The following is a 224,100-nucleotide window of genomic DNA, read 5'->3' as shown; positions in this document are numbered from 1 at the left end:
CTCGGCCACCAAAGGGTTAACGCAAGTGTTTGTGCAGGGTTTTTGAGGAAGCAGAAATGACTTTCTGGCATCACTGGAGTTAGTTTCCTAGTCCCTCCCAAGGGCCATGTCACTGTATACAGGATGGCTTTGTGCTTGAATTGCCCAGTTATGGATGTTTCTTTTTAAATGCCAGAGAGCGACATAAAAGGCAAAAGGTGATTGGCTGACTTCTGGCCATTTGTCATCCACAACTCTTACAAAGCTTTTGAGTCTGGCTCTTTGAACATCTGAGGCAAATTAAACCAAAAACTGCATGAGTTAGGATGGATTTTCCTTCCTGTGTCTTAATTTGTCCATGAGAAAATTGTTCTATTAAGGTGTTTTAATGGGGGGGGGGGGGGGGGGGGGGGGGGGGGGGGGTCTCTAGTCCATTGGTTGGTTTGTTTCTTGACGGTTAAAGCTCCAGGTGATCAGTTTAAATTTTGCGCCCATGAGAATGTAATATGAGATGTCCTTTGTTTTTTACACCCTTTACAAATGCTTATAGAGTGCAGCCAGCCATGAAGAGTCACGCCCATGGACAGGGAGCTCTCGCCCCCCCCCCATCCCGCATTCATATAAAACCTCTTTTATGAGTCCCTCAGGTGTGCTGAGGAACTTTCTCTCTTGCTGAGTTGATCAGAAGACTGTGCAGAAGCTATATTTTCTTGGAAAGGCAATACAAAATATTAGTGTAGTACATTTTTAAGATGCAGTTTAGCTTTGACCGAAAAGAGTAAAATGTACAGCATTAAAAGTAAAAAAGTTATTTTAGTTCAGGCAAAGACCAGTGCAATACTTCATTCTGTTCTGTAGGGGGTGACAAAGGAATCACTAAAGGAAAAGGGAATTGGCATGTCTGAATTTCTTTTTCATTTATAATCAATTAAATGTTTTATTTTATTTACATTTTAAAATAATTTCTTTAGTTATTACTTATAATAACTGAGAAATATATTTAAACTCAAACGTAATTTTAATAAAAAATACTAACACAAAGCAGCAACATTTTGAATAACAAGCACATTATTGTGATTGGAGATCCCCTCAATCACATGACATGCACTCAAATCATGCAAATCTATATAAAAGAGCTGACTCATAAATGGTAGAAAGTCACTGACTACCCATAAAGGTGTCTCTGTTACCTCAAATACCCTAGGGCAAGTGCACAAATAAATGTCAGTTTGTTGCCAAGGTAACTATTCTACTTGGCTAGTTTAAGGTAGACCTTGCCAGTCCTTGTCCACTGAAAATGGTGTGCAAGGGTTTATTTTGTTTTATTCGACTTCAGAGACCAATAAGAAGAGTGTGTATTTATATTTGCTCATCTATCCTATGCTTATCATTGTTAGAGTCAGAGACCAGAAATGGGTTTTAGAACAGCTATGTTATGAATAAGGCAAGACAGGGGACGTGAGTTTGTGCTTTGAGTGTTAAAGGCACACCATATATAGATAACATCTTGGAGATGCACATTGAATTTGACGGATCAAGCGTTTTTGTCTTGTGCATCACCCTTTTCTTGTGTCATGTCATGTGAATCAAAGGAATGAATCATTTTGTTGAACTAAAAAAAAATCTTGTTTTTCATGAATCATAGGCCTATCTTAACTGATCTGAGATGTCAAATATGTGTGTTTTCTGGATTTGAGCAGAGCCAAGATATATAAAGTACACCCAATTTCTAATGTGCGTCTTGTTTTTGGTGTTTCAGATTGTGTTAAGTTTTCGAAGGGCAACATAGATCCCATTTATTTGCTGGTTAATCTAGTTGAGAAGCACATCCAAAATACAACATTTGATTAGCATATACAATCAGCAACCACGAGGCTTATATTTCAGTTGATTGAGAAAGGTGACTTTATGGCCACCTGACCAAGTTTCAAAGTTCAAAGATACGTATTTGAACATGATTACACTGCTTTTCAGGTAAGATTCATTCATTCATTCAGAATGAAAGAGCACTTTTTATTTTAAGACCAAAAGATGCTTTTCTTCCACTCAAACTCTTTGAGAAGGAGACTCTATGATTAATGGTGGAGAAACTGAGCTAAGCCCCCATGTGATGGGTCTTTCTTCCAGGCCCCAAGGACAAAGGCTTAAATCTGCTGCACTTCCTTCAGGCCCACTCGCTCTCCTGCGTAGATTAGCCTCCAAGGCTAGTCTGAGCAGTCATGTATACGGGATTAGATTTTGCTCTTCGAAGCTCGGCTATAGCTCATTCTAAAAGGCCCGGACAAAGGATGGTAGAGCGCACTTCAGTCAACATGCGGCCGATTGGTGAGCACTCCTGGAGAGTGGAGAATGTGTAACCAATATCCATGGACGCACTCACCCTGAAGGGTCAGAGACATGTTCAACAATTGTTAACAAGTGTTCTCTTGTGATGGCCCTGTGGATCATTGAGAGCTGATCTCCAGTACTTTCAGTCTTCTCTTCCAGAGAGCGATACAGACTCTGGTGGATTTTCATCATACACAGCCCTCACTTGTTATACTAGAACAACATGACTTCTGTTCAATGAAGTGTCTTGATGATTCCAAGTGGAAAAGTAGATGTATCACGGATGATCCAGGATTTCTGCCAAGCCTTCGTTTAATCCAATATATTTGGAGGAATGCTTGAGAGAACCCAGGCTTTGCTGTGTCTATAATTAATCTAATGTAAATTCAGTGCTTAGTAGGCTATTAAGTACGGGTGCTCATTTTTCTTTGGAAGGTAATTACTGTAATCACCATGCTGGTATGGATAGAATACATACTGTAGTGTTATTCTGACCTCACATTCCTCCCAACAAAGTATGTATGTGAACATCCAGTGAAAACAGCCATGGCTGGTTGAAAAACAACTACATTTTATTAATTAATACTCAAGAAGATGCTAAATGGACCAGATACAATTGCATTCCAGCTGAATTTTGCTCTGTTAAACAAATCTTGAGCCCTATGATGTGTGAGTGAATTTTATAAAGTGCTGGCAAAGCAAAGAGAGAAGCTAGAATGCAAATGTGCATTGTTGCAGTGACTCAGAGTGCCAGTGTGCTGCCCATGGGGAGTGGCTCATTGGCATCACTAGCCATCACAATGATTGGATTCATTCACTATAAATGTGCTAATCTTGCCATTTCTTATTTGTCTGCATAGCCCTGTAAAGAAAATAAGAGAGTCAGACAGAAACATCAGCACACATAGTCATACTGGAGAGCTTGAGTCACACTAAAACACTGGAGTGTCAGAATATGACAGCATACCCGCCACAATTTGTTCATGTGCTCTGTCCGCAGACCCTGCAGGAGATTTGTTAGATCGAGAGGACTGCCAGTGAGCTGGAACTAGCCGTTGCTGATAAAAAATAAATAAATAAATAAAAAACACTGAAAATTATGCAATACAGACTAGAGGAGACTAGAGGAATAAATAAGGCCTATATTGTACTTGGCCACACGTTACGTCCTTTCCGTGTATATATATATATTATATATACACCTTTCTATATAAGGTCTCTCTCTCTCTCTCTCTCTCTCTCTCTCTATACACTAAATAAGTAACGTGTCCACTAATTAGTAATTATACTGATTTTAGTAAACAAACATCACTGAAAGTAATGATAACTTCCTATTCAGTATGTCAATCAGATGTTAATTCACTCATCACTCTGCCAGATTGACTGAAGATTTCATTGAAGAGTGCATCAGACTGATTCAAACCTGTCAGTTCTTCAATCTTTTTTGAACATTTCATTACAAGAACCAGTTCATAAGAGTCATGCTCGTGAATCAAACTGAACTGCACAGTATCTTTCAGATTTTCTATAAAGAACCAGACCATACGTGTTATTTATTCGTTGATAAAAAAATAAGTCGGGGCTGGAGATTCCGTCAGACATTATTCAACATTTTATCTATGTTTTGTATTTTACAACTTAATATTAAAAGACGATAAAGGTTCACATGGAGAATTTGGCCTGTTTCTCCAACAAAAATATCGCGTGGATTCAGTGCACATGTAGTATGCTACTTTTGTGTCCTTTTTGGAAGTCGATAAACATGTCACTATAAATTGTTAAATGTTCAAAATTTCTCCTTTTGACTCTCTGGGAAAAACTAACAACATATAGATACAGAATACCACACAGAGGAGTACATAGTAATCATTTCAGTAGGAGTTTGAACAGTTCCTTAACGATGTTCCAAACATTTAGGACAACTCCCTCTTTTTTCAGCCTTTGTCTTTGTCTTTCATAGGCTACCTGTTCATTGTACTTAAATCACATCTTGTTTTTAAAGTGAAATTTTAGATTATTGTATGGGTAATAATAATTAAGCCTGCTGGCACTGACCCCATTGTTTTGTAGTACAGCTCCTCACAAATCCCTCAGTTCAGGCCACGTTCATTTACATACTCAGCTGCCATTACCTTTAAAGACTCACATTCCTTTGAGTCGATTATTGTTTGGCCCATATCTCACCCTTTGTTTATGCTCTCTGCTCTTTGTTATGAAATCTTTCAGCTGTGTCAGAGCCCTGCATGCCTCTCATGGTTTTATTACAGCTCTCACTGCTCACGTTTTATTTTGTCAGACAGGATCCTGCAACAGATCTGTGCCAGCTTTGGAAATTTGTCCTTGTGTATCATGAGAAACTGACATGTCTGTTAAGAGAAAATGAGTAGAGCCAGTGGCACAACAATTGGATGTAATATGACCTCTCTGACATAGTATGGTGTGTGTGTGTGTGTGTGTGTGTGTGTGTGGCACTGAGGGCTGGGATATCCATGAGACAATGAACATGCTGGAGTAGTGGCTCAGTGATGCATGGGACACAATGCGGCAGCTGGCTGACTGACTCCAAGGCTACACTAGAACGGGAGGCCAGTTCATTGTTTACAGGCCTGGAGCGTTGCATGGGCTTGCACAAGAGTTTTCCCTGTGCACCCCACCAGGTGTAAGATTCATTCAGATTTCTAAGCACAACAGACCTATATGTTTATAAAGTTGGGTGTTACAGTAGGTCTGGTCTGACCATTGGGGGAATTGAAGAGGAAACCATTTAAGTGGGGTTCTAGGGCATGTTGGCCCTTGTTAGATTGATTTATTTATTCATTGATTTATTCATGCATTCAGAATGGACTTTTGTGGTAGTTTACCTATCATCCACGCAAGCGAAAAAATGGTTAATAACACAACTGCAATTAAGTAATAGTTAACAATTACTTGTTTGCATAAAATATGTGAGGGAGGGGTTTGATTTATTGAAGCACCTGGAACCCTATCAGTTTGACAGAATTTTCTGCTTGTGCCATCAAACTAACTTTACTTAATATTTTTTTGAATACTGAAAATGTTTATTTTCTTACTCCTTAACAGATGTAGTTTTAATTTCATTAGGCTTTTACACGTTCACAACATCTCTTGGAATATCCAAAGGCAAGTTTCCCTAAGTCATAAGCCACTAGAACAGAACGCATTTTATACATAGGGAAAATTGATTGCTTGGTCAATAATTCATTAAAGCTCTTGATTCTACTTTATACTTGATTTTATGGAAATGTACCTTGGTTCATGGAATTGTCTAACTATAGCATTTGTTACAATTGTTTATATTTCATTAAGTTCTGTTAAATGATTTACATCATGGAATATTCAAAGCCAGGTTTTCCTAATATCAGTTCCACATGTTAGACATGGGGAAAATTGACTGCTTCGTTAATAATTCATGAAGTTACGGACTTTAAAGCTCTTGATTTTGTGTTGTACTTGGCCTTATGAAAATTTACTGTAGTTCTTGTAATTGTTGCATTTTTAAAGTAGGGCTAATTACAATTAACACTATTGATAGCTCCCATTACCATGTTTGATGCAATGTAGACTTTTTTTGTTAACTATAGCATAATGAAAATTAGCAGCTTGTACATTTAGAAACTCTAGCAACAACATACCGCAACTGTACTCTTAACAGATTATTTATTGCAAATTTCACCAAGAAGTTACTACATAATTTTCCCCAGTAACCGTTTTAATACAACAACAACAACAACAACAACAAAAATCTAAGGGGGTCAAGAGTTAAGCCTTCTTATTATTCATGTTTGTGCTTGATAGTAATGTTTTGATGTTTGATTTTCCATGTTTTGAAATAATATTCTCTATAGATTTTTGCACATTTTATCATCAGCATTGTGGTAGTAGCGGTTTGAGCAAATCTTATTTTTGGAGCAAACTGGTGATTGAGCACCCAATAGCTTGTATACTATGATTTGACCACCATGCAAAATTAAATAAACCAGGCTTCAGTCACGGTGTGCAAATAAATAGTCCTAGTGTAGTGGCACATTTCAGACAGGAACTTAGCACTTATCATTAAAGCTCTGAATGTGCAGTGTGTATAATTAATTAATAGTTCTACATGTTTCTGTTTACCATGCTATAAATGTTGTGGGGCTGTAGTTCTAAACTTCTTTTTCTTTCTTGTGCAAAGTTGGCTCAAATGTACAGTTCACCCAAAAATGAAAAATGTCATTATTTACTCATCCCCATCCCCAAACTTGTATGAATTGTTTCATTATGAATTGTTCCTACAAAATAGGATAATTTGCAAATTGTTTTAGTTGTTTGCATAAAGTAAAAATGTAGTTTTACAGTGAGGATATTTTAGCAAAGCGTGTCTAAGCACATCTGGATCAATTTTTTTCCACAACTGTTAGGGTGTCTCAGCCAGTTTCAAGTAAAGTCAAGTCAAGTCACGATTATTTATATAGCGCTCTTTACAATACAGATTGTGTCAAAGCAGCTTTACAGTATTAAACAGGAAAATAGTGAGTTGAAGGAACCAAAACTCCATCGTCCTTGTCTGGCCAGATGAAACCAGCAGTTTCCCCTTTATGAAGGTGATAGATTTTTTCAAACAATGATGCATGAACCGTTTCCAACGGCAATACAAAGCAGCACATGCGTGACTTGCAAACCACCACTAAAGAGTGCCAGCTTTTCACAACCATTTCACATCTCATGCATGCAAATTCTGCCCTGCTTTGGAGCATCAACGGCATTTCCTTTAATTTAGTTTCCTGTCTTCACCTTGCTGCAGTATTTGTTATTGGGTGGATTTATAGTCAACAGCACTCAGCTTGTCTTGCACTCACAATCCTTTCAATGCAAAGTTGTCATGAGTGATTGGAGTCTAGTCCTTTGATTAAAGTCAATGTGAACAGACGGCCCACTTTCTCAGCAGTGTTGGTCCCTGAGGTAATTTCATTTTCATTTTCTCCATAGAAATATTAAAGAATAAGAATAAGAATTCTTCAATATACATGTCACATTTTAGGCAATAAAGTAGGAAGGAAGTGAGTAAGAAAGAAGATTTGTGTAGAATTGGAAAATGAATAGGATTTTTATTTCTGGATTTTTACTTCTTTCATGATGTATTTCCAAAAGAAAACAGAAATTCAATGAGGAAAAAAGAAATGATTTTATTTATCTGGAATTTATTAGATCTCGGAAAATGGGAGTTACTTACCAGAGTAAAACCGGAGTGATTTTGAGATTAACTCTGTCTAAATATTTATTTTTTTACCTATTGGTTAACATTACCTAATAGTCTACATGGCCTAAGTGACATCAGTGGAAAAGTTGATTCAGAGGAAGAGAAAGTTTGATAAAAGATTACAAATACTTATTTTTTCTTCTTCTTTGGAATAACATGCACCAGTGAATTGTCCACAGTAAGACCAGAAACATGCAGTGAAATAAATAAGTCACTTTTGACATGAAGAAATGATTTTTCTGAACTGATCACACTACTGCTGTTTTGTTATGGCTTGTTTTGTTTTCCAGCATATACCTGAGAGTAAAGCTGTTCAGTGAAGATAAATGTGTTTTCATCCAGTTTGTTTGCACAGTAGTACTGACACATAGCGCCTGTTGTGCCAGCAGGGAGCCGTCCATTGATCCTTGTCCAAGATCCTGTACTGAAGCTCCATCATTAGCAAGGTGACATTCAATCTTGGTTTTCAGAAAGAAAACTACACCCATTTGATTGAGTTCTGGAACATCAGCTTTCGCCGTTTAGAGTTTGATTTGGTTTTGAATATGTTACAAAAAGAATAGCTCAATTCTAAATATTATTAGCTCAATTTATTCTCAGTTGGTGAAATTCATGAAATTCCAGGATGTATTAGGCTGAACCAAATTTGGCATGTAGGAATGTGTGAGTGCCAGGATGGAAAATGCTATGTATATGTGATCCCTAACACTTTAGTCCCTCCAGTATTTGTAATTCGCATGGTTAGACCAAATTTAACCCAGTAAACCCTTCTGGTCAGGTGTCTGAGGTCAAACAAGCTATGTATGGCAAGCCAATTGGCCTTGTGACATTGCAACCACCATTTATGACACAGTTGCTCTAAGAAAACACTCCAGGAAGGAAAAGAGCTTTCTATTTTGGTTGTACTCCGAACAGTATACATTTACTCCATTCCTAAGGAAAGATCCAGACATGCATTTCCTTAAAAAACCAGCTACACGCGTTTTCCCTCTGAGAACATTGCAGGACTAGCAGAGAGTCTTGTAGGATGCTAGGGTGTGTATACTGAGCTCATCAGTCACATTGAAGGAGGCAGCAGTAGATGTTTGTCTCGGGGGAGGATTGTCTGCAATGACCAACACACCCCTCTTACTAATCACATGTGCACTATAGACATGTGCACTATAGACCTCTGCCGATGGATTTTTATTGTTACACTTGAAGAGTGTGAAAGGCATTCTTCAAAGAGTCAATGGTAGCTGAATGCTGATTAAATGAAGGTGAGTTAGAAGTTTGCTTGCAGTGTAATTCAGTCCTGGAATATTCAGACCACTGTCAGAGGTAATACGACATCAATCAGGAGTGTGTGCAGTTTAGTTCAGTTATGAAATTTTAAATCAATGTAGCAAGCAAACAGGATGTAGAATTTAAATTTGAATTAAAATTTAGGAGAGACTCTGTAAGTTCTCACATTAGCCTTGGCTAAAAAGAAAAAAAGACAGTTCATGCATGTTGTGAAAATTTGCACACATTTGAACCTATAAATAGATTTTGCCAAACATATTTCATGTTGTTGGGTAATATACCTTCACATTATAGTGTAACAATGAAGATTTACCTTTATTATATAATTGAATTTTGTCTAAATGCATATCGTTGTGGATTACTTGTGTTAAATAGCTACAGCAAACACAGCTATGCCAAACAAGCAGGGTTACAGAAGAACAGAAGTTCTTTCCCAATTAGTTGTTTTGCTGGACTATTGAAATCCCCCATTGTGTGACTGTTTAATTTGTTTGAATTGCAATTCATTAAATTCCTCTTCCTGTCATTCCAATTGAAATTCCACTTCAACGTCCTGTGAATTCCATCTTGTGAAGCAAGTTCTTACATTTTGAATACTGCTCAACCCAGGTGGTCATCCATCTAAGATAGGACCAATTCACTGTAGGTTCATCGACCTACAGTATATTTCATTATTTATTGAGGTTATTGAGGTCTGTTGATTCAGAAGGTGTGGTCTTGCATCAATGAGCCCACATCATCAGTTGAACTGGCACAAAGAAAAACTGCTTGAACAACAGACAGGAACTAGACTCTGTCGAGAAGCTTGGGCACAATTAGATATATTTTATAAACCTTTCATTCATATTCATCAGAAAGGCCACTTTTGACTTAATTTCCTTCCACTTCTGCAGAGCTACGAGAGCACTTGAGCTTAATCTGAACAGGGAGAAAGCAATTCATTTTTCTAATGTCAGTGTGAAAGAGGGGCCTCTGTCATGAGGTTGGAGAGCTCTTGTCTCCTCTGCTCAAATGTTCTTCTGTAGGTCACACATTTTAAACAAATGAACGAAAGATGAAATGCAAATTGTATGGAAAACGTGCGCTGGAAAATAAATGTTGTGCTGTTCACAGCTATTGATGGGATTGGGAAGTGTGAGGGAGTGTTAGAACTGGTTTTTAGTACTAACATAAAGGAGTTTTGCATATATGGTAAATTAGGTGAACTTATCTGCACATTAGGAAACAAGCTCTTTATCATGGAAACAAATGGACTCATTGCTTTTAAAAAGTTCAGATATATGGTAGTCCAACCCACTTCAGTCCCCCATGGTTTTACTACCGTTCTTTTCCACCTGTGATCTGGTCATCACCCACAGCATTCTTTCCAAAACAGCTTCTGACCTTCCTCCTCTGCACCTTTTCACCCCGGCTACTCAAGAATCCTGATTATTCAGGCTGTTTAGAGCGGTTTAAAATGTGAATGATCACTTAAATTATAGGTAATCCATTTTATGGGCTGACTTCACCAAAATGTTTAACACATTGTGCGTTATCAAAACATTGCTCTATTTGAACATTCCACCCAGCCCAACATAGCAACAGTTATTTAACCAGTGTTATCACACTGGGGACAGGACTATCTGTTTGAATGAGAAATGTCCAGGGAACCTGTTTGAAAACAGTCATTGTTTTTGCAATTTGACACATTACAACTTTAGCTTTAATTTGGAGACAGTTTATTGTTCCATTGAATCAGCAAAAATTATATTTGAGAATAATGAAAAGCTGGGAGGAGCCTGTGACCTGGATGTACAGTGGATCATTGGTAGGCTATAAACAAAAATGATTCCACATACTGGACTGCATAAATGCACACCGCATTCCCAACGTATTTTCCTGTCTCATTAGGCAGAGATCTGAGATCTTAGACTGGTGTGCAGGGCCTAGAGAGGCCACGGTGGGGCCTCCCCAGTCTTTGGCTCCACCTTATTCTGCGCTGTTTGGCAGTCGGCCTGCTGTTTCACAGCTGTCTGGATCTCCAGAATTTCCACATCACTGCACCGACTGAGCCAGAAGCATCCAGGCATCCAGCACAAAGTCGGAGCACATAAACCTGCCTTGACTGATCCAAAGCAGATTTTTTTTTTCATGTAAGCGAAGCATAGTGATGGATGTAACTTTTAGACATTGATAGGTTGATTTACCAAAAAGTTTATCTGAGCTGCCCAAAACAGCAACATCAGCTTGGCTTGGATTTAATGATTCTGTTTATGCAGAAATTACACACTATACTTTTAATGCACTGCGATACTATTTTGCTTAAGTATTTTATGACATTTATGGTACCTAGCAATGTCCTAGCAGTTGTTGCAATGTCCTAAATGTTCCTCCAAAATTGTTTCGCTGTTAAAGGTCTGATGATAAATACACATTTTACTGCATTAAATTGTGTATAACATCCCTCTGCGTTCTAAACATTTTGTCAACAAAAGCACACAGCTGAAATGTGCAAGGCAGGCAAAAAAGAACCAGTTTTCATCTGCGTGATATGATCAAATAGGGATTGTTCGTTTTTGTATGCTTTTTGCAGCATAAATGTGGGCTGTGGGTAAAACGGCTCATAAGAATTCCTCTTGGCAACGCTTTCAGAAGGTTATTAGTTGTATTTCTGCTGTCTTCAACTGAACAATGGCACTTCATAAGCCATTGTGGATGTAAATATAGCATGAGCAAAGTTTGCCTGCTCTGTAATCACTGCAGAATACACAAAATGACAGCTGAGCGACAAAAGAGGAATGCATTGACTCAAGTGGAGTTTGTATGCTTGGAAACTCTTCTTTCTAGAATGGAGTTTTGCATTGTTAGCTACCGATTCCATTATAAGAATTGTAAGCATAAAAAATACAATTTATGTTGTAAATGAGCAGAATCATTGATTGAGACTGTGACAGGATTTGTTTTCCAATGACAAATCCTATACAGTACTTTGGACAGGTATCCAAGGAATTTTCTGAAACCCCCCCCCATGGATGATAAAGGCATGTCAGGGGTTGCTATAAATGTTAACTGGAGTTGTTAGATTATACTTTTATTGCAAAAATAGAAATCTAGAAAGTGTTAAGATTAGTGTTGCAAATATGTGTAAAAATCCCAGAACGAAAAGTGCAGAATCTTTACTTTATATCATAATTATTATTATTTTTTTTAAATGTTCAAAATTCCAAAAACTTTTGAATTATTTTATTTCCAATGTGGAATTTTATTGTAGCTTTCGGGACTTAATAGTGCTAGTGATGTAATTTTCCTATAAATTAGGGTTAATTAGTCAAATTTTGTCTACAGTCTTTACTGTAGTTTGAAATGTCATTTGTATGTTTTTTTTTTTTTTTTTTTTTTTTTAAAAAAAAAAATTATAATAATAATAATAATAATAATAATAAAATAATAATTATAATTATAATGATAATAATAAAAATAATAATAATAAAAAAAAAAAAAAAAAAAAAAAGGAATTAGAAAAAAAAAAAAAAAAAAAAAAAAAAAAAAAATTGTGGATAAAGTCAACAGAGAAGGGGGAGAGAGAGAGAGGAAAAAAAAGAGAATGGGGGATAGAGAGAGAGAGGAAAAAAAAAAAAAAAAAAAAAAAAAACAGACAATTTGCTTCGATACCTGCTGACAAAAAGAGAAAACAACAGAAGACACAACAGAAGACACAACATCAGAGAAACTGCAGCAACAACCAACATCTGTATGAATCACAATAAATTCTAAATGTTAAATGTTATTGAGCAACACGCATAACTAATATTACAAAATAAGTTTTGAAGCAACAGCAGATCAGAACAATGTGTGTCTGTGAGCACCCGTTTTTACACCAATGTGAATGCTTGAGTGTACACCTGTGTGTGTGAGCGCGCTTGTGTTCATAAGGTTCCTCCATGTAAATGTTTAATAGTGTGTGTGTGGGGAACAACAGCCCCATCCCGCAAGGCATGAAGCAGGCATGGAAGAGACCCAGGCCCCAAACATCCGGAGGCCCCCCAGGGCACGGGACCCCCAGGGGAACCACCGCAGGGACAACTGCGGCCCCCACCCAGAAAAGGGCAGAGGAGAGCCCGAAGGTGGGACATCCGACAGCCACAGTGTAGACACCCCAGGGTGCCGTGGCGGCAAGCCCGCAGGCTCCGCCGGCAGCCGACCACACCAGGGCAGACCGAGCCCTGGGCCCGGAGATCCAAGGGCCCCCCACCCCCCAACCGGGGCCCAGCAAGGCCAGTAGGGCCAGGCCCCGCCAAGCGACCGCCGAGAGTGGGCCAGCGCTCACCCGAGCATCCTGCCCCGGCGCGAGAAACCACCAATGCACCGGCGGCATCCTCCACCGGCAGGGCATGGTGGTGGGGTGGGGGTTGACTGAGATGATGAGTGAGGTGGAGTCTAAGGCCCGACCTGACACATAGACGTAGACGAACAAGCACACATATACACAAGCATACGTTCCCACCCTCATGCACGCAACGAATATTCTCACCCTCGCCCCACATGTAGACACACAAAAATGGACATGGTACCCACACTCACACTCCCTATATGCACTCTATACTCCTAGATCCAGGCACCACCACCCCCAGAGGGGTAATCAGCGCCCGATCCCGGAGCTGAACCCCCTTCGCTCTGGCGTGGGGACAGGAAGACCACCCCGGTCCCCGCAGCAGCAGAGAAGACCACCAGCCCAGACCCCGACCGGGCGGCCAGCTCATCCTCGCAGCCCCCGGCCCCGGACAGAGAACAGAGAACAGGGGTGTGAGATAAAAAAAAAAAAAAAAAAGAGACCCCATGCTTCACCTCACCCGCTCAAATGTAGTGTTGGTGTGTGTTGTTCTAAGGTGCTTTAAAACAGGGGTGCTTTAAAACAGGGGAGGGGCACCCTCCACAAGCTTGTGTCAGCTCGTCCCCTCCCTAGAGCCCTCAATGTCTATGTGCAACTTAAAATTGAGAAGTGGGCACTGGCACCAGAGGGAAGGCTGAATGAACAGACCGCCCTCCGGATGCCATTCAGTGTGCCCACCCCCAAGGCCCTATATGTATGTGTCATGTGACAGTAAGTAATGAGAATGTCTAAGCTGTAATGTGTGATTGAGATGCAGGTGGCCACGAGGAGACAGAGGAGTACCACCTCCCCCGCATCCCAGCGCATTTGTATGTTTAAGTAAGTTTGAAATCATATAAAAAAAACTGGTCTGTTTTATAAAGAAGCTGCATGTCCTGTAACAGAAACAGGTGTTTACTGAAAGCTTGTTTTTAAGCACTGTTGTCCTATTAGAGAGAAAGCCAATCAATGGATCAGAGTCAGTCAAACCCTAAGTCAACTAGCTTAGATCTCATGCTCAGGAAACCCAGGGAGCCAGAATCCTGGGGACGTAATGCAAAAGGGAGGAGCACACAGGAAATGAATAGACAAATATTTGCAGATGGCTGCAGATGGCATAAAATAATGGTGTATGTCAATATCACTCTGTTACATAATAAATATGCACAGTGGAACTAAAAATATACATAGCTACAAAGTGCTTATCTATCGATAAATGTACTTAACTATAAATATTGCAGATATTTTTTGTGTTGGATGTAGCCATCTGGATGTTCACAGAAGCAGCTGTTTAGAAGAACAAGGGAGAGGTAGCTGAGCATTCAGTGGCTGAATTTGGGGGCAAACGTTTCCTTTGTGAGTAAATCTCCTTGTTACACTCTTCCTGCCACTGGCCTCATTCTCAGTTCCCGCCAAGACTAAGACTTTCCCCTGCGCTCTTGGTCTTCTTCAACACCACAGAGAACCACATATAGACACACACAAACCACCAACCAAATCTGTCACACTCCCCTTCAAAATCACGTGAGAATGAGCGCAAAAATAGATGCGTGACGTTCAGAGCAGGTCGTTTTCGGACAAATGACATGCAGTGTCGACTTCTGAAGTCTTAAACCTTGTCCAGATTCAAAAGGAAGCATTCCACAATGAATTCTGTACATACTGTCAACACCTAATGCTTCCAGAAAGTTTCCCCTCCCTCCCTTCCTCAGCACAGCACAGCACAGCGCAGCACGTATTGAGTTCCAGACCACACCCAACAAGAGTTCTGGGCTGTTCATGATTTTGGAGAGGAGGAGCGCGCACTTTTTCCTCATTTCACTACTACTACGTTTATCCTGCAGTCACGGACACGCTTGCATCACTTCGTCTCCACGTCTGCCTGTCCTCTCCAAACTATACAATAATTGACCCTTTAGGCTTCTTCTCTTCAGCGGTGAGTGTGACTTAGAAGTAACTTTTTCTACATGCATGCAAACAGTTTTTAAGTGAGTTATAAAACTCTTTGAGAGCATCACAGCATCTTTGATGTCTAGAAAATACTGGCTGGAGTAAGTAGGCAGTTGATTTATTGCTGTCTGAAAGGCTTTATTTATGTCTTTGAGACTTTATTGCCTGAAAATGTAAACTGAAGTGAGTTTGTGAGAAAATGGGCGTTGGTGGTGATGCTTCACTGATGAATCACCAGCTTATACTTATTACTACTTAACTTAATATTCTTAGACGTTTTGTTTACTTCTACTTCAAAGCAAGCAGAAGACTCTAGTATGACTTCAGTTTTTAGAATAGAAAAGAAAGAAATGTTTTAAAAGAACACAATAGACCTGTACTTAAATCTCTTCAGTAGTTGTTCTTGTGTTTGGCGGTTGTGCATTTTAAAATCATTTAGAGTGAAGTACCACCAATTTTGTCTCCCATATCGCCCCCTGGTGAAAGCATTTCATCTGGCTATAGTGTTTTTCAGATGTGTTCATAAGTCATGTCTGAACATCTTTGATTAAATATTTGAAATATGTAATTTTTTATATAAACATTATTTTTTATATGATTTATAACTATATAAGAGGGAAATTAGAATATTGTTACGTGAAAAATGTATCCTATATGTAATGTATTTAACATAATATACTATTTATATATATATATATATATATATATATACATATTTTAAACAGTTTGTTTTCCCAACTTTCCTAAAACAAATGTATAAAAAATCATGTTCCAGTGAAAAGATGTTGTAGATAAAAAAAAATCAAATAAAAATGCATGTAGGTGTTCTGAAAAAAACATTAGATGTAGAGGTTTTGTGTTTTGTGCTTTACAAGGCCAAACGTTGTTCCTAACGTGGAGCTACAACTTGTTTTGCACATTTGATTAATTTTGCATGTGTGGCATTTCATCTCTCTAAGTTGAGTGTGTGTGAAAGATAGTCGCAGGGCTTTCTCGGTGGCACATTCCAGCGTGTTGCTCGTGGGACAGTTTTGGGGGTGGGGAGTGTGAAGTGTGTTCATGAGGTGCAGCCGTTTTCAATGGACTGGATTTCCGGACGCCCGTCTGCTCTGCTATTACAACACAAACACAGCCGCAGTGAGTGCCATAACTCAAACCGACCTATCAAAAGCCAAACCACTCCAGGAAAGGATATATGCACGAGCCTTTAAAACACAGTGTGATGTATAGTCCGGCCACCGTGAAAACTCATATCCACCATTATTTGAAACATATTTATCATCCTACTCACAGTTTGTGTAGTAGTCCGACCTATCCATACATCACCCACGCTACAACTTTGTTGTGGTGGCCAATTCGAACCAACTCCCCTGTTAAGAGTTTGTGCTGGAGGATTTGGACAAAGTGATGGCTACTTTTCCATGTATTAATTTTCCATGCTGCTAAAGTGAGAGGCTTTTCCAGTTGCTTATTGACCAAGTTGTTTCCAACCTCAGTTTCTCTCTCTCTCTTTTGTTTTGGGTGGCTGATTGATCTAACAGAACTGATGCCACTCAGAAATGTGCTGCTTGCAGGGATTTCCAAAGAATAGGCGGGTTTTGTTTGCGGATGGGTTGTTTCATTAGAATCTATGCTGTCAACGTTTGGATCAGGAAATGCCTCTCCGTTTGGCTGAGTGCCAAGTGACAAATCTCTTGACACTTTTTTTTTATTAAATTTTTTTAACCCTCACATCAAGCTCAGACTGACCAAGCTACAGGAGTGGGCGTGTGTCCCTCAATGTTTGTTAGAGACTGAAAACCCAAATCATGCATATTTATTTATTTATTTATTTTTAATTAAAAAATGCCAGTATGAAATGAATCGGTAACTAAACTAAATGACTCAGAACAGCATGTGAAACTATTGGACTGGATGCCCATACATATTTTCCTGATTTGATTCAGTTTGGAACCCATTTTATTTGATTCTTGGGTAAAATATGATGTACACAGTCAATGCCATGTACCAATATGAATGTGAAAATGTGGCTCTGCTCCTGTTTAATTCGACAGTTCATGTTCAAATGAAACTCACTGGATTCTGAACTTTAGTTGAAGGGTGACTGTAAGGGACAGGGAGCCGTTTCCTAACTCTATTGCTATTGCTTCAGCAAAACTGTGACAAAGAATTTCAGATACTTTAATCTTGCCATGAACTGCTAATGTGAGGATTCAGAAGATAGTATCAGATTATTGGAGTGTTCTCTGCAGCATAAGGCTGTGAAATAAGAGAGAAAAATGAAACAGTGCTCTAAAGATGTTTCCATTGACTTGAGGCTTGGTAATCTTTATTTGTTTTCACCAATTACAGAAAGAATAACACTGAAACTCATTCTTCTCCAGTGATAGGTGGAATCCAGGGTCACTGTTGTGTCACAGACACAGTGGCTTGGAAAATGTGTGAATCGTAAAACCAGTCTGAGACTTTGAGTCTGGGACGCTGCAATGTGTTTGCATGTTTTTTGGATCGAGAGAATGAATTGCACATGTTGCTGTGGATTTTGGTAGCCAAATGTGCACAGGGGTGACACTGCTGAAGCTTAAAGCCCTGTTAGCTAATGAAAAACTATACGAGGAGGTCTTACTTGATATACCAGTCTTACCAGAGATCCACACCAGCTTTAAACTCAAGAACAACGCAATGTTTAGCAATAAACGGTCACCTTCCATGCTAATATAAGAGAGGAGAAGAAAACGACAGGGTCTCCTTCACAGACATGCACTTAGAGGCAAGAGGGGTATGTGCTCATGTGGGTGTGTGTCTGTATTGTCATGCCTTAAGGTGATGTCTAAACATTCAATTTTCAGTCATAAACTGCATTTTGTCATCATTTGGAGAATCAGCGGGAGGTTGCATGAGTAAAGCGATAATTTTCATGTTAATGCCTTTTCCTGATAATCTATTCTACGAAACATACTATTTGGTTTAAAGAAACACTTAAGTCAATATGTTTGTCAATTCTTTCATTTTATGAATTTAAGTACTGATAAGTATAATGTTAATGTTATTCAAATTATTGATAATTATAAATTTTTATAAAAATTATAAAGAAAAAAAACAGCGACCTAGAAATAGTGTAGGGGAATACAGTTAAAAACCCAAGGACCAGGTATGATGAACAAAGACCAGGAGTCAGAGATGTGATTCAATTAAAGAAAAATTTACTGAAGAACATAGTTTGCAGTTTCAAAAGCAGAAGTCAGCTTCAACACTCGTGATGGAGTTCGTAGGCCGCTCTGCGTACATGTTCTAGACACCAATAGTTATACTCTAACAGAGGTCACTATTACGTCAATACACAGGTAAGCAAGATTCTAGTTGGTAGATAAACTTAGGAAATCTCCACACATGGACGTAAAACTCAAAGCATATCTACTAGTGATTATTTTGGTGACGATTGATCAGAGGTCAGACGCAATAGGTCTCTCCAGAGATGTATGTATGTAACCCTGGACATCAGGGTGATGGCAAATGGCTCTCTCTCTCTGCATCTAGCTGCAAAGATAGACATTCACACACACACACACACACACACACACACACACGCAGAGAACACTTATCTGTACTTCAAGGTTGCGAGGCTCTGCCCTGAATCTTGTCAAATATGGTTAACTACACACACACACAATGAGATCAGCTTCTTAGAGTAAAAAGGCTGACTAAAGCCATAAACAACTTATTTTCTAACTTGCATAAATGTAACTGTGATAAATAATTATTCAAGAAATATTATAATTAACATTATTATGAGGGCCATTGTAGATCTGCAATCCACTTCTTCAATAGATTCATTAATGCTGTAAAGTTTCTTTATTTAAAATATTTTTAAACCCTTAAATGTTTTCCCCCGAGCTTTTTCGCAACAATGAATTTAATTGATTAAAAGTGACAGTAAAGACATTTATAATGTTGCATTTGTTTTTCTTTTGAAATCTCCATTTATCAAAGAATCCTGAAAAAAAATCACATTGTTTTCAACACTGATAAAAAAAAAAAAGTTTTCTTGAACAGCAAATCAGCATATTAGAATGATTTCTGAAGGCTTATTAGACACTGAGACTGGGGTAATGATGCTGAAAGTCCAGTTTTACCATCAAAGCTAAATAAATTAAAATATACATTTTAAAATATATAAAAGTAGAAAACTATAATAATAACTATAACAATAGTACTTTTAAAAAACTGTATTTTAATCAAAGAAATGCAGGTACTTCCAAAAAAGAAAAAAAAAAAAGAAACGTAAAACACATTTAAAAAAATCCTACAGACCCAAAACCCCAGAGTTTCGAACGGTAGTGTTTATGACCTTAGTCAGTCTGATTTTACTGTTTGAGAGCCTCAAAATTCTTCTCTTGTCTGTGGCTTTAGCGCACTTAAGATTTAAAACTTGCTGCTAAGTGCACTGGACGCAACAAGAAACTCCTTGGGAGTAACAAGCGTTCTCTCTTCATCCATGCTGAAAGATCAAAGGAGCTACTGAGAATCCGGACAGTGTGTGAATGCATTAAACACAGCTGTCCTGATTCTCAGCGAGAGGGGTTGTCTGGATGTGGCTGCGGGGGTTCAGCAGCGTGTCTTTTGACAGATCCATGTGGGAGCTGTTACTCATGCTGGCGGCGTGTCATCAGTGGAATGCGATGTGAAAACAGTGCCTGAGGCACCCAAGCATGGTTGCTCTGCGGTAGAGCCATAGTAATGAGATGAAAGCCTATCAGCACCCAGTGCAGACTTTCAACCCAGCAGGCCATGCTGAGAGCCGAGCAGGACCCTACCGTGTGTGAATGAGGCTCCTCCTGAGATCAGCTGCTGCAGGAACACATGTGCCTTGCCAAAATACACTCCTTTTACAAAATGAGAAGTCCCTTGTGCCAAAACTGCCCAGAATGGTGTTGAAATAAAGTTCCTCAGGATTTTGTAATAGGAACCTTAAGGCTTCGTACAAGTATAGCGTACACATTGTACACGTCATTCTCACTGGGAGTTTGTTTGCTTTTTCCTTTCCTTTTTTGTGTCCAAGAATACTTTCCTGGGTGGGGCTTATAGATGATACCCAAAAGCAAGCTTTGTTTGTTCTGTACATTTAACTTTATTTCAGGCAGCTTGCCAAAAGCAGCAACTCTGGCTTTTGTGTTTTCTCCAAAAATAAGTCTCGTGTTTCCATTCTAGTTCACAAGCACCAGTGGTACTGCAGGGGCTGAACAGTGGGGAAAAGATAATCAGAGACGTCAGTAACAGATCTGTTTGTCAGCGTGTATTCGGAGCGGTTTCATTTCCTGCGACACTGTAAATGTAAAGTGCAGTTGTTAATTTGAGGAGCTATTTCTATCTGACTCAAAAATTATTAGCTGGTGTAAGTGTAGTTTGGTAGAAGCGAGTGCATACTAAATAATGTTCTTGTTCATTCTTTTTCATCAAATTTTCATAACTGGATCTTCCAGTGAAATGACTTCTCTCTGGTGATGTATGCTGGACTTCTCCAAACATTTAGTCTGTATAAACCCAATCCCTTTCTTAAAATTGACTGTAAGCTCTCATTCATATCTGCCTGTTTATGATCAGCAACTGATAGATGGAACTAAGTCCCTAGCATTTTTATTTATTTTATTTTTGAAATCCATCTTGGATATATGTCCATTTTGGTTTGACTTTAAAGTGCCCCTATTATGGAATTTTGAAAATGACCTTTCATGCAGTGTGTAACACAGCTCTAAGTGAATGAAAACATCCTGCAAAGTTTTAAATCTAAAAGTGAACCGTGTATAAAGTAAGAAAGAAAGAGTCGACTCTGAATCATTGAAACGAGTCGTTTTCCCATCCAACCCCGCCCCTGGATCTTTGTTCTGCAGTGAGGGGCTACTGAGTCATTGGGCAAATAAGGTAAAAAATAAATGCAAATAAGAAAATTTAAGTGTTTTTTGACATTGCAACATTGACATTGTACTCCCAAAACCAAAATATGAACCTTTCATAACCCATAATAGGGGCACTTTAAGACATCGCATTAACTGGCAAAATATATTCACACATATTACTATGGCTTAAATTTTGTTTGGTTAAAATTAGTAGGATTGGGGAAAATATTCACCATTCCTCCTCAAATGGTCCTGAATTGATTCACCAAAACAAATTGTTATATATTTTTAATTACATTCATTATTAATAAATCTGCTAAAAAAGCAAATAAAAGAATGGTTGCAAATTCTGCCGTCATTTACATATCGCTCTAAACCTGTATATCTTTCTTTCAAAAAAGAATATATTTGAAAAATTGGTATTGTTAAACTGCAGCCATCAAACCTTACAAGAGGCCTGTTAGGAAATCAGTTGGATGGGACCCAGCAGGCACAATTCAGTTCTTAATTTTAACTTTATTGAGCAAGAACGGGGCTGCGTTTAATTTATGACTGTATTCTAGAATAAACGCCCCTGTCCCTGATAGGATAAACATGAGTGCTTCAGTGGAAATGAGTCTGTGAGAATGCATTGATCTTAATTAGATTATTGTTTATAGCTTTAAGAACGCCTAGCATTTGCTCAGAAAGGAAGATGTTGTTTATCCATGGCTGTTAACCTTCACAGCTTCACAACTGTTTCAAAGAACGGTTCTTTTTAGCACATTTCCTTTCATCCTGGCAGTGAAGGACGCCTACAATAAAAGGCGTGCATGGATTGAATCCACACTAAACTCTGTGCATCATCATTTCTTCCCATTTCTGATCCATTGCACGATTTTCTTCCCTTTTATCTGCATTCTTTCAGATCTCAGAGTGCGAGTTGGACAACCCATGAACGGTTTGCTACCTTTGGGCTGACATTTTAAACCACAGACCATGTCAGACTTACACGCTAAAACATTCCCCCTCATATCCCTCGTTTACTTAGAGGTTTTCCCTCTTGCTCAGCATTGGTAGTTAGGGTCAGGTAAGGTCAAACTGGGCAGTAACATTTTCTACAGTTCCCATTTGCATGTTTTTGTCATCATTTATTGATTTATTTAACAACTGTTGTATTATCTGGACTTCATGAGCAAAATATTTGCACCAGACATAATTCATAAAACACTTTATCCTTTGGATTTCGCTCAATGATCCGTTTCCTGAGCAGAGTTATGGATGTCTGACTGCGTCATGTTACTGAGGAACATTCCTTTCAGTGAGTTCATGCTGCTTCTGTTTAAATGCTGCAAGAGGAACAATGACGCACATTGCAACGGGAGTAATTGTCAGATTGTCTTTGCATTATCTGCTGCCTTTGACGTCACCACTCAGGATAGTCAATAGTGAAGCACTTTGTGATTGTTTTTGTGGTCAGTGGCAGTTTGGGGCACTGAATCACCACAAAATGTTTCAAAATAAATTAACAAAAGTTATAAAGGTAACTTTTGTTTTTATATGCTTTTATCTGAGAGATATACTGTGTATGTACACACGTACGTACACACACGTACACATCCGCACATACACACACACAGCCAAAAATATCGGCACCCTTGGTAAATATGATCAAAGAAGGCTTTGAAAATTAATCTGCATTGTTAATCCTTTTGATCTTTTATTTAAAAAAAACAAAACAAAAAATCTAACCTTTCATTGGATAATAAGAATTTAAAATGGGGGGAAATATCATTATGAAATAAATGTTTTTCTCTAATACACGTTGGACACAATTATTGGCACCCCTAGAAATTCTTATGAGTAAAATATCTCTGAAGTATATTATCATTCATATTCACAATTTTGAGCACTCCAGGGTGATTATGAACATGAAATTATCCAGCGATGGCTTCCTGTTTCACAGAAATATAAATAGGAGGGAAAACAAAGGCCAAATTCCTCCATCACATCATCCATCACAATGAAAAAAACCAAAAAATATATTTCTGATGTGCAGCAAAAGATAATTGAGCTTCACAAATTCCCAGTTCTAAGCGGCCATGCATTATTATAATTTTTCTCGACATAACGAAAGTTGTTTTGTCGTTATCACGACTTAATTTTCTCGTGATCTCGACATAACGAAAGTTGTTTTGTCGTTATCACGACTTAATTTTCTCGTGATCTCGACATAACAAAATTTGTTTTGTGGTTATCTGGACATAACGAAAGTTGTGAGAAAATCAGGGTCGCTATATTGTCTTCGACGATAAAGTTGCAGACCCGACAGCCTCCTTCTCAAGTGTCCAACACTTATGTGCAAGTCGTCAATCACTGACAGACACAGAGCTAAAATGGCTGAGTATGAATATGCATGACAAGTAGGCTATTCTATCATGGATCAATGTAGTCGGTCACACACACAACACCTTCAATATTTGGGATGGTACTACATATTTTTATTTTTATTATTTCAGTTTCGAGTGAGTCCCTGATCAAAGTAAAAGCTAATACGATCATCCATGATGCTGCAATGATGCTGCTTCTATAGCATTTTCTCATGCCGAATACACAGAGAAAATTAAGTCGTGATAACAAGAAAACAAGACAGAAAAATTATAACAATACATGGCCGCTTAGAACTTCCGTACATTTCCACCATCAGGGCAATAATTAAGAATTTCCAAATCAACAGAAAATGTTACGGAACTGCCTGGAAGAGGACTTGTGTTACAGGGTTGACGAGACGTGAGACGTGCGGATCCATATGCAAAGCTTTATTATAAAACATGGTCAAAAACAGGCAGGGTCAGAGATCGGCAAACAGGTATGGCAAGGACAAGACAGAGCAGTCCGTGGAGCAAGCGTGGGTCGACGATCAACGAACAGTATCCAAAGGGGCAAGGCAGAGAGATAATCCAGAGTCGAGAGCAATAATTCAAACGGGGAGCGAACAGAGTCCAAACGGCAAGGCAAAGGGGTAAATCCAGGAAACAAAGGCAGGCATCAAAAACACAGGTAAACAGGCTAGGCAAGACTAGGACTAGGGCTCCGTAGAGTAGCTATCGCTATGCGAGTGATAAACGCTAAACAATTACAGAAACACGGAAGGCACGGTAAAGCAGCTAGCGCTAGGAGAGCACTAAATGCAGACAATACTCGGCCCTGAGCAAGAGCAAGTCCCAGGCTTAAATAGAGAGTGAGTGATTGTGAAATGAGCATCAGGTGTGTGTGATGTGTGAATGGTGACAGCTGTGATCTGTGCAATGCATTGTGGGAACTGTAGTCCAGTGTGCTGTGTAGTGTAAGAGTCAATGTGGTGAACGGGTGACCTCTGGTGGTGATTGTCCGGAAGAGCATGGACCAGATTCGTGACAACTTGTGTCTATATCGTCTTAATGCACGGTGAGAAGGAGAGTTTGAGTGGCTAAAGACTCTCCAAGGACCACAGCTGGAGAATTGCAGAAAATAGTTGAGTTTCGGGGTCAGAAAACCTTTAAAATAAAATTTAAACATCACCTACATTCTCCAAGCTCATTCAAAAACAAACTCCAGCATATTCAGTTATCAGACACGACTGAAACTTCAAATGGGACTGGCTTCTATGGTCAGATGAAACTAAAAAATGAGCTTTTTAGCAGCAAACACTCAAGATGGGTTTGGTGAACACAGGGATAAAAAGTACCCCATGTGTACAATGAAATATACTGCTGTATTTTTTATGTTTTGGGCCTATATTTCTGCTGAAGGTCCTGGACATCTTGTTTAGACACATGGATTCTATCAAATACCAACAGATAAAAAAATCCATAAGTGACTCACTCTGTTAGAAATTCAATATCAAAAGGATTAACAATGCAGAATAATTTTCACAGCCTTCTTTGATCATATTTACCAAGGGTGCCGATATTTTTGGCCATGACTGTGTGTGTGTGTGTGTGTGTGTGTCTATATATATTTATATATATGTATTAGTGTAAAAAATTTAATCGCGTTAATCATGGTCATGGACTGTGATTAATCACAATTAATTGCAAATTTAAAATACAGGGATTTATCTGTAAATGTGTTGAAATAAAGAAATGCATGACAAACTAGTTTAAGGAAACAGAACTTTTCACACTTCCGCCAGGTATGAGACAATCCTTATTATTCTTTTATCATTATTAATTTGTTTTTATTCAGCCATTATCAGCCTTTATACTGGCAATAAAATGTTTACCAAGCCACATCGCTTCAATCCCAGTATACATTTACCCAACTATTATCAAAAGTATTTCTAAATAAACACAACAAAACATTTTCTTGCAACCTTATGTGAAGTATTATGACGAAATGCATTATGAAGAAGAACTGCACCTGTTCTGCAGGTGCATTAGTGCTAATATTAGCATCATGCTTCATAAGACAATTTATGAGATTAATAGTACACCTTTACTCAGAACTCACTTTAAACCACCATCGAGTGTATGTAATAACTTCTTTTTGCGATCACATGTGGAATTTGGTCGTTTACTGTTGTTAAAATATGCTATTTATAGCCTTTTATATCGCTGCACAAATTAGCATTTCAGATGTAAACGCTACCCTGGCAACACCGGGTCGCTATACCCTTATCACACTGATAGATAACCTTCTACGCTGCGATGACAGGAAGAAGTTGGGGTCAAAACTTATCACATGATTAATTTGCGTTAAAAAAATATTAACACGTTAAAATTTTTAGATTAATCGCATGCGTTAACGCATTCATGTTGACACCCCTAATATATATATATATATATTTACTCCATTTTTAACAATTCTCAGAAATCATGTTTTTTCATTGTGCATTCCAATTAATCTCAATCTAGTCTCAGCCTCAGACATCACATCCACGGACCGTTGGCTAAACGTCTGATGCATATGGTACACTTATCTGGAAACACTTCAGGAGTTTCGAAGTCCTCATCGGATTGGTTGAATTATACAGGATTTCCGGGAGACGTCTGTGTCGCGTTCTTTAACGTTCCGCCTGGAAAAAAAATGCCGTGACGCCAAACCCCCTCACGAAAGAAGAAAGCTGTCATGTTTACAACTGTGACGACGAGTGCCTGTCAGGATCAACTAAACACTGAATTTTCAAAAGTATGTGAAAAATTTAAAGTTTGCGGCATAGAATCTTTAAAATATGTCAAAGAGTTTTACACACCGGTCTGTTATTGTAGAGACATTTCCACGCCCATAAACATGACGCGACACAAAACGAAACGTGATTGGTTGCTTTACCTGTCAGTCATATGACCTCTTGGGCGGGCCTTGGCCATTCAAAGCGGCCAAAGTTCCCAGACAGCCGTCAGTCTAACTACTAGCTACACGAGACTAATCTCAATCCAACTGCAGTCGGGTTATTTTGACTAGGTTAAAAAATTACTTTAAAAAACAGCTAACTAACACAATAAAACACAATAAAAACATAACATAATAAAAAAAACATGATTTTTGAAAATATCTGTTTTTGCAAATAAACTCTTCACACACACACACACACACACATATATATATATATATTGTGAGAAGTGTCCCGAGCACCTATCAGCGTCGCCCTGGCAACGGAGGAGGAACACCTGTACCCCATCAGCACGGGCTGATCGGTCGCAGCTGACGCTCATCAAGAGAGGGCTACAAAAGCCACTCTGCCACACACGCTGGCGAGCAACGACTCCACTCTGCTATGACTAACGCTTGTGTCCGCTCTACCCCACAGACAGCAGCTAGCGACCGATCGGCCCCCTCAGCCGGAGCACCACGCCAGCACACGGCCATCTCCCACGGAGCACCGAACGGAGCACGCAGCACTATCTTGGAGCACGGGACCCGTTAGCACCCCATTCACCTACTCACTGGATTTCTGTTCAATAAACACACCCTCCGGGGCATTTATTGCACTTCCCTAGTCGCGTGATTCTTCAGCCCGCTACACTGGTGGAGAATGCGGGCATAATTGCTGAAGAATCACCGACTGTCACGATTTCCCCGGCTAATTGTTTTTCCTTTTTTTTCCCCCCCCCTGTTTTGTCTCAGTCACTCACCGGCGGCGGCGACTCCCCAGCCATGGAAGATCTTTTAAAGCACCTGACCGAAATCAGCATACGACAACAACAGATAGTCGAGCATATGGCTGCACGTCAGGGAGAAACGGAGCGAGAGGTGGCCGCGCTGCGCGTTTCTGCGGCTCAGCGGGTTCCGCTGCCCGACCCCCGAGTTCAAGCCACTCAACTCCTGCCTAAAATGACTGCTAATGATGACGTCGAGCACTATCTGGGAAGGTTCGAGGCCATCGCGACACGGGAGGACTGGCCGAGGGAAGACTGGGCCCGGATCCTGGCGCCGCTACTCACGGGAGAGGCGCAACAGGCATACTTTTCTCTTCCCACGACGTCCATGGATTCCTATGACGATCTACGGAGGGAGATCATGGCCCGAGTCGGATTGTCCCCCATTGCCGCCGCCCAATTGTTCAACGCCTGGGAATACAACAGCCGGTTGCCAGCCCGCGCCCAGGCCGCCGAACTAACGCGTCTCTCCCAACACTGGCTATTGTTCGGGAGCCCCAGCGCCGCTCAAGTGGCCGAACGGGTCGTGGTGGACCGCTTTCTCCGAGCCCTTCCTCGTTCTCTTCGGCAGGCGGCGGGCATGCGGAACCCGCAAACCGTCGGGGATCTGGTGGAGGCCATCGAGCTGGCAGAAACGACGCAGCGACGGGAGGCTGGGGAGCGAGCGCCGCCTTTTCCCCGGAGGGTGTTCCAGGAGCGACGCTCGCCAGAGGGCACCCATCGGGCAGTCAGCAGGCCCGCGGTTCCCGGCGTTGTGGACGAGCCAATGCCCACAGACCCTCCACGTCCACCAGAGCGAACCTGGCTGGCAGGCTGCGTGGTGCACCGGGAGCCACCGCCGAAAGGCCCTCAGGCGAGGGTAAAAAATCAACGGGCATGCATTCCAAGCCCTCCTGGACTCCGGTAGTGCGGTGAGTCTCGTCCACCCAGATGTGATACCGCCAAAGCCAGGAACCAAGGCCGAAATCCCTCTTACCTGTGTCCACGGAGATACTCGCCATGTTCCAGCCCGCAGGGTTACCATCTCCGCTGGCCCCGGAACCTGGCCCGTGGAAGTTGGGGTTGTCCGAGATCTGCCCGTGTCCGTCCTCCTCGGCCGGGATTGGCCGGGGTTCGACCAGCTACTCACCGCCGCTACACAGCCTGTCAGCCCTGCCGGGAACCGCCGACGTGGGAAACCGAGCCGAGGTCCCCGACGACGTGAGGGTGGTTGAAGGGAAGGAGACTCAACAACCACCACACCCGACCCCTCACTTTGTGGTCCAGAACGGCCTGCTGTACTGCGTTGCCCAGCGAAGGGGGGAGGAAGTAAAACTCTTGGTGGTGCCCCGCTCGAAAACGGAGGCAGTTATGGAGTTGGCCCACTCCCATCCGATGGCGGGCCACTTGGGCGCTCAGAACACCATCCAGCGGATAAGAGACCGATTTCACTGGCCCGGCCTGGATGGAGACGTAAAACGGTTCTGTCAGGCTTGCCCGGTCTGCCAACGGACGGCACCACGGGCCCCTCCCCCCTCGCCATTGATTCCGCTGCCCATCATCGAGGTGCCCTTCGAGCGGATAGGGATGGATCTGGTGGGACCGCTGCCTAGGTCTGCCCGGGGCCACGAACATATCTTGGTCGTCGTGGATTATGCGACCCGCTACCCTGAGGCCATCCCCCTTCGAAAAGCCACCTCGAAAGCCATTGCTCAGGAGCTTTTCCTCTTGTGTAGCCGGGTCGGCATCCCCAAGGAGATCCTGACCGACCAGGGCACTCCCTTCATGTCCCGGTTGATGGCCGACCTCTGCCGCCTCCTCAGGGTGAAGCAGCTCCACACCACCGTGTACCATCCTCAGACCGATGGGTTGGTCGAAAGATTCAACCAGACGTTGAAGCAAATGCTCCGTCGCGTGGCTGCTGATGATCGCCGTGATTGGGACCAGATGCTTCCGTATGTCCTCTTTGGCATACGCGAAGTTCCCCAGACCTCCACCGGTTTCACTCCTTTTGAGCTCCTGTTTGGCCGGCAGCCCCGCGGCCTACTCGACGTTGCCAAGGAGGCCTGGGAGCAGCAGCCCGCAGCCCATCGGTCCACCGTTGAGCATGTCCGGGACATGAGGGAGAAAATCGACCGAGTGATGCCCCTCGTTAAAGAGCACCTCGTCAAAGCCCAAGAAGCGCAAAAACGTCGCTACGACCGGGCGGCCCAACCACGGGAATTCCATCCAGGAGACCACGTGCTGGTCCTGGTCCCGACCGCCGCCTGTAAGTTCCTCGCCCAATGGCAAGGTCCATATACCGTGACCGAGAGAGTGGGGCCGGTCACCTACCGTGTACGACAACCCGGCAGGAGGAAAGAGCACCAGCTGTACCACATCAACCTCCTGAAGCGTTGGGTCGGGACTGGGACCCAGCTCTCGGCGTTGGTGGCCGCCGATCCCGTGGTTGTTGATATCAGCTCCCACCTCTCGGCCGCCCAGAAAACGGAGCTCCAACATCTGGTCGGTCAGTTCTCGGATGTGTTCTCCCCACGCCCCGGGCGGACCAACGTCCTCGAGCATGACGTTCGTACGCCACCTGGAGTCGTCGTTAGGCAGCGTCCCTACCGGATCCCTGAGGCTCGGCGACACGCCATCGAGGAGGAGGTAAAGGAGATGTTGAAGTTAGGAGTAATAGAGCCGTCCCGCAGCCCCTGGTCCAGCCCCATCGTCATGGTCCCAAAGCCGGACGGCACCCTCCGTTTTTGCAACGACTTCCGCCAGCTCAACGAGGTCTCCGAGTTCGATGGCTACCCCATGCCACGGGTTGACGAACTCCTGGATCGTCTGGGGAGAGCCCGGTTTATCTCCACGCTGGACCTTACAAAGGGGTATTGGCAGGTCCCCCTGACACGACAAGCCAAACCAAAGACAGCCTTCTCAACTCCATCTGGGCACTGGCAGTACCGGGTTCTCCCCTTCGGGCTTCACGGGGCACCCGCAACGTTCCAGAGAATGATGGACATCCTGTTAAGACCCCATCAGGAGTATGCGGCGGCCTATCTGGATGACGTCGTGATTCACTCGGAGACCTGGGCAGAACATCTGGAGCGGCTACGGAGGGTGCTGTTGGAGCTACGTCGGGCTGGGCTCACCGCCAACCCAAAGAAATGTCATCTGGCTCTCCCTGAAGCCAAGTACCTCGGCTTCCAGGTGGGCCGGGGACTCATAAGACCCCAGGAGAAGAAGGTGGCAGCTATCCTCTCGGCCCCACGGCCCACCTCAAAGACACAGGTACGAGCCTTTTTGGGTTTGGCGGGTTACTATCGCTGCTTTATTCCTAACTTCTCCTCCTTAGCAACTCCCTTGACTGACCTGACCAAGAAGGGGCGGGCGGAGAAGGTAACCTGGGGTCCCACGGAGGAGGAGGCCTTTCGTCAGATCAAGGCAGCGCTCACTTCGGAGCCGGTGTTGCGCGCACCTGACTTTAACCGCCCCTTCTTGCTACAGACGGACGCCTCCAACACCGGGTTGGGAGCCGTCCTCTCCCAGATCCAGGACGGTGAGGAACATCCGGTGTTGTACATCAGCCGAAAGCTGTCCCCCGCCGAACAACGCTACGCCGCCGTGGAGAAAGAAGCGTTGGCCGTCAAGTGGGCAGTCCTGGAGCTCAGGTATTATCTCCTCGGCAGGAAGTTCACGTTGTTCACCGACCATGCCCCTTTACAGTGGATGGCCCGAGACAAGGACACCAACGCTCGAGTGACTCGCTGGTTCCTGGCGCTCCAGGACTTCCACTTTGACGTGCGTCATCGGGCTGGGACCGCCAACGCCGAAGGACTCTCGCGGATGTGGACAGCTTTCGTAGGTCTGTCAAGGGTTACCCCTCCCGCATTCCCCATCTTCCCCCTGTCTCACAGGACCAGGACGTCGCTTAGGGGGGGGGAATGTGAGAAGTGTCCCGAGCACCTATCAGCGTCGCCCTGGCAACGGAGGAGGAACACCTGTACCCCATCAGCACGGGCTGATCGGTCGCAGCTGACGCTCATCAAGAGAGGGCTACAAAAGCCACTCTGCCACACACGCTGGCGAGCAACGACTCCACTCTGCTATGACTAACGCTTGTGTCCGCTCTACCCCACAGACAGCAGCTAGCGACCGATCGGCCCCCTCAGCCGGAGCACCACGCCAGCACACGGCCATCTCCCACGGAGCACCGAACGGAGCACGCAGCACTATCTTGGAGCACGGGACCCGTTAGCACCCCATTCACCTACTCACTGGATTTCTGTTCAATAAACACACCCTCCGGGGCATTTATTACACTTCCCTAGTCGCGTGATTCTTCAGCCCGCTACAATATATATATATATATATATATATATATATATATATATATATATATATATATATATATATATATATATATATTTAATTATATAATTTGAATTTATACTTGTTTTTTTTTCTCAATGTATTATTAAAATGCTAAAAAGAAGAGCATAATTACCATAATTATACCGAAATAAATCTAAAAATAAAATGTACTGTAATCTTTCACTGGTTACAATAATCAGTAATGATTTATATATCAGCCACCTTAAATGGACCACCGCTGTTTAGCAGCCAATTAGCATTCACATTACTTAAATTTCTTTAAGTGATTTGTCACATGGCATTTACAGCTCAGGTAATTGGCTGAAAAGGTTCTGCCCCTCAAAGACAGCCAAATATGCAAATTTGTAAATTAAAACGAAAATATTTTGCATATTAAAGGGATAGTTCACCCAGAAATTATAATTCTGTCATAATCACGTTCATGTAGTTTCAAATCTGTGTAACACAGAGATATTTTGAAAAGTGACTTTTTTTTTTTGTTGTAATAATTGAAAGAGATTATTATTATGATTTTTATTATTATGATCTATTGACATTGTTACCGAAAGGATTCCCAAAATGAATCAACATTTAACTGAATCAGAATGTAAACAAATATGCTAATCAGTTCCAATATCCGGCCCTGGTCATAAATGATGTAAAGAATACACATGCCCTGTATTGAAGCTGCAAAGCTTTGCTGAGTGGCATTGAAGCTTTCCTTCTCATCTCAATCATTTGTTCCATGACAGCAGTTTCTGTTTTCAGCTGTGGCCGACTTGGAAGTCTGCTGGAGACTGTGGCTTTTATGAAAAAATGACATTAAAAGTGAAACTCATGTCAGCGTTTTCCACCAAGCTAGGGGAAATGATCAGGGGCTCCATAGAGTTTACACACACACACACACACTCACATGCAGACATTTCCCAGTGCAGAAGTAAGTCAACATGGCTTATCTGCAACCTTTTAAAGCGCTGACTCCAATTAATTTACTAATGATGGTTTCTAAATTCTCTGGAAACCTCCAGGCTTGGGAGGTATGGCTGTCATTATCATCCCGCAGGACTGTAACATAGCAAACTGAAACTCCACAGCCAGTTTCCAAGACAAACGCTCATAGGTTTTCATGTCTCAGCCTATATAAGTTTTAATGGGGCCTCAGCCCCACAACTCTATAAGGCTGAGCTAAATGCTGGATTTATATAATTTTTTGTGCAGCTGTAGTACAGATGTCTGTGATTTGTGATTTCACCTGAGCCTGACTGATTGATCTAATGTACAGAAATGACATATTTATTCATTAGCCAAAAGCCACACAAGGTGTCTAGATTGTACGTTCAGTTTTTGCAGTTCTTCCTGCCCTCACTTGTTTCATTTATATAGAAATAATCCAAATCCATCATTTAAAGGGGACCTGTTATGCCCCTTTTTACAAGTTGTAAAATAAGTCTCTGATGTCCCCAGAGCATATGTGTAAAATTTTAGCTCAGAATACCCCACAGATAAATTTTTATAGCTTGTTAAAATTGCTACTTTTAGGGTATGAGCCCAAACGCGCTGATTTGGAGTATGTTGCTTTAATGCAAATGAGCTGGTGCTCCCGGAGAAGAGGGCGGAGCTTCAAGAGCTCAAGCTCTGCATTAGCATTGCTAGCCTTTGCAAATAAACATTCCACTATTGCTACAACAAAAATGAGTTGGTGGATTTTTACCATTATAGGCTGGTTGTTTTCACACACTGCAGCCAACTGTTCAAACACCTTATAAAAGTGATTTTTGCATAATAGGTCCCCTTTAAAGAAATATATCAGATTCAATTCAAGTTCAGCTGTTTTTTTGTATGTATTATTTATTTACTATAGTAGTTTTCATTAATATTTTAACTAGCATTTATTTTTATATTTTCAGTTTAATTTTATTTTAAGTTTGAATTATAGTAGCTTTAGTTATTTGCAATATTATGATTTAGGTTACATTTATTGTTGTTTTCGTTTAGTTCAGTTTTACTGTTTATTTATGAGGTATTTTGCTTGTTATATATGAGGTCATTTCTAATTTTCACCTAGTATAGTTTTTCATCTTATATTTATATTACATTTCATTTCATAACAAAAATGTTTTAATAGTTTTACATTTAGTTTTTGTTAATGATAGTAACCCTGGGCCATTTGAAAGCAGAAATGTGAATCTATAAACTATATATATTTTTAAAAGCACTTCTATTAATTGTTCCGTTGAAACATGTAGATTTGAGCAGTAAAACTGTTTAAATTTAAATTTTTACGTTACCTTTAAAGTTTTAGGTTTTATGTTGTGATGGTAATGAGTTTTGGAATATACAATTAAAAATAAAATTGACTATAACTTGCACAGAAAAGGTTGGCAAGCAAATTATGTGTTAAATATAACATGCGTACTGCTTTTCAAAATTTATGGTAATCAACATGCTGCCGATAGAGCTTAAATTGTACTGAAGCTGGAGTTTTCCTGTAAGACCTGTGTGGTTGTGGTATCGCCTCATTTGACGGTTACAGGTACACAGTTCCAGTGAAGTGAATTACCCGTGAAGCTTATTCCACCCTTGCCATTGGCCTCGGTGAACCTCTACAGTAGATCTTTTGTTCCTGAAAGGCCTGAGGGGACTGTGCACAGACGATTATCCCACTGTATAGCCAACATACAATTTTCAGTATGTTCTTCCGCATGTATTCTGTGTTTGGTGGGCCTCTGTCTAGTCAAAGAGTTTCATTTTCCTCACTTCTTAACCATCTACAGGAATTTCTTCCTTAATTTCCCACCATTCACAGAGCCGCTAGTGACATAAACAACAAAACACTGGTTCTCTGTGTGTTAAATGCCACATTTGCGCCATTATGAATTTCAGCAAATTAACATACGCTGCCCAGCAGCTCTTGGAAATGCAGTGATCCTAACAGACTGCTACTATGAAAAATGCACTAACTTTAAGACCTTAATTAAGAAAGTTAAGTAATCTGGTGGTTTCTATCAAGTAAACTACTTGATTTCTCTTGCATTAACATCCTGTGGTAACTAGGAATTACAGAAGCTTCAGTCTGGATCCAACCCTTAAATGATCTGAGATGACCGAACACCTGAGAAAAGATGATGCCAACCCCTCAGAGGACCTCAGAGGATGCCAACGCTCAGACAACATACAGAATTACCCAATTTGTCCATAAGTTAAATATATTAAGGTTCTGCAATATATAAATATATTGTGGAGACTTAATTTCCTGTAGAGCTGCTTTGCAACGATTTGTATCGTAAAAAGCGCTATACAAATAAACTTGAACTTGAACTGAAGAGAAAAGAGAGGGGATGAAGGTCTCCAGAGGATTTCCACTACAAGCTCTAAATAAATGACCAACATTCTCAGTCTTTATTAATGCCTACACTTAATTTAGTTCCCAGTACCTTCCCTGACCTTAGAAGAAACTGTGAAAGTTAAACAAGAGAGGATTTTCAGGCTTGTTTGTAGAGTCTGCTCTGAGAAACTTCTAATGACGAGCGTCATCCTGTACCCTCCCACATCGTGCCTCCCTTGTGTAATAAATAAGCTTCCTCTTCCGACTCGGGTCTCTTTTAGTACAACCAAACCTGTATGACTTCCTGTCTTTGACACCAAAGGAGACGTTCAGCAGGATGTCCAGGTGTTTTCTATAAGTGAGTGGGGATGTCAGATAGATAAATAAATAAACAAATAAATAAATATTCCCTACTTGATGCTTCTTAATAATTGTAGAGAGTTTTCACATCTTGGCTCAATGGTGCCACCTCAGCTCAGATTCATACACCTGGAGCAAAACAGCTTCATCTTAATTAAGATAGTATTACTGATTATCTGGTTGTGTATAAGCTCTATATTAAGGAAACAGATTAAATGAGGAAGACTTTAAAGGAGGAAAACAATCTTTAACTGCTGATTATATTATTGTTTTCTTTTACTATGTTCAGTTACCTCTTTCTGTATCCTTTTTTATTACCAAGAAAACCCCGAGAGATTTTTGTTATATTTTCTGGACACTACATCTGTTAAATCCTTCAGTCATACGTCTGTTCCTGCTGCAGTAAGCCTTGCGTAAACTAGTCTTGTATTTCAGAGTTTACAGTTCTGTTTGTGTATCTAGTTAACATTGCTAAGTGTCTTAAATAAAATGATGTAAATGTAAAGGATTTTGAATCCTAGCAAATAGATAAAACCATGTTCACCACATATGGTTTTTGCGACATGTATTTTACAGACATAGTGCTGGGGTGATATAGTCCTTGGGGTGTCTTTTTAAAAATTTATTGTATCCTCAAGTACTGAGCATTAAAGCACTTCAGAGCAAAAAATGGGTTTCTCACCTCCAGTATACAAGGTGAAGGAGGAAAAAAAGCCATTCATAAATGGCCCGGAGCGGCTGTGGTGCAGGCTGAGATGTATAGGCTGTCTGTATGTGGCTGTAGTGCAGTGAATCATGGGAAGCTAAATTAGCAGCTGACTCTGAGGCTCACGTGTGTGACGTAAGTAGAAGCTGACTGCGTTGTTCAGCGAAACCTGTGTGAGGTTTTAGACTTGGCTCTCATCTACTTGAATGATCAATAAAATCGGACAAAATCATAAATGTAGCTTCTTAAACTCGAATCACGCTAAAAACATTTTATCAAATGGTTTGTATTGTTTTGCATGTTTTAATCTGTGTGACATTTATTTGATTTTAATTTGCTGGGTTAAACATTATTGATGCAAGGTTTATCAAGTGTGCAAAACGGAAATGGGGAACTAATAATATAATTAATTGCTAACACTTCACAAAAATAACCCATTAATTAATGTTAGTTAATGTATTAGCGAACATTAATTTTAAAATGAGCAATGCACAAGTATTTATTCATCTTTGTTTACATAAATACAAAATACATCTGTTCATTGTTAACTCAGGTCCATTACATAATATTAACAGATTCTGGTAGGATTGGTAATAATTTCAAATTTACATTTAAGATTGTTACATGTTTGGGGGTATTTGTCATTGTTAACTCATGTAATTTACTTAACTAAGTTAACAGGAACCTGTAAAGTGTTAACAAATAATTAAAAAAATTATGTTTATCTTTTGATTTCTTGTCATTGGTGTAAAAAACAAATACTTGTGGATAAGTACTTCCAAGGTCAAAGTGCATAATAAGAGGCTGTTCGAATGGGCACATGGTTTTCCCACCAAGTGAAGCAGAAAGCAGCAGTTCCCATTCCCAGTCTCAGCTTTGTATTAATTTAACAGGATTTTATAATATTCTTGTTTATTCCTTTTCCCCTCCAGATTCTCCTGCTTTTGATTTTCTGTTCCACCATCAACCATGTTGATTATTTTGACCTTCATCATCCTCTTCCACATCATTTCAGCAATACTACTCTTCATAGCAACCATCAAAAATGTAAGTTGATCTTTTTCAGTCTTTTTTATTTTTTATTTGTCTGCTATAAGCACTATTACCTCTCAGTGTTATTGTTAGGAATTTCAGCACAAAACCCAGCTTAACTCATCTAGCACAATTTCTGCTAAGGTTACCTCAAATAATCTGTTGATCTACAACAGCACATACTATAAAATATACTGCTGCTAGAACAATTTTATTTTAGAAATACACTTTTCTATATACAGTGCCCTCCAAAAGTATTGGAACAGTAAAGACAAAATTGCTCTGTTGGCTGTGAAGTCAAGACATTTACAAATATGATTAAAAGATGAATATGAGACAAAACTACAGAATGTCACATTTTATTATTGGGTGATTCAACACAGATGTTTTACCAGCTAAGAAGTTCAGCACTTTTAGAGTTTCATCCCACTATCTGATGTGAGCATAAGTATTGGAACAGTTGCCTCACAGGTCTTTCTAAGTGATCAGCTGTGTCCTGTTGCATTAATTCTTCAGATATTAAAAGCAGTGAATGTGTCGTATCAGTTATATCCATTACTTCTGTATTCTGAATCTTGCATTCGATGATGACACACAAACCAGGATGAAGACGAGGGAGCTAACTTTGAGTGAAAAGCAAGCAATTTGGATGCTAAAAGAAAAGAGGAAGTCAATTAGAGCTCTAGCAAAAACAAAAGGGCATGGAGAAATCAAGAGTTTGGAAACCACCTGCGACACCAGCAACCAACAACGACCTGATCAGCTGAGAAAACAACAGTAGTTGATGACAGACAAATCATAAAAGCTGTGAAAATGAATCCTAAAAGACATGTCTGTAAAATCAAAAACAACTTCCAGAAAGCTGGGATGATGCTCTGACAATTTACTGTCCTCAGGAGACTTTGACACAGAATTACAGATGCTACACAGCAAGATGCAAACCTCTGACCAGCACCAAAAATAGAAAGGCAAGATTACAGTTTGTAAAAAAGCACAAAGGTGAGCCAGAAGAGTTTTGGAACTGTGTTTATGGACTGATGAGACAAAGATGAACCTTTATCTAAGTGATGGGAAAGCAAAAATGAGGAGAAAAAAAGGGAACTGCAATGATCCCAAGCATACAGCCTCATCTGTAACACATGGTGAAGGTGGTGTCGTGGCATGGGCATGCATGGCTTTCTCTGGAACAGGCCCTCTCGACTTTACTGATGACTTAATGTATGTTGACAGTAGCAGAATGAATTTGGAAGGGTACAAAACCATCTTGCCTACCAATATTCAAGAAAATGCCACCAGATTCATTGGGAAGTGCTTCATATTGCATCAGGACAATGACCCAAAACACCCTGCCAGTTCAGTCAAGGAATTTATAAGGGCAAAGAAATGGAAAGTCTTAGATTGTCCAAGTCAATATCCAGATTTAAATCCAAATGAACATGAATTTCACCAGCTGGAGAGGAGAGTAAAGGCAGAAACTCCCCAAAACAAGCAACAATTGGAACTGGCTGCATTAAAGGCTGGGAAAATCATTTCAAAGGATGAGACCAAGAGTCTGGTGATGTCTATGGGTCACAGACTCACTGCTGTGATTGTGCGCAAGGGATCTGCCACTAAATAATATATTTTAATCTTTTATATCTGCCTTATGTTCAACTGTCCCAATACTTATGCTCACATCAATGAGTGGGATGAACTCTAAAAGTGCTGTTCTTTTTATTTGGTAAAACATTTATGTGTTGAAACGGCTAATAATAAAATGTGACATTCTGTAGTTTTGTCTCATATTCATCTTTTAATCATATTTGCAAATGTCTTGACTCCACAGCCAACAGAGCAATTTTGTCATTACTGTTTCAGTACTTATGGAGGGCACTGTACTGGATGTATGTATTATATGCTTTCTAATAAAAATCTGCAAAGCTTATTCAGATTTTACAAAATGATCTTTAAGACAAAGTATCATGAAAAAGGGACATTTTTTTTTTTCTCTGAGTTTATATTCTGTCAATATATATTTTCCATCTTTTCAAGGTATGGTGGGTTTCAGGGGATTACACCTTAGATCTATGGTATCACTGCAACTCCACAGACTGTTATGATATACCGAACAGTGCAACTTCTGATGCAGGTAAGCCTTGAATATCATACAATCTAAGTCAAATATAACCACCATTTACTTTGGTCAGAGCAAAATATCATACAGTATAAATGATTGTTTTAATGGCTTTGTTTAAAGTTGTTTATTGATAAATCCTGCCCAGAAGAAGACACTTATTGCCTCTTTGTTCTCTTCCTCTTTATCAGCCTATCTTCAGACTGTCCAGGCCACCATGATACTGGCCACTATCTTGTGCTGTGTGAGTTTCTTTGTCTTCATCCTTCAGCTCTTCCGTCTGAAGCAGGGTGAGAGATTTGTCTTCACGGCTATCATCCAGCTCTTATCTGGTGAGTTCATGTCCACAGTATATAGTTTGGAATCATTGTTAGCAGCATAATTGCTGTTTCTTGTTGTCTATGTACTATGCAATTTTTTTTTACAATGAGTCATTCATTACTCAAAATCTCAGGTCAAGAGGGGTCTTGAAGCACCTTGAAGTATTTGTACTGTTATTTTCATGCCATCTTTCTATTCTGTTAATCCCATTTTTGAAGGACTTATTTTGTAAGACAGACACTGGAAAACTTTAACCATTTTTTTTCACCAGTACATCTAAAAAATAGTTCATACAAAATTGAAAGTTTACTCACCCTCAGATCATCCAAGATGTGGATGATTAAATTTTTTCTTCAGATCAAAATTGGAGAAATTTAGCATTACATCAGTTGCTCACTAATGGATCATCTGCAGTGAATGGGTGCCGTCAGAATGAGAGTTCAAACAGCTGATAAGAACATCACTATAATCCACAAGTAATTCACACTACTCCAGTCCATCACTTAATGTTTTGTGAAGCAAAATCCTGCATGTTTGTAAGAAACAAATCCATTATTTTAGTCATTTTCCACTTCAAACCATTTCTTCCAGCTAAAACGCGAGTCCTGTATTCATAACGAAAATACTCAAAAACAGTTTTAAACAAATATGTTGATGGACTGCGATGTTAGAGGACAACAGGTGATATAGCCACTTTCACATGAGGAGCATTAAAATGGATTAACGTTAAAACACCTCAATTTTGTTTCAAACAAACCACCTGCGACACCGGCAACCAACAACTACCTGATTGGCTGAGAAAACAACAGTAGTTGATGACAGACAAATCATAAAAGCTGTGAAAATAAATCCTAAAAGACGTGTCTGTAAAATCACCAACAACATCCAGAAAGCTGGGGTGATGCTCTGACAATTTACTGTCCTCAGGAGACTTTGACACAGAATTACAGATGCTACACAGCAAGATGCAAACCTCTGACCAGCACCAAAAACACCTCGATTTTGTTTCAAACAAACAGCTTTTCACTTCACAAGCAGTTAATTGATGAACTGGAGTTGTGTGGATTATTGTGAAGTTTCTATCAGCTGTTTGGACTCTCATTCTGACGGCACCCATTCACTGCAGAGGATCCATTAGTGAGCAACTGATGTAATGCTACATCTCTCCAAATCTATTACAATAAGGAAACAAACTCATCTTGGGTGACCTCAGATTTGTATTTTTGGGTGAAATATTCCTTTTAGAAAATCTTTTTTGTATACAAAAAGTTTAGTTTTATAATATGTTTGTATTTATTGTATTGTTTGTTGAATCTTTATCTGTCAAGTAATAGCCTGTGAACCGTTAAGGGAGAGTTCACCCAAAAATGAAATTCTGTCATTACTTACTCACCCTGTTGTTGTTTCAAATGAGTAAGACCTTCGTTCATCTTCGGAACACAAATTGACATATTTTTGATTAAATCCGAGAGTTTTCTCACCCTTCATAGACAGCAAGGTACTACCATGTTAGTACAAGGCCCATAAAGGTAGCAAGGACATCCTTAAAATAGTCCATGTGACAACAGTGGTTCAACCGTAATTTTATGAAGCTACGAGAATTTTGTCAGAAAACTAAAAATAACGACTTTATTCAACAATTTCTTCTCTTCCGTGTCATTTTCCGCTGCGCATTCATGAGAGTACCACGACGCATGCGTCTGGTGTTGTTGACGCAGGAGTTGCCATTTAGTTTACAAGCAGAGGAAGATGCATGCAAACATCATCATTCGTAAACATGTCTGAAGATTTCAACAGAGGATGACTTGCAAATTTATACCCAGCGCATCGAAGACTGACATGGAAGAGAAGAAATAGTTGAATAAAGGCTTTATTTTTCTTTTCTTTGCGCACAAAAAGTATTTTTTGTAGCTTCGTAAAATTATGGTCGAACCACTGATTTCACACGGACTATTTTAATGATGTCTTTACTCCCTTTCTGGGTCTTGAACATGTCAGTTGTGTTGCTGTCTATGGAGGGTCTGAGAGCCCTGATTCCATCAAAAATATCTTAATTTGTGTTCAGAAGATGAACAAAAGTCTTACGGGTTCGGAACAACATGAGGGTGAGTAATTAATGACAGAATTGTCATTTATGGGTGAACTATCCCTTTAAATACTACCAACCAACTGTAAATTGGCCTTTTTTCCCTTCCACAGCTTTCTGTGTGATGACCGGTGCCTCCATCTACACAGCAGAGCACTTAAACTTCAAAGACAATCATTTTAAGAATGGGGAATACGGATACTCCTTCGTCGTGGCCTGGGTTGCGTTCCCCATGATGCTGCTGAGCGGCTTGGTGTATCTAGTGCTAAGAAAACGCAAATAAAGCACAACACACCACCTCACTAGCTGCCACCAGCTACAGCCTTAGCCAAGAGACTTTATTTGCAATGATACTTGTTTTTATATGTAGATTAAATACTTGCCAAAGTTAGAATGAAGTAGATGATCTTATAATATTAATCACTACATACTGGAAACTTAGATTTTATTCATAGTATGTCACATTTTTTAACCTTGTTGTGTATAATTTAGCTCTACCTGCCCAGTAAAAGAAGTGCTGTGATTTAGAGAGGTAAAATAGGGCATGGAAAAAAGACAAGAGTGGGAGATATAATAGGACATATATATAACGTGGAACCACTATGGGCTCAACATGTATTCATACACAATGCATGATGTGAAATTGACCTTATATGTAACACTTAGTGTGTAGTAAATAACATGCTAGTGTGATGTTTCCTGGTCATTACATGTGCCTGGGGAAAAAGTAATTCAAAACTAAATCTGAATGAAATATTGTGCTGCCAGTTTGCTGAGCACTATATCATACTTGAAGCTGAACAAATTATCAATATTAGTGGCACGATGTGTTCTTGTGTATAGGTTTTTTTTTTTTTTGTAAAATAGTCTTTTAGTGTTGACTAATTATATTGCATGTTTTTGTATTTGTTTGCAGCATTTAATTTGAAATTACTATTAACAAGTACAGATTTGTAGTTCTTTTAGGCATTCTGTTTGATTAGGGCACTTGGGATTTATGTCGTATTCATGCAAATAAACTTAAGATGATGGTGTCAGTTAAGCACACCAATGGTTTCAGTTTTCCTTTATGTAATCATTTCGTCCTCAAATCTGCTATGGAATAAGAAGCAATTAGCTAATATTATTTAGGCGAAAGTGAAGTTAAGCTGTATATGTTTATTAAAACTAACTGCATTGTTGCTGTTAATATTTTTTTGTAATGAAGTATTATATCAACAGGCCTGAACATGTTTGTTTAATGCTTAATTTTCAGAAGGTTTTAATGAATATTAGGGAAGGCTTTTGTAATTGGAATGAAACCACAATGGCAGCTTTGTTTTTAAATGTCTGCTGAGTTGTTCAGGTCAGGTCTGTTTCTGGAGTCTGATCCCCACCAAGGGCTCAATATTGTTTTGTTTTTTTAATCAAATAAATGTATTTTACATTAACGAACGGTTTGCGACTCTTTCTGTTCTGATGCACAGCAAATACTGCTGAATCAATCTCATAATATGGCAGTAAATATGATCTAAGGCATTACTTTTTTTTTTTTTTTAACAGGACAAGCATTAATGTAAGATACAAAGTTTGCAAAACAAAGTCACTAATTATAATAATCTAGTGGAACATTTTAATGTCTATGTGACATTGAAAACTTTGTAAAGTGTTGGGAATAAGTGTTTTCAAAATGAAATTGTTGTGGAACAGTACTTTCAAGCCTAACGTTCAAAAGAAGTCGAGACTGTTCAAATGTGTTCAGATATTTCCCCATTTCAAAATATGAAGTTATAAATTTACCTTTTTTGCCCACTTCATTTACATGTTATTGTAGTTATTGTTGTTATAGTCAGAGGTCAACATGGGTGGCTTTATATCAGCTTTACAGTATTTAGACGGGGAAATAGTTTGGCGAAATAGTGTCATTCTCCTTTGGCCAGACAAAATCAGCAGTTTAAATCTAGCGGGCATTTATCTAGGTTTAACGTTTAAACATTGTTATATGCTTGACCTGTTTTATTATATCTATATATTTTATTTTAGGCAAGTCATGATGATTTGAGAAGGCTAAACTGATCAAGCATAAGTTATGGCTAAAGGCTAAAGCAGAATCAGATTGTGCAAAGGACTCATCTGGTTCCTGTGGTCTTGTCCTGATGGCCGTCTTGGAGACAGGGTCTTCACTGGGGATCAGTCTCTGGGGCTCATCTAGGTGTCCTGGCTGTAGAGGTCATCTCTAGGTGCTGATCCACCATCTGATCTGGATACGGACTGGATCCGGGTGGCTGCAGTGACCATCTGATCTGAATACAGTCTGGATCTGGGTGGCTACAGTGACCTCAGAATAAGAAAGAAACAGACTAATATTAGCGTAGATGCCATTCTTCTAATGATGTAACAAGTACATCAGGGTGTTTTGGGAAGTGTTCCCGGTTCCGGTTGACCTAATTAATGCAGCCTAACAATCCTTTAACGGATTTGAATTATAGAAAGGCGATAGTGTATTATGTGTAAACCAGTTTAAAGAGATGGGTCTTAGATTTAAACTGACAGAGTGTGTCTGCTTCCCGAAAAGTGTTAGGTAGATTGTTCCAGAGTTTGGGCGCTAAATAGGAAAACGATCTCCCGCCCGCATTGATTTTGATATTCTAGGTATTATCAAATGGCCAGAGTTTTGACATTGCAGCGGACGTGAAGGACTATAATGCGATAAGAGCTCACTCAAATACTGAGGTGCCAAACCATTCAGGGCCTTACAGGTAATTAGCAAGATCTTAAAGGGGTGGTTTACTGCCTTTTTTCTTTGCTTGATTGTGTTTATGGGGTGCAATAACATGTCTTCGTGTTTCGCTTGTTAAAAAATGCCTTATTTTTCATAAATTTCACCTTTATTGTAAGCCGCTTTCTCCTCTGTCATTTGAACGACCGGTTGACTTCCTGATTCTATGAAACCACTCCCTCAGAAACAAGCAATGGGCTCAGATTGGTTAATTGGGCCGGTGTGTTGTGATTGGCTAAACTGAGTACTGCACATTGTCCGGACACTTCACGCCCATTACCTTTACGGGCGACAGTTGCATGTGCTCCGGTCAAATGTAAATAATGGTGTCAATATTGCCGTGTCAGTTTGAGCCAGAATCAGACCCAGAAAGCGGTAATGAAGAGAGTCAAGCAGAACCTCCGCAAACATGGCTCTTACAAAACGTTTCTGAATGGTCCATTTTTTTTTGTATTATTATTCTCTCAAAGAATTTCGATATGCTGTTACTTGAAAATGCTACTGCTGTTTGTTAGCTTTTGAGATACGGTTTTCTCCTGATTAAACGTTTAATATAACTGAATACATGACTAAGTAATTACATGAAAAATTACGTCATAAAGTATACATGGAAAATACATTTACAAAATTAGTACATAATTACAAATTCGGGTCCAAAATGTTTGTACACGTTTGTCATAGACACACAAAATAGCATAACTAACTGCCTACTAAAGCCAGCGTTGGCATTTGTTTACTTCCTTGATAAAACTAAAACATTACGTCTGAAATTATACATGCAAATACATTTAAAATGATTAAATCTTACTTACAGGTTGTGGCCCAACAACTGCTGCCTCTGGTTTTAAAGTTGGAACTGCTCCATGTTTTAGTAATAGTTTCTGGTTGAATCCGGCATTGAACTCATGTAGATTTTGGAAGCTGTCTTCCGTAAAATGCGCAGCACAGAGAGCTAAGTTACGATTGTAATTGTCAGGAACATAATCAAACATAAATTTTAACCATTGTTGACGAACTACAGCGTCCGTAGGAAGCCGAACACAGAAGACCTGACAGCCTGGTGAAAATAACACACTTTTGACGGCATGGCTACAGCTCTCCACTGTAACTCTTCCTCTTCGACAAAGCTGCAGAACATGGCCTTGCCCCCCTTTTTGTATGTTCCGGAGGGAGGGTTGATGTAAATTTATGGGTTTGTTACGTATGAAACCCGGGAAGTATCTCGTTGTAGTCCAATTTGAGTCGTTTTTGTAGGCATTAAACTTCCTGATTTTTAAAAGACGATATCTCCGCTTACGTTGAACTTTCAGCGCAGCAACTTTGCAGATACTGTTCATGCACCAAAAGCAACATTACACACTATTTAAAATGAAAAAAGTGAAATCGCAATCAACCACCCCTTTAAAATGTATACAATGTTTAATAGGGAGGCAGTGCGGTGTTGACAGAACCGGGCTAATGTGGTCATACTTCCTGGTTCTAGTAAGAACTCTAGCTGCTGGAGTTTGTTTATTAAACATGCAGAGCAACCACCCAATAAAGCATTACAATAATCTAGCCTTGAGGTCATGAATGCATGAATTAATGTTTCAGCATTTGACATTGAGAGCATAGGTCGTAATTTAGATATATTTTTAAGATGGAAAAATGCAATTTTGCAAATGCAAGAAACATGTTTTTCGAAGGAAAGATTGCTATCAAAAAGTATGCCTAGGTTCTTAGCTGATGACGAAGAATTTACAGAGCAGCCGTCAAGTATTAGACAGTGATCTAGGTTATTACATGCAAAAGTTTTTGGTCCAATAATTAACACCTCTGTTTTTTCTGAATTTAGCAGTAAGAAATTGCTAGTCATCCAGTTTTTGGTATCAACTATACATTCTGTTAGTTTTGCAAATCGGTAAGCTTCATCAGGTCGCGAAGAAATATAGAGCTGGGTATCATCAGCATAAGAGTGAAAGCTAACACCGTGTTTCCTAATGATATCTCCCAAGGGTAACATGTAAAGCGTGAAAAGTAAGGGGCCTAGTACTGAGCCTTGAGGTACTGCATACTGCATTTGTGATTGGTATGATACCTCTTCATTTACTGCCACAAATTGATGGCGGTAAGATAAGTACGATTTGAATCCTTTAATGCCAACATAATTTTCTAGTCTATTTAAAAGAATGTTGTGGTCGATAGTGTCAAACTAAGATCCAGTAGCACTAATAGAGAGATACAACCACGATCAGATGATCAGTGTTGTGCAAGTTACTTCCAAACTGTAATTCATTACAGATTACTTGTTACTGTTATTTAAAAGTAATTCCTTACCTTATAGTATTACTGTCTCAGAATTGTAATGTGTTACATGACTCCTGTATTACTTTTGAGTTACTTTCACCAAAATATCTACAGAAGTAAAGTCGTGACGTATTGTCAAGTATGGTGACCCATACTCGAAATTGGTGCTCTGCGTTTAACCCATCCAAGTGCACACACACAGCAGTGAGTAGTGAACAAATGCACACACACACACACACACACACACCGTGAACACACACCCGGAGCAGTGGGCAGCCATGCTGCAGCGCCCGGGTTCGGTGCCTTGCTCAAGGGCACCTCAGTCGTGGTATTGAGGGTGGAGAGAGCGCTGGACATTCCCTCCCCCCACCTACAATTCCTGCCGGCCGGGGGCTCGAACTCGCAACCTTTCGATTACGAGTCCGACTCTCTAACCATTAGGCCACGACTTCCCCCAAACTTAACATTCTAAAATGACAAAATGTACTAGAGCCCTGCCCTAATGGCAAAGTGTTTATATTTTGTTCCGGTTTTTTATTAAGTTCATTTAGAAAAAGAGTTTGGAGCATTTTATTTTTCATTAAATAAGTTTTTCCTTTCTTAAAGTAACGACCAAGTGGCCAGCGGCAGACCGGCAGGCTGATCATAACTTATGCTTGATCAGTTTAGCCTTCTCAAATCATCATGACTTGCCTAAAATAAAATATATAGATATAATAAAACAGGTCAAGCATATAACAATGTTTAAACGTTAAACCTAGATAAATGCTCGCTGCCTCCAGTAGTTTGTGGGGAGAGTGGAAACTAAAGCGCAGGACATGGAGGCACCAGCGCAATCAATTGCAATTTTTTTTCAATGGAAACAACTTACGCCATAATTTTTGCTCATAAAGGTAAGAGTAATACATCATTTGTTACTGTAAAGTGTCTACTTTTATTTGTGTGCACTCACAATATCAACAAAATGTCGTTTTATCTTGAACAGGAGCGCTTCACAAAAATTAACCTAAAGACAGTGAATACATGCCTTAAAGACATGATAAATATATATATAGAAAGCTTTAAATTAATGTTATGTTATTTCCACCAGCGCGGCAATTTTTTTTTCCATCAATAATTGATGGATGTCTAAAATATAAAGATAAGGAGAAGTCTAAAACAGGCCCGAGGACCGGTCCGCGTCTGAACTATGATGTGATATTGGCCCGAAGCCCGGCCCTAGGTACATAAAAAAAGTCGGAGCCCGAAAAAAAAAAGAAAGGGACTAACAGTGTGTTGTAACGCAAACGTTACTGAACATGTACCGAGTAAAATATTACTGAAAATTGATTAGTAATGCCTTACACTACTGCGTTACAGCAAAAAGTAATACGTTACTGTAATGCATTACTTTTGTAATGCATTACTCCCAACACCGCAGGTGATAAAAGCAGGTCGTTTGTAACTCTAATGAGAACAGTCTCAGTACTATGGTATGGTCTAAATCCTGACTGGAAATCCTCACATATATAATTTTTCTCTAAGAAGGAACATAGTTGTGATGATACTACCTTTTCTAATATCTTTGACAGAAAAGGGAGATTCGAGATCGGTCTGTAATTAATTAATTATTTGGGGTCAAGTTGTGGTTTTTAATGAGAGGCTTAATAACAGCCAATTTGAAGGTTTTTTGGGACATATCCTAATGACAATGGTGAGTTAATAATATTCAGAAGAGGATCTATTACTTCTGGAAGCACCACTTTTAGGAGCTTAGATGGAACAAGGTCTAAAATATAGGTTGTTGGTTTAGATGATTTAACAAGTTTATACAATTCTTCATTTCCAATAGAAGAGAATGAGTGGAATTGTTCCTCAGGGCATCTACTGTGCACTATCTGATGCGATACTGTGGCTGACAGCTGCATGGTTACAATTTTATCTCTAATAGAAGTAAAGTAAGTCATTACTACTGTGCTGCTGGGTAATGTCTGCACCTGCTGTTGTTATATTTTTTGTTAATTTAGCCACTGTATTAAATAAATACTTGGGGTTGTGTTTGTTTTCTTCTAAAAGAATGCTTTTCTGTAGGATAGGGTACTTTCCCGCCAAGCAATACTAAATAAATCAGGAAGATTATTTATAAAGTAGTCTTTTGTGGTAGAAGTGATGGTTCTGTGCAGAATCAAAAAAGTCAAACAGGCGTGCACATCCCAACCACCCAGATCGGGCTCAGGTGCAGGACAACTGAGGAACTTGAACAAAGAAAAAGGAGAGAAGTCCGCACACTGAAAATAGCTGCTCCAAATTAATTTATTAACAGCAACGTTTCGACCCTCAGGTCTTCATCAGGCTCAATGAAGTGATGGTTCTACCATATTTGTAACAAGTAGTTGGCTTTACAGCTTTAGCCATATGGAATATACACGAAACTAGATAATGATCTGAGATATCATTGCTCTGCTGCAATATTTCAACTCCACTGTCATCAATTCCATATGACAGTATTAAATCTAGAGTATGATTTCGACAATGAGTAGGTCCTGAAATGTGTTGTTTAACACCAATGGAGTTTAGAATGTCTATAAATGCTGATCCCAACAAATCTCTTTCATTATCAACATGGATATTAAAATCACCAGCAATTAAGACTTTATCTGCAGCCAGCACTACCTCAGATAGAAAATCAGTAAATTCTTTAATAAAGTCTGTATGGTGCCCTGGTGGCCTGTATACAGTAGCCAGTACAAACATCGCACAGGATTTATTATTAGCACTTGTTTCTTTGGATAACATTATATGAAGCACCATTACTTCGAATGAATTATACTTGAAACCCGACCTCTGAGAAATACTGAAAATATATATTGTGGCAGCACCTCCCCCTTTACCTTTTGGACGCGGTTCATGTTTGTAACTGTACTCTTGGGGTGTAGACTCGTTTAAAGTAATGTAGTCATGTGGTGTTAGCCAGGTTTCATTTCTGCAGCAGCATCCTCAAATGTAGTCGTTACAGGAAACAAATATCTATGTTTTCTGCCGCTTACATCAGACGTTCACAATCACTGTCTATTGTGGCTAGTGATTGCTTTCTTGACTCATACCACTGAAGACCTCATATTATGAAGACCAGAGACAAGTGAAATCAGATTGTAACTTTATAACCAATAAAACAATATCAGCCACCAGCTTCTTTCTTAATAATTTTGTGTTAGTGAGATTCATATAAGTGTAATGACTTTCTGGGCTCTCCGATAATAATAAAAAAAAATAAATAAAAAACAAATATTTAGAGAAAGAAAAAAACCCCCCTAGAAATACAAAAATTGAGGGAAAAAAAAAAAGCTGCTTTAACTTTTATTTGTACCCAACTTAGCATCTTTTAAGAAATTCAAATCTTAAAAAATGAAATACTCTAAATTACAGTAGAAAGAGTCACATTCATACTCCTTCAAACCTTATATGAACCAAAGTTTCAACACACTGAAGAAATGTTGCCAAAATCATATTTGTCCTGATGCAACAGTGCGTATGTCACTGTATGGCCCATAACGGCCAAATATATCCTTCCCCACAACGATGAAGCACAGTCGTTTATCTCCTTTGCAGTCTGACACCTTGCAGGCCATAGGAAGAGGCATGGCTTTGATCTCTCCAAGGCACTTCCATCCTGAAAAAGTGCCGTTTTTTTGTTCATGGGAAACGTAAATGTAGTAGCAATCCATCTCGGCTACATGGGGATCTTTCCGATCCACGTTCCACGCGATACCTAGTTCTTGTGCGCTTCCAATCCGAGCTAGTTTCACCACTGGCTTCTGGGGCAAGTTGCAAGAGGCAGCTACAACCGGAAGCTCTTTAGGAAACGGAGTCTCTGGGAACGAATGGAGTTTGGAGTGCCAGTCCTCCTATGAAGGAAAGGTAGAAACCAAAATCTTATGGCTGTTTTGATATAAACTTATCGATATAGTAGCACATACAAAACATTAGCATACCTCTTCCAACTGAACTGAAGAACTGACACAGTCCTCCTCCGTAACACTTTGTTTTTCTTCTGTTCATTAAATAAAATGACAATAAATTAAGACTTAAAGAATTGTTTTCAATTTGTTTGGTTTGGCATTAACCAAAATTTTAGAAAAAAACAAAATAACAAAAACAAATTAGATAAATTCATTGGCATCATACCTTTAATAGCTATAGGCGGTGTGCTTGAGGGTTTTGATTGCTCCTGTCTTGAAGGTTCCGATTTCTGCAGGGCACAAATGTGCAAACAAAACAGTGTGAAAATGCACATTTAGAAATGAGAGAAACCTGAGTGAGAGAACGATGGTGTACCTGATCTGATGGTTGGGTAACCAGGCTCTCTTCATTCAGTCTGGCTGCTGAACCAGAACAAAAACACATAATACAGCCCACCATACAGTCTATACAACAGAGCATTGATTACAAAATCATTTTATTCATGATTAAATACCTCTGTCTTCTGTAAGGTCAACAAATTGATTCTTAGGCCGCTGAAATGAAGAGAGAACATTTTATCCCTTTGAAGTAGATATGAACAATGGTAATCTACAGTCCCCAGCATGGTCTGATCATGTTATCACATGAGCCACATAATCACAAAACTATACAAATACTCCAGGAATAAACAAAAGCCAAGTAATGATTGATAATGAGAAGGCATTGAAAGAAACCTTTACCAAACTCTGCCAGAACCCTTTCTTTGGTCTTCTCAGTGTAGTAATGTCACAATCATTGCCTGTTAGTGCAAAAACAATCATTTTAATGCATCACAGTATAAATATTTGGCATTGCTGAGGTTTGAATAAATTATGAAAATAGCAACAAGACCTGCTGATGACACTGATGCATTGTCACTGAAACACCCTCCATTGACTGAACTTCTGGTTTAAAAAAATAAAATAAATAAAAATGAGAATTCTGCACTCCAACAAGACATCTAAATGAAATATTAAAACAATTAAAAAATATTTTTTGGGGATATTAGTTGTCCATTCACAAATGCCCTATTTTTACAATTTGATCGCTCAATACTCACTTCAAATTAATCTTTAAAAACACTAATTTAATAGCACGGTTTACTTTTTTTTTTTTTTTTTTATATTGGCTTAATGATATAGGTCATACATTTAAGAGGTCCTATTATGCCCCTTTTTACAAGACGTAATATAAATCTCAGGTGTCCCGAGAAAGTCAACTTCACATCAACTGTCAAATGCACTCAAGGTTATGTCAAAAACTCACAAAGTTCACATAAACACAGTCGGTTATGTCTGTGAGCATTAACAGCCGAACACGTATAAATATATTAGATCTGTGAATCAGCGTCTCTTGGACATGGTGATAATACACAACTAACACAAATCAACCAGGCCTCGCTCCCTCTTATATTCTGATGTATGCCCTGGGTGGGAATTATTTAGACGAGAGATATTGTGATGTATAAATTCCCAGTATAAAACTCAGGACTATAATCGAAGTGTTTGAGGGAGTTTAGAAAGAGTGCTTACTGATGTAGAGAATACCTCCCCCTTGGAGTGGACTTTGCAGATCTTTTTCATGCAAAACAACATTACACACTAGTCAAGGAAGTTGAAAATGTAAAAAACAAAAGAAATCATAATGGGACTTTGTTAATATTGCTGCATCTCTAGCAGATCAATCCAACAGAGCAATATTTGGGCTGATTTTATTATTAAAAATTTTAATCTCTCTATTATTAGCACAATTAAATCACTATATGGCAATGATCTTGTATTAAGAACTTTTGTGGGAAAATTTTCAAACAAATTTGGGGACAGAAAAACCAAGTCCATCGCATTTGAGTTCTTACAGTGAATTGTGATTGTGGTAATTCAACAGTTAAGCAGATGGCTAGGATAACAAATAGCTGTAATCATTGGTTTGAACGAGTATGCTTTGTTGGCCTTGAAACACAAACATTAAGCAGCAATGAACGCCTCTTCAGTGAACCACACTAGTTTATAAGGCTACAACAGCCACACATGAAAGTGAAGAAATGCCACTTGGCATACGGCACATCAGGGAAAGAAATGGAAAGGTGCCAAGAATGCAGCCTTGAATCATTACTGAATTAAAAACAACCCACCGAAAAGAAAAAGGTCCACAGGGGAACACTGAGATGATTTAACTTTGATCATTCTATTAGAATATCTTCTGATTAAACAGTAAATGGAATATTTTAGCGATTGTCATTCAAACAGCAGGCTCACTCCTTCTGCATCATTTTCAAGTTGAAAGGCATCAGTCTGCAGCATTAAAGCATATACAGATCCTAGGGATGTAACGGTATGAAAATTTCTAATCACGATTATAGTGACCAAAATTATCACGGTTATCAGTATTATCACGGTATTGTTAAAATGTGCTGGAGATGTTCAAAAAGTACCGAAACATAAATCACTTCACCAAGTTTCATACTTAAAAATCAACAAACAGCAAATAAAATGACTTTTTGTTTGCATAATCACTAAAACAATAACATTACCAATGAGGTCTGGATTTTAAATGACAACTTGACTGACAACAGTTTAATAGCATGTTCAAATAAATAATGTAAATGTTCAAATAAAGCTTTGAAAAAGTTTAACATAAAGGTAGACCACACATTTCAGCCTTTAAAGAAAAGGGTTAAATTAAAATGATAATTAATAAATGATTATATGTATTTTATCTGCTCCATAAATAATTCTATATAGCATATCTGAATTGTTTAAATGTACATAAGTTTGTTTTTCATCAACCGGTTAAAATTTACAGCAGGTCATGCAAATTTGGTCAATTTTTTGGCCAGACAGAAACTGCACACAGACTGAATGTAAATAAGTGTCTGTAAATCCAGTCTCTGGCAGCAGGTGGCGCTTTATACGGAAAAGCTGAATTACAGCTGATTCCTGTGAACTCCGCGAACACTTCCTTTAGGTATTACATGGAGCGAAGATGAGAACAAAATGCCATCAAATCGTTTCTGAAGACAGTCCAAACCTTCAGAGGTACATTCATATAATTAATTCATTGATATATTAATTTGTATAATTCCCTTAGCACTCTTTTAAAACCTCTCAGCTTTTCCGCCCTATTTTCACTCAGAACGAAACTACTGTGCTGCTGTGCGCACGTGAGACTGTTACTGAAAACTCTGCTTTATGCCGGAGAGTATTTATGTATCGCGAGTTGTTTAAATCACGGTAATCGAATACGGTTTTAATGATAATTAAAATATGAAACGGTAATACTAACCGCGGGGAATTTTATCATGATTTATCGTCAAACCGGTAATCGTTACATCCCTAACAGATCCACAGCTAAATTAACACCGAAAGCCCCTTCAAAAGGTAATATTTTACTTTATTGGTGCCAGTGGTGTATTATGAATGAAGTTTGTTATAGGTCTAAAATACTTTAGAATACCTGAATGTATTGGTTATTGTTTCAGCTGGAGAGATGCATCGCTGTGGCTGCACAGAAGGATGACTAACAGAAGGAGGAGACTGTTCAAAAAAAAATTGGGAAAACAACAGTGATGAGTTACACAACTACAATAATAGAAGTCAGCTTCATAAATGTCTTAGTATTATCATTATCAAACCTTGGTTCTACAAATAAATCTCATCATATAGCTCATACCTGACTCGGAGAAATCTCTAAGGATCTGAACTTTCTGATATATGCAAATACTGCATCTCCCCTTCGTTTTATCTTCCTTACATGAGCCTGCAAAAGAACAACAACAAAAAAAAACCAACTGATTTAACACAGAAAATGTGTATGGTGGTCTTAATATACTGGCCCTACAGTAATATGGATTATTATACTAAATATATTTAGTTATATTAGTATATTAAAGTCCACAGAAATGGGAAAGTTGGTCTCTTACTTCCAGTTTCTTGATTCTGGCATCATATCTGGGTTCACCATTCACCTCACCGATTCGCTCCATCAGATTCTTCATCTTGTAGTCAGACTGCTCGACTGCGGTCACAACTTTATCTGAAATGATCTTTTCGATCTATCAATAAACAGGTTACGAACGGGGTGAGATCATATGCAGTTCTGGAAATATACAGTGTACAGCTGGTTTGTACACCATTCAATAATGAATTTAAGTTAAGGTAACAAATACATGGATTGCAGATAAAGAACATGTAAATTAATACTCTAATTTTTGCATGTTTTGTTTGGCTGCAAGGCCAGTCACAATATAAATTGCACACACTTGCACAGCAAACATTCTTATCTAGTTACTTATTAAAAATAACAACGAACATGACTGCTTCAAAATTTGTGTTTTGGACACGGATGCGTTTAATTTACATTGTGGAACAAAGCGTCAAAGTATCATCATGTTATGTTTACCACAGGCTTCATTTTACTCATAAATGGAAAACCCCCCTTATAAACCCTAAAGGAAAATCTATGACATACTATGACAGTTTATCCATACTGTGGAAGTCAATGGGGACCATTAACTGTTTGGTTACTAGCATTACTCAAAATGTGTTTTTTAATGTCATAAAGAAACAAACAAACTCATACAGGATCAGAACAGCTTATGGGTGAGTAAATGACAGATTTTTCATTTTTGGGTGAATGAACCTGTATGAGTTACTTTGTAACATTAAAATAATAATAATAATAATACAATAAGTCAATTTCAAAAGTAGCCATGTAATAAGTAGAATAGTGTACGGTCAGTAACAGATCTGACCACCTTTATATCAATGACAAACTTTAAATAAATTAGCTTTAATTTTATGGACTATGCACATGACCTGACATTTTCCAGAATGCTTTTTGCCCTAGATGCCTACGTTTATTTTATATCAGTTACCTGAAAAAGGCTGGTGCACATTTTGTGATATATTGAATTTGACATTTTTGTTTGCTGATTGTTTTGACAGTACTGAACTTAATTCAATTGATGGAAAACACTCCCTTTTTTTAGAGAGTGAATACATATTTACATATTCAAGAGCTCGTGATCTGAAAGAGAATGAAACAGTCTTTCAAATTCAAAAACAAGGTTACAGAAACTTATCAAATCCTTTTACATTTCATTACTATTCTGGGAGAAAACATTCAACCGACAAACTTGCCTCAGATCGAGGAAGCTTATTAGCCTTCTGCCCGCTTTCTGGTAATGTTGCAGAGTCGTCCTCATATCTGGACCTTTTCATACCTAAGAAGAACGATGTAAAGCTCAATTCATTTCGAATGATCAGCGGTTACATTTCATGATAAAAACCAAACAAATTAGAGATGGAATAAAGCATTAGTTCCTTTAGAACCCTCAAAGAAAACACGTGTCCTTCGTTTCAGATTAAACAGCAACCAAGATTCAATCATAGCTATAATACAGACAACTGCATCGAAGACAATCCTGTGCTTTTTATTCATAAACACATCTACACTGAATGAAACAAACAACCCGGAAAAGACGTGGAAGTATAGCAACAACCAGCTCTCTGGTTAAAAAGCGTTAGCGACGCTTCTAGCTGCACTAATGATAAATGGCCTTTCCTCTGAAACGCTAGCTACATTCGACGGTGACGACCCAGAATCAAATAATTGAAACAATGAAAAGTTTAAGCAAGGTACAATCCGTATTGCTTACTAAACCAGCACGTTTTCTATCACCATACAAGCATGCACAACGCGTTTGGAAAACCCATGGACTCTGGCGCTTGCCATAACAAATTCCAAACGGAGCCCGCGAGTTGTTTGCGTTGCGTCCTCCCGACAAAACTAAATATATTTTTTAAAACAACCCACCTGGACTGCTTTCTTAAACAGAATGCCGAACGTGTCGTAACTACCGGTCAGCTTAGTATATTTCCGTTTCTTTAAACAATATAAGTCCCGCCACGAAAGGTAGTGAGTAGCAATGCACGTTTTGTGAATGAATGGTTCTTATGAGTCGAATCTTTTCAGTGAATTAGTTTCGATTCTTTCACGAATGGGACTAATAACGGATCTTTCTGACATGTCCCACTCGAAATGAACCCTAACTGAGAACCGGAGTGGGGGATAGTGGGGAACCAAAGGGACTTTTATTTCACTGATTGAGCGACTAATATTAAAGCTGCCGAATAACAGCAATTTGACCTAACTTAGATGATTGTATGATAGCTTTATTTGTAAATACATTTTATATTTTTTATTTAGTATTGTAATTTAAATGCAAATGACATTTAGTTTATACAGTAACATCTTTTTAACGTTGTATTTTACAATGGAGCTTATTGGTTCGTTCATTCTGAACACTGAATGTAGAGAGCATATATGAGGACCCTTCTTGACTGCAAAGAGTCGCTGAGTATTTGAACCGGTTCTTTTAAACGAACTGTTCGAAATTAGAATAGAACCGCCGTGCCAATAATGTTTATTATTATTATTCTTTCTAATGCTTGTTTCTCTTTTTACCATTTGCTGCTTGTTTATTTTCAGGTTTTACTCAACTAGCATGGGTTTAGTGTAGTAGAGTAATGAAGGTCGTCTCTTATTTTCCTCTAAATTGCTTAGCTGCTTGATTTTAATCTACATTAACTGTTCTCCTCAGTTTGGCTAGACACGTAATTGTGTAAGCATATACAAAAACTCATAAAAAAAACATTCCAATGAATTTTGCCCAGTTAAAGATAAAGCACCAGCCTGCGGGTGGAGATGTTTTTGCAGGCCCTTGACGTCGATGTCCCATAGGGATTCTGTTAGCAGGAACACATTTTAGAGTCAGAGGGTTGCTCGGAAACATAATGAAATGTTTTCCCGTCTTAAAATACCCAATTCACCACGTCTTTGATTGAGATATAAAATATTATGGCCCAGGTGCACCCAAGGGCCCTAGTGCAGAGCAGACATTAGTGTTAAATAAATAAATAAATACTACAGTGGTGCCTGAAAGCTTGTGATCCCTTTAGAATTGTCTATACACTCTAAATAAAGGTGCTTAAAAAGGTTCTTCACAGTGATGCCATCGGATAACCATTTCTTTAAAGGTTTTTTAAAGAATCACCTCGTTCTTAATCTGAAGAACCTTCTTTTGCCACAAAGAACCTTTTGTGAAACAGAAACGTTCTTTAGATGTTAAAGGTTCTGGTCACACTTTATATTAGGTGGCCTTAACTACTATGTACTTACATCAAAAAATAAGTACAATGTACTTATTGTGGTCATATTGTATTGTAAAACACTTTTGCTGCTATTGAGGTGGGATAGGGGTAAGGTTAGGGACAGGTTTGGTGGTATGGGTAGGTTTAAAGGTGGGTTAAGGTGTAAGGGATAGGTCAACAGTGTAATTATAAAGGTAATTATAGAAATTAATTACAGATGTAACTACATATAGGTATTTTAAAAAATATAAGTGCAATGTAAAAACATGCATGGACACAATAAGTGCATTGTATCAAATTATTTATTTAAATGTAAGTACATAGTAGTTAAGGCCACCTAATATAAAGTGGGACCAAGGTTCTTTATGGAACCATTTAGACAAAAAAGGTTCTTCTATGGCATTGTGAAGCATCTTATTTTATATGACCCAAAACATCATCAGATTTTCACACAAGTCCTTAAAATAGACAAAGACAATCCAATCAAACAAATGAGACAAAAATACATTACTCTGTCATTTATTAACTGAGAAGAACGATGAAGTGTTACATTTCTGTGAGTAGTATTGTATAATTTTGCCGTAGAATATAGGTTATACTAACAAGAAAATGTAAATCATGGAAGCAATTTTTTATTTTTATTAATATACTAAATACTGTGTTAAAATAGCCTGAGAATGAATGCCTGTCTATGTGCAGTGAGTTCATATGAGATGCACTCAGAGGGAGAGCTAGTTGGAAATTTCCATACCATATTTGAAGAATATGTAAAACTAAGACCGTTGACAGTTGAGTCACCTCAAGATAATAAAGGTTATGCATGTTTTTTTTTAAAAAGAGCAACGGCAGCCATATTCCACAATTAGATAATAAACAAAGTGGGCTATGAGATAATGGTGGCAAACCGACCAGGTATAGCAAATAAAAAAAAATAGAAGGTTCTAACATAGATAAGAGAAAGGTATATAAGTTGATGTACCAACACTTGAAAACTCAGAGGCAGTTGATGTGGCGGCTGCGTTCTCGGCTTTGTTGTTTTGTTATAATAAAGTCTTTTCTTTCACATTTGAAACTCTGCTGTTTTGAGCCTTTCTAATTGCACCAACTGAGATCCAGACGAGCGACAACCTCTTTGTGCCACGACAGTAGCAAAAGTATGAATCTTTGCTTTCAGGATCTGGTGTGACCCCCTGCAGCAATAACTGCAGCTAACCGCTGATCAGTCCTGCAATAGCTTGTTGGAATTTTAGCCCATTCCTCATTACAATACTGCTTCAACTCTGTGATGTTGGTGGGTTTCCTCCTGAACTTCTTCCTTCAAGTTCTTCCACAACATTTCACTTGGAATAAGGTCTGGACTTTGACTTGGCCATTCCAAAACAGTAACTTTGTTCTTCTTCAACCGTTCTTTGGTAGAACAACTTGTGTGCTTGGGGTCGCTGACTTCCTGCTTGACCCACTTTCTCTTGGGATTCAGTTACTGGACAGATGTACTGACATTTTCTTTTAGAATTTGCTATTATAATTCAGAATTAATTGTTCCATCAACGATAGCAAGATGTCCTGGCCCAGATGCAGCAAAACAGGACCAACCCATGATACTACCATCACCATGTTTCACAGATGAGATAAGGTTCTTATGCTGGAATGCAGTGTTTTTCTTTCTCCAAACATAACGCTTCTCATTTAAACCAAAAAGTTCTATTTTGGTCTCATGCGTCCACAAAACATTTCTCCAATAGCCTGGCTTGTCCACATGATCTTTAGCATACTTCAGATGGGCAGCAATGTTCTTTTTGGAGAGAAGTGGATTTCTTCTTGCAACTGTGCCTTGCACATGGTTGTTCAGTGTTCTCCCGATGGTGGACTCATGAACATTAAAACCCTCTGATTGTTTGCGGGGTCTTTTTGACCCCAAATGACTTTGCTCAATTTTTAAAAAATGTTCCCTTTGTCCAAATGATATGAAACCTTCTACGGCTCTCAACACTTTCTAGATCTACAAAAAAATAAATAAATTGGAATGATATCTATTTTTATGTAAGCGTGACAAAATTTGTGACACTTGTGGTTTTCGGGGTCTCTGGAGACCCCGCAATCAAAATAGACAAAATTCATCATCAAAATCAGAAACAACGCAGAACACATCGACAGAAATGGCACAAATAAAGTGGCACACTTCCACCAATGCAAAAAACATCCACAATGCTAAATTATATTGCTCACAACACACACACACACACACACATATAGAGGAACACATTTTTGAGACTATAAAAACTGTTCTCTTATCATTTGTAAAATAAAATCGTCCAAAATGCAGTACCACCACAAAAATAAATTGGTGACACTGACACATTGAAAATGTGCACACTCACACACACACACACACACACAAACACACACACACACACACACATTTGTAAGGCTATAATTTGTCAAATAAAATCATCCAAAATGCAGAACCAACACAAATATAAAGTGGTGACACTGACACCGACAATGTGTACTCACACACTCTCTCTCACACACACACTTATTGTTCCTCGTTGTTTGATTTTTTCCCCATTTACTGATTTCTTTTACTAAATTTGATCTTTTTACTGCTTTATTTGCTCACTTGTTATTGCTGTTCAGTTCATGTGTTCATATGTAATATAACTGTTCATTTCTGTTCATTTTTGTTCTGTTACAGTTAGTAACTGAAATGTTGATTAAAATTGTAGAATTATATTAAAAATAGATAATTGAAATAAATGATCAAATCTTAAGACTCCAACATTTCTCTTTGTAACATTTTGTTCAGGTTTGATTCTAATCATAATGTAACATTATTGAAAAACTGGGGGTTTTTCAGTACAAAAAATACTAAACTTTGACAAAAAATATTTTATTTTTGTCATAATTGTGATTTTATAATATTTAGATATGAATCCAACTGAATCCAACTTGTGAAAAGATATCTTTCAGGTCTCTCAAATAGCAAATATAGTGGAGCTTTATGGCCATCTAGTGGTTAAAGTGATTTTTTTGTTTTATTTTAAAACTGCATTTTCCAAAAAAATGGGTATAAATGTTACATTAAATCATTTAAAATGATCCATGTTATCCCCATGAATGAAAGTTAGACATCTGGGCCTTTTATAAAGTGAATTTTACATCAAATGCTGTTTTTTTGTAAATTTGTAATTTAAATAAATATTTATTTATTTATTTATAGAAATTTAAAAGATATCATAAATCCTCCAAAAACTGCACACATGTTGAGTAAAAACATTAACAAACAGAGTAAAATTACATTTGTAAAAAAAAAAAAAACCTATTATCTTGTTACAAAATTAAATGTTATTGTCTGGGGTCTCTGGAGACCCCAGAAAAAACAATAGGGGACAGAAATTAAAACCATCAGAGGGTTTAACATTAGCCAGTGTGAGAAATGCTTTAGTTGTTTAGAAGTTACCCTGGGGACCTTTGCAATCTCATGAACTATTACACGGCTTTTGGAGTGACATTTGTTGGAGGACCACTCCTGGGGAAGGTAACAGTGGTCTTGAATTTCTTCCATTTGTTCTCAGTCTGTGTGACTGTGGATTTATGGAGTCCAAACTCTTTAGAGATGGTTTTGTAACCTTTTCCAGCCTGATGAGCAACAACAACTTTTCTGAGATCCTCAGAGATCTCCTTTATTAATGCTTGATTCACTTCACGATCAGTCTTTGATAAATCCCTGATCTTTAGATAAAACAGGGCACGCACTAACACCTGATAATGATCCCACTGATTGAAAACACCTCTGAACAGATGGACTGTAATTTCACTTTAAAATTAATTCCTAATCCTAAAGATTCACATACTTTTGCCACTCACAGATATGTAATATTAGATATTTTTCCCGAATAAACAATTTTCAAAGTACATATTTTCATCTCATTTGTTTGATTGGGTTCGCTTTGTTAACTTTCAGAACTTGCGTGAAAAACTGATGATCTTTTTGGTTTTTATGCAGAAAATTACAAAGGGTTTCGAGTACCACTGTAAGTCAACAGATACTGTCAACTGTTTAGTTCTCAACATTCTCCAACAATATCTTCTTTTGCATTCAACAGAAGAAAGAAACTCATACAGGTTTGGAACAAGTGGAGGCTGAGTAAATTATGACTGAATTTTGATTTTTGGGTGAACTATCCCTAATGGTATGGTCTCCCTCAGTATTGAAGCCTTTTGATTTCTATTGAGTTTGCAGGGTTAAGTTAAGAGGGGTCATGCGCATCTCTCATAGCAGGCTTTATTTGAGTTTTGTTACCTAATCTTTGCTTGCACAGTCTTGATGTAACTGCTCACATTTTCTTTGTTTTGCAGGGGCATTCACTTTGCATTACTTCTCAAACAGACATGGCACCGCTTCCCTGCATTCATGCATGACTCTATACCCAGCACCACAGTAATATTAAGCTGAAATACAAAGCCTGCAGGGAGAACTGAGAGCTGCAGTTTTTGAGCGTGAACACTTTTTTGGGGGGGCTTTTTTTTCTTCAGTTAAACATGAGATAGGGTGCAGACAGTGTCCAGAAAATAAGGGTATGATGGTTGAATGGAAAGACCAAAATAGAAGAAGAAGCACTTGGCTACTCACATTCTGGGATGTTTCTTTTTTTCAGTTTGACTTGCAGAGCTAAAATAGAAACATTTGCATATGTGTTAAAAAACAACGTCAGCTAAGAACTTCACAGGCATGAGGATCGTGTTCTCCTTCGAGAGGTAAAGCATCAGTCATGTTCTGCACCTGCTGGAGTAGTCTGCTAATGAGTAAAGCATGTTCACTGCAACTGCAGAAAATTAGAAATGGCCATTTCCTTCTGTCCGAGAGGATAATGGGAGTTAGGGCCTGGAGGTGTTGCAAGTGCTCCGACTGACAGTCTTCCATAAGCTTGAGTCATTCCCACAGAATCTGGTGACATCACGCAAAGAGCTTTTCTATGACTCATGCCTGTGTTTTGAATGCGTAGTTTGAATCAAATATATCATAGTGCAAGTCACATTTACTGAAATGATTAAGAAGGAGTTATGATGCTAAAACAGAGAAGTAGCATATCCTCATATGGTGCTGTTTGAGTGCATTTCTTGAAGGGAGCATCTGCTGTTAGGAAAAAGCAATCAAGAAATATAGTCCAGAATAATTTTTTTCTTCATTCCTCATAATCATATTTAAAAGCTTTGCCACATCTACACTTTTGGGTTTTGTTTGCCTTCACTGTACAATCAGATCTATCTATCGAGGTTAAGACTTCCGTCCTTCCGTCTGTCCATCCATCCATATCTCTATCTGTCTGTCCATCCATCCATCTCTCTATCTGTCTGTCCATCCGTCCATCCATCCATCTCTCTATCTGTCTGTCTGTCCATCCATCCATCCATCCATTCATCCATCCATCCATCCATCCATCCATCCATCCATCCATCCATCCATCCATCCATCCATCCATCCATCTCTCTGTCTGTCTGTCCGTCCGTCCATCCATCCATCCATCCATCCATCCATCCATCCATCTCTCTATCTGTCTGTCCGTCCGTCCATCCATCCATCCATCCATCCATCGATCTCTCTATCTGTCCGTCCGTCCATCCATCCATCCATCTCTCTATCTGTCTGTCCGTCCGTCCATCCACCCATCTCTCTATCTGTCTGTCTGTCCGTTCGTCTATCCATCCATCTCTCTATCTGTCTGTCTGTCCGTCCGTCCATCCATCCATCGATCTATCTGTCCGTCCGTCCATCCATCCATCCATCCATCCATCCATCCACCCATCCATCCATCCATCCATCCATCCATCCATCGATCTCTCTATCTGTCCGTCCGTCCATCCATCCATCTCTCTATCTGTCTGTCCGTCCGTCCATCCATCCATCCATCCATCCATCCATCCATCCATCTCTCTATCTGTCTGTCTGTCCGTCCATCCATCCATATCTCTATCTGTCTGTCTGTCCGTCGGTCCATCCATCCATCTCTCTATCTGTCTGTACGTCCGTCCATCCATCCATCTCTCTATCTGTATGTCTGTCCGTCCGTCCGTCCGTCCATCCATCCATCGATCTCTCTATCTGTCCGTCCATCCATCCATCCATCCATCTCTCTATCTGTCTGTCTGTCCGTCCATCCATCCATCTCTCTATCTGTCTGTCCGTCCGTCCATCCATCCATCTCTCTATCTGTCCGTCCGTCCATCCATCCATCCATCTCTCTATCTGTCTGTCTGTCCGTCCATCCATCCATATCTCTATCTGTCTGTCTGTCCGTCGGTCCATCCATCCATCTCTCTATCTGTCTGTCCGTCCATTCATCCATCGATCTCTCTATCTGTCCGTCCATCCATCCATCCATCCATCTCTCTATCTGTCTGTCTGTCCATCCATCCATCGATCTCTCTATCTGTCTGTCTGTCCGTCCATCCATCCATCTCTCTATCTGTCTGTCCGTCCGTCCATCCATCCATCCATCATGCCACCAATAGCCTATCTGAAACATTGTCACTGCATTTTGAGGTGATTTCTTTCTTTCTTATACCTTACAGTTAACATGATTTGTATGATTTATGCAACTAGAAAAAGTGAGGTCTAACGCAGAAGTGCGTATTGAGCCACTCTGATCGGTTATATCCAGTATATGAACGAGCTGAGATGAAACGCCCGAGGTCCCCTCATCTCATCTAAAGTGAACGAATGCTGTAGAAACGCTTCGAATCGAGCACATAATGAACGGTCAGATGAGAATATCGTGAGAGAGAGCAGCATCTGCGCCGAGGAGCAGCGCTCATGTGCTCTGTGTAGTTGATGGCAGTGAGGAGCTCAGTGGTTTGAGTGAAGTTTGTTTGGCTCTGGAATCAAACGCTCACATGTCACCGAGAGGCAACCCCTCACAGAAATGATTCAGATCACCGGAAACACAGCAGAATACCGCGACAGGTAAAAGCTCCAGGAAACCGAGTCGAGGTCACATTAACCATCCACATCCAGCGAGTTCATGAACATTCTGTCTATAGTAACTTTTAGGATTATGTGTAGACTAAGTTACGTCAAGTCACGGCTGGCAGGATGACATTTAAATAATCTTGTGTTTAAAACCGATGAAGGACACAAGATCTGAAGACCGTTGCACTGAAAGCTGTTTTCTTCTTAGGGGGTGCCTTGCTCTGAAACAGGGTGTAATTCTCATTTTCACCTTAAGGATGAGTAACTGACGGCATCCCTCAGATCCAGAGAGGCTGTGGGGAAAGAGGACTGTGAGACTGTCCTGTGGTCCTGCTTGCAGATTCACTCCCAATTTCTTGCGGATTCAGTTACGAGAGAGTCTCGCGCTTCTGTTTATCGAGGAAGAGTCATGGGTAATTCATAAACATGCAAACCACTGGATTAATTTGATTCACATGGTTCTGTGGTTGAACTTAAAGGATTCGTCGGTGGGAATAATTATCCATATTTCCAACCTGGCTGGTGAGAGGAGGACTGTTGCAATGTCATCCCATTCAGCATCTTTGGAGCTTTGTGGAAGAGGGATGCTGTAAGTATTACTGTTTTCTCTCTCTCTCTTTTTTTTGTTAAATTCGCTTGGTCCATTACGACTAGGTCTCGAAAGGACACTGAAGAATAGACAAACGTTTCAAAATTCAGTCTAACCATTCAGTTACAATGAAATTAATGTGATGCAGGAAAACGCGGCTTTTCCTTGCATCATTAGGGATGCGCGGTCCTAAAACAGAGGCATAAAAGGAAGAAAACGGGATTTTATACTTTATGATTTTAGGATGTAGGGCATTTAAACAGCAAGCTGTGTTTTATCGAGTTATGTGCAACCTTACGCTGTTGTTTTACCTGTAATAAAACTCGTGTCATGATCATGTGAACACCAAATCTGGAGATTTTCCCTCAGGAGTGCGCTTCGCTTTTGCTAGATGAAACGAGGGGATTTACTAACGAGCAAGAGATGAAAAGCAAAAATAGCATGAACGCGTGATTTTACACGATAGAGGACTTGTCTGTGCTTGCTTTGATATGTAACAGATGAATGCGGATTTTGGTCGAGTTGTTGATCCAACTTCAAATATCTGGCTAGCCTACTTTTCTTGTTAAAACATAAGGCTGGTTTGATTTGTCATTTAACAGCTGGATTGTAGGCTAAATGTTGCTTCTTTTCTGTCGTAATGGATATGATTGACCTCCTTAGTTGGTTCTGTTGTAAAGTTCTGATGCGTATATTTTTTCTTTGAATATGATAGTGTCGTACTGAGGTTCCAGCTGAGAACGCAAAACGAGACCCGTCGATAGGGGGCGCACTTGCATAATGGTCGTTTTGAGGAAATTAATGAGGTATCAGAAGGAATATTCATCTAGATAGATTTCCCATGTTAAGATCTCTGTCACGTTGTAAGAACACTGATATCGCATTTGCCTAAAATAACAAATGAGGCCAGTTTTATTCACACAAACAGCAACATTTTCATAAATTATGGTCCCCTCCCCACTCTCTAATTAATTACATTAAAATAAAAGATCATATAAATGTAAAATGTAATTGTCAAAAGACCTGGCCTCCAGCCAAAGTGCATGCAATCTCAGCTCCACATTCATTAACATTTGTCACATGGTTCATGATTCATTTGATGATTTATTTAATTAATTTTCAGTACATTCAGAGCTAGAACATAGCACATTTTTGCACCCACTCAAAAACATGATGCCACGGTATCTGTGTTAAACAAAATGTTATGCAATATCTTAAAGCACTGATTTAAAGACATAAAAACAAGCTTGTCTGCTATATTTAAACATCTGTATATATTTAACAATTATTAAATCACTGTAAAGCTAAATATAATCATCTAATCTAAATGCATGTCTGCAGAAATGCATCAAACTTCGAGTCTTAGTCTCAAGAGAAAAGCCTAGATCCAGTCACACAAAGCGTGATGTTTTCACCAATCTCTGCTCAACTGCATTGAAACAAATCAACCATTCATGGTTGCTTGCTCTACTGAATTCTTATCAGCCGAAACTGTGCTAAATCTAGCTGGCTCATTCATTTGTCTTTAATAATGGTCATATGATGCATTATTCTTCACGAGAATCGCAGGCTCCAACAGCCCCTGCACCATATGTTGTTTCTCTGCAGTTTTATGCCTTGCTTTACAATGCATCTGTTTGTGAATACATGCTGGCCACAGTAGCAGAGGGCCTGTGAGCTTCCTCTGCTCAGTCAGTCCAAGACTCTTCATGTGATGATGTCAGCTCCACTCTCTTCTGCCCTGCTTGCTGCTCAGATCCAGTGTCACATGTAATATTCATCATTTGCTCATTGCTAGCTATTCATTGCCTAAATTCCAAAATAAGATTATAAAACCCTCCGCTTCTCGCCGTTGTTGTGTAACTCCACTGGATCGTATGTAAAATGCATTTGCTATTGAATAAACATTTCAGGTAATGTAATTCTGAGGTAAAATAATTATTAAGCAATGTTGCATAAGATTTAGCTATCTGAAGTCATATTGAGTTTTCTCTTTGAGCAGAAACTCCTTGAAGTATATTGCATGGTGTATTTTGTAAACCTCTAAATGCATTATATCACAAACAGCCTGTATTATGTGTGTGCTTTTGTTCTGCAGGGAATGAAGTCGAGCACTATGGGGTTTTCCAGGTTGATTCTTCTGACTCTTCCAGCTCTCCTTACCCTCATCAACGTCTCACATGCGGCAGAGAAAGTGCCCATACTGAACATTGCCGTGATCCTGGGTCAAACACGCTACATCTCCGATCGAGATATACGGGCTCTGTGGAGCAAAGATGATCCCATTGACGTCAACGTGGTGACCCTGCTGGTGAATGAAACGGACCCCAAAAGCATCATTACCCATGTGTGCGATCTCATGTCCGGGACTAAAATCCATGGGGTGGTGTTTGGGGACGGCACGGACCAGGAAGCCATCGCCCAGATTTTGGATTTTATTTCCTCTCAGACTTTGATACCCATTCTGGGGATCCATGGTGGCTCGTCCATGATCATGGCGGATAAGGTCAGTCGGTAGATAGCATCAGCTCACCTAGAACAGGGTACATTATTGAATACTAAAGTTCTTTCCCAAATTTGTTTACCCCAAATGAGCTTGAAATATTATCGAGATTACAAAATGAGTTCAGTGGGTAAAACTGTGCACTCTTAATGTGGTTTGATAATGACAAAGATGTAAATAATGTCATTAGTGCAACATGCAACCATGCTTTAACTGTTCCCCTGACAAATTACCATATGGAGTTATTTCACAAGATATGCTTCATCAAAAAAGCTAGAGTAATCACTTTACTGAACCCGATAACAAATATCTCTTTATATTGAGCCATCATAATTTCAATCACATCTGCCATTATGCAACATTTACTTCATATGTACAGCAAAAAGGGTGAAACCCCCCCCAAAATCGGATCTGAGATCATTTTATGGTACAATTTAAGATGGTAAACTTAGAGAGGTGATAATTTGCCACTCTGCTGACTTCGTTCCATTTTCATTATTACCAACCGCGCATCTGAATCCCCACTCACTATAAAATCTTGTTGCAGACTTGCATTGAGTTTATATAATAGTCCTGTTTCTCATGAGCACTCGCTGCTGCATTTAAATATGTTTTCTTGCTTTTCATCTCAGGATGTCGCTGTATCAAATGAAGCAACGTTTTGAAAGCTTATATTCTTTTGTTGAATAATGCATCACGTGCATAAATTTTAAACTGTATACTAGGATGCGAGTATGTACTAACACTAACAGTGGCATGTTGGTGTGAACTTTGCATTGTTAACATACATTACATCTACGGCATTATGAAATCCCTATTATCCCTCTTCAAATATGCCTTAATTATAATTAGTGTGCATTTTAAATGCCCTAAATGTTCTATTTTAGTGTCATCATGTGATTTGATTCTTGCCTTTATTGGTTAGGAGAGACAAGGCGAAATTAATGGTAGCTCATGGCTTTTTCATTTTTCAGGAGACAAGAAAGCATGCATGTGGTAATTAATGTTGGGCCGCTGGGCAGGTCTTACTTCATTTAGTGCCCATGCAGCAGGATTTGAGTCCAATAAACACAGGGATCATTGGCATGTGTCAGGGGATCCTTTGTTTTATATCTGAAGTGCTGCCTCCCACTGAATGCGGCCAATGCGCAGGCACGCTCATGGCTACTTATGGCCAAAGATCAACTGTCTGTCTTATTGACGTTTTTAGGTTGCTTTTCCATATATCTTCAGCCTGAAGCAATTGATTTAAGACACATGATTGTAATTTAATATACGCAGGTGCCAAGAGGAGCAACATACAATGGAGATGGCCATTTAGGCAATTTAGTTCTTTCTCTCCTCCATCACTGACAGGGAAATGTAGTGATCTGTCTTTCCAGTGTGGATATATAAATTCTGAAGTGCTTATCCATTTATATACTCCTAATAGATTCCCAGTAGATTCAGTATATGCACACTGTGGTTCAGACTGAGGTCTTTGCTATCTTTGACACTGGTATAAATATCCTTTAGATGATTCAACACACTTTCAGAGGTAGTCGAAAATGATTGTAAAGTAAAGTCGTGACGTATTGTCAAGTATGGTGACCCATACTCGAAATTGGTGCTCTGCGTTTAACCCATCCAAGTGCACACACACAGCAGTGAGTAGTGAACAAATGCACACACACACACACACACACACACACACACACACACACACACACACACACACACACACACACACACACACACACACACACACACACTAATCTGACCTGGTGCGTCCTCACCTGTCAGTCAACCACTGCACTAAAACAAGGGTTTTAAACTTTTCCAATTACAAGTGGCTTTTAAAGAACTACTTTAATATGCCTGATATCAACCGTGCCATGAAGAGCCTTTGGACTTTTCCATTCCACAAAAGGTTTTTATAGTGGAAAAAGGTTCTTTATATTTTGAATTTAAATTTGAATTTTGAAGGTTCTTCACACTAATAAAAAATGTTTACTTTAAGAACTGTACAATGAAAGGTTCTGTAGAGACCCAGAATGGTTTAGTGTAGAATGTTTTGTTTGACACAAACATGTTGGTGAATTGTTTTGTTCTGAGCAGATACCATTATTCTTATTGTGACCTCATTTAAGGCATGCAGAGCACTTAAGATTTTCATGGACTTTGTTTTTAGGGAGACTGCAGATCATTATGTTCTCTTTTGGATGAGATACAGTCCCCAATAGCCTTCAAGTGCTGTCAGTTTGGAGGAGGGACTTGTCACCCCAGAGAAGCGTGTAATGCATGCAAGAGAACATTGTGGGGCAAGGATGGACTGAAAAATCAGCCCGGGACCTATCTTATAATTTCAGGTGATAACAGTCATTGTGAAATATTATTAGGTATTTTAGTTTTAATTCTGTCCCATTTCTCACTGCCTAGAGAAGACTGGTTTAGACTCTTTGGTATAATTCTCTAGACAACCTACTATTTGCAAGCTGACGCAAAGTACAGAGTTGGTAAACTTTTTAACTTCGGTGGGCTCTGTTTTTTGTAGTAAATGTTTTCATAGGCTTAGTAACACTGTGTTTTATATACACTACCATTCAAAATGCTCACCAAGGCTGTGTTTGTTTGGTCAAAAATACAGTTAAACAGTTGAAGGCAAAGCTGAATTTTCAGCATCATTACTCCAGTCTTAAGTGTCACCATGATCCATCAAAAATCATTCTAATATGCTGATTTGCTGTTGTGTAGTTATGATATCTACCAGTAGGGGCCAACTGGGCCATACTAATCAGCCTTTTGATGTTAACTAAGAAACTTTTAAACAAAGCTAACTGTAACAATTTGCTACAGTCCTTATAACAGTTTTGAGTTCTGAATTTTGAGTCCTGTGAATCATATCCATTGAGCTTTATGTTGTTTGTATGAAAATTCATTAACAAAGACATGCTGTGAACAAGCGCAGTTTACTGTTCACTAATAAGAGAGCATTTATGAACATACGAATTATGAAATGTAATTAATTTGTTGCCATCTTACAACTAATAACCTGCTGTTGCTGTAGATGAGGGAACCACCAAAGGGTGGAGATTTTCAATTACATTTTTAATTAACAACAATGAGGCCATTGTGATGTCACAGCTATTTTCAAGACCGCCATATTGCTTTTCCACTTCTACTATTGGGAACAAAGTGGTCTCAGTGCCTCTAAATAGAGACTTTTGTGTATCCTCATTGTGTTCATTACTGTTCTCTCTATTTGTGATTTCAGCAAGTGCAAGTGTAGCCTCATGCACACAATATGCAGGTGTGTCCAACTAAATGCCCCAGTTGTATTCATCTGAAACGATTCTGAGCCACCCTCCTGAACAAAAATAATTGCACTATTGTAGAGCAACACAGCAGAGATTGCAAATATCTCCTCAAATGCTAATGTCCTGATCCCCTGAGCCTCTTCTAAGCTGTACAATGGCATAACTAGTGTTGAGAGACATGCATATCTGTAATGGCACAGTTGAAGATGGGGTAGCGCTTATGTGACTTAAATCTCACACAGATGTTCAGTGTCCAGCACATTGTCTCTAGCTGTTACCTTAGAGGAATCAAACATGGCTGCCTATTATCATTCTTTCCCAGCATCACAGAGAAGGTGGCTTGAACAAAGGGTGCGGAACTCATCTGATCACTGCAAATGTCTGTGGGACAAGCGTTACGACACTCTCTTGATTATAGTTGTGCTTTCTTGTGTGCCTGGCTCCCATGGACAGGACAGCAAGAGAAAGAATTTAATTAGCTAACCGCTATTTCCAAGGTAATAAGGCTTTGCGCCGCATTGCTGGAGAGTAATGATGAAAGGAAACACTTTCCCACAGGAAAATCACAAATGAGATCTCTTTAAAATCTCAGTTGTTTCTCCTACACTGCAGTGAGATTGAATGAAGAGCAAATTGAGAATTAAGCTATGTATGATCACTTAAAGATACACTCACAAGAGGTCTCAAGATGTCTCACATTGGGTCTCAGCAATGTGCCGCAGGTAGTAATTTGCATAATATACACTCTCAAACCATCTGCAAACCTATTTATAATTTATTCCTGTGATGGCAAAGCTAACTTTTCAGCAGCCATTACTCCAGTCTTCAGTCTCACATGATCCTTCAGAAATCATACTAATATGCTGATTTGCTACTCATTATTTTATTATAATGAGCATCAAATCAGCATCCGGCTATTATCAGTGTAGAAAACAGTACTGCTTAATATGCTTGTAGAAAGCATGATACAATTTTTAGGATTTGTTAAAGAATATAAAGTTCAAAAGAACAGCATTTATTTGATATTCAATTCAATTCGAATAAAGGAGTCATTTTTAATTCAAGCATATTGATAAATTCTGTGTAACAAATGTTCACAAAGAAATATATGCCTACACATGGCCAAGATATCAAAGTAATGAAAAGATTTCAATATGAACGCAAACATTTATAATCAAATACTTGCTAAACCAAATGATATGAGCTCTCAAATTGTTTTTATTTTTTATTTAATTTACATGATTTTAACAGAACATAATTTAGAACTCAACTCCATTATGTCTTTTAAGCTACTGTATGAATGAACAACCTTTGAGTTGTCTGCTGAGTATAGTGTTCATTGTTAAGATGGCTGATGCATTGTTTACTTAGAAAAGCTGTAGACTGTGGAACACATTTTCCAATTCTGCTCCACATGCTCATTTCTAAATCTTTGAGTAGATCTCTTTATTGGGTTTAAATCTACAGAGCTCGTGATTCTAGTCAGTTTATGGTCTGTTTATGTTGCATGGAAGGTCAGTGTTCAGAATACTAGGAATAGTGGGTTAACAGCCCATTAAAAATTCTGGCATTTAATTCCTCTTTTGCCATTAAAAGTAATTGTAGAGCTAATTGGGATGCTCACAGGCCTCAGTCCGGCAATAATATGAGTCCAAACGGGTTTTTGTTGCAAATTAAACTATATAAAATCAGTCAGGAAGCACTTGGTTGAATTGAATAGAATGGAAAAACAATCAGCTACAGTTTCATAGATTAATGCCACGTTTACATTTATTCCCTCCTGGAGGCATAAACAGTTGTTATTTGGAAAGATTTTGAAAACAGCCTTCATTAATTCAACTATAATATTTGAGAAATGTATTCACTGGGATATGGCATACTGCAAATGTTACTTAAAGGTTTGTATTTTTTTCCAGTATTAAAAGTACTTCCTCCTTTATCAGCAAGATGCAGAGACAGCTATTAGTAAGTGATTTGTGGGTTGATGCTGCAACATTGGGTCGATGAATGGCATGAGATTTGGGGCGGGACTGTCTGTTTGACCAATCAATGGCAAATCACAGGCTAGTCGTCTGTTTTTTCATTCTTTAAATGCTGCAAATTATTTACCATCAATTATGAGGTAAATGAAGCCTCTGGACAACAAAGGTCTAGCTGAGAGATTGACCCCACAGCTACTCTTATGTAAAGACAAATCCATTGGAGGGTGTAATCACACATTGGGCCACTTGCTAACAGCGGACCTTAACAGCCAAACTGTAATCTTACGTAAGGCAGGCTGAAGGTACAGGGCGGGCTTGAAAATGACAATGAATTCACCGTGTTATGAAGCTTGGCTCATTAATTAAAGACAGGTCAGTGCAGCTGTGAAGGGTGAGGCATGAGGCAGATGTTTTTCTGGCTGCTGCAGTGTTCTTGTTTGGCCCGTTAAGGGCACACAATGTTAATTTGATTGCTTTAAACAGTGTATTAACACTATATGGTTACACTGTACTGTAAATGCATTTCATTGTATAAGTTCTAATTTGAATAACTTCATTCAAAAATAACATTTAATCACCCTTTTGATATTCCAATCCCTTGTGATTTTCTTTCTTCTATGGAACACAAAATCGACATTTTGAATAATTGTATTCTTGCTTATTTCCATGTAGTTAAAATGAATGGGAGCCGGAGCTTTCAAGCTTAAAAAAATGCAAAAGTTCCATAAAAGTATCAAAAAAGTGGTGCAAATTATTTATTGTGCATTTGAGTTTTATATTTCTATAATGTATTTAAAAACCTATTCATTTGCAAAAACCGATAATGTTTTTTTTTATTGCGCATTCCAAGTAATATGAATCAAACTGCAGTTGGGTTGTTTTGGTTAAGTAATAATAACTAAACAAATACAGGCAATTTACAAAATTAAAGGTCATTGAAAGTATGCTTTCTTTTACATATTAAAAGTTTGTTTTATAGCAAAAGCAGATAACTCCAACAGTCGTTTTTTTGCAAAAGCAGATAACTCCAAATTAAATTTCATTAGAGTTTTAAAAAACACTTGTTTAATCTTTGTAATCTCCTCAGATGACAATGCAGATGCCTGACAAACGTTGTTGTTGTTGTGATCATAAATTTATGGATGTGATTACACGCAATACACGGAGCTTTTCCCTCACCATTGTAACGCACTTTCAAGTTTCCATGAAAATGTTGCAGCTTTTATTTTCCTTTTACGCCCTGAAGAAGATATCAGAGGTTCATCAAGTTTGTCGAAATTATCCATCCTCTTTTAGTCAGCTTTGATGAAACACCTCTCAGCTCAGCACGTCTTTTTAAAGTGAAAGTAGCCTTGTCACCTGACCTGTATACAGCGCGCTGATTCGCTAAAATGTACTTATCGGCTTCTGTTCAAAAACAAACAAGGGCGCTTGTCGGCTTCTGCAGTAAAATGTGAATTTGCGATGCCTTGAAAGTGGCCAATACAGACTTTTTTTTGACTAAATGTGTTTAGGGTTCAGATCGCGCTATATGTGGAGAATAATTACTCTTTTTTATAGTGGCGTTTATCGGTTTTTGCAAATGAACTCTTCATATATATACATTATATATACAATTTTTATATAAGCCTAAGTTTTTTGAAGCCTTACTATATTAAATTTGATTTGTTTCCTTCTCAGATTCACTGGCAATTTTCTGAAGTTGTGTATCGCTGTGACCAGATTAGTCAAATTTGTGAACAAATCATTTAGACCTGTTTTAGACCAGTTTTAGATCAACATTTCATCAAAAATTCATTCACAAGAGAGCTAGGGCAGATACCAAGATTTTCATTAAATAATTACTTAAATTTCAGGCTGTTTCACACACAAAACTGTATGAATTCAGAAGTAGTTCATAGTGTATGAACTACTTTTATGGTGTCTTTTTTTGTAATTTTGGTGCTTGACATCCCCAGTTCTCATTCACTGTCATTGTCAAGTGTTTTGTGTTCACTGAGAAAATAAAGTCATACAGGTTTTGAATGACTTGGGGGTAAGAAAATGATAACAGATTTTTCAGTCTTGAGCAAACTGTCCCTTTAGTGAACATGAATCATGATAGTATTGTCACTATTGGAGTGCAAAAGTAGAATAACAATCATCCAAGTCCTGAAGCAGAGACTGAAATGCTTCCAAACAGAGTGTGACAAGCATTCAGACTTCCCCATTACTGAGTGCCAAAGAATTGTGCATGCTTTGCATCAAACATTTTAGTACCTGATACTGTATTTTAGGCAGAGGAGAACTGTATGTTTGCAGCAGGCTGTTTGGCTTTCATGCGACTGCAAAATGAATAAAGCATTCTTCTGGACTTGCTTGTCCTTAGCCGAGGAGAGATGAGCGATGCACTGCAGTGCTCATGCAGCGAACACAATTACATCAGAATACACTCCTCTGTATCGGTACAATTCCTTGTCATATGCAGTGAAGTGTGTTCAAAGACAGAAAATGGAAGTGGATGGCATGAATTAAATATATTTTTCTTTGTGCTCCATGCATTCATTAGACACACTTTTTATATACGATAGCCCAGTGGAAGTTACAAGATTCTTAATTGCTCACAAAAGCAAGAAAGTCTTGAGGAAGATTGAAGACGTATCCCTGGGTAGATGAAGGAACGGCACTGAGTGGCATTGTTCTCTCTCTGCAGAGCTCAGGCTATTAATGTTAAGGATGTTGAACCTGCTCTTTAGTCTGGAATAGGTCCACTTATTCAAAAGAACACTCACATGTACAGTGTACTGAACCAAACCTATGGTGGCTTTGCTAAATTGTTTATAGAGAATCATACAAGGTGACTTTTCAAACTAGATAAGATCAGGCAAAGAATAATTGTGGACAGAAAGCATTTAATTCCTGTGGCTGTTAAGCATCACGAGCAACCCTTTTTCACGTTGAGTTGCATTTGCTCCAAGCACTAGAGGCCGAATTTAATATAGGTTATCCAAACAGCATTATTGCAAATGTATTACAAAAGCGTGTACTTGAGGATTTTGATTGGATAATTGATTAACAGAAACTTAACATCTTAATCGTTAGCAAGATATTGACCTGTTTTGTACTCAACGGGAGGTTCGCTGTGCTTAATACTGAATGGCCTGAAGCAATGTAAGTTCATTTTTTTGCCTGCTTTTTTCAGTTTCACCATGTAATATATACATTCAGTTTCACCCTGTAATATATATGTACATATATTAGCATAAAAAGGTTAGTTTGGGACAGTGACCATCAATGTGCGCACAGTCTTATTTTTTTTTCTCCTGAACCCATGATCTTTTCTAAAATTGTCTCACGCCTTGAGAGTAAACTAGTTTTTGTTCTACTTCTTCCCATGTTTCTTCGTTCTCAATACATAGACATGCCTTAAAAATAGGTCCAAAGGTAGCAAAGATAAATGACAAAACAGCTGAGTTTTTCAGGGTCAGCTCTGACAAATGAGGCAGCCGACTTTTGGAGCTCCAGAGACTTCCACAGTTAGGTCGCTAATCTCAGGAGGTGAAGGGAAATGCATTTTTGTTATGCTGGAGGCAGCAGTCGAGGTCTTGAAATAGTGCTATTTGCTGATGTAAATGTACATAGCTGTACATAGTTGTCAGGAATGTAGGGGATAAACAAAAGACTGTGGTTTAGATTTGATGAAATTCTTGTTGCTGAAACCTTGACTGGTTTTTGTGCGCAACAAAAACCAAAGACTTTCAGCACGAGTCGTGACAGCCCTCCTTAGAAAGGAAACTGTAGAGGCGTTCTGGTTTATAAAGTGGCCTTGAAGATGTACGGAACATTGAGGAGAAATGTCAAAGAGTTTACTTCATCGGTAGAGTGACAGTGTTCGGCAGTCATAAGAAATATTGTGTGATGCTAAAATATGCTGCATGAAGACCGAATTTGAAAGAAGCAGCTTGTTCACTGTAGCTGAAAAGAGTGATTATGTGGCTGATAAATAACGGCTTCCCACATTTCTCAGTTTCTGAGGTGGAAAGATGAGCCTCACACTTGAGATTTACCTCAGTGTAGGTCAAATAAATGAAAAATCAATTGCACATACAGCCTGGACTATGTATGTTCATGTGATAGAAAGATATATTTGGAACACCCAGACAAATTCCCTATGCAAATGATTCATTTTTAAAGGTGCTATAGGAGATCTCGGAAAATGCTAACTTTAGCCTGATAGCACTAGGGTTGCAAAAAGTTGGAAAATTTCTAGTAAATTTCGTAAACTTTCCGGGATTTTTTGGAATCTTCCTGGGAAATTTACCGGAAATTTTCCACCCCTTTGCAACCCTAGATAGCACTGAAAGCAAACGTCCCACCCTCCCTGCAATCGCCGTCCAAAGCCACGCCCCCTGAACGCACATACGCTCAAAGAGCAGAATACCAGAGACAACATTAAATTACTACAATAGGCTACATCCACGGTTTCCAAATTACAGTCCTCGCACCCTCCCTGCTCTGCACATTTCACATGTATATCTTATAAAGTCCGATGGTTGTTCTATTCAACTGTAATTAGTGCCCTGCGAAGTGGACATCACCAGATATTCCGCCATGATTCCAGTTCAAAACGAGCATATATGTTCCATACAAAGGGCATTAAAGTGTGCGAGACATGAATTTAAATTGTATTTATTTACAGAGGTATATTATGTCACACTTCACACTTCTCTTGTAAGTTTCATCTGTGTGTGAAGGCGCTGCGCAGCGCAAATCCGTGAATGAATGTTCGGAGGTGAAATAAAATTCAACGGATTTTCCCTGCTCAGGGAGTAGGGAGCAATGTACACATTAGCATAGCATATGCAACATACGCTTTAGCATTAGCAACATATCAGCATAACCTATATTCACATAATCTGTAACAATAACTGATTCACTGTACTGAATGAAAAATGCTTAAAAACAGCCCTCAGTTTGGCCTCAGAAATCATTTGAAAGCATATTAAGAAAAAAGTTTGGATGTCTGTGAGTCATCAGTCTGTTCAGAAATACAGTCAATGAAGAAAATCAAAGGATGGGTGTTGACACGCTTTGAAAAGCCGAGGTTACTTTAACCAGGTGGCGTATTTTCAGCATCAGGCTGGCCGCAGTCCAGGCGCACCAGAGGACTTAACAAACACAAGTTCAAAACCAATTACCTTCACAGGAGGTGAATGATAAGGGAACACTTTAACTGTAAAATATCAAATTTACAGAGGAGATTTATTGGATTATGGGGGAAACATGCTCTGGTATGCCCCATTTTATGTCTAAATTGAGATTCAAAATAGCAGATGCGCTGCAATGATGACACAGTTTCTCTTGGAAGTGTCTGTGATTATTGCCAGGATGTTGCATATTGAACTCCTCAGAAGTCAATTTGAAACATGTGTTTTGCCCCAAAGGGCTGAAGTCTTTACTGGAGTTTGGTGCATAGAAAGCGGGCCCAAGAGCAGATCTGTGAAATCTTCTATGCCAGCTGAGTTCCACCCCATGCAGACATCTGTCGTAGCTCTGTCGGACCGGCTTTGATCTGTATTTTTTATGCGTGTAGCAGAGAATCGGAGCAGAGGGGTGTCAGAGGTAAGTGTGTGTAAGGTTAATGGCATCACTGAATCTCTGCTTATGGTAACGTGACTTAAGCTTTTTAGTTAAAGTCCTTGTGACATTCCCTTTAGCCAGGCAATAGCTGCTCGTCATGAGGCACCTGTGTGTAAAGACCTGTTCACAAGATCAGTGCAGCTAAACCAGAAGAAAATTTTATATTTGCAAATTTTCTTTCCTTCAATAAAACCATATATCCAATGTCTGCTACCAGAATTTCATGAAAAGACTGGAGTAATGATCCTGGAAATTCAGCTTTACCAGATAAAATGTATTCAAATAGAAAATTTGAATTTTAAATTTTTCGCAACATTACTGTTTTACTGTATTTATGGATAAATCAATGCAGGCTTGGTGATTTATATATCAGCAAGGCTTAGCGTAAAGGCATTGTGACATGTCATTAGCACATTTGGCAGCCTGTGAGTCATATTTGTGTCAGACATGCATAGACAGAGGAAGATGTATGTGTGAGGACATCATTTTTCAGTTAGAGAAACCATAAAAATATTCCAGTCCAGCAGAGCTCCACTGTGCCCTTGTCGTGATGGCATGTTCTCACATACATCTCTCTCTTTCTATGCATGTCTGACACACATATGACTCACAGGCTGACGATGAAGCGCTTAAGGCTACAGCAAATGTTTTCATAAGCTAATGACATTTCATAATGCCTTCCTCATAGCCAGTCATGGCCTTGTGCCCGTGTGTCACAGGTTCACGTTGATGTCTCTGCGCTTACAGGGTGTAGGAATGTTCTGTGTGAAACACTGAATTATGAATACCCAGGATTAATTGTTAACCTGGAGTGAAACGTACAACAAGATAACTTGGGATTTGTTTAGATTGACCCAGGCCTGATTGTTTCAAGTGTAAAGGGCCCTAGTGTGTTTGCGTAGAGCACTGCGAATCAACCATTCATGTCAAAATTCAGTCCAATTGATTAGCAAATCATTAAATTGATTAAGATTTAGCAAATCTTAAAATTTATTTTTATTTTTTCATACTGTAAATAATGTGAAAATTATTATCAACTTATTTGTATAAGTCATCATTTTAATATCGGTGCTTTCCCCAAAGCTTTAATATGGTTTCAGAAGACTTGAAATATAGCACACCAATTGTATGTAATGATGCAAATTAATTTTTTACAGAAACACCAAAAACAAAATTAAAGTTCATTAAGCCGAAATTCATCATTTTTCAAATAATTAATTAATTAATAAAACTGATTTAATGAACACACAACACAAAGAAAACTAACTTATAAACATTTAAATTGCACATATATTAAGACTTTATAATGATAAAATAGTTTCTACTTCAGTTCGTTAGTGAAATATATAAACATTTAGAATAAACAGTTATTCATACACGTTAAGTAAGAATATAATAAATACGTAATGTTTTTTGTTCAATGGAAAAAAGAAAGTCATACGGGTGTGGAAATGACCAGAGGAGTGAGTAAATGATCAGTTTCACATATATCAAATTACTGTACATTGAACATTGATATATTAGCTACATTATACAGAAGGCAATAGTTTGTATCAGGCTGGCATAGATCCCAGGCTGATTTCAGTTCCAATCCCTCCTTGGTTAAAAAAACAGTAAGTGAATTCTCAGCTCCCCCGGTACCTCCGCTCTCTCTGTCTGACTTTGTCAGATGTTCTCCTCCCCTGTGGCAGCTCATCGAGTTTCCTCCGGGGGACCCCCCTGTGCCTTTCACCACACTCTCTCTTATCTCTTTGTCCAACACACGGACCTGTTTGGATTCCTTAGCTCCTCGCTGCCTCTAGCATGTCAATCACTCTCTGGCACCCTGCACTGGTGATCAGACCAGAGCATCCATCAACATTCAACAAAGACAGAAAAAGTAGAGGAAGCTTGGAAGAGGAGGTGGAGAAGAGGTTATCTCTGGCAGGCTGACTTGTGTCATCACCACTAACCTGCAGATATTACTGGATGAAAGCGGAATGAGGGGGGAAAAGATCTAATGCTCAGTTTTGCATTCAGATTGCATGCTGAACTTTGGCGTAATTGCCCTACGAAAGCCAAGGTGTAACAGATCTGCTTAGAAATGTATTACAGCGTAAAAGAAGCAGCCTGGTTCGTACTCCATCACATGACCCCAATTTTGCTTTGATGAGGTCCCTCATTAGTGGATCAAGTCGAAATGTCTCGGTGCTAGCTCTAATCCACACTATTCCCAATGTTTCATAAAGGCTTTTGAGAAATAAAGGACGTTTCGGCTTCTGGGTTAAGAGACAATTTATCCACGGAGACGGTAAGACATGATGTGACATCACAGCGTAGGGACCTGCTTAAAATAAAACAGTCCATCAAACGATTGTACTGTATGTAATACAAAGTGAATTGCTAAGTCATTATGTAGCAACGGCTTGTTAGGTTTAGTCTAAAGACGTCTGTGGGAGGCTGTTCCGACCCTCTCTTTTGTCAAGCTCGCTGTGCCGTGCGCTCCTAAGCATTCTGGGTTTGTTCATTGATGACAGTTGCGTGGAGTTATCTGGAACGAGTGCCTCATTGTAAACAAAATGAAATGTGGTTATTGTAGCTCTCAAGAGGATTTCGTTTGCTCCCGTTACAGGCTGTAATCAGAAAGCCTGGTGCGAAGAATCGACTTACGGTCCCTTTGAAACTTTGCTGCATAATGCGTTCAGAAATGACTCAGCTTTGCAGCCTGGCTGAACTTATTGATATGAGAGTACTAACATTTGCTGCCTCTCATTGAACAGAGACTCATCGTTTATGTTTTTGCAATGTGAACTGGTGCTTGTGTGGACAGGCAGACTGGAGAATTCGGGGTTTTGATTGATGACTGTGGCTGCCTGAGTGTGTCCCTCGCACACATGTGACAGAGGTGAACGGTTTAACACCTGCGCAACATATCACAAGACAGCAACCCCACTACCGTCAAATGTCTTGGTGTCTAGCATGGCTAAAGGTGAAGGATTTCCTGTTTTAGACCAATATAATTATATATATAAACTAGGGGTGTAACGCTACACAAACATGACGGTTCGGTACGTACCTCCATTTTGACATCAAGGTTCGTTATGGTTTCAGTACAGCAGGGGAATTTTTTTTTTAAATTAAACAGTGCTCTTTCTTTAAGTACATACAATTATTATTAACTGCTCTAAACTATAGAGAGTCCTTTTACATTACTATGAGGTTACAGTTAACAACAGAGCCCAAACTTAAAATTTTATACTATTTCCCCCGGTTTCACAGACAAGGCTTAAGCCTAGTCCTAGACTAAAATGTAAGTCTTAGCTGTTTCAACTGAAAGAAACTTGCACTGACAGATCTTAAAATATATCAGTGCCTTTGATTTGTTTCAAGATGCACACCAGTAATGTTTTTTCCTAAGCACATTTATAAAAATTACTAATGAAAGAAATCAATTAAATCTGTATGTGGATGTGAGTGAAAAAGCATTGAAATTGTTATCATTTTCGTAAGTAACTATGGCCTAATCCTGTCTTAGTCTAAGCCCTGTCTGTGAAACCGGGCCTTTATTTTTAAATATAATAATCAACACTCAACTTTAAATTATTGTAATTATTATCAAATTATGCAAACAGGTAAATTGCACATAATGCAGTTTTTAAATTAAATTCTAAAATACATTTTGTTTATAAACTGTTTTATTGGCATCTTTCTGTGGTTGAAACATTGATTGAGCAATTATGTGAGGCATTAGATGTTCATTTATGTTTATTTTGCGGTAAAACTAGTAGTAAAGAGGAAGGGATGATTGCTCTCCATGCTGCCGTTTGAACTGATACCGAGTTCACACTGCATGATTTTCAAAGTCGTCGTATCACCGTTATTTTCACACTGCACGACTATCTGGGGTAGCATTCAGTCGCTGCTGTGTTCACATTGCATGCTGGATCGGCGACAGGAGGTTACGCACTGCATGACTTTACAATAAGAAGAATCGCCAACAAACTCTGTCTGGTCCGCAGACTACAGCCAAACGCACACGAGAAGGGATAAGGAAATATAACGCAAGATCAGGTTGATATTATGGTCTATAAGTCCTCCCCAAACAATAATTAACAAAGAAGACTTGTTAACAACTTACTTCTGCTGGGAAAATTTTGTATACACAAATCTAAGTAGCCTACTTGAAAGTGAAACCAACGTTTTGTGCATTTTATAATGAGTTTATTTCTTATAGCCTAAAAGCCCTCAAAGTGATGAAAAAGAAAAATGCAATAAATCTTTTGTCCTTTATAGAAGAATATTATTTACAGGAAAAACCCTAGTGTGTGTGCCCATCTTCATGTAGCCTACCTGTTCTGTGTACTCTAATGCAAAAATGTAGGAACGTTGTTTGTACATGGCTAATTGCTTTGTATAAAAAAAAAGTCCTCCCCGAATTTCCCTCTGCCCTGTGACTTGCTCTCTCTTTGGCTGTAGGTCATCGCTGATTCAGTTTCAGTCAGAACTCATTTCACACAGCAGCATTTTGAATCGCCGACAGCTCCAGATATTTAGCATACCAAATATTTCACGTTGACACATTGGCGATTCTCTCAGATCGCATCTTTGATAATTCACACTGCGTGATTGTCACTCATTTTACATTTACATTTAGTCATTTGGCAGATGCTTTGATCCAAAGCGACTTACAATTGGGAATACAAGAAGCGATTCATCTTGAAGAGGCAATCAGACAGAGGAAGTGCTCGTAACACCAAGTCTTAGTCATTGTTCAAATACGTACAAGCTAGCAAGGGAAGGAGAGAATTTGACAGCATTTGACGGCGATTTCACAAAACCTGTCGGCGAGTGAAAATCACAGCTAAAATCTTGGCATAAGGCATTAGCGTACTGTCACGCCACATCAAAGAGCACCAAAAACAGCATTTATTTTTTGAATTTCCTGAAAAAATTACATAAGTTGGAAGATGAGGCTCAGTTTCTTACAAAAAGCAACAATATATAAAACTGGAAGTTTCCAATGAAGTTCCACTCATGCAGTGGTTAAAACAATGGTACACATGCGTACCGAACCAAAAGACCCGTACTGAAAATTTTCGATACGAATACGTGTACTGTTAGACCCCCAATATACACTAATTTTCCAAAATGTGGAAAACAAGTAATGATGAAAAAGTCGATGTGTTCAAACCTTTGGCTGATACTTTACATGCACAGGAGCACCAGTATGAACAAACAAACACATTAAGACTGACGCTGGGTTTCTACTGAGTGTTTATGCAGTTTTGCTTTGACCGTACTGACCTGCTGGTCTGCTAGCATATGTGTGACCATCAAACATTTGGCGTTTGAATGGTTTTGTCATGGTGACCAGACCAGGCATCGATCCAGTGCCACTGGGAAATCCATACTCCACAATTTAATTTGATCGTCATTATAAAGAGAAAGACAGAGAGCACTGTCTGTACTGGGAATGTTGTTTTCATCAGCCGATAATTGAATGCAACTGTTGTAACTACATTCATCAATCAGTTTTTTGTCCTGGCGTACCCTACCTGTGATTTTTGCTTGTCTTTGCCCCTCTATCCTACCATACGCCCTATAAGCAATGTTCCCAAAATGGACCCGTTATGACTGTCATCCCTCAGGAGATGTTTTTTCCATCTGGATGGATTCAGTCACCTGAGCTCTGTTTCATCAGCTGCGAGTCATTATTCATCTATTTCTCTTTTGTTTCAGGCACCTGATTGGCTCATTGCGGGTGTGCTTCACTACTTGTTCAATGAGACAATGCGATGGCCTCCACTGATTGTGTGAGTGTGTGTGTGTCTCCCTCACGCTTCCCCAACGTCAGCCAGCATAAATCTGCCGTTCCTGGCAGATTAATTATGAGTGAGGTCAACACACCTCCAGATGCATCTGACAGCTGGGAATAGATTGTTCTCCGTCTTCTGGAGGTGTCTGCCTCTGACGAATGCTCACAACTGAGTCACAAGTCATGCTCTGTTTTGGGTGAAGCTTTCTGTAAAAGACAAGCTTTGTCTCTTGATGAATGAGATCTTTTGGTAACTATTGCCTTGATTCTGCCAGACCTCATGCGAGGAGAGCTTCAACCGCAGGAGGTCTGTAATACCCGGACAAAGTTTTCGGTTAGCATTCCCATTTATTTAATGGCAACTGCTCAGCAAGGATTTCTAGTAGTATGCAGCTGGAAATCTGCCATCTTTGCTCATGGGCACCCAGCTACGGACACAATTGTTTCTAAACCAATTACCTGAGCTGTAAATGCGACAAATTGGGCACAGGTAAATGTACTTTAAATATAAATCTACGCCCACTCACCCGCCCCCACTCATATATCTATAATTCTAAAACTTTCTTATTTCTGAAAAAAAAAGTTTCTTACTCTCACTAAGGCTGTATTATTTTATCAAAAATACAGCAACAACAGTAATTTGATGAAATATGTAAAATTTAAAAATAACAATTTTCTATGTGAATATATTGTAAAATGTAATTTATTTCTGTGATGGCAACGCTGAATTTTCAGCATCATTACTCCAGTCTTCTGTAACATGATCCTTCAGAAATCATTCTAATTTGCTAATTTGCTGCTTAAGAAACATTTCTTCTTATTATCAGTGTTGAAAACAGTTGTGCTGGTTAATATTTTTGTGGAAACCATGATACATTTCTTTCAGGATTCTTTGATTAATAAAAAGTTTATTTGAAATAGAAATCTTTTGTAACATATTTGATCAGTTGAATGCATCCTTGCTGAATTAAAGTATTAACTTACTTAAAAAAATAATAATCTTACAGACCTGAAGGTTTTGAAGAATAGGTTATATATAAAAAAAATAATTAGCAAAATTTCTAAATTTAATTTTTTTTGAATAATTTGAAAAATGTCAATGATTTTAAAAAAATATATTTAAACTGTATATATATATATATTTTTTTTAACATTCAGTATTTTTTAGTTTAACAATAAAAAATAAATATCACACTACCTCATTAATTGCATTCATTGTGTTTATTATTTTTTAAACACATTAAGTTAAAAAATTTTAGTTAAAAAACATAGCTGTTTTTGATTGGGGAAAGACGTTTGTGTCTAAATGGTGTATTTACGCCATTCACCAGCAGGGCCTATAAAACTGTCCTAGCCAGTCAAGCCTTGATCTCTTAGCAGTGATGCAGTAATCATCGCTTTTAACAAACCTGAAGCTGAATGGCTATTTATTAAGGCTTGCGGAAGGTTTTTATGCACAGTAAGCTCTGGATTGTTATTCTGCAGCCATAGTGCCATTGAAAACTTATCAAGGACGGGTCCTGCACTCTTCTTCTGTCTTGCGTGTTCTGTACATTGCAGAGGACCTTAGCATTCAGCAAAGATTATGGGGATGTTTGAAGCCAAGCAGCAGGTCTTTCAATCTTGTTTTTGCTTTTTATCGTGTTTCTTGCACTTTTATCTGCAGGTGGAAGTCAGTGCGGCACAGTATCTGTGGTGACAGAGTCTGCCATTTGTTTTGTAGGTGGTGCAAATGACGAGAATGATGTTTTCTCTCCTCTAGCCCTAGAAAAAAATCACCTCACCCATCCAGCAAAGTTTGCGGCCTCTGCCTGGCCTCGATGATGAATGGGGGAGACTCTATCTGTCGCTTGCAGGCTGTGAGAAGGCATGTGTGTTTTGTGAGTTTGTGAGGGTGTGTGTGTGTGTGTGTATAAAGCGGAGTGCTGTGTTTATCTGTGTGTATTTTGGAGTGCGTGTGTGTGCCCTGTGGGCTTATTTTCCCTCTTATACTGTGTAATTATTAATGGCTCTTGGACAGTTCCAGTTCCCCTCTCCTCTCCGGCTCTGAATATGGGCGGACCTTGGGCTCTTAAACTAGAGTGGCTGGAACTAGGGCCGTCTGGCAGGTAGAGCGGGTCATTGGCATGACAGTGAGTCTTCCTGTGTATGTGTTGCACAGTGTTTGCTTGTGTTTCTCTGCAGGGTTTAAAAGAGGATGTTTAATGGCTCCATCAGGGCAACATAAAGCTCTCTCTCATCTCATAAAGTGATTGGGTTGGTGTGTTGGGCTGTGACACTTCACTGACTGACCCCACTGAGGTTCAGAGAGGCTCATGTTTTTACCCCTGAGGGAGTTCATAGTCCTCCTCCGATCCGTCAGCCAAATGTCTCCTCAGCATCTGTATACTGATCTGATTACACACCCTTATTTTATTCATTAAAGGTACAGTTAATCTAAAAATTTAAATTCTGTCATCATTTACTTACCTTCACATTGTTTCAAACCTGTATTCCTTTTTGTATTACTGAAGTGAAGGCGAGCTGTCAAGCTTCAAAATTACTCAAAGCACCTTGAATCATACTCTATATTATGCATTATATTTAAAAAGTTTGGAGTCTTTTTTGAATGAAATTAATACTTTTATTCAGCTAGGATGCATTAAATTGATCAAAAGTCACAGGAAAGACTTTCACATTGTTATACTAAACGTTTTATCCACCAAACAATCCTGAAAAAAATTATTGTGGTTTCCACAAAAATATTAAGCAGTGGTTTAAAACTTTGATAATAATTAGAAATGATTCTAGCACCAAACCAGTGTATTAGAATATTTACATTAGTGTATTAGAATATACCAATGTATTATTTATTTATAAATTAATAAATACATTTTTTTTTTAAATTGTAATAATATTTCACAATATTCAGTTTTTACTGTATTTTTGATTGATTAAATGCAGTCCTGGTGAGCATAAGAGACGTCTTTCAAAAACATTAATATCATTGAAACAACCCCAAACTTTTGAATGGTAGAGTAAGACTTCTGAAGCCATATGATAACTTTGAGGAATAGAATGAAATTTAAGTTGTTATTCACATTCATTAGAGAAGTAACAATACCCAGTTTGTGCCGATCCTAGTGAAAATAAATACTAAAATGTATTTGAAATACATTTATTTCATGCTAAGTATACTACAAATATATTTACATAAAATGTACTTAACAAAAATAACCTGCAATTGTACTTTTAGTATAATAAACTGGTATACTTAAAGTCTGCTAAATTGGAACACGTAGTTTTGTGCTTAATGCACTTTAATTGTATGGAAGTAGTGTAGAAGTCCAACTAAAGATACACTGAAGTATATTTCATTGTGCTAGAGTGGAACTATTGCAAGTATACTTCAGGTACACATTAAATATCTTGCATTTATTGCAAAGACTAATATTATTCAAATATCATACACTGTAAAAAATTTTAAGCAGTTTCAACTAATTATTATTTAGTAACTAGTTCCACAGAAATTTTACGTTCAGTCAATTTCTGACTTCAAAGTGTTGCCTGAATTGTTATTTTTTAGTTGGCTCAACCATTACTGTTTTAAGTTTTATAGTGCACGTGCACGTTTTTATTAGTTTAGTCAAAATTAGCATGGCTAATTGTTGACTGGATTTGAAAATAACCATTCATTCAATGTTTTTCAAATATATTTGTGTAGACTTAATACAATATGTCCTCTCAACTAAGGCCAAGCAATAAAATTTTGTTAATTTGATTTTTTACAGTGTATAATCCTCATCAATAGTGACATTAAAACACATATTTGGCTTAATATTAAGAAATGTGCATTTTGCAATAAAGAAATACTTCAAATAATGTTTATTAATATTTTTTATATCAGTAAGTCTTAAGTGAGGCCTATGTCAATAAATATGTTAATTGTTTGAGGTATGACTAGAATGACATAATAGTATTTTAAATAAATTATGTCATACATTTTTTGGTCACACTTTAAAGTCCAATTCTCACTGTTAACAAACTATTAATTACAACTCAAAGAACTCCTAATTTGCTGCTTATTAATATTTAGTAAGGTAGTTGTTAAGTTTAGGTATTGGTTAGGATTAGTACGGAAGTTCTAAGCGGCCATGCATTATTATAATTTTTCTGTCTTGTTTTCTCGTGATCACGACTTAATTTTCTCGTGATCACGACATAACGAGTTGTTTTGTCGTTATCACGACTTAATTTTCTCGTGATCACGACATAACGAGTTGTTTTATCGTTATCACGACTTAATTTTCTCGTGATCTCGACATAACGAAAGTTGTTTTGTCGTTATCACGACTTAATTTTCTCTGTGTATTCGGCATGAGAAAATGCTATAGAAGCAGCATCATCGCAGCATCATGGATGATCGTATTCGCTTTTACTTTGATCAGGGACTCACTCAAACTGAAATAGCTCTGTGTCTGTCAGTGATTGACGACTTACACATAAGTGTTCGACACTTGAGAAGGAGGCTGTTGGGTTTGCAACTTTATCGTCGAAGACAATATAGCGACCCTGATTTTCTCACGATAGCTACAATTACATCGTGAGAAAACGTTTTTTACGTTGAGATCAACAACTTTCGTTATGTCGAGATAACGACAAAACAACTTTCGTTATGTCGAGATCACGAGAAAATTAAGTCGTGATCACGAGAAAACAAGACAGAAAAATTATAATAATGCATGGCCGCTTAGAACTTCCGTAGATTAGAGATGTAGAATATGGTCATGCAGAGTATGTGCTTTATAAGTACTAATAAACAGCCAATATGTTAATAATAGGCATGCTAATAAGCAACTAGTTAATAATTGGTTATGCCAGTGGTTTCTTTATTTAAAAAAAACAACAGTCTAAATGATTCATTCACAAATCCAACAAAATCAGTTTCTCAAGTTCAACTATTTAGAGTACATTTACAAGCACAGCTATAATTTAGTACAGTGTAGCTTGTGTGGTCAAGCTATAGTCTCAAATATCTGAGGGATGCATACACGTTACGTCTCCTCTTTCTTTCAGAGCCAGCACACAACAACAAGGCCAAACGCAGCCCAATTAACATATATGAAACTGGATGAAACTACAACGTTGCAAGCACTTTATTGGAACAATTTCAGTACTTAAGCATTTACGTGACAACTTACTGAACTTTAAGTGCATGTAAACATACTTATTGACGCAATGAATTTGGTCACAGTGGTTAACAGCTCACTAGAGGGCTAGATTAACGGTGAATAACTTTTTCCAAACCAAAATACTGGAAAATCGAATAAATGATGACACAACTTTCATTTTTGGGTGAACTATTCTTTTTTAAGTGGCAAAAAATGCCTCGCACATACACACCACACATTCCCATCCATTGAAATGTCACTACACATGCCACCCTCTCTTTCTGGAAGACAGAAGCCATAAATAGACTTACATCACCCGAGTCCGCCTGCAGGCTCTTCAGAAGCGGCTGTCTGTCTGATGTCCTCTGTGGGTTCGGGATAGTCAGAGGCCCACGTTATTCCTGAATCATTAGTCACTGCAGTAAAGTGCGCTAAGCTGCATGGCTCTGTACCGCCTCACCGCCGCATGGCTCTGTACCGCCTATGTTCCCTCACTAAAAGCCAGGGATGATTGCTTTAAACTGGGAGCTTTGCCAGGGAAACCATGAGAATTACAAAATCAATGATTTGCCAGAAGAGTCATTCAAGGGTGCCAGGCTGATTTTTCAGGCTGCTCTCCTGCTTCATTGAGATGGTGGCGTATTCAAGATAAAAGCTGTGGTGCGTATGGGGAACAGAAGAGAGAAATGAGGGGAGGGATTGTGGGAATTGAAGGATGGGTATGAATGACTGGAGAGCACAGATGAGAACAGGGTGGTGGACTCCTGCCCGGCATTTCATTGAGTGTCATGGAAGCATCCAGCCAATGCTGCTAAATGAAGCATTTAGAAGTCCTCTGCTTTCGTCTTTCGTCTGCTATTTAGAGGTTTGGTGCAGATTTGGTCCATGCCCTGGAGAGCCATTACTCCATCCTTTGCCTGGTATCGATTCTCTTTGTATTGTACCATATAGCCCCTGCTTGATGGGGTGGGTGGCTGTTCGTCGCTAAAGGATTTGTTCTTATCTTCAAGGTTGTCTGGCCTCATGGTGTGGCCGACCTTGTGAAACAACATGTCCATTACTCCTACTCTGACATCTCTGACAGAACTTGTTAGTCCGGGCTTCAATCTACAGAGCAGAAACTGCCAGCCCACCCAGATATCACCTGCATCGGACTAAATCCACCAGATTTTTTTGCCATTGTTTCTTAATTGACACAGACAGTTTTCTAACTTGGTTAAATTTAGAAAATATTAACTTAAAAAGTTACCAACATGACCCAAACAGTGTAGTTTTGAGTAACGGGCAGACTATACAAACAAATGTTCCAGCAGCCACTGAATATAGCAGGCAATAGTAAAAAAAATCAGTCTTGGGATTTTGAGATTCCATATGGTTATTTTTACCCAGCCCTATAGGTTTCATACCTTAAATCCCACATGTTCTGGAAGACTTCCCTGAAAGGAGATGAACTACAAATGCTAACACTCCTATCAGACTTCCTACTGCGAGACAGACTGTGAATTATTAGAATGATAGACTACATTCAGATAACCCCCTCTAGCTTTTTTAGGACACCTTTAAACAGTCCAGAAACATTATTAGATGCAATATTGATACCGTTTGTTTTCATGATGGTAATGAAGAGATGGCCATTCATATATTTCCAGCCTCCAGGTCTTGTGACAGCAGCATTGATTAAAACAAGGCCATGCTGCCGAAGAGGTACAAAAGGTTGCTTGTTCTGAATGCTGATGGCATTTTTTGCACAGGATCCCTTTTATAATTAATCTACTTGTCTTCCAGCAAACCCTTTGACGATGAGCCTGACGGGCAGGAAGCATCTGTGTACCATAGGGACTGCTTTGCACACGTTTTCTGGGTGGCCAGTGTAAATGGTGTTTAAAGGACGTCACCGTCACTGTAAAACGCTGCCAGGGGACTCAGGTAATGGGCTCTGGGAATATAAATCATACCGCCCCTCATATCGACTTTTAACATTACGCTCACATCCGCGGCACAAGAGCAGCTAAATCGCTCTCATATATGCGGGGCTGTAAATAAATAAACAGAGCCCCGTATTTCTCTGAAGCCTCTGGAACATCTCCAGACAAGGAAATGTGTGACTCTGAGTCTGACATGCCTCACTGCTGCACTTTGCCTGATTAATAAAGCTATTTTTTTTTGCACTTTAATGTAAAGATGAACTGGGTCACATATTCCTCTCCTTTAAAACTAATTATAAGCCTTGCACTTTTAAATTATAAAAATGATCTTATCCATTCCTCTCGCCATATCCAAGATGACAAGATTAGGAGGGGAAAAAAGAGGGTTGTGCTAGAGGAAGATTTATATCTGTGGGAAATACGATGCATAGACACGGTCCTTTAGGACGAGCTGTTTGTATGAATTCTTGCTGTACCCGTAAGCCTTTTTTCGCTGCTTATGCCTGACTTTAGCTGATTGGCTCTCTCTCTAGACAAAATGAGGGAATAAAAGTGTGTGAATTTGGAGGAAAAGAAGCTGATGTGGCAGTGGGATCCGCAATCTCTTTCTGTTTTGTGCATTTGACCGGGAGAGAGGAGAAATGTGCAGTCGTGGCCCTGACTAATAATGAGGAAAGATGTAGCTTATATGTTCATTCAAAGCTGTTTTTAGCCACAAGTGTAAGACTATTTGTGCTGCAGCAGGCTTAAACTACCACAGTGCGTCCTGGTGTTGCGGTATCTGTGTTAAAAAGCTGAAATAACTGAAGGGAGTCACCAGTGGTTTTGATGTACTGTTCAACAATATTTTTTCCCTACCCATACAATTCAGTTATTTTTGGTTCTGAAATATTAACCACTTATTCTTGAGACATAGAACAAAACATGTTCTTATCAATTGCCTGCCATTGGTTTTTTTTAATAATTATGGAATATAATATTTCCAAATTATTCAAAGATGATCACTAGAATGATCTTAATGCATAATTTTATTTCTTACAGCATCTCAGGTCATTACAATATATATATATATATATATATATATATATATATATATATATATATATATATATATATATATATATATATATATAGTGTTTCCCACAGGATTTTGTGAGACTTGTGGCGGCAGGTGTCGTCACATATTAATTTGCATATTTTTGACGTCATTGCGTTAAGTTTGCGTTCAGATGAGTTTTGTCACTTCAGATCTGTTCTACTCTATGAACTGTCACATACTGTATTACAACTGAATGCCCAATAAAGCTGTTCACATTATATTTTCTGTTGTCATACATAAAACAAGTAAATAGTAAACACGACCCATTAATACTACATGTTAACCAGGAATCACTCTCACTATACTCCTAAATCCTGATTTATAATCACGACATCGTCTGATAAAATCAACATACATCTAACTTGCACTAAAAAGCAACTATATGCGGTGGTTTTGGCTATATTACTATTTGTCTCATTCAGCGCACTGTCTGCATCTGAGTAACAAACTATGCACATATTAAAAGACGCATTATGTTCATATTTAAAAGTCCAAACAGTCAGTAAGTGACAGGTGCTTGGAAACTCTGTTTTGTAAATGATTTATTGACGATTTTGCTGCGTTACGGCAAACTGAATGCGCTGCTTCTCTGCCGCTCACTGCTCAGAACAGACTAGTTTGTCAGTATCTACCTGTTATGGGAAAAAAGCCGCCACAAGGGTCTATTGATAGATTCATTGATAGATTAACATCTTCAGTTTTGTAGCCTATTTTGTTTTGTAGCCCAGTACTCAAGAATCAGTATAGAATTTCTCTTACTGTAGCCCATCATGCAGTTACTCTGCACAGTATATCTGTTTCCAGATAGTCTTAGTGGAGAGAAATGTCATAGTCCCCAAGTGCTCATTGGTGCTGTCTAAATGACTTGTTCCTCTCGTATCTTTCCAGCCAATATGAGGTGCAGGACAAGCAGAACCACTGCCAGCCTCCCTTCTCCTGTATCCAAATCACCATGTGCTCAAATTGGACTTTTCATTACGTTCTTGTAGCTCAATCAGATGCAGACATCGCCAACAGGGCTGCCCAGGGTGCAATCAAGATCAGATCTTCACAAAATGACATATTATTGCTGATCTATCGTGTTAAACTCTATATTCTGGTATCGGCCTGAGGGTAGAGATGACAAGGGTCATATTGCTTAGATCCTGGATGCTATTTGCACACAGCTGAACACTTTGCTGATGTTTATTATTAATTTACCTGCAATTTGCCATACAAACTTCACCATCCTACTTGCAAAAACCATACATTTTTTAAAACATAATTTGGGCTTTCTGACAGATCTATAATTTAGCAGCTCCTCCTAAAATTTGGCATATTTTTGCAATTATACCCAAGGCCTTAGGTGGGAAGTCTAGGAATGAATATTGCATTACTCACCCTTTTTTAAAGAAAGTTAATTATTTTAATACCAAAGATTGTAGCTCTTGCTTAATAAAAAGGGATGGTTCACCAAAAGTGATTTTTTAAACATTGTTTATTCATATTCATGTTGTTGAATGATTTTCATTCTTTATTGGGAAAAGGTGAATTTTTGAATTCATATCCTGGCAACATTTTCTGTATTATGAAAATGAATTAGAAGGGGGGATGTTAAGCTTCATGATTACGTAAAAACACCATAACAGTTTAATAAAAGTAGACTAAATGACTCATATGCCTTATTCCAATTCTTCTGAATGCACATGATAGATTTTTGTGAGGAGAAGACCGGAAAACCATGAGAATGATTGAATGATGATTCTTTTAGCTATATATTTACTGTTGAGGCATCATAAGTGCTTAAATGCAGCTATATTCAGTGTTTTTATACGTCACAGTGTCGTTAGCAAATAATTAGTGGTGTTAGATGACAACACAAACTTTTAGGCCAATTTTGAGAACAAAGTCACACATTCTTGAAGGTGAAAGTGTGAAACGCACCTCGCAAAACCCCGGAGGCTGCCTACGTCACCCCTGACTTCCTTAAAATGGAGCAAGATGAAGAGCAGGGTGGGCTCACTGCACCAAAAATATTCCATCCACCCCCTTTTAATAATCCCACCTAATTACTGTTAATGCGGTTAAACCCTTGCGGATATCTTCTGATCTGCTACTGTAAGACCAAACATAGTCTCCAGCTCTATTTGTAGGAGACTATGGAGGGCATCAGTGGGTAGTTTGTCATTTTAAAGAGAATCGATGTAGGACCAAGGGGTAATTTATTCATCATCTAGGTGCTCGGTGGGAGAAATTGTCTATTGGCAGATTTTGGATTTAGTTAGTTGGCAGTCAGCGTTCGGACAAACGTGCTGTAATATAGATAATGCTAAATCAACAGTCTCATAATATCTCATTAAGTCTTGCAGCTGCTAGTGTACATGCAGGTCAAAGTGAGTCCAATCGTGGGGGTAATTGAATGTTGGTATGAGAGAATGTGTGGGTTGATGAGGTGACTGCCCATGTTTGTGAACCCCTGCTTTGCTTGTGTGTGTGTGTGTGTGATGTTCAGCGGGAGTGCTGTTTTGTAGCTGTTAATGAATGTGGAGAGAAACACAGCTTAGTCAGTGCTAACAGCAGGGGTGTAAAATGCTGGCTAGACATGGTGTATGCTAGAACAGAGGGTGTGGTCATCCGAAGAGAAAGAGAGGGAAAAACTGTTTATTTTTCCCTTAAGAATGAAAGTGGGCTTGTAAACGATGATTTTTTTGAGTGAACTATGCCTTTAAAGTCAACATGTGACACTGTTCACAGTTTACTTTCATAATCTGTTGTGTTTTTCAGTTAAACCGTGCATTCAATCCTAAAACTTTAAAGTGTGCCCTTTTAGGAATGGTGCATGCATTCATTTGGCTTTTTTTTCCAGGCAGTGGTTTGGGAAGTATTTATCTTATACATTTTTTGAATTGGGATTTCAGAATTGTTTTGACATTTTTTAAAATTAATTTAGCAATCACTTCAAATTCGTCAGTAAAGACTTCAAAGCCAAAAAAACTATTCAAAACAAACAAATCAGAACTTTTTTATAATGAAATCATAATTTTTAAAGACTTTTTACACAATTTATAGACAGTGATTATAAATACAAGAACAATTTATTCTGTTTATTGAAAACTGTGAATACACAAATATGAAAGTAATTTAAAAATGTGTGAGGTGACTGACTTACATCATTCACAATGTGAATGGGTAGCTATTGTTTAGCTCTTGCTGTATTTTGTGTTTCTATTGTAACAGTACCTACTTTGGTGGATCATGGGTAGTGTAGTTTTTCACTGGGAATTCTGCAAGTTTAAAACTTGAAATCTCCCTGAATTCAAACTGATTTTTACAGAAACGTATAGTATTAAATATACTGTATTACAGTCACAGACCTTTTGCTAGGTCTTGGAGTGATACATTATTGCTAAAAATCTTTTTTATAGACAAAATGAATGGAATTTTACTTCCAGAACCCTACTGATGATGTGATAAAGAAAAATGGGAATGGAGCCAGACATTTTGGAAAGAAGGAGTTAGATTTTTGAGGTGAGCCAAAAGGGAACGACCAAACCTGTATGCATTTATTTCTTCTGTGGAACACAAAAGAAGATACTTTGAAAAAGAAAGTAGTGTGTTTTTGACCATACTGACATTCTTTGTATAGTGAAAAACATGAAAAACATTCTTCAAAATATCTTTTTTTGTGTGTGTGTTCCACAGAAGAAAGAAAGTCATAAAGGTTTGGAATGACATAAAGTCGATTTAATGATGACATTTGGGTGATCGAGACTTAATGACAAATATATCGATATCTAAATCCACTTATCTCATTCACTAATTAGCAGATGTGACCTTTGATGAGTGACAACCTGTGCTGTGCTTGATTGACAGGAAATTGGAGCTGGTCAGAAATTTGGCATTGTTAGCAAGTCAGCACTTTGCGAACAGGAGTGATGCTCAAATCCCGTTAGTGTATATCTGCAGGGGATTATCTCAGTTCGACCCCTTTCCGTGTTACGTTAGAGGAGGCGCAGAGGAGATAAGTATGACAAAAGAAACTTGAACGAGGAGGTAGGGATTACTTGTTGACAGTGCCATACTGTCGTGCAGTTGATTAACGCTGCACTCTGCAAAGTTTATCTCCGCAAGTGAAGGAAAATTTAGACACTGTTAGAACAGTAACATCTAGAGATTCACCAAACCCCTGTGGAGGATTTTAACACGTTCCAGAACATGGACCTCATTCACACGGTACAACAAAGCCTCCTCCTCCAGCGCTTTGATGTTTCTCACTGGCTCCCTGCACCAGCAGTGCTTTTGTTCAGCAGGAGCCAAACTGTTATTTATGCATGCAGCACTGTTTAGCTGTAAAAGCAACATTGGGCTGTATCGTTGTTCTTAGAGCTTAATCAATCACGTCTTGGGAGAAAAGGCTCTGGGTCCCAGCTCTAGTTATGACCAGGTGACTGATAAGTAGTATTGATCATTCTTTTTCCCCCCCCATTACCCCTGTTGAGACAGATGGAGCCCTGTGTTTCCTATCAGGAGCTGTTTTCAGGACCACGGACAGCTCCTGGTCACCCGCTGCTGCAGATTCCACTGCCACTGGGCTTTTATTATTTATGGACATGTGCATGCTTGCCCTTGAAATCAATGCTGTTATTGATTTATCTAGCCGCTTTGTATCTGAGGGGATTTCTAAGAACATATATCAAACCTTATAGCAAATATAGGCCTTATGAATATTAAAATACCAAGGAGTTGTGTTAAGGGGATAGTTAAACCAAAATTATATTTCTGTCGTCATTTACTTACCCTGTCTTTATTTCATTTGTAAAACATAATAAGAGAAATTCTGTAAACCATGTTGATCTTAATTTTCCATACAAATACAATGAATGGAATTGGAGATTTTACGTTTCATGAATGAATGCGGAAGGATCATAAAAGTTTGGTAAAACTATAATCCATATCTTCTGAATGCTCTCAAAAGCTTTCTGTGGGAGACAGACTGGAAGTCAATATTTATTGTTAATTTTCTCCTCTAGTGAGCTATTAAACGAATCATCGAATCAGTGAGTCAAACTCAACAAGTGAATCAGTAATGGGTGCATTTTACCTCAGAAACGTAACACGCTGCTTAGTGCATAGTGCAATGCATCGTATTATGCAGAAATGAACTAGCTGATCACAACTGTTTCCTGAAATCGTATGTGTGATTTGAACCATGTTGGATTAATGATATAGAACCATAATTAATGACATCACACAGATAATAGAGTAATTACTTCTGCTAATTAATAGATTCAAGATTGTAATGAGCGTCTTTATTCTGTGCTGCCATCTCCGCTACTTTCAAAACTCAAAGAGGTACGTGTACTAGCAGTTGAATATGTTTTCTGCTTGACCTGCACTTCGCAACGACACAAGCTTGATTCTGCAGAGATGTTCAAAAACGTCTGACGTGTTTACGTTTTACGTGGCTTGAGGACGAGAAAAAGCTACGCTAAATCCGTTCTGACCGGTCAGACTGCAACGGATATCCAGAAATGCGATTTGAATAAGATTCCAAACCACATACGAATGCAGCTCGAAACGGATTTGCAAAAATCGGATTTCATGTACTTTGTTGCCGTTCAGACTATCTAAATATGATCGGATTTCAATCGTATTTACACAAAAATCGGATTTGGGCTGACAGTCTGAACGAGGCTTTTGAAGAATACTGGTAACCAAACAGTTGCTGGTCCCCATTGACTTCCATAGTATGAAAATATTCTTCAAAATATCTTCTTTTGTGTTGAGAAGAATAAATAAATTCATGCAGGTTTAGAACAGCTTGAGGGTGAGTGAATGATGACGCAATTTTTGGGTGAACCATCCTTTTAAGTAAAAACGAAATCACTGAATTACACTGCTCAAAATAGAACTTGTGTTATTCCTTTGAAAACAGTTATAAACAATGAAATAAACATTCCTTGACAACAGCAGTGGTCCAGGATGGAGGATAGAAAGGACGTAGAAAGAAAGCAAAACATTTTTAGATGGTCAAATAAAAGAAAATGGGTCCAAACTCCATACTGATCGGTTCAATTTCAAAATTCATGTAATCGCAAGTGTAAACCTTTGTATAAAAATGTCCAGTTTCAATTGGAGTTCAATTGAAGTTTTTCTATCCAATGACCCAATGAAAATATATATATTTTTTGTGTAGTTTATAAAGAATATATTTCTGGTTTTGACTATCCTGGGGGAGTAAAGGGCAAATCTACACATAGAACTCACATAATCTCATCCTACCAAAAAATTAGTGTACTGCTGAACTTATCTGAAGTGATCACATCAATTTTAAATGTTGCCTCTCTCAAAACTAGTGATATGAATGTTAAAAAAATAGAAATGTAATTGCAACCAGAATAGATTTCTGTACTAGTCCCATCCCCACTGCTGCATCTCCTGCTTCCCCATTCCCATATTCCCATGTCTAGTTGAATAACCTGAGCAGGGAGAAGTTGTGTGCAGCTTGCTGCAGTGCAGTTACTGCCCACCCCATCTCTCTCTCACTCTCTCACTCTCTCAGCTGTGCTTTTTAGGCTGACTTTCCGTGTTTTGTTTTCCCACCACTGCTCTCGCTCGCTATTTATTCTATGTTCCTTTCTCTAACTGCTGTTTTTGTTGGGAAACAAAGCCAAGATTTTGTTTCTCCCTGCACCTTTCTCTCTCTTTCTCTTTCTCTTTGCTTGCTTCATATTCTGTGCAGCCCCTGATGATTTTGGAGCATTTATTGGTTGCTTCCACTGGCTGATAATGTGAGAGAATAACCTTGATAATGTGTTTTTCAGGGGCTGATGCATGTGTGCATGCATGTGCGTGTGAGTGATGGATCTCATCTGGGACTCAGTGCGGGGTGATAACCGCTTCCAGCTGCTACTTTTCATCCATTATCAACACAGCTGGATCAGCATCCATCCTCTCTGTCTCCATCTCCGACTGTCTTTCCTCTTTTTTTCTAGCATATTTTGTTCTCTCATGTGCTCGCGTCATTCACACGCCGATCACATGCCTGTTTCGATGTCACCCGTATCGAAAGCTGGAGCGGCGTTTTGCTGACTTGTTTTTATTTTGCAATTCTTGCCTGCTAAATAATTCAGCTCATATACATATGTGGCTGCGCTTCCATTGAGAACAGTTGGAGTTTTGCTGCTTACTTACATGCACTGCTCAAAGAAAGAGTCGAGGGATTATATTACATCTGTGTAAACACGTGCAAGGGTTTTGATACTTCTGCACTTTTCAACTCACAGCAATTTTTAGCATGTTTACTGCATTGACGTTTGAACATCCTATAAAAAGATCTGCTTGAATGTCTGCAGACTACTTGCTGAGCCTTTGGTGTCTGAACACTGTAATAACCGTCTCAATTAGTCATTGTTTCGCTTTTCCTGGAGATGTCTGGGCCCTTTTAAAATGACACTCTTCATTTTAGTTTTCTGTGGTGGGACGGAGTTTCTGAACTCTTTCCAAATGAAAGTGCAAGAGATATTTATTAGGACTGCCTACCATCAGGGGAACAAAAGTCCATCTCATTAAATCATGTTAAGTCTATTGATTTTTTTTATTTAGCTGCTGTTGCTTCTGTCTATCCGACAGCATAAGCCAATCTCATCTCTGCCTCTGGTATAACCGTAACAGGAGGATTGGGACAGACAAACAAGACAGAACACCATGATCATTCAAGGGTTTCACTTTTTTCACGGAAGCCACAACCTCTGAGCAGACAGTCGTACTAAAAGCTAACCTAAAGCTCAAAATGCTGTATTTTGTTTTGTGAATCATTTAAAAAACATTGACATTAGCGATGTATTTATTTATTTGATTTCTTTGAAAAGTTCAAAAGATCAGCATTGATTTGAAATAGAATGCTTTTGAAATATTATAAATGTATTTACTGTAACTTTTGATCAGTTTAATGCTAAATAAAAGTATTTTCTTAAAAGTTTCTTCAAAGAATACTGATCTTAAACTTTTTGTTTGTTTCCTTTTTTTACATTCTAATTTCCATCTTTTATACTGTACATTATAATGTTGGGATGCCTATACTTGTAACATTTTAAAATGATTTATTTTAGTTTTTTTTTTAAATTTAATATTAGCACTGTCAAATGATTAATCGCGATTAATCGCATCCAGAATAAAGGTTTTTGTTTACATAATATATGTGTGTGTACTGTCTGTGTATATTTTATATATATATATATATATATATATATATAAATACACACACATACAGTATATATGTAGAAAATATTTACATGTATATATTTATATTCATATAATTTAATTTATATATACATATATTTAATATATAAACATTAAACATGATTTTTCTTAAATATATATATATATATATATATATATATATATATATATATATATGCATGTGTGTCTATGTATATATACATAATAAATATACGCTGCACACACATATGTAAACAAAAACTTTTATTTTGGATGTGATTAATCGTGATTAATCATTTGACAGCACTATTTAATATTAATTTAAAATTTACATAAGTTGTTAGGTTATCAGCCATAATGTCAATATAAATATTGATCAATATTGGCCAGAATTTTTTATAATGTTTTATCACTAATTGACGCATGTGACAGGTAATTGGATCCACAGCAGTGTCCATGCAAGTCATGCATTTTGAGCAGAATTAGAATTGGCTGGAAATCAAACTCATAACCTTGGTATTTCTAGCACCATGCAGGTGGCACATGTTGCTAGCGATGGAGTTGTTGGCTGCTGGCTGTGTGCCGCTTGGAGTCAGCTCTGTGGCATGCGGAGAGCTCAGGGTTTTATGTTGCACTAATGATGTCCCTACAGGTCAAAGCTCTGCTGAGATGTCTGGTATAAAGAAATGCAGATACTTGTAAGATAGGGCTTCTCTCCTTCCTGTCCAAGTGGTTTCATTAATTGACCAGCTTGAATTTTGAGTGTTTGAGTGTTTTAATTAAACACTCTAGACTTGTTTCACCAGGGTCTTTCGCACAGAAACGCCGGTCAGAGTCTCCTTTAGCTACCAATCCCAGCATGCCTGCATGTATGATCACGTAAACCCTGACGACCCAAGCTGGGCAAGTTCAAGTGACTGAGAGAAGAACCTTGAAGTGAAGAGCTCTCAAGTTCCTCAGGTTTTTGATCTGCAGGGTTTCAGATCATGTTGGAGCTGTGGCTGAGTGGTTAGGTGACAAGGTCACAGCCATATCACCCTGCAGCCCAAGACCAGTTGCCCACTGAAGCTAAGCAGGGTTGAGCCTGGTCAGTACCTGGATGGGAGACCTCCAGTGAAAACTAGGTTGCTGTTGGAAGAGGTGTTAGTGAGGCCAGCAGGGGGTGCTCACCCTGCGGTCTGTGTGGGTCCTAACGCCCCGGGGACACTATACTGTCAAAAAGCACCGTCTTTCGGATGAGACGTTAAACCGAGGTCCTGACTCTCTGTGGTCATTAAAAATCCCAGGATGTCTTTCGAAAAGAGTAGAGGTGTGACCTCGGCATCCTGGCCAAATTTCCCCATTGGTCTCTGACCATCATGGCCTCCTAATCATCCCCTTACATTGATTGGCTTCATCACTCTGTCTCCTCTCCACCAGTAAGCTGGTGTGTGGTGGGCGTTCTGGCGCACTATGGCTGCCGTCGCATCATCCAGGTGGATGCTGCACACTGGTGGTGGTCGAGGAGACACCACCCCTCACAATGTAGAGCGCTTTGAGTGCTTAGAAAAGCAGAAAAGCGCTATATAAATTTAATGAATTATTATTATTATTATTATAATGAGCTGTGATGGTCATGTAGAAGATGTGAGTTTAAGTCTATAATTTTTGTCATTTCTCTCCTGTCAGTGGTAGAAAAATGTCAGTAACCCCTCAAAAGATGACAAACACAAGCTCCCAGCAGTCCTTTCAAAACTGGTGGTGGGTCTGCACCATCACTCAGCTCACAGGCCACTCCTTAGGAGAATGTTTCAATTACAAAGCTCTGATTGATGTTCTCTCTGGTCATCTGGCATGCAGCGAGGCACAATAATCAGAGGATTGCTGTTACAGTGCGGCTGACACCTCTGACATAAATGAGCAACAAATCCAATCAAATCCAATATGAGCTGAGCACTATCAGTCCCCTGATGCTGGGAGAGAGATCTATAGTGTTTCATGACAGACCTCATGTTGGGATTGATGCATTGACTTCAAGCCAATAAGTCTGGATGTTGTCTGAAGAAAATGACGCTCGCTTTTACACTTGAAAACAAATCAGGTTTAAAAAGGAGCAAAGAGCTTTTGATTGAGACTGTTTAAGTGGGTCTCATGGGAGCAGCTTTGCTACATAAGTGTAAAAATCTTCAAAGTATGTGTGTAGTTCAAGAATGCATGTTATATAAGTTCTGACGTCAAACGATAATGATTTTCATGTTATGGCTGATAACTGATAGATGGCCAAAAATAATATATTACCTAAAAATAATATAGTCAAGTCAAGTCTGCTTTATTGTCAATTCTTCCACATGTACGACACATACAGTACATACAGATAATTGAAATTGCGTTACTCTCAGACCCTTGGTGCATACAGTTAACATTAAACACGTTCAAATACAGATAATACAGTTTAAACATATGTACATACAACTATACAGCTATACAAATGAGGACATTGTAGAAAAATAAAGAAATAGATAAAGTGGCATAAGGCGCATGGCAGAATAGATAGAGTGCAAACCAGTTAAATAAAAACAAAACTGTGCAGATATATTTGTAGTGCAAAAAGAGCTTATCAATCTGAGGACATTGTAGAAAAATAAAAAAAGAGATAGATAAAGTGGCATAAGGCACATGGCAGAATAGATAGAGTGCAAACCAGTTAAATAAAACAAAACTGTGCAGATATATGTGTAGTGCAAGAAGAGCTTGTCAGTAGGGAGAACAGTCCTTCTATCAGAATATCCGAAGAGGTAGTTTGCAGTCAATGCTGGATGAGGTAGTGATCAGTCCAATGCTGCACAAGTGGCAGGTGCTGGTCACAGTTTTTAAGTTGCTTTTAAGTTACTTTTAATTTTATATAATTAAAAGTAATATTTTGAAAAGCTAGTAACATTATAATGTACAAAAATATGGTTATATTACATTTAAATTATTAGTTTAATTGTTAAATATACTGTTTAAATATTTAAATATTACATTTTAATATTAATAATATTATCAAAATGTAATATAAATATTATAATATATAGTTTCATAAACTTGATTAATAAATAATACATTGAAATAATAAATGGATATGAATGCATTCTAATATGAATAATTAACAATAACAATTAAAATATAAATTTTTATCTTATATAATTAACGAAATAATTATAATTATATAATTATAATTAAATAATAATCGGTTTTGTGTTTTTAGAACAGATTCAGGGTTTATGCATGCATTTACAATGCATTGTTTGCCTGACTACAACAGAGAGCTGTTATTTAATTGTGGGACACATTAATTGTCACAATATTTGCAAAGCATTAGGTATGATTTTTTGTTGTTGTTGCTGTAGTAGTAACAGATCAGCAGCGCTTATGTTTGACCACCAGAGGGCCTTGTTTTCTCTCTCTCTCCTTCCTTGGGCCTGATCTGTGTTTCGCTGGGCTCTGTGTGTGTATAAGAAAGACAATCAGCAGCCACAAGCGAGCGAGTCTGCCTCTGTTCAATGCAGTGTGTGTGAGTGTGAGAGAGTCAAAGCTATGCCGTCTGAATGCTGATGTCTTACGCTGCAGCAGTGGCCCACTTATCCAAGTAACCTCGCACAAGTCTGTCTCTTCCTCCTCTTTCATCACTCACTTTCCTTCTCGTCGTCCTCCTCTCCCTCTCTTTCTTTCTCTGACTGGATGCATGAGGAGGGGTGAATCAACCCACAGGACTGAAATGAGGACACCTTACTGCTGATGCACACACTTCTGCTCAAACAGCCCACAGCTCTGTGTGTGTTTGTGTTTGCATATTATTTGTGTTTGTGTTTTCCGTGCGTTCCTCTGCACACATGCTCAAGGTAACGTCGGCAGATATTTGGAGCAGGTTGATCCCTGGCAGCTTGCACCAGGTGGCATTGTGTGTGAATGTGTGTGTGTGTGTTTGTGCTAATGGTGACTGGCCCTGGCACATTAGCTCAGAGAAGTGCTGGAGCTTGTGACAGCCATGCCAAAGGCAGCCTGCATATGTCCACCCCGGCACGGGGAGCGTGGCGGCGGCATCTGGGGTCCACAATCTCCTAAAACATCAAATACAAGCATTAAAACAAGCCTTCCCTGCAAAGGACACACTTCCTGGGTTTACGGTTGTGTGATTAGACCTTGTCGGGTTGTGTGTGGTTCCCATGCTTATAGCCAGACACTGTACGTCATATGTATTTCACACTTTACTACATGGAAACTGATTTGCAATAGAACAAGAGAAGCCCCTGAAGCCTGTGAGATGGTATCTGAGAACAAAGGGAAGCTGTTGGTGTGAAGAACTCGCGACGCAGTAGATCAGCTTTGGATCCATGCTGCAAGCGCCAATTTTATTATCAGGCCAGATTTGTTTCAGATAGCAGCGGTTTGTCTGAACATACGTTGGATATGTAGGAACAAAAAGGTCTGAGGAGAACACATTTAGGATGTGTTTTAGTGTTTGGCTTTGTATCTGCTCTGTTCGCAGTTGGACTGATATAAAAAGATATTTAGTGTTTTTTCTTTCCTTTACGACCATTTAACTGGGATAACGGTTATCCGATAAGACATCATTGTAGTCATAAAAACAGCACAAATGGTTTTAAAAAAGACAATACGTTTTTGAAAAATAAAATACTGCCTTATTAAAGCTTTTATGAATGACTTTAAATGGATAAGATGTCACTGATAAATTTTTATAGTGTTATTTTTAGAGTGTTTGCAGCTATGTGGTTGCAAGGAGGTTTATAATACTTGGTGAAAACTGTCCATTCATTCATCTTAATGGCAGTTGCTTTTTGGAAAAAATAAATAAACATATATAACTTTTCAAGAGTTTAGAGTCTGTGATATTTTTTATGTTTTTGAAAGAAGTCTCTTTTGCTCACAAAGGCAACATTTATTTGATCAAAAAATACTGTAAAAACAGTCATCTTGTTCAAAATTATTGCAGTTTATAGATTTTAAAATGTAATTTATTCCTGTGGTGGCAAAGCTGAATTTTCAGCATCATTACTCCAGTCTTCATCCTATAGAAACTCAATGAATATTTATTATTATTACCAATGTTGAAAAGAGTTGTGATGGTTAATATTTTTTTGTGTAACTGTGATAAATTTTCTTCAGGATTCTTCATCTGACATAGAAATATTGATTCTTCATTTGACATAGAAGTCTTTACTGAAAATTTTGATCAATTTAATGTAATGATAATTTTATGTTTCTTTAACTTTGTGTACATTTATGTTCCATGGGTTGATTTCTTATTCAAAAACAATAGTTTTCAAAACATATTTTTGCTTTATAATAGGGATGCATGATATTGGACTTTTGCCGATATCCGATATGCCGATATTTTTCATCTTAATTTTGGCCGATACTGATGCCGATACCGATATATTTCCTTTTGTTTGGAAACAACACCAAGTCTCTCCTGTGCAGAAATTATAAGAAAATTATTTAAAATTTTGGTTAGATTTTTTTGTGAACATTTTTTTTAAATTTTATTTAAAAGGCAAACTGTACAATAAAAGAAAGAAAGAAACAAAAAAATAACATACATGAATACAAAAACAACAATGTTCTGCATGATTGTATGAGGAGAAAAGAACAACTGAAGCAGAAACAACAGAATTATCAGGTAGGATCTGGGATAATTACTTTCCATAAAGGAATGTAAAGGCAATTCTGTCAGCATTATCACCATTTCTGTCTAAAATAAATACCCATTATTGCATCCATGAACATCATCCATCCACAAACGAGCTTTCTGGATCAAAGCAATGTCAACCTTTTTTCGTTGCAGTAGTTGTAAAAAAAACATGTACGTTTATGGGGGCCGTTTAAACCATTAACATTACAACTTATTATATTAATTTCAGTCATTACTATCAAACAAATAAGTGAACCGAACAAATGAGAGAAAGTTATTCCACTGCAAATTAATTAACTCAAGTCTGCCTTTAAAAAGCCATTAACATAAAGAAAACCCACCCCATAAAACTTTTACAGACTAGGGTAAAAACAGCGTGCATTCGATCTCGATATCTTTGCTTGCAAGTGATGGGATCCAGATCGGTAGTGACCGTTTCAGAAAGCCAATCGGGTCATCCTTCTTGACCCCTTCAGGTAGTCCCAGGAGGCGGAGATTACTGCGTCTGCTGCGGCCTTGTAAATCTGTCACCTGCTGCTCGAGGGCATCCAGACGGCCAGTGTTTTCGCCATTCACTTTTTTCTGCTCTCTCTGTTCCCCGATTAAAAAGTCAACTTTAGAGCATATATTCTGGATTGTAGTCATGTGAGAGGTGAACTGCTGCTAATTCAGCCTTCAAAATGTCCTCAAATCGCTTTATAGTGATCGCCATGTTGTCTTCAATGTCGGGTCGGCCTGCCGCAGCTGTTGGTTTTGTTTTCTTCTTAATTGGCGAGGATGATGGTGAGAGATAAGCGAGTTTCCGATTGTGTGACATCTCCAGATCAACGACAAATGAAAAAACCCCAAATATAAAAAAAGAAGACGAACAACAGTAAAAGACGGTAATATATACAGAGCTCAGCTAATGTGCGACTTGGCTCACAAAAGCGTCACGTGATCCCCCTAATTTTGGTTAGTTTTTAACAAGAACTTATTTATTAGAATTAAATAAAAAATAATGAAGGTTTTTTGACAGTACTTTGAAGCTTTGAAAATAACTATAAATAAACTATCGTAATAGTGAGTGGAAGTAGGAGGGTGCAGAGCCTGTGGTAGATCTGTACGCAAGCATCAGTGACTTGAACTTGATGCGAGCTGCCACTGGTAGCCAGTGCAAGGAGATGAAGAGAGGTGTAACATGCGCTCTTTTGGGCTCGTTGAAGATCAGTCGTGCCGCTGCATTCTGAATCATTTGTAGAGGTTTGATTGCGTTTGATGGCAGACCAGCCAGAAGAGCATTGCAGTAGTCCAGTCTAGAAACAACCAGGGCCTGGACAAGAAGTTGCGCAGCATGCTCTGTCAGAAAGGGCCTGATCTTTCTGATGTTGTGTAGTGCAAACCTGCAGGAACGAGCAGTCTTTGCAATGTGCTCTTTGAAGGTCAGCTGGTCATCAAAGATTACACCAAGATTTCTGACCGAAGTTGATGGGGTAATCATTGATGAGCCGAACTGAATCGTGAAGTCATGCCGTAGAGTCGGAGTGACAGGGAAGACCAGAAGTTCCGTCTTTGCCAGGTTGAGCTGTAGGTGATGTTCTTTCATCCATGCCGAGATGTCCGCCAGGCAGCCTGAGATCCGTGCAGCTACCGTTGGGTCATCTGGTTGAAAAGAGAGATAGAGCTGCGTGCCATCGGCGTAGCAGTGATAGGAGAAGCCATGTGCATGTATGATGGGACCCAGCGATGTAGTGTACGTGGAGAAGAGGAGGGGTCCAAGAACCGATCCCTGAGGAACTCCAGTGACCAGTTGATGTGGTTTGGATACCTCCCCTCCCCAGGTCACCCTGAAGGATCTACCGGTGAGATAGGATTCAAACCAGCGAAGTGGAATTCCAGTGATGCCCAGTGAAGAGAGTGTAGACAGGAGAATCTGATGATTGACAGTGTCAAAAGCAGCAGAGAGATCCAGCAGAATGAGGACTGACGATTTGGAATCAGCCTTTGCAGTTCGCAGGGCTTCAGTGACTGAGAGTTGCGCAGTCTCTGTTGAATGGCCACTCTGTTGAATGACTTACAAATAAGAAAAAGTAACTAAAACTAAAAGTTAACACTCTGTAAATACTCTATACACATCCATTTACGAAAATACAGAAATAAAATTGACAAATGCATACAACAACAACATTTCAATAGTAAACATATAAAGGAAAACAATAAATAAAATAAAAATAATAGCGATACTTATTGCTCTAAAACAAAAGTTGTAAAAATTCTGAAAATCTTTTAGAGCTCATGATTTGTTTAAAAAATAAAACATATTACACATTAATGAATAAATCAGTATATATAAAATTATTTAATTTACAAGTGTCATGTTTGTGATTTTTTTTTCATTTAAGCTGTAGCTTCTGACCATTAAATCAAAACATACTCATTATTTTATGACATCAATTACTGCTTTATTTAATCAGAAACAAACAGTCTAAATGTTATTTGTGTAGGCTATTTTACTTTTCATTTAATGAGAAGTAGGCCAACAGCCACCCCGTAAAGATTAAATCTCCTTACCGACTGGGTGTTAAAAGTGTCTATAGTTTATGAAACACCCAGTCACAGCCATCTTCCAGCAAGGGCTAGTGGGACTGTGCTAAGCAGCCAAACCCAGACCCCTTGGGTCATTGTATAAAAGTATAATAAATGCAGTGGTTTTATGTGTAATTTAGAGGATCACAGTTTATTATTAATATCAGAATCCCCTTTCCGAATAGCCCAATTCATCATCACAGGACCTGAGCCATGGCTCTGTCGCATCTGTCTGATGCTTCGCCAGCCATCACAGTTTGAACTCCCCAGTCTTTGTTTCCATTATTTAAAGAAATTCTTAGATTTTATTTCATGTACTTGTTTATTCCGATTCGCAGCAGATATGCAGAACATCAGTGACGATCTCTTCCCATTCAGAGGGGCTTCTTGGTGTGGCGGCGGTGGTTTAGTAATTATAGCCTCTGCAAACACGTTTTCACCCACTTAATGCAATTACAGCTGTTTTTTGCCCTTTCGGCGCTGCTCGAGATGCGATATGGCAACAGGCAAGGTTAATGATTGCAGTACCTTGACCATCGAGGCCTTGGCACACAGGGCCTCGTCTTTATTAGCCATCGCCAGACTAATTAATCACTGTATTAAGCAATGCATAACTGACAGCCAGCTCAGAGCAAGGAGAGTTTCAGAATCAGCTCTATAGTAAGTGGTCATCTTCAGTGCCCTTGTCCTCCTTAAAGCAGGCACATGAGTCAGAAATAGCTCTGAAGTGGAGAGGAAGGAGGTAAAGGAGGAAAGGAAGTGAGAAAAGGAGGTCAGAAAGATTGAGCACACATTTATCTGCAGGTAAAATCGGTCGAGCTTTTCGCTTGATTTGGCCTTTAAGCTTCATTATATAGTGTATGTAACTAAGCCAGCTGCGTTCGCTTGAAAATCTTCTCTCGTTCCTGCGATTGTGGCCCAGTTTGGAAGAAATTCTGAGTGTGTCGAGTCAAAGGCATTCACCCTCAGTTTCTATAAATGCGCAGTAATGAGCTTGCCCCCCTAACACCCCACGCTGCCCTGCCTGGGGGCCTAGGCTTCATTCCAATTAACCTGTTGCACTTAACGACCATGAAATGAGATTTGGTCACCCAGCCGATCAGTGGTCAGCGCCTACTCAATGGGAAGGATTAAGATCACCCATAAATATTTAAGGAAACATCGCGTATACATAACGCGAGCGCCTGTCCACTCAAGAGGGACCGGTGGGTATTCTGCTCACTGGTGTGTCAATAAAAAAGGCTTGTTCATGAAAAATGCATGAAACAGTTGCTGTTCGAAGGGCTGGCATGAGCATGAGCTACGTTCACTGTGCATCCTACTGTACTCGGCGCATCTCTCGTAGTCATAATGTAGTGGTGCCGACTACGTGTGACATCGATATCATCCAGTGTGATGAGGAATCTCCTTTTTGTGCGAGTGCTTCAACAACTCAATTATACTTCAAAATAAAAATGCAAGTTTACTACAAGCTTAAAAACAATATTCATATTAAAATATTAATATTAGTATAAAATCATATTAATATTATATTATTAATATAATTATATTAGCATTAAAAAAATAAACAAATTTGAAAAATCTGCTAGTGGTAAAGCCTAATTTGTAATGTTAAAATACAAGATTACCACATTTAAAATGTATTTTTTTACAACAACAACAGCAATAATATTATTATTATTATTATTGTAAAAATATATTTTAAATGCAGGTGGTTAAACTTATTATTTTTATTGTTGTTATTGTTTATTGAAGCAGTTTACTATTTACTATTTAAATCTTTATTTCAATGAATTAAATATTATTATTAATAATAATAATAACAACACCAACAACAACAATTGCAATAAATAACACTTATTATTATTTATTGAAGTAGTGTAAATATTTTAGTAAAAGAATAATAATAATATTTACATTTATTTATTTTAAATAAAACTTATCTGAAAATAATTATTATAAATAATAATTGTTAATAAGTAATAATTGTTATTATTATAAAAAGTATTGTTTTAATTTTAAAATAATCATAGTATTTTTTTTTATTAAATCATAATTCATCATTTATTTTTATTTTTTTTAAGAAACCTTTAAAACATCTGAAAATGAAACATGCAGGTTTACATCCTGCAGGTGCACATGTGATGCAATATGATAAATTTATATTCTCTAAAGTCCTATTTCTTCACAAATGTCCTGTTTTGTATATAGAGTGCAGGGAAACAGGGAATCACTTTAAATCGATTTCCATGTTTTAATGTAAGATTTTCTGTCAAAATGCTTTAATTGAACTTTTCTTGTGAGGGCTGAGACCTAGTGACCCCATGTCAGTCAGAATGGGAGTGATTCAGCATGGCCTTACTGTGTGACTCATCAATAGCATCATCTAGGTGGCCTGTCAAAATAAATGCTATAAATGCATTGTTATATTGCATTTTCTTCCTGTCAACCTCAACACTACTTCCTGTGACCTCTCTGAATGGAGGATCTGTGGGTGGACAAGTTTGCCTGATGTTGATTGTTCTCACAGTAGCGACTGTCGTATCTCATATGATGAGATTAGCTCAATCTGAACAATTGACCTCCTTGTTTGAGCACACAGTGCCTGAGATGATAATGCTTGAGTATCTCATCTTTATAACTTTGAGATTTTTTTCTGTTTACCGCAAGCAAGAAAAAGCAGGAAATGGAGGAACAACTCATTAGCAACCAAGTTTTGGGAAATTATAAAGAGCCTGCAGGCTAAAATAAAAGGCAGGCTGTAGCGCAGTCAGCCTAGCATAGCGAGGCAGCCTTGTGGAAGAATAGGAACCCAGGGGCCTAGCGGAGAGATGGGCATGCTTTAGGGTGGGGGTGGGGTGGGCTGTTATTGCAGTTTTTGGATTTAGCAAACAGTCCACAAACAAACAGGATGTCAAGAACAGCGCTGAGTCTTTTTTATGATGAAAGGTAGCTTAGTTTTTTTTTTCACTACAAGACTTAAATCTACGGCGCAACGGCTCCTTATCACAATTAAAAGAAGCTTTGTTTGAGCGCTCTTTCTCCAGTGTCCTTTAAACCTGATGGTGCTTCTGATCATGAACGACTTCCTGAAATACTCACAGGGAGCTCTCAAGGAGATTTCTTTACCATAGTCTGTCGTTTCAAAGACAGCTTGTAAAATGTACAGGATGCAAATCCAGGACATTCATTTGATATTTTGACTATTGAGCATGCATGTCCCTGATGTATCTCTTATCTAGGCAGAGTGTTCAATGGTGCGACTGAAAATCTAGGCCAGTGTGAAAGCCACGTGTTCACAAACCATGTAGAGCCGGGCCTGCTTCCTTCCTGGATTGCTTTGTTTCTGTCTCTCGTCTGTGATCTGTTCACCAGTGAGTTTAGTTTAGTTATCCATTGACAGCAAGAGAGTGCTGCCAAACTTCAAAGCTTCGATGCAACTAAACACCTGAAAATCATTAAATATTTCTCAAAAAGTAAAATATAGGGCTGGGCGATATGGCCAAGAAAAGGATTACAATAAAATTAAGTAATTTTTCCTTATTTTGTAAAGATATTTTGTTTCATATATACTTTCTTGATATTTCTCTATAGATTTTCTACAAATTTGTATGCCATTAATCACCCATGCTATATACAGAGCATGATGCAACCAACAAAATGTAGTAAGAAATAGTTATTATGGTATTTCTATCATACTTCAGGGTCAGCATTAAGAAGTTCAATATCTTGTTGTACGTTTGATGTGAATAGACCGGCACAGAGCCGGCCCTCTCCGAAGTTTCGAGCGAGAGAAAGAGTACGTCACAAGGTGCATGCAGCCCAGCTTAATGAAAAGATAAAGGGACGTTGGCCTAGTGCTTGAATGAGGGGAGAAAGACAATGCAGTGGATGTGCGGTCTAGACCGGGACTCCCTCAGGGTCTGATCTGTCAGTGGCAGAAGAGAGAGAGATGTTTTTAGATCCTTGCTGGCAAACCTAAAATCGATCCTGGGTGATTGAATTTTCAGAGGGAGGTGAGCGAAGATAAATTAGGCATGCCATCACACGGGCGTGTGAAGGGAGAGGGCTGGAAATAGAAATACATCAGATCAAACCCCCTGAAAGAGAATTGCAGACCTGTGGTGGGCTTAAAAGATGCAGCTGTTCACAATATCGGAGACAGAATTCAGCGACAGCTGTAAAAAGATTCAAAACGGGAATTTAAGAAGCAATGACATTTGTTTTGATTGTAGTCGGCCTGTAATTACTTACGCTTCTCTGTACCTGAATATAGATACTTCATATGAACACATTGAACAGTTTTATGCCTGTCTGAATGCGAATGTGATGAGTGACACTATTACTATTATTACTACAATTTAACGCGAGAATCATATAAATGAACACACCCACTCATTTTGTCACTATTGATCACAGATTGCACAGATTCGCCGAACTGTGAAATCAAATCTCGCTTAACCAACCATTATGGGCTGCTTGGAGGACTGTCAGAAAATCTGTTCACGCTACCCATGGGACTGACACAGGGAGGCCAGGTAAGCTGTAAACCGGATCCAAGCTGCACGCGGCAGATACAGCTTTGTGCAATGGCTTGTGCTTTATAGAGCATGGCACTCTAACAGTCCTGTGGGAACGGGATTACGGCTCAGTTACGACTCTTTCGCTCTCCTTCACTATTGATTTACACCATCGCAGAGGTGTGAACCCTCGTGGCCATGGGCCACTAAAGGAAATTCTGGGCCTGTTTACACTTCCAGGTTACCTAGAAAATGTTTAGCATCTAAAATATTTTATGACTGAACTGACCTGATTGCATTAGGTTTTATGAACAAAAGTAATTTTTAAGGCTTAGAAATTGCACTGAAACTGCACATTTTTAGTAGGGCTGTCCATGTCAAATGTTACTTTTGGTACAATTAATTATAAAAAACACTGTAGAAAGATTATAAAAAAATTATAAAAAATACTGTAGAAAGAACTGATGTGTACCTTGACTTCACTGTAAGTCACTTTGGATGTAACCATCTGATAATTGCATAAAATAAATACATTTTCCAACTATTGAAGCAATTCAAGCTTCCTCAGTAGTCAGTGCAGTTCTAGCTATTACTAAAGGCAATGCATGGGCCTCAAAATGTGCCTGTTTTTAACTTGACATCACTTCTTAAAGAGATGGTTGTCCTCAAAATTAAACATCAAACTTTCCACAAGTCAACGATGACTTCAGTTTTTCTGCACAAGACATAAATGGATAATTTGATGAATTTCTGGTTGAGTAAAATCACTACAATGACAGGATTTTACTGTAACATTTAATAAAGTGACCAAGAGTGTCCACAAAATAGCCTAAGTCTTGCTGATCATTTTACAAATATTCCAGTTAGTTTTGGTTAAAAACAACCTGATATTTAAGCAATTTTTACTGTAAAATCGTTACCATAAAGCACTTCACACTTTAGTCCAGTAGGTGACAGAGATGTTCTCCTGCTTCTTCTGATTTTTCTTCACACACACACCCACACACGAAACGATGAATGCATTGCCAACTACTGGATTGAAGTATGAAACGCTGGACTGAGTAAGATGCTGAAAACAGTGAGACATTAAGCAGCATCTAAAGATGTCAGTTTGTAATTGTTTTGACCAGAGATTTAAAAAATAGTGCACTACACTAGTAAATTTCACAAATATTTACAAATACATTTTTACAAAGAATCAGCTAGTAACACATTTTACTAAAAGTAAAATTTTTAAGTAGAAATACTCAAAATCACTTTTTACAATGCATGTAAGCATAGACATAAACAATAAAGTAACCTCTAAAGTCACTTTTTATTTCTATTAAGTATTTCATTTTGAATGAAATCTTAATTTTGATGGCAAAAATATTGATACATTAAATTAATTGGCATATCATGTAATTTATTTAATCTGAATCAATGGACAGCAATAGTTTGTACTTTTTAACAGTGTGAAGCTGCTGTCAGGCCTGGAAACCAACCGACTAGTGAAAATCAGCTTACAAGCGCACACTCTTATCCACATGCTAGACGAGGCTGATGAAAGCGATAATTGAATTGGATCAACATTGTTGTGATAAAGTGATCATCTCCCTCACTGAGTAAACACGATGTTGTGGTTTCAGCACTTTTCAATGTGATGTGAATGTGAGTGGGGTGTCTCACTCTCCTTCAAAGCCAAGTCCTTTCCATCTTCCCAGAAATCTTTGGTGCAAATGAGCTGGCCCAGCTACAGGGATCTTCCAGAGAGATCAAATCACATAGGGGTGTGCAGTGATCGCTGGGCTGAAACTGTAATTGGAAGATGCAGTGAGCTGTGCAGCATCGGCCGGATGCACGGTGAGATAAAGCCAGAAGAATCACTCCCTTCCAAGTCCAAACTTCATCCCCACCTGCTTCCCTCCAGCAAATCCCAAAACTCTTCCCTTCATTCTCATACACAACCTCTGTAATCTCTTGTACCTCTTCAAAAATAATATCCTGAAAGTGTTTGCAACCTAAAAAAACAAAAAGCAGAGCACACTGGCTACCTCCAGAGAAAGGAAGATACCCGTTGTGGAGTTTGAGTAATGTTGCTGCCAAGATTAGTTTTTGTTGTTTTTGTTCTTTTGCCGTTTATGTTGGTAAAGCTCTTTAATTTTCTAAATATTTCCCAATGGCTCTTTCAAATACCTGAGTGAAAATGGGGCAGGTGTTCAGGACAGTGTGATTCATTGCAGTACAAACCTTCCAGACCCCTCAGAGAAAAACTCAGGCGGTGTGTTGAATCCAAAGCACCGTATCCATCTGTAAACGTGACTCATTGCCTGTTAGATTCATCTTACCAGCGTTATTACTGTAAGAGAAAATCAATCTCTACTGTATTAAGTGTGAATCTAAGTGCTTGTGAATGTTAGTACAGGATGTGACTTATGAACTTAAATGTAAAGTTGAGTAGAATTGAGTCACTTTCATCATTTGTCAGTATTAGACACTTCCCCTGGCTGTAAGCTGCTGTTTTATTGATCGATGTGTGTGCAGCCATTTTAGAAATCTTTCATAAGCTTTCACCTGGTAATTACCCTGATCCCCAGTGTCTATTTGTTTGTAAATCTCCGTTAGGAAGAGCAAGTCTCCTGAGCCGCCGCCTATAGAGAGACCTACTGGATCTAGTGTGTTCTTATGCAATTGAATATTAAACCCTGTCAGTTGAGTTATTCATGTTTCTCTAACACTAAAAATGGCTAATCATTTGGTCAATGGTTTAAGATAGTCAATAGCTGGTTTTAAATGATCATTATCTGGACCGGTTGCATGAGCACAACCATGTGAAGACTATGTCTTAAAAACAAGTCTGACCATATACTGTAGCTAACAAGTGATAATCAGTCTTATATTTCTGAATTCAAATTAGGCCAGTTTACGTTTTAAAAAGTTATAACCAGTATATATATATATATATATATATATATATAAATTAGGGCCGGGACTCGATTAAAAAAATTTATCTAATTAATTAGAGGCTTTGTAATTAATTAATCGCATTTTAATCGCATATAAATATTTGACCTGAGAACAGTGAGAATTAAGTTTTTTCATATGGATTTTTAAATTTCCCATCCACAGGGCCAACCAAAGCGGTCTCATCAGCTTCTTTGTCCATGTTCACTGTGGTTTGTTTTTGGCTGTTTCTCAATATGCGTTCTTCAGCGATCTTGCGTCCTTGTGTTCTCGTTCTACGTCATTATTAACCGTCAAAGTTCAGTTCCAATTCTCAAGAACGCAAGTACAGAGGATGCATGAAAGTGCCCGGATATGTTCTTGAAACTGAGGATGCATCGAGTGCAGACTTGAGAGAATCGAGCCTTTAGAAATCCCAGAAAACGCTGTGGGTGGCCGGTGTACGGAAGCCTGTAAGCTTTAAAGTCGCTCTCACAAATACTTAACGGCTCTTCAAGTTGAAAGTAAATATTTATCGTTTTGTTTTGGTTAATTTTAATAAAGTTATAAGACCCGGAGAAAGTCTGCATTTTTATTGGCATATTAAAATGAATCTTAACAGTAAAACATATAATGCTCTAAAATAAAACAATACAATTATATGAAAGTAATATCTATAATAGTATGAAATGTTTTAATAAGTTATGACATTTTGTAATATTTATTGTTCATTGGTCGCTGCTTATGCTGAGACTATGCGTCAGTTAAGCAAGAACGCAGTACATCTCAGTTCTCATAAGTGTGCGTTCTGTGTTCTCGCGTCCTTCCGAGTTCGTTCTTCCAAGGAAGCTTGGCAAGACCGGTCTCCACGAGAACGCAAGTCCGTTCTTTGCGTTCTTGGAATTCTGAACGCTAGTTGGTGCTCCAGTATAATCGGTCCGCCGAAACTCATCCAGTGAGAAACGTTCCGCGGTGCAAAAATAAGTGCGATTAAAATGCGTTAAAAAAATTTAACGCGTTATTTTTGTGTAATTAATTAATCTAAATTAACGCGTTAAAGTCCCGGCCCTAATATAAATAGATGACTAACTTGTAAGACAATTCTAAGATGTTTATGCAACTGGACCTGGGGCCTCATTTATAAAACTCTCCGTAGATTTCATCCTAAAAGTGTACGTAGGCACAAAAGCTAGATTTTGCGTACGCACAAAAGTTTTCAGATTTATAAAACCATGCGTATGCCGGAACCTGCGCAAAAATCCCTTTATAAATCCCAGTCAGGGGAAGATTGTGCACATCTCCACCTCGACTCTTCCCCAAAATCACCATATATGGAGCTTACAATGCCTAGTTTTACTATGCATAACCTCATCTGCATATCATTTCCATGCATATTCCCATCCACGTGACACCATGTTTAACACAGTCAAAGGTCCAAGACATTAAAGAAATATGAGATACGGACTATAAATGCCTTTTTTTTTTTTTTGCTAAAAGTCATCCACTATCCTTGTTATGTTTTAGAATAAATATATCAAAATATTAATTAAAAACAAAACTGACGTATTTTAAAAATGAAAGTATTCTTCAAATACAGTGGTATTTTTCATAATGTTGTGGAGATGCCTTCACACGACATTAACACCTGCGGTTGTACAGTAAGTTATTATCATTGGACCTATTCAAACCAGAAAATGGACCGTTCGACCACCGAGTATCCAGCAGTGTCTGCCATAATATCGAAGTAAGTGCACATCATTGATCATTGTTCTCGCTAAAAATATTTTTTCATAACATGAGATCTGCAGTTTAAAGATGAATTATTGTGCACCTATAGCACTCCTCGCTCGCTGTCATTAAAACATAGCATGCTGCAGGAAAAGTGATGAAGCGCATCCACTACAAATATGTCTAAATTCATATAGCCTAATTTTTGTTTAAAAATCTGCATAATGACTTTATGTAATTTCAGTGCTTATTTACATTATGAGTTTAAAAACTTCATTAATTTTCTCGCTCCTGGAAAAAGAGTTCGTAGGGATGGGTCAGAGTTTGCGTGCAAGTGCGCAAATTTTTCCCGTCAAGTTTGTTTTTATAAATCTCACCTTTTGCGTAGGAAGTGGCGTACACCTCTTTCAGGGCAGGTTTTGTGCGTATGCAACGGTTATAAATGAGGCCCCTGGTCTTAGATGCTCATTAGCTGCGCTAAGATGGTAATTAGTTAGTTTAAGATGGACATTAGCTGGTCTAAGATAAGATGATCAGACGTGCCACTTCCCGGGGACACGTTCTGCCCAGGATTTAAAAATTGTTTTAAATTGCGAAGTACCGCGAGAGCTTTTCGAAAGGAAGAACCTTATAAGTATATAGTAATTTCATGTCATACAACGATAGATCTGGGCAGCGCAAACAGCCAAAACCTGGTTATTTTAGGCAATTTAGAAAACCTGGACAGAACGTATCCCTGGGAAGTGGCACATCTGGTCACCTTAGTCTAAGATGTTCATTAGCTGGTCTAAGATGTTCATTAGCTGATCTAAGATGGACATTAGCTGGACCAAGGTGTCAATAATTTGTCTATCACAAGGATGTCCACACCTGCTCCTAAAGGACCAATGACCTGCAGAGTTTAGCTTTAATTTGCCCCAAACACTCCTGACTGGAAGTTTCTAGTAAGTTTAAAGACCTTGATTAGATGATTCAGGTTTGTTTACTTGGTGTTAGGGTTAAACTCTGTAGTACAGTAACTCTCCAGGAACAGGATTGGACACATCTGGTCTACCAAATAATGACCAGCTAATAAGCACATTAGGCTATATAGAAACAAGCCATGTTTCAAAATACAGCTATCAGCTTAAGCTAAAGCTACTCCTCTGCAATAAAACAGCAAATAAGCCTCGGAGGAGCAATCCATACTGTATTCTTGAGAGACAGGAGTTGAGAAACATGTATGCAGTAAATGACGTCACATTCTATACTTCTCTTCACAAATAATTTGACATATGACACAGTCCTGGAGAATGGAGGGCTCCGAGCCAGCAGGCTTCTTTATTTAGTGCTGAGGCCCATGTGAGGAACAGCTCCCCATCTAATAATCAACCCGCTCTGGACCTCCAGTCTGTTTGCTTTCCTGTTTTATAGGAAGCCCTGTCAGTTACTATCACCTTACCCAGTCATAAAGGATGCTGTGCTGTCAAATGAAAGGAATTCTTGAGGAAAAATCCACAGGAATTTCTGAGGAAACTCTGCTTTTGTGGCTTTTAAGCAACTCTTGTCGATATCATCTTTATCATTTTTAAAAGGTTCAAACACCGGTAGAGTGTTTGAAAGGGTTCTAGTGAGAGAGAGTGCGGATGTGTGTGTGAGAAAGAAAGAAGGAACAGCCTTTTGATGGCTTAACACAGGCCTGACTCAAGAAGAAGTGTGCAGTTGAAGGGAAGGAACATTTGGCAGGGTAAACAATATGCACTAATGAGGTAAAATCACAAGAACAGGTGTTGTAAGATTGACTGAAATATTGCGCGTGTCAAATCTCTGACTGATTCATATTCTCTCTGTCTCCCTGCGCTCAAGTCAGGTTGTATGCGAGTTGCATTCAGGGCTGGTTTTGATTGCTGTAGCTGACAAACACATATGCACACATTCTCACACACATTCACACATTTGACAGCACTGAAAGCAGGGGACTTGCTGAGGGGCAGAATAGACTGCCCTAGAAGGCCTTGTCTATGTTCCAACCCAACACTTCTCATTGCCTCACATATCAGTCCTGGTTTCACCTATGACCAGCAGGCAGACTCTCACCTAGCTGGTCAACTGTGAAACCTAATGAGCTGGTACATTTCTTGCCTCAAAGTAATTGCACTGTATATGTAACCCTAATGTTCAGAGGGAAGAAAATGAAGACTGTTAACTACAAATAACTAATGTTTTTGATAATGTAAATGTAAATGTATTTTCGTTAACGATCAGGAACATCTGTAAAAATTGTAACAACATTGTTTTAAAGGGTAAAATGTTATATTTTAATATTCTTACTGAGTTAGAACCATATTCTATTAAAATTAACCATTGGGCTTCCATATTATCATACATTAGATCACGATAACATGGGTAAAACCACACATGGCACCTCATTACTTCATACCATTTCTGGAATGGCTTTATAGTATTTAGTCTATAAACACATTTATTTAGTATTAATACAAATGCACAAAACTGCTATCTTATGACCAACATTTCTGCAATTTTGCCTATGTTAGGGATAGTTCGTCCAAAAATGGAAAAATCCCAAAATTCTGCAATTAAATACTTGCCCTCTCGTAAGACCTTCGTTCATCTTTGGAAGATAAATGAAGATATTTTTGATATCTTATTTTGATATCTTACCCTCCATAGTCAGCAATGCAACTACCACGTTCAAGGCCCAGAAAGGTAGCAAGGACATGATTAAAATAGACGTCAGTGGTTCAAACTTAATCTTATGAAGCTACGGGAATACTTTTTGTGTGCTCAAGCTGTGCTGTCTTTCGGGCAGAGCTAATAATGGTCCGTGCGGCACAGTTCAAACGAGTAGCGCTCTTCCACTTTTGCTGTGTTTAATAACTCTCATGCGCAACAGAAATAGCAGCACTTATCAGTTATGAAATTGTTGTCACTCACGTTTTACTGCTACATCTGGCCTGAAATCTAGTGCTGTCACCTTGTGTTGACATTGTGAAACTGCGCAATTTGTAAATTATGCATGGCGGGCCACATATATAATATATATTAATAGACAAGCTGCAGGCCATTTGAAATTTAATCACAAGCCATAATTGGCCGTACTTTGGACACCCCTGATATATACTCTATTTTACACAACGTTGACTGTCTAAAGCATTCAACCAGATCCTCCATATATACACAGGTAGTTTGACCCTAAGAAACGTCAGTGTTTGCACGCTACTGTAGCTATGAGATCTTAACTGATCCCTGATCTGTTTCATGTACACACACACGCTCTGCTGACTGCGTGGTGCCCGTGTGACTCACCGCCCCTTCGGCCAGTGTCTGATGCATTACATAGCAGAGCACTGGACATGTCCCCTTAGAAGTTCACCTTTAATTGCGTGCTTTGTGTGGAGGTTTATGTCATGGAGTTGACACAGGGTGAGCCCTGTCTCCTGTTGCCGTGCCTGTTGTTGTGGATGTTGTTTCTGCCAGCTTGCATATGCCAGGACTGCTCAGCGAGACAGAAGCGGCAACACCATGCCAAACTTCAGTTGTGAGGTCAGGGTGGGTCTCCATTGGTGTACTGCATGTTTGTACCTATCAACAAATGTTAGACGTGAGTTTTCGATGCCAATGGGCAGTAAAAAGAAAGTGGAGAGCAGAAAAAAGGGGTAGATCTCCTCAGGCTGTTTGGGCTATAAATATCTGACTCTCATTTCTTTGATTTGCAAATTAGTAGGCATTTTTTTCTCTTTTTCCATCCCTCTTCTGCATCAAGCTATCATTTAGGGCTGTGCTGAGCATCTGTGATAATCTCTCTGCTAACACAGCATTACAGGGAGCTGAGCGTGTAGCACAGGGCCGTGTCAGATCCTTTAGTCATGAGAAGCAAATGTTGTCTGTTCAGCTCCGTCTGCCAGCTCCATCCAGTGACAATGTTCATTAGTGTACACGGACACACGTGCGCTTGCTCACTCTTCTTCTCTCTGTGTCTCTTATCTCCCCTGTCTCTGGCTGTGCTCCAAAACCTAGTGTGTTGCCTTGCTGCCTTCTGCCTACATAAACAGCTGCCTTCTGAGGAAGCATCCTAACCGAATGGATCCTTATAATTGACCAATTTAGAACGTTCTACATAAGGCAGCTTATCAAAATGAACCGAAGACTCGATTCAAAATTGATTTGTTTTCATGTTAAGCTAAGCTAACAGATATTTAATATAATTTATAATAAAAAAAATTATAATTTAAAATTCCTGTGATGGCAAAGCTGAATTTTCAGCATCATTACTCCAGTCTTCAGTGTCACATGATCCTTCAGAAATCATTCTAACATGCTGATTGCTGCTCAAGAAACATTTCTAATTATTATCAAGGTTGAAAACAGTTGTGCTACTTCATATTTTTGTGAAAACTGTGGTAAATTCTTTGACGAATAGAAAGTTCAGAAGAACAGCATTTATGTGAATATACTTTTTTTGTTACAACTGCAAAGTCTGTACTTTCACATTAGATACATTTAATGCATCATTGCTAAATAAGTTTTAATCTATTTTTAAAATATCTTACTGACCTCAAACTTTAGAACAACATTGTATATTTGAAATTATTGAATTGAAATAATTGAATATACAAATAGTATATATATATACACACACACTGTATTGAATGATTTATAGCAAAGTTTATATAAGTTGTATAGTTTAACATTCATCTTGCTTTATCTGATCTTGGATTTATTTTTTCTCTCATTGTAATGCATTATATTCCATTACTCTCAATGCATTAAATGAGGAATCTTAGAGGGTTCATATGACATTGCTAAAAAGAACATTATTTTGTGTATTTTGTGTAATGCAATGTGTTTATTTAGTTCGAGGTTCAAAAAACACATTATTTTCCACATACTGTACATTATTGTTGCTCCTCTATGCTCCGCCTTTCTGAAACGCGTTGATTTTTACAAAGCTTATCATTCTGAGAAGCGAGGTGTGCTCCGATTGGCCAGCTATCCGGTGCATTGTGATTGGCCGAATACCTCAAGCGTGTGACGGAAATGTTACGCCCCCTTACCATGTTGTGATGCCATGTCCAGGCGCGACGAGACAAAATCGATAAAACCCACTATAAATTAGGCATTTGTTGCATTTAAGTGAGTACATAATTACTGATTATAATGACTCATATGATCTTTTTACGCATTATGCCGTGCCATGTCTGCATTTGTGATCGTATAAACGCCAAATAAGCACTACTCTACACTGCTCAAAACTCACGTTTGAAAAGTCAGTAGCAAATTCTCGAACTCACGTACTTACAGGCTGGGAGTCAGAAGCACCAGACTGTCCGTGCGACGTTGGAATTGCCCCACTTTATAGTGTTCACATGACAGTCATTCATAGTGTTCACATTGTAGGCTACTCTCTCCCAGGTTCAGGAAACTGTCGTCCGTAAAATGGGCTGCACACACTCAAATATTTGGGTTGAACTGTTTTGGAACAGTGTTGTAAATACAACTTAACCACTGATTTCTAGTTGTGTACTCATTTGGAAGCCCAAACAAAGTACTTTTGCTTTCACAACGAAACACACAGCGTCTCCACGACATGATGCCAGCGGTAGCAACAATACTACAGCGAGAATAAAAGTTACGCCTTCTTTCATTGCGTATAAATTTGGGAGGTGTTATGTAAATCTTCCCACATCGTGATGTAGACATGTGGGGGCGTGTTTAAATGAGCCATTTTACGAGTCTTAACTTTTATAAAGAATATCTCTTTGGGTTTTAGACTTTAATCTTTGCAACTTTACAGATCTTATATATACACAAACAGCTTGTAACACTCCAAAGACAAAGGAAAACATGAAATCGCATCATATGACCCCTTTAAGAGGCATAATTATGCTGCCTACCTTTCAGAACAGCCTTTGCGTCACAAGCATGTTTACGATGCCTTAAAGTGCTGCCTAAGGAGACAGCTCACTAGGTTTGAAAGGGATTTTTTCCCATCTCTTTCCCGCTGCCTCCTTCCCAGGAGTGACAACAACCTGACTACAGATAATTATGTGTGTGAGTGTGGAGGGTGATTGGGAAATTGGGAGTTTTGGTGAGGCCGGGCATCTGATCTCTGTGTGTGAGCAGGTGATCCCTCTCTGTGGAGCACAGCTCTTAAAGAACAGCTTGAGCCTGCCGCTCCTCTTCTGTTCTCATGCAGGGAGAGCTTTAGCAACATGCCGCTCCACGGCCCTCTCAAAAGGGGGATTGGAAACTTTGAAGGAGTGAAAGTAGGTCAGCAACTTTTGCTGTGCTCTCCTCAGCCTTTTGATGTGAATTAAGCAAACGAGAAAAAACATCAAATGGTAATAAAGCCATGAGTTATTTGTCTTGCCATTTCAGCATAATGGCGACTTGTTTCCTTGTAATATGAATTGGCTGTTCTCATTTTTTTAGTGCTAGAGCACTAAGGTTAAAAAGCTAAGGTGCACTTTAGCCCTAATATTTGGGTGAAGGCACACACGGAAAGCTTTTCGGCTTCACCTGTACATTGAAGTTGCGTTAGCTCTCAGCCACAAGCTAAAGCGTGATAGAGGTCAGGACGGGTCGGCTGACCCAGTTAGTCTTCCCTCCTTCAGCAGTGTGGATCACAGATGGCTCACACTGCCTTATATAAGCACTTTAATTTACTGTTACTAAATGTTTATATTTCTCTGCTCATGCCCTCACATTGAATGCCAGAGGGGGCCGTTGGTAGCAGATCTTTGATTCCATGAATTTTATAAGCGATGCATAGATGTCAGATCGCTGTATTTCACAGGCATCAGATGCATTTCCTGATGTGTTTGCAAATACTCAAGGATTTTGAGAAGTCTTATAATGTTAATATGTAGAGGCCTTTTTCATCTTTTTTAAAGGTCAGGCTATTTTTAATCGTACGTGGTATCGACTGTGTTGATTCTAGTCCAATTAGACTGTGGTAAAACACCAGGCTGCAGTAAAAACAAAACAAAACAAAACATGATTTTAATAGGTTAATTATGACGTGGGTCTGAAATTGGAAGCTGTACTTTTAGGCATCATAAATACAGTCTCTGAAACCAGTGTCAAATCTAGCCATCATCAGCATCCGTTTGATGGATGCCAGATGTTTTTTCCATGTTTCAAACTCAATGCTGACACTCTTCGATTAGGACAGTGAATAACACAATATCAGAACAGACAGTGATGGACTAGTCTTAGGTAGCAGCAAGCTAATTTGAAACTATCTTGTCATGCTACAAGCTTCTCATTATAAAAGCAGTTAGATCAGAGATGGTCTTATATATGAGGGTCTGTATTACTTACCACTGGAGAAAGCTTAACGGTCAACTTGTATCACATGTGCCTTGATAACAATCACCAATCACAGCCTTAACATCATTGAATTTCAGTCAGAGAGTTGTGTGACAATCAGTTACTGTTTACAGATACTATAGAAATGAATTAGAAGTGCCGTAAGCTGAATCCCACCTATCGCAAAAATTATTTTTTCAATGCAAACTCTAATAATAATTGTTTAGTGTAAAACATGTTGAAGATTAGCTGATAGGTTGTCGATTTAATAAGGCTACGTTCACACTGTCAGTTTTTGGGATTGACAACTGCATTTTCTTTACAGGTGTGAGTCTCAAAATGTCTTGTTCACACAGCAGCTTACAGTTGTGTTTAGAATACTGTCTGTATATGGGTCAAAGACGAGACATCACCATTTTGGTGTCTACATCAAATTACATTTACAAAAGTAATTTTAAATGCAAAAAAACATCTTAAATGCAAGTAAATTGTCTACTTTCATATTTCAAATAACTTTTATGATAATAAAATGTCAAAATATGGGGGAAATAATGTTCCAAAGTGTAAAATTGTCATTCAGCGTAATGGTCCGGACTGTGATTTTACCAATACATGTTTAAATAAACATATAAAATACCAAGTAAAAAATATATTTGTTGTCTTGGCATTTTCAAGTATTGACTGTGTTATATTAAAAGGAATATGTCTTATTGTTTTTTTTAAGTATTTAAATGGACAGAGTCACAGGGGACTTTTGTCCCGAAAATGCAGTTTGTCTGAGATCATTCAGTGTAACAGGAATAAGAAGTTATTGTGAAGTCATATAAAAAAGTGATCATTTGCAAGTCTGTGACATAATTAAATGGCACCTGGAAGACCATGTGGTGCCTCAGAAAAGTGAGTTTATTGCTCTTAAATACTTGATAATTTCACCTTTTCATGGTGTGGTAACATAGGTTACAAAAAACACACGTCATTCAGTGAAATGCCAAAAAACACCTTTAATGTTAGATTTTTTGAAAAACAAGTAGATTTTGTGAATAATTGTAATTAACTTTAGTGGTCAAGTTCATTGTTTGAAATAAGTGGCCATTTGATTGCTTGAAATATTAGCTAAAGTAGAAGTTTCATCATTCAGGGTAATGGTTTCATCATTCAGGGTAATGCAAATTCTCTGTCACACCACAGTGTCATCCATTACACTGAATGACAGTATCACTGTATAAATAACAATTTTAGCATCTTATTTATATTACAGATAAATGAAGAATGTTTAGCATTGACATATGTGTTAAACTTAATAAATATTAATATTTTAATGAATTTTGGTATTGTTTAATTTGATTATTGATTAATTATAGACACCCGTGAACTTAGGGAGTCACTAGGCACTGTAAAAAGCCAAAAAACTAAGAAACTAAGTGCGGACCCAGTAGCTTGGGTGGCACTCTTAAAGCCTGTTCACTCCAAGAACAATAAATATAAAATAACTATAACAGTATCTATGTTAGCCTCCACACCGATGAACAATAGCATTCATTTTAAGCATGTGCTGCAGATTTGTTGTCTGCCGCTTTAAATGCTTGATCTCTTTAAAGTTGAATGAATTCTAATTGGCTGTCAATGCTTTTATCATTCATCAGCTGGAAAAAAAAATCCAACAATATAAAAGAGATTCTAACAATATAATTTTGCTGTGCAGTTATCGTTAATTGTGCTGTGGAATCTGCTATTCTTTTATACAGAAAGTGTTTTTTCCCCATTTTTTTTTATTTTTTATTATTTATTGATTTTTTTATCTTTATCCTTACCGTACTTGGTGTGAACGTGCCTTTAGCCAGGAAAAGAGACGGGTATTGAGGATTGTAATTGTTGGAATAACAGCTAGCCAATAATTCTGGGCAGAGAGACCCCCTCACTACAGTATGTCAGTAGTTCAAGAGAGATCACTGAGGGGATTCTCCACCCCAAATACTCATCCTGATAATGCCATTTATGTTTGCAAACAGAAAGTATTAATAAATGTGGCTGCAAGCAGGAATTTTTGAGGCAGAGCAAGTCAGAAACAAAGTGACAAGCTGAGCAAGCATGGGAGGGGAGCATCAGGAAAATGCGTATTATATTTCAACATCTGTTTCTGCAGTCATTTACTCAGGATTATTATTAAATCTAATATTTAATTGTTACAATTGTATTGTATTTTTAATCAAGTAAATGCTGAAATAAATAAAACAATCCTTTGTAAGCATAAGAGACGTTTTAGAAAATTATTATCATTAGAAAATCTTAAAGACCCCAAACAGTGGTATATATCAAATGACTTATTAAATCTGTATAGTGAATTTACACTAAATAACAAGTATACAACTAGAAAACACCCTAATTTACTGACTGACATGAAAACATAGTGATAAGCAGTAGCATATCATTAAGGGCCAGATTTACTAACAGCTTGCACTTTTTTGCGTCTTTGCATTTTTTTCCCGTCTTTTGGCTTTAAAATAGTACTGTCAGGAAGTACTAGACGCACAGTGAAGAATTAGCGCTGAAAAGGCGTGGACACAGTTATTTTTGTGCCTGACCTTATTGAATATGCATGTGTAGGAGTTTCCATTTCAGACGCAAAATGCATGGGAGGAGAATATTAAAATGAATCACGCTACACGATTTACTAAAGTTTGCACTCATCAAATTACTGCTATTTGTGGCGTTATTTAACTCCCCAAAAATGCAGGTCTTAAACAATTTTGCGCTTGAAATGGCTGCATTTGTTGTTGCTAACTGGAGGCACTGCAGAACAGAGAGCGCAAGGTAGAAGGGAGAGGATTTTTTCATCTCTTTGCCTACAAAGAAGACTCAAATGTGAAAGGGATTTCAAGGATGTAAAAGGACATTTATTTTAAGAGGGTATACATTTATTTGAAATGCCAGAAGAACACATTATTCGATTTAGAACATATCCTTGCGCTAATTTGCGCTGTGCTTGGTAGATTGTATTGGTCATTATGGAAATGAGATGTTGCGTCTGTGTTCTTTAATTTGCGCGTTGTCAGTAAACCCTCTGCAGAAATTTCCACACCCATCGGCGCTGTTTTGGAATTGTGCTCTTGCGCTAATTTGCCCTGTTTAGTCAATCTGGCCTTCTCCATCCTAGCACATCCCTGCATCTCATTCTATTCTATTCCATTCTATCATCTATAGCACAACTGTACATACAATTTATTTATTTTTCAATTTTGTCTATTTATTTTTACATATGTGTATTTTTTTATTCTCATCTTATTTTTATTGTCTGTGGGTTGTTGTTTCTGTGTACTAGAAGTTTATGTCACTAAAACAAATTCCTTGTATGCGCAAGCATACTTGGCAATAAAGCTATTTCTGATTCTGATCCTGAAATGTTCAACAGAAAGTTTTCTACTTGGAGTCAAATTAATTCCTGAATCTTTTTTTTAACTTGTTCATTTACGCGAACTGTCCGAATGAACCACTTCAGTAAAATGAATCATATTTCACAGTGCTTTACATAATGGTGAATGATAAAACAATTCAAGGTTTTTGGTTCTGTGTTTGAAATCTAAAATCTAATGGCTGCCAAATAGTGAAATTCAATACTGTATATGAACGAGATGATACAGCATGCAATACTTAGCATTAGATCAGCACGTCCCAAGCTGTTTTTTTAGTCCCAGCGAGTCTCCGACATCATATCACCCCCAGGTGCTGTCTGATCAGACCAAACGTCTGCTCCGGCTCAGACGCAGATTGGTTGAGAGTGAAGCAGACATTGCGTCAGTCAAGCTGATGAGTACACAGAGAGTGGGCAGCCGGTGGAAAATGAGCCACAAAGTCAATAGAGGGCCGGTCAATGGTGACACTTTAGCTATTTATTCTTGTCCTTACGAAAGTTCACAAAAACTTTTGCCATGGTGACGGAGGGAGTGTGTCTGTGTGTGGCAGAGGAAATCTAATGGTGAACACATGGCTATATTAAGACAGATGTGGCAGACTGAGCTGTTTACACAAAGCTGCTCCGTCTGTTCTCCGCCTGATTTGTCTGAACAGTGCAAACTACATTTCCCATTTTTATTGTCTCGCTTCTTCAGAATTGAGTTTAAAGTCATAATATTTTTTCAATTTGTGTAAACTCCAATAGAAAGAAATACGATTCTCGCACTATGACTGTCAAGGAGAGAATTGCGAGTCTCTGCAGCAGTTTCCTTCGTTCGCTTTTTCTGTTTAGCCAGAGTCTCCTGACTATGATGATGGGATATAATGAGTGAGATTATCAGCGTCTTTTGTCAAGACATTTTGAGAAAGCTGTGAAGCAGGAGAGTTACGTAAAAGGCTCTATTTGCTCTCCGTTTCATTGCATAATTGAGAATCAATTGCGATATTAAAGAGTCTGGGTGTAGTTCTTATGTTCCTATGGAGTTCAGTGTATCAACTTGCTTGCAGATGTTTCTCCTAAAATACCTTTATAGAAATACAAATAGACTAAGACAGTTTATAAAACAGAGCTAAATATGTTTGAATTTGTTCTTGGAAGAAATGTGAAGAGAAATTCTTGAAGTTATATTGAAATTTGTGACATGTGGTATAATGCAAATATGAACATGATTCATGGCAGTGTTGGGATCACATCTAAAACTCTGGAGACACATGTGAGATTACCAGGGTCTTTTTCCATAGAAGAACACTAAGAAGTACATCTCCATTTAGTTCAGTGTTGTTATTGTAAACTAAAACTATCAAAAATAGTTTTCGTTAATTGGTATGAAGCTGAAATAAAATAAGGATTAGATGAAAAAAGAAACAAAAATGAGAAATAAAGCTTTAACTGACAAAAACAAGTTGAAGTACTAAATTGACTAAAACTGTAAAGCTAAATAGTAGCATTAAAATGAACAAAATAAAATTCTAAGTTAAGCTAAAATTAAAATGAAAACTGAAAATACACAAATAAAAGCTAATTAAAAAACACTATAATAGTATAAATATAAATAATACTAAAATAACAAATGCAAATTTAATATCATTTTTTATCTTGGAGAAACAAAGGAGATATTAAAGAGATCACTGTTGTGGTGTTTCTTTCATATGACCTCTTAAAGCCAATATCTGGGTCATGATTTACTTCTTAATATTACTATTTTGAGAAAAAATAAATAAAATAAAAGACACTGTCTACACTGTAAAAATGCTTTTTCAAAGGTTAGTGTTACTTGCCCATTCTTTGAAATTGTTTTTGAAATTTACTAGCAATTTCTGACTGAAAATTGTTTCTAAACCAATTTTTTTCTCAGTGTATGATGACTCTTTGTAATTGATGTTACTGTATTTTATTGTATCCTGGCAATTCAAGAACTTCTTTATAAGTATGTGTATTTTGTACAGTTAAAGTCTACTTGACATTGTGCATAATATTAGTCTGCCGAAGTGGAGCATTTTTAGTGTACGTCTATGTGAGTGTGTGTGAACAGTTGCATTCGGTGAGCTGCTTGGTTTCAGGTTCAGTAGCTCTGAGTGGTTACGTCACAGCCTCGAGCGTGCCTGATTGACATCTCCCAGGAGTGCCGTTTGTCTGCTGAAGTATAACAAGTGCCAGTTACTCTGTACTGTTTGCTGGCAGCCAATCAAAATGAAATGGGAGCGCTTAACACGGGCTGGTTGCGTTCCCACAGCACCTGCCATGTGACGAAAGAGGGAACTGTTTTTCCTCATCCTGTTTGGCTTTTGTTTTGAAGTCCATTAAATATGGCATCTACTTTGGTGGTTTTAAAAAGTTAGATGTTGACATTTGCAGCTGTAGTTTTTCTGCAGTGCAAATGGACACAGCACAAACCACAGGGCAGAACATCCATCCGTTCCAACACTCGGGCCCTGCCCAGAGCCGCTGTACACATAATCTGATTTAGTCTAGATGTGTGTGTGTGTGCGTTCTCTGTCTGCTGAATAAATGAATGCAAGCTAAGGAAAAATGACAAAGAAACCTGCGGAAGACAATTGATGTAAAGCTGTAATGTTAATTATTTGGCTCCTTTTGGAAGTGATTAAATGCCAATCCCTCTCTTTCTCTCTCTCTCTCTCGCACTCGTGAACCCCACTGCTTCAAGGGAAAGTTCATCTAAAAATTTAAATTCTGTCATTTACTCACCCTCATTTTGTTCTAAACCTTTATGAATTTATTTTTTTCCGTTGTTTTGTTGAATGTTCACACTGCTTTCTTTTGTACAAGTGGATGGGTTCCAAAAAGGACAAAAAAGCATAAACGCATAAAAAGTCACTCATATAACTAATACGCTATATTCCAAGAAATTCTAAACAAAAAAATAGCTTTGTCCGAGTGTTGCTATTGTTAACTAATTGAAATAAAGCTGAAATAGAATAAAATATTAGATGGAAAAATAAATAATAAATTCAATGGAATTTAGAAATGTTGGTTTGGCAACTAACCGAAATAAAATAAGACGAGTTACTAAAATTGCTAAAACTGAAATAAAATAAATGTCAGCTAAATAAAAGTATGAAAATCAAATAAAATAGCATAAGCACTTAACAAAATTACTAAAACACACTAAAATGTGAATGAAAACTGAAAATATAAAGTAAAAGTTAATTAAAAATATTAATAAGCACTGTAATAGTATGGAAATATTAAAATAACACTGAAACAGGCTAAAACTGAAGTCATTAGAAAATCTTGCTTTACAGCTTTGGTCACCATTCACTTTCATTGTAAAGAAAAGAACATTCTGCTTAACTTCTGCATTGTGCTTTTTATGTTCCATGGCAAAAGAAAGATGAGGTGAGTAATAAATGACAGAATTTTTATATAACTGCCTGCTGTGCTTCTTAAGTGCAATTGAACACAAATAAAAGGAATCATTTACGAAAGCTTCATTGCATCTGTATTAAAAGCAGCTGGAAATTTTGACGTTGCCGTTCTGCCGTGTAATGCTTTGTATTGAGTCATCAGGTCATTTCAGAGAAAAAGATGCCTGCTCTCAGTTACATACCCTGCCACATCCGATGACTACCAGCCGTCGTGACACTGACCTCTCTGACCGCCTGTATAATTTGTGGATCATCATCTTCCTGGACAGGCTGCGTCACAGATCATGACATGTAAAGACTGAACAAACAAGTCGAATAGAGTGCAAACACACAGTTCTTCTCAGAATGACAGCACTTGTAATGTGATTAGTAATCTGATGATGTAAACATAAAGGACTCTGAAGGGAACGTCCTCAGGAATTTTCTGGCAGGAGTGGGGCAGTGCCCATAGAGAGAGAGAGAGAGAGACCGAGACTATCTGTGCTCGGAGAAAGTTTATCTGCCTTTGTCAGCTTGCCCCTGTGGGGTTTTGGTGCTTGTTAAAAAGTCCTGACAGAAAAACAGCAGCAGTAACAAAAAGACAGTTGTGAATGCAAGCTCAGTGAGCTTGTAGATGAACAAACTTGGGCCGTCTGCTATTTTTAAACCCTATCTCACACCAAAGAGCTTCTTTTGCCTCTCGTTGCCTTACTTTTCGAACATAACATATTCCTGCTGTAAGAGGAAGCCACTGTGATCATTCATTCATTACCGTTGCTTGTTTGAGGTAAAATATAACCTCTCTTCTCTATTGATCTCCTAACAGTTTCCAACAAAGTTCAAGACTTATTCAGAAGTGGGCATGGGAATTAATGAAGGGATCTCTCCGGGTGAGCATGGAAGATTCATTATGATGGGTTAAAAACGTAGACTGTGTTCCGCTTTTCTAGTCTGCATTATCTTTCCTTCAGTCCCTGTGCCGTAGTTCCCATTGGGTCCTAGTTCCTGTGAGCCACATATCTATCAAAAAGCGTGAGAATTAATATCAAATCAGCTTAAAAAAGTTTTTTTTTGTCCTTGGTTACTGCATTTTACCTTCGGAGTGGTTTACATGTTGCTGGAACACAGTCGTTGCCACTTAAAATGTTTTTTTGTTTTTTTTTGTCGTTGGTAATGTGTTAGTAATCTGTGTTTCACTTGTAATGTGAGCTGAGTACCTTATTGTCTAAGGCAGCTGTCAGTCACATGCCCCTAAGGCTGTGAGAGCGTTCTGCAAATCTGTTTTTGAGAAACTCACGACGCTTATGTAATGAACACGTCATGAAACAGTGGCATAGTCATTACTCAGAGCGCAGCATCATGGGGTTTACAGACCCTCTTCATTATACCTCCACCCATCTTCTCTATCTTTCCCCCCCCTCTCTCTTTTTTTTTTTTGCTCAACCATCGAGAAGGAATTTAATTAAATATTCAAAAGAATCTGTTCCAGCAGGATCAAAAATAATGCTTCTCTCCCAGTTGTGACACGCAAAGTGATAAACCTTTTTTATCGCAAGTTTTTCAGACGTGATCTTAAAGAGAATAATCACGTCTTTTGTTCGCAGGAGAGCTAATTGCACTTCGGTGAGTGACGTTTCACCGCGATGCTGTTTTTTTCTTTCTTTCTCTGTTTCTCCGCCCCCCTCTATCTCTCTCTCTCTGTCACCAGCATGTCAGTATAATTGAATTTCTGCACACGTTCCCCTTTTTCATCAATCACACGTGCTGATAAGGTGGGTTTAGGAGGGACAGTCAGGAGCCCAGAGAGAGAGAGAGAGAGAGGGGGTACTGCGAAAAATAAAAAAAGAGAAGCAGACAGGAGCAAAGGGAGATGAAAGGAGAGAATGAATAAGGAAAGAAAAAGACACTGAATGAATGGAAAGCAGAGAGAAAGACTGTGATCCAGTGGAGTTGTGTAACTAGTTACGCTGGTGCTGCAGTGCAGTGCTCTGTCTCTGGGTACGTTCACCTGAAAGTGCCCAGCAAAGTGGATTCGCAAGGCATTTAGTGAGATTCCAAATCATAGGGAGGGTAATTATTCAGTCTGCAGGGTATTCGCTTCACAGGAAGTGGACAATTTACCATCCAGTCATTGCTTACCACCTGATTAGTATACTGATTTAGGCTAAAATAAACAGAGTAAAAAGGAGCTCATGCTCCAGTTTTTTATTTTATTTTATTTATTAGTTTTTTTTAGCTTGATTCATTTTCATTCAGCTTACTTCGAGCTTTAAATCAAGAAACTACATATTTCTCTCTCTGAGAAGTCCAAAATTAAGCTAAATCTCATTTAAACTTAAACATCATTAGTTCAGTATAAAAACAACTGGAATCACTGTGGAAAGTCTCTATAATGAAAAAAAATGTTTGTGCTTGACTTGTGTTCTAAAGCATATTACAGATGTTTTTTGTGATGAGCTTCCGTGTACCATACTGCCAGTGAAATGTCTCTGTTTTAATTTATTAAATGTGGACATTATGGGGCCTCAAGATTTAAAACAAGATAACAAAATAAGCATTAAAATGAGCTAAAATAACAACAAATATATAATATATGGTTTCAAATATTGAATAATATATATTTATATATTGACCTTGATATATGTAGCCTGATTTTAAAAGTATGATTTGTAAACCTGGTTAAGTACATTTTTTAATTAATTTATTTAATTAATGTGAATTCAAATCTTGTAACTCTGATCTTTATAATGAATGTCCTTTTTTACCTTAGGTAAAAACTGTAAAAAAAAATATCTTAAAAATTCATAATCCTTATCCACAGGATTAATAACTGGGAAAGTCATGGGGCCTTTGCATATTGATGAGGGCCTTGGAATCAAAAACATCGAGAACAACTGTAATTTTATTAAAATACTGTATTATTCTCCATCTTTCCAAATACTTTCATGGTGTCCATTGTTATGGAAAACCTCACAATTCAATGAATTTTAAAATAACAATTTCCAGACCTTTAAAAGTGGTAAAAGATATGAAATTAATTATCGGTCATAGAACTTTATACTGAATGTAAAATCCTCCACCGAACAGAATTTAAATCTCTAGTCTTTTTCTCCGGCTTTTGTACACAAATAAGTATATTTATGTACAGTAAGTAGTGTATTTTCATGCATGTATTGGGATTTGACATACAGTACACACAAAAAGCCAACCAGAAATCTTTATAAATGGATTCTAAAACTACTTATGCAGTATATAATTGGCAGAACAAATCATGGAAATTCATTTTTGTCAAAAACGACGGAAACCCCGCAGTTTCATATTTGAGACAGAGTTTCTTCAGCACAGGACAGATGGTGAAGTTCAGTTCTGTCTCTTTGGCTACAGTACTGCTGTGTGTATATCAGGCTTGCTCTTTTTCTTTCTCTTTCTTCCTCTGGCTCCACTCATTTGCTTCACTAAGAGCTCTGAGGTACACTAAAAATGAGCTCATGAAGCAGCTCTTGAGACCGAGCTTTTGAAAAACGGTGCAAAAAATTGGCATTAACAGCAACACCATTATGTTACTTGGTGACGTACCACTCCATCAAAAGCGAATTGACAATTTATAGAGTTTACAAAGTCACAATTTAACGAAGTGGAGCCGGGCTGGGCGCTGTGATTGCGTTAGCGCTGTGTGGCTCTTCTGTGTTGTGTTATTAGACTAACTGTGCCGTGTTTGCTCCGCTGCTGGGAATGACATGAGCTGTGGAGATAACGCCGGCCACCCCTGAGGCAGCCCTCTGAAGCGCTTCAGATTATCCACACGCTCACTCTAATACAAAATGGTATACTTACTGTAGATTATGTACATGCACTGTCGTTACTCGCTCCACGATGCCAACCTATATTGGCGGATCATGTTTCCTCATACTGGAGGTCTAATCAGGCTAACAGGCATGATGGTCCATCAAAAAGGGCTTTAGAGAAATTGTGGCCACTTGTTCTTGCCGCTAGATGCTCTGATTTGAATATCTTAGCGATTGTTTCTGAACTGAGAGATCTAAATGCCTCTAATGCGTCTGAGAGCTCACACTGTTGAGATGCCAAAAGAGCACCTCAGATGCTCTTAGTGGTTATTGATGTGATTCATTGCATTTGGTTGTCTTAGAAATAACACATTCAGTCTGTCAAGTTTGTTGGCTGCTTTTGGATTTAAGAGAGTGCGAGTAGACGTGCAAAATTAAGTGTTTTTGATGTGGTGCTGTGAAGCTTGGAGCTCACAATTAAGATACGTTTACATCACAATTAGAAAAAATCCTAGTATAAGGCCTTAAGAGATGAAAGATGTACAGGATTATTGTTGTGAAACCCCAGTATCACCTATAATAAAGGTGTAGCATTTGGACCAATCAGACACACAATTTTTCATTAGATTTAACAAATCAGTTATTCATTAGATTAACAAGTAATCACAGACCCCTCATCCATTACACATACTGGGTGACAGTATGTCTGTGAATGACTTTAGGCCCCCGGTTACCATGGTAACCAGAACACCTCAGCCAGACCAGATAAACTTTATGACCTAATGGCATTTTGAGAGTTCTCCCTCTTACCATCTTTGAACCTTAGGAAAGACATTATGCCATAAAAATGGAATCTTCTCTAATTAATTCATAGAAAAACCTTTCTTTGAATGAACACACATATCCTTCAGGTCATTGTGTATATTATTACTGTTCTTGTATATGTTCTTTTGTGTTGTATACTGTTTTATGCATGCTTATGATCACTAGTTAATATCACCTCACTTATACCATGTTTGGTCTCTATCAATTCATTTTTGGATGATCTAATCTAGAGTGAATATTACATGTTGATACCTATGCAATATATTAGAGTCCTAAGAATCTTTAGTAGTTTTTGCATTAACCCCAGGCAAATTACATATGCAAATTATCATGTTCAGAGACAAAGAGTCATAAACTTTCCCCCCAAAAGTGAAAGTCACCATTGGCTCTTTGACTCCCCAGAGGTGTACCTCTATATCAGATAAAGCTCTCACATCAGTGACCCGCCTCGCCAGTCTGTGGTTCCTTTAGATCCTAAGAGGATGAGGAGGATGTGAGCTCCTCAGCAACCCTCAAGTTTTGTGCCAGGCCTTGCGGCCTTCACTTTCCATTCAACCAAAGATCCTCAGATCTCAGCTGATGTTTCTCTTAGCTCTTTTTCACTTTCTACCTGGGAAGAAACTCCCAATCACCACCGAGCAAAGATTACATCTTTTGGAGTTCATCATTCTTCAAACCTGGAAGAACTTGAAGAACTCCGACACCACCAAACCTTCAAAGCATCAAAATTTAATCTGAGACTGCATCCGGACACTCGTTCAATGACCAAGGCAATGCAAGTATCGTACATTTAACTAAACGAAACAGAGGTTTAGTATAAGCGGTAGACCCCGTTGTAAAACGGCACTAATGGTTTTTAACTCAGGTGGTTCTGACTCATTTTCCATAACTGCATTCTCTGGTTTCTCTATTGGCTTTATTCATCCGCTTTAGCTCCCCTTTTGTATGTACGCGTGTGTGTATGTATTTTTTTTGTTTGTTTGACTAGTTGGTGTTAGTGTTTAGTTAATAAAACTCTTGTGCACAAATTACATGCGTTTCGGATTCAGCTTGTTGAAAATGTCCCTTTACGATTTTGATCCTTACTACATGCTCTCATGCAGTCATACTTAGGAAAGTATTTTCTGTGTAGCTACGAAAATATATTTTCTTAGAGTTGATATGAACTTACACTGAATGTTCGCTGGACGAACAGATTAGTTGATGGCAATTTAATTCTGCTACAGTTATTGCTGGCAGTTGATATAAATAATTGTAATTATTTATATACATTTCCTTTTTGAGCTATTTGCTACAAAGGAGTCGACAGAGAACTTCAGAAGGTCTTAAGATCCTAAGCGATGTCTTTTGAGAAATATCTCCACTCCAAATCTTGTTTTTTATTTTTTATTTTTTTTTATTCAGGTCTGCTTCGAAATATGATACAGCACGGTTCCTATTTCTGAGCAAACAATATAGCTTTATCGCCTCGGGCTGGTAATGGCATCCTGTTATATGAAGCAAATGGCATTGAGAGCAGCAGGCAGGGAGGGATGATGCAGATCCTCAGGAAAGCGGATGGGAAATTAGAAAGTAGTATTGCTACGCTCCAGTTAAATGCACACAAATCTTCTTTCACACCTCTGAAGCTGATTACACATGCCTTTCATGTCACACTCGGTGCTTGGCTGTGAAATTGCATTCAGGCAACAATGCAAAATCTTTAAAAATGCACTTTATGAATCATTCTTTTCATGCTGCAGTCGTGGCTATAATTTATATTAAAATGATACAATTATATAATGCTAAATATAATATAATAATATTTTATATTATTTTATTATTTTATTTTTTTTATTTTTTTACTCTGCAAATGAAAATACTTCCAAATGAAGCCAAAGCTGAATCATTGTTTTAAATGAATCGATTAACTAAATGATTCAGTGAGTAATTTATAAAGACAGTCACTTGTTTCATTTCCAAATGAATGATTCAGTGATAAACTCATAAAGATGCAATGATATAACCAGCTAAAAAAAAAAAGCACAGTGACAGTGTTTCTGGATATTTAATATAATATAATATAATTACCAAATCAACCTTCCATCGGACACTTTAATTTAATTTTCTTGCTCTCACTTTGTAATTACTGGTTTCATCCTTGTTGCAGAAAGAGAACACATTGTTTTTAACATGAAACAGTTAACCTCCTCCCTCTCTTTCCATCATCTCCTGAGTTCATCTGCAGAATGAGGTCGAGTGCTCACTCCACACAATCTACATGTGCACCCCACACACGCAGCGCCCAGTAGACCGATTATTACGAGGGTCATATTTTCCTAACCCTGCACTTCAAGAGTTGATGGGCAACTGTGGGGAGCAGGCAGCACAAGCTGATTAATCTTTATGCCATTATTCCATACATGTAATGTAATCTGCTCCATTTTCGTTGACATCTCCAGATCTGACTGAAAAGAAATTGCCGCTCAAAACTGTGCCACTTTCAGATAACGTCAACCTTTGAGGAATAATTAAAATCTTTCCAAGGTGAGGCAGTGAAAATAAATTAGGACTGTCTTGTCATTCATCCATCACTTAAATAAATGTGTCTAGTCTCACAGGGGCCACTTCACATAACAGTGCCACTGTTTCACAACAATATTTCATTGCAAAAGCCATTGTTTTATCAAGTTTAATGGTAACACTCCTGATTTGCTGCCCATTAATAATTAGTAAGGCAGTTGTTAAATTTAGGCACGGGGTGGATTAAGGGATCCAACATATGGTTATGCAAAATAGGGCATTAATATGTGTGGGTTATTAAAGGGTATAATGCATTACAGTTATTCATAATGTGTGTTGTAATACATTATATGTTGTCATAAATAACTATAACCAAATTTAAAATGCATAGTGTAACAATGAATTGATAAGTGTATTAACTGTGGAAACATTTATTCAAGGCATAATTCATGCATTAAAGCTACTTTTATATAAAGGCTTTAAGTAAAGTGTTATCATATGTGCTTGTAAAAAAGTACTAATAAACAGCCAATATTCTAGTAACATGCATGCTAATAAGCAGCTAGTTAGTGAGAATTGGTCCTTAAAATAAAGTTTAACATAAAGTTTTAACTAGGTGCTAGATTCAAAATAACATTTTGTATTTAAATTTACCCTAGACTGCATAATGTGTGTTACAGTGTGATTCATAAATCTTGTATTTGAGCCTCTGCAGTGTCATATGCATTTTCTGTGAACATTTGCTTCACCGAGGTATTTGTATTTTTTGCTATTTTTATTAGTTCTGTCATATATATAGTCTTTGACTTTGGCTTACTTAAAATATGGTATGTGTACTTTCCTTTTTTGCTGAAAAAGAGTATTTCCATATGAATGTATACATTATTTAATACATGATTTAATTCTACATTAGTTCCTACATGGTTCTTATTATGACTGAAAAAGTGAAATGATAAAAATAACAACAAAATTAACAAGAATTATAATTATACTACTACTACTATTTTTATTATTACAAAAAAATCATCACTTGATTTTTTTTTTTAATCATAATAATGTTTATAGTTCCAGTCAAAAGTTTGGATCTCAAAATGGATGAAATTTTCCCATGAGTCAAATGACCAAATTATCCAAATATTTCCATCCAAAGAATGTGACATTTTATTAAATCTTGCAGAAAGCTGTCATTACTAGCCCACCGGCTGACTAATAAACATTTATTGCAAAGACCAAAGTTCTCTAGCGTGAACCCTGTGTTTTATTAACTATGCATCACAAAAACAGAAGATGCTATCAGAAGCAGCTTTAATGAATGTCTTATATTGGGCTGGAATTGAATGAAAAGATCGAGAAGGCCAACAACAGATCTGATATGGTGTTTGAATATATTGATTTGGGTGAGTGCTGTCTGGGAGGCCAAATGGTTGGCCATGGAAAAGCAGCGTAATGGTTTTGGTCAAAGAAAATTTGTGTTCATTTGTGCCGTGGATGTGTGTGTGAAGTGTTTGTGTTTACTTTGCAACACCAGTGTCTATTTAGTTTCCCCGGTGTGTGAAATTGGCAATGTCAAGCCAAGCTTCCCAAAAATAGCAAAACAACTAAGTGAAACGTTTCTCCTCCCAACATATGCAGACTCACAACATGTTGTTTCCTACAGGCATCTTTCACAAATGCACACAAAGACAGATACCTCATCTTACATCTGTATTCAGTCATTGGCTACCTTTCATTTACCATTCATGAGGCTGCAGTAATTGGTTTGACATTGAAATGGTGATGGGAAAAATAGTGTCCACGTGATTGAGAAGGTTAATGAAAGCATGCTGCGCTCCTTAAACAGGCTTCCGATCCTCTCATTCATAAAATGAGAGAAAAGTTTGAACTCAGAGTATGAATCAAAAAACTATTGTGTCCTTTGTGCCTCAGAGGGCCAGTCAAAGCTGTGGAATTGTGGGATGCTGGAGGGAATAGTTCTAAAGGCACATGGGGATTGAATTTGCTCAGCCAGAAAGAACTGGCTCGGTGCATCATTATGATTAGACAATGAGTTCATCAAGGCCAGAGCTCCATATATCAGATGGATCTCAAAGGAGTTAAAGAACTAGAAAAGCTCTTCTCTTTCCTTTTTGTCTCGTTACATTTTAATAAAGAACCTTATTAACTTTTGTTAACTCTGTCAGTCTGTAATATTGAGCTCAGTGCTCTCAAAATCTTCCAATGGTTTCTCTATTCCGGCTGTTCTGGTGTATTATGAATTATCTCATTTTAACTGATGTTGTATTTTTAATTTGAAATTTATCACTGATGCACTAATATTCAAATTGTACTCAACACAATAAGATAATTATTTCCATGCTATGGCCAATAAACAATACAATTAAATTCTGTATTATTTTTCTCAATAGGTTAAAAATAAAACACTAAAATAAATGCTACAAGTGAATTTAGGCATCACAAAATTAAAACGTACACTATGATTTGAATGTTTTTATGTTTTTAAAGATGAATTGAAAGTGAGCTTTAGATGACAGCCAAGGTAAACTACATATACAGTAGGCTTGTGCCAATAGACGATAGTGTCGTGTATCGACGATAGCAAATGTTTTGTCGATAGTCAAGACGATATTAGGCTCATTCTCCTATTAATGTGTAAAACTATTATTATTATTATTGTTAGGCGGCCTATTATTTTTGGGCTATCAAATTGCCCCGCTATTTCACTTCAGTGCCGCACTTCACACACACGTGCAAATGAGGATTAAGACACACACTGTCCTTATTACGTAATTTTCGTCATCAAGAGGGCTCGCTAACAGTTGCGCACCCCGTCCGAGTGCAGGCAATTTTTTGAGACCGCGCAAGTCAAGTTGGTGGTCCTGAGCATGCGTTGAGCTCGTCCCTCCGCACTCTTCTGCGGCTGAGTATACTTTGAATGCTGCACGGACGCGGCTGTGCGTGAGATGGAATGGAACGAGGAAAGTGAAGAAGCCTTTAGGCTTCTCCTCCTCATTGGAAATGTTTTAAAAACGGACTCTAAAACTAAGCCCATATGAAAATTTAACTGCAGGGTGATAATCGTTATTTACAAATTAGGCTATGTCAAGAGTCCAAAAAGAGACATCTTTTAGACATCTTCTTGAACAGCTTCGAGCTATGAATGAACATGACGAAACTGCACTGGCAGCATTTCGTTTTCTTTACAGCACATTAACAAAACACATGGATGCTTATTCTTCATCATTGTTATTATAAAAATATGCAGTTAATAAGTTATCAGTCTAAAACTTGGCTCGTCATGGGGCACGGGGCCCGGAGCGCTGTATGACTGATGTAGCCTGCCTATCCGTTTAATTTAACTTTACTCCAAAAATATGAACTAACCTGAAAATACTTTTATCTTTAACATGCTCGTTTATGTCCAACACAAACTACTTTTGATTTTCACCTTGACTGATTTTTAGACTGATAACTTCCGCGCCGATGCGGCAAACTTGTCACAGTAGGACATGCGTTCCTAATAGCGATGTATGACTGCTGTATCCGAATATGAACTAGCTGTTTTAAATATTTTTATATTTAACATGTTAGTTTTTCAGTATATTTGAAAGTATATTATTTCGGTTATTGGTACTTCCAGCTCTCTCTCTCTCTCACGCACGCACGGTTTAAACTCATCAAATAGTTATGAAATAGCCCATGCACGATAATATCGTGTATCGGTGATCTCACAGGCTGGTGATTTGACGATATGAAAAATGACCATATCGCCCAACACTAATATACAGTATATAAATGTATAGGCCAGTAACTAAAATGGTACCAATATATTGTGCATCCCTAATTTCGACAGCTGAAAACCTATATTTGTTAAATGCTATATATGTTGTGACAGGTCTTTTTATCTTTCTTTGTTCAACAGGATGTAAAATCTACATTTTTCCAGTTCGGGGCCTCCATCCAGCAGGAGGCGCTGCTCATGCTCAACATCATGGAAGAGTACGACTGGCACATCTTCTCCATAGTGACCAGCAAGTTCCCAGGCTACCAGGATTTCATTGCCATCCTGAAGACCACGGTTGACAACAGCTTTGTCGGTTGGGACCTCCAGCACACCATCACCCTGGACGCCGTAGACGGAGACACCAGGACCCAGATCCAGCTGAAGAAGGTGCAGTCTCCAGTCATACTCTTGTACTGCTCCAAGGACGAGGCGGCTTACATCTTGGAGGAGGCCCGATCACTGGGTCTGACCGGTTTCGGCTACATCTGGATCGTGCCGAGCTTGACCACAGGCAACCCAGACATCACTCCAGATGCGTTCCCCTCTGGAATGATCTCCGTATCCTACGATGACTGGGACTACCCTCTTGAGGCACGGGTTCGAGATGGACTTGGGATTATAACCACAGCAGCTGCAGCCATGTTGGAAGAGTTTGGGGACATCCCGGAGGCCAAAACCAGCTGCTATGGCCAAATGGAGAAAACCAAGCTGCCACCCAGCGCGTTACACAAGTGAGTGAAGGATGAGAGCTGGGTTATTATCTGTGTGTCTGTGGTATGTTAGTGTTTTCTGTCAACAGCCTGTCCCTCCAGTTCCTGCACTTAAAAAAGTGGAAACAAGAGGGCTATTTATGAGGGAAAACACAGTTTTTGATCAGTCAAGTGGAAAAAGGAAAAGGTAGAAAAAACAACCCAAGAGGTCTCTGTTAGAGATGTAGGGCATAGGGTGGGCGATATACCAGTAGACACGATTTTTATACTGTCATCTCTATCGTGGTTTCACGCTCATGTGACGCTGCTGTGCCATGTGGTCATGAAAACCTAACGTTTGCATGCTTTTTTAAGCATTGCAGTTAAAAACAAGTGATTTTAAACCATTGAAACAATCAGTGAAAGATAACTCGTTACGCTATATGCGCGAGGTGTTTGAGAGACTGTTTCTTAGCGCTGTGAGAGAGGAAAGCTCTTAAAGTGATAGCAGTCTAATATTCCTGCTGGCTGTCATTCATGTTAATCAAACAACAAAAGAGAGAAAATCCCTCACTGCTCTTGACTAAATCACTTTTGTAATTTGTATTAGTTTTTTGTGATATTGACACTGGTGACAATAATTATGAAATTTCTATGGTATCAAAAAAATTATATCATAAAGGCCTTATTTAAAGCAAAATTAACTATACTGTGATATATATTGTTAACGTGAAATACAATTACTCATGATATAAGATTTTAGTCATATCACCCCCACCCCTAGTAGGGCATTTGCAAAAGTAAGTCTCAGCTTTCTAATGTTAGACCTACTATGTCTCTAGGCAGGTCATTAAATTCCAAGTGGTCTCCAAAGATTCCAAACAATGTTTAATTAATACAATTTTAATTAAGACATCAATATAGAGTCAAGTAAAAATATTATGCCAATATCATACACTCTCAGAAGAACAAAAAAGAAAAAGGTACAATTGGGGCTGTAACTTTTCAAAAAGTACACCTTTGTACCCTATTTACCCCTAATGGGTCTATATTAGTACCTTAAAGGTTACTACCTAAATGGTACATTTGTACCCTTAAAAAGAGTAGTGCCCCAGTGACAACTTTTGTACCTTGTTTTGAGAGTGTGTAGTGCTTTTAAGTACAGTACATTTGGGGTTGCTACAAATTTGTAAAATATTTTTAAAAGAAACATGCATCCTTGCTGAGTAAAGGTATTAATTTCTTAAAAAAAAAAAAAAAAAATGTTGACCTTTGCACATTGGATAAATTTCCTGAGATAAATTTGGTGACAAGTTGTTGTTTCATTGGCATCTTTCCGCAGTTTAAACACATCAGGCTATTACACATGTGATGTAATACATTAAAGAGAATCAACGCTTTTTTTCTTTTAATGTCCTGATATAATGGACACATTTGAAAGCTGCAAATACGCTTTATTTCAAATTAAGTCACAAAAGTAAGTGAGGGAACCAGCTTATTATGTGTGTCTCTGTTGGTTGTCTGTCCATCTTATTCAAGTGGAAACAAGAGGGCCATTTATGTGAGCAAATACAGTTTTTGGTCAGTCAGGTGGAAAAAGGAAAATAGGGGGTGGAAAAAAACAACCCAAGAGGTCTGTAAGAGACAGGCATGGGTCGGGCATATGCAAAATTTATTGTTACATCCTGCTTTATTTCTCAGCGTGAGCTGTGTTCTTGAGTAAGTTAATGGTTGAATATGGTCAGGGGGCAGACGGGGACTGCCAAGGGAGGTTTTTAGGGAGTTGCAGCGCACCGTTCAGACACCCAGAGTTGGGTACTGCTGCACTTCTCAAACTCTCCCGGGAAGGTGCAGCGCAGCATAGTGCAGCGCTCCCGTGCTTTTAATGAATAATGTTTTACACAGGGCAGAACAACATGGAGACTTTGCTAATGCGTTTGGAGAGCTCTCCAAATATAAAGTGCTCTTGATGAGCCCGGGTGCTTTTGTTCCTTTTGCTCCTGCGTTGGAGCTGACTGCAGCACCCCGCTTGCATGCTGCCAGTCCTTAATCTGTCTCACCCATATGCCTCTGTGGTACCTGCCAGTGCTGAGCAGACATGCTGAATTGCCCCATTTGCAGTGGAGCGGTGTTGCCTGAGATACACATTCACCCTGGTGTCTGGGGTACATTAATCCTGATAGTCTCAGCACAGATGGTCAAAGGCTTGGCCAGAGATGGACTCTACTATTGCCAGCAGTGAAGAGCACTCGTGCCCTGACTGCATGGGGTCTCCTTTGTATTCTAGATTTTTAGGCATGTAGATAATCAGAAAAAAATCCAAAAAATGTTTAGCAATTTTTGACAGAATTTGAACATGCCTAAAACAAATAAGACATCAATAACAAGTTAGGTAAAACATATAAAGCACATATAGAATATGGTGAATATAATTTATAATATATTTAAAACGTAAATATATATACACTACTGTCCAAATGTTTGGAGTCAGATTTTTTATGTTTTTGAAAGAAGTCTCTTACGTTCACCAATGCTGCATTTATTTGATTAATACGGTAAAAACAACAATATTGTAAAATATTATTACAATTTAAAATAACTGCTTTCTATTTGAATATATTTTAAGTTCCTCATGATCCTTAAAAAATAATTCTATATGACTCTAATAATGATATGTTAATAACAATGTTCTTATATGAATTGAATATTTAAAATATGTTTTAAAAAATATTTGAGTAGAAATCAGTATATATTTATTTTTCAGCATTCTTTGATTAATAATAAGCTAAAAAGAACAGCATTTATTTGAAACAGTGATCTTTTGTAACAATATAAATTATTATTTTAATGTATCCCTGTTGAATAAAAGTATTTATTTCTTTCAAATTCTAAATTTAGAATGATTTATATATTTATTTGCAGTTTTTTATCGTTTTAATCTTTCTTATAGTTTTTAATAATATTTTTCTTATAATCTGCAAAAATCCATTGTTTTTGCAGAAAATTATAGAAAATTCTATATCTATATTTAAGCAGTGAATATGGGGAATGTTTTTGGCGCAGCATTTTTCTTTGGGGTGGGGAAAAAAAACTGGCAAGTGAACCTCTGTCTGCATTTCATGCTATTGTTAAAATTGAGTGTCAGAAGCCTGGGTGAAATATGCGGTCCCCAAGCTAAATTTTCCTTTATGACAGATTTAAGACCGTCATCTGAAGTGCTGTGAAAAATGGACCTTAGCAAAATTTTGCCTTCATATATCAGTGACGAATACTGAAATTACCTGTCAACAGGGGAGAGGTACGGCGAGTCCAGTGTGCCTCCTCCCCTGTATTGGGGACCAAGGGTAGCTGTCAGCTGTGCTCGCTGGAACCATACATTTCTGAAATAAAGGGCACTTTAAACACTCCCATTGAGATGGGAGCCAATCTGACCACCCCCAACAAAACAACATTTCATAGAGGGCAATGCCACAGGAGTCACCGCTATTACTTTGATCTTTCACTGACAAAATTAAATGACTTATGGCAGTTATAATACTGGAATATGAACTGAAGCGACAGCCATATCACCCTGCAGCCCAAGACCGGTTGCCTACTGAAGCTAAGCGGGGTTGAGCCTGGTCAGTACCTGGATGGGAGACCTCCTGGGAAAACTAGGTTGCTGTTGGAAGAGGTGTTAGTGAGGCCAGCAGGGGGTGCTCACTGTCTGTGTGGGTCCTAACGCCCCAGTATAGTGACGGGAACTCTATACTGTCAAAAAGCACCGTCTTTCGGATGAGATGTTAAACCGAGGTCCTGACTCTCTGTGGTCATTAAAAATCCCAGGATGTCTTTCGAAAAGAGTAGAGGTGTGACCTCGGCATCCTGGCCAAAATTTCCCCATTGGTCTCTGACCATCATGGCCTCCTAATCATCCCCTTACACTGATTGGCTTCATCACTCTGTCTCCTCTCCACCAGTAAGCTGGTGTGTGGTGGGTGTTCTGGCACACTATGGCTGCCGTTGCATCATCCAGGTGGATGCTGCACACTGGTGGTGGACGAGGAGACACCACCCCTCACAATGTAGAGCGCTTTGAGTGCTTAGAAAAGCAGAAAAGCGCTATATAAATGTAATGAATTATTATTATTATTATTATGAAGTGGGCTAAGAATTTCCAAGCGGTGGCAACAGGTCATTCTGTCGTGGGGAGGGTTAGCAGTGATGTCACTGGCGCCTTGGCCTTAAAAGGCCCGAGCCGTATCCAGTCATCAAAGCCTTTGTGACTTGGAGTGAAGGGAAATATGAGCTCCTTTAGAAATAATACTTTTATATGGCCATCACAGCGCATTAAAGCGAGTTAAGTTGGCAGGCAGCAGCACAATGGGAAGCATTATGAAGTGCTGGGTTTAAATAACTGTCTTGAGCCTCTGCTGTCCTCCCTATAGTGAAGAAAGCAATGCTTTTTAAAGAGTCAAAGAGTGGCCCAGACCTCAGGAAACTAGTCAAAACCCTCTTTGGTTATTTTGATAAATCTTTCTGGTTCATGCGATAAATCCCGCCTTTTGTGTTCGTGCTTGTTCTGCGTTCGCAAATCAGTCTGAATGTACAACATAATGGCGTTAATTAAAAGACTATAATTTAAAAAAGTAAACAACTCACACACTTAGATATAAACATTTTGTTACATCAAAATAAGACTTAAAAATGGCATGAAAACATGATCTGTGGGAGTTTTTAGTGAGTAATCAGCTTGGTGAAATCTTAAGTAAATCTCCGTGTCTGTGACCAATATTTACTGAGCTTTAATGGCTGATGATCTAAAAAAAAAAGTTCAAATGTAACCATTTAAAAAGAATAGCTGAACATAAGTTCACAAAAATATACTGTTTAAACTGATACTGCTTTGAGTTATTATTTTGAAATAAATGTAAAATTCTTAAAAACACTAATTTCATAGATTCATACTTTTCTTTCTTTTTTTTCTGAAAGTAATATGTATTTAACCAAGAAAATGTGACTGGGACATTAATATATGTAAACTTTTAAATGTATAAAAGTTATTAGACAGATATTTCCCTAGGTAGATATTATATTATATTATAATACATTATATTATATTATTTTAATAAAAGTTAATAAACATTTGTATGCCATTGCACTAAAGCCAAAGTCATATATACAGTATATTCTAGATTTTTCTATTTAATAAAATATCTATTCAAATATTTGTATATGAATTTTGTATGAAAGCAACTTTTTATTCATTTAAAACATAGGATTTATTTATTTATTTATTTATTTGTAATTTTCCTGCAGACCCCCTTGCAGCACTTTGGCTGTCCCTGGATCCCAGTTTGTAAACCCTTGGCTTACAGCACCTTTACACACACACTAGTGAGATGGTTAATGGTCATTAGACTCTTACGTCTGTTCTTGTGTCTACAGTAAAATAAAGGCACTCAGACAGAACACACAAACTGCTCCAGTGAATATGGTGGAATGATCTGGTCAAGGGTGAGAGTATGCAGAGACTATCAACAAGAAGATGGTTTTTATCTTTGGTCAATATCCATGCGGTCTAGAATTAATTTTTTACGCAAGCATAGTAATAAGTAGCATGTTCGGGTCATGTTTTTATTTTAAAACCTTTGGCTGGAAGGACTTTAATTGACTTGAATGCATCCTAAAGGGAGAGGAGAGAGATCAAACACACACTGACCCACCAGTCACTCCCTTCTCCTCACACGTGCCGTCAGGAGAATATTTTCTCCTATATGGCTCGCCGTGCCCCACTTTGTATCAGATGCACTTGGTAGCGCAGGTTTACGCATGCACTCATTCTGCCATTCCCTGGGTCTGTGTAACGTCTGCCTGAGCCCCAGGTGAAAAGACCTCCATAGTCCCAGCTGTCCTGGTGTTGTCGTACAGATGCGATGCCCTCTTATGACATTGATTGAGCACTGCACAGATACTTGTGTCAGAAAAATTATTGGATTTGTTTGTGTATCACGTCTGGAGTTATTACTCAAGGGAGAGTTGATTTCATTTGCATATTCCGTCATGCCAGTGGGTTCGGCTCGAGAAGTGCAGACTCCCCGCAAATTAACTAACTTCATGTCGGAACATTTTCTTGCTTCTCTAATGAATGAAAAATTCTATATGTCGCATAGGGAACATCTTGCCTGCCCTCATTAGTGTCAACCCCGTTACTATAAATGCCTAACGAGGAACTGTTATATTCAACTGCACTCGGCTGGCTGCATTGCAGTCACCTACTTTAGTTTGACCACATATAAAGTACTGTGAACATTTTCAGGCCAGTTGTACCACCCACCTATTTTAATCTGGATGATCCCAGAGCAGCTGTGTGGCCCTTTCGGGCACACCTGCTATAAAGAGGACTCTGATGAAGAGTTCACAGTGAGCAAGCATGGGTCAGGAGGGGTTGCTATGTGCTATAATTATAGGGAGAAGTGAGCTGGGGTTCTTGTCCTTGAAGCACAGGGTTACTGTGACATTGTGGAGATGGTCATGGAAGGTCTGTTGGGTTGAGTTAAGGAAGAATGGGGCAGTCAGGGGCATTATACTTTTTTTTTTTTTTTGGCAATCCTGGCTTATTGGTGTCCTAGGCTAGATTTCCAAAAAACAAAAAAAGAAACAAACAAAAAAAAACAATAAATAAATAACAATTCCCTTTTTAACTATGTAGTACTTTACATTTATAGTAATAATTTATATATATATATATATATATATATATATATATATATATATATATATATATATATATATATATATATATATATAAATAAAAAAATGCTTAAATTTTAATTTTCTTTTTCTTTTCATATCTTTTATGAACTGAACTGAACTGAAAAACAGCATCTTTGACAATCTCATATCAACATATTTTCTCATTATGTGTTCCATAGGAAAAAAAAACAAAAAACATTTAACTTAATTTGGGCAACATGAGGCTGTGTAAATGGTGGCAAAAGTTTCATTTAAATAAATAAATGATCTGCAAAAGATATGATTCAGTTGAACTCATCAAATTCACAGTTCTTGAAGACTTATATTCTTAAACTTTATTTTTAGGGATCGTCTATATAGATTAATACACTGTTGTATATTTTATATATAAATTTAGGGACGTATCGTTTCAGTTATCGCCATCATCTAACACTCAGACTGAATTAAAATTAGAGGTAACACTTTAGAATAGGGAACACTTATTAACTATGATTTTTCCCTCAATAAACTCCTAATTTGCTGCTTATTAATAGTTAGTAAGTTAGTTGTTAAGTTTAGGTATTGGGAAGGATTAGGAATGTTGAATGAGGTCATGTAGAATAAGGCATTAATATGTGCTTAATTACTACTAATAAATGGCTAATATTCTAGTAATATGCATGCTAATTAGCAACTAGTTAAGAGACCCTAAAATAAAGTGTTACCAAATTAGCTAATCTTTAAAAATGTATTAATCCTGCTAATTATGAAACATTTTTATATTGGTGCATACTTATTTATTATCAAAGGTATATATATTTTGGAAGTTGCACTAAATGTCCACTTGGTTCAAAACAAGTTGAAGATCAATGTAGACACATTTTCCATATGCAGACCTTTTCCATTCATTTAGTTCTCCCCCCCCCCTCAATCACATATTTTTGCTCTGTTTGTCACTGTGGTTTTTTCCAGTCCAAACGCCATAAGTCTAGCAGTGACAGAACATACTAAGCTAATGAGCACAACTCTCACACTCCTGCAATCCTTCTGAAAACCTATAGCTCTATTGACACACTGTGTCCAGTGTCTGCTTTCCTCAGTAATTGGTAAAAGGGGCTCTGTAGGTGTGACCAGTGTAGTGATCCTCAGTTCATAGTCTTGCGGCAGCAAAGGGGATATGAAAGGAGGTTTAAAATGAATAAGGGAGCCCAGTGTGAATGGAAACATGTCTTGTAGTGGAGGAGAGCAGAGCTTATCGATTCTCTCTCTCTCCCGCAGCCTGATGTAATTGGATTCAGCAATATATCTAGGGTGAGTGGGCCTTCGCTTCGCCCCCTAAATGGGACCCCAATCAATTCAACAAGCTGCACTGCCATTCAGTCACTAGACGCCCACTAAGACCTGTTTCATAAATCGATCATCGTGCCACACTTCTAATTCTGATCACCTGGCAGTACTGCGGCAAGGAACTTATCGCCAGGCCGTACCCCTGCTGCAGGGTTCGTTAAAATGGCTGGGTCGTAATTACTGAGGAAGAGTGGCAGTCTGATGTGTCTGTGTCAGCCGGTGTTTTGCCACTCGGGTCTCTGAGGATCCCTGACGACATGGTGTGAAAAGTGGGAAGGCAACACAACATGTTCCTTGCTTTATCGCTTTTAAACTGATATGACAGGAACACGGTGGAATTGTGAAAAGAGAAGGATCCAGACTCTATTCGCTTGGGTCATACTTTCCATAAATATGCACATCTGGTTTTAACAACACCCTTTATGTCGTGAGGGGGAAAAAAACATTTAGACCAGGGTTTTAAAAAAAATTATTTTTGCCAAGGACTTCAAGGTAGAAAATAAAGATGATAAAAATAAATATAAATAAAAATACACTTAAAAATGCCCCCCCCCCCCCCCAAAAAAAAATAAATAAATAAAATAAAATAAAATATATATATTTTTCTTACTGATAAAAATTTCAGTAATAATTTTATTTTTGCCAAGGACTTCAAACTAGAAAATAAATCTATAAAATAATTATAGTAAAAATAAATATGAATAAAAATACACTTAATTTTTTTAAAAGATTTTTTTAATTCTTACTGATAATTTTTTTTATCAATAATAATCATCATCAACATCATAATTTCCATCTTTAGAATAATAAATGAAATAGTACATTATGATGTATGGAAAATGTAACAAAACAGAAAAGTTAACATGTTAACTTTCACAACCTTTTCACAACCAAAAAACCAAAAATTCTCTCAGTTTTTCTGTGGCCCCACTAGCACCACATTGTGGACCCCTGGGATCAACTTGTTGAAATTCCCCCGAAATATGAGCTTTTTAATATGAAACAAAAAAAAAAAACAATAATTTAACAATTTCAACAAACAAAATAATTTCTGTGGTAATCTACATAATGCCACAAAAATAATATAAAAAACGTTGTGTTGAACCCATAATGTTTCCTTAGATTGGTCTCTTCTGTTTTACATCTACATGCTCTCTCTTTCTATTTCTTTGAAGATGGAGACAAAAGAAAGAATAGTAGTGATTCATGTAGATTTCATTGGATACTAATAATAACTCAGGCAGATTTTTCATCTTCGCTTAATGTGACGTCTGATTTAGGTCAGTCATTAGTCTTCAGATGGCTCATTAATTCCTCTTTTTGTCTGCTTGCATGTTGAAAATGACCTTCATATGTTATTTTGATCTTTTCGGTATAGAATGGACATCATTAGGATGAAAAGTTGTTTTTGTGCCTACTGCAGCAGATAAGATTTGTGTCACCTGACTGCTCTATTTCTGAACCTGATGAGGTTTCTGCATCCTCTAGGTACATGAAGAACGTGACTTGGGATGGCAGAGATTTGTCCTTCACCGAGGACGGTTACCAGGTGTATCCCAAACTGGTTGTGATCGTGCTGAACAAGGACAGAGAGTGGGAAAAGGTAAGGATGCTCCGTGTCGCCGCCGAAAACAACTGACCTTCTTAACTGTCCCATTATAATTTCATTATAACTCCTCCAAGCAAAGCATCATTAACAACTGTTCACACAATATTAGTACCCATGAATCCGCCATCTTAATTACACCCTGGAACGGTGTAAAAGTGTGTCAGTGCGGTAATTACCTCAGACGTGTGCTGCCAGAGTCTGCGAATTCGGAGGTGTAATTAGGGCATGTTTTTTTCCTTCTAGACCTCAATCCAGTCTGAGACCAAACATGAACGGGAACACACATGTGTGCATTAGTGCAGGTATCTTGGATGAGCGTGTCCCTCTTTTTTTCTGTTTTAGTAGACAATGTGGTTCAATGAAACCAGAGCGGGAGGAATAATTGGAACGGCAAAACAATGGGAGAAATTGATTTGTGGAGTTTGCTCTGCAAATCAATCAATATCGGTGGGAGTCTAATTGACAGAATAAGGCTCGTACTGAGAGACGGATTCTTTTATGAATACACGTCCATGCGGCAAACAACAGATTTGCTCGGATCAGGCCTTTTGATCTCTTGTTGGGAGAGCGTGACGATCATCAATAGTATTAAAACAGCTTGCGTTATTTGGAGGGGAATCCACATACTGGGGGTTTACATAATTTTCTGGAGTTCAGTTCATGAAGAAGTAGCTCGTCCAAATAAGCGTAAACTCTGAAACCAGTGTTTCTCAGCGCAGTCAGAAGTGATTCAACAATATGCAGCACTGGACAAAAGTGAAATGAACCGCACAAGAAAGATTGAAACTGATACCGCAGATTAACTCCCTCTCCCTCACACACTCAGTTTCTCTCTCACTCGCAGTTTCAATCTCGATGCAATTATGATATTGTGCTGCGTCTCATTGAATCATGATGTGTAGTGCAATGCACATTGTACTGTTACTGTTGTGTACTATGATACAGTATATACCATGGTACTGAAGGATGGCTGTATTAAAATTTTTATTGTTGAAAAATGTTTTTGGGTAAGTTTTTTTTTCTTGAAAGAAATTAATACTTTTATTCAGAAAGGATGCATTAAATTGATCTAAAGTGACAGTATGGCTATTTATAAAGTTACAAAAATATTTCTGTTTCTACAAAAAATATTAAACAGCAGAACTGTTTTCAACATTTTGCTAATAATAAGAAATGTTTTTGAGCACCAAAACAAATAGGTTATTTTGTTTGACTGTTGGATTATGAGCTTGGTACTAGGTATAGTATATTTTTTAAATGGATGTTAATGTTTTAGGATTTGTGTAATTTTTATATGTATTTTGAAGCATGTATTTGTTTTGATTAATTGCTTTATATTTTTAGGGTGACAATTTTACCATCAGTCCAGGGACTGCAGATGCAATCTGGCTAATTCTGGCACATTGTACATTTATGTATTATTGATGTGCATTTTCCCTGTCAAATACACCTGAATAAAAACAACAACAACAATGTGACACTGAAGACTGAAGTAATGAAAACTCAGTTTTGCTATCACAGGAATAAATTACATTCTAAAATATAAAATAAAAATTATAATAAAAAAGTTATTTTAAATTGTAATAATATTTAGCAATATTACAGTTTTTAATGTATTTTGATCAAACAAGTGCCGCCTTGGTGAGCACAAGTTTTAAAAATCTTACTGATCCCAAACTTTTTATTGGTACCGTATCATGGTATTTACATGTAGCCACCATGGCAAAAAAAAATTAAAAATCACAGTAATACTATTTTTGTACATTTTTGTAAGCATAAGAGATACCAGGCTGTGTCAGGTCCCTTGGCCACTCCAGATTTCTGCATGTATGGGCTTTGACTCTTTTCGTGACAGGATAACAAATGGCAGACAGCTCAGTTGTTGGGCCTCAGTCAATCTAAAAATAGCCTTTGACTCTTTGCACTCTGCACTTGCCAGTGGCCATGTACAAACGTAACATGCTCCTCCCTCGTTTTATCAGGGAGCTGACAGCTGCAAAGATCAAGCTGCTATGGTGCCAAATTAAATCCACATGAAAGTAATTATATTAAATAATTCCATGTCAAGTTGCCTCATGTTGATGTTGATTAAAGCGGATAAAATGTTGAACTGGTTGTCACTCTGGCTGTGTGCTGTCACATATTATTTTTCGCCTTTGGATAGAGTTTTGGAAACAGATGACAGAAAACACTGGACTACAAGTGTCAGGAAAAGAATCACAACTTAGTAGGAAATAACCACACAAAACCCACTACTGCCTCATCAGTGAAGCTTCTGCATTGGGTTTCATCTCAAAGGATTGCAGTAGGTTCATGGTGGCGGACAGCAGAAAGAAAATAAAAAATCATAAAGAGGAATAATTTGAAGACATGACCCTGATACCACAGGTCTGTGCGGGTACAGGACCGTGGGGAGCTTTTTAAACACTTTAGGAAGAGGCAGCGTTACATGTCAAAGACGTAGCTCTAAGCAACATAACTCCAGTGTAATGCAGTTTGACATCACACTATGTTGATATTAATCTGACAAAGCCTATTCATAAGTGTGAAGAGCAAAGACAAAAGCATGGGGCAGATTTACAGCCCCGTTGAACTGAAGCAATATCTCACACTTTGCCCTGACGACATATCCACGTGGCTATTAGTGTGCAGCACGTCATAAAGCATATTGCGCTTTTGCAAAGACTTCACTAATGGCAGAGTACAGATGCTAGACAGAATGACATCGATCTTGCATCGATAATGCTTAGGCCTGTAAATGCCCTAAACAGTCTTCCTTTATTGGGTAAAGGACATAAAATACAAATGCGGTTGTCACTTCTGGAACTTTAGTGTGTGTGTGGACATTAATTTTTGCACGATATCAAAATTTTACTCTGCGCACAAAACATGCACACACTCTCTTTGTAAATGCGTATGTCTGAAACAATTAGAGTTGATGATTTCTGGTGACATAAGCGACAATGACTGTCAGAGATGCGACAAAGTGAATTCAATTTATGCAAATGACCATATGATAAGTAGAATTTTCAAATGCACACAAACATTTTCAACCCACCATGGTGTGTGTGTGTGCATGTAAGTTTAAGTTTAGATGTCAATACAGGCAAAATCTCAAGTAAACATATTTTATCAGGTTTTTACATAGTACTGATTTTTTTATTAGTCATAAGTGATTTGTTGTAGGATGAAACAGATCAGGGTTGTTAAAAAGTTTGTAATGATGCATAAAAATGCAGAATGGAAACAAAACTGTGTATATAAAGTAAAAAAAAAAAGAACTGATGATTGAAGAATTTGTTTTTAATTTAATAAATTGAAGATCGTTTGCCTGAAGTTGAAATGACTTTGCCGCATCGCCAACAGTTTCTGTCACTTAAGTCACCAGAAATCAATGGAAAATTAATGATATCCATTTGTTTTGTCTCTGCAAAAATCGTTTATACTTCTAGAGCTGCAGTTTCAGGCAGTTGTAGCAGCAATTGAGAAATTGAACATGTTTTGGCTGTAAAAGCCAATGTCTATGTGTGAAACAATGTTTATTAATGATATCACAACCTTGCAGGCTGCCATGAAAGCAGTTTACACAATTTTTGCCATTGTTTTTATTTACCAAGTATGTGATTGTGATTAGTCTGCAAGTTATGTCTGGGCAGCTCTGCCAAACACAAGCATCTGTTTGTTCTCTGTTTGTTTCAGCTGATCTTATTGTGACTGGAACGGTTTTGTTGTTATCATGACATAGTTGGGAATGTGTTTCGCCTCTGAGCTTCTTATTTCTCAAGCTTTTTTATGTGCATTCATTAAAACACCAAAATAGATACACAAATGAAGTGTACGCAATGTGTTGATTCGCTGCTTTGCTCATTATTAGGACATAGTTCAAGTTCAAGTTTATTTGTATAGCGCTTTTTACGATACAAATCGTTGCAAAGCAGCTCTACAGGAAATTAAGTTTCCACAACATATTTATATATTGCAGAACCTTAATATATTTAACTTATGGCAAAATTGGGTAATTCTGAATGTTGTCTGAGCGTTGGCATCCTCTGAGGGGTTGGCATCATCTTTTCTCAGGTGTTCGGTCATCTCAGATAAGTAAGTAAAGTAATTATTTATTTAGATCATTTAAGGGTTGGATCCAGACTTAAGATTCTGTAAAACCATGGGATGTTAATCCCGTGGCAGAAACAGAGAAACAAATAGAGACATAATTAGCGTAGCTGCTGTTCCATCTAAGCAAAAATTATTTGTTCAACCCAAGCTTGAATAATAATAATGCACATTTGATCAGATATAACTGCAGTACAAGATTATAAAATGCATTATGCGAATGCTTGGCTAAAGAGATGTGTCTTTAATCTAGATTTAAACAGATAGAGTGTGTCTGAACCCCGAACGTTATCAGGAAGGCTATTCCAGAGTTTGGGAGCCAAATGTGAAAAAGCTCTACCTCCTTTAGTGGACTTTGCCATCCTAGGTACTACCAAAAGTCCAGAGTTTTGCGACTTTAGGGAGCGGGTTGGATCGTAGCGTGGTAGAAGACAAGTTAGGTACGCAGGAGCTAAACCATTTAGGGCCTCATAGGCAAGTAATAATATTTTGTAAATGATACGGAACTTAATAGGTAGCCAGTGCAGAGACTGCAAAATTGGGGTAATATGATAATATTTTCTTGACCTGGTAAAAACTGTAGCCGCTGCATTTTGGACTATCTGTAGCTTGTTTATTGAAGATGCAGGACAACCCCCTAGCAGTGCATTACAATAGTCCAGTTTATAGGTCATGAATGCATGAACTAGCTTTTCTACATCAGAAACAGGTAGCATGTTTCGAAGCTTGGCATTGTTTCTAAGATGGAAGAATGCTGTTTTTGTAAAATGGGAAATATGATTTTCAAAGGACAAGTTGCTGTCTAATATAACACCCAGATTTTTGACTTTAGAGGATGTAACAGTACATCCGTCTAGTTGCAAATTGTAATCCAAGACATTTTGTACTGTTTTTTGGTCCAATAAGTAATATCTCTGTCTTATCTGAATTTAATAGGAGGAAATGATTGGTCATCCAATCTTTTATATTTTTTACACAATCTATTAACTTAGATAGTTTAGAAGTTTCATCTGGTCTTGTTGAGATATATAGTTGAGTATCATCAGCATAACAATGAAAACTAATCCCGTATTTTCTAATAATATTACCAAGGGGCAACATGTATATTGAAAATAGCAGAGGACCTAGGACAGATCCTTGTGGTACTCCATACTTTACTGGTGATAATTGAGATGACTCCCCATTTAAATGAACAAAGTAGTAGCGATCGGACAGGTAGGATATAAACCATTTTAAAGCCTGCCCTTGAATACCAGTATAGTTTTGTAATCGATCTATGAGTATGTCATGGTCTATAGTATCGAACGCAGCACTAAGATCAAGTAATTGTCAGGGTTCTGTCACTTCGGTCTAGTTTATTCATGGTTGTGTGACGGAGCCCTGACACTCCCTTCTTGTCTTGTTTTCTGTTTTCTTGTCTGCGTGCTCTGTTCCATGTTGGGGCGTGGTGTTCGGATCCCGGCACTCCTGTCTTGTTCAGACTCTGTTCTGGTTTCGTGTCGGGGTTCGGACACTCACGCTCCAGGTTTGTTCTTGCTGGGGAGCGTGCAATTTCGAGTTTGCTCGGGTCGTGCGCTCCTCTGTCCTCTGTCTGTGTGTGTGTTTTGTTCGGCACGCGGTTCGGTTTCGGCCGCATGCTTTTTCTTGTTTTGTTTTGATCTGTGCTTTCATGTTTGTCATGTTTTGTGAACATGCAGCTTATGAGTCTCCTCGTTAGCTGCGTGCTCGTGTCCTGTCTTGCACATGGCTAGTGATTTGTTTTGCTGGCCATGTGCTTGTGTTTTTGTTTTGTGTGAGCACATGGCTTGTCTTGTTTGGTTCTATGTGCCATGTGCTCATGTCAATTGTCTTGACCCCACCCACCTTGTTTCCTAATTATTGGTTAATTTGCCCCACCTGTGTTTACTCGTTACCCTCCTCATTTGCTCCCTTTATAATCTCCTTGTGTTTGCAGTCCTGTGCTGGTTCGTCGTCGACCTTACCCTAACGAAGTCCTGTCCTGTCCTGTCCTGTCCTGTCCTGTCCTGTCCTGTCCTGTCCTGTCCTGTCTTGTCCTGCCTAGCCAGCCTGTTTTCCCCTACGGAGTAGTTTTGTTGGTTTATTTTATTTTATAATTAATAAAGCCCAATTTTTGTATTTATCAATGTGAATGTTAAAATCTCTGACAATTAGCACTTTATCAACATTAACCAATAGATCTGTATCAGATCTGTAAATCTGTATATGGCCCTGGCGGTTGTAGTAATTTTAGAACTATTAATTTAATTTTAGTTTCTGGAAATCGAGTCGTATCGATTTCATATTCGTATGATTAATGGATATTAATCAAAACGTCCAACTTATACCTTATTAACGATACCTCATTAACAACTTGTCCAGCAAGCATTAAAACCAGTATGTTTTAAGAATTCAGATTATTCCAGTGGCCACAGTAATACAGAATTGATTAGGTAATTTTTTAGCATAGGTAATTTTAGCATAGGTAAATTTTAGCATAGGTAACGTGATCTTTGGCAAATAGTTTAAGACTTGAAAATCACATAGCACCAGACAAAGATTTCTTAATAAATCAAAATGTATTTGCTACTCTACAACACTACTAAGCTAAAATAACACAAAACAGAATACGTACACACACAAACACACACACACGCTGCAGGCAATTAATTGTTTTGATTTGAAGAGAGTTTAAGGTTCTAATGCTCGTTTCCAAGAATGCTCTATCTTCAACCTGAGGGAGTCTCAAGCAAGTGAGACTTTACTCACTTGCTTAGCAAGAACTTTACTATCTTTACTCTTAAAGATTAATGCAACCAGTTTCCAGCAGAATTATGAAGAATTGTTTGATTACTTGCTTTTAGTTGAGTTTGACAGCTGCGTGTTACCACGCGGTTTCCCTTCGGTGGTTGGTTGGCTTCTTTGTGACGTGATGACGCTCAAAGTTCTTTCTTGAGTTCCTTTCGCGTAGCTTCAGGCTTTCAAGGGTTTCTGCAGAAGTTTGACTAAGTATTGATAGTTGTTTAATGCTCGGCCAGATGTTAATGGCTGGGAGCGCTCAGATGAGTAGCCGAAGTTTCAAAAAGCGCGCGAGCAAGCAGCAAGCACTAAGCAAAGCTGGGCGTCTGTCTTTAACGGGCTGATTTCAGTCCGCCTCTTTTGCTGTTTGATCCAATCACAAGTGTTTCTGTAGGGCGGAGCCCCGCCCTGCACGGCTCAGTTTTCCATGCGTAAATGAAGAATATGTCCTAGCAGATCCCTATAAGTGTTTTAATCATACATTATGCTGACAAAAGTCAACTTTCATCCACATTGAATTATTGCTGACGCAACTAGCTTTCATTCAAAATCAAACAACAGGTATTTAGCATACACAAAGTACATACCTTAATTCTATATACTACATGGGTTAATGCATCGATTAACATGCTACCTTCTAAATAATCACACCAAGTATATGAAAGACATAAGATACAACGTTAGTTTGTGTTGTCTGTTGAGTATATTGTTTTAATAGAAATAGGAATAAAGGAATATTTGTTGGCAGAGAGTCAATAAAAGTTTGGGTGTTCTTTGCACAAGAAAAAAAAATGCAGGGAGGACAAAAGTGGGAGCTGTCCGGGGGTCATGAGTGTCCCGTTGGGCATGTATCTGTGAGACTTAAACGCCCAGTCTCATCATAAAAACGTCTCTCCTGGTTGATACAATCATTGAATTACATGTTAAGCAGTCAGGAGGTCGTGTCCAGATGCAGAGATCGTTGTCCTGTTTCTGGTTGAATTATGTTTATGTGACAAGAAAGCCACAGTAAAGTCCTGTTCTGGAATACGTCCAGATGCTCCCTCAAATTTATCCTGGTTTTAGAGGTCTCCTGAGATAAGGAGATTTAGGGCAGGAAATCAGCCAGCCAGTCAAATGCAGATGCTGGGAGTGGAAGTCTTAACTCCTGTTAAGGAATGTGCTGTCTTGAAATTATTTTGTGTGTGTGTCCTGGTCTACTAGGCACTACACGGTCTATACACAGTAGCCAGAGCAAGAGATAGGAGAGATTTCTTTTTCATATCTAACAGTGTAACATTAAGCATTAAGCTTCCACGGGGAAGTCGTGGCCTAATGGTTAGAGAGTCGGACTCGTAATCCAAAGGTTGCGGGTTCGAGTCTCGGGCCGGCAGGGATTGTAGGTGGGTGGATTGAATGTCCAGCGCTCTCTCCAGCCTCAATACCACGACTGAGGTGCCCTTGAGCAAGGCACCGAACCCCCAACTGCTCCCCGGGCGCTGCAGCATAAATGGCTGCCCACTGCTCCGGGTGTGTGTTCATGGTGTGTGTGTGTTCACTGCTGTGTTTGTGCACGTTGGATGGGTTAAATGCAGAGCACGAATTCCGAGTATGGGTCACCATACTTGGCACTATGTCACTTCACTTCAGAAGTATTTTGAATGCGTTAAACCTCCTGTATCCTGTTTTCTGAGTAACATTGAGAATATCACTATATATTGTTGCAACACCGCTGCCACGACCAGTCTGACGGGGCTCATGTTTATAACAGTAGCTTGGTGGAGTAGACTCATTTAGACCAAAATATTAATTTGGTTTAAGCCAGGTTTCAGTCAGGCAGAGTACATCAAAATTATTATCTGTGATCATTTCATTTACAATAACTGCTTTGGGTGCAAGTGATCTAATGTTTAGGAGCCCAAGCTTTAAAATTAGTTTTTTTTTCATCCATTTTGCGTTTTTCTGGTTTAATCACGATCAGATTTTTTCTAGATCCTGCATTAAATTTATATTTTGACCTCGCTATTCGGGGAACAGACACAGTCTGTATAAATTGGACAACGCAAGTACTTCTATCATTTAAGTGGGTAGAACAAAAGTCATCATAGTAGTTATTTGAGAATTGGCTTACTAGTCAGATGGAGCGTAGCGTCCTGGAGATGTTGTCCGACAGGAGTTCCGTTCCAACTCTGCTGGGGTGCAGGCCATCAGCACGAAAAAGCCTAGGACGCTCCCAGAAAAGATTCCAATTATTAACAAAGAGCAGTTTCTGTTCTTTACACCATTACAATAACCATTTGTTTAAAGCAAACAGTCTACTGAACCTTTCGTGTCCTTGTCGATACGTGGGAAGCGGTCCTGACACGATGATCATAGTCGCGGGCAATGTGCAGCACGACAGCACCGATGCTCTCGTCGCCCTTCAGGATCGCGGGTATCTGCGCAGAAACATCGAGAACATGAGCACCGGGGAAACAGTGACTGTGCACTTTACCTTCAGCTAACATAGCACGGATGTGCCGGATGATGGAGTCTCCGACGATCACAGCGTCGCGTTCCGTCTCGCGGAGGGGAGCGAAGCGGTTCTGGGTGGAGATCTCGAAGACCGGAGGTGGTGGAGGAGGAGAGGTCGTCGCCCGGGGCCTGGCTCGTGTCTTCCGCTGCTGGTGCACCCAGGGTCCGTGGCGTCCTGGTGCCGGAGTGAAGGACATCTGGGACGATCGCGTCCTGCGTGCACAGGGTCTGTGCAGAGAAATACATGGAGTAGAGGTGGTGGGAGTGTTAGCAGCATGCTGTATACTTCCCCTGGACTTGTGAGCGTCAGCCCGGGATGTTTTCTGCGCGGCTCTCCGCTCTCTCAGCTGGGCCTGCTTCTCCACCAGGTCACAGATCTGCTTCTCCACCAGGTCACAGATCTGCTTCTCCACGGCCTCCAGCTCCAGCTGCACCGAATGCAGCTTGAATGTGTCCTCACCTGCACTCAAAGGTAGACACAAATCCGCCATTTAAGCAAGTAACAGTGACACAATGGTAATGTGAATAGAGTATTAGCAATCTAAGGGAGATTAGCGGCAGCCACGCTGCCGATGCTAGACTCGAGAAATCAAAATAAAACTGATTGGTTTTGTTTTAGAATGCTATGGGGGATATATTCACACGTTATAGAAATGAAAATGATAGTGTATAAAATTGTTTTTAAGATAGAAAATAGATGATAAAGAATCAATATGATGGAGCTCAAACTCAAAACATGCGTAATACAGAGTGACTCTTTATTTTGACAACTGTGTGTGTTCTGTCTGAGTAGATTGCTGGAGTAATTGCTTCATTCTTCATCCAGCCACAGTTTTAAAAGAAAAGCACAGCCCTAATATGTTTGCTGTAGGTATGGCATACACTGGGGTTATTGTGTTTTAAGCGGATTGGACACTAGTGTCATAACCATTACCATTTTCCTTCTTTTAAAAAACAGTTTTCAAAGCATTTCTTATCATACAAAGAAGTGCCTCCACTGTGACTGACATTTTAGAGTAGATACAGGAGCTATAATTTCAGGTCATATTTAACAAGTAAATATCACCATTGATCTGCTCACATCAAACATTAACTTTTCAATCTGAGAAATTTTATAGGTTTTTTTTATACTGCTTTTTGCTGTGCAGTGAATCCATTCATTCTCAGCATGGCAGTCCACATTGTCTGAAATGTCTGTATGCACCTCAGTGATATAAAAAATATATCAACAGATAGTAGCTTGCAGTACCATGATATATCATTCTATGTGATGTTAGATATTTGAGTACCATGGTAAAATATTGTCAGATAACATCACTGTACTTAGGTACTGGCACAGTGCTTTTTTTGCATGATTGGGGATACAAATAAAAGTTGCAAAGAAATATTAAGACTATTAAAATTTTAATGTTGTTGAAAGAACATATTAGAATGATTCTGAAAAATAATGAAGACACTGAGGATTGGAGTAATAGCTGCTGAAAATTGAGCTTCACTACCATAACAAGAATAAACTAAATAAATACAATATATTCAATTAGAAAAGTTATTTTAACTTGTAATAATATTTCACAATATTATTGTTTTTAGTGTATTTAATCCAATAATGTAGTCATGATGAGAATAAGAGAAGTCTTTCAAAATTTCAACAAAAAAGTAAATATTCCAAAATGTTGACAGGTACTGTATATAATTAATAAGTTTAATATATATATAGTATTTTTTTTTTCAAAAATACAGTTTTTTATATAAAATATATTTTTAGTAAAACCTATAATAAATGTGTAATACTACATAATTTATAAATAATTTATAACATATATAGAGAGAAGGAGTACATTTTAGCACTTGTTTTCTTTAATACTTTTTGTATTTGCATATATATTCATATTATTATTATTTATTTTCTTTTCTTTTATGGGGGTAAGCAGCCTTTGACGCAAATGCTCTGGTCTACTTAGGGCAGTGTAACATGGAATGGACAAAAAAAAGTCTATGCCTTACAAAACCACCAATCATTCTGCATTCAAGTCAAACAGGCAGCGCTGGCAAGACCCTGCTCCACCTGCTGTGTTGAGGACTGGTCTGAATGCCAATTAGAGATGAAGGAGCGATGAAGAAGACTCCAGAATCCGAGGCTTGATGAGACCGGCGCAGCTCTATGGGCTGATTGTTTGAGGGGTGGTTGAGCTATGCTGTGTTTCTGTTTTGACGCCAAGCGGGAGAGAAGTGCTCTCATGGAGAGCCAGGAGGAGAACATGACTGGCTAATTAAAACAGATGAAGTCTGAGCATCTTGACTGCTGATGGGCCTCTTCAATGTCTGGAAGTGACTGGTACAGTCAGGGGCCACATGGCCAGTTGCTCCAGTCTTACAGTGGCAGTGGTGTGTGTGGGTGTGTGTGTGTGTTTGTGTGACACATACTGCCCACATAACAGTGTAAAAGCACTGCTGAATCATACATAGGCAAGTTAGTAAATAATTATTAAAATAATTAGGTTAGTAAATAATTAACATTATAATCTGGGCTTTGTACTTACATATTCATGAATGTAACACTTTAGTCCACCATGCACGCTTGGTTCACAATGCTCTGATATCTAATATCTAGTTATTTGCTTTATTTGGCTGCCCCCTGTGTCAATGCTTGAAAAGTGTGTTTGTTACTGCACCAGAAGCAAACATCCGTAAGCTCGAAGTGCAGGTATTATTGCAGCCAGTGAACTTGGAAATCATCTGAACCTTGAGTTAATCAAAATCTGATCCGCGAGATCTGCTGGACTGTGACTCGCTGTAGTTTGCCCTCAGAATTTTATATATTGACAGAGATGCTGCATGGGGCCATGGCGCTGAACCTGTGGGCACCTTAGCTGAGAGAGATGTTTATCTGAGTGATCCCTCCATGACAGAGGATTGACCGCTAGATGGAGGAAAGATTTGAGACTCTGAGGGCCGTAAATGCTGGTCAAGTAGCAGTCAACACACAGCATTTCTTTCTTTCTGTCTTTTCCTGGCATATACACACACATATAACCAAACAAATAAATAATTTATTGCTCACTATTTTAGAGGTGGTGGGATACCCTCAGGACTTCCTTGCAACTGATTCTGTTGATGGCAGTTGTTATAACTATGTCAGTGTGAAATGGATCTCTCTGCCATTTTTGCCTTCTCCCAGTGGAAAGTGGTTGTGCCACATGGCCAATTGTTGGGGACTGACCGTCCAACAGCAAATAAATAATTGTGCTTACACACAAAATATTTACTTGTCATACAATTTCTGAAACCTGACACTCAAACACCAGAACCACACTCCAAAAAAACCATACACTAATTCTCAGGCTTTGACTCAGTTTTCAATTTCATAATACACTTTTTGCAAAACACAACACACAATTCTCTATGTAACACATAAAAATCTAACAGGGATTAATATTATGGCACAGGTGTTTGCAAATGTTTGCTTTTGAGATGTGTTAGTGATATTTTGAATACAGTGCTTCATTTTGCAAGAGATGTGAGGCATTTTGCGTGTGCAATTCTTGGATTTGTGTGTAAAGTTTTGAAAAAAAGAGGCAAAGTTTTGAAAATGTGTGTAAGCAGTTGAAAAAAACCTGTAATACACCTTGCAACATCGCCAAAAAATAATATTTGCTTGTACTGTAGTTGATTTCTAATTTAATTGTATTTTATTTTAATGACACACTGTTATTTGTTTATTTTTTGTTAATATACATTGAAAAGTAAGTGTAGAATTTTTTTCACTGAGAAAATGCTAAGTAAATTTCAAGAAACACTGAATTAAACATGACATTTTGATATAAAAACTGAAATAGAATTATTATTGTAAAATGTAAAAAGTAAACAAATGAGAAGGAAAGAAAGAAAGAAAAAGGGGGACATTGCATGTATACTGCTGTCTACATGACGAATTGCCTTTTAAGGACAATAAAGATAAATTAAGAGAGACAGAGGGGCAGAGTAAATTTAAAAGAAAAAGATAAATAAATAAAGAATTAAGATTACAAAAGGAATGCTCAAACTGAAAACAAAGAAAGCAGGATGCAAAAATTGAGAAAGAAAGAATGTATGAGCGGCATTCTTTAACGGGCGAGTGAGCAAACAAACTAAAAAAAGAATAACAAATAAAGAAAGAAAGAAAGAAAGAAAGAAAGAAAGAAAGAAAGAAAGAAAGAAAGAAAGAAAGAAAGAAAGAAAGAAAGGGAGCTAAATACAAAGAGAGGAAATGCAAGGAAAAGTGCTAGAAAAGAAAGAAGTTTGGGAACCTGAGGCAGAGCTGCACTGGCTTTGACTCATCCAGCAGAGATAAGGTGTAATTCTCTTTAGTAAGCCTGGTGTGCTTCTCTTCACCTCCGCTGTCCGTCATACTTACAGCCGTGCCCTTCTCCATCTCCACCCCTCACTACCCTGACAATCACAGCTCCGCCCTTCATAGCCACTGCATTCTGCTGCGGGGATACCCTTGATGATGTGCTTGTCTGCTGCCCAATTTAATGCACTATCAAATCAACAGAGTTTGACTGATGAGACGGTCAAGAATCGCTGCATGTTGTCATGGTCAGCAGTGAAGTGCTGTGCTCTGTCTGATAGTAGAAACTCTCATTCCTCCAATCAGTGTTCACCATGCCATCTCAACACAGGAAAGATAACTTTAGCGGAGGACGGGAACTTACCGTGGATGGCATTTTATTACACATTTAACCCATACAGTTAGATGAGGTTAAGTGAGGGCCTGTCTGCCCCACCCTGAGAGCCCTATGGCCCACCTTACATCATAGAGCTGGTCCCGCTACAGTGGAAATTTTCCTTTTGTTTTCAGCCCAAGTCGTTAACCTCTACATCACACCAACCCAAGGTTTGAAAACAACAGAAACAATTGGATTAATGCAGTCATTTGAGAAGATAGCTTTGTGGGTCATTTAGCTGTACCTATCCATTCATTCCCATCTTTAAATTTATACTATTGGTTTCCTTTGTTACTTTGAAACTAGAAAAAATGTGTGCCCTTCTTTCTTTCATGGTAACATAACCTGACAATCTATTAGTACTGTTCCCAATTATTGCCACCTTTAATGTTACGTATTGAAAAAAAAAAAGTCATGTCGTTAGTTTATGTTTTGATTTTACAGTATCTTATGTAATGTCACAATGTTACAATGATTTGTTCTGGCTTTTTAAACAGTTTTTCTGAATAATGAAAACAGTTTTTATAAAAAACAAAAACAAAAACAAAACTGCATATGTTCTTTAAATGTTTTACTGTTTTGTAGAATAATACAGTTACATTCTTCAAAATTTAATTTACCTTTTTGTCAGTTGACCTAATATAGTTCTGTTATTTTCTTTATACTTTTTGTTTTGCAGAAATGTTTTGATTAAAGCTTCAAAAATATTTCAAAGTAAATTATATTACTTTCCAGGAGTAAATTTTATATGAGTGAGTGAAGTGACATACTGCCAAGTATGGTGACCCATACTCGGAATTCGTGCTCTGCATTTAACCCATCCAACGTGCACACACACACACAGCAGTGAACACACACCTGGAGCAGTGGGCAGCCATTTATGCTGCGGCGCCCGGGGAGCAGTTGGGGGTTCGGTGCCTTGCTCATTGCATTTATTTGATAAAAATACAGCAAAAAGAGTAATAGCACTGTAGTAATACAATTTAAAATAACTGTATTCTATTTTAATATATTTTAAATGTAATTTATTCCTGTGGTGTGAAGCTGTATTTTCAGCATCATTACTCCAGTCTTCAGTGTCATATGATGCTTCAGAAATCATTCTAATATGATGATTTTTTTCTAATTATCAACATTAAAAACTGTTGTACTGCTTAATATTTTTGTGGAAACTGTAATATATTTTTGACAGGATTTTGACAGAATTGATTTGGAATGGAAATCTTTTGTAAAATTATAAATGTTATTACTTTCACTTTTGATCACTTTAATGATTTTAATTAATATCAATCAATCACTCAATCTGTTTGACTCCAAAACAATGAACAGTACTGTATGAAATGGAATATCTCAACTTTCATGTTTCAAAAATATATATATTTTTTTCATTCAGGTTTACTTAAGATGCAGTGGGCATTTCTTTTTACGTGTGTGCATCAAATTAGAATGTAAAGAAAAATGAAAGATATTTGAGCAATAAGGATCTCAATAAAAAGTATGCTAGCTGTTTTCCAGTACTCAGTTTATTTGTAATAATGTCAAACATAGAGAGGTGAAACGTGATCCCAATGCGGCTTTTCCATACTGTGTAATTACTGGTGTCACCGTGAGCTCTCTGCTTCAGCAAACAAGCCTAGAAGAACGAGCGCAAACATTTAGGCAGCGTAATGCAGGTGTGACCAGCCGTTTCACCACACAGCTGTCTGTCTGCATGTATGCAGAGAAGCCGTGTTCAAAATAAAGCCATCAGAATTCACTGCATGCATGAGTCCCCTAAGAAGAGATTTTCACTTAAACAAAACGTCTGCGAGAGCAGGAATGAGAAGGCGGCCGTCTCGAGACTACAGCTTTCTTCTCGTGAATAACTGTTTGCACAAATGGCTTTTATTTTAAAGTGGAGGCGTTGAATCTTTTAAGAATGGTGCAGGGCATTAGGGGAGGGCAAAAGAGGTGTTTTTGACTACTGATGAGGTGGAATGATGCACAAGTGCCCTCCATCTCCCCGAAAATTATGCAGAAAGCCTTTCCATTCTGTCTTTGTCTGTCACTTTCTCTCTCCCTCTCGCTCCCTTCGCTTCTGGCCTCGTTGGTCGTGTGGCAAATTGCTTGTGTTGTGTAATTTACTCGGGGGCTGAAGCTTCCCGTTAGGAATCACTTCTGGGGAGTCAAGAAGTGATTCCTGTCCTACTCTTCTCTGCTCAGGGCGGCCTCTTGATATTGCCCATAAATCTGGGTATCGTTGATTATTTTGATACTATTGTCCGACAGAGTAATGGAATGTCGGCCCTCTTAAAGTAATCCTCCTATCTGCGTGACCTACTGGAGACCTGCGGTGAATTGGCCTGGCTGCTAAGCCGTGGACTATAGTCGCAAGAAATAAGCTGCTGTCCTGCTTCCATTCTTCTTCTCCTTCTTTTTCACCCAGAGAGAGAGAGGGAAAATACAAGCGCTGTACTATAGCATTCAAACTGTACTCCTGTCACCTTGAAAACCAGCCCTCATTTTTCACCGCTGTGTTCCTTTTCAATTTAGGAGACCAAAAAACACACAACTCTCCAAAGCCCTTCCCCCAATGTGCTTTTCATATTGTTCAGTCAGGGCTCATTAAAATGTTGAGTCATCATTGAACTGTACCAGGACTTTTATTCGATGGAAGGATGGAGCGTTTAATATGTGTGAACGCTCAGTGTATTAAGCAGATTGTGTTTATAGACAAAATGGCTGAGATTATGCTTTTATTTTTCCTGTAACTTCTCAGTCATTATGCAAAGAGATAGTTCACCCAGAAATGAAAATGGTGATCATTTACTCATCGTCATGATGTTCCAGAGCCATTATGACTTTTTGTACGCTGTGCATATTGAACTCTGTTCGAATATAATGAAAGAGAATGAAAACTAGGGCTGTCAAAGTTCCACAATGATAAAAATGAAATCATAAAGGTATCATAAAAAGTGGTCTATGGGCTTGTGCTTTATATATATATTAAAGGTGACATGTGATGAGTCATACAATATGATATTTGAGGAACAGACTGCAATTTAAGTGTGTGATTATCAGTTGCTGAGACTCACTGAGTCAGTGAGTTGAATCAAGAACTGAATCATTTGATTCGTGAACAGATCATTTAAATGGGTTACAGGAATTGCACCAAAGATTTATTGAAAAGATGCAAATCAAAAGAAGATTGAACATGCAAAGAAAAAGATATTGTGGATGTAAATTAAGAACATGTCCCCTCAAATTGTTAATCATTCCCTTGTTTTAATTAAATAGTGGCCATGTTTTAAATAAATCAATGGAATACATTTGTAAAATGTAGCCATTATGTAACTTAAACTAAGGGGGAAAATATTGAATTGTAGTGACAAATTACTACACTTAAAAAAGGATATATATATATATACATTATGGTGAGTAAATAATGGCATTTTCATTTTTGGGTGAACTATCCCTTTAAGTGCTATTTGGACAGGATTTGTAACATATTTAACTTGGAATACAGTTATTAAGATGAGGTGTGTTTGATTTCATGTGCTGGGCTAAAAGGTCTAAATTCATGAAGGTGCACCAGAGTAACATCTACTGGAATTTAGACTTTAAGGTATTTTAAGGTCAACATAAATGAAGAGAAGCAATGTAAAAAATAATAATATACCACAATCGCATGCTTTTTTTATCCAAATGGGATTCAATTTCTCAGAGGACCTCCAAGGTACTGAAAAACAGTAATTAATTTGCTCTGTAATTTTCACCTGAGGTTGTATGAGAAAAACACAAACATGTTTGATTCGGGCTGGATTAAAAACACAAAATACGTCTATGAAACACAAATTTGCCTAAAATCCTCAGGGAAAACTTGTCCTGTCTGAATAAGCTTTAGACAGCGAGCTGGTTGATGTCAGATGAAGCATAACCCCAATGGATCGGCCATGTTCGAGTGTCAGTAAATAGACTCAAATGACGTCTGAAAGCAAGCAGGTCATTGTGCTGGCAGTATGGGTGACGCTGTGGCAAAACTGTGGCCGAGAGGCAGTTCATCAGACAGTGTGGCTGCTTTTAATTAAAGAGCGGGTCACTATAAATCGTGATGAAAACGACTATGCAGCAGCACCTCATGACGCACATTAGAGCCCTGTTTCCTTTATTCCTCTGTTTATCTTGCTTCCCCCTCCTCGTCTTAATGTTTCAGTCACGCAGAAATCCCATGCTACTCAGTCCACCCTCTGCTCTACCACCATTGAACTATAAATAATCAACGCCTCACGCTTAAAGCAAATCCATCCTCCTCAGAAGTTACGGAGGAGTTTGGTTTTCTGGAGAGCTAATTACAGCTTCAGCCTCCGTGATTAAACTCTGATTGGCAGCCAGGGAATCTGTTGTCGTCTTCTCATGTTGGCTGAATGCTGGATCTTGGATCCACATGGGACTTCAGCATAAGAACAACTGCCGCCCACACAAAAAACCCTTACTTGATGAATGGGGTCCAGTTTGACAAACAAAAGAGAATATAATTGCTCCCTTAATGGGCTGAACAATATTCATCACATAAACCTATGAGTGTTTCCTCCCTCTCTTTAATTGCTGGCCATTCAAACGACATGATAAAAGAATAGCTGACTCATAATGAACAATCTGTTGTCATTTACTTACACTCATGTTGTCCCTGTATGACTTTATTACTTCTGTGGAATACAAAATTATTATAATAATTTTGAAGAATGTGCTGGACTTATTTATTCCACGCTGTGTAAGTGAATGGGAACTTAGGCTTTTAAGCTTCAAAATGAACACAAATGTACCATAAAAGCATCACAAAAGACCATTTATTATATTCTATTAGTATTATGAATGTGTATAAGTTATTGATTGATTTAAATAATTATTGACTTTTCTGCTTCAGTATTTATTTTATTTAAAATGGTTTAAGTAACACTTTTAAAAAAAATAATAAATATTTATACATTTTAATTAAATATTGTATTTTATTTCTAAATTGTAGATATGTATCATTCTAATTTCTAATTTATATAATTTTATTAATTTATTAATATAAAATAATTATGTATTCTAAATATAACCTCATATTTTTATTTTATTTTTAAGAGCGAGCGAGAGAGAGAGATAAACAGTCCATGCAAGAGTTTCTGCTAAATTATTATGATAAAAAAACACACAAATTTAAAATATATGGATCCAAATCACATGAAACAACACCCTTGCCCTCTCAGTCCATTACTGTCAATCTGAGTCCAAATTGCATTTAATACCCAGAAGCTCCAGAGGTTTTCTCCATTTCCGCACAAAGATATGAATCCTTCTCTCAACTCAGTGCCTCTGTTTTTCCAGGGTCACAAGCTCAACAATTAAAGATCTCCACAGTGAAACTGAGAGGGGCTTAATATAGTTTTTGAATGTAAATTTAATGTAACCCCTTCTTTATGTCAAGGGGGAAAAAATCACTTCTCACCCAAAGCTATATATATAGATAATATATAATAGCTTTGTATAATATAATATATGGATTCAGAATACTTTTTTGTTTTCTGAAAATAATGAATAGCATGTTTTTCAAAAATGTCTTCTTTTGTGTTCAGGTAAAGACAAAAATGGCTTGGTATGAGAGTATGTTTTAATTTTTAGGTATACTGTTCCTTTAAGAAAGTTTGAGCAGTATGTTCTCATGGGCATCTTTGTCCATCGCTCTACCAAGACCGTGTCAATGAACAGAATTTCATTTTTGTCAGGTGCTTCGCTATTCTGCAGCATTGATATGAACAATTAATCAGCCCTCAGGGTACGACTCCCACATCAGTACTCTATACCCACATCATAATTCACTTAAGCGTCTTTTGGCCCTGGTAATAAATGATGCTTGTAGAAATATATAGAGTGAAGTATCCAAGGTCAATACTCTGCAGCAAGCCGCAGCTCTACCAGTGTGGAATTTTGAGTGGGCAGCGGCAGACGCGTTGCTGAGTGTCAGCCGCTTTCTAGCTAGCTATTTGGTTAGCGCTTAGTGCCCCTCCCCTCTGCACAGGAGTCATTAATTATACCTCCTCAACCGAATTAGACATGGAACATTTTATCTTAATAGCTCTCTGCAAGCAAGCCTCCAGGATGGGCATTATACTGTTTTCATCTGGCGAAGGCGTTCTCATTCAATTCAGTTCCTCTCTGTCGCTTTTGAGGGCAGAGCATCTACGAAGGCTTGTCGCAAGCCTTTCCTCATCCTCCCGGGGCCTGAAGGTGAAGCCAGAGACCTCCGATATTGTGCGACACTCATGTAATCCCTCCTGAAGGGGAGAGACGTTGATTGGAATAGAAGCAGGTTGAGATCTACAAGCACAAAATCTATTTGCACCGTGACCATGGAAATGAACAGCGTGCAAACAATTAAAATGCTAATTTCCTATCCCTGTGGTAAAGTGCTAATAACTTTTCTAGTCATCCAGCACCTAATAAATAGTTCCCAGTGAAGGTTATGGGATGCAGTGTGGAATCCAGTTGAGGACAGATCTTTTACCCATGTTCAAATCGTTCCATATGTGTTGCATGCACTGTGGGTCAGTGGTGCAGATCAATACATACACTGCAAAGTCACTGTCAATAACGTTTTGTTTTAGTTATTTTATTTAATTTATTTTTTTTGCTTTTTGTGAAATAGGGTAAAAATACTAAAAAATAAACTATATTAAAAACAATTATTGTACACATTCATAGTATGTAGAATATAATTATTTAATGGTCACAAAGTAATTATTTATTCAAAGAAAATTTCTATATAGATATATATATATAGTCTTCTCTTAAAGCCTTCTCTTTATATATATATTTGTATATATATATATTACAATAAGATAAATACATTTATAAAATATTTTTATACATTTAATTGTCTTTAAAAAAAAGAGACATTTATGAAGCTCTGTCTCCTCACATACTTAATATTTCCTGTGTGTTCCTGCAGGTGTTCATAGTGGGTGGAACTATAAACACTGTCAGGGACCATCTTATCAGCAAGACCAGCACATTATCATAAATAACCATGTCTGTTTGAGTGAACAGAATTTTTTGGATTCATTTGGTGATATGGCAGTTGTTCATTAGCTGTCAGATGCTCTGATATCTGACAGCAGCAAGAACAAGAAACAGTGTGCCGTACCCTGCCTGACAGTAAGTGAAACAAAGTTCAATATATCAATCTACTGCTTGGCGAAAGAACGGCACTGCATTCTCAGAAGATGCACTTTAGCATCTTTCCCGACTTCAATATTGACATTGCCTATAGCGCTGGTTTAGTATCTTGCTCACGTTTCATCTAGATTATCTGTCAACAGCAATGTGTTTACTGTCAGTACAGCACTGTTAGTCTCACTCAACTTTTTAATACATTTTTCTATTTTCCTAGGAGTTTCTCAGTTTCTCCTTTTTGATCTCCAATGAATTTAAACACTTAATAAATACTTATTATAATAAACTGTCTTCACAATATCTGCAACCATTTGGGCCCTTCAGATCAAATGGTCAGAGGCCCCCTTGGTTAGTTTGTGTCTGTATCCACCATAACCCCATTTCATTTTCATGATAAACACAACTGAAGTCAAATGAAATAAGAAAACAAACTTACTTCTTCACTATTAAGAGCAGTAATACAATGAGGACGAAATGAAGCATCTTAATTTGGATTCTCTGCTCCATTGCTTCACAAAGCTCCCTTTTAATTATATTTATCTAATGAGGTCATTGAAATGCATAGGCACAGCCGGCTTGCTTTGCATAGTGACAGGATGGGGCTGTTTTCATCACAGGCGCTACATTGCCTGTGTTGTTTGATTAGATTTTGAGTGGCTCAAACACCATCATTACTTAGTGTCTGGAGCACAAGTGCCTTTCTTCATCAATTTAGTTTATCCAATTTCTTTTGTCTTTTTCTCTCAGCTTTACAAGTCTCTTGCTGTTTAAGTGTCTTCTTGGTTTATGGATGGTTGTTAGAATATTCACTCTCTTTCACTTTGTTCATAAAAGCAAAGAACTTTTACACAAAACAGATTATTTCACAAGGTTTCACAGTTGGATTTTAATGCCTCGTGCATTGATTATTTATGTTTTGGTTTTTAAAACCCTTTGCATTTATAACTTTTTTCATGAGCAAAGATATTCGAAATGGTACGGTTTTCACAAAGTACGGTATGTACATAATTCACCGCTGAATCCAAACCAAAAAGTAGACAGATTACATAATATTTTTTTCTTCTGAAGATTGAGATTCCATATTGTGCATCTGGTAATGGGTTTGTGAATGGTTTTGTGAAGTGAAGCGAGACAACTGACAGAAAGGGTCAGAAAGCTTTTGGATCTCATCAAAAACATCTTAATTTGTGTTCTGAAGATGAACGACAGTTTTACATGTTTGGAACGACATGAGGGTAATCAATGACAGAATTTTAGTTTTTTGGGTAAACTATCCCTTTAATAATTCCATCTTGTTTAATTTTTTGTTGAGTAAAAGCAATATAACTCTCCCAATCGGGTTCTTGGTCTGAATATTATTGCACGAAATAACAGCACTCTTGTTCATGTCACACTGTTTATATTTAGTCTGAAAGACATTCCATGTCTGTGTATATTTACAATGTAAGTACGTGTGTGCATTTGCAGTGAATGTATACTGTGAAGTTTCAAGGACAACAAAGTTTCAAAAACAGATGCTCAAACATTTCCAAATAACAGATGAAAAACAGAGAGAGAGAGAGAGCTGAGCCAGAGGCCAAAAGTGAGCAGAATGAAAGCAAGAGAGAGAGATGTTTGCACGCTACACATGAGACAATGGAGAGAAAGTTAGATAAGAGAGAAAAAGGGACCAGAGCTAGGTTTAGCAATTTCTGAGTCCTGTTAAGTATTAATGGCTTGGTGCTTTCAACTCTATGCAGTTCTTAGCATTTGCACTCTGTTTTCACTGGCGAGCTGACGTCAGCCCACCCTTCCAAAACACACTGAATTATTCAACTGCTTGTGGCCTATCGCTCCATCATCAGCACGTACGGAAACATATGTGTCCTGCTAGACATGCATAAGCATCGCAAGGTGGGAATTGTGCCCAAATATAGCACGGCTTTACTCCAGCGTAACTAAAATGTTTGCACGCCATCTCTGTAAACGACTGACAGTACAAGAGGAATCGTGTCCTTTTATTTTCAATAAAGGAAGTACTCTGAAAACATCAAATTTATAAATCATTATTTTAGCATGGTAAGCCTGGAGTTGACAGAAACGGCAAGTAGTTACTTTTGTCTTCAGCTGAGACAGATAAGCTTGGTGAGCCATTTTTACCCACAGTGCTTGACAAAAGAAATTTGCCATCAAACCAAATGAGACAGATTAATGAAATTAATTTTTTCACACAGTAGAACAAGAAGCGTTGGAGAACGTTGGAGGGGAGAAACTCAAAAAGAAAGGCGCTTTGACTCTAGTAAGGTTGCGGATGAATCGGCAGCTGTGCTGCTGATAAAGAAAACTCTGGCGGTGTCGGAGATGTCTCCGGTTCATCAGGGGTAGGAGGAACGCGATTACGGCTTCCTCCTAAATCATGCTGATAGGATTAACAGCATTAACCCAAATTTCCTGTGACACTGGTTAGCACCACTGCAGCTAGTGAGATACCCCGGTCCCCTGGATCACTGCTCATCACTATCCAGTGCACTGACTTAGCACACTTAGGAAAGTTTGGTCATGACTGTCATGGCTGAACATCTTTTTCTTAGGGTTTTTTCTCTTGTTCATCAGAATGGCACTGTTCCGGATATATCATCTGAGAATTGCTGGCCTATTGTTTAATTAAGTATTCAAACATCATATTAATTTGACTTGATTAATTTCAAACTATGTACACAAGTATGTGGGGCAGTATTTGATTATTGCATTTTAATTTTGTTTTATATTTTATTTATTTATTTATTTTTGGTCACATTTTAATAAAAGGCATAGTTTTAACGGCATCTTTATTTTGTTTCATCTTTTTATTCTCACTGTCTTTATTTTTATGACTTATGCATAATCAGACACAAGGACTGTATGTGGCACTATTTGATTAAAATACTTTATTTTTGTTTTATTATTTGTTTATTTATTACATTTTATTTAATTAGTTTTTTAAGCATACTTTAGCCTACTATTTTAAGATTTACAGATATCTTTATTTAACTTGACCTTTTTCCTCACTTTTATAATTTTTGTGTATTAATACATAGTCAGACACAGGGCACTGTTATTTGGCACTGTTTGATTAGTTTTATTTATTTATCTATCTATCTATTTTTTACTGTACATTTTAAATTGTAACTTATTTTATTATCTTTGTCCTGTCACTGTCTTTAATAATTTATATTTATTTATTTTAACCTTTAAACTTTTTACATTTTACATTTTATTTTTAATGCAACACAATGTCTAATTTATTTGAATGGTTTCTTTTATCTTTTTCATGTCACATTTATTTTTGTGTATTTTTTGCATATTCAGACACCGGGATTGTGTTATGTGGGACTATTTGATGGATGTGTTTGCCTAGCCTCTGTTGATCTGATATGATTTGCTCTCAAGCATTGCTTTATCCTCACACCTTGCCCTCTGTGACTGAGAGAGTGAGACGGAGCAAATGATACAAAACAGAGATGGATCTTCAGCAAACACAGACTTAGTGATCACAGTCTAGCCATAGAAGACAGACACAGACAAACATGGCATCCAAAGGAAAAACAAATCTGTGCTTACTGTGACACTGGTGAGGTTGAGACCGAGGCACACCTCTTATAAATTTGTGAAATAAATTGAAGAACTTATTTTTCTGTGTGTGTGTGTGTGTTTTTTTTCTTTTCTTTCTGTAACTGTTGTTATTGCATGCATTGATATATTGGCAATATTGAAATTAAAAGAATAATGCCAGTAAGCTATTGAGCAAGAATGTGACACTCCTCTTTTCAATTCATTTCCAGATGGGCAAATGGGAGAACCAGAGTTTGACTTTGAAATATCCTGTGTGGCCTCGCTTCAACTCTTTTGGTGATGCAGAGACAGACGACAATCACCTGACCATTGTAACTCTAGAGGAGAAGCCTTTTGTCATTGTGGAGAACGTGGAGCGCCTCACAGGCACCTGCATGAGAAACTCTGTGCCCTGCCGCAAACACATCAAAGAGTAAGGCTTGTTTTTCTCAATCTCTCCTCCTATGCTTACCTTCTCGATCACTCACTCATCTACTGAAAGAATCACTCTCAAACTGATAGATGTTTGACATTCTGACCCCTAAGAGGTGTGCAGAGTGATGTAAGAGTACTCATAAAGAGATATGTTGAAGGTTGTTGATTACATGACTACATACATCAATCAATACTGTAGTGTTACTGTCAACTTGTGTTTTTTTAAGTTTTATGTGCTTAATGTTCAATGGAAACCCAAAACATTTTTTTTTTAATTGAATACATTTTCTAAAATTCAAAATGCCTTTTATAAAATTACAGTAAAAAACAGTCGTATTGTGAAATATTGTTCATTTATTCTTGTGATGGCAAAGCTGAATTATCAGCAGTCAGTCTTCAGTATCACATGATCCTTCAGAAATCATTCTAATATGCTGATTGGAGATCAGTGTTAGCGAATACATGTCTTTACTGCCACTTTTGATCAAATAAATTCTGAATAAAACTATTATTATTATTATTATCTTTCTTTAAAGAGTACTGACTCCAAACTTTTAAACAGTAGTGTACATGCTTGAATTCACATAAACAATTGACATAAAGTTGATGTTATCTGTGAGCCATGATTAACACAGAAAGGGAAAACTGCCCTTGTAAAGAAACTTTTATTGGATTTTTTACACTGCTAAATAGGGCGAAGAATAAACAATCTCATAGGATCACTATATCCTGCTCTGTATGCATGAAGATTAGTCTCATCAAAGAACTGAGCACACACACACAAACACACAAGGGAATACATGGATGCCACACATGTCCACTTGCAAACAGGCCAGAGCTCTCTGTTGTGTTCCTCCAACGGCACAATTCCCACTCAAGCATCCATTGTGCCCGTTTGGAGGAAGAGGAGGAGGCAGGAATAACTGAGGCATGCAAAGACACTGGCAGGATATATAGTCCAGTCCTCCCTGAGATAGACCTGCCTCTCTTCCTCTGTGTCTCTCCCTCAGCCTCACTTTATTGGTTCCTCATCTGCTTTGTTTTAACAGCAAAATTACTCAGTCAACTTAACTACTCAGCCATAATCACAATAAACAGAATTAGACATTACCTTAGTGCATCAGAAACACCAACGGGAACTTCTGCCCTAATTCAACATAGCATAAACACAATCAGAGAGTTGTTATTATCTCCTTGTGGTTTGATAAACAGCCTTCAAATTTACATTCCTAAAAGCTTTAGTTTGCTTATAGAGCACGGAAAATGTTTATGGTAAAAGCAATAGAAGATTTCTTACTTATTTGAAAGCTCATCTGTCGCTGATATATACAGTATTTTTTTGCTGAAGAGCATTGCTGAAGGTTAGTTCATTCTACTCTACGATTCAGATATTTGGAGGCCATTTTAATTTTATTCAGCAAGGATACACTAAATTGATCAAAAGTGGCCATAAAAACTTTTGAATTGTTACAAAAGATTCTATTTTATATAAATACAAAGTTCTGGCATGAAACTCTAGATGGCGCAGTCCGATAGGTCTAACTCAATCTGACCTAATGACATCATTATCACATGGCACAGCTGACTGGTTCTCTCCTGTATCGGTAGCCAATGAGCTCTCTGCTCAGCATTCAAATATATATGCTTGCTGTAGCAGTTCGCAGCGTGCTTCAGAAACCCTCCACCTTCCCCAGCTCCACCTGTATATTTATATGATGTACATGTATATGATTCATGTATGCTATATGGGGGTTATTTCATGTATGTTTTATTTGCAGCATCAGTATTTCTTACATGCTCACAGCAGCATGTTGTGGATGTATTGGCAGTAGCAAGTCTCCGTACTTGCTGTCGCAGCAGCACCAGCGTAGCAGATCTATTCCGCTAAGACCAAATACATTAACATTGTCATGTACATTACTATGCCAATCCCTCCGAGAATTGTCATGACAGAAATGTTATTCTTTTGAGCTTTCTATTCCATCAAAGAATTCTGAAATAAAATGTGTCACCGTTTCCACAAAAATAATCATTTTTTTTTTATTATTAATCAAATAAATGTCAAATAAAAGTTTTTTAATCAAATAAATGCAGCCTTGGTGAGCATAAGATGCCTCTTTCAGAAACACTAGAAAATCTTACTGACCCCAAACTTGCCACTATTTACTCACCCTCATGCTTTCTCCAAACCTATATGACTTTCACAAAAGGTGAATTTATGAAGAATGTCTAAAAAGTGACAAATAAGATAAAAAGCAATGAAGTGAGATACATGATATATCATGTAATCTTAGTCAAATTAAGTAATGAAGTTCACAAGAGAAGTAGCGATGTCCAGTCTCGGTAGACTTTAGAAGACTCATATTGACTGTTTCTTGTGATGCTTTTATGTATTTATGTTAGTTTTGTATCCTTTTTGGCCCTTGAAAGCTCCCAGTGCCCATTTATTATAATTGCATAGAAAAATGTGACCTCAAAATAAGTAGATCTTCAAAATTTCTCCTTTTTTGTTTAATGAAAGAAGAAAGTCAGCAGGTCTGAAATGAAATAAAGAACAAAAATGTGAACTATATTTATATGAAGATTCACCCTTTTGGCCCAGTCTGACAGACAGACAGTCTAACACTCTGACTGATCTTTGTCAGAGATAAATACAGTATGATGATGTGGGAACGGCAGCTCATCTGGTATCCTCAGCTGTCGTTTTACCCTCTACTTCAGCTGCCGCTGAGGTCTGTAGATGCAGAAACTGATGCAGTGCCAGGTTGACAAGCCACAGACACAGAGGAGACATGCTTCAGTCACCAGGACACACACACACACACAAACACAAACAGATACAAACAATTCAAGATCACTCTGAGCCACTGGGATATTTAAAAGCAAATGTCAGAATTCAGATATCTATCAGCTCAGACTATCACCTGCAATTTTTACCTCTTAGATTTAACTCCTAGATTTTCACACATTGGGTTGTCTTGGCAAGTGATCACATTATCTTGCCTCATATTGAAAAAATCTCTAAAATAACTAGAAGAAAGAAACATGGTGGACAGTGTGTCTTCATAAGAATGTAATTGGTGTAGTAAAGGTAGTGAGGAAGTGGTCTGGTGACATAAGGGAGCCCTTCTTATTGCCACTGGGTATCGAAATGTGAGGAAGACTCTGTAATAATATGGATTCTGCCTTGTGAGAGTTTGAATAGAGCCTCTGCTGGGGCCGTGGGAATTCATCGTGTGCGTCATAGCCAGCGCAGAGGGGAAGAGATTGATTTTAAACTGGATTTTGCCTAGGCAGTCGGAATGTGTGTCTCTCTCATTGTGGAGACAGGAAAGTTTGTTCATTTCTGCAGTCAGAAGGCATGCAGCCACTTCTTGCTGCCAAAAACACTCCTCTGCTTTTATGCGATCAGTGCTAGGCTGGATTTACAATAAGCTTTTTTTTTTTCCTAACACGATAACAGGGAACACAAATTTCATAGCTCAGCTTTTGAGTCTTTTGTAGACTGCACTATCTTCATTGTAGACTCATTTATTTTGTTCAGGTACTGGTTACAGAGCAGCTAGGACAATCAGGCAAATGATTTTAAGTGAAAATTCACTTCTTAAAGGTGTAGTAATGTTTATTGTAATGATAATTTTGATTAACAGAATATTTTATTTTGTTTTTCAAACTTTTGCTTCTCTAGTAATGAAGTCTTAAGCAATGCACATTTTTGAGCTGCAATACTTTTTTTATTTTAATAAAATATTTTAATAAAAAGTTTGATAAGCAAAGTAATTTTTCATAGATTGTTTTCTGTTTTGTTTTGGTTTTTAGTAATGACTTTCACTTTCTCTGGTCAGACATAATGGAGGCAATTGCATTATTTTGAGGTCTCTGAACCAAATATTTATAGTCATTGCATGCAGTCTACATTGGGGGCTACATAGGGACTACACCAAATACACAGTGATAGCAAAAATGAGAAGTGAGAAGCACAGTGAAAAGAAGGAATTGGCAGGCATGGGAGCAATCTGTGGAGACAAAGTATACTCATAAGTGTTTTTTTCTTAGTGTTGATCTGTTTAAAGAACACAGAGAGCCGAGCCTTAATTAGCTTCAATCTAAAAGTTAAATGAGGCTCCCAGGTGGCTTTGCTAGTTTAAGTGTTGTCTGTCTGAACTCTGCAGTAGAGATGCTCCACTCACAGATGGTGGCATGATTACTAATGCAGCTCTCTCCTGTCTGCAACCCTGTCATTTTTTTCTTTACTAAAGTACACTTTTCTCTACAAATTTAGCTACTTCGTACAACTGTCAGCTAATTGGAGAGTGTTCTTCACCCCAGTCGCTCATAATTATGTCCAGAACATGCCTCCCCCAGAGTGCATGTTGTGCAGACTTGTAGTTAAGGATCTGAGCTGTTAACCAAAAGGTTGTAGGTTTAAATCCAACAAGGGACAGTCCATTAACCACTGCCGTTTTGCCCTTGAGCAAAGCACTTAACCCCAGGCTACTCCAGTGGGACTGTCCCTGCAATAAGTGTTCTGTAAACTGTCTTGGACAAAACCAAAAGTTTTGCACATTTCTGACTCAGTGTAAGGATGTCTGCGAATGAAAAAACTGCAGAAATCTGAATAAATAAATCACTTGTTTATTTGGCAAAAAAAGACATGTAAAATAATTAATATGTAAAGAATAAATCATTTTTAAATGCAGCAGCTACATTGCATTTGTTTGTCCTTTTGCCAAATGTTTTTCTTTTCATTCATTTAACATAAGTAAAGTGATTTATTTATAAAAAAAAATATTTAAAGGGGTCATCGGATGCCAAGTTGATATGATTCTTTAGGGTCTTAATGAAAAGTCTATAACATACTTTGGTTAAAATTTCTCAATGGTAGTGTAAAAACACCTTCTTTACCCTTCTTTGCCAAAATCAGCCCTGTTTTCAGCAAGCCGTTTTTTTAGTCCATGTTGCTTTAAATGCTAATGAGCTCTGCTGACCCCTCTCTTCTGTGGGGTGACGAGCAGTACTGTTTACTTTAGCCACAAAACTATGGAATTATTTTTGTGTCTTTATTATTCAAACTAAAATTCTGTATTTGAGAGCAAAACGAAATAAAATATAAATATAAAAAAATATAAATATAAATGTGCAGGTCAGTATGTTGTTGACATAAATAGTACTATAACAGGAATGTGTAAAAAAGTTGTACAGGGTATTTAAATGGCAGCATATGAGGTAGAAAAAATTATGAATAGCTTATTGATATGATGTTAACATGGAGTCAAGTGATGTTATGACACAAAAAAGCAGCAATGGCCAGCAACCGCTCCTTTACTGGGTAAGTTAACTAATTTAACATCTTAAATTCAGTGACTAGTGAACTGAACTATTCTCTCTTCTCATGGCTGTTTTGTGTGTGTGTGTGTGTGTGTGTGTGTGTCTGCCAACTTCAGAAAGGAAAAATACGGTACAATCGCGTGTATGTATTTTATGTAAGTGCCTAACCTTATGTTAATTAAACTACACACACACACACACACACACACACACAAAACAGCTAGCTAACCAAAGACTATAGAAACTTGTAGCTAAGGTACTGTTGTCTAATCAAATCTATTCAGTGGTATCACCAACTAGAGACAGGCTTAGCTAACGTTATGTATTTAGGTGGGGGAGCATGAGAAGAGAGAATAATTCTGTTCACTAGTCACTGAATTTAAGATGTTAAATTAGTTAACTTACCCAGTAAAGTAGCGGTTGCTGGCCATTGCTGCTTTATTTTTTTCTTAATATTTGTATTCTATATAATTGCACTGTTCTTGGAGCAGACCTGACCTACATTTCACTGCTGGTTATACTCTGTATAATTGTGTATGTGACAAATAAAAATCTTGAATCTTGAATCTTGAATTAGAAGCTCGCTCTTCTGTCAGACTGGCGTCAGTGGCAGGAAAGCGTAGTGGGCGTGGTCAACCTGTCACGTCAATCGAGAGTGGCCAATAGAAAAGGGCCTTTCATCCTGGTGCGTAGAGACCGCCCACTGACACACAGCTTCACTCGCAAGCAAAACTTTTCAACTCGCAAACAAAAGTTTTAGACCCGCAAAAAAAGAAGGCAGGAAAGAGAGCAACATTTGTGGATTAGTGATGAAAAGTTTTTGAAGTGCACAAAGAAAATATATATTTTTTTAAAGATTTACACGCACTGCAAATTATTTAGTTTTCAATTACTTTAATTTTGAACCTTAAGAAGACTTTTTTTGCAAACTTTTATTTTTTAATTACAAAATAATTAGTTTTGCTCTCAAATACAGAATTTTAGTTTGAATAATAAAGACACAAAAATAATTCCATACGAAACTGGCTAACTAGCACATTATTAGGAAAGGTGATTTGCAAAGATTCATAAAAAAAAAAAAAACCTTATACTCACCTCTTCTGTAGGTGAGGCTGGATCATGAATGATTCGCACAAACATAGATGCATTTAGGCAGATCGGGGATTGGCGCATTCACTTCAAAACGAAAGTAACGTTAATCCTCTGCATCTTCAGTGGATCAGATGTCAGGAGTAAATTCATTATTACATCCAACAACAAAACACCTCAATCGCTTAATCGGAGACATCTTGTCTTCCCCTGCACCGGAGTCCACACAATGGCAGTCGGACTGTTTACAGCTCACTCAGTTCACTCAGCTCACTCAGGGCGGGTCTAAAGCCGATTTTTCATAGTCTTTTGCGATTGTTGCTTGTCACACTGTACGAACATGATCCCCATGTCAGACTGTAGGATCTCAGTTGTCTTAATGTCAGACTGTACGACAGTCAAGACGCGACAAAAACGGACGTACTTTTTTTTTTTTTCAAAAACGGACGTACTCAAGAAGACTTGTCCGGAGTTTTACGTCATCAATACGTGACCCGCGTTCTCTCACTATAATGGTAGCTAGCAAACAACAGCAACGTGTAGCGTTAGTTTTATTAATTACATGCCTTGATGTTAAAAAAAACAACGAAAAAGACGACGTGTGTGGAGCAAGTCATGGCTGGTCAAAAGAGGGCTTTATGGACTTCCAGTTCTACAGAGCGAACTTGAGGTAATTTTGTTATTCGAGTTTAAACATCCTGCTCCTTAATAAATAAACTTTAAGTAAACTTTACTTTGTACTTATATTGTTTTTTACAAATAATGAATGGTTTGAAGCTGTCGCGTTAATTGCGTCATCAAGTTCAGTGCTACTATTGTTTCTTGGTTTGACGGTCGTCGTAGGAGATGTCACACTGCAGGAAAGTGTCTGAAATCTTCTGACACTGCCAGAATTTAATCGGAGGAAAAAATTGATCGCAACGGCCATTAATCGGCTGTCGGTGAACATGTCAAACCAGCGATCTAGACAACCGATTTTAGCCTAGGATTATAGGAATCTTTTAGGATTTTAGGATTTTCTAAATTTGTCTCAGACGAACAAATCGTGGCCAAAATCGCACAGTGTGAGCCAGGCTTAAGGTAAGACGGCCTTGTCAATCAACTCTTGTGGGAGCGGCCTGCGCAGAACTACATCATTCTGACAGGAGTCTCAGAACAGCCTGATTTGAGAAAGGGGATTTTAAAATAGGGATTTAAAAAAAAAAACTGGGTGGATTTGTATAATTATAGGATGGATGTGTACACACACTTCCAACACACATTTATGTTCAAACAACTTGAAAAGTAAATTTTTGCATTGGATGAACCCTTTAAATTAAAAAAATGTAAATGTAGTGTAACATAAATGTATTCATTAAGTTGAATGAATCAAATATAGTCAAATAAACTGGCAAATTAATAGGCATATTTACATTTACATTTAGTCATTTGGCAGACACTTTTATCCAAAGCGACTTATAATTGGGGATATTTAAAACTTTTCATCTAAATCCTGTTTAAGAAATGTAATAATAAAGAATAAAATAAATGTAACAAAGTTATTTGTTTATTTACATTTTTACTCTTAAGTTAATAAAATTGATAGTTAATTAAATTATAATGAAATAAATTGGTAAATTTGATTATTGATTTTTTTCAAGTGACCTAGTATTTGCCATGTATAAACATCAATATATCTGACTAACCACTTGGGATTGGATTACCCAGATTTTAACATCAAGTGTAAACAGGGCTTTGTTTTTGAGGTAGTGCCCTAGGATGAATTCAGTTAAGAAATAAATAATAACTGAATGAGTGTATGAACACTAGATGTACTGTAAGCTGTAGTAATGCAGGTTCTACTCCAGTTGACCCCTCCTGACTGCGTCTAGAAACAGGACCTTCTCCCCCAGTCCAAATGAAACAATCATCTTGATTGCCCTGTAAATAGAATTGTCTTCCTCCTCACTCAGGAAAACAGGAACCCCTCTGCAATTAAGTCGGCACAGATTGGTGGTGGTCTTTACGGGGCATCAGTAATCTCCAGCCGACTGCAATTTTCACCAGAGGTTTGGCACTCCCTTGATGGCTCCCTGAGAGGCTCTCAAGGGAAAGCCCTACTATTCATTGTAATTAAGAAATTTCTCCACTGCCGGCAGCGAAAGACTTTATCGTTCAAGCTTCAGCACACTATACCTACTGTACTGTAATCCCAGCTAGCGAATGGTCTGCGCAAGCAGGCTGCTGTCCAAAATATGCTTTAGACACACTGCAGCTAAATACAATTGTGAGTCCTCTTCTGAGTGCTTAATCCTGCTCTGTTCACACAGAGATTGCTTATTGTGTACATGCAGTGGAAACTCACGTGAAGTTCACACATGCAGTATATATAACTGCACTAAAGGAGGGTTACAAAGATAACAACAGTCATTTGTTTGTAATTTCATGTTTGTGGTGAGATTAAAATGTAAAAATATAATATATAATACAGTATATATAATGTCAATATGTGCTTTTTAAACCAATGTTTATGATTTATAAACATGAAGTAACACTCTGACATAATGTGTGATATATGTAGTCATGAAATTAAAAAACAGGTGCTCAGATTCATTTCCCAAACATTTAAATTGCGACAATAAATTGTGGTGGGAGGAGCATACGACAGACACAGTGGGCGTGGCGTCAGGCCTCGGAGAGGTTTTTATTAAACAATAATAATCAAAATAGTGTCCAAAAAGGGGTAAAAAGTGTCCAAAATAAACAGGGGGATCTGGTGTCCTTGTCGTGCTGCGGGGTACGTGAAGGAGGGCAGTGTTCAGAAAGGAAGGGTCCAGGGAAGGGGCGGAGTCCGGTGGCCGCACACGCTCCCCTCTCGGGTCCGGGAGCGAGTGGCGGCGGCTTCTCTCGAGCGGCTTCGTCCTACTTCTTGGCCCCCGGAGCTTCTGGGGGATTAAACGGCCCGGCATCCTGGCCCGTCAGCCGTAACGGGTGCGGCAGTCTCCCTTCTCGATGCTCCCTTCCTGGACCCGCGAGGACAGCGTGCATGGACGGGGAAGAGACCGGTCTCCCGAGGAGAGGCACGCTCGGCATTTAAACAGCGGCAGTGATGAGGCTCTATTCACATCAGGTGCGCCTCATCACACGCCGCCAGCCCTGGCTGTTTCAGCGCCCCTCCTCTCTCACACACCCACTCCCGTCGGGAGCCTGGTGAAGGGCGGCGAAAACGGGACGGAGTGGTGATGATAATAAGGGGGGAGGCAGCCGACTCTTCACAAAATATAAATAAAAATTTGTCAAATTCATACATTATGATTCAGAGAGAGCACATTGTTTAAAAAGAAAAGGCCACTTTGTAAATTTTAGTTTGCTGATAATTGTTTGTGGTAATTAACATTTATTTCATCCATCTACATTACCATTCAAATGTTGAGGTCGGTGTGATTTTTAATAGTTTGTGAAAGAAGTCTCTTATGCTCACCAAGGCTGCTTTTATTTGATTACAAAGCAGTAAAAATAGTAATATTGTGAAATTTTATTACAATTTAAAGTAATTTTTTCTATTTGAATATACATTAAAATGGAATTTATTCCTGTGATGACAATGCTGAAGTTTCAGCATCATTACTCTTCAGTGTCACACGATCCTTCAGAAATCATTCTAATATGCATTCTTATCATTCTAATATTCTAATATAATTCTGATTTGGTGCTCAAGTAGCATTATTGTAAATGTTAAAAACAGTTTTACTGCTTAATATTTTTGTGGAAATTGTGATAATGTTTTTTCAGGATTTGATTAATATAGAAAATGCATCAGTCAGCTAGCTAAGCGTGAAGTGGGCCTGACATCATGATTCAGATATTCTGCTTTAAGTTGAACTGTGATTAATGTGCTCTATCCATCAGCAACACCACCGAGGGAGGAGGAACGTACATTAAAAAGTGTTGCAAAGGCTTCTGCATCGACATCCTGAAGAAAATCGCTCGGAATGTGAAGTTCACCTACGACCTTTATCTAGTGACCAATGGGAAGCACGGCAAGAAGATCAACAATGTTTGGAACGGCATGGTGGGAGAGGTGAGAAGATTTCAATAGCCAAATCTGCCGATGCGATTTGTTATCGAACGCTGCTTTTCCATTTACAGAGCTAAACAAAGGTTAGATTGAATAAAATTTTGTTGTCCCTCTCTCTCTCACGCTCTCCACTGGAAGTAATTTTATAGCAGTCAAAGCCTGATAGCAATCAAATGTGAAATTGGGGAAAGGAGCTCGATATTTGTTCAATTTGGATCCAGACAGAGCGAAATGCTGGAACTCAAGTTTCATTTGGCTGAAAAAATGAATCGAAATATCCTAGGTGTTCTGTATATAAACTTTGCAGCTTTTTGACTAAACCACCATGTCGTCTTGTCTCCTTCCACAGGTGCTGACCAAAAAAGCAGTCATGGCCGTGGGCTCCCTGACAATCAATGAGGAGCGCTCAGAGGTCATCGATTTCTCCGTCCCCTTCGTGGAAACGGGGATTAGTGTGATGGTATCCCGTAGCAACGGAACCGTCTCCCCATCAGCGTTTTTAGGTAACTATCTGCAGGGAACAGCAGCCATTTTGTTGACGATCGTCTTATTTCCACCTGTCAAAATATTGAAGTCTTCCCACCAATCAAACCCCAGATCCGACAGGCCGATAAAGTCGCCCACAAATCTGCTGAAGTGGGCTGCTTTTAGATTCATAGCACCCTGAGTGCTCCTTTATGCTTGATGGCAATAGATTAGCAAGCCATTATTTAATTAGCATAAGGCCAATAATTACAGGGTCTGCGAAACTTCCCCAATGGACACTTGCCAGTTTCGCATTTGCTTCCCACAGTAAAGCTCTTTAATCTCTTCAGCTTGTCTATTGTCACATATCAAGCAGAATGCTTGGATGATAGTCGCTGACTGTGATTTTTTTCCCCGATCTACCTGTCTCTCACTCCTCCTTCGCCGCAGAGCCCTTCAGTGCGTCTGTGTGGGTGATGATGTTTGTGATGCTGCTGCTGGTGACTGCAATGGCTGTCTTCATGTTTGAGTACATCAGCCCCCTGGGCTTCAACAGGAACCTCGCTCAGGGCAAAGGTATGTAACTAGCACTCTCCACTACTCCCTCCCTCCACGGTTCCTCCTCCATATCCCCTGCAATGCAGTCGGTTTTTCAGTTTGAGGCACACTCGTAAATCCTTGCCCTGCTCTGATAGAGCGTCTCACATCTGCACCACAAACCCCTTGTTCTTTTGCAAAGTATAAAGGCTTAATTTATACTTAATTTCGGTGCTGAGTGGTTTCGGGCTCAGAGTTAGTTCAATAAAGTTCAATTCATTTTCATTTGATTCAAGTGGATCAGATTTAATTCATGTAGCCTCATTTGGAGTGCCTTTGTTACGTGGCACTAAAAAGCATTTCTTCTTTTGTTAGACGACTCATTTAAAGCTTAGCTGTTCAAAAGGGAGGCAATCTAAAGATAAATCAGCTGTCTATTTGTACACCCACCTTACAAAGGAACCGTTTTAGGTTTACTTCTGTGTATTTATCGTAATGTTCCATGGCGAACTCTTACATGCAGTTTCGCTTATATGAAAACAAAAGGCCCATGAACTGTTCAAGAATATGAAGATTAACAGCTGAGCAGCAGGGCGCTGTACTTTGGCTTTATTCTGTCCAAGTGCTCTAATGACCGTGAAGAGGGGAGATTATGTTATTTCTGAAATTAAAGAACTGAGAAAAGCTTTGGCACGAATGAAGGATGTTAATGAAAACGCATCTTCCGTAGACCCCCACGGACCATCCTTCACCATGGGCAAAGCAGTCTGGCTGTTGTGGGGCCTGGTATTTAACAACTCTGTGCCTGTGCAAAACCCCAAAGGCACCACCAGTAAATTCATAGTGTCCATCTGGGCCTTCTTCGCTGTCATCTTCCTGGCCAGTTACACTGCCAACCTGGCTGCTTTCATGATCCAGGAGGAATTTGTGGACCAAGTGACAGGTCTAAGCGACAATAAGGTAAAACAATATTTATACAATGTTCAAAAGTTTGAGGTCTGTAAGTTTATTTATTTTTAAGAAATTAAAACTTTTATTCGGCAAGAATGCAATACATTAATCAAAAGTGAGAGTAAAGACTTTTATATTTGAAATATGTGAAGTTTTATAGAAATAAATGTCTATTCATCAAGATTATATTATTACGATTTACACAAAAATGTCAAGTAGCACAGCTGTTTTCAACATTTAAAATAAAAATAGGAAATGTTTCTGGAGCTGCAAATCAGCATATTAGAATGATTTCTGAAGGATCATGTGACACTGAAGACTAGACTAATGACTGCTGAAAATTCAGCTTTGCCATCACAGGAATAAATTACATTTTTAAATATATTAAAATAGAAAATGGTTCTTTTAAAATTGACCATTCGCAAAGAGCTTGATTGACAGGCAATCTGACCAATCGTTACGCTGAATTCGCCATCTTGTCCGACAGCTACTTCCAGAAACTAATTAAATTTTGTTTTATTAACACCTACCCCAACCCTAAACAATAATGCAAAAACAGTAATTATTGTTGTACCGTTATTGGAGATATGGGCGGGTCTTTGCGAAAGGTCAATTGTAAAAAATATTTCACAGTATTACTACTTTTCCTGTATTTTTTAATCAAATAAATGCAGATTTGGTGAGCATAAGAGACATTAGAAACATTAATAACCATTTAATAATATTCACATTCTTAATGCAGTTTACCTTGCATTTAGGTCATGTAAGGATATTTATTGATAGATTATGTGGCAAAGTATGTGTGTGTGTCTCCAAAAGATCTAATGAAAACACAGTGGTTTTGATCCTGTAATAGCGCAACAAAGTACTTTTATAAGACGTTGCAGTCTCTGCTGGGTATTTACTGCAGTCTTGAAGTTTTGTCGGGCGCTGGATGTTTTGCTCATGAGGCTCGTATCCAAGACTAACAAGTGCTCCTCCTTTACATGAAAACAAAGACTTCACTACTGATTAGTATTTATTTTATAGAGAGAATGCACAAGAATCTTTCATGAGAATCCTGCACCATGCCAGCATGCTGCTGTGAGTGTTGGATGAAAATGAGCTTGAGCCTTCTTTAAAATAATTTGGATGCTTGGAAGGTTTAAAAAGGACTATGCGTTGCATTGCAGAACTGGTATGTGACGAGAAAAACAGAAGAATAAAGACTGCTGCTGGCCTATAGTATAAAATAAGACAAGAATAGAATAGAATATATTTTCAGGTATTACTGTTAACTAAAGGCCTGTTTTAGTTCAAATATGTTTATTTATTTATTTTTTTTTGGAGCTGGAGCTAGTCAAAAATATGTGAAAATCTGAACTAGTAGCCCATCCGGGCAAGTGTAAAATATCCTGTTTGAAAATAATCTTTTCAATCACAAATAAAACAGAGCCCAAATCTATTTCATATACATTTTGAACTCTTTTATGTAGCAGTGAGCTCTATTAAAATAGAATCGTTTGTCTTGTTCAGCTGTCATGGGACCTTTTATTTTGGTGTTTTACTGTAAGCTCAGCATTTGTGAATGGTGTAGAGTGTTGTGATGCACAATTTCATCCACATAATACAGAAAATTGTGCTTCTGTACAAGTCCAAATAAGAGTATATGTATGAATGTGTATTTTTTCTGATTCCCCAAAACATAATTTTTTTTGGTCTATTCAGGGACTGTTATTTGAAATACTTGAAATATGGCTGCCCGGTGAAAATAAATAACCATATTGAGTCAAGCACTTTGAAAGAGTGCAGAGTCAAGAAGAGAGCAGCAGGTGTAGACTGGCTCGAGAAGAGCTCCTCAGCTACTTGTTCCAGACAAAAAGGGCACTGTTTGGCATGTAATAGAGAATAAATGGTATAATAAGGCAATGTCTGTTCTGTCGAGAGGAGAGTTGAATTCATGTTTTATATGGGCTTGCGGAAAAAGAAGATATGAAGAGCAAGAGGAAATAGCTTAAAACAAAGCCCCAGGTCTGCACTCATAGCAGAGCCACAACTCTGATCAAATAGTCACCAAACAAACACAATCAAGCACATGTCCAGTCTACTGGCAAAGTGCTTCTTTTATATGGCACATTGGTCATATGAGTGATGCAGAATGAAGTCTAAAGAAAAGATGAAAAGAGATTCTTAAGCAAAGCTGCCGGGCTTAGTTCTGTGATGTTAGGCCCTTATCAAGCACATATTAACTTAGATCCAATTCTAGCCCTAAATACCCACCTGGACTACTTATTAATGAAGTTAGTAGTAAATTTAAGCACAATTATGCCAAGAGAATTGGTACACTCTTTTAAAAATTATTCTAAAAGGTTTTTTTTTTTGCGATGCCACAGAAGCATTCTGGTTTTCCCAAAAAACCTTTTAGTGAACAGTTCTTAAAAGAACCATTTTATTCTTAGTGTAAAAATCATTTAATCTAAAGAAACTTTTCCCACTATAAAGAACCTTTTTGTGCAATGTAAAGGTTCCATGGATGTTAAAGGTTCTTTGTGGAAGCAAAGAAGCTAATAAACAACTTGAATTTTCAAAAGAAAGCAGCTGTTCATAAATACTTTCATTATGAATGACAGAATTAGATTAACAAACAAGATGAATTACAAACTCCTCTCAAACATTACTTTAATACTCCATTTAGTGTACAATAAAATTTCTTATTGTTATTGTACAATGTGGTTTCTGTACCTAACTTCTCCAAAGTGCTAGGGAATGAAAAGTTATTTGTAAAAAAACAAAAGATTTGAGTTGTAAAACACTTTTGGTTCTTATTAGAAGCAGTAATTTTAAAAGTGTGAGTGATAAAACTCAATGTTCAAGTTTTTTATTGTTTGTATTTATTACCTTGGAAGCGTTTTATTTCCTGCTGTGTTTTTATTGATAGTTTATTTTGTTTTTTTAACTTTTGCAGTTTCAGAGTCCCTACTCCTACTCCCCTCCTTTCCGCTTTGGAACAGTTCCTAACGGCAGCACAGAGAGGAATATCCGTAAGAATTACCCCGACATGCACCAGTACATGGTGAAGTACCATCAGTCTGGGGTGGTCGACGCGCTGGTCAGCTTGAAGACTGGGTATGTATAGCACACCCTCCCTCTCTGTGTTTATCGGGTCAGTCTGAGCTGAATGGGTGAAATAGTGAATGAGTTTTTGCTGGCATATAATTGTCTCACACTAAATGCTGGCCGTGCTTATTTAAAGTGGCATAGTTATTATAGAAAAGGGTAGTTCACCAAAAAAGTATGATTTTGTTATTATTTACTAATTTTTATGTTGCTCCATATTTATGAATGGCTTTCTTTCTTACTTGTAACACAAACAGTACAAACACAAAAACAAAAACAAAAGAGTATCCAGACCATCATCAAGCTACGAAATCCTATAATAGCTTTGTGTGAGGTGAACTTTGTGTTATTTTAGCATTATATTTCAAATTTTCCTATTACATTTTTTGCAAATATTAATAATTTTTGTTATGTGCCTTTGTCATTTATATTAATTGTAGTTTTTCATATTTCTATTAAAATTTCAGTGTTCTTCAATGTTGGTAATTGAAGTACTTCAACACATTTTAAGTGTACATTTTAATGTTTTTACAACCCGAATTCCTGAAATGTTGGGATGTTTTTTAAATTTGAATAAAATGAAAACTAAAAGACTTTCAACTCACATGAGCCAATATTCTATTCCCAATAGAACATAGAGAACATAACAAATGTTTAAACGGAGCAATTTTTACACTTTTATCCACTAAATGAGCTCATTTCAAATTTGATGCCTGCTACAGGTCTCAAAAAAGTTGGCACGTGGGCAAAAAAGGGCTGAAAAAGCAAGAGATTTAAAAAAAAAAAGATTCAGCTGTAAGAACATCTAGCAACTAATTAAGTTAATTGACTTCAGGACTGTAACATGAGTAGCTATAAAAGGGATGTCTTAGAGAGGCATAATCTCTCAGAAGTAAAGATGGGCAGAGGCTCTCCAATCTGTGAAAGAGTGCGTAAAAAGATTGTGGAATACATTAAAAACAACGTTCCACAACATCAAATTGCAAAGGCTTTGCAAATCTCATCATCTACAGGGCATAACATCATCAAAAGATTTAGAGAAACTGGAGAAATCTCTGCGCGTAAGGGACAAGGCCGAAGACCTTTGTTGAATGCCCGTGGTCTTCGGGCTCTCAGATGACAATGCATCACTCATCGACATGATTCTGTCATTGACATTACTAAATGGGCCCAAGAATACTTCCAGAAACCACTGTCGGTAAACACAATCCGCCGTGCCATCTGCAGATGCCAACTAAAGCTCTATCATGCAAAAAGGAAGCCATATGTGGACATGGTCCAGAAGCGCCGTTGTGTCCTGTGGGCCAAGGCTCATTTAAAATGGACTGTTTCAAAGTGGAAAAGTGTTCAATGGTCAGACGAGTCCAAATGTGACATTCTTGTTGGAAATCATGGACGCCGTGTCCTCCGGGCTAAAGAGGAGGGAGACCTTCCAGCGTGTCATCAGCGTACAGTTCAAAAGCCAGCATCTCTGATGGTATGGTGGTGCATAAGTGCATACGGTATGGGCAGCTTGCATGTTTTGGAAGGCATAATGAATGCTGAAAGGTATATAAAGGTTTTAGAGCAACATATGCTCCCCTCCAGATGACGTGTATTTCAGAGAAGGCCTTGTGTATTTCAGCAGGACAATGCAAAACCACATACTGCCGCTATTACAACAGCATGGCTTCGTAGTAGAAGAGTCCGGGTGCTGAATTGACCTGCTAGTCCAGATTTTTCACCTATAGAGAACATTGGCGCATCATTAAATGAAAAACACGTCAAAGAATGGGACCAAATTCCAACACAAAATCTCCAGAAACTCGTAACCTCGATGCCCATTCGTCTTCAAACTGTTTTGAAAAGAAGAGGAGATGCTACACCATGGTAAACATGCCCCCGTTCCAACTATTTTGAGACCTGTAACAGGCATCAAATTTGAAATGAACTGATTTTGTGCATAAAATTGTAAAATTGATCAGTTTAAACATTTATGTTATCTATGTTCTATTGTGAATAAAATATTGGCTCATGTGATTTGAAATTCTTTTAGTTTTCATTTTATTCAAATTTAAAAAACATCCCAACATTTCCGGAATTTGGGTTGTAAATTAATAATTAACTAGTTAACAATAACGACACTGGGAACAGACTGAAATTTATTATAAACTCAACATTTCTTATAAACTCCTTCACCATCATCATAGCCGAATTAAAGGAGGATTGTGGGTCATTGTGTTTTTTTATCATGCTGATCTCTAGAATAATAAAACCTCAGTTCTAACAACACAAGGAAGTTTTGCAGTTTCGGGTTTAATACAATTATAAAATCAATGAAGAAAAATAGCCCTTTTTCTTTTCTTGACAATTTTTGTGGTTACTAAGACAATATAATTCATATAATTGAAATACAAGCAATACTGCCATAATACTGAGTATCATGAGGTACAGTAAAAGAAGCACAGTAGATCAGCATGAGTGATATAAAAACAGCATTCATTATCTCTCTGAACTGCAGCAAGACTGTGTCTTTGTATATTAGCAGATGGGTACAGCACATGCACAATATTAAATTACCTTACAGTATATTAATACAGCGTAGATGATTTTGGAAGTGCATGGTATAATTTCTCGCAGTTTGGCATGTCTCTACACATACTGCAGATCCACCGTTACAAAGAATCATTGAGCAAATCTACTGGATGTCAGCGTGATTCCTGAGTTACATTTGACATTCTTGAAATGTCAGACAACCAGACTAATGAGTCTTAGACAAAGGCTTTTCCAACAGAGAGATCGAGTTTGACAAGCATCCCACCGTGGCTCCAAATGCCAGTTTGTAGGTGGGGTCTAAAGTCGGGTGCACGATTTTTGTCATGTTTTTGCTGTTTGAGACAAATTTCAGAGATCGTAGGAGTTTTCTGTCATGAGCTGGTCATATGATGGCTGTCTAATGAAGAAGCACATACTTCTTTACGTTACAACTGAGGTTTTACAGTATCTACAGTTTAGCATGAAAAAGAAAAAAATTAAAGAAAATAAATGCTCTTTTATGTTTTTTTTGTGTGCTTTGACCCATGATTCTCTTTTCACTTGTGACCATAATGGGAGAGGTGCAGTGTTTATAATATTACATTTCAGTCTTTTTCCAGTTTTGTTATTGACAACTGAAATCAAAAACCATCTGGACTAAAATTATTATTTATTTATATAGTTTATATATTTATATAGTTAATATTGTGCATATTGTGTTTCTACTTAATATGTGGCCAAGTATGCAGTTGGGGGTTTGTTGCCTTGCTCAAGGGTCTCACCACAGTCGTGGTATTGAGGGTGGAGAGTGTGTTGGTTATCTCCCCCCACCACGACCTTCGGGTTACAAGTCCAACTCTCTATCCATTAGGCCACGACTGCCCATGAGCAAATTAAAGACAAAAATGGCAAGATGTAGGCTTATATAAACAAACAATTCTGTAAAGTATGTGCCCTTTTTTATTTCTTACTATTGAAATGCATTTTGTAAATAAAATAAAAAAATCTCACATTTTTTGCTCCCTTTTGCAGACACAATTTTACGGAGCCCCAAAAGGGACATTTGCAAAAAATAAAACAATGAAGATTGCGCACGAGAAACGTTTCACGTAAATCATCACTGATCGGCATAAGAACAGCTTTTTCCCTCAAGCTTTATTCCACCTGAACACAGGTGGATACACATCTCAGGACTTCTGTACCACATCTGTACATAACTTCTCAAAACTTTTCATCTGTAAAATAGCTCATTCATAATTCTTTCTATTTTCTCTATATTTTTTACATAACCTCCTAAAACATTTGCACATTCATAATTCTATTTGATCTATATTTTTATTATCATATAGTTATTAATTTTTTAATGTATTGTCTATTCTGTTTATTATTAGCCTTATATTTAATTCTATTACCTTACATTATATGTATGTCTGCATGTCTGTACTTTCTCCATTTGATGTCACCAAAAGATCAAAACATCCTTTTTTGAACCACTTTGTCTGATTTGATGCATCTTTGCTGATTGCGGAGAAATACTGATTCAGCCTAATACTCCACGAACTGCTCTAACATAATCCAAAATTTAAGTCAGTGCGATCGTTTTGTTTTCATCAGAACATTTGGAAAATGTGAAGTTTGCCTGAAGACAAAACACAAAATTAGAGAAATTCAGCTCACAATTAAACAACATTTATGGACAGCTAATTTTTACGAATCATAATAAGACAATTTTCAACCACTACAAACTTATCATTAGCAATTACCAGACATCTTTATTATATATCTTATATATCTTGATCATTGTTTAAATTTCAATCAAGACTTAACGTTTGTGCTGCTGGTCATTTCTGGTCATCACTGCATTTGTATTAATAGCAATTCATCAAAAAATAAAAACTGAAGAACAAAGTATTTATATAAATGTTTATAACGTGACAAATTACATCTTGTACAACACAAAAGCCCATCAATTTGTTTAATGTGAATTCTACTTGCTTCATTTTAGGCTCATATTAGTTTTGCAGCCATCCTGTTGCCAATGTCATCACACCACCCCTCACTGCCTTTGCTCTGAGAAGATTGATCTCAAAAGCATGATAACAATTTGTTAGAATGAATTTTAAACAAGACAACGTGAGGAGCAAATAACTATGGCAAGCCGTTTTGAATGAATATGAATTCTTGATATCAACAATTCAGTTTTTACTAGTTAAAATGTTAATTCTTGATATCAGGAATTAGATTTCTACTAGTAACAATTATGGCAAGCCGTTTTGACTTTCATTCCTTCTCAGGATATGAATTCTTGATATTAACAATTACATTTTCACTAGTTCAAATGCTAATTCTTGATATCAACAATTTAATTGGTCATACTGACCAAGAATTAGATGGAGATTTACCAGTAGCCTTTTTTATTCAATAAACACACACTCTATTTAAATTACAATTTTGTGATCTGTGATTTGCTGCATAATTTGCCTGTACCTCAAGCTTGTTAAAAGTACAGTTATGTACCTTTTGCTGTCGGAACTGATTTTGTACCTTTAAATTAAAACAAAGGTCCACAGTTGTCACCATAAGGACTATATTCTGTACCTTACAGGGTACTTTCGTGGCAAATGCACCTTTAGGTACAGAAACGATACCCCTATTTTTCTGTGTGTAAGGTGCAGTCAGTCGATTAAAAAAATAGCTAATTAATCACACTTTTTTTCTGAATTTTTTTTCTGAAATTTTGCAAAGATTAAATCTTTTATTTTACTTCTAAAATGCTTGTTAAACCAGTTTAAATGAAATATTGTATACATGTTTAAACGGTAAATATGTTTGTATTAGGAACTGTATTTAACGAAAATAAAGGCATTTAGGCAAAGAAAGAAGGAAAGAAAGAAAGAAAAATGTCAAAGAAATGTCAAAGAAATAAAAACTAAAATAAAACGAAACTAACAGCAGTTATTTAAAATCTAACTGAAGTAAAGTAATAATTATCAAAAATAAATAATCGCTTTCGATTAAACTGGCTTTTAAAGTTTTATGTGGGACAATAGGCTATTGCCATATCGAAATCCAAAATTTGAGCTTTTATACTGTAGCTACCAATCGCTTCTAGACCTCAAAATGCGTTTTTAATTGTCAGAATCAGAAAGAGCTTTATTGTCAAGTGTGTTTACACACACAAAAACACAAGAAAATCATCTTGGTGACAGGAACATCCAGTGGAGAAAGTACAGAGAGAGTGCAGACATGCATATAATGTTAGCTAATAGAATGAAATATAAGACTAATAATAAACAGAATATATACATTAAAAAATAATAATTATATGGTAATAAAAAATAGATCAAATAGAAAAAAAGGGAAGTAGTGTGTGGCCAAGTATGGTAACCCATACTCAGAATTTGTGCTCTGCATTTAACCCATCCAAGTGTACACACAGTAGTGAACATACACCCGGAGCAGTGGGCAGCCAATGCTGCAGCGCCCGGGGAGCAGTTGGGGGTTCGGTGCCTTGCTCAAGGGTCTCACCTCAGTCGTGGTATTGAGGGTGGAGAGAGTGTTGGTTATTCACTCTCCCCACCTACAATCCCTGCTGGACCTGAGACTCGAACCCAAGACCTTCGGGTTAGAATTCCAACTCTCTATCCATTAGGCCACGACTGCCCCATTATTGTGAACCCATTATTATAGAATTATGAATGTGCAAATGTTTTAGGAGGTTATCTACAAAACATAGAGAAAATAGAAAGAATTATGTGCTATTTTACAGATGAAAAGTTTTGAGAAGTTATGTACAGATGGACAGTCCTGAGATGTTAGGCTTTGTATTGTTCAGGTGGAATATAGCCTGGGGGAAAAAGCTGTTCTTATGCCGTTCAGTGATGATTTATCTGTGTCCGAATGCAAGAACAGAAACAATATTTTCATATTGAAGGCCAAAATAGATCTCGATTAGGCTAATTCATGCGCATGCATGCTCTTGTTTTCTTGTTTGTAAGATGGCGCAACCGGAAACTGTAACGCGTGAGCTCGCAAAAAGTTTCTCGTGCACAAGCAATAGTTTCTCGTGAGCACGGGATAGTTTCTCGTTCTCGCTCGAAAGGTTTCTCGTGCGCATGCGAAAGTCTTGATTTTTATTTTTTTGCAAATGTCCCTTTAGTGGCTCCATACCATTTTGACAACCCCTTGAAAATTTAACATTAGGCTGAAGTCAATCAAATAGCTTTTATTGCTCTGATTTCTCTCTGTTGCTTCTGGCGTGATCACACCCAGTGCTGTCTCTAAACTCGTGACTCTGCGTCTGCATCATTGCTGTAAAGTTAAAATGTGTTATGATTCATTTGAGGCTTTTGGTTACATGGCAGTGGTGTTAAGGCATGAGAATGACATTTACCCTCTCTATTTGCCATCTAAATAGTGCCTGTGCTCTTTCTTTTCACCAGCAAACTTGATGCCTTCATATATGACGCAGCTGTGCTGAACTACATGGCTGGTAGGGATGAGGGCTGTAAACTAGTGACCATTGGCAGTGGCTACATCTTCGCTACCACTGGCTACGGCATTGCCCTGCAGAAAGGGTCAGCCTGGAAGCGCCCAGTGGATCTGGCCATTTTGGCTATTATTGGAGATGGTAAGTTATTGCATGTGCCTGGCAGCAGTCCAGAATGCTGTGCATGTTAGAAAGAACAAATTGAGCGATGTATTAACCCACTGAAATCACAGTTGTACAAGCACTACTGACCTTTCCATGGAGTACCTATAAATTAAATATATATTAATAATACATATATATTTAATATATAATATTAAAATACTATATATTAAATATGTATGTTTATATACATATGCACCATTATGGCCTGGATGGTCTGAACATGCTCTATGAATGGCCACAAAAATAATATTTATAATACTGGTAACACTTTATTTTACGGTGCCCTTGTTACATGTGTTACATGTACTTACTATTATAGTAACAATAAATGATGCATAATTACATGCAAGTAACCCTAAACCAAACCCTAATCATAACCATCCCAATATAGTAAGTACATGTAGTTATTACTCAGAACTTAAATGTATAATTACACAATATTAACATTAGAATATTAAATTTTTATTTACAATATATTTGAAAATATAAAAAAAAAGGTGAAAAACAGTACGTCTATGCATTTTTTACCCCTAAGAAAACATGGGCACCTTATGTGTCAATGACACTTGTCTCTATGTTGAAAATAAGTCTGTTCCTTATTTGTAAGTCACTTTACAAGTGTCTGTTTAATGAATAAATGTAAATGTAAATGTCTACCCTAAAGAGATTTTATGCAGTGTATTAAAGCCAGAACTAGAAGGTGTTGTGTTCATGCAGCAATGTCCATCTGTTAAATTATTTAACAAACTTTTAGTTCAAGGATCTTCCTTCAGTATTTCTCTCTCTCCATACTATATGCTGTGCTTCACAGTAGTGCTATACGCCGAGCATGAAAAATGACAGAATTATCCTCCTGGCAGCTGCACCTTGTAGAGAAAGAGAAAAAAGTCTCAGATGGTGCTAACATATGGCTAAAACTTGAGTGTATAATTTTACTGATCCTCACTTTGACATGTTAGCGCGCGGGGAGATCTGGAACAGGAGGATATGTTGTGGACGGTAGCAGTGCGGCCCAGTGATGTGTACATGAAACGGGAGACAGAGCTGAATGATGACGTGGGCCTGGGCGTGTGCGTCTCTCCTCAGGTGAGATGGAGGAGTTGGAGGCTCAGTGGCTGACTGGGATCTGCCACAATGAGAAGAACGAGGTAATGAGCAGCCAGCTGGATGTGGACAACATGGCTGGAGTGTTCTACATGCTGGCAACCGCCATGGGTCTCAGCCTCATTACCTTTGTCTGGGAGCACCTGTTCTATTGGAGACTCAGATACTGCTTCACTGGCGTCTGCTCGGGCAAACCTGGCCTGCTCTTCGGCATCAGCAGGGTAAGGCTTCCGTTCATACAATCATCCGTATCTGGAGAGAAAATGAGGGGAGGACTCCCTGTTATATGCATAAAATGTATTTAGTGCATTCTAAGCTGGGTCTGTAATCATATGCATATACAGTGGAACGAAAGGCATAAAGAAATGAGGGACAAATAATTTTTTAGATTAAGCATTAATTGGCTGACCCCCCATAGCACCGCAGTAGACCACCTAGAGGTTGTGAACCCACTGAAGACCCCTAGTTTTGGTGTTTTCTGTATCGGATCGCCCTCACAGTTATTGATTTTAATTTCATGCCATAAAAGACGTCCTCAGTCTTGACAGTAGGGACAGCCAATATAACAATATAACTGACTTCTGAGAGTGTCAGTGGTAATCCACTTAGTGTTTGAGCTCAGTCTTTATTCTGACATGGGCAGTGTTTGAAAGAAAAATTTTGTCAGAAATTAGATTTTCGACCACTCGTTCCATGGCCAGGGAGCTTAAAATGACAGCACATCAGTTTTGACAGCATGATCTCTAGCACAGCCAAAAGCTCCGTATGTCTTTGTTTAGTTTTGATCCCCGATGGGTTTGTGTACATGCTATCAGTGTGAAAATATGGTGCTTCTGATTAGCATCTTTAAGGTAATAAAATGCTGGTGTTGGAGAACTCAAGCATAACTTATGTAAGTGTTTACTTGTAAAAAGAGATTCACAGAGATAGTAAGAGGAGGGGATCATTTTTAAAGGAAATGTGCCTTTCAAAATAACCCCCTTGGCAATTCATTTTTACATTTGACGGCATCCGTGTCACAGGCTTTATCTATGCCCTAATTAATAACTTCATAAGTGCTCTTTGATCACACTGATGGGTACATTTGCAAGTCACAGACATCATGGTTAATGTATGAATATTGAGCTTGATTCACTCTTTTTTTCCATAGGGTATATGGAGTTGCATTCATGGCGTTCACATCGACATGAAGAAAAAGTCATCTGACCTGGACTTCAGTCCACAGTCCAACATGCTCAAGCTTATCAAGTCCGCCAAGCAGATGACTAATATGACCAACCTCAGCGGCTCCAGGATCAACTCTCCTAAGCGTGGCGGTGAGTTCATGCATTCGGCGAGCCCCATGATCATGGACATGATGGCAGAAAAAGGGAACTTCATCTACACTGACAACCGTAGCTATGCCCAAAAGGACATCTATGGAGACTCCAGCGACTTGCAGGCATATCTGGCCAACCGCCACAAGGACCATCTGAACAACTACATCTTCCAAGGTCAGCATCCCCTCACCCTCAATGAATCAAACCCTAATTCCGTAGAGGTGGCGGTGAGTGCAGACACAGCCCAGACCAATGCAAAACCCCGAGCTCTGTGGAAGAAATCTGTGGATACTTTGCGTCAAACTCAGGGGCCTGATACCCTAGACCCCCGTTTGTCTATGAAGAGTCAGAGGTACCTGCCAGAGGACACGGCACACTCGGATATCTCTGACTGCTCAAGCAGGGCCACCTCCTACAAAGATCCAGACAATAACAAGCACCTGAAGCCCAAAGATAACTTAAAAAAAAGATCGATGACGTCAAAATACCCTAGGGATTGCAGCGAAGTAGAGCTGTCCTACTTAAAAAATAAGCAGGGCGGAACGGGCCGGGACAAAATCTACACCATAGACTCTGACCGGGAGCTGAGTCTGCACTCAGAGCCACAGCACTACAGGGAAGGCAGAAGCCTGACAACTGACGATTTGGATTTCGGCGAAATTTACTCAGACCACAACGACAATTACAGGAAATGCGACCAGCCCATCATCCATCTCAACAGCAGCCCCCTCCATCAAGGCGAATCGGACCTTCTGCCAGACGACGTCTACAACAAACACTACAGTGTGAAAGAGAAGAACCTCAGTCCTAACGAAAGCAACGACCGGCTCAAACAGACTCACTGCAGGAGCTGTCTTTCGAAGGTGACCAACTACAGCACGGGGCTGTACGCCGGCCTACGCTCGCCGTATAACCGGTGCGAGGCGTGCCTCCACATGGGCAACCTGTATGACATCAGTGAGGACCAGATGCTGCAGGAGGCCATGATGAGCCCTGGCATGCACCACGATGACATTTTTAGCCACTACTGGCCTCAGACAGATGGGCCACATGTGCAGAGGAGGAACAGACTGAGGCTCAGCCGTCAGCACTCCTTTGACAATATCATGCTTGAGAAGCCCAAAGAAATTGACCTGAACCGCCCGGCGCGTAGCGTCAGCCTAAAGGAGAAGGACCGCTTCCTGGAGGACAGCCCTTATGCAAATATGTTTAACATCAAGGCTGACAAACTATTCGGCAGCAGGTCCATGCTCTTTAACCGAAACCTGGAGGAAAGCAAGCGTAGTAAGTCACTTTACCCCGATCACCCCTCGGACAACCCCTTCATGCAATCTATACGGGATGACACTCGCCTGGTCCACGGCAGGAGCTCCTCGGATATTTACAAACTGTTGGCTCCCATCAAAGCTAGGAATGAGAACAATCTGAGGTCCTCCGTGAAGTCCACCACTTCATACTGTTCCAGGGATGGTCGAATACCCAATGACATGTACATTTCAGAGCATGTAATGCCTTATGTAGCCAACAAGACTAGTGCATACTCAGCTCCCCGGGTTCTCAACTCTTCGCAGTTTAGCAATAGACGAGTGTATAAGAAAATACCTAGTCTCGAGTCAGATGTTTAATTCTTTTTTGTGTAGTTGAAAATATTTACTCACTTAGAATGCCACAGTCACCTACATCTACAAAGTACCCGAGATATCGCTCCTCTTATACGAGCGCTTTCCAGAGGTTTTCAGCATTTTAAGATGCCTTCTGGGCAGGTATCTCTAGAAAGAGAATCAGTCAAGTGTAAGCCAATAAAATGTGATCTGGCATGGAAGTTGTTCATTATCCCCAACACTTGGCCTAGCGCTAGTGTGTACTCGAAACGCTGAGTGCTAGGACAGATGTGCCGCTTCAAGTCCGACCTGAAGCTGCAGTGGGCTAAAGCAGATCCTAGGGTGGGGTTTCAGGTATTTGGCCCCACGTTGCATGTGACAAGAGCGTATATGTATCTGATGGACTGTGGCTGGAATAGTTCCTGATCTTAAGGCAAGCAAGGGTATTTCATCCATGGCACTCAGCAATTGCATTTTTGCTTTTATTACTATAGACTTGGGATTTTTGGCATTCTAATCCCTATTTAGAATTTAGACTCTTCGTCTTATCTTATTTGGTAGCACAATAATCATTAGTTAACCGCTCACCTCTGCTTTATAAACAGAACTTCTATATTACTGTCAGGAATAGATTTCTTTTGCATGTGTGTTTATTTCTTGTCTTATTTCGGTTGAAGATATATTTACATTAAGGTGATTTTGTTCGACAGCTGAGGTGGTCATCTGTGCAATGAAAACATGACCTGTATGTAGGTTGTTTGACTGGGAATATTGTGTCGATCCTTCATTTCCAGATTGTGGGGAAGTTTTTGCGATGGAAGTTTGTCTTGCATTTATTTCGTTCGATAATTCCATCCCGTCACTGTACACTGTGAAACCAAATCAGAGCATCACCTCTCAAAGACTGTTGTTTACTGTAGTTTGGCGGAGCCTCGCTTCGCTGTTGCGAACCACTCAGTAAGTGTAACGAGGGCCACGTGTGAAGCTTGAAGTCTCAACTAGAGCATTGGTTTTCTGTCACAGAAAACCATTGGTTTTCTGTCCGTAACACGATCAACACGCTATTCACATTGAGGACTACCACGCAAGACCTTTGTTCTGCAGACCTATTGCTAAACTTTATACTGTACAGACACACTCAATGAACTCCATGCAATGTGAATCAGAACACATAGCCAAATCGTGTATTAGATCAAATACCTCAGGATGGTTCTGTGTCATTTTGTGTAAAGTTTTCTCTACACCACCTAAAGGCACATTCACATTGCATTTGGGCATGTTTTCCTCCACTCCGCTATGGTTGTCCGAGGACTTCCATTGCAGTTGCGTTTAGAGAGAGGATCTTTCAGCCATCTTTGAAATGAGCTTTATGTTTACGACTCCAACATTTGTTGGAACACAGGATGTGTATCGACATGTTGTACGACTGCTCTAGCAGCTTCCGCTCTCATATCAGACTTGGTTTCTTTGAACTTCCCCAATAATGTGACATAATTCACTGTACACTTATCTTGAATATGTCATCACTGTCATAATCATGAACACATTCATCATATGAAGTGCTGCTTTAAGAAGCTAATGTGCATATGCACATGCAAAATATCAAGGTCTTGTAATCAGATATGCCATACATAGTTTTTACTCTTTGCAACTTGTTTTTCAGTTATTTTTTCACCCTTGTAATAACCCCAGTCTTTAAGGAAAATGTATTTTGATTACATGAACATAAATTATAATAATGGCATGCAACTCAATTGTAACTCTTCCTATGTTTTTGTTATGATGTTATGATCACAAATTGTTTGTAACAGGGTGCAAATATAGCATATATATGTATATATATATGGAAAGAAATAATCATTTATATTGCAGAGCTGCTGTTTTGGGGAAATAACCTCTAGTATTAAACACAGAGCCACATCTGCATTGATTTCGTATCCTTTATGAGGCGAGGTGAATATCCTTGCTCTTCCTCGATTGGCAGGTGAAAACATCACCAGCTGCGCTTTCTGTATCTTAACTGTCACCTATAGTCATTTTTTCGGGTCTGCTATCCCTCCAAAGATATGACGTCTTCTTGATTTTCTCTATTATCTATAGTTTGCTGTAAGAATATAGCTTTGTTTTTAATTCCTCAAAGACTTAGCAACTATTTTGAATATATGACTCTTGTAAATTGCTTGTAAATTCATACTCAAATAATTCATGAAAGTTACGAAGATACAGAGTAAACAATATTTTTTGTGTGGGTTTCACAAGTCTGTACAGTAGCACTCGTTTTCTGTAGCGTACGTTCGAGAAACTGACATCACTCACAACGTCTGCATCGAAATGTCCCCTTACGAGATTTCAAAGTCTCCAAGCAGTTTGTTATCAGGGATTGTAGCCCTGCAGTTTTTTAAGCTTGAGCATTTGAGGCTGGGGAGGGGGTTGGGACTACAGCTATTGCGGCAGATTTTTTCTAAGTAAACACTGTCAGTCCACTTGAAGGTGAGCTTGGATCACGCATGCCTACAGATCGATGTGAGGAAAACTGGCCTCTTTGGTTCACAGACAAGGGCCGTCATGAGACTGCAGGGTACGAATCCATCCTGCTCATGAACCAAAGCTCTGTGGCCACTATAGTGTGTTGTTTAGGCCACCAAACTTCTGGGAGTTTTACACAGAAACATCTTGAAAACCAAAATGTACTTTTTACTTCATCGTTCTGTATTTGTGGAAGGTTATTGGAGGAGGTCGGGTGGAACAGCGCAGGTCAGGTATTGATTGCAACTGGATGCAGTTTGGGAACTGTGTGGGATTATTTTATGTAGCAGTTTTTGGCTATGCAAAAGCCATCCGTAGTTTATAAAAAATCTAATATATTATATTTTTGGTTTTTATTTACCTCTCATAGAATAGTACACAAATGTAAATTTAACGTAGCTCAGATGCCGATTATTTCCATAAGACGAGGTAGACTAGGTAAAGTACCGTAGTTCAGTTTTTAAAAGTCAGTAAGCAAAGATTTTTTAAGTCACAGAAAAAAATTAGTACTTTCTCAATTACACCTTAAACGCCAGTTAAGGGTTAATCCGTTTCGTCCGTCACGTTTGTTTCGCTCCGCTTCTTTCTGCAGAGGTGTGTGTTTTTGTACGTTTATCTGTGGATCGTGAAGAGAGGGAGTTTTTGGATCAGTGGCTAATGGCGCGCAGTCCGTATGCTGGATATTTACACTTTAAAAGTCTTTTCAGATAACAGAGATGCCTCCATCACCACGAGTTTGTCTTTTATAAAAAACCATTAGACTAACAGATACATACAGAACCAATTTTCTTTTCCTTTGAGGCAAATTTTATGACCGAGCAGGGCAGAATATCAAAAGCGAAGCATGGAAGCAGGGATGTGAGATGTTACTTAACATGACAACGGATCTCCTTCCAAGTCATTTCTGCATCCACCATTTAAAATCCATTCTTTCCCAAACTGATATTTTGCCAAGTTCAGCGTAGTAAGAACCACACGCCCTTTTGGCTGCCAGGCAAGCTGTTGTACTGTCACCGCATCATTGGCTGTGTTCCCATCGAGGTAGTTTCAAGGAGAAATCACCTCAGCTCAAATTACATCTGCCAGAGCCACACAAGGCACGGTGAGAAGGGGCAGGTGGCTAAAGACAGGAGCGAGAGTCCTCATGCGTAACTGTGTCGATTGCAGCTCGCTCCCTTTCGTTCTCAGGCCGCTTTATAACCCTCAGGAAGGCGTTTGCAGGGGCAAAAACGGCAGCTTGAAATCAACACAAAAACTGTCAGTCATGCGCCTCTTTTAGCAATGACATTTTTATCATCGCATGACTAAAATATGAGGATTATTCATCACCTTGAGTTTTAAAACCAAATGGCGCTCTTGATTTCTGTAATGCATTTCCAGTGATGGATATTTTAAATGCTCGATTGTTTTAATTGGGAATCAAAATACAGGACAGACTGTGATTTAGTGAGCACCGACCCTAAAGGAAGTATAAAGTAACTTTTTGAATTCTTTGTTTGCTTGTTTGAGTTTGAGCACAGAGCTGCTGGAATACTTGCACTTAATAAAGGATAAAAGAACGCTGCCTTCCCTGAAAAAATTACGAGTTTGATCGTAGTGGACTCACAATGGAAAGAAACATTTGTTTGAAAAGAATCACTTGTGTTTCCTGTTGAACTAATCACTCTTGTGAGCTTTGCATTCATATTTTCTGTGGTTAAAAGTAGAAATTATTTTAGAACAGTGTTTTATACTAGGGCAGGTGGGGATTTTCATGTGACTATAACCTATTTATCACTGAAACCATGTGACCTGCTGCCTAAATGTTCTTTTATAATGAAGCATTATCACTTGCGTGCGTACTGAAATGTCTTAAGAACTTTTTAATGTAAGTTGAAAGTAATCGCTTACATAAAGCTGACACAAACTTGCATAAATGAAATCATTTCTGCTATTGGCAAATTGCATGAGAAAGTACTAATTCAGTCGGGCGGTTTGAACATATCTCCTGTTCACTCTAAAGTACATTTCATTTGTAACAAAGTATTGTGTTCAGGATTTTTTTTTCATTCTCTGCTTTTTTATGTATATGTAGATCATATTAAAGGAACAGGTCTGATATGTGACTTGTGAAATGTCAATACGATGTGGTTGCAGGACGTGTGCTGGGTTACAAGATGTAAAAACATGTATATAAGTCAAAGTTTCATTTTTCTAATAAAGGCTCTTTCTGCCACTTTATATGATCACTGTATCTGTTGCGGTATGTTTCCGAAGTCCGTGCTCCAGGTGAATGTTGCAGACACCTCGAAAGTTCACAAAGCGGGGGGGTTGGGAGCTGACTGACAGCTCTGGTAATTTCAAGTGATGATTGGTACATGCTGTAATAGCGCTCAGGCCTTGAGTCTTCAGCCTGAACACGTGTGAAGCAGGGGCCGTGACCCAGCAATATTACATGAGTCAAAAAAGCAGTTTTGCTATCAGCAGAAATGAGGCATTGTGTGTGCGCAATGGAGATGCTCTGTCACGGACAGTGTTGAGAAATGTAAGAGGGATTCATCTGTTTTTCTTAGTTTTGCGTCTGTTTTTTCCATCCATCCATGGTTTTAGTTAAATATGCAGGATTACAGTATCTGTATAAGTATGTGAGATATACAGAGCTTAACAAATTTATTTGACCACCACCACCCAATGTAAAGTTTGTGCCTAAACTGACATTATTGATGATTACCAAAATCACTTTTTATGTTTCTGTAATGGTTAATCCACCAGTATGTGTAAACTCTTTAGTCACAGCAGTGTTTCTAATGCATGTTGTTATCCATGAATTTACTGTTGTACAAGAAAGGCAGATTATTATTCTTTTCAGCTTTTTATTCAGATGCCCAATTACAGTGAATAAATTTGTTAAGCACTGTATGTGCTTAAAGGGATAGTTCACCCAAAAATGAAAATTCTGCCATTAATTACTCACCTTCGTTCATCTTCGGAACACAAATTAAGATATTTTTATTGAGATCTGAGAGCTTTCAGATCCTCCATAGACAGAAACACAACTGCAATGTTTCCAGACCCAGAAACATAGCAAGGACATCGGTAAAATAGTCCATGTGACATCAGGGGTTCAACCATAATTTTACGAAGCTACGAGAATACTTTTTGTGCGCAAAGAAAACATAAAAAAACGACTTCATGCAACAATTCTTCTCCTCCTCATCCCTTATGCTGTGGAGCACCAAATAATTGATGACAGAGTTTTCATTTTTGGGTGAGCTATCCCTTTAATAATTTTATTAGACCACCTGTCTTAATTAAGAGAAAATCGAAATACTTTAGGAATCTGTCAAAAAACTAGTTTAAAACTAAAAGAATTATTGTTGTTTATTAAGCAAAAAACAAACTGAAACAATGAAATAACTTTGGCCTTGATAACAGCTTGCATTCTCGCTGGCATTGTTTTTACGTACTTTTCCACAGTCATCTGAATAAATATAATATGATTAAATACTGTATAGATTCATCCATGTTCTTTAAATATATCTATATTTATTACATGGTTCTCTGGAATACTTGATTCTGATTGGTCAATCATGACATTCTGAGGTGTTTTATTATTTCCCGATAATAACACAGGCTCATCCGGGTACTACGAGTCATCTTGACCATTAGTAATGATATGCTTAATGTAGCACTCCGCTGTCGCTTATCAATGTTTCATGTCTAATTATTTACTTTTGTGGGAAGCAACCATGTAATAAGTGGGATAATGTACATCCAGCCAGTTGTTATCTCAAAATAAAGCCCTTCAGTCTTATACAACAGCCCGACGCGAGCTGATAAGCCTGCCAGGCTTTCTTCTGCGATAACAACCGGCTGCATGTATTATCCCTTACATATACATGGGGGGGATCTATATAGTATTTTTCTCTTTATTTTTAATATTATAATTTAATATTATAAAAATGATATATAACAAATGTATTTAATATATTAAATTTAGTGTTCATGATATTTATATATTTTTATATTATTATTTATAAGTATGTTAATTAAGTGCAAAGTGTTCTCATATCTATACTTTTTACTGATCAGGACACTGAATCACACACAAAAGAGTGAATCATAAAAGTGAATGTTTAAAAAAAAACAAATCTTTAAAAGTTTTATCAACCACTGATGATTACAGTGAATGATTCTGACCTGATTAAAGACAACAACAATGTTGATAATATAGTTTCAGTATGTCAGAAATAATTTCAGGCCATTTTGCATCAATTTCCATCTTGCAGCAAAGGTTGTACTGTTCTACAACTTGCACTTGCGCAGCTCTGCCTGTGTTCTGAGGTAATGTAATATTGATCATGTCTGGTATGACTGGAACAAATACTCCTTCAATATCTAAATGCTTTGTGCTTTAGAGAAAAGAAGGCACCGTCACTTTGCTATTTAATGGATCTTTAGGCTTCTGCTGTTCACGGTTGAATACACTCTGGAACAAAGCACAATAACTTTACTGTCGAAGACTCACAATGACTCACTTTCACTGGGAGAACTTTCACAAAAACAATTGAAGATGTAATTTTTAGGAGAAAACCTGCTCAGAGTAAGTGAATAGGTTTAGCTGGAACTAAAGAATTTATAATAATCTGCACATAGTAAGGATGCTAACATGCGAACAAACACAATGTTACCTGTCTCAAACAATTACCCAGCCACTGAATAGTTTCTTGTTTTAATCTTATGAGTAATCTCATTGTTTTTTTCCAGAAGAAAGAAATGATAAAGAACACAAAAGAAGACGCCCTGGGCTCTAAAAGGAAATACGCAATGACATTAAATCTAGGGGCCGGCATCTGTGTACTATGAGTTACTTGCATGCGGAATGACTTCAGCTGCAGATGCGCCTTTGTTGCTCACTGAAGGGAAATGAATAAGTTTGCTCAGCTTTGATCATTTTCAAACACTGGCTAATGTGGGCTCCTGATCTCTCGGTTGTATCTTGTAAAGGGCTGCAATTAATCATCACAAGCGTGATGTGGACAGGCAGGACTGAACCTGTAATTAATTACTTTACAAACTAGCCAACAAAACCCACTTCCAGAGCGTTTACTTTTTGTAGTTGACATGGGCTGACAAAATACAGCATTCTAGGTTAAACACTGTCCCTCTTCCTTCCTTTCTTCTGTTGTGATCCTTCTCTATTCAGCAGAACAAATGAAGCTCAGTGCACATGAATCCAAAAGACAAGTCAGAGATTGTCACGACAAATGTATTGTACAGTTAAAAATGAACGCCTTGTGACTGCTTCAGCTGACCTTATGCTAATTGTGCGTTGAAGTCAATAAGTATTTTACAATTATAATAGTACATATAACTGAATATAATAATTAAACACATCTGAATTGCATTCTTTATTTATCATTTTGTAAAAATTTAAAAAACATTTAAATATTTTTTATTTAGAGAAGGCACATTGGCATATTGTTTCAACCAAAGGGATCTGAAGGCACCTGCTGTCATAATTATGTTGCACCTAATTAATTTAATAATTAAATTATTTCTCTCCTTTATATTTCTTATTTGTAAACTGCATACTATAGTGTGTAGTGTAGAAGAGTGCACATTAAGGAAATCATCAGTCAGCAATCCTACATATTTGAGAAGTGATTTTTATTCAATATGGATATATTCAGATCACTGGGTCTTGTTGGCCTGAGGTACTGCATCAATGTAATGGCTCATCTTTCTGGAGTCAAAATGCAGGGGGCACAAGATTTATGTGATACTCAATAATGCTCCATGCTCCAAGATACCTTCTAGCATTATTAAAAGTCAAAAAGTTATCTGGGTTAGCAGTATGGATCCCACCAGCTGACTGCTTTGAATATGATTTCCAACTATTGAGGCAGACTTATTTGGGTATCTAGGGCACGTATTCAAATGCATGTGCTTCCAGCTCCATGTTGACTGCTTATCAGTGCAAGCTTATTCCACGTGCTGCATGTCTGACTCTATTGTCCTTTATCAGGTTATGACCTCACACATGAACTTCTCAGATCCCGGAGGAAAGCGATAGAGAACATTTTATATCTTACATACTTCAATCAATTTAGCAGACTATAGAGATGGAAACAGTAATATTATCATGGCTAGCAACAGAGCCCTATCAATTGCTTTGGTTCACTTGTAGAATGGCGCTTGCATTCTGTGTGGTTTATTGTGTTGCATGAGTCATAATTAAGCCTGGTGCATTATTTACCTCTGAATGAGATAATATGTTGATGGGAGCCATAAAGCGACAGCTCATAGTCATAAACAATTCCAGCAGGTCTTTGAATGGCAGTTTGTGCCTTTCATCCTGTAGGAAGCTGCACATAGAATTGAATGCTTTTACTGAGCATCACCCTGAGTAGAAAACACTAAAATCAGCAAGCCATTGAACAACTCTGTTATGGTGGAGGATGTTTCAACTATCAACTGCTGTTGCAGAAATCTCACCTCCAAAGATACCAAAAAGATAAAGAACACTAAACATTTTCTGCTTATATTTTTAGAGGACCTAGTTTCAATTTACAATCTAACATATAAGTTTGTAGTAACACTTAAAAGTAAAGCCTTTATGTGTAATAAATTATAGTAGAAGTTTTAATGCATTAATTATGCCTTGTATGCACCTTATAATGCACAATCTCATACAATCTCATGAATAATTGCAAGCACAGTTTATACATAACACTTATCAATTCATTGTTACAATATGCATTTTAAATTCGGTTATAATTATTTACAACAAGATATAATGTATAACAACACACATTATGAATAATTATAATGCATTATACCCTTTGATAAGCCTTTATCATTTATAAACTCCTGAAGTTTGCAGATGAGACCACAGTCATCGGCCTCATCCAGGACGGTGATTAGTCAGTCTGCCTACAGACAGGAGATTGAGCAGCTGGCTGTCTGGTGCAGTCTTAACAACCTGGAGCGCAACACGCTCAAAACAGTGGAGATGATCTTGGACTTCAGGAGAAACCCCCCTATTCTCCCCTCACTCACCATCATGAACAGCACTGTAACAACAGTGGAGTCATTCAGATTACTGGGCAGCACCATCTCTCACGACCTGAAGTGGGACATTCACATTGACTCTATTGTCAAAAAGGCCCAGCAGAGGTTGTACTTCCTTTGCCAGCTGAGGAAGTTCAACCTGCCACAGGAGCTGCTGAAACAGTTCTACTCTGCCATCATTGAATCCGTCCTCTGCACTTCAATAACTGTCTGGTTCAGCTCAGCTACCAAATATGACCTCAGAAGACTACAGAAGGTAGTCTGGACTGCTGAGCGAATCATTGGTACAACCCTCCACACTCTCCAAGAACTGTACTTATCCAGAATGAGCAAAAGGGCTGGTAAAATCACTCTGGACCCCTCACACCCAGCACACTCCCTCTTTGAACTGTTACCATCTGGTCGACGCTACAGAGCTCTGAGCACCAGAACGACCAGACACAGGAACAGTTTCTTCCCTCAGGCAATCCATCTCATGAGCATTTGAACACTTAACAATAAACATGAAACACACAACACTATCATACATTTATTTATTTAACACACATACTTATTATATTTCAAATTTGCACCTAACACACCTGTACATACTAAATTGTTTATTTTGTATATTGTGTTTGTGCTATTTTGCACATTGTCTATTTTGTATATTTGTACATTATTATTTTGTGTCCTGTCCTGTCGCTGTCATTCTGTCACCAAAACAAATTCCTGGTATGTATAAACATACCTGGCAATAAAGCTAATTCTAATTCTGATTCTGATTAATGCATTATATATAAAGGCTTTAAGTAAAGTGTTAATTTAATTGATATTGATAAAAAAATTTAAATTTATATTTTAATTTACTTAAAAAATGTGATCCCCACAGCCAGTGATGACTGTATTCTCAAAGGGGTAGGCCTATGTAATGTAAATGGGGCTTAACATTTAAAAAAAATAAAATAAATAACTTCAGTATTAAATTAATTTTAATTATACTAGTCCACTAATTTATTTTATAATTTTTTCAAGTAATTTTAAGATCAAATTGGTTTGAAGAAATCAGTTACTGGAGTAATTTGAGCAATTTACAGGAGAGCCAAATGGGGGCATTTGGTGGCAAAACTAGCATGACAATGTGATTTTACCATCACATAAATTGGTACTATTATATCAATAAAATGTCATCTCTGACTAGTAGCCCATCAGAAATCAGCATATCAAGCACAATCGAGGGTGTTCTTTCGAGTATTTATGGCTGAGAGGCTAATCCATGCAGAATGAACACATTTGATCATTGTGAATAAGCCCAGTTGCTTTTTGGGTGAAAGGCTATCGGTTGTTTGCTTGTGACATTAAATCTTCAATGCAATCATGCAGATATTAGCCGTGGGGAGTTTCTGACAACTAACATTCGGATAGCCTCCATTGACAGTTTAATTTAAAAACTTGCCATAGATGTCTTATAAAGCGCCTCTTCTTTTAACCTAATTATGTTCTGCCACTTTGAAATCATACACAGACGACAACATTATTTGAGTAACACAGGCTCTCGGTGAGCCGAGGGCATGTAGTTAGCCATCCATGCGATGGCTTCGAGACTGGTTTAAGGACAAGATGTAAGACAACTGGTGACTCATTGCTTTATGTAGCAAAGATGTTGAATATCTCTTTTAATAAGCAGAGGAATGACTCATATGGACTAAGTTTAGTTTGAAATCTGGATCTAACACTCTCATTTCAGCGAGGGCAGAGACAGCGCTCATTGTTCAATGTCTTCCGTTATCTACACGCACTGACTTGATGCAGTCAGAGCGTTGACTGTCCTTCACAACTCAACAGGCAGTGATTTGGATTGCAGGCTAATTTAGTTAGCAGCAAGACTCTCTCCAGAGAATTCCACTCCGTATCTGAACACATGGAGAGTGTCTCAGTGGTAAAGCTCCATTTGGGGGAAAAAATCTCCAATTTGTCAGAGAGATACTTTCATGGCATAGCTATTTTCTCCATCTTTATATTTAGATAATGAGTACTATCATATTTAGAACATTTGGTCATCTGGAGGTAATTAAATTAATCAGACAGAGCAGACAATGATAGCTCATTAACATCAGTACTGTAAGTCAAAGACAATGTGTCGAAACTGTAGTATCAAGTTTAGTTATCAGGATTGGCTCGGGGTCCGTTCGTGGAAAATTTTGACAGAAGTGGATGGTGCTAATCCATACGGCTGGCTCCGTTATTGAAGGGAGCCGCGATGCATGAAATTAAGTGTTGGGGTTGACCGTCCCTCACCGTCCTCCTCTTCTCTCGGCTCGGCTAACTTTTGAGATGCTCTCTGCAGTGTAAGTTTAATTAGTACTAAAAACTGCTACCTTTGCTGTAAAGTCAAGAAAGAAACAGAGAAAGTCACAGCTCGGATCAATTCGGTGGCTCCTCTGGAGTTTCACGATGTCTAGTGTTGTGAATGCTAATGCCGGCGACTAGCGCACTGCTTCAAACCTCCACATCCGCCTTATCTCAGCGCAGGCACTTCACAGAACTGCAAATGACCCCGAAAAACAAGTTTGAGAAAAGTTGCTGAAAATTCAAGGGCAGCTTAACAAGATAAAAGGGAACCACTAAGCCATTTTAAGGTGGTTGTTTAATATATTATCTTTTAATGAATACAATGATGGGGAAAGCATTTGAGACAGATTAAATTTGTCTGACAAACTGGCTTATATTAGGCACTCATATTACCATAGAATTCTTATGAAGAAACATTTTGCTCTCTAAGGTGAAACGGAATTTGTTCTTCCGCAAAAAAGTCCATTATAGAGGAGTTCACAAAGCTTGGTCCTTGCAAAAGTTGTGTTTTAATGTAGCGTATCGAAATAAACATCATAACATCAATATCGTTAATGCACAATTAATGTTACACATTTAAAAAATCAAAGAAGTCACTCTCAATCCAGTGATTTAGAGGGCCAGAGGTGGAATTCTTCCTCCTCAGATGTATCCTCCCAAGTTCTACTACTTTGGTAGTATGCATTCATCCAATGAAAGAGAATAAAATTGCCATTCTGTGCCAGTGGATGTATAATAATGTGTTTTATTAGCTCATCTACGTCAGTGAGCAGCTTGATAGCATTTTCATCTGGTATTGCTGAACAGATACACAAAGATATTAAACTTGCACTTCAGAAATCAATAATAAACCATGAAAAATATACAGTTAAAACACACACACACACACACACACACATATATATAATAACTCTGAGTATACACACTCTGAGAACCCCTGGTTTAGCTGTATACTAATATTCTGCAAGTTTTCCAGTACATTTCTCTTTTTAATTAAAATCTGTATATAAAAAAATGCAGTATGTCACACTCTGAGGATACAACAGAGCTCTCTTGATACATCATCTTCTCCAAGATAGACTGTTAAAACAAGTGAGTATGTGCTGCTATATCATATGAACAGATGTATTCATTTTCAAATAGCTACCGAAAACTTGCATGTGCTTCATGTTTTCATAAGCATGTAAGTTTCTGGGCTCCAGTTTTCTTTTTCACTGAAAGCACATGAATCATTGTGATAATTCTTTCTGCTATGTGTTGCTTGTTTTTGTTCTTGCCAAAATTCCAATTAAAACTGAAACAAATAATTGATGAAACACAGCTTTTAGCTGAAAGTGAATCATGTTTATTTTGCATTAAAACATCCTCCTTTGCTTTTCATCTGAAGTCACGACAGGAGCCATTTAATACTGAATGTGGAGGCCAGACATTTCAGTGGGAGCCTCGGTTGGCCATATTTCATCGTTGTTCTCTCTGAGATATTTAAATAGATTCATAGCTCCTTCAATGACTCAGGGTATAAATTTTTCAGCAGTTCTAAATATAATTTATGAGGAGATATTGGTCTGTTCAGAATGTGACAAAAATGGCCTATAGACCATTTCCAGTGTGTCGCACAGATTCAGTTGTCAGTAAGTAGACAGTGAGCGTTTCACATACCTCCGATCATTTTTATCTGATGCTTTTTTACCCAAGGTAACACTAGAAAACCCAATTTCAAGGATAGCAAATCTCCCAAAAGCAAGTCAAATTTCAGGGCTATAAAAGACAAATGTTACATGACTTACACTGAACATCCAACCCGCCTTACAGCAGAATACACAGGCCACGTTAAGGTAATACTTTAATCTTGACAAAGTTTTTAAGCAGAAAAAGGGGATTTCGGTTTATCTTTGTAAGGGGTTTATTATGTCTTTGAGGTTTTCTGCTGTTTGGTGGTTTTGATAGAAGCCGTAGTGACACCTTTCCCGCACAAAAAACAAAGCAAAATCAATAAACAGATTTTTAATATGCTTCTTTGGTTCTTCTCTCCAGTCCTTTTCATTTCTAACCCTTTTCATCCTTATTGCGCAGCCTCCCCTGTTTCTATTTATGATCCATATTATTATGCAGAATAACATTCAGAGTAAGTATATTTCTGTGTTGCAATAATGAACCACAATCTTGTCAACGGCAACAGAACTAAACCAGTATATTTCCCTTTAATGTTTTGGTTTTGCTGAGACAAAAGCAGTCACTGTGATTCAAACAAACAGTTTGGCTGAATGTCATACAACATGTCAGTTATTTGCTTGTAGTACATGAATAATTCATTAGTGGCACAGCTCTATGATTATGATGGAAGTGTAAATATTCATATGCATTTAATACTGTGTAATGAAATTTTATTTAGATTATTTGTTTGGTTGACTGATTCAGAAACATTGCCAACTTTTCAATTGATTGATTCTTATTTATGCCCTTTAAAAAGCAGACAATGCAAATTAAGAAGCTGATGTAAGTGTACAATGTCTTTGTGAAAAGGAATGAAAAAAAAATATACAATGGCTTTTATCTGAACTTATACTACGGGGCCGTTGAATGCTTGAATCTGATTGGCTGACGAACGTTCTGAGGTGTGCAATTATTTTCAGGGAAACGCACGGCGAACGTAGTTCCAGGCAGCTTTCTTGACCGCATTACAGTTCCATATCACTTCGCATCGTTGTCAGCGCTGCCCTGACGATTTTATCAGTTAGCCTAGTGTAGCAACTTAAAGGCTACACATGACATTTCTCACTAGCGAGGTAATAACAGCGCTGCATCTTAAAGCAGACTTACAGTTTAGAGACGGTGCTTCAGAACACTGTTGAGGGACACACAGAGGTAGCCTAATTCATACAAGCTCTCTCTCTCTCTCTCTCTCTCTCTGTTTCTCTTTCTCTGTGTCTCTGTCTCTCTCGCTCTCTTTCTAATAACTTCATTATTAACTGCATTAGTCTGCTATCAACGGCTCAAGCCTCCATTGCCAGCTTTAAAATGACGTTTTGGAACTAGCAAAAGAGTCGTTGGATGAGATGCGGAAGAAATAATCCTACTCACAATAGCGATTTAAGTAGAAAAACCGGACGAATCCCTTGAAATATATAATCTGATCGATGTCTTGAGGTGTGGCAACCGTAGTATAAGCGGAATAATTGACTCCGGACCGTTGAATTATTAGAAAAATAATGCACACCCGAGGTGTACGACCTCGGGTGTGCATTATTTTTCTAATAATTCAACGGCCCGTCGTCAATTATTCCTTACTTATATGTTGGACTTTGGGAAGTATTGAATGATGACCCACAGTTTGAAGCCGATCCACAAACCATTAGGCTGCTGTGCATTGCCCTTGAAATGAATATGGCTTTACAACATCTGGGCTGTTGTTATTATGCAAGTATAAACTGACACCGTCTGTTTTCATTGATGTTAATTATCATTCCGTTCTCCAAACTTCAATTTAGGCAACCATTTGGGAAGCAGGAATGCGTGGTTCAGCCATCCATCGTTCCCATTCAAAATGAGAGCCAACTGTGGAAGCGCTCTTCTTTTAAATGAGCAAATATGACCAGTCAGATCCCAAAGAGCTTCATTTATTTCCATTTGAGGTAAAATGATGCTTCGCAAATGAAAGCACATGGTGGTTTTTACAGATCTACAGGTAATAGATGAACAATGGATTGTCACGCATAATAATATAATATAATAATGTTTTACTATTCTATATTTTTTTATTAAATTAGTTTGATAATAATAATGGTTGTTGTTGTTAATGCAAAAAATATTATTAATTGCCTCTTGGTAAATGTACTGCTGATGTACAATAAGTGCAGTGGAGAATTCCAAACAGACAGAGCTCTGACTGCTGACCCAGACACGCACATACAGCTAAATGTGAATGCAAGAAAAACAAGAATTACATAATGTAACATTGCATTCACGCACTCTGAAGCATAAACATACACACTCAGTGTAATGATGTATGAGCGACAGCAATGAGCTACAACTTCATCTTGCAGCATCGCTATCAGAGGCTGATATCATCATTCCCTTGTATCACTGCTCTAATTGACACTTGATGCAAATATACTCTCCAAACTGTCAGCAACATCATCCCAAAATAGCCAGAACTGGAGGTATAGAAAGATTTAAGTCAAAATGCCTGTCAACCAGTCTATGACAAATGCTCTAGCTGCACTGAAAGTGGTAAGGGGCAATAGTCAGCTGAATGTTGATTGGATCAGCTCGTTAGAAGCAGGTCCATCACTCATCCTTCTGTCTAAAGGACAGAAAGATCATTTTTGCAGGGGAATAAAAGGAACAAATTCCAGATAAAAAGATTTGGTTCTCTTGTATTATCTATTATTAAGGTTAGCCTCACTGAGCAGAAAAAACACTGAGATGTCCCCTGCTTGCCAGCGGGATCATGGGTACGACTATAACGTTGACAACCCATTAGTCTGGCAGGAATACGCTGTGGTACAGAACACATTCAGATCCAGATCCGTGTCTGAGGTTGTAGCACACACATGCTGTCATGCATTTCTATATGAATAATAATACGTTCTCTATAACTCATGGATTTCATTTGAGCTAGTGGCATTTCATTCGAAGTCGTGTGAAGGTAGCAATATGTTAAATTATACATCTTCACTTTGTCCTTAAATGATCCTCTCCTTTCCTTCTCAAATAAAAAAACAACACTGAAAATATTTAAGGTAAAAATATTGTAGCATCTCATTCTAAGGGTAAATTCGCTGCTCATGTTGCACTGCATTATGGGTACTCGTTTGCTCTCTCTCATGGATAGTGAGTTGGCCATTAGTGAGGTGAGATTTTGAGCTATGCATTTCTAAGGTTATTCTATATTGTCTCAAAATAAAAAAAGCTTTTGTTTTTAACGAGCTACTGTAAAAGTATATGATGTCATTTGTATTTATAGCCATAGCGGTATTTATCTCATAAATAATGAGGATGACAGCATTTAACTGAAATGGATAATTTTAAATCAGTGTAAATTAACTGTAAAAACAAAAAAATAAACAATTATTATAGAAAAGTGGTAAACAGGAGAATTTAACAGAATATCCACAACAACAACAACAAATGTAAATATACACAGAGACTTCTGTGAATAAATCAGATTCTTTCACCCAAGCAATCTGAAAATACAGAATGAACTGTACCACTTTACAATAAGGTTTCTTTTATTAAGAAATTATTATTAGCTAATAAACAATACTTGTGTCACAGATACAGTGAATGAAACGCACAAAGAAGACAATGAACAATGCAAATGGTCTTTAACAACGTACAAAAGGGCAAACACAGGTCAGACAGACAGGACGCACACATAGGAATGTAGAAGACAGGACAACAAACAGTTAACTGAACACAACTTAAATAGGAGGGCTGATGAGGGTAATTAATGACAAACACCTGAACCAAATGATAATAATCAGACATGAGAGAAAACTAGGTCACACATGGGGAAGGAAACACAACAAAACAGGTCCTTGAGGCGTGACAACTTGTACAGCATTATTTAGTCAACAAACAATAAATAACTGTATTTTTATTACTGTAACATAAGGATAATAAATGGTAAATATATAGAGAGTTTAATTTACAGTGTCTTTGTTACACATTGCATGTATTTACTATTGTAATATTTGAAAATTATGCATAATTCCATGCAATAACCCTAAACCGCACCCATAATCCTAAACCTATAGTACAATAAGTACATGTTGGGAATTAATATTACTCAGTGCTTAAATGAATAATTACACTATATACAAGGGCACTGTAAAATAAAACATGACCAAGCATAGTTAGATTATGATAACTAATGCATTAACTAATGTTAACAAATGAGACCTCTCTGTAAAGTCTTACTGAATAAACATTTGGCAGAAATAATAGTAGTAGTACATATGTTTTTCTGAATGCAGCAGTTTGAAATTGATCAAACTAATTTATATGAGGGGAAACGTAGCTTATTACTGGAAAAGCTGTACTATTTATATACTATAGCTGAGCTACTGAAAGTTAGCAGTGTTGTTACCTTTAGTTAGCTACTTGAGATATGCAGAGATAAAATTGTAATAACTATGCTGACACACACTAAACTTAGGGAAGCAGAGTTCACTTTCTTAAAGCCACAGAGTGATTTTTTCATGTTTCCTCTTGCGATTCCTGCTCAAAATCCTCTGCAGGTCTGAAACTGTTATTGCGAAGCTTAAACAAGAAAGAATAACATGCGTCTGGTCAAAACCGCTGCAAGAAACATTAAAGAGGCTTGTAAGCGGAGGAGAGTCAGTGTGGAGGGAGCACATGCTCCAAAACTCAACATGCAAACTGATTCTTCAGTGAGAGTGAAATGTGTTTTGACAGCAAATCAAGGCAGTAGAGAGGGATAGAGAGAAAAAAGGGAAGTGGGAGGAATATGAATAACCTAAAGTGGAATTGAGGAGGAAACAGCACTGAGAGTTATAATACGGTCTACTCTAGCTGTGCTGCCTGTTTTGTGATCTCTGTATCCTTTGGACCCAGCCTTATTTGTCCCCCCAGCATGGCGCCGTCCACACGTCTGCTTTGCGGGGGGCAATAAACAAGCAAAG

General features: G+C 38.2%; 3 protein-coding genes across 11 annotated transcripts; 2 read left to right on the top strand and 1 right to left on the bottom strand.

The window, feature by feature from the left end:
- The first annotated feature begins 14,755 nt into the window (after positions 1 to 14,755).
- Positions 14,756 to 42,865, top strand: LOC306866131 (epithelial membrane protein 2-like). Its single transcript, XM_079411161.1, has 5 exons — positions 14,756 to 15,132; positions 36,818 to 36,932; positions 38,949 to 39,045; positions 39,222 to 39,362; positions 41,551 to 42,865. Exons 2-5 carry the CDS (start codon positions 36,855 to 36,857, stop codon positions 41,718 to 41,720), a joined length of 486 nt encoding a protein of 161 aa, XP_079267287.1. The 5' UTR covers positions 14,756 to 15,132; positions 36,818 to 36,854; the 3' UTR covers positions 41,721 to 42,865.
- Positions 42,866 to 48,756: 5,891 nt separating this feature from the next.
- On the bottom strand, positions 48,757 to 56,420 carry LOC306864710 (uncharacterized protein). 9 transcript variants are annotated; one of them, XM_079408880.1, is made up of 12 exons: positions 56,274 to 56,420; positions 55,598 to 55,680; positions 54,379 to 54,510; positions 54,129 to 54,215; positions 53,913 to 53,992; positions 51,312 to 51,364; positions 51,161 to 51,219; positions 50,935 to 50,974; positions 50,796 to 50,842; positions 50,646 to 50,709; positions 50,453 to 50,511; positions 48,757 to 50,365 (listed from the first exon to the last, which is right to left on the bottom strand). In XM_079408880.1, the coding sequence occupies exons 2-12, from the start codon at positions 55,676 to 55,678 to the stop codon at positions 49,964 to 49,966; spliced, it is 1,104 nt and encodes a 367-aa protein (XP_079265006.1). In that variant the 5' UTR covers positions 55,679 to 55,680; positions 56,274 to 56,420; the 3' UTR covers positions 48,757 to 49,963. The 9 variants fall into 9 exon arrangements, with proteins under 9 accessions (XP_079265006.1, XP_079265004.1, XP_079265005.1 ...); XM_079408878.1 differs by having other exon boundaries at positions 55,579 to 55,680; positions 56,274 to 56,417; XM_079408879.1 differs by lacking the exon at positions 56,274 to 56,420 and adding an exon at positions 56,116 to 56,205 and having other exon boundaries at positions 55,579 to 55,680.
- Positions 56,421 to 67,270: 10,850 nt separating this feature from the next.
- Positions 67,271 to 205,567, top strand: LOC306868661 (glutamate receptor ionotropic, NMDA 2A-like; the record flags this gene model as incomplete). The annotated part of the gene is made up of 12 exons (XM_079414944.1): positions 67,271 to 67,675; positions 143,301 to 143,893; positions 153,401 to 153,515; positions 178,624 to 178,826; positions 189,134 to 189,305; positions 189,652 to 189,805; positions 190,218 to 190,343; positions 191,035 to 191,264; positions 194,200 to 194,360; positions 201,308 to 201,495; positions 202,606 to 202,844; positions 203,774 to 205,567. 12 exons carry the CDS (start codon positions 67,271 to 67,273, stop codon positions 205,565 to 205,567), a joined length of 4,380 nt encoding a protein of 1,459 aa, XP_079271070.1.
- Between the last annotated feature and the right edge of the window lie 18,533 nt (positions 205,568 to 224,100).

This window comes from Barbus barbus (assembly GCF_936440315.1).
Source record: "Barbus barbus genome assembly, chromosome: 4".
Taxonomy (NCBI): Eukaryota; Metazoa; Chordata; class Actinopteri; order Cypriniformes; family Cyprinidae; genus Barbus; species Barbus barbus.
Note: the sequence above shows the minus strand (reverse complement) of the source record. Positions and strands in the feature narration are given on the sequence as shown.

What these genes read in the sequence shown, in the direction of transcription:
- LOC306864710 (XM_079408878.1), bottom strand. Translation starts at nt 55,662, where the DNA reads ATGAGGACGACTCTGCAACATTACCAGAAAGCGGGCAGAAGGCTAATA. An exon ending in CCAGAATCAAGAAACTGGAA is followed by an intron (nt 54,216 to 54,378) that starts GTAAGAGACCAA and finishes GTTCTTTTGCAG; the next exon opens with GCTCATGTAAGGAAGATAAA. An exon ending in ACAATAACCAATACATTCAG is followed by an intron (nt 51,365 to 53,912) that starts GTATTCTAAAGT and finishes TTTTTAAACCAG; the next exon opens with AAGTTCAGTCAATGGAGGGT.
- LOC306866131 (XM_079411161.1), top strand. Translation starts at nt 36,855, where the DNA reads ATGTTGATTATTTTGACCTTCATCATCCTCTTCCACATCATTTCAGCA. An exon ending in CAGTGCAACTTCTGATGCAG is followed by an intron (nt 39,046 to 39,221) that starts GTAAGCCTTGAA and finishes CCTCTTTATCAG; the next exon opens with CCTATCTTCAGACTGTCCAG. An exon ending in TATCATCCAGCTCTTATCTG is followed by an intron (nt 39,363 to 41,550) that starts GTGAGTTCATGT and finishes TCCCTTCCACAG; the next exon opens with CTTTCTGTGTGATGACCGGT.